Source organism: Pan troglodytes, chromosome 17 (assembly GCF_028858775.2).
Source record: "Pan troglodytes isolate AG18354 chromosome 17, NHGRI_mPanTro3-v2.0_pri, whole genome shotgun sequence".
NCBI lineage: Eukaryota > Metazoa > Chordata > Mammalia > Primates > Hominidae > Pan > Pan troglodytes.
The window spans coordinates 23972769-24261126 of NC_072415.2; the positions used below are offsets into that span (position 1 = coordinate 23972769).

Consider the following 288358-nt stretch of genomic DNA (forward strand, 5'->3'; position numbering starts at 1 on the left):
AAATTACCCAGCCTCAGGTATTCCTTTAAAGCAACACATATGGACTAAGACAGTGATGTTCTCAATTCACCCTGACATTGCATGCAGGCCGGCTGTTTCCTCTTAAGTTCCCGGAGTGGGAATGTGTTCCGGACAAAGGATGCTAGTGAGTGGCAGTCCCCTACATTTCAGAAGGAGCAGAACAATGAAAGAAGGAAGTTGTATTCAATTACAATTTCTTTAGGCCTTTCTAAAGTTTGTCAACCCCTTGAATAAGTCCACAGAAGTACCACAAGTGGGCCAGGAGTAACTTCATTTTGTGTCAAAGACAAAGACTTCTTGGACCTGGAGAATAGGGTCCAACAAATAGGCCTTCTACAATAAGGCATTCATTTCCCATTTGGTCTGTCCATGCAGCTGTCTCTAACAATATTCATGCTATTTAGGAGTGATACATGATTAGATGTTGAACATTCATCAACAGATATTTATCAATTGTAACCTTTCACCTGGACTGGATGTTGAGGTGAAAATGGAGAGAGTGCTTTATTAAAATTGCAAGGATCAAGAGGCATATGTGTTTTTAACCTTAAAACACTACAAAATGAAGGGCTAACTTGTACAGTGGGATGGAGTGAATGATATGGGCATCTGTTAAGATGCCATCTGTAACCAGGATCTGCAGAATGTGTGCTGGCAGCCTTTGTGGTAGAGCAGCCCAGTTCACAAAGTGCTGTCACTGTGGGGATGAGACTGTGGGGATGGGTGGGTGGTGAAGGCATGGCAGATCTAACCTCTTGACTGAAGCAGAGGGACCCTGCTGTGCAGCAATGGGAGAGGAAAAAGGACAAAGTAGGTTGGGCCTGATCATGGAGAGCCCAGGGGAATTACCCCATGCCCATTTCCAGTCGGCCCCTGCTCCAAGCGACCCACTTTTCTAATGTCTATCTCCATAGATTAGTTTCTCCTGCTGTTGAATTTCATGTAAGTGGAATCATGCATTGTTAAAGAAAAATTATTCATGACACTCATTAAAGATGATAAGGCAGATTTTAACATGGGGGACCTCCATAATGGGGTTTTGCAGTAGGGAAGAAAGGTTTGGCTCCACTCTGAACACAACAAGGACAACTGGGGGTTTCTAGCCGAGGAGCAGGGTGGGGCTCAGTGGATGGAAAATTACTAAGAGGAAACATCAAAGCTAGGGAGGTTTTTGTTAGAGGAGCTCAACAGCATCTTTGCTCAAGGCAGGCCAGGATGGGAAGATATGAAGCGTGGGGGGTGTGGAATTTGATCAGATAAGAATGGTGGGGGATTTTCGATAAACTGACCCAACAAGATTGTAACTCACCTAAATGAACCAAGGACAGTCTAAAGTTTACGCTTTGAGGGCTTAGAGGGCCTCACTGGAGTTAGGTCAAAGAAAACCTTTGTCAGTATGGACTCATGTTTGACTTTTTGCATGCAACATGTTTTTGAAATTCATATTGTTGCATGTGCTCTAAATTCATTTTATTTTATTGTTGAGTATACTCCATTATATGAATTAACCAAGTGTACTTAACCCTTTTCCAAGTTTTGTCTGTTATGAATAAAACTTCAGTGGACATTCTTGCACAAGTATTTGTGTGGATGTGTTTTAATTTCTCTTGGGTAATATCTTAGGAGTTGATTTCTAGGTTATAGGGTAGGTACATGGTTATGTTTATACTATATTGCCAGTTTTCCAAAGTAGTTCTGCTACTTTATACTCCCAACCGCAATGTATGAGAATGCCAGTTGTTGTATGTCCTTGCCAACACTTGGTATTATGTCTCTTTTTAATGTTGAGTATGGTTTTTTTTTTTTTTTTTTGGAGACCGAGTCTCACTCTGTCACCCAGGCTGGAGTGCAGTAGTGCAATCTCGGCTCACTGCAACCTCTGCCTCCTAGATTGAAGTGATTCTCCTGCCTCGGCTTCCCAAGTAGCTGGGACTACAGGCACCCACCACCACGCCTGGCTAATTTTTTGTGTTTTTAGTAGAGACGAGGTTTCACCATGTTAGCCAAGATGGTCTTGATCTCCTGACCTTGTGATGCACCTGCCTCAGCCTCCCAAAGTGCTGGGATTACAGGCATGAGCCACCGTGCCCAGCCAATGTTGAGTATTCTTGTGGTTGCATAGTGCTATCACCTGGTGGTTTAATTTGCATTTCTCTGATGACTGATGATGTTGAGTATCTTTTTATGCATGTTGTCTATTTCTATACTTTTGTGAAGTGTTCAAGTCTTTTGTCCATTAAAAAATTATCTTTTTAAAATCAGTAATTTGTTAGAGTTCTTTACATATTCTGTGAATTATACACACACACACAAACACACACATTCTTCACCTAATCTATAGCTTTCCTTTAACAGTTTATTGACTGAGCAAAAATATTAAATTGTATGGATCCAATTTATCAATGATTTCCTTCTATGGCTAAGGTTTTTGTGGTCCTATTGTAGTGACACAGAACTGTGTGGTAGAGAAGCCTGTTTCCAATGTCTAAGGAAATGGAGCTCAGGACTATAGCAAAGCTCACTGCTATGCAGTGATAGAAATGTTATGCAAATGCAGAGCAACTACCGAAAATGAGCTGTATGTGTTATATAACATAAAAGGTCATAAATAAGATGTCATTGCCTGTAAGACTATGCAAGTGATTGTTAGTTGGCAAAATTCAGATAAATTTTTCAAGGGTGTCCCCTCCCATGTATCCCTTTCCAACTTCTTTCTGGTCAGAGAAGGTGTAATTTACTGCTGGGAAGAAGAGAGAAATGTGTCTAATAGAGCCTCCAGCTTCCCTGGAGCTCCTGATTCTTTTCCATCTGCTGTGTGCTTTGCTGTCAAACAACATTTTGTAGATGTCTTTGGAACTGAGATCATGCCAGCAGGGTTCCAAGCTGATCTAGTGGAAGAGATTGCAACCCAGCTCAGGGCCAGAACCTTCCAGGATGGCCAGAAGGGGACAGCAGGCATTTCCTAGTCAAGAACATAGGAGTAGATAACCTCTAAATATGCCCTTGAAGCCATCAATTAACTAGGAATGACAGCTTTCTTAGCTATGGAACAGAAAAAATACCAGTAACAGGGCAGGAAATATTACCATAGGATGACAATTGCCATTACTCTTCCAAACCTAGCATTTGGATCCGCCAAGAAAGAGAAAGGATAGAGATAGTGCATGGAGTGCATGGGCTTAGTTATCATTCAGGGCCATTCTCTGCCAAAGTCAGGAGCTATATCCAGGGAAGTAAATTAACCCTATGGGATGAAGCTGTTTGTGTGGGGTTTGTGAACAAAAGTCGTTTGAAAAGGAATTTGGAGGAAAGAGGCTTATTCCAGTGAACAGTTTGCAAACCTGGGAGATACAGCCTTAAAGGAAGGTACATTCCAGAGTACAAAGGGAGGGCTCTGGTTTTATAGTGACAGTGCCTGCCCAGGTGCCCAATCATGTTCATTTATGCAAATAAAAGATTCAAACTTGCCTAGTTGTGATTGGTCAATACAGCTGAGCTCTGGTTGATTGGTTGATACAGCTGAGATCTTCTTGGCTGGTTCAGGTGAGCGCAGCATGTGGCAAAGTACAGCAGAAGTGCGGGTGGTCTGGGGACTCAGGGTGACCTCTAGTCAACTGCAGATGGCTGCGTGGCTCTATTCAAAATGTAGGCCCAGCTGGCCATCTGGGTGCCTCTTGAAGGAGTGGCTCTTTAGGGTTCACCTTTGTTTACAGGTGTCAGAAACGAAGAGACTCAAAAAGAGACTGCCTGCCCTTACTCACCTTGACTGAGCGCTGACGAAGACCACGGGGCCCTCTGCGCTGCAAGGGCGGAGGTGGCCCAGAAGCCCGCAGTGCCCACGTGCAGGACCCAGGGTAGGGGGTGAGGCCGGACGATGGCACCCGCCCCGCTGGTTCCCAGCCACACAGGGAGGCAAAGCAAAGGCAGCCCGCGGGCGGACGGAGCTGCAGGGGCCGAGCGTCGGCAAGCCCAGGACGGCGTGGCGCAGGGTTGCGGGCGCCCGACCTCCAGAGTGGCCCGCGGATGCAAGACAAAGCTTTAAAGCCTCGGGCAGCACAGCCACCCACTAGTCCCCAGGTATGAGGACGGTCTGAAGAACCTCTCTCTCCTCTGCCGGCTGAAGAGTTCCAAGACGAGTAAGGCAACAGCAAGGACGACACAACCACACACCACCACAACCACACGCCACCACCACCACACACTACCACAACCACACCACACACCTCCACAACCACACACCACCACCCCCACACTGCCACAACCACACACAACCACACACCACCACCACACAAAACCACACACAACCACACATAACCACAACCACACACCACAACCACACAACACCACAACACACAACCACAACCTCCCTCTGAGCAGCTCAGGCTGCTTTAACCAACCAATTTGGAATCCAATCAAAATCCTCTGCTGCCGTCTAGCGACGAATACCGGGAAAGCAGAATATATATAAGAAAGCTGTTTAAGAGGCAAAAAGTGATCGTCTAAAGGTTTGAAAGTGCAAGCCAGAAGAACCTGGTCATCCTGTGTTCATGACAGTGCCTTGAACTGGGTCACCCCGCACTTGCTAAGGGGCTGGTGTGGGATGTGACAAGAAGAAAGTCGTCAAGGGGACTCCAAGATTTCTGACTTGAGAAACTGAAAAAGCCACTGTTAACTGAGATTTTTTTTTAATGTGGGTGGAACGGATTTGGGCATAAAGATTTAAAAATCCAGTTTGAAACGTGCTAAATTGGAATGTTTAAAAGAGAATACTTGCTAAACTGAGCAATAATTATGCTGTCCCCAGGTTAGCAAGTGTCCCCTTTTAGGTCAAAGGATACAAAGTAGCAAGTATGTAGGAGGAACAAATCAAAAGATCTAATGAACAACATCGGGACTGTAGTTTCTATAGTGTGTTGTGTTAAGGATTTTTGCAAAATCAGTAGATCATAGCTGCTCTTGCCACAAGGCGGAAAAACGGAAAAATGGAAAAACGGGTAACTATGTGAGATGATGGATATATTAATCTGTTGTACTCTAGTAACCATTTCACTAGATAGATAATATCATGTTGAACACCTTAAATATACACCACTAGATTTATTTTTTAAAATAAAAGTGAAACATGGCTTGAAAACCAAAAAAATTAGCTGTACTATAATTTGATATGTTAAACATTGTCATGCAGTTATTTGATGTAACTACGCCCATAATTCCCAGGATAAAAATATTGGAGTCCTATTAAGATTACTTGGACATTAAGTAATTGGATTGGTCAAGAGGTGAAAGGGATATTACTGTCCCATAGAAAAAGTCAAATGCTGGTTCTCATATGTATATCACTTTGCATATTTGTATATTACGTGGATTGAACCTACGTCACATGGTGGAAGGACTGCATAAAAGGTTAACATAATCTTTTCTCTATCTCTGTGAAAATCTGACTGCAGGCTGTCTACCTCCTTTCCCCTGGGAACCTGGTGACATGAAATGTTTGCTTGAGAGCATTGCTTTTAGGAAAAGAATGGCCGATCTTAGGATGTATCTTTTCAAACTATGGTCTTTGTAACATTTCTGTCCTGAAACAGAAAAGACTTCTCCTCAACTGGTTGGGTAGCGCAATGTATTGACATAGAGTTCTGGTTCTAGCTCTGGTAGGCACAGAAAGACCACCGAGATTAACTCCCCAGACTCATCCCTCTGTAAACTGCTGAGGACAACAACTGTGCTTGGCCCTGCCTTACTCCCGGAAGTGCACTTTGAAATCTCTGCATGACATCACAGTGTGTTCAAAAGATGAACAAGTGACTGCTATTTGGTGTTGTGACCAAGGAAACTCTCCAGACTTCTAAATTCATATTCTTCTTCAAATAGAGGTGGCTAAGAATAGCATCCCGGGATTCTTTATCATTTATGAATCCTTTTGCTTACAACCGTTGGCAAAATGGCGTGGGGTGACGTTAACTTGTCAAATTAATGTAGAGGGATGCTAACTGTTTATGCGCAGCATATTTTGTGCTTATCATCTGCATCACTAAATCATACTTCATGAATGATTTCATTACTGAGTCAAGAGTTGTAGGGTTAGAAATACTGTAACTGATCATGTAATTGACAACAGAATAACTGTGGATTACTTGTTAGAACTCGATCAGGTTGGTAACCATTTGCAAAATAGCTGTTGTTGAAACCGAACTGTTACTGTTCGAAAACAAAAAGTTGCAGCATTGAAAGATTTATGGAAGTAGAAAATAGCTTCCACAACCCTGTTAGGCAATAGATTTTTAGATTGGAGAATTGGCGGACTATTACTGATGGGTATGGTAGTACCGATTTTGGTACTTATACATGCAGATTGTTATGTGATTGGATTGGTGCCCTGGGGTGGTGGAGTCTACACTGTAGCACAGGCTTGCACATGCACAGTGATAAAAATGTTACGAGATGGCAGAGCAAAGCTCAGAATGAATTATCATTAGGTACAAGTTCATAAACACATTGTAAGAGTACACATATGGTAAAATCTTTCAAAATCATACCCCCACCAATTCTCCTCACTGCTTACCCCCGTCTGTAGGTATTGAGAGAAAGTATGATTTATGGTGGCAGAGATAAATGAAATATCCAAGGGCCCTGCATTGCCCCAACTCCTGATTCTCTTCCATCTGTTTGTATGTGTTGTTGTCAAAGAAATAATATTTTGAAGAGAACTTTGGAATTGAGAAGATGTCTTGCAACGTTGTCTGAGGAATATCACTTACTTCAAAGACATAAAGATAACCTCCTCAGTCTTCTTCTGGAAGACTATACTTTTAGCTTTCACATTAAAGCCTGTGATCTAACTTGCATATTTTGTACTTTTGTGAAATAGAAGTCCAGGTTCATCATGGTTTTTTTTTTTCCCAAAGGGATGTCCCGGTGTATTAGTCAGAGTACTCCAGAGAGAACCAATCATATATATGGGAAGGGATTTATTCAGGGGAATTGGCTCCCAAAATCAACGAGAGGTGGAAAATTCCCACCATAGGGGAATCTGCAAGCTGAAGACCAGAGAAACCCATAGCTTGGCTCATTCTGGAAGCAGCCCCAAGTCTGAGATCTAAAGTGTGAGAGCCCCTCAGGAGTCTTGTGGTGCAAGTCACAGAGTCCAAACCTGAAGAACCTGGAGTCTGATAGGGCAGAAGGAAAAAAGGCATCTGTCTCTGGAAGGGAGAGAGAGAACAGAGAGGAGACAGCAGAGAATTCCCCTTTCTTCCACCTGTTTGTCCCAGCCAAACCTCCAGCCCATTGAATTGTGCCCACCCATATTGAGGGTGGGGCTTCTCTCAGTTCACTGACTCACAGGCGAGTCTCCTCTAGAAACAGCCTAACAGAAATACCCAGAGACAGTGCATCACCAGGCATCTAGGCATTCCTCAGTCCAGTCAACTTGACACCTAAAGTTAATCATCACACCCAGGAATCACAGCACTGTATTTTAAAGAGAATTTCCATTCACCACTGAATTGCATGGCAGTTTGTGAAAAATCAACTATGTATGTACGTGTCTATTTCTTAACTCTAGTCTGTTCCAGTGATCCTTCTGCTTATCCTTACACCAGTATCACACTGTACTGATAACTGTAGCTTTGTAATAAGTCTGGAAACAAGTAATATAAGTCCTTCAAATTTATTGTACTTTCTCAAGACTCTTTGATTATTCTAAGTCCTTTGAATTTCCATACGCATTTTAAAATCAGCTTCTCAATTTCTACAACAAAAAAAGACTCCTGGAATTCTGATTTGGATTTCGTTGTGTCTACAGGTCCATTTGGGGGAGAATGCATGCCTTAACAACATTGAATATTGCAATACAGGAACGTGGACTATCCTTCTATTTACTGAGTTCATATTTAATTTCCCTTGGCAATGTTTGTAGTTTTCAGTAATTAGGCCCTGCTTATCTTGCTCTAAATTTATTTTTCTATATTTTATATTTATTGATGCTATTGTAAGTGGTATTGCTTTTATAATTTTCTTTCCCAGCCGTCTTTATAGCTAATACATGGAACTCAATTGATTTTTGTGATTGACCTTGTGTCCTGTGAAGTTGCTAAATGTACTTATTACTTCTAGTAATTGTAACTATTGATTACTTATGACTTTCTTTACATAATCATATAGTCATATCATCTGCAAATGAAAGAGTTTCATACTTCTTCCTTTCAACACTTTTTCCCTTTTCTTTTTCTTGACTTACAGCCCTAGATAGGATCTCCTGTACAGTGTTAAATAAAAATAGGAAAAACAGACACTCTTACCTTGTTATCTCAGGGCACGTTTATTCAATCTTGGCACTACTGAATAATTCTTCTTTTTTTTTGACAGAGTCTTGCTCTTTCTTCCAGGCTAGAGTACAGTGGTGCCACCTTGGCACACTGCAACCTCCGCCTCCTGGGTTCAAGTGATTCTCCTGCCTCAGCCTCCCAAGTAGCTGGGATTACAGGCAAATGCCACTGCGCCTGGCTAATTTTTGTATTTTTACTATAGATGAGGTTTCACCATGTTGGCCAGGCTGGTCTCAAACTCCTGACCTCAGGTGATCTGCCCACCTCGCCCTCCCTAAGTGCTGGATTACAGGTGTGAGCCACCGCGCCAGGCCCAGGCTGGATAATTCTATGTTGCAGGGCTGTCCTGTGCACTGGAGCGGGATCAGCAGCATCCCTGGCTTCTCACCCATCAGAGGCTGGCAGCATCCTCTCACGCCCCGGTGCTGAAAAACTGATGTTACTCTTCAAAAACAAGAACATTTGGAAACAACATCTGTTTCCAGGTATTGCCAAATATTTCCTTAAGGCAAAATCATCCCTAGCATCACTGTGCCCTTGGAATAGTGAAGTAGAAGAATTCTCATACAATGTTTTTAGTTTTTTTCTCTTTATTTCTTATGGATAAAATGCAACATACATATTCTACTTAACAATGAAAGCTGATGGAACAGAAGAATCAATATTAGCTTTTGAGATGGGCAAAGACATAAAACATTGGCGTTTTCTAGTGTCATGATTTGTCAATCAAATTAGTTTTAGAAAATAGTTGGTAAATGTCTGACAGAAAAAAAATTTTTAATTAAGGTGTATGTAAGTGTGTAAAACTGTTAAAAATGCTTGAAAACAAACATTTTAATCCCATGACATATCATTTTTATTTGTGGAAAACAGTTAAAAACTGCCTGTCAGAGAAACTATTTAATCCTTTAACATAAAGTCTTTTAAGGCACATAAACATTTATGAAGAACAGTTGAAATATGCTCGCTAGGAAGAAGGGACATTTTAACTCACATGAGCTTTTAGTCAAGTGAAATACGTGGACAGCAGATGAAAATGCCTGAAAGAAAAGATGGACATTAATTCCTACTCCTGAACGCTTGCATCTGCACATGGTTAGAAACTCAAGACAATGAGCAGGACACAGAATTCTCTCAGAGTATACCACATAGATCACAGTTACACAGTATTTCTGGTTTTAAAGCTTTGCTGAAAATATTTTTCATCATTAAATGTATATTATTAAACATACACTGAAAGCTAACTGAAGTGATTTAAATAATAAGATTCAGGCACAGTTTGTAACAGCAATTGTTAAAGTCCATTCATTTTTTTTTTCCCAAGAAAGGCAAGTGAGGTAGTTTATACTGTATAGACGTTGTAAATAGTTGATAATCCAGTTTGTTTAGACATCATTGACTCCAAGAATCATATTTCCAAGTGAGCTGCTTAACAAAGGGATCTTCTTTTGCAGGATGGAGGAAAACAATGAATCAACTCTAGGATTTTTTTCTGAATAAGCATTCCTAAAATGTTAGTTCCCTCTGACACTTTCTCCTGGAGGACATTATTTTCCCAAGTGTATACCAAGAGCACTAGGAATGGGTGAGGGGGAGAAGCTCTTAAGGATAGCATGTAGAAGCCCAGTATCTGCCCTTCTTTTGTTTGCAAAGATATGAGTCGTTTTTATGAATTTATTAAATTTTTAAAAAACAACTCTTGATAAGGCAAAAATTCTTTCAATACTTAGATGACAGGCATCTTTGCATTTTAACTGTAGGGGTTTGTTTATTCTTAGGAATAAAATTGGTCAAAAGAACCTCCACACAAATATTAGTCTGTGTATCTACTAAAAATTCTTCTCTAATGAATTTGCCCTCTGATTAAGAATCAAAGTTATATCCAATGATACTAGTATTGACATGCCCTTCCATACATACATATATACGTATGGAAGTTGAAAGTTGTCACACATCCTTGAATAAACTAGAGTGATTATACTTACTGACTCAGCGAAGTCCCTGCCATTTAAAACCACATGAAAGTAGATAAGAAATTGTATTTTACTTGTTACCTATTAGGGATTTATTTGAAACTGGTGACAAGCTGAAGTAAATCTTAAAACCTTCAGAATTTACTCGTAGGTTCTAATGTGTTTTCAGTCAAAAGAAATAAAAATTCTCAAATTAAAAAATTAAATGAACAGATTTGTGAATTTTCTACATAAACACAACAGAATTGAACCATTCAAATGCAAGGAAATACACTGAGAAATATCACTCAGTTTTCATATATACGCAGAAATGTAAGGTAGCTATTTGAAGAATTTCTTCCATACGTGGTCATAAATTACTGCCGTTTTACATCTTGGGATGTGGCAATTACATAAAGTAAAATGTTTACCCTTGTCTGAATTGCAAAAATGATAAAAGCATTTTTTTCAGAGTCTAGAAAGTCATTATGTAAAGTCACGTGCCACCAATTACCCATACATTAAAAATGAATAAAATGTAGGAATAAACATAAACTTATATAGAAGGCACGTTTTCTTTTAATGGGTTTTCAGGCAAAAAAAAAAAAAATTCTCAGATGAACAAATCAAATGAATGGAACAAAATTCTAAATGCCAGAAAGTTATCTACATGTTTTAATATAAGCGATGTTTTGTATAGATATCAAGGTGTAATATAGTATATACAAGATTTCTTCTACAAATGGGCTTAAATATTATCACGTTTTGAGACTTGCGAAGTAGACAAAAAGATGTTTTCTGTATTTGTGAGCAACTTTGTCTACTGCTTGAATTGTTAAGAGAGAGTCATTTGGGTCTCATTAAAACCAATATAAATTCATCAAAATCTCAATCTGTAGATTCCAAAAAAGCCAATGTATATGTCTGGGATAAATGAGAACTCTGTCCCCATTTCCAGCTAATCCGAGAAGGACTATATCCATAGTCTCGAGGAAAGTCAGAGCTGTCCAATCCCTCAGCACCTTTTAGATTTGCTCCAAATTAGAAACGTGGGGACTATGTGTTCTGGGCAATCACAGGTCTGGAAAATGGCTCTGCAGGCTCTTGATAGTGAGACAGTGGTCATCTTACCAGACATGCATCTGATTTTAAGCCTCAGGCTAATCCACAATGCTCGGCCATGCCTATGATTAACAAACAAAAGCAAAATCTGCTTTTATAGTTTAGGAAACCTGGATAGAACAGTATTTTTCAGCATTCTTGGATAAAGCAGTTCTGCATTTTTAAATTGGGACTGCAGAAGTGACTGTCTATAGTTGTGAAATATAAAAAATGGTATGTTTGATCAGAAAAGGAAGCCCGTGCCTGGCACTTGGAAAGATACTGAGCATCATAACCATAATGAGAAAATGTAGGCTCTGTGAATGTTAACTACAAATCAGGTTAGGAAAGCATATGACACCCTTTGTCAAACTAAGCTTCACTAGGAGGACCTGTGCTCATAGAAGAATATGCTTTAAAAGTATCAATTTTCCACAGTCGATGATGGAGAAAAGTTCATTTGCACCAGAATGCTGATAGTCACAATACACAGCCTGACATATATAACAATACAGTTTTCTGTAAACAGAAGTTCTTCCTCTTCCAATTCAGGAGTCAGTCAGAGCATAAATATTGCATGTTTCACTTTAGAAACTGATTCATTTTAGAAAGCAGATCTGGATTATTTTGCAGGGTAGAAATGAAGGCTATTTCTGGCATTCTTGCTCAAAAAGTCAATATATGTACATTAAGTATAAAAAAGGGTCTCTTTCACCTCTTTTGTTTCGTAGCATCGGCTACATAAAGAACATTGCTTATCCCTAGGTCTAGGGCCAAGTTCATTTCTGCTAGGAAGTTGAAATACTAGAAGTGACTAGAGTTCCATATTCTAGATTGGTCTTTCTTCTGGAAGGACCACATCATCTTTCCTTTACTTTTATAAAAAAAAAGTCATGAGAAAGCTTCAGCTGAATTGGTGAACCAGCGCCTCTTCCATAGTTCATGCTTACAATGCCCACTGCTGAGGGCCAGAAATACTGAGAATGCTGTAGGAACAAATACGTCAAACACAGTGTTGTTTTTTCCCTACCAAAATGTAGGATCTTTTTGGCATATAATACATGATAGCAGCTATCTCGAGGATATTTTAAGAACTTGGTTGGGGTTTAATCACCCATTCTGCTTGAGGATTTATACGATATACATCCAATATATAAGCATCTGGATCCAAGCAATGCTCTCCTAAAAGAAAGAGAAAGATCAGAGAATTAGTGTACATTTGTGTGTGTGTGCGTGCGCACACATATGTGTCTGTGTGTGTTTGTGAGGTTCAAATAAGGTTAATATAGGTTTCTTGGCCAAAGTAAGTAGACATATGTTAAGGTTTCTTAACAAACTCTTCTTCCCTCTTCTCCCTCTCTCCTTTCTTTTTTTTTTTCTTTCTTTAAGACTGTGAAGTATGGGTATATCAAACAAATCTCATGTGAAATTTTGGAAGAAAGCAGACATACCATCACAGGCAAATTGTTCCCTTGCTTCATGGCATCAATTAGAAAATTATGGCAAGGGCTGGGCGCAGTGGCTCACACCTGTAATTCCAGCACTTTGGGAGGCTGAGGCAGGTGGATCACTTGAGGTTAGGAGTTTGAGACCAGCCTGGACAACATGGTGAAACCCCATGTCTACTAAAAATACAAAAATTAGCCAGGTGTGGTGGTAGGCGCCTGTAATTCCAGCTACTGGGGAGGCTGAGGCAGGAGAATCACTTGAACCTGGGAGGCTGAGGTTGCAGTGAGCCAAGATCGCACCATTGCACTCCAGCCTGGGTGACAGAGTGAGATCCCGTCTCAAAAAAAAAAAAAAAAAAAGAAAGAAAGAAAGAAAAGAAAAGAAAAGAAAAATATGGCAAGAACTTGTTTCAGGTATAAACTCATCATTTATATGCTAATACATGTCCTCCAGTGGTTTTATAGATAGGTACTTGACCAGAGCTAGAGAAGATTCAAGTCAAGTTCATTTTAGGAATGGTCATTTTGTTTCTTTACTATGGATGTAAAGCCCATGGGCAGGAAATCCCAAAATGGTAACAACTAAAAGATCATTTCCTGGGGCAAACGTATTCGAAAGTCTTTACGTGCAGTGTGCTTGAAATGTATGCTGAAGTCTCAAACAAAACTACCAAGAGCTGGCCGAGTGCGGTGGCTCACGCCTGTAATCCCAGCACTTTGGGAGGCCGAGGTGGGCGGATCACAAGGTCAGGAGATCGGGACCATCCTGGCTAACTCAGTGAAACCCCATCTCTAGCAAAATTAGCCGGGCGCGGTGGCGGGCGCCTGTAGTCCCATCTACTAGGGAGGCTGAGGCAGGAGAATGGCGTGAACCCAGGAGGCGGAGCTTGCAGTGAGCCGAGATCAGTGAGCCGAGATCGCGCCACCGCACTCCGCCTGGGCGACAGAGCGAGACTCCGTCTCAAAAAACAAAACAAAACAAAAAAAAAACAAAACTACCAAGAGCTGTGTGAGTGCTAGGTTGCTTGATTCATTCACTTACCAAATATTAATAATGCGCCAGGCACTATTCTAGGGGCTGGGTTTACAGCCATGTCTAAGAGCAGCACAAGGCAACTAACAAACAAACATGATATCAAGTAAGTCCACTGGTGATAAGAACATGAGAGAAAGACCAAGCATGGAAGGCATGTTCGGGAGGGTGCGAGGAAGGAGGGTCTCGCTGAGAAGCTGATTTATCCGCAAAGACCTGGCAGAGACCAGGGACTGAGAAGTGAGGCTGTCTGGAGGGAGGGCATCCTGGGGAAAAGTCAGAGCAAATGCAGAGGCCTCAGATCCAACCCTGTCAGGTGATTGGATTTACAGGTTTAGTGTTTAAAGGGACCCGTGGGATAGAAATCTCAGTGGCATCCACATACAGGTGTATTTAAAGCAGTGAGATGGATTGAGCTCGCCAAGGAAGGCAAGTGCAAATACAGGAGAGTTCCGAGGACTGAACCCTACCGTTCTCCAACCTTGAGAGGCTGAGAGGACAAGAAATAAGGGGCACAGGGTCTCCAGCAGCGCAGCTAGGAAAAGTGGGAAGACAGTCAGAAGCTTAGGGCATCCTTGAAGTCAGGTGAAGAAAGTGTTCTTCAAAGGAGGGAAAGATCAACTCAGGCAGTTCTAAAAACAGACGAGTTGTCTGGTGACCATGACAAGAGGGTGATTCTGGTGAAGTGCTGAGGGGCAGAGTGTGCCTGGAGTGGCTTCAAGAGATAACAAGGAGGAAGAAATTGGAGCGTAGACACTGATTCAAGAAGCTTTTGCTGTAAGGTGGAACAGAGAAATGGGAGTAGACTTAAAGGGGGGTGAAGAAATAATTTCATAAAGGTGAGGGAAATTGCCAATATTTAAAATGCAGATGGAAATGCTACAGTTGGGAGGGAAAGGCTGATGGTGTGGGAGAGTGGAGGGTGCTGGTGAGAGGAGGCACTGCCCTCAGTGGGAGCACGGAGCACCCATGGGGCTGTGAGGATATTCACAGACCAAGCGGGGAAGTTTTGCTGATTCCTCCCCTGCTCCCCCAGGGAAATAGAAAGAATGAATTTGGGAGGAGAGTTAAAATAGTAAAGTTAATCAAAATGGTGTCATGCTTCTGAAAGTTCTTACAGTATTCTCTTTGTTTTGCACTGAGTCTCCAGAGAGACTTTCCAACTTCAAATCACATTGAAAAGACCCAAGCCAGCCGGGCACAGTGGCTCACACCTGTAATCCCAGCACTTTGGGAGGCCGAGGCGGGTGGATCACTTGAGGTCAGGAGTTCGAGACCAGCCTGGACAACATGGTGAAACCCCGTCTCTACTAAAAATATAAAAATTGTCTGGGCGTGGTGGCGGGCATCTGCAATCCCAGCTACTAGGGAGGCTGAGGCAGGAGAATCACTTGAACCCGGGAGGCGGAGGTTGCAGTGAGCCAAGATCACGCCACTGCACTCCAACCTGGGCAACAGAGCAAGATTCTGTCTCAAAAAAAAAAAAAGAAAAGAAAAGAAAAGAAAAGACCCAAGCCTACTCCATATCAACATTAAAATATTCTCATTTAAATTTTGAAAACATTTTAGAAAAGTTGTGCAACTGTTCCCACATGAGATAAAAATATCAGAAACCTACTGATTTTTAGTTTTTATCTGAGAAATTCATAAAATATACCTTTATGATAATAGCAACATATTTCTTTTAGAGTAATCAGAGAATTTAGCAGTAGAAATTATTACAGTATGCTTACCTATATTTCCTCCAACTTCATATAACCTTTGGTTCTGAATCTTAATACATTCTGATGAACCATGACTGAAAAAAATGAGAAAGTAATATAATTTTAGTACTTTTTCCTGATCTGAGGTAAAAATGCATGTTAAATAACCAGGCAACAAATAATTCATTCTGCCTTGACGAAATGTGTCCCACAAAACTGTATCATGACTGAAGTTATGATAAAAATAATTGTTTTTCCGTCTGACACAGACAAGAAGCTGAGGCCCAGGGAGGATGGGACTGCTCCCACCAGGATGGGCAGCCACAGCGCTCCACTACATAGAGCCCATTCAGGCCACAGCTGCCTGCTCCATTTCAGGTTAGTTACTGTTACTGACACATCAAGGCTGGCCACGGAGCAGCTGCGTGTTTAATACTGCCTTGTCATTGGCCATATTACTCTCAATCCAAAAGAAGTCAGGTTTTATCTCTGCATTTGCCAAAAAATTGAATGGAATTATCAGCCAATGTCACATTTCTCAGTTTGCCTCATGCTTTGCAAGGTGTCTAAGGCTGACTTCACTGCAAGTCTCTGCCCCATAATAAAAGCAAGTCACGGCCGGACACGGTGGCTCATGCCTGTAATTCTAGCATTTTGGGAGGTTGAGGCGGGTGGATCATCTGAGGTCAGGAGTTTGAGACCAGCCTGGGTAACATGGCAAAATCCCACCTCCACTAAAAATACAAAAAATCAGTCGGGCGTGGTGGCGTGTGCCTGTAGTTCCAGCTACCCAGGAGGCCGAGGCAGGAGAATTGCTTGAACCTGGGAAGAGGAGGTTGCAGTGGGTGGAGATCGTGCCATTGCACTCCAGCCTGGGCGACAGAGTGAAACTCCATCTCGAAAATAAAATAAAATAAAATAAAATAAAATAAAATAAAATATAAAATAAAATAAAAGCAAGTCACAGGAAACTATCGCTCAATTTAATTTTTCCACCCTAGACTAGAATGCTGGGTTAGAAGAGTCTGAATGACCATCGCTGACCTCCATCCCCATCAAGGAGTGACTTTCAGCTTGGTTACTTCAAATGATTGTCCTGGCCTCTCCACTGTGAGGAAGATGCAAGTGTGCCCTCTTTTTGTTGTTGTTTTTTGTTTAATTGAACTTTCATTTGAGGTGCTGTAGATTCACACGTAGTTGTAAGAAGTAATACAGGTGCATCCTGTGCACCCTACACCGATTTCTCTCAATAGTAACATCTCACAAAACTCTAGTGCAGTATCATGACCAGAATGTTGACACCCATTCAGGGAAGATGCAGAACATTTCCAGCCCCACAAGGCACCCCCTGTTGCCTCTTTATAGCCACATTCACTCCTTCTCCCCATCCTACCCTATCTCCATCCCTTACCCCCAGCAGCACTACCCTATTCTACATTTCTGTAAGTTGGACAATTCACAAAGGTTAAACAAATGGAAACACACAGTATGAAACATTTTTGTATTGCCTTTTTTTCCCCACTTGGCATAAATCCCTAGAGATCTACCCAAGTTGCTGCATTTTTATTGCTGAGTAGTATTCTATGGTATAGATGAGCCAGTTTCTGTAGTCACTCACCTGTTGAAGGACACCTAGGCTTTTTTTTTTTTTTTCCAGTTTTTGACTGTACAAATAAAGCTGCTCTCAGCATTTGTGAACAGGTTTTTGTGTGAACATGGTCTTCATTTCTTTGGGATAAATGCCTAGGAGTGTCAGTGCTGGGTCATATGGCAGTTGGAGATTTAGTTTTTTAAGAAACTGCCAAATTATTTTATGGAGTGACTGCACTATTGACATTCCCGCCAGAAATGAATGAGTGATCCCGTTTCTCTGTATCTTTGCCTGTATTTGGTGTTGTCACTATTTTTTATTTTAGCCATTCTCACAGGTGTGTAGTAATATGCAATTGTGGTTTTAATTTCCATTTCCATAATGGCCAACGATGTTGAACATCTTTTCATGGGCATATTTGCCATTTGTTTATCTCTTTGGTGAAAAGTAATCTGTATCTCCTTAGTGTAAAGTGTCTGTTCATGTCTTTTGCCCACTTTCAAATTGGATTGTTTGTTTTTTTTAACTGTTGAACTTTGAGTGTTTTATTTATATATTCTAGATACTAGTCCACATAGTTGGATATGTGGTTTTGCAAATATTTCATCCCAGTCCTTAGTTTGTCTTTTCATCCTATTCACATGGTCTTTTAGAGTATAAGTTTTCCATTTTGGTGAGGTCAATTTATCAATTTTATTTCTTATGGGTCACATTTTTTATGTCAAGCTCTAAGAACTCTTTAGTTTTAGATCATAAATGTTTTCTCCTACATTATTTTCTAAGGGTTTTATAGTTTTACACTACACACTTAAGTCTGTGATCCATTTCGAGTTAATTTTTGAATAGGTGTGAGGTTTAGATCAAGGTTTATTTATTTATTTTTTGCCTATGGACGTCCATTGCTACAACACCATTTACTGAAAAGGCTTCCTCCATCAAATTGCTTTTGTACTTTTCTCAAAATCAGTTGCTGGAATAGTTAAATTCAGAGAGACAGAAAGGGGAAGAATGGTTGCCAGTGGCTAAAGGCAGGGAGAATGGGTATAGAGTCTCAGTGTGGGATGAGAAAAAGATTTTGGGTATGAATGACGGGGATGGTTGCACAACGATGTGAATGTACTTAGTGCCATTGAACTGTCCCTTTGAAATGGTTAAAACATACTTTTATGTTATGTATAGTTTACAATAAAAATCTTTTAAAAATCAGATGGGCCTATTTGTGTAGGTCAGTTTCTGGGTTCTGTATTCTATTCCATTGATCTAAGTGTCTATCCTTCCACCAATATCATACTATCTTGATTATTCTACCTTTTATATAATCGGCCTTAATATCTAGTAGAGTGATTCCTCCTACTTTATTTTTCTTTTTCAATATATTTTAGTTATTCTAGGGCCTGTGCTTTTCCATATATATTTTTAGAATAAGCTTGTGCATGTTTACAAAGTATCTTGCTGGAATTTTGACAGGAATTGCATTAAACTCATAGATCAATTTGGGGAGAATTGATATCTTTACTGTGTTATCTTCCAATCCATGAAAATGATATGTTTCTCCATTTCTTTAGGTCTTCTTTAATTTCTTTCACCAGCATTTTGTAATTTTCAGTGTACAGATCCTGTAAAGGTTTACTTAAGTTTATACTTAAGTATTTATTTTTAGAGTGACTGTAAAGGGTATTGTGTTTTTACTTTTGGTTTTAAATTTGGTTTCCACATGTTCCAATGTGATTGATTTTTGTGTGTTAATCTTGTATCCTGTGATCTTACTGAACTGACTTATTACTTCTAGGTCTTTTTAAATTTTTATTTTGTGAAATTTTATATGTAGATAATTAGGTCATCTGCAAATAGACTTTTATTTCTTCCTTTATAACCTGTATGCCTCCCATTTCTTTTCTTTCCCTTACTACGGTGACTTAATATTCCAGTAGTATGTTGAATGAGATTGATGAATGTGGGCATCCTTATTCGTGCTCTTAGAGGGAAAGCATTCAATCCTTCATTGTTAAGGATGATGTTAGCTGTAGGTTTTGTAGATAATCTTTATCAAGTTAAGTTCTCCTCTTTTCCTAGTTTTCTGAGAGTTTTTATCATGACTCGGTATTGGATTTTGTCAAAGGCTTTTTTCCGTATCAATTGAAATGACTGTATGGTTTCTCCTGTTGATATGGCTAATTACATTGATTTTTTTAACGTTAAATCAACCTTGCGTGCCTGAAAAAAAATCCCAGTTGGTTTATGGTGTATGATTCTTTTAATAAATGCTGGGTTAGATTCGCTATTTTGCTGATAATTTTTAAATTCTAAATTTATGAGAGATACTGGTCTGTAGGGCTTTTGTTTTTTTTTATGACTTTTTTTTGGCATCAGGGTATTAATACAAGCTTCATAAAATGAGTTAGGGAGTATTCCTCCTTCTTCTATTTTCTAGAAAAGACTGTTCTAGATTAGTGTTAATTCTTTAAATGTTTGCTAGAATTCTCCAGTGAAACCATCTGGGCTTGGAGAGGTTTTAAAAACTTTAATATTATAGATTCAATTTCTTTAATGGCTATAGCACTATTCAGCTAGTCAATTTCATTTTGGTTGTATTTTGGTAATTAGTGGCTTTTGAGGAATTGGTCCATTCTAAGTTTTTGAATTTATTAGCTATAAAGTTGTTACAGTAATCCTTTTTATCCCTTTAATGGAAGTACTATATTAGTGATATCCCATCCTGTTTTTGATATTCTTGATTTGTGTCATCCTTTTATCTTTGTTAGTCTTTCTAGGAGTTTATCAATTTTATTGTTTTTTAAAAGAACCAACTTTTTGTTTCACTGATCTTTCTCGTTTTCCTGTTTTTAATTTCACTTATTTCTGTTTATCTTTATTTATTTGTTCCTTCTGGTTGCTTTAGGTATATTTTGCTCTTATTTTTGTAGTTTTTAGAGGTAGGAACTTGGACAGTTGATTTGAGATCTTTCATTTCTACCATAAGCATTTACTGCTATAAATTCTTCTCTCAGCACAGCTTTAGCTGCATCCCACATAATTTTATTTTTTAAATTTTATTTATTTATTCATTTTTGAGACAGAGTCTCACTCTGTCACCCAGGCTGGAGTGCAGTGGTGTGGTTTTGGCTCACTGCAACCTCTGCCTCCCAGGTTCAAGCGATTCTCCTGCCTCAGCCACCTGAGTAGCTAAGATTACAGGTGCCTGCCACCACGCCCAGCTAATTTTTATATTTTTACTAGAGATGAGAGTTCGCCATGTTGGCCAGGCTGGTCTCGAACTTCTGACCTCAGGTATTCCGCCTGCCTCGGTCTCCCAAAGTGCTAGGATTATAGGCGTGAGCCACTGTGCCCAGCCATCACATAATTTTATATGTTACAGTTTTACTTTCATTCTAGGTATTTTTTTTATTTTGCTTAAGACTTCCTATTTGACCTGCAGATTATCGAGAAGTATCTGGTTTAGTTTTAAAGTGTTTAGAGGTTTTCATGTTCTCCTTCTGTTACTGATATCTAGTTTTTGATACCTTTATAGTCAGAGAAGATGTTTTGTACGATTTCAATTATTTTAAATTTGTTGAGGTTTGTTTTATGGCCCAGGATTTGGTCTATCCTTCTGGATTCTTTTTTTTTTTTTTTTTGAGATGGAGTCTTGCTGTCACCCAGACTGGAGTGCAGTGGCGTGATCTCGGCTCACTGCAACCTCCTCCTCCTGGGTTCAAGCAGTTCTCTGCCTCAGCCTCCGAGTAGCTGGGATTACAGGCGCCCACCACCACGCCCAGCTAATTTTTGTATTTTTAGTAGAGACGGTATTTCACCATGTTGGCCAGACTGATCTCGAACTCCTGACCTCGTGATCTACCCGCCTCGGCCTCCCAAAGTGCTGGAATTACAGGCATGAGTCATCGTGCCCAGCCTATCTTTCTGGATTCTATCTTGTTTTATTTACAGAATTTTTGAGTATATTGCTTTGTATGGCTATGTTTGTGGCTTCTCTGGATATTACAGTACATGTGTAACTTATTGCAGTTTACTGGTATTGATGTTTTACTAATAAATGATGTGTACTTTCATTAGTTCTCTTTATCCTCACACTTAAAACATTAATTGTATTTATTCCTTTAAAAATTTTTATATTTCTATCATGGTAAAATACATATAACAAAATGTATCACATTAGCAATTTTTAAGTGTATAGTTTAGTGGTATTAAATATATTCATAATGTTGTACAAGCATAACCAGCATCTGTTTTCAGAACTCTTTTTATCTGTAAAACTGAAACTGTATGCCTATTAAACAATAATTCCCCATTTTCCCCTTCCTCTTTGGCCCTAGCAACCACCATTCTATTCTGTCTCTATGATTCTGACCATAACTTAAGTGGCGTCACATAGTGTTTATCCTTTTGTGACTGGCTTATTTCATCAGCATAATGTTCTTGAGTCATCCATGTTGTAGCATATGTCAGAATTTCTTTCCTTTTTATGGCTGAATCATATTTCATTATATGTATATACCATATTTTGCTTATCCGTTCATCTGTTGATGAATACTTGGGATGCTTCCATGTTTTAACTATTGTGAATAATGCTGTGAACATGAGAGTAAAATGTCTCCATGAGCCCCTGCTTTCAATTTTTTGGCCGCGTACCCACAGGTGGAATTGTTGGATCATATGGTAACTCTATTTGTAATGTTTTGAGGAATTACCCTACTGTTTTCTACAGTGGCTGTAGCATTTTACATTCCCACTTCCCACCAGTGGTGCACAAGATTTCTTCTCATCTTCGCCAGCACTTGTTATTTTTATTTATTTATTTTTTTAAGATAGCCATTCAAATGAGTGTAATAGTTCTATTTATTATCAGTTCTTTGAATTCAAAATCACATAAGTTAAAAGAGGACCACTGATGTATGCATAGATTTCATTTTTAAAATAGAAAGATAATCCTGATATTCTAGCATAACTAAATTTTACCTATTTTACTCTGAAATTATTCTACCATTGAAAAGTGGTGGTTTTAAAAAAACTGGTAGGATCCTAGAAACAATTTTAAAATAAATATTTAATTTTAGAACTCTTTTAGATTTACAGAAAAACTATGACAATGGTATAGGCAGATCCCATATGCCCCACACCATTCCCCCATTATAAATATCTAATATTAATATAGTACATTTGTTACAATTAATGAACCAATATTGATACATTATTATTAACTAAAGTCCATACTTTATTCCGATTATCTTCATTTTAACCTAATGTTCATTTTCTGTTCAAGGATCCTATCCAGAATTTCACATTACATTTAGTAATTGCACGGTGCTGAACAGTGTCCCCCAAAATTCATGCCCACCCTGAAGTTCATAATTTGACCTTATTTGGAAACAGGGTATTTGCAGATGTAATTAAAGATTGTGAGATTAAATCATCCTGGATTTAGGGGGCACCTAAAATGAGTAAAGATGATGTGAAGATGGGAGAAGAGATTGAAATGATGTGTCTCAAGCCACGGAATGCCAAGATTGCTGGCAACCACCAAAAGTTATGCGGGAGGCATGGCAGAGTTTCTCCTGCTGAGCTTTTAGAAGGAATCAACCCTGCTGACATCTTTATTTCAGACTTCTGGAATCCTGAATTATGAGAGAATACATTTCCACCTTTTAAGCTACCCAATTTGTGGTAATCTGTTATGGCAGCACTGGGAAACTAATATAGTAGTCAGGTCTCCTTAGACTGCTCTGATAATTTATCATAGTTGCCTTAGTTTTGATGACCTGAACGGTTTCAAGGAGTACTGCTCAGACACTTCGTAGAATGTTCCTCAATTGGGATTTTTCTAATGTTTTTCTCATGTTTAGATTGGAATTATGTGTTCTTGGCAGGAAGACCACAGAGATAAAGGGCTGTTTTTTTTTTTTTTATCATATCAAGGGTGTACCTTGATACTATCAACATGACTCATCACTGTTAATATTAACCCGATCACCTAACTGAGGTCAGATTTCTTGGCTGTACAGTTGCTTTTTCCCTTTTTACACACTATTTTTTGGAAGGAAGTCACTCTGCATAGACCACTTAGGGAGTGGGGGTGCACCATCATTTTAAAATGTAATTGTCTTAAGTGTGTCCTCTACATACACTGAGCAATGTATCAGATGATGTAATTTTTGCCTCTCATCAAATGTGATTTAAAAAATGCATGAGAAGTAGGATAGTTTATAGCCCTGTTTGTACCCATTCTGATGTTCTCCTCTCCTTTTTGATGTTCTAAGCCTTGTTATAATTTCCTTTCTGTTTAAGAACTTCCTTCAGTTCTCCTTTATGGGTCAGTTTGTTAGCAACAAATCTCTTAGTTTTCCTTCATCTGAGAATGTTTATTTCCCCCTCATTTCCAGAAGGACATTTTTGCTGAATATAGAATTCACAGTTGACAGTTCTTTCCTTTAAGTACTTGACAAATGTTATGCCACTTCCTTCCAGCCTTCATGGCTTCCTAAGAGAAATCTGTTATTATTTGAATTGGTGTCCTCATTTCTCTCTGGATATTTCAAAGATTTTTGTCTTTAATTTTTACAAGTTTAATCATACTATTTTGGTTTAGATTTGGTTTATCCCATTTGGGTTCACTCAGTTTCTTGAAGATGTAGTTTGATGCCTTTTCCTAATTGGGGATGTATTTCATTATTATTTATTCAAATATTCTTTCAGTCTCACTCTGTATTTCCTTTCCTTTTGGGACTCTGATTGTATGATATTTAGCTCACTTGTTAGACTCCCGTAGGTCCCTGAGGCTGTGTTCATTTTTTTTTCCGGTTTATTTCCTCTCTGTTGTTCATAATCGATAAACTCTATTGACATGTCCTCAAGTTTGCTAATTCTATCCGCTGTTATCTTCACCCTACTACTGAGCCCATTCAGCAAGTTTTTTACTTCAGTTTTTGCATTTTTCAGTTCTGTAAATTTCCATTTGTTGTATTTTTAAAGAACATCTATTTCTTTGCTGATATTTTCTACTTTGTCATTTGTTTCAGGAGAATTCACAATTGCTTGTGGAAGTATTTTTTGTGATAGTTGCTATAAAATTCTTGTCAGAAAATTCTAAAATTTGATTTAGTTTAGTGTTGACTTCGTGGTTTGTTTTTTCTCATTCATGTTGTGATTTTGCTTTTATGAGTGATTTTGGGTTGTATTGTGAACATTTTGGATATGATATGATGAGACTCTGGGGCTTATTTAATTTTCATTTTTTGGCATGTAGTCTTCCTGTTGAGGTTTAGCATAAGGTCTGGGTGGGCAAGTATGTTCAGCTTCTTGCTGGCCCTTTGAAAGCAGGACACCAACTGGCTCTGCCTCATTGTCTCCAATTGGGAGTGTAAGATCAGCTCCCTCCTGGGCTCTGCTGCCACCAGGGTGGGGGAAAACAGAAGCTAACACTTCCTTGTTGCTGCAGGCTGAGGGTGAAGCTCAGCTCCTCACTGGGCCCCACTGACACCAGAAAAGAGGAGGGGAGGAAGCAGAGTGTCAATTGTTCCCACATCTTAACCCTTTCCACCAGGTGTCAGGTGGAGGCTCAGCTCCCCACTGGGGCTTACTGGTACTAGTAAGGGCACCAGGGAACCTCTGCTTTGGCCTGCCTTGTTCAGTTTTGCTCATATGGTTGGGGGAAGAGGCTCAGCTCCCTCAGGGCCTTACTGACACTTGTGCTAAATGGCCTGCCTTGCACTGCCTCACTGCTGCTGTGTTTCATTGCTGCTGGGTGAAGGTGAAAACTTAGCTCACTGCAGGACCCTGCAGACATGACCCTGGTTTGGAATCAGACCACCCACCTGGTTGTGTTAGGTGGCAGGTGGTGGATGGCAGATCCATTCCCTGCTTGGATCCACTGAAACCATGGGGCGGTGGCGTGTTTTATCTATTGGTGTTTGGCTGGAGTAGGGCAGATATTGCCAGAAAGGTTTTCTGTGGTTAGGCCATCTCTTTACCTAATCCTTTGGCTAGGCTTTCCTTAGAGCTCTTTTTCATCTGTGCCTGTTGTCAGTTGCAGGTTGGAAGTTTCCGCAGTGCTCTGTCTGGGATATGTGGGAGGTGATAAGGAAACTCCCAGAACTCACCACCGTGTCATTTCTCAAGGCCTCTTCTTTCCACCTTTCAGAGTCTTTCTCTGCTTTTTGTGTTACTATCCAGGGTTTTCTAGTTGTAAGGGAGAGTACCTGGAAGGAATGGGGCTTCTCCCTCCTTTTTTAACTTAAACACACGGGGGTCTGAGTAGGCAGTCAGAAATAAGCCTCTAGTGAAAGATGCAAAATTGGGGCCAGTTTACAACACTTAAACTGAAATAGGCCATAGTTCTAACAAGTAAAGAGAATGGATAGGGCAAGATTTTTTTGTAATTATTATTATTTTAAAAGTTTTTTCTTTCCATAGGTTTTTTGGGATCAGGTATTTGGTTACATGAGTAAATTATGTAGTGGTAATTTCTGAGATTTTGGTGTACCCATCTCCCAAGCAGTATACACTGAACCCAATTTATAGTCTTTTATCCCTCACCCTCTTCCCCCTTTTGCCCCTGACTCCCCAAAGTCCATGGTGTCATTCTTAGGCCTTTACATCCTCATAGCTTAGCTCCCACTTACGAGTGAAAACATATGATGTTTGGTTTTCCATTCCTGAGTTACTAAGATTTTTTGAACAAGTTGTTATAAAAGATTTGAGTCTCTCTGCAGTCATTGGTTCTAATATATTTTTATTAGAAACATTTTCTTTCTACGAAAGGTCTACTTGAGAGTACAAAGTCAGTTTTGTAGTATATGTAACTAGAAGTCTACTGGATACCCAAATCCCTTGAATGATATTTCAAGTCTCTATATGACTGCCTATGTGGAGATGTCCAGGCCAATAGTGAAGAGGAATACATGTTTGGGGCTCCTGTTGGCCTCTGTCGACTCTTCTCTTTCTTTTTTAACCCATTTTCCATTTAGGAAGGAAAGTGCAGCTCGCTGCCAGTGCAGTATTCTTGGAGCAAGTGGAAAACGGGTTAATGTGTGTGTATATGTGTATATATTATATATAAAATGTACAAGTCAGAAGTATACAACTTGATGAATTTTCACAAAGTGAACACATCATATAATCTAATACCAAAAGGAGAAAAAAAACGTTTGAGGCCATCAGCATGCCTTCCTGGTCACTATGCCTTCCTCCACCCCCTACCTTCCACTACACCCTTTAGTGGTAATTTCTGAGATTTTGGTGCACCCATCTCTCAAGTTTTTCTCCTGATGGTAGAAAAACTACCATCCTTACCTCACACCATAGATGACTTTTACTGGCTACTTTTTTTTTAAATTAAATTTTTATTGAGATAATTGTAGATTCACATGTGGTTTTAAGACATAATACAGAGAGATTCTTTGTATTCTGCCATTTTCCACAATGGTAACAATTCACAGAACTACAGCATAATGTCACAATCAGGATACTGATATTGATACAACCTACCTATCTTATTCAGATTTCCAAGTTTTACTTATACTCATTTGTGTGTGTGTGTGTATTAATTTCAGTAGAATTTTATAGAGGGTCAGTTATCCATCACCACAGTCAAGATCCCAGCACCACAAGTTCCAACACCATAAGGGTCCTTCATGTTGGCCTTTAGTGACCAAAACCATCTCCCTTCCAAATCATCCCTCCCAACCTCTGGCAACTAATCTAGTCTCCATCAATAAAATTTAATTTAAAAAATGTTATATAAGTGGAATCATGCAATATGTTAACTTTTACAATTGGCTTTTTTGCTCAACAAGGCTACTTCTTTTCAACATGATTGGAATGCTTCATTTTAAGGCCATCCATCAGTCTCACTAGAGACAGCAAATCATACATGCTCTACAATGGATAAATGAGTGCTTCTCATCCTTTATAAACAAGAAGACAAATGTTTATTCTTTAGTAAGCATGTCCAGACAAAAATTGTCATGATCTGTGCCCCTTTAAGGTGATCATGGCAGATTTGCAAAAATAATTTTTGTAAGTATCATTCTGATTCTAAGAATTATTAGTAGTATGTTTTAAGGAAAGTAACAGCTATGGTATCCACTTAACTACATAATGTCTATCTGATATAGGCATGTTAAAGTCAATGCAAGCCTAGGAAAATGTTATTCCTGAAGGACTATCAAGATATCTACAAAACTAACTTGCTATATTTTCATTCGAATAAAAGGTAAAACTCGGCTGGGCTCAGTGGCTCATGCCTGTAATCCCAGCACTTTGGGAGGCCAAGGTGGGCGGATCACCTGAGGTCAGGAGTTTCAGACCAGGCTGGCCAACATGGTGAAACCTCGTCTCTACTAAAAGTACAAAAATATTAGCCAGGCATGTGGTGCGTGCCTGTAATCCCAGCTACCCAGGAGGCTGAGGCAGGAGAATCACTTGAACCCAGGAGGCGGAGGGTGCAGTGAGCCAAGATTGCGCGATTGCACTCCAGCCTGGGCAAAAAGAGCGAAACTCCATCTCAAAAAGTAAATAAAATAAAATAAAATAAAATAAAAGGTAAAACTCACTGAATAAATGAAGCTACGAAGATAGACAATACCTATTAAGAATCCCATTTCTAGAAATTCCTTTGAAAAACAACTTTTGTTGTTAGCAATCATATATTTACTAACTTCATTCTCTTTTTATTCTCGTAATCCACTGGTAAACTCCCTAAAGCAACAGGTTCTATCATTTTACAAAAGGTCAAATTTGTAAATGCCTAGAAAGTTATTCATCTGATAAAGGTTTTCCTTCTTGTGCAGAGACCTTCATTCACATTGACTCACCTGTTTTCATATTGAAATTTTGCCAATATGTCTTTGGCTTTGGTTTGATTGTTGAGTTGAATGGCCATGGACACCTTGGAGAGAAGTGGAGCATGGACCCGTATGACTCCTTCCGGCACGTCAGACTGCCAAGGAGGAGAAATTCAGTACAGTCTGTCAAACTAGGATGAATATCAGCTCAATGATGCACTTAAGAGATATGAAAATCAGTGCTACTCTGAATTAGGAAAACACATCACGATGATCAACATTAACCAGAATGGAACATTACTTTCTTTCTCAGCTGGAGACTCACTCATGACTAAACTTAACCTGGGTTTTTACTTTCACTGCACATGGTCAGGTCTTGCTATAATGACTTAAAATCTTGAGGGGGAAAAACTGAGTTATGACAAAAATCAAATGTTTCTATTTATGCATTTCTTGAACAAACTCCTAACTGAACCTGCTTTAAGCATAATTCTGTACTTCAATATATTTTAAGAAGACCAACCTTTTGAAAATTTTAAGAGTCAATTAGAAAATATGGCTTCTCCAATACCCTCTTTCTTTAGTTAGCAGCCATGAATGGCTGGTCCAAATTCAATTCCACATGGGCACTTGAAATGGGACCTCTCAAAGTGTGCTGAAAACACTGCAGGGCAGTGTAGGTGGCTGTGGGAAAGATAGTGTCTCTTAATTGTTTTAAATCTGTACCTTCTCAAAGGATGGTGATGTACACGATTTATATAAATGGACTCCCTAGAGTCACATTCTATCAATGTTCTATTGATATCCTAGAATAAATATGTTATGGTTTGAACTGTGTCTCCCCAAAAGACAAAATGAAGCCCTAACCCCCCAATACCTCGAAACGTGACCTTATTTGGAAATAGGTCATTGCAGATGTAATTAGTTAAGATGAGGCCATTACATATGAGGTTTAAACTGCAGTAGGGTGTGCCCTTAATCCAAGTGACTTGCATCCTTATAAGAGGAGAAGAGACATGGAGACACAAGAAAGAATACCATGTGAAGATGGAGGCTGAGACCAGCTGAGGAATGCCGCGGATTACTGGCATCGCCAAAAGTGAGGAGAGGGGCAAGAAGCAGGTGCTTCTCTCACAGCATTCAGAAGGCGCCAAGCTTGCTGACACCCTGATTTTGGACTTTCAGCCTCAAGAACTGTGAAAGAATCACAAATGTCTATTGTTTTATGCCAGCTCATTTGTGGTACCTTGTTAGGGCAGCCCTAGGGAACTAACACAAAATATTTTAGAACAGAGTCAGTTCTTACAGTATTCTCCTAACATTACCAGCAAGGACCATGAGAGCAGGAGTTCAGGAAAAGATACCGAGGGATTTGGATCTGGGTGGGAGCCAAGTCCCAGGCTCATTGCAGCCAAGACTGTACTCTTAAAGTTCGCCTTTGATCATCTATGTCTTATTTCATCCAGCTCCCCAGAAGCTTCTCCCTATACAATACGTTGCACACTCTGACATTACTTACCGATGACTGCAATAATCTTATTCCTCCTATAACTTTCCACAGCATTGTAGCTGTGTATAGGAGGCCCAGGCACACATTCTGAATCATCAGCTAGTCAGGTCCCTCTACCATTCCTTTATGTGCCACATTGAAAATGTCAAGTTTGAAGGATAGTTCATGACCAACATTATACATAAATGTGGTGGATGTCGCCAGAGAAGACTATATAGGGAGTTAATGGAAGGGAAAAGAAATTATTTTTCTTACCATTCGTCTTGCCGAGGGTGATTTTTGCAGTACCTTTGAAGTCTTGGGGCTTGCAGTCTAAAAGAAACACAGTCTTTAGGAGTAATGTTGAGAAAACAAGCATATGTTGCTTTTGGAAGTGTAAACTGGTACAATCTTTATGGAGAACATTTTGGCAATATTTATAAAATTATAAAATGTATATGCACTTTAATCCAACAGCTCCACGTCTATGCATTTATCCTATAAATATACTTCATTTGTGAACAATGATGTATATAGATGTTTGTTCGCTGACACACAGATTGTAAACAGCAAAAGATCAGACACACACTGTTCACCAATATGAGATTGCTGAAATAACTTATTGGGTGTCTATGGAATAGCACGCAAAAGAAGCAGAGAAGCAAAGGTGCTGGCTTTGTGGACTGATATAAAATAATCTCCATGATTTGTTAAGTCAGTAAAGCAGGATGCAGGACAGTGTGTCCTGTATGCTACATTCATGTTAAAAGGGAAAGAACATACATTGATATTTGCTGGTAAGCAGACAGAGCATCTCAGAAGGTTTATACACCTGCATGTTCCTGTACACACACCCTGCCGTTGGTGATACTATTTGTCTCCAGGAGGGGAAGTCAGAGGTGGCTGATTTTTATTCTATGGTCTTTCCTGACTTATAAATTTATAACTTGTTAATGAACTGTCTATTCCAATCAAAATTAAAAATTAAAAACACAATATAGTGGCTGGGCATGGTGGCTCATGCCTGTAATCCCAGCACTTTGGGAGGCCAAGGTAGGGAGATCATGAGATCGGGAGATCTAGACCATCCTGGCTAACACGGTGAAACCCCGTCTTTACTAAAAATACAAAAAAATTAGCCGAGCGTGGTGGCACATATCTGTAGTCCCAACTACTCAGGAGGCTGAGGCAGAAGAATCACTTGAACCCAGGATGTGGAGGTTGCAGTGAGCCGAGATCGCGCCACTGCACTCCAGCCTGGGTGACAGAGCAAGACTCCATCTCAAAAAAAAAAACAAAGCAATATAGTACAATAGTACGAAAGAAAAACTATTTCTTTGTCTTTAAGTGTTTGCTTTTATGGTATTTATAACGTTTATAAATACCATATCTTGGTTCTATTTACAATAAAACATTAAAGTGACATTGATATAGCAATGTACAGTTTACACACACACACACTGTCAGTCCATCCTAATGACAGCTCTATGAAACAGATAGATCATTATCTGCCCTCCCTCCCAATTTATAAGATAAGAACATTGAGGCTCAAAAAAAGAATGTAGTTTGTCCAGGCTCTTATGGGTAGTAACTGACAAGGCCTGACCTGACCTCTGTTCCACACATTTAATTATACTGTTATGGTTTTCCAGAGTGAAAATGGCTGCCCCTCCATAAAAGCAATGGATGAACTGGCAAAAACTGTCAGTATTACTCTTAGAATTCTGGATACAAATCCAAAGGCTTCAACTAGGGGAGTGCTTAAGTAAGAGGAAGAGCTGTGTGTCATTTTTACTTATGCTTTTCCATCCCTGCTCTCCAGTTCAGTGATAGCCTTGAAAATAACAGCCTGCATTTCTGGCATGGGTACTGGCAGGGAGTAGAATGGACCTCACTCAAGAAGTCTAATGATTTGTTCTCATCTGCCTGGTGACTCCCTCAAAGACTGGCTCAAAAGGCTTGCCTTTACCTTGCCTAACTTGGAACTTGATGGGTGCTAAAGGGGTGTAATGTCAAAAACGTTTACAGGCAAGTGTTTTTGTCACAGCTGCCTGATGCAGTGGTTCAGAAGAAATTGAGGAAAACAAGAGATAACTAAAAAGCTTGGGAGGCAAGGCTGGAGACTGAGATGCTTTGGAAAATAAAGGCTGTAAAAAGCCTTAACATATTCTTGAGAATATAAAGGCCACATGATTGAGAAACAGCTGAAAACATAAACTTCTGGCTGATCCTCAGGTTCTGTGCAAGCAGGAAGCAAGGGCTCAGGCAGAGTTAGAAACTGCTTGGCTGAGTGCTAAAGGTGTGCCCCAGCACACACACTGCTCATCTGCAAAGACTGGGAGGTTTTTTAGTTCCAGACATTTAAGAGAATCTCTGTCTAATCATTAGTTATCATTAACCTAATGGAACACAGACTTCCATAGCCACACAAAACAAAGAATACAGACTTTACAAAATCAGTTCAGGAGAAAAGTCATGAAGCAAACAAACAACAGGTACAAGAGCAGAAGCAACAAACCCTGAGGAGGGAGAAGAATTTGATTTCCAAAGTTGCTACATTATAATACTCAAAATGTCCAGTCTTCAACAAATAGCTGTTAGGTAAAAAAAAGTCAAGGAAATATTGCTCCTACACAAGGAGAAAAAGCAATAGTTTCTAAAGAAACTAAGGAAGTCCAGACATTGGACTTACTAGAAAAAGTCTTCAGGCTGGGTGTGGTGGTTCACTCCTGTCATCCCAGCACTTTGGGAGGCAGAGGTGGGCGGATCACCCGAGGTCAGGAGTTCAAAACCAGCCTGGCCAACATGGTGAAACCCTGTCTCTACTAAAAATATTTAAAAAATTAGCCAGCCATGATGGCAGGCACCTGTAATCCCAGCTACTTGGGAGGCTGAGGCAGGAGAATCACTTGAACCTGGCAAGCGAAGCTTGCAGTGAGCCGAGATGGTTGCAGGACATCGTGAATATACTCAAACACACTGAATTGGTATAATTTCAAAGCTTAAAATAGTGAATTTTATATTATGTGATTTTTTCTCAATTAAAACAAATTTTTTAAAATTTCATTTCGAAATAAAAGTATTGGTTCTACTTGATATGAAGTCACTTTGCCTATCATGAGTCAGAGAATACAGTCTTTCATCATGATTATGATAAATCAACAACACTCCCTCCTGCCTCACTGCCTTGGCATTTACTGTCCTTTTCCCTGGACTTTCTCTCTTCCTCCTTTCACAGTGGTATCCATCCTTCAAGATACAACTCCAACCAGGCACAGTGGCTCACATCTGTAATCCCAGCACTTTGGGAGGCCGAAGTGGAAGGGTCGCTTGAGGCCACGAGTTCAAGACCAGCCTGGGCAATACAGCAAGACCCCCATCTCTACAAAATTTTATTTAAAAGTTAGCCAGGTATGGTGGTATGCATCTGTAGTCCTAGCTACTGGAGAGGCTCAGGCAGGAGGATCACTTGAGCCCAGGAGTTCGAGGTTGCAGTGAGCTATGATCATGCCACTGCACTCCAGCCTGGGTGACAGAGCAAGACTCCAACTCTATAAAAAGAAATGTAGCTCCAGGAAGGACACAGTGGCTCATGCCTGTAATCTCAGCACTTCAGGAGGCTGAGTCAGGCAGATCATCTGAGGTTAGGAGTTCAAGATCAGCCTGGCCAACATGGTGAAACCCTACTCTACTAAAAATACGCTGTCTCTACTAAAAATACAAAAATTAGGCAGGCATGGTGGCGCATGCCTGTAGTCCCAGCTACTTGGGAGGCTGAGGCAGGAGAATCACTTGAACTCAGGAGGCAGAGGAGTAAGACTCTGTCTCAAAAAAAAAAAAATGTAGCTCCAATGTTGCATCCTCAATGAAGCCATCCACAGTCTCCCACGTTAGAGCACATTCCTCGTCCTCTGCATGGCCCTGGCACAGCTGGCCTGGTGCTTCCCTACTGGGCCCCTGGGGCTCTCATATACATTTGTCTCCCACATTAGGTGTAAGTTCCTTTGAGGGCAAAGTAAATTTCAAGTATCTCCACATCCTCCTCAAGGTTGAATGCAATGTCTGGCACTTGTGATCATCCTCAAGTTAGATAAAAGCCATAAAAATAATTCTTCTAAAACTTGTTTCCATTATGTGCCTCCACACAAATAACTGTGTTAAAACAAAACTCTGAATTCCTTGGAATGCAATGAATTTACACAAAATAATTTAAGGATTAACTATTCCGTTACTAACCAATCAATGAAGAAATCTCTTTTCCCAAGTATTAGACATTTGGATACTGGATTGCCCTTAAATCAAGTTGACAGGGACTAAAATGTTGACTTTCAGCTTTTGCGAGAACCATTTTAGCCTTTCTGGTGGGATATCAAACAATCTTCCTGACTGAGATATTTCAAGAACTTTAACCAAAAAGCACATAACTCTCAACAAGATGCAAAGACCACGGTACTCTGTTATGGACCCACTTTCCACGATGTTTATAGTTACAACACTCCCTGATCCTCGAGAATATAAAACGCTTGGTTCTAAATGACAAGCTACTTTGTGCCCCCCTTTGAGGAGTACAAATCTAGGCAGTGGACAATCGCCATGCCTCATTTGCTGTCTTACCTCCCGCTCGAGGGTCTTCCTCCTGAGCAGCTTCCTGACACTTGGGAGCTGCTTCTTCAACAGCATCGTGGCTTCATTCATTCTTCTTACTTGAGTGATTAAGAAAGACGGAACCTGGAGAAGAAAAATAGCTTGGACTGGATGGAAAACACTTGAATTCAACCTCCCTAGCAGATTCTGTCTTCAGGCATGGCAACTCCTCCCAGTCACTCGGTATCCTGGAGCCAGGAATGGTGGCATTGTCCTTATAAAGTTTAGAAAAAATTACGTGGATCCCTGTTTCAAAGGGAAACTGTGTTGAAGAGCAGCCCTTCCAGAAGGTGTAAGGCTGTCACAGCCACCTGGGGTTATCTTCTCATATTTCTTCCCTATGACCAAGGGAGTTGCCCAATCATGGAGGCTTTATGTTTCCTGGGGACATGGACTTCTGAGGAGGACCTGTCATCACTATGTCACTCACCTTCCACAAAATCTTCTGGTACTTAAGCATTAGGCGGATGATGTGGGCCGCAGTGTTTGCTAACAGTAATTCTTCATAATCAGAGTGTTTGCTTCTACTGAAGAAAAGGTTTGGTGCCATCACTGTAGAAATGTTCCACAGACTCATTCGGTTTTTTGATTCATTGGCAATCACTTTATTGAAGAATGTCATGAGGGCCTAAGAAGAAACAGCATCGTGTCATACAATTGTACACTGTCAAAAGTGCCCCTGATTGCTATCATTCATTCTATTCCCATTCACTCTGCTGCCAGAGAACTGTCAGAAGTATAGAATGGTTAAACGTACCATGTTTCCCCTCTAACTGGTTAAAAGTACTGAGAAGAAATGTGAGCAGTATATTCAACTGTCTGCTTCATAAAAGTAGCCATTTTAATGGATTTTATTATATTGCAGTTTCTATAAATATGGTTTGCATTTTCTTTTCTTTTATCCTAAAAGAGTCTGACAAATGTTAAAATTAAATATAAACCGGGAAGAGAAAATGCTGCAGTTCAATAAACACGAAAGGTTGTTTTGCTGTGAAGGAAGAAAAGTAATTCTGAAAAATACCCTTAACTTAAAGCATTGCTGTTGAAAACTATTTACAATTTCCTAGGGAAAGGAAAATCCATTTAAACAACATAAGTATCTCATTCCTCAGCCCAAATGTAAACTCAACTAAACAATAAAAAAATTGAATTTTTGGGTGCTATTTTTCTATTGCTTTTCAACTTTGAAATTGACAGCTGGCCAAAAGCAAATGTTTGTCTGCAGGTCTTCTAAGCATTAAAAAAAATAAAGAATTGAGAAAGCTTAATACAAGTTTGCTGTGCTATCAAAGTATAAATACTAAATTCACCAAGACGACTGAAATCCCCAAAAGAAGTGCTCTTTGGTTTTCCAAGTTTGAATTCCACTGTACAGTATTTGCAATGAGAAAAACAGCACTAAATAGTAATAATAGTTAACATTCATTTGAGGGTTTGCTGTGAGCCAGGCGTTACTCTTAGTACTTTATATATATTCATTCATCATTATTCCAAACCCTGTGTGGTAGGTACTATTAGTATTTTACAGATGAAGAGACCGAGGTGGAGTGCGGCTGAGCAGCTTTGCTCAGCTTAAGTGGCAGAGCCAGGATCTGAACAAAGGGAACCAATTCTTCAGCTAGAGTTCTTGACCTCTAACCCACACCAGCTGCAATCCTAGCTCCAGTCACAATTTAGAATAAAAAATTAGAGAGACAGAGAGAGAGAGAGAGACAGTGCATGTGTGTAACATCCTCACCAGTCCCGTGATGTTCTGGGGGGACCTTTTGTTAGAAATGTATTGAATTATTTGATAATTGCTGCATCCTCAGTTGTATGAAAGGGTAGATGACATTTTGACTCAGATATTTGATACCAGATGAATTTTTTTTGATAAAAGAACACTGTGTAGACAAAGCCAAAAAACAAGCTAATAAATTTTCAGTTTTTGAAAAATTATTGAATTATATTAGAAAAGGACATTTTTATGTCATAGCTGATCTCTGTCCTTGCCTCAAGGATATATCTAATATGACTGACATATATTATAATTGACATAGATATTTTCGCTGTGTAGGAGGAAGGTCCTTACCACACTGAAATGTCTGATAAGAGGCAGCACTAAGAACCATCTTTGTTTTCAGCATTATGTTTACTGGCCTCAAAATTACCATCTCTTTTCAACTCATCCTTATCTCAATTTCATTTCAAAGATTCCAAATACCTGTTGTACTTAAAACAAATTTCCTATTGTATATAGAATGATTATCCAGAGAGCAAGAGAAACTTTGATTTTTACCAACATACAGCAAAGAATGAATGTGAAATAAAGAGAGAAAAATTGGGGATGAAACTATAGAATATGATTCTATCAAATGTTCTATTATATATCAGTGGAGAAACCACTTTTCTGCTTCATTTTCCTAATATGTAAAATGACCAAATTCTATCAGATGATCTCTAAAATTCTGAAATTCTAGAACTATTTAAACCGAATTATTTTCACAAATTTAAAAACGTGAACATGCTAGAAATTTAAACCAGTGATTTCAAATTCCTCCCTGAGGACGCTCATCAGAGTTTTCTTTCCACTTCAGTACACCAGACTAACATGAGTAGTTGAGGACCAGCAATTATAGAGTCTATTTTACAAGTTACATAATGGTCTTATTGACTTCTGACATTGTTCTATTTAAGCCTTCATTTTTCCCTCTTCTCCTACTCCTAACACCTTGCCCAATGCCTGACACAGGATAGACAGTCAACATCTCTGGGATGAATGGAGTGAATGAAACTTAAATGTTTAAGAACATACCGCCCGGGCGTGGTGGCTCACACTTGTAATCCCAGCACTTTGGGAGGCTGCGGCAGGAGGATCACTTGAGCCCTGGAGTTGGAGACCAGCCTAAGCAACATGGCGAAACCCTGCCTCTGCAAAAATGAGCTGGGTGTGGTGGCACATACCTGTAGTCCCAGCTACTTGGAAGGCTGAGATGGGAGAATCACCTGGCCCTGGGAAGTCAACGCTGCAGTAGGTTGTGATCGTGCCACTGCACTCCAGCCTGGGCGACAAAGCAAAACTATGCCTCTCAAAAAAAAAAAAACAAAAAACAAGATACCAAGATCTCCACTCTTTCTTGTCTTCCTCAGGAGAAGGGCAGTGGGAGCACAGAAAGGCCGTGAGTTTGCAGCATGCTCAGGTGGCTCAGTGAGCTGTCATCTCCACTTTCATTTTCCTATATGAGCCATGTCCTCTGAGCAATGAGAGCCCCAGGACAAGCTGTGAGGTGGACACGACGTACCTGAGCTGCATCTCTGTTGGCATCAGGCAGCGCCATGACCATGAGGTGTAAGGCTTGAAACTGTACTTTGACGTGAGGCCCTCCTAACAAGAAAACAGAAATAGTCATACATTTTAAATAACCCTGATGCATCCTGACAGCATTTCTTGCTAGCATCTGGTGGCACAGGAGGGCTCCTGACAGCTTTTGGTGGTAAAGACTCAGGTTTTGTGCCCAGCAATGTAAATTTGTTCACTTGGACAGAAGCCTCTGTCCATCAACTCCCTTTTCCCATCCCGTGATGCCATTATTGAGGCAGGTGGCCAACGAGATCCTCAGAATAATTCTGGATTTGGATAGCACTTCCCTTTCAAAGTACTTTCGCAGACCTTCCCTTCCTTTAATACTATAAATAGAAGTGAAGCTCACTCAATACAACAGAAAATAAACCTTGCTTCCATATAATGAGGCAGAAAAGTATAAGTATTAGGAACATAGATTTAGAACCAGGTTTCAATCCTGGACTACTATTTAGTCGCTGTGTGACCTGGGGCAGGTTATTTAATCCCTGTCGCATCTACTTTATTATCTGTAAAATAGGAATAGTCATTGTATCTACCTCACAGGCTGTTATGAGGATTAAATGAGTTAATATATGTAGAGTGTTTAAATCAGTACCTGTACATAGTTATCTTTCTACATATTTGCTCTTGCTTTTATGATCTATGACACTTATTCTAGATCTTCCATGGACACTTAGGGAAGGTGATGACTGTAGTTGGATCTTTGGAGACTGTTGAGTATTTTCTTCCTCAATAATGACACAAGATGGCGCCAGAGGGTTGGCATTTATACTCAGGGATTCCATCCACAGCTGGATAATCCACGACCAGCTGTGCTGAAAATTTAGAATACACCAGAGAATCTAGGCTTTCCTTTGTCCCTCTGTATTTTCTTCAAAATGGTGTCTTGGTGGGGAGTTCTTGGAGGAAAGCATTATGTTCTGGAATCTCTGGGGAGTTCTCAAGTTGAAGGAAAATCTATTTCTATTCAATGGCTGGAAGGCAGTCAGCTGCTGGTGAAGTTAACTGAGCTGTATAGCAGTGGAAACACTTGTGACAAGCTAGTAGGTTACTGGAGCTGTGTGTGCTAGAGTTCAGGAGTAGATGACAAGTGTATACAACCGAGCAATATGGGGAGAGAGGGAGGATCATATTGTTGAAGAAAAATCCATGTGTGGATTTGTGGATAACTTGTATCAAATTTATAATGACGCAGGTCCAGGATGTTACTGAAAACAGCAAATACACATTGCTGTGAGCTTGCCTGAATAATAGAAACTTTAAGAGCAAGTCTCAGTGCAAAGCATTTAGGGGCAGACAAGACATTATGTTAGTGCATAAACTGCAGGCTGAGGACTGTCTCTAATCTTCCAACGCAATTAAAAAAAAAAAAACAACTCTGGGGGAAAAAAAACAAGAGATGCAGATGTAGGCTTGGGACCACTGTGTTTCCATTAACTTCAGAGAAATTAAGAAGCTCTTTTAAGTTAAGTTTAATTTGGCAAAGAATCCATTTTCATTTTACTTAGGAAACCTGGCCCAACGCTGTTTTGTGATTAATAGTTTTGTAGTTAATTCATTTAATACATCCCAGTCACAAGTATTCTCTTTCCTGAGGTCATTATTTCCCCAGAAAGTTATTAAGCATGTAATGAAAGCATCTGAGGCTTGATTGATGATGAAACTAGTCCTTTAATTTTACGGTCAAGTTTGGGGCCAAGTTTGAAAAGAGAAAGTAACGACATTAGTGGAAAAGGCTCTGTGTTCTCTGAGCTCCATTTGAGGGTATTGAGAGGGACAGCTTAAACACACACACACACGTGCTTGTTCACAATCCTCCCCCTTCAGAGAATCTTGTTACAACTAGAGCTTACTTAGGTGGCAAAAAGGCCATTATTTCCTGCTGGTAGCAGTCCAGAACTCTGGGTTTCCTGCAGGGTTCGCTGGTATCAAATCAACCACCTGCAATATAGTATTTTTCACTTTCAAAGTCATACGAAGGAATGTGGACTCTTTGTGAACCCTTTCAGGATATTTCTCAGAACCTCTCCCTTCAGTGAAATGTACTGGCTGTAGTCAGATAGGCAGTAATGATGATACAGCATGCAGTAAATGCTACACAGAAGATAATTGGTCTCTGAAAATTACAACATCACACAGTGTTTCTGAAAATTACGAAGTCATACAGATTAGGTCTTTAGTGAAGTATTTGGGTAAAAGCACAAAAACTATAAAGTATGTTTTGTAACTGACAGTCAGGGAATCATTTGGCATGGTTTGAACATAAGGATTGAATATTTTGGAGGATGAAAATTAATATATTCATATACCCTTCTTAAACATGATTCTCTGAACAGATCTGGAATTAGAGGTTTGAATCCTCCTTGCATAATTCAAACTACCAAAAAACAAAAACAAATGAGTGATCCAGAGATGGAAGGTCCTAATTCTGGTATAAACTTCACCCAAATCTCTGGCTGACCCACAAACCATGCGTGTGTGGGGTAACGTGGCGAAGGATTGCACAACTGAACAGACAGTTGAGCTCCTGCCCAAAAGACCACTGGCAACTTGAGTCCAGTCAAGCAAACTGCCGGCTTAAAAGAGCAACAATAGTAAAAGAAACCAAACAACATTCTTTGGAGAAATACTTCAGAATCCATAGTCTCCAAAGACTATATTCATAATGTTCAGAATAAGCTTTAAACTTACTTGACATACAAAGTAACAAGGAAAGTGTAACCCATTCTCAAAGAAGACAGAGACCAACCCTGAGATAACCCAGGTGTTAGAACTGCCAACAAGGACTTTTTTTTTTTTTTTGAGACAGAGTCTTGCTCTGTCGCCCAGGCTGGAGTGCAGTGGCATGATCTCGGCTCACTATAAGCTCCACCGCCTGGGTTGGCACCATTCTCTTGCCTCAGCATCCAGAGTAGTTGGGTCTACAGGTGCCCGCCACCACGCCTGGCCAATTTTTTGTATTTTTAGTAGAGACGGGGTTTCACCTTGTTAGCCAGGATAGTCTCGATCTCCTGACCTCATGATCTGCCCACCTCAGCCTCCCAAAGTGCTGGGATTAAAGGCGTGAGCCCCCGTGCCTGGCCGCCAACAAGGATTTTGAAGCAGCTATTGTACCTGTGCTCAATGATGTGAAGGAAAATATGATTATAATGAATGAAAAGATAGGTCACCTCAACAGAAAAACAGAAAGTATTTTAAAAGCACCAACTGAAAATTCTAGAACTGAAAAAATACAATGTCTGAAACAAAAATGAATGAAGGAAATTAGTAGCTCTTCTCTCTTTTTCAGCAAGTTTTTCTCATTAAAAAAACTCAGTAAGCTTACAAAGAAAATAGATACTGGTCACGGACAGCATGTGAATTAAAGCTTAGAAAATGACTGCCTTGCCTACAATATTCTCTTCTTTCAAGACACAAAAGACTATTTTATGAATCTGGTTTAGTTAAAACATTCAAAGATTTAGAACCTACATAATTTTTAGGACAAATTTTGCCATACAACTTAGGATCTATTATTTTCTTTCATTGTAATTTTTATGAAATTGTAGTTCTGGCCAACCTGAGAAGGTTGTACAATGGCAGATACAGACATCACCTGTTAAGTTCACACAACATTTTAAAATTTAAATTAGTGGCTGGGCCAGGTGTGGTGGCTCATGCCTGTAATCCCAGCAATTTGGAGGGTGAGGCAGGGAGATCACTTGAGGCTAGGAGTTTGAGACCAGCCTGGCCAACATGGCGAAACCCTGTCTCTACTAAAAATACAAAAATCAGACAGGTGTGGTGGCGCACACCTGTAATCCCAGCTACTCAGGAGGCTGAGGGAGGAGAATCACTTGAATCCCAGGGGTGGAGGTTGCTGTGAGCCAAGATCGCATCACTGCACTCCAGCCTGGGCAACAGTGCGACACTCTGTCTCAAAAAAAAAAAAAAAAAATTAGTGGCTGACACTCTCAAATTGAGAGTTTTCGCATTAAAGCCTGGATTTGGCTCTCAGTCTGGCACAGCAACCATTACGGAGAACCAAGCAGTGGTCAATGTCTCTAGATGGGGTGTGTCCTCTCAGTTTGGACACAGACCTTTTTGGTCCATGTAGAATCAACATTTACTTAGCATGCTCATACATATTTAGATTTGCAATGCCTGAACTCCCCAGGTTAACAGTTAAAGCCCCCACTATGTACCCCCATTCTACTTTTCCAAACTTTTCTCCTGTTACATCCTCCACAATATTCAACCTTTATGCTCAAACCATGCCAAATGATTCCTTGTCAATTACAACACACACTTTATAATTTTTGTGCTTTTGCCCACATACTTCACTTAAAGGCCTAATCTATATGACTTTGTAACTTTCAGAAACGTGATGTGACTTTGTAATTTTCAGAGACATATTATCTTCTGTGAAGTATTTATTGCATGCTGCATCATCAGACCTAGGACCTCAGATTTAAGAAGCAGTGAGGTCGTATTTTTTGATGCATTATCACACACCAGGCTCTATTCTAAATGACTTCATTCAATATCCACGGCAACCCTGACAGGTAATTATTATCTGTAATTTACAGATGTAGTAACTGAGGCTCAGAAGGTTTGATTGCATGGCTAACAGATGGTTGCACAGGAATCCAAATCTCAAGAGCCTGGTCTTTCTGCAAACCCCTCTGCCTTTTAATGATTATAAAACCCTAAACCAGGCTTAAGTATATAAGTATGTAAGTAGGTGACTGTTTGCCATCAAACTTAATATTCCACCAAGCACTGTCAGGACACAGCAAATCTATACATGAGCACATTTGATTCAGCATCTCTCTTCTGCTCTCACTTTATTGACCTTATATCTTAGCATATTCACATATAACGTCTTCCACTTACTTTCCATTAGACTGATGAAGGCAGGTATATATTCCACAGGGAAGAGAGAGGTGGGTAGTTCTCTGAAAAACGCTTTCAACATTACTGCAGCTTCTCTATGGCACATTTTGTCCCATTTAAATTTATCAGCATTAAACTTGGCATCAAGTTCTTCACGGTATTGCTGTAAATCAAGGAAAACAGTCAGTATTCAATGCATTTTTACCACCTGACCCCATTTTCCCCTTCGAAAACTGTTCTTATATAAACTGTTTTTGTAAACAGACTGGTAAAGTAATGTCTACCAAGAGTAATTTTTTTCAACATGATTAAGGTAAATAGCTATGTGAGGATGAATTTTTAAAAACAATTTTCTAAAATATTTAAAAAATAATGTTGATCTTGAAATAATTTTCTAATTCTACACAAATATAGAAGTTCTCTACTCTGATCACAGTTTCATTTCTGTGGTTTTGGCAGAATACCACTATTCCCACATGATAAATACACTGTTAGATTCTGACAAAGTCTCCGTTCCCCCTCTTTTCATAATCCCTTCTGCCATCCTCTCTTCTGTTTCTAAATTAGATCAAGAAGGTTTGCCTCTCAGCCAGTTCACAAACAGAATGAGAAATATCCCAATAAAGTAACTCTGACCTCGCTGCAACATGCAAACCTATGACATCTTCCTGGAGCAGTGACAGCGAAGTTTTATTCCAAGACAGACACATGCCTTCCACATGTTTGCATGCTTGCCCAATCCTTTGTAAGGTTTGGAACACTGTGCAAATACTTTTAAAAAAACCTCTAAGCCTCCGTAAGTTCTACTTGGCTAACAAATTTTACATTATGAATTCATCTGATTATCAATGCCACTCAGGCTTCATGTTTCTTTTCAAAGGCAAACTCATTTTTTACTGCTCCTTTGAACTACAAGGTTTACCTATAATGCCAGCAGTTATAGTCAGTCTCCCAGCTGACACTAACTGCTCCAGAAAAGATACTTAGAAAGGGAACTCTAAAAGCTCTGTTTCTTTAAGACCTCTGCTTTATTCTCATGAGAAGCCTAATTCTTCTGGCCTTGAGCATGCACAGCCAGAGTCAGTGTGCACATCTGACCTTTTCCTAATAAGGATTAGCTCATTAACCAGCCAGACATAATCACTCTCTTGGCTCCCAGAGCCTGAAAACTGGAGGTCCCTGGCAGCACAAGTTTCTTGCAGAGATACACATGATTCTGATGCACCCTCTAACCTCTACTGATAAGATCAAAAGGAGATTTTCATCTTGCCCTGGAGAAGCTTTCAATCTTATAGGAATACTTTGGCTAATCAAGAAACCCTCTGGTGATAAATACACTTTACAAAACCTTAAGCATAAATATAAAGTTCTTCCTAAAATGAAAGAGATAGAGTGGGCTCTGAAAAGAGGATGCATGAGATCCATTCTTTGCCTTTCGGTGTCCTGTAATCTAGTGGGTGGGACTATTTCATGAGCTGATACGACTAATTTAGAGTGCACATGCTATAAGAAAAGTCATGTATTGGTGCTATGCAGCCAGGAAAGAGAGGAGTCAAACTCTGCTAGGGGCAAGTCTTGAGGATTACAGGGAATAGGAAATAGAAGGGGATCCTGCTCAAGCAGTGACACAAATGCCAGCAGATCCAGTGTGTCTGGGGAACTCCAGTTCATTCAGCCTTGCTGGCGCATCTAGGGCAAGCAACAAGGCTGGAGAGCAGCGAGCGCCAGTGCTAAGGGGACTAGCCTTCACGCTGTAGGCAATGAGGCAGCCTGGAACATCTCTAAGCACGGGAATGGCAAGGGTAGATTTGTCTTTTCTGACAGCCAGATGGAAAAATGATTTGGGGGAGCGTGGAGCTTGGCATAGGTCGGGTGGGTGGAAGCAAGTGACAGGCAAAGAACCCAGTTATCAAGCCACAGCACCACTTCCAGGGAGGGATAACTAAGGACTAATCTGGATAAACAGTTGTAGGATAGAAAGGAGAGGAGGCATTGAAGAAATGCCCAGGAGGGAAAATTCTCAAGAATCAGTGATGGATTGAATATGAGACTCAAAGGGAGAAATAATCATCCGAGATGATTTTCCAAGACGATTTCCATCTGATTTGTAATGGGCAGATGGCAGTGTTGTTAACAGGAAAAACACAGGAGGAGGAGTAAGCATTTCCCATCAGTCGCCTGGTACCACTGCAGTAAAGCAAAGGGGACATTGTTTTCCAAGTGCACAGGAAGCACCAGCGAGAGGAGAAGAATTCAAATTCATTTTCCACATACCTCTGCAAAGGAATCTATCTGAATCACAAATGTGGCCGTCCTAACCTGTGAGTAGTTCCCAGTCACCTAAGGGGCAACAGGGCACCAGGGTCAAGGGCAGGTGCTACAACCAGATCCTTTAGGCTTTTATCCGAACTCAGCAACTGACTAGGTTATGGTCTGTGCTTCAAGCTTCTCAATGTACAATGGAATATTAAAACGACATTCCCAAGATCAAAACAAATAATATCATGTAGAGCTCACAGGGCAGGGCCTGCCATGCTGACAGCTCTCAATAAACACCGCACTGGCTGCTCGCCCCTCCCCCACTCTCAGGTCTATTCTAACCTGCAGTATCATTACTATGGGAATCCCACGCGTATGCGGCGTGACTGTTTAGGGAATAATACCGCGTCATATTGTCTGGATGGCTAGTATAAAGCAACACTGAGAGAAATAATGTCTTTTTTTGGTTCTGAACAGAGCTGACATTTCTGTGGTGGCCCCAATGTGAAACCACGTCAACCGGGTATGAGTTTACCTTGCCAAAGATGGGGAGCACTTAGAGGTTCAGAAGCCCTGTTTTTCTGACCCCTGACTAGGCAAGGATGAGAAGTCTTGTCATTAAATCTCCCTTCAGCAAAAATGCAATGTGCCTCTATTTTGGAGGTAGTTTTATACAAATGCAAATGACCAGCCTAAATAAGCCAGGTGAGGTAATTATAAAACATTTAGAACAGCCTTGGAATGATTCAAACTAGTCAAAAAAGAAAATCTCGCATGTCAAACAGTCTGCCTCTTTCCATAAAATATATTCCCCGGTGTTTGGCTCAAATTTCTGTCATTTTTGAAAAGAAAATCATTGCAAACACCAACCAAAGCATTAAATTGGTTCCAAATGAGCTGAGGCCTCAAGTCTGGGACTTGGCTCCACAGCTGCGTGTTCCCTGTTTGGCTAAAACCAGCAGCTTCCTCCCAGGGCTGCTCCCCTGTCAGCCTCCCCAAGCATTTAAAGCACAAAGCCAGGCCAGACCGTTCATAGTAATGATACACTAGCGGACCACAGGGCTGGTATCATCGATTTGGTTCAATCCGAGGATAATTATAATGGAGTTTTTAGTAGTTTAGTGGATGAATTACAAAAAAGGAGGTAGTTTAAATAAAAAGTTTTAATAAAGGAGAGGAATAAAGAACCCTTTAATGCATCACGTTTCAATGTCTTTCTAACTGCAGTGTTTCCCGGTTTCTGTTCACTTGCCCAGATTTCTTTCATATTGGCCTTCCTAGGGCTCAAACCATGAAAACATCTAGATTACATTTTCCACTAATAAGTGATGGAATAAATTAGGCTGAAACTACATAAAACTGGGTAGGGGAGAAAAAAGACTGACCTATATGTGGTTCAGGAATGCATGTGCCTATAATAACTTTCTGAAGGAACGATTAGCCTTTGAGAAGCATTTTTCAGTGGAAGATTAGCCAAAGAAAGGTAACTGCTGCTATGACGTTAAACTTTGTGCACATAAGAAATGCCCTGTAATTTTTTTTTATTATACTTTAAGTTTTAGGGTACATGTGCACAATGTGCAGGTTAGTTACATATGTATACATGTGCCATGCTGGTGCGCTGCACCCACTAACTCATCATCTAGCATTAGGTATATCTCCCAATGCTATCCCTCCCCCCTCCCCCCACCCCACAACAGTCCCCAGAGTGTGATGTTCCCCTTCCTGTGTCCATGTGTTCTCATTGTTCAATTTCCATCTATGAGTAAGAACAGGCGGTGTTTGGTTTTTTGTCCTTGCGATAGTTTGCTGAGAATGATGATTTCCAATTTCATCCATGTCCCTACAAAGGACATGAACTCATCATTTTTTATGGCTGCATAGTATTCCATGGTGTATATGTGCCACATTTTCTTAATCCAGTCTATCACTGTTGGACAATGCTCTGTAATGTTTTCTCCTTTCGGTGATTTAGAAACAGGACATTTAAATCATATGCATTATGCATGTTATACACCCATGCATGCATGTGTACACATGCACATACATACGCACACACACACACACGCACATACACACACACACACAGAGGAACCAGTAAGAATATGTGCAAATACAGTTTCCCAATTATGGACAGAGGTTTCAAGAGATGGAATCTGTTTCTGTTTAGGAAATTTCTTTCTTTCATTTTGGTTCTCTGACTCTGCAGATATAACCAAAGATTTAACCAAAATAAGTAATGGTTTTCATCCTTACTTGTAGGATACATTTTTTTAGAAGAGTGTGTAAGAACCAAACACACGAGAAATGGAGACAGAAAGCAGATGCAACTTAGAAAGCATAAACCTTAAGGAGCCGTTGGGCATTTCCCTGCCTTCCACAAGAACTTGTGCCAGCATTCAGCCAACTCCACTCTCAGGGAAGCCGTAACCCCTCAACATGCCCGGAGCCCTGATGCCCTGGTGCCCTGCTCCGACCTCGCTTCACGGAAGACCTTGCCCTCACGTGCAAAAGCCCAGGTAGCCGACTCTCCCAGCTGTGGGCCCCTTCTGGATGTGGCTCAGCCATATTTTCTGCAGGAAGCCCCAGCCCACGACGGGGTGAGGCATGGGTACCAGGGCCTTGCCCATTCTGCCCAGCACACGGCTCCTCCATGGTTAGGAATTGTCTGACCTGCACCGTGGTTGGAGCCTCACCCCAGCCAATCCTGGTTCCTGCCCCTTTCATCCTGCAGAAGCAGTACCGCCGTGACTCTCCTCCGCTCCTCACCCATCTCAGCATCTGCTTTCTGGAGGATCCAATAGACACAGCCTATCTATTCTCAGTTTCCACTTAGAAAAACCTCTTGTCACACTTCTATATAAAAACTCTGATACTGATACAAATAGAATTTCCCAAAGCATGTACCAAAATGAATTAATGAAGAGATGCTGTTTTGCCTCTACAAATGTCTTTTTGATAAATATTACCGCATTGGTATTCCCCTGCCCCTGAGACTGTTTGCTCAGGGATCCAGCTTTTAAAACTGCTCAGGTTTTCACATCTGCAAGACAGGGAGTGATCCAACCACAGGAATGAGCTCTCCATGGTGTATGCCTACCCGTAGACACAGTGGGATGTTTTGCTGGATTTTTATGAGAAAAGCTTTTCTTTTCTAATAGTTCTTTGCTTTATTGTACTGTAGAGTTTGCCACCTCATGGAAGTAAGAAAGCAAAAGAATAAGATTCACACTGAACAGCTGGTTTTAGATGTGGATGTTAACATTACTGTAAGTGGAACTGGGTTTTGGAACTGCTGAGTGAGTATTCTAGTGGTTATAGCCATTGCTACAAATTCCTGTAAGAGCTTTCACTAAAGGGAGAGCCAAAGAATGTTTAAACCAACGAATGATGGAAATAAAGGCTCATATAACATTGGCTTAGTGAATTCCATGGCTGAGAGGAGCACAACAAACTAAGGTGTTTAACCTCCAAAACAGCGGTGAGACGTTTCAACTTTTACAAACTAAAGGCAAGCAACAGTTTTTGATGGTGAATTGATGTGCTATTTCATTTTTTCCAAACTAAAGGCAAGCAGCAGTTTTTGATGGTGAATTGATGTGCTATTTCATTGTTGTTTTTGGTTTTTTAATGTTTCCGTTTTGATTTTTAAAATTCTGGATCATGAAAAAACTCTGGAACAAACATTTTACCACAGGTACCAAGGAATACTAGGAAGGACCAAGCGATAATATCTAATAAACAACAACAAATATCTGGATCCCCGATGCTTGTGTGAACTGGGTCTAGCTAGCTTAGAACTCTACCTAGGAAGAGACAAAATGTTCGGTACCTTGACTTTAGCAGTACATCCTGAAAGTCGAAAAATTCCTTCAGATTCCAGACCTGATTCCTCAACTTTCTCAAAAAACTAGAAAGCAATGATATATTACCAGAATAAGTACCTCTATATGATCATAAACATATAAAACAGTAACAATGATGACATGAATCAATAAGTTACCAAGCATATATATATTTGCCTGGCACTTGAATGCTGTGTTAAATGTTCATAACCATCCTATGACGTCAACGTTATCCTCCGACATGCAAATGAGAAAGTAGAGATTTATAGCAGTTATACAACTTTCCCAAGATCAACCTCGTAATAGCACTGACTCAAGTTCATGCTCTTAACCACTCTAAAATTATACATGCCTCTTAACCATTTTTAAGATCTGATTACTATAACTCTTTCTGCAGACTGATCAGTAACAAGAGATTCTAAATCTACTGTCATTGGTTGCAATCACTCTGACTAAGAAACTATAGGAATTCTAGATGTCTGATCAAGGAGTTTAGACGGGGTAAAGATTAATAGCTTTCGTGAGTTCTCAGGATGGTGATAGGTGTTAAAAAAAGTAATAAACACTACCATTTATTGTGCATTGATTATGTGTAAGTTCCTATTCTCAGTCCTTTACCTGCATTAACTCATCTAATCCTCACAATAACCCTATTCTACTGCCAAGGAGACTAAGGAGAACAGTTCGATTCACTGTAATAAAGCACCTCACAGTGCTTCTCTGGAAAGGATAATAACATGGCCAAGTTCACCCAGTAAGAAGGGGATCCAGCATCTCTGCTATTTTCCTTTCAAGAAATGATGGTGGATGGTACCTGGAACTAAGGTAATTCTTCTAGGTATGGAGGCAAACAGATATTTAGGAAGAAGAAACACGTCTGTAAGAAAAGCCTCTCTTGTAGGAGTGGGAGAGTACTATCTTGAGGTGTCATAGCGAGGAACACTTAACATCCAGTAGTAATAACAGCTAACATGTTGCCAATATGATATAAATCCATATTTAGTTTAACTAGCATTTATTGAGTACTTTCTATTTGCTAAGTTCTATGCTAGATTTTTGTACCTACACAGTACTATAAACTCATGTGCTGAATCGTCTTTGATTTTAATATTTTAAACTCTGCCCTTTACATACAGGACAAAGACAATGCTGGTTTCAACTCAATGAAGGAAAGAAAATCTCAGCGTCACCATGGACTCTGGATTTTGCTACTGCTCCTTTTCCCACTCCACCTCTTGCTGACTGTGTGTCTTGGCTAAGTTTTCTCACTCTTGTATCCCTCAGTTGCCTCATCAGTAAAAGGGCGGTGGTAACACCAGCCTCTTTGGGCTGCTCCATGCTGACTAGACATGGTATTACATAAACAGCACTGGCACAGCCCTGCCTAGGGAAGTCACCCACAGAGGGCCCGTGTGTACAAAGGTGTTGCTTGTATCCTCTGGCCATCTCGGTGCCATCTTCCTGGCTCCTATCTCCAGCCAATCAGTCACCTGACTTGAGAAGTATCTCAATTTGAGGCACTGGTAGCAAAATATAGGAAGCTAAACAAGTGATGTATGATTATCAGTGTCAGGTAAGTATATGTTTCCTTAGACAATATTTTTAAATATCATTTAAAAACTCAATTTAAAATTCCACAAAATTTGTGTTAAGGACTAGGAATTTTAATTGTGCCACTGGATGTCACTGTTGAATAAATGCACACTTAGGTAAAAACCAGTATAAATTGCTGGCTATAAAACAACATGACTTAAAAGCAAATCAGGTATTCAGCAACAATAGTCACAGAGATATTAGCATTTTATAGTTCAGATAATATCATTTTCGAAACCTCCTTCCACCAAAATTATTCTTTTTGTCTAAATGTATCCTATCTGCCCAGACACACCGGAAAATGACTGGAACGTGCTGGTTTTTAGATTTTATTAAACTTGGTTTGGAAAATTGATAAAATGATTACACATATACACATTTTTAAAACCCAGCCTATGCTATATCTCAGCAAATATTTGTATGATTTATATATGCATTGGTAATAATTAATGGTCATCTTTATCTAGACAGAATAATCAAATGCACACACAAACACATTCATATGCGCAAATAACATTTGAAAAAATATTGGAAAAAAATGTAACTGTTCGTGCCCTGGGTCAGACCATCTGTGTCCGTCACCTGATGTGTTATAGGCAAACAAAATGTAACAGGCTCCAAAAGAATGCAGCAAGGCCAACTGGTCCAGGCGCCATGGGCCGTTATGCGGTGCATGGAATAAAGCTGAAAATCACCAGGGGCCTGAGTCCTAATAGGGCGATAGTGTCTTTAAATATAAAAGAAAATTCATTTGTGGGTTTACAAAGTGCCAAATCATAAGCATGAGGCTCTGTGAATTCCCCTTTCATTTGCCTGCTACTCACTTTTTGTAATACCAGGGGAACTTTCACTCCAGCGTCTTTCTTTCGGTCACTGTCCAGGAGGACTGTAAGTGGAACTCCAAAAATCCCATTGTCTTCATTGTGAGATAGTAAAGGGGGAAAGAAAAAAGAATTAGAAAAGCATTATCTTATTCCACTGTGTCAAAGTGTTAAAGCCGGAAGCAATCAGTCTTCTTAGTTACCTCGTCCTTTTACTTTCTCTGTTTTGTTCCTTTTCAGTTGAATTCCAAAGGCATCAAAAAAGGCAGTCAATTCAATCAGAGAGAGATGGCGGATTTTCTTCATGTCTTCAGCAGACAGATCTCCTGCTTCAGTTAAGCCAAATCTGGTTTTCTGAACATTAAATTTCTAAAACACACAGTGAAGGTATTTATTTTTTATGGCAAAGGAAAATTATTATGCGTTCACTCAAATGCCACCTGGACACTCTAAATCTATGCAGTAGAACGTGTTCTTTGGAAAACATCTCTAAGGAGCATGCTGCATCCTAGAAATATGAATATGTGGTTTAGAACAATGTGCAGATCACTGCTATGCTAATTAGAAGCAAAACAGCAGTCTAAAGTATATGATAACATTGCCATTGCAACTGCGGAAACTGCCTTCTTTATAAGGAACACCCAATATTGTCAAACAACATACATGTCAGGCACCACATGGAATGCACACACCATGGCCCTTAATTGGAATAAATGTGACACACACATAACAGGAAACACACCTAGGTATATCCCAGGAGAGCTCTAAACATATGTTTTTTTTTTCCTTCTTGGGCAGTCAATCTTTAAATCAAGGTTTATCTATCCCATACTGCACACTTTAAGAGACTTTTAGTAATCTCCCAGTTTAAACTGATTATATATGCTTGCTGAGACAACAGTTATTCTACCATAAAAATTAAATTTAAATGATTCCAAATTCTTAAAAAAGCAAATACAGAGAAAGTGCAAACAATCCTACTATGATTTTGAAGACGATACTGACATATTCTCTATTTTCACACAAGAAACAAAAGACACTAAAACAACAACAGCAGCAAATCCTTCAACAATCCAGAAATATTGTGAAGAATTTCAGCAGCAAGACCTTTTAGAAGCAAAAGATTATTCTTATATAATATCCACAGGTTCACTTTGCCCTCAGAAAGAGTGGTATTGAAAAAAAATGCTGAAGTAAAACAAAAAAACCCCCACAGATTAAATTATAAACACTTAAATTTAAATTATAAAGCTTTAAGTTCACATTTTCCATAGGAGTTTCCTAAACTGGAGCTTCCTTGGGGTAGTCAAAGTATCTGCCCATTCATTCATTCTTTTATTCATTCAATAATTGCTCCTTGGAACCTCAAGTATTTAAAAATGAAACAAAATATAGGATGTGGATTGGGGCATGCCTTGTGCTATTAAATGCTTAGCTAGTTTACCTTCTTTCTGAGGCTAAGTCCTCATATAACAGTAACACATAACAACAATATAAACAAAAACTGCAATCGCTTATTGACCAACTACTATGTGCTAAATCCTATGCAAAGTTCTTCGTGGGAAGAGCCAAACCTCAGAAGGATCTGGCTTCAATGAGGAGATGCAGGGGCCAGCATCCTCTCTTGCATGCCTCTCTTTAAGATAAGGAGGGGCTCCCCCTGAAACCAGAGTCCTGCAGGCTTCTCTCTTTTCCCTCGACCACCACATGTTGCCCTCTAACCTGCAGACTGCTTAGGGACCAGGAAGGGTTTTGAAGTTGGACACACTTAGTTTCAAATCCTATTTCTGCTTCCCACTAGCTGCGGACTTTGGACATGTTGCTTAGCCTCTCTGGGCCTCAGTTTCCTCAGCTGTAAAATGGACGTAATCACTAGGGTCCACCTTACATTATTAATAGAATATCTAGTATAGTGTCAGGCCCGTAGAAGGCACTCCGTGAGTCCTAGAGTTCTTCCTTTCCTCTTCCTGTCCTCTGTCATGGGATGGTTGTTTGGGAACGGTCCAAGTCACCTGGTACAAAAAGTCTGTTTCTGGATGACTCAGTTTTTTAGCTCTGAAACTGCCTGGGCCCTGCTCATGAAGCATCCAACCGTAATCAGCACAGAGTATTCAGGACTCCACAAGATAAACTTTTCACACATGCATTGGTTGAATGGCAAACAGACCAATGTTACATAGTTCTCTATTAGGCCTCCTGGATATAACATTCTGGATATAAATAATGAGACTTTGGGGGTAACAAAGTATATAGCTGTCTTTGCCCATCATGTACTAATAGAAGTTCTTGAATTGGTTTTGATGTGTTTTTATTGTCTGTTCCATGAGCTCTCACTTCCTCTCATGACTGTGACTTTTTGCAGTCCCCTCTTCTGATATGTGGCTTATAGAGGCACAAGTGTGTAAAGGTAGGGTCTGCATTGATGTATGAGAAAAGTAAGAATATAAAGTGCAAGAAAGCTCACAAGCCAGGCAGGTAGAATCCTATTTCATTTGTAAAACAGTATTCAAGCCTACAGCCTCACAACTTTTCCTCCACACAGGTACAGCCAGGCAGGCTGTGCACTGCACAACAAGTGGTGCCCAAATAACACCCCCAATGGTAGTGTGAGCAGTGTGACGCCTGGCTGCTGAAACCCCCGTGCACACACACAGATATTTAAAAAAAGAAATCTTGGCCGTGCACGGCGGCTCACACCTGTAATCCCAGCACTTTGAGAGGCCGAGGCAGGTAGATCATGAGGTCAGGAGATCGAGACCATCCTGGCTAACATGGTGAAACCCCATCTCTACCAAAAATACAAAAAATTAGCCGGGCAAGTTGACGGGCGCCTGTAGTCCCAGCTACTTGGGAGGCTGAGGCAGGAGAATGGCGTGAACCCGGGAGGCAGAGCTTGCAGTGAGCCAAGATCGTGCCACTGCACTCCAGCCTGGGCAATAGAGCGAGACTCCGTCTCAAAAAAAAAAAAAGAAAAAGAAATCTTAGTTTTGTCCTGTGAAGTCACAGGAAGTTCCTGGAATAATCATGAAAGGTTTTGCTTACAGTTAAAACATAGTCTTCTTTCTTAATCTCTGATTTCTTAAGTTTATTTCTTTTTAGAGCCTCCGTAACCATTTCTGAATAAGACACTTCAAATGACAGCTCTTCAGCCTCTGGTGGAATGTTCTTTTCCAGAAAATCATCATCTAAAGACAAAACAAAGAATACAGACTATTTAATATGCCATTTAATCAATCAATACTATTTGCTATAAAACAAATTCAAAATATTTACAAGTGAATCCACAAGCACGTTACAGTGTTTATATGCAAGGAAAAGCAGCAGACCCACCCCGAGGAGTTCAGTTAAACAATAGTGTCGCATCACAGACCTCCATATGGACACATTTTTATCATCATTGCCCAAACAAACTATTTACTTTGATTTTTAAAATTTTAGATTTGTATGTCTCATGAAAGTTGCTGAGGATTATTAAAAGAAAGTCCAAAATAGGGTATTTCTATATATTCTTATGATATTAAAATTAAGCTCATCTAGACCCAATGTCATTGTTACGGGTAAGCAGAAGCTTAAAGCAGAGGAAGAAAGGCTGGAAACTGCTAGAATTCCTCTCTGCTTTGACTCCTGTTGTTTCTTCCCTCACCTGTGGAATATCTGCCTCCTAAGGTTTGTTCAAATTCCATTTGTATTTCATGGCTAAATTTGTTCAGGTGAATTAATCGGAATTTCTGTTATTTAATATTGGTTACCTGATCTTGTATGACATACATTGAGAAAAAGCTGAATGGGTTATATGTAGTACCCCTTAAAAATGTTTTTCTCAAGCTAATTTGAAAATTAAGACAAAAGAGTCACTGAGCAAAAACAAGTGAATCCATAAATCATTTGAGTGATCCTAACCTGATTTCTGATTCAGATTTCAGCTTGTCATCTGGTTTCATTGCCTGGCAAAACTGTTCATATGCAAAGTGAATAATTATTTTATTATAAAAAGAACTCATTCTCTTTTGCCCTCTGCTGTAGGCACTGACTAGGGGACTACCAAGTATAACAAAAGGAATAAAAGGCAGAATTAAAGAAAACTTAGTTAATTTTACATTAAAATTAGGTGGAGAAATTTGTAAGTCAACAGATATAAAAATTCTGAATAGTGATGCTAATTAAAAACACAATAATAAATGAGTGCAGCGAGAACTTAGAAAATAGCAAAGGGACGCCAGGCACAGTGGCTCATGCCTATAATCCCAGCACTTTGGGAGGCCGAGGTGGGCAGATCACCTGAGGTCAGGAGTTTGAGACCAGCCTGGCCAACATAGAGAAACGCCGTCTCTACTAAAAATACAAAAATTAGCTGGGTGTGGTGGCAGGCACCTGTAATTCCAGCTACTCAAGAGGCTGAGTCAGGAGAATCACTTGAACTCAAGAGGCAGAGGCTGCAGTGAGCTGAGATCGTGCTACTGCACTCCAGCCTGAGTGACAAGAGCGAAACTCCATCTCAAAAAAAAAAAAAAAAAGAATGGCAAAAGGAGAGCTATGATGTTCCCTTGTTATACAGGGGCTTGCATTCAAAACAGAGGAAGATAAACAAATAGAACTCTAACTACCTATGGATCTATAAGGAGCCTCTTTGGAGAGCAGCAATTAAACAGGCCAATGCTCCAAACCACAGGACAATTCCACGTAGAAGGCTAGTTTTTAGTGGCATGATTTCAACTAAGTCACAGTATGGCAACAAATAGAATGATGTAGAATACTAATGTCTGGCAAGTCCCTTCTTTTTTATTTTTATTTTTTCTTATCAGCTTTATTGAGAAACACTTCACATGCCATTCAATTCACCCATTTAAAGTATACCTGCCAGTGGTTTTTAGCTTATTCACAGAGTGGTACAACCATCACCATGATCAATTTTAGAACATTTTCATCACCTCAACACCTTTATTTTTGAAGCCAATGCTGAAAAAAGCACAGGATCCATTATTTACAAAAAGAAGGCATGTATTTTGGGAAAAACTGAGAAATCACAAAAATATGGCCAAAAGGGGCCTATTTCCTACAAGGAGGATCTGAGATTCCATACCTAGCCCATCTAGGGAGCCCACCTCTCAAGCGGAAGAGGCGCAGATAAAAGCCTCCCCAGCAGCCTTGTCAGGGGCAAGCTGCTCTGGTGCTGCGTGTGCCTGAGCAGTGAGTAGGGATCCTCAGAAGTGGCCTACTCCTGGCAGACCACATCACTTGGGAAACAGCCTTTAAAGCAAAGACACTAGCCATGTGAGGAGTTTCTAAATGATGAGGTGGTCGTGAAGGAGGAAAAGATTCTGCTTCCAATCTGGCTCTATTAATTTTGTCTTGTGTGACAGAATGGGGTGTTTGGAGTTGGGTGGGAGGAGTGAGCGATGGAAGTGACAGAATCACAACAGGGAGAAAAGCACCCTTATACTTCGCTTTTAGAAATTCACTGCTAACTGTATTGAGTGCCAGAACAAAAGCGAGAAGACACAGCTGAAGTTCAACAGGAGGCATGCCGCTCACCACTTATCGCATTCTGAACTGGCTGTCCAGGCTCCGGTGATCCATTGGAATGAACTGGTACAACTGGAATGGTCTCAAGTATAGCCTGCCAAGCAAAGGAAGATGAACACAAAACATTTTACCATAAATACAGTCCACCTCACATTTCAGCCTGACTTATGTTCTGCAGTATACAAGAGTTATTTTCACACAAAAAAAGCCATTCTTGATTTCATAAAGGACCTGCATCTGATTTCCTGTTTCTGCATTCACTTTGGATGTGTGCAGCTTACACATGTTTCACAAAAGGGAACAATGTAAGGTCCATATAACTGTGTTTTCCTAGCTCTTAAATATTTGCTGCTTATACCTTTGCTAAGATGTAGAGATTATGATTCCTGACATCACATAATTTGATATTGCTGCTTATACTTTTGCTAAGATGTAGAAATTATGATGCCTGATGTCACATAATTCGATAATTATAATATCATTTGTTAATTAATCTTCATGCATTTTTGTCTTACTTATATTAATTATATTGTTAATATAACATTAACATATTAATTCCCTCACAGCAAAATACAGAGTGATAGTAACTAACAAAATATTAGGTATCTTTTCTAATTCAATTTCCCCTCTTAATTAATTTGGTAATTTTTAAATTGAAATCCTGCCAGAGCACTGAACTCCCCTTCAGTATTATCAGAAGTTGAGTATCTATCCTGGTAAAGGCCTGTGAAGCAAGCTCCTGCCTAGGTCTGGATGGGTATCAGTAAAAATTTACACACAAATCCTATCAAAACAATTTACATGCAGATCTTATAAATTTTAATATGGGAGTTCTCTGTGAATATGTGTGATAGTGAAATCTGCTACTCCATCAAGAATCTTTTATATGCTATTCACACATAAAATGTTTTCCCCCAGAGCCTGATTTCTTTTTTTATTCTCGTATTTCTTTAGCAATAACTGAACACCTGCTTCATGAAAGGTCTTTTATCATGTACTACAAGTTGCGCAAAGGGGTCTTGAATTCTGAGCCTCATGATCTCTTTTTATTCCTATTTTATTTCAAAACAGTTGATACAATTATAATTGTGTAAATGGTGTATGAATAGATGTCCAATTATTAAAACATAGATGCCCAATTACTGTAATTGGTGGAAGAATGACAAACCGAAAAAAGGTCTAGGGTCATGTAGGTTCATTGTCTGGCCAATGTTTGGTGGCTCTACAAGTAACAATACGGAATAAAGATTACCCAGACACTCAAATCCTTAAAGAGATGTGGACAACTTTTCCCTTTCCTTAAGTTTTCCAACAAAGAAATGCTTTGTCAGACTTTGAAATAACTTACCTATGGGAGAGAAGACTCTTTTGAAAATTGATAAGACTTTTTTATTTATTTAGGGCTTGAAACTGATGGTTTGGGATACTTAAACCTACTGAGTGTCATTATCTTAATTTTCTCTGACAGTTTTACTGGCCCCTAGCCAGTTAATTGTACTGAATGAGTGCCTGCTCTTTGTAATGTAAATAATTATGGGACTTTCTTGGGGGAAGCAGAAATTTGAGTCATAATCCCTGCTCTTGAGCTACTTACAATGAGAAGAACAGAATAACACTTACAAAGCATTACGAAAATGAAGCCACTGTTAAGAACTAATTTCTGTAATACCAACTGCAAGTGTTATTGGAGAGCGATTGAGAGGGAAGAGGTGCTGCCCAGAAGGTTTCCACTGATGAGGTGGTTGGACTTGAGCTGGAACTTAAGGAATAATGAAAAGGACTTCCAAAGGCAAGAGGAGACATGCAGAAGCATTCAGGCCAGATGGAGATGGAAGCAGAAATTTCAGGCATGGAAATATCTGAAGCATTTCAGCACCAGGGATCACGAAGAGACTGGGGTACCAGGAGTCAAATCACGGTATTAGAAAAACATAAGAAATAAATTAATCAGGAGAGTCAGTGCAAATTATGGAAGGTTTTGAAAGCCACGTCAAAGAGTTGAGACTTAGAATCCTAAAGGTTAGAAACAAAACAGAGCAAGACAAACAAATGCACATCTTTGTGTTACAGCAGAAGAATGATTTATGGTGGAGATGAAGGAACAGTGGCAGCCAATAAATGGTACCTGAGTTGGGATGTAGGTTGAGCAGGAAGGCTAGATGCTTAACATATATCATTTTAAAACATCCGTTCCTCATTAAGGATTATATTACGACTAGCATCGTTTTTGATTTGTACTAGTGATTTTAATGTATTTTAAATATAAAGACCACCCCCATTTAAAGCAACCTTCCCCAGCTTGTTCATAACTGAGCCCACCGTTTCCCTAATGTGATCAACCACATGTGTTTCTCACCAGGGCTTTCACTGCTAAGGGAAGTGACAGAATCACAACGGGTGTTTTCCCTCTGCTGAAAGTTGCTCTGCTGCCCTAGTTACACCAAGCTAGGATTGGAAAGTAGAGTATGAGGGGTTATTATGTTAAATTTTAAATTGTAGGAGCCTGGTACTATCTGCTACAGTTTTCTCCTAGACTTTGACTAAAGTTATCTGGTATGTCCTCCATATTCAATAAAGACCATACAAAACATTTTCAATGCTCTATTCACTACTTAAAATTTCACTGACTCAAAACATGTTTATGATCTCTCTGACTGGCTGTTTGGTTTTTGCCCATGGTTTGAGTTTCTGTGCTATATGACTCCATGTACTAAAGCCACCTGTGCTTGATTAAACCAAGACAGTAAGGCTCCTCATCTTCTTGTTCTGCAACCAAGATCAGAATGGACAAATCCACAACTTGCAAAAAACACTGTGCCAGAGTCCCCAGAGACCAACTTAAGGAAGCCACATTCACTGACAAATATGCAATGCATTTTACAGCAGAAGATATAACACTTGCAAAATCTATTCAACATGAATTTAAAGGTATTCTGATGATGTCTTGAATTAAAACATTGTTCACATCTGAAATTATAACCTAAATACCTAAATATTAAGACAATGAGAACATTAAATACCAAATATCCATGAGAATAGCCAAAGTTTTATTCAGAGATTCTTAACTTTAATGCAAATGACTAAAATTAAGTAAAATATCTTCATACTCTAAGAGATGAGAAAAAATTATCCAAGTAGAGCCAAGAAAGAATGTAAAAAAATAAGATTTGAATAAATTATTGCAATAGGAAAAAATAGGCACAATTAAATAAAGTTAGTTATCTCTTTAAAAATATTGCTGCTGGAAAGATTAGGCATGCATAGGAATGGGGGGATATGGGAAATCGCTGTACTTTTCCACTCAATTTTGCTGTGAACCTGAAACTGCTCTAAAAAATAAAGTTCTGCCTGGGCAATATAGCAAGACCTCATCTCTACTTAAAAAAAAAAATTTAGCTGGGCATGGTGGTGCACACCTACAATCCCAGTTACTGGGGAAGCAGAAATAGGCCAACAGCTTGAACCCAGCCATTCAAGGCTGCAGTGAGCCATGATCATGCCATTGCACTCCAGCCTCGGTGACAAAGCAAGACTTTCTCTCAAAAATAAATAAATAAATAATAATAAAGTTTATTAATTTAAAATATATTGCTGATACGGGCAACTATTTAGAGTCTGATTAAGATATAACGCACACATTTTAGAAACAAAAATGAGTAATATTTACCATCACAGATAATTTAAAATTATAATGTAAATAAACATTTGTGTATGTGTATGCATGTATATGTGTACACACACAATAAATTTATAACAACATACCTTGTAATTTGAAATAAACTGTATATCTTGATAAAGCAAATACACATTACCAAAATTCATATAAGTTGGGATAGAAAATAATCTAACCCTTAAATTACATCCATTAAAAAATTAAACAGGCCCAGTGTGGTGGCTCATGCCTGTAATCCCAGCACTTTGGGAGGCCGAGGCAGGTGGATCACGAGGTCAGGAGTTTGAGACTAGCCTGGCTAATATGGTGAAACCCAGTCTCTACTAAAAATACAAAAATTAGCCAGGCATGGTGGTGTGCGCTTGTAGTCCCAGCTACTGGGGAGGCAGAGGCAGGAGAATGGCTTGAATCCGGGAGGCAGAGGTTTCAGTGAGCCAAGATCGCACCACTGCACTCCAGCCTGGGTGACAGAGCAAGACTCCGTCTCAAAAATAAAATAAAAATAAAAATAAACAAGCCAGGCGTGGTGGCTCACGCCACCTGAGGTCAGGAGTTCAAGACCAGTCTGACCAACATGGTGAAACCCTGTCTCTACTAAAAATACAAAAAAATTAGCTGGGTGTGGTGGCGGGCACCTGTAATCCCAGCTACTCAGGAGGCTGAGGAAGGACAATCGCTTGAACCCAGGAAGTGGAGGTTGCAGTGAGCCGAGATCGCGCCATTGCACTCCAGCCTGGGAGACAATAGCAAAACTCCGTCAAAAAAAAAAAAAAATTAAACAAAGCTTTATGCCTACAATGATACCAGGCTTTGGAGGTTTCATAAACAAATTATTAAATATATCAAAAATATATACAAATTATAAATATGTGTAGATTTATATATTATATGTTTATATCATAGTTCGATAAATGGCTCCAAGGTACAGAAAAGAACCCAGAGTTTTCAACATATTTGTACAAAGGTTAGCATAACCCTGGTAAACAAATTTTAATAAATTGTATGTGTAGACTAATCCTGTTTACTAGAATACAGGTTAAAATACTAAAATAGTAGTGAATCAAATTCTAGTTTAATAAAAGAATAACATAACACAATAAATTGGGTTCATCCAATTTTATTTTATTTCTTGGATGAACCCAATTGATTGTGTTATAGTTCAATATAAGAAAAACCTATCAATGTAACTTCCTAAAGTAATTGATTAAAGAAGGAAAACATTACATTCATCTTAACAGATGCTAGAAAATCATTTGATATAATTTAAACTCCATTCCTGATTAAAACAATTATAAAGCTCAGAATCTTAGAATAAATACTCTCCTTAATGATGAAACATTAGAAGAATTCATAAGAAAAATCAAGAACTTATCAAAGGATCCTCATAATTATTAATCAATGTTATAAGTGATTGTGGTCAGTCCTCTAAGGGAAAACAATGAGATAAATAATTATTTTACATACTGAGTCAATAAAATTTTCAGTATATGCAGATGATTTCTGAGAAAAATCATAAAATTAAATGAAAAATTTTTAGCAGCAGAAAAGCTTCAGGAAGGAAGCTAAAGGAGACACTTATAAGAAACAAAAAAACCTACTTTCCGTATATATCTGCAAAACAAGCTAGAAAATATCATTAAAAATCTTACGGTTTAAATACCAATGCAAACTAGTATGTGTGAAAATGCGTGTAAGACTTAAAGGAATAAATTATAAAACCTCACTGAAGGATAGAAGACGTACATAAATGGACAGACACAATTATTATTCCTCAATGGGAAGACTCAATGTTTTGAGATGTGGATTCTCTCTCCAATATTAATCTTTAAATTCAATGAAATTCTTAATAAAGTCATAACAAGATTTTTTATGAGGTAGTCATAGCCTTTTTCTATGTTCATCTGGAAGAAAAAATTTCTAAGAAGGGCCAAAGGAAATTTTAATGCAGACTTTGATGAAGGGGAACTTACCCTAACAGATTTCAAAAACAAACCATAGAGACAGACATCTGCAAACCTGGTGGATTTACTTCTCATAAAGTTGGCATTTCAAACATGAAGAAATGATTAAAGACTGGGGGAAAGATACGGGTTAGGTCATGGCTATCTTATGGAAAAGATAATTTAGGTTACCTTCTTTTACCATTTTACAACATAAATTCCAGTAGGGCAAGTTGTTGGGGCCCCCTGAAGTCTTGGGGATGACAGTAAGTTGGCCCCGGGAATTTAGCCTGGCAGGAGAGGTTTATTTTTACAGGTGTCACAGACAGGACCCCTGAAGCCCTGGCCCCTGCTTCATTTGATTACCGGATATCCCTCCTTCTAGAAGAGACTGGGAAACCAAACTGGGGTCCCTGTGGTTCCTTATAACCAAGAAGCACAGGGCCCAAAATGTAGTTACCAAAGCAATAACTTGGCATCAGTGAGCCACTCTAGCAAATAATCATTTTAACTTTTCTAAAAGATACTCTGAGTAACAAACAATCCAAGGTAAGTCAAGTTGAAGGCCAGTGCCAGTGAGATATTTTTTAGACCCAATACTGCTGAAACTTTTATTTATGTCATTACTGGCATTCAACCTGCCTTCAGAAAAAAACAAAATGAAAATAAAAATAAAATCTGGGTGATTAACTTACCCTGGACAGCTCTATAACTGCCACACAAGACCCTTTTCTTTCTCTTATACCCTCAAACTTGCAAAAAGCCTATTTGTAGACAATATGTGCTCAGTAAGAATTTGCTGAATGAATGACTGAATGAACCAATGATGCGAAGAAGTTCACAGCTAAGAATAAAGAAATAGAAAAATATGACCAGCAGTCTTACCAGAAATAAAATTGTGGCCATGGAGCTGCCATGGAAACACCTAGAAAGGAAGGCATGCCTACCATCCTCTCCTTTGGCAACTCAATCATACAATCATCCTCCTCCAAGTTCTGGTGGTGTGTGCATGGAACCACACGCAGTCCTGTGCTGCTGCTTGTACAAAATGCTGGGGGTGTTAAGGCCAGCTACAGAGGCCGACAAGGGGTCCGACCATGTCAGGAGCTTCCACGTTAACTAGAAAGTTGGAGAACCACCGCAGCCTGTAAGCGAGACTTGTATTTTAAATCAATGACCTGAGGCTCTGGGAGGGATGAATTTGAAGGGAATAAAGCTAAAGTCTGGAGATCACTTAGGAGGCTACTTCAGCAGTACAGAAGGTAACAATGAGTTTCTGTACTGAGAGACTGTAAGACAGGAGGGGAGCAGAAAGATTTTACAACCATTCACATGATGAAATTCACAGGTCTCAGAGATGTGCATGAAGAGGGGAGGAGGGAGGCAGAGTTGAGGCTGCCACGCAGGGGTGACTGTTGGGCACATGGGTGCCACAAGCTGCGATGGAAGATAAAGGATCCTGGGCAAGTCCTCAGAGCACGAGTCCCCAGTCACAAGGGAATAGCACAACTGTGTAAGATCTACTGCAGGTCACTCCTTATTCGAACAGTTACCAGACTTTGTGAATGACTGACTTTGTTTTCATTAATAAGTGGGATGAATTTGAGATGACGTCTAAAACAGAGACACTCTCACTCATTTGCATCCCAATGCCTGGTCTTGAATGGGAAAGTAAGAGCTGATTTACAGTCAGTGGGTCAGATATTGTGGGTAACCCTCAGCCTATTTATGCCATAACCTACAGAGTTATTAGTAAGTTAATCAATGATAAAAGTCACTCATATTATTTTATTCCTCTTACATGATCACTGTGCAACAAAACAATACCATAAACAAAAATCTAAAAACACAACAGCAAAGTTAATTTATGTGGGGCTAACAGCATTATCTCCCTAAACAACAGGGATTTCCTAGGAATGTGTCATGCATGTAAATGTCATCAGCTCCTTGTTTCTCAAAATGGACAGGGGTTGAGAAAAAACTGCCCCAGCAGAACCTTTGAATGTGCCACCTCCATCTGAGTGGCTATTGTGCTAACTGCTGCCTTCCATCAACCTGCCACTGGAAAACCATTGCCTCATCTGATGGGGTCTCTCACTGTCTTCTGTGGAGGGTCTATCATATCCTCCCTGCAGAGCTCCTGCTCAGAGACAATGAGTGGGGATTCGCAGTGGGGGTGACGGGAGGGGGAATGACAAAAATTTTTGACAAAACAAAAGTACAAGTTCTGTTACTTAAGACCAAGGGAATGAATTCATCTGAAGGTAAAGAGTTTGCATGAGTGAGTCCTGAGAACTAAGGCATAGTGGAGAGCCTTCAATATCAAGATGAAGGTTTTGAATTTATCCTGTGGGTAAAAGGAACTTCTGGGTTAAGATGGTAGTTAAGCCACGTCATCAAACCTCTGGGACTTTTCTGAGTGAGCTCAGCTGAGAAGACCAAAGTTAACAAATTCCTCCAAATTGATACACATAAAAAACATCCTTTGATTTCTGGCTGCAGTGACATGAATCCATGGAGTCCTCATTTATTTTGAGCCTCTTTCTTCCTAATTTTTACAAAGTTAGTAGTTCTACCAGCAGCTGTGGTTTCCTTGCAATCTTAGCTCAAGTATTTTTTAATGTTTTAAAGAATTGCTTCTTCTTACCTTCCTACATTAGTTGCTTTGACTTGCAACTGTACCTTGACATGTAACTGTGCTGACATGGATGACTTACCACAGAGTCACTCCTGGGAACCGCAAAACTCCCTTCTTTATCCTGGGATGCGTCAGACAGGGTAGTACTGTTGAGAGAAGCATCATCTGGCTAAATGGAGAAATAAAAGTACCATTCTTATTCAGGCAAATACTTTCTAATGTGTTTGTGTATTCTGCTCTGTGTTCATACTGAGATATGTGTGGCAATATATGCAATTATGACTGCCTGTGCATGGACAACTGCATCCAACTGGTAGTGCAGCAGTATTATGTGCCACGTAGGTGCCCAGCCCTCTAAGGACACTGGCCTCTGTGGCAGACACTGATGTGCCTGCCACAAACTCCATTTGCCTTAACAGTATCTTGGTTTTGTTCCAGGGAATTGGGGTAAATCAAAAAACCTGATTTCCAGGCTCATTTGCAGTTAAGAGGGGTCACGTGGCCGACAAGGTGTAAGTGAAACTTTACCAAGTGTATTTATTAAGGAAAAAATATAGGTTCATTTGATACGTGCTCATGACAGGACCACAGACGACAGCCTGGAGCTGCCAGGCATGTTGTACAAATGAGGACAATGGGCACCAAGAAGAAGTCAGGGACAGAAGAGCAAGCCTGGCTGTGTCCATGCGGCCGGCCTATCAGACATGGGCCACCCATCTGAAGGGTCTCCATGTGAAGCAAAACAACTCCAACTTTTTGATTACATGTATCCAAACACAAACTTAACTGGACTAATCTCATAATTTTTTTTTAGCAGATTCTATGACTGTTTTTTGTAGTGAATAGAATTTAGTAGCAATAGTACCAAATTTTGTTTTTTGTTGTTGTTGTTGTTGTTGTTGTTGTTTTAATGAAGCTGGAACTAAGAGATTTTTATTGCAGTGTAGTATGGTGCCACTGAAATTAAGATGTGAATATTATTTGCTTTAGCAAGGAAACTTATTGCAAAATTTAATGCATTTGATTGAATATATTTTGCTTGACTATATTTTCTCAATTTTCTGGAGATACTATACATTATTTTACAAAATGAACAAAGATCTTTTTTTTTTTTAAAGAAACAAATAAGAAACAAGAACTAGTACAAGAAATTTAAGTCAGCTGGGCATGGTGGCTCACGCCTGTAATCCCAGCACTTTGGGAGGCTGAGGCAGGAGGATCACCTGAGGTCAGGAGTTCCAGACCAGCCTGGCCAACATGGGGAAACCCCATCTCTACTGAAAATACAAAAATTAGCCGGGTGTGGTGGTGCATGCCTGTTGGGAAGCTGAGGCAGGAGAATTGCTTGAACCTGGGAGGCAGAGGTTGCAGTGAGCCAAGATTGTGCCATTGCGCTCCAAACTGGGCGACAAGAGCAAAACTCTGTCTCAAAAAAAAAAGAAAGAAATTTAAGTCAAGATGGTGAACTGACAATCTACCTCCCCTGCCACCCAAATAACTACAAATGGCAGAAAAATATATATTTCTTAGAAGAAAAGGTTTTGAATAGCACTGGAAACCAGTGAAGAATTCCATAGCAGGCCAAATGAGAAATTTGTAGGTGTAAAGCAAATGGGATTGGTTTGACAAGATAAAAATCTCTTCCTAAATGTAACATAAAATAAAATGTCTAGGAAGGGAAGAGAAAAACAAATAATGTAGAATGAACAAAGAGTAAGAAAGGGCCGCAGACAAATAATTAAGACATGTTTAGAAAAATAGGAGCCAGGCAGACCTCTCTTGCCGTAAATATGTAGACAGCAACTAAATATAACCCAAGGAAAAAACACCAAAAAAAATGCGATCTAAATTAAATGAAATTGTTGCCTTGGGGATGAATGAATTCCTAGTTTGAGTACAGAAGTCTAAGAGAGAAGGAACTCCAGATGCCACAACAAAAGACATGGAGGGGAGAACAAGAAATGAAATCAGCTTTTATCTCCCTCATTAGTTTGGTTTTGCATTTGAGGAGCCTGCATACGAACCAACCTATCCCCTTTACACACATTATTAAGCACCCCCTACTCACACAAACACACAATCAACAATTTTGGCCTTTCTGGAAAATAGATCTACTCAACTGCAAAGGAAACATACAATAATTTCCTATACAATCGGAAAATCAATAAAGTCCAGCTCTATGCCTCTGCAGAAAACTTTAGAGGCCCAGTGAGCTATAATTCCCCCTATCTGCAATGTACCGACAGCTTCTGCCTTGCAGAACACCTTTCACACACTGTGTCCTTAGGTGAAGGCGTAGGGTGAATCCTATCATCCTCCTGCTGTAAAAGATTCTGATAGACGGGGCTGGGGGAGGGGCTGGGGAGGAGGACAAGATGAAACACCTCAGATTGACAGTCATGGTCAGAAGCTCTCCCTCCACTGGAGGCACAACCTAAAACCTGAAAACACTCGCTGCCACCCAGCGGGAGGCGTGCAGTTCCCTGACCACATGGTACTCACTTCACTGTGCGCATCACAGATTGCCACACATTCCAAAAGCTAACGCGTTCTCCACACGCGATGTTTACATTTCCAAAATCACTGGAAAAAACTAAACGTCTATATCTATGTTGATACTGAAAAAAATATTTATACAGGAGTCTGTCATTTTTTCTGTGTGAACCCATGAAGACCCAGCTTTCGTTGACAACATCCTCCACACAGGATATGCAACAGAAAATGATTTTTTGTTGTTGTTTCTGCCTGTAGATCTTTTTTAATGATAGAATTTAGTTATTTTAGATTTACCTATTAAATTATTCCTTACTAAGTTTAACAGCTATGGGTGATGGGGAGATGTGGCTGTGTTTGCTGACAATCTGAATTATGTAGCATCTTTACCTAAGGGAAATGAGAATTTATATACTTTATTCTACATTTGTACTCATAAATGTTCTGGGCAGCATTATTTGTAATAACTCCAAACTGTAAACAATCCAAATGTCCATCATCAGGTGAACATCAATAGTGGTATATTTATACAATGGAATATTATTTAGTAATGGTCTAAATTTTTAAAACATACAACAAATGGATGAATCTCAAAATTATTATAAATTAAAGAAGCCAGACATAAAAGAACATACTATAATTAGACTTATATGAAATGGGAAACCAAGCTAAGGTGTTAGAAATCACAGCTGGGCTTGCTTCTCCAGGATGGGGGGCCTGCTGACTGACAGGGCCCAGGAAAAATTTCTGGGTGATGGAGATGTTCTATATTTTGATTAACTGTAATTACATGGGTGATAACGTTTGTTAAAATGAACTGAAGCTGGGTGTGGTGATGCACACCTGTAGTCCCAGCTACTTGAGAGGCTGAGGAGGGAGGATCATTGGAGCCCAGGAGTTTGAGGCTGCAGTGAGCTATGATTGTGCCAGTGCTCTCCAGGCTGGACAACAGAGTGAGACTCTGTCTCTAAAACACAAAAAAACAAAAACACAACCCAAATTATTGAATTATACATCTAAAATGTAGGCACTTACAGTTTGTAAGTTATACTTCAATTTAAGAAAACATAAAAATTATTTGATTCCCTAAAAAAATGTAATTCTTACCTTCTGAGAAACTGAAAAGGGCCATTGCTGCTTTGAATTGAGATTATATTGCTATAATAATGGGTATATTAGAGATTAAAAAACTGCTTTGGGAAATAATTTGTTTGCCAAAAATTATAAAAAGAGTGAGACAAGCTAAATAAAAATACAATAATGACCAAGAAAAAATGTTCAAATCTGGAGCATAAAGTTGAAGAAAACTAGAAAACAGAGCAAACAGACTAATATGAGCTAATTTCACAGAATCCTTAGGGTGTCACTTTTCTAGCTGGAAGCCTCTTTGACAGGTGGTGCCTTTGTCTGAGTTTTGCTCGGGCCCACTGGGTTCATTCCGCCCACTGGGTTCATTCCGCCCACTTGGCCCAGCAGGCTGCACTCGGCTTGTGCTACTGGCCCAGATCCCATGCCTGCCAAGGGCAAGCTAGGTGCGGAGTGGCAAGGGGTGTGTGAGCAAGCGCAGGGTCCAGCCACAGCACAGAGCCAGGCACATCAGCTGCAGTGGGGCAGGCAGCTCCAAGTGCCAGTACAGGCACTGGCTCTGTACAAGGCTACGGCTGGACCAGGTGTACCACAGGTGGCTTCCACTGTGGGCACCAGGGAATGCGGTGGTGCCTAGAAGCCTGGAGATCCCCGGAACTGCAGAGCTCCAAAGAGGGTGTCACAGCCCTGGCTCAGAGAGCCCCTAGGTCTGGGCTCCCCAAAGGGACACAGCTCTTCTCTCCTTCTAGTTGCCCACAATGTGGCAAGTGGGAAGCGTGTTTCAGCCCTGTTTATGTTACAGCTCTTTCAGTCCCACCATTTGGCGGGTCCAAAGTTCTAGTCCCAGGTCCAGGAAAAATGAGGTACACGGACAATGGGAGGGTGAGCAAGACAGAGAGGAGCTTCACTGAGTGACAGAACAGCTCTTAGGAGACCCCTGGTGGGTAGCTCCTTTCGGCAAACAGGTCATCCTGAAGAGACCTGAAATGGGTAGCCCTTTCCCACAACTGGTAGTCCCTGACGTCTGTGTGACTGGCTGAATCCAGGGGTTTTTATGGGCTCAGAAGGGAGGAAGTGCATGCTGATTGGTCCATGAGCGGCCATGGGCGGGCCTGGAAAAAGCACCATCCAATTGGCTGAATGGTCATCAATGGAGTCCTCACTCTGGTCAGCAGACTTCACCCAGAACTAGCAGCCCATCCTCCAGGCTTCAGGCTGTTCCTGGCTTGAAGGTGAGGTTTCACCAGGTACCTGCCCCTTTCTGCCCAGCAACCTGTCTGCCTCCCACCTTCAACATGCCATCCGCAGTGCCCAGGCTGTTCCTGCTGAGGGGCACCTGCAGGCCTGTGCCGAGCTGCCCTCAGCACCCACCTCGGCCTCCCTCCCATGCTGGTTGGTGCCCAAAGTTCTGAGGGGGGCCAAGGGGGCAGGGGACTGGAATGTAAGCACCACCCTGAGCATGTGCACACCCTGGGGGGTTGCAACAGCGCCTGGGCTGGGCCACAACTTTGCTCCACATTGGAGTGGGAGCCAGGAGCGGGGAGAGGCCAGGGAGCATGAGCAGGCACTTCCAAGCCTATGGGAGGAGGGGTTTCCCAGGCCACCAAGAGTACAGAGATGCCCGGGTCCAGAGCTGCAGGTGGGCAGCTGCAGGTGGGCGGCTGCAGCTGTGCCTGGGAGCACAGGACTCCCACCCTGCCAACTCAGCAGGGGGCAGGGCTCCCACCTGTTCCTGGCTCCTGCTGGCCCCATGGAAGGCACAACCCTGGCTGCACCTCCCTTGCTGTAGCTGGCGTCTTCACAGAGGCAGCTCCAGAGGGGCCTGCCTTCAATAAAATTTAGGAGCTATTCAATTGAAGCAAAGCATCCAATATGTGCTCTTGAAAGGTGGGAATGGGGAGAAAAAGAATTTAAGACATAATAGAAGAAAATATCCAGCAACTGAAGAAAGAAAAGTATTCTTAGACAGAAAAGACCCACTACGTGCTGACCAGGATGAAAAAGATAAAAAGAAGATCTTTGTGAAAGTTAAGAATTCCAGCAATAATTTCAAAATAAATTCAAAACTTATAAAATTTAAAAAGTTGCAGAGAGAACAAACACAAAAACCTAGAGAAGTTTATTTATAAAGGAATGAGGTCCAGGCAACTAAAATAAGAATAGAAAAAACATACGGTCACGCTAAGGGTGTAACAGTTTGTCAAAAAAGAGAGAGAGAGAGAAATTCTACTATATAAGTTTTCCAGGAGATAGAAGGTTTCCTGTTAAAAATGGACAGTCAGTTGTCATATGTTCCTAATATAACCCCCCCGAGACCAATCTGGTTCAACTTTCATGTAACTAAGTGGTGAGCTGTTTTTTAGTTGCCATTGTGAACCCAAAATAACTGAGAAAGGTCTCAGTCAATTTAGAAAGTTTATTTTGCCAAGGTTAGGGATATGCCCATGACACCATCTCAGGGTGTCCTGACAACATGTGCCCACGGTGGTCAGAGTACAGCCTACTTTTATACATTTTAGGGAGACATAATACATCAGTCAGTACATGTAAGATTTACATTGGTTCGATCTGGAAAGGTGGAACAACTTGAAGTAGGGCTTCCAGGTCATGGGTAGATTTAAAAATTTTCTGAATGGGCTGGGCACAGTGGCTCATGCCTGTAATCCCAGGACTTTGGGAGGCCGAGGAGGGCGGATCACCTAAGGTCAGGAGTTTGAGCCCAGCCTGACCAACATGGTGAAACCCTGTCTCTACTAAAAATACAAAAAAATTAGCCGGGTATGGTGGTGCATGCCTATAATCCCAGCTACTTGGGAGGCTGAGGCAGGAGAATCACTTGAACTCAGGAGGCGGAGGTTGCAGTTAGCCGAGATCACGTCATTGCACTCCAGCTTGGACAACAAGAGTGAAACTCTGTCTCCAAAAAAAAAAAAATTGATTGGCAATTGGTTGAGTTATTATTAGTAGAAAGGAATGTCTGAGTTATGATAGGGGTTGTGGAGACCTAGGTTTTATCATGCAGATGAAGCCTCCAAGTAGCAGGCTTTAGAGAGAATAGACCATAAATGTTTATCAGACTTAAGGTCTGTGTTGATGTTAATGCTAGAGGGTATAATGAGGCATGTCCAACCCCCTCTTCCATCGTGGCCTGAATGAGATTTTCAGATAGCTCTGGAATACCCTTGGCGAAGAGAAGGGGTCCATTCAGATAGTTGAAGGCCTTAGAATTTTATTTTTGGTTTACACCATGGACCCCCAGGTTGAAGGTCACACAACCTGAGCATGCCAGATGAACCAGGCATGCAACCATGGGTGGAACCTAAGTGCTCAGAATGAGGAACAGGGACTGAAGTAAGAGGCAGACACCATATGGCAGGATCTAGGATCTAATCAGATTGAGCCCTGGCATCACCCCATGGCAGGATCCAGTCAGAGCAGGCCTCCTGGCATCACCTTATTGCAAGATCCAATCAGATCACACCTCATTACCCTCTGACTATAAAACTTGCTCCAAGCCCCAGCTCAGTGAGACAGATTTGAGCATTTCCTCCTGTCTCCTTGCCATTTGAGTTGAAATAAACCTTTCTTGCTGCAAAACTTGGTGCTTCAGTGTTCTTTCCATTTTGCATGGGCAAACTGACCCAGTTTGGTTTAGTGACACTAACGGGTATGAAGAAGGTATCAGAGCCTCCTAACCATCCTGTAAGAATAAGGATTAGGTCCACGTGCTAAGGCGGCAACACGAAAGGAAAAAGTTGTTAGTCCATGCTAAGGCTATTACTACATTGTTTTGCAGTTGTACAAGCCTTGGTTAACTCCCCATTAATTTCTTAGTTTTGTGATAAAAAAAAAAAAACCCTACTTGCTTAAAATTAAGTTCCTTAGATTTTCTTTTATATGAAGCAAACAGATATAACTGATAATTTTTAACAAATGGTATGATTGTATTTTGCAGTAAATTATGAATCAATAGCAAGTATAGCTATTTGGTTATCATTTAAGACACTGGAAATAAACTAGAAGGATTATTTTACATTTTCAATAAACCAACACCTTGACAGATTATTTCATTTATGTTGACTGCACATAAGGAAGAAGTCTTCTTTTATCTATATAGGAATTGATTTGTAAGGTAGGTTTCTGATTACTGTAGATTGGACTGTAAACATTTTGTAAGTGCTTGGGTTTAGTGGTGTGTGTGATTAGAGTCAAAGGTCATTCATATGTAACACACAAATAGACTGTTTATTGTAAGTAGCTTAGTGAAAAATAAATATGTTGTCTATTAATGAGATTATAAGACATTCAATGGACTTTTAAAAACAGGATTATTGAGATATACCATATATGCAATTAACTGTACATAAAGTATAAGTAACATACAATTTGATGAGTTTTAACAACTATATAGACCTATGAAACCATCACCACAGTCAAGATAATGAAAAAACAAGCACCCCCCAAAATGGACTCATGCCTCCTTTGAATCTCTCGTTCTCTCCCCTCCTCACCCTCCCTCCTGTCCCCAGGAGCCAATCAATGATTATCTTTCCCCCACTATAGATTAGTTTACATTTTCTATCATTTTGTGTGAATCAAATATTTTTGGGTCTGGCTTCTTTCACACAGTATAATTATTCTGAGATCCATCTGTGTTGTGCATATCAACAGTTTGTTGCTTTTTATTGCTGAGTAATATTCCATTTTGTGGATATACCACAATTTTTTTTATCCATTTACCTGCAAATGGCCATCTGGATATTTTCAGTTTGGGGGCTATTACAAATAAAGCTGCTATAAACATTGTAGATAAGTGTCTGTGTGTATATATATTACTTATGAGTAGAACGGTTGGGTCTTATAGTAGGTATATCCTTAATATTTTAAGATGCTGCCAAGTGGATAAAACATTTTACATTCTTAACAACAATATATGAAAGTTCTAATTGCTCTGAATCTTTGGCACTGCTTGGTATTGTCAGTCTTTTTAAGTTTAGCCATTCTATAGGGTATCTAGAAATATCTTATTGTGGCTTTCTTTGCATTTCCATAATCATTAATAATGCTGAGCACATTTTCACGAGCTTAACTACTCAACTTGAGCTCATTTACTGCTGAATATTTTCCTTAAAAATTACCTAAGGTAGATAAGTATGTTGAAATCTGTGGTTGTCCAGCCATCTTAATTATGTTGCACTTTTTTCAAGTTTTGCTCAGCCATCTTGAAGAAATGGCTTATTTCATGCCTACCACCATCCCCCCCCCAAATATAACTTACCATGGAACCACTTGTCTTGATAACTCTTGGAAGCTCTCTTTCTTCCTTGGTGCCATCCAGCTGATTAGTGTGGTTGCCACAGGTATCACGAGGCTAACAGAAGAAATGAAAGCCACGTTTATCTAGGCATATCTTTCCAAATATGACTGCGTATTCACACATGCATTACACTAGAGTTTTTATATATATGTACAGCTGCCTGGAGATATATACAATTAATGACTACCTGGGCACTGATAACAGCACTTACCAATTCATTCATAATTATACTGATCCTCATAAATGCCATGTACTGTAACAGAATTCGTCTCAGAAGCAAACTCTGCTAGCTTCCTGCCAAAACCCACTTTCTTTTCTTTCCTAACTTATGAATATCATGATTTTGCTCCAAGATGGTATGTTCTAACTAAAAAGACTGAGTGTGATCATGTGATGGTTCCATCCAGTAAGATATGAATGTAATTCTACTTGGTGGAGTGTCTGGGAAAGCTAATGTTTTCTTGTGAAAGTGGATGAAGTCAGCGTCTTTCAGAAGCATGGACATGGTGCATGTGATGTCCAGACATCCTGTAGGTATTAACAATTGGCCCATACACTAAGGGTGGCAGAATGGAAAGAAGAAAAAATTGATAGATCACTGCCAGGGCAGCCATAGCAGCCTTGGTCTTTCTCCTTAAGCCTCTTGTTTTGTAAGAAAAGTAAACCTCTAATTGTCTAAGTCTGATCTAACTGACAAAACCATGCTATTTTAAAGCCAGACTTTGTGATTGTATTTTGCAATGGTTTGTAAACCAGTATCAAGAGAAAACCAACATCATGAAAAAGAAGTACAGTGATAAACATTCTACAAAAAGCAGATAATTGAGGAAAGAGAAGAACATTTATAATTATTTAATAATTTTAGAGAGATTTGAGAGGCGGTTGTAACAAGAAGTCAGGAACTAAGTATAACAATAAAGGGGAAATCAGTGAAAAAAGAGGCATTCTTGTGAATTAACAGTATGATTGTTGAATTATAAATGCAACAGGGGCCAAGTTATAATTACGCATAATAAACATTAAAATTAAGTCTCTACAAGAATAATGCAGGCAAAATCTACTAGCATACAAATAGAAAAAATATATGGAAAATAAGTGACAATTTAAGATATGTGAGTTTAATCCAAGCAGTGAAAGGAAGAATAGAAAAAGTGGAGAGAAAGAAATAATTACAGAAATACTTGGAAGAGAATGTTCAGAATTCAAAGGAAAGCAAGAGTTATCAGAAACAAAAAGCTGAGTGCTGATGATGATGGAAAAAAAAGATTTCATATCCTAATGATATTCAGTTCTCCAACAATAAAAATACACCTACAAGGTTTCCAGAAATATAAAAATGAAAGCAGGATATAAATAAAGGAATAAGTTTTAGGGAGGCATCAGACTTCTCAACAATAACACAGTATGAAAAAGCAGATGGGCCAATAGCTATACATTACTGTAGGAAACCGATTTAGGGCCTAGCATCTTGATACTCACCAATTTAGGATTTAAGTTTTTTGGATTATAAAAATTTAGTATCCAGAGACATTTCTTGCCAGATTTGCTCAAAGAGTAAAAGGCACAATCTGCTAAGAAGATGTAACATTCTGTAATATATGTGATTATGTAAGTTGGTATTTTTACTGTTCTACGTAGTCATTTCATTATACTCTCCTTCATCATCCTTCTGCAGGACAGGACAGTGCCGGCCACCTCATTCCATAAACTGCCCAGCAGCTCACGGGTATGGCTAGAATAACTTCAATGTTCTCTTCTATCTCAGTGAGAAGTTTCTTCATGTGTTTGGCACCACGCTTACCCCGGTTAACTTTTTTTTTTTTTTTTTTTTTTTGAGACAAGGTCTTGTCACCCAGTCTGGAGTTTAACAGTGAGATCATAGCTCACTGCAACCTTGAACACCTGGGCTCAAGGGATCCTCCCGCGTCAGCTTCCCAAATAGCTGGGACTACAGGAACATGCCATTGCATCTGGCTAATTTTTTAATTTTTTTTTTTTTTTTTTTCTAGAGACAGGTTCTCGCTTTTTCGCCCAGGCTGGTTTCAAACTCCTGGGCTCAAGAGATCCTCCTGCCTTGGCCTCCAAAAGTGCTAGGATTACAGGTGTAAGCTGCCACACCTGGCCCTGATTAGCCTTTAAAAGGTGGTATGACCTTCAATGATTTGAAATGAAAGGCATAGTGAAAGCCAAGTGAGAGAATATTTTGCCCACGGGGAGACTGGGAAAGAGAAGGGACAGAGGAGACTTGCTGTAATTATGCTTCTGTTTGCATGTCCTGAGGATGCCTGAGATCCTTCTGGTACTTTGATTATTCACTCTTTCACATGGAGCTCAAGACAGAACTGCTTTACTTACCCCAAAGTGACAGCCAATGGGTTGGCATAGCTTAGCTGGTTTGGGGTGGGTGGCAGCCAAGGGGAGACAAACGCAGGATGGGTTAATGTTCCCCTTTGGCCGATGTAAAATCATTTCATAAACATTCCATTCAAAGGCCAACTGTTACCTTACCTGATAACTGAATTACCATGTTTCACCTTCTAACCATCACCATTGCTTTTGTTTGCATTTTAAATTCACTTTTAAGCTAATATATAAAAATCCTGTATGCAGGGGCCACGTCTCCTTATTTTACTGCTGTTGTCTAGAGTGCTAGGCACTTGGTGAGTGTTCACTAAATACCTACAATTGTTTCTGGTGATTACCCTATAAACCTGACCCTGATCATCACTTTTTAAGGGAAGAAGAGAAGATAAAGGCAAAATGAAGGAAGTTTTACTCCCCATATACCTAGAAATATATTATATCGAGAGCTCTGCAGAAAAGAGTACCATAGCAGGGCTGACATACTCTCCCCAGGAAGGCCTGTTTTGCAAGGCAGGCCCCTGGGCTGGCAACTGAGAATCTGAGTTTCAGGAGGTTCCCACTATTTCCTCAATGTTATGACTGGCTCATGGATCCTAAACTCTTTGTGCAAACAATATGACTTATACTGAACACCTGCGTTCCTTCTGGGAGTCTGGAATTTTGTTGCATACTAGGTAGAGGGTGCCTACATGATCAACCCCCAATAAAAACCTGGGGCTCCTTGGCTTAAATGAACTTAACTGGTAGAAACAGTTTGTTGCTGGAGGAATTAATCTTGTCCTATGTTACTTCCCAGAGAGAGGACTCTTGGAAGCTTGCGTAGATTCCCTGGACTTCGCTCCATGCACCTTTCCCTTTGCAGATTTTGCTCTGTATCCCTTTGCAGTAACAATTCCAGCCATGGGTAGGACTATTTGCTGCATCCTGTGAGTCCTTCTAAACCACTGAACCTGGGCATGGTCTCGGGAATCCCTCACCCATGGGCAAACCAGATTATGTATTTTTGATATTTAAGCTAATATATTTTACAATACCATATATAAGTGTTTGAAGATTACCACTTGTCTAACCTACACACACACACACACACACACCCACTCTCTCTCTCTCTCATCCTTTCGTGATTATCTACATTGTTATCTTCTGCTTCGTATGGTTAGATTCGAAAAAGGTAAGAAACATATTTTTCAGACCTTATTGGCCTCTGCTTGCCTGATGCAACATCTGCAGTCCAATTTAAAAATGTACTCACAGAGGAGGCAACATACCAGTCTAAAATAGAAGTCCCTCTCTAATATACTGAGAGAGAAGAAGTTCTGTGAAAACTCACCATATATTTTTCCTCTAGTTTGGAAGAAGGCAAAAGATGGAACATAAGGATAAAAAGGTACAAGAGAAAATAAATAAAATAAGCCCAGAATAATGAGAGTCCCTTGTTAGGGGTGGGGGTGTGCGTATGGTGTGAGATTGAAATTAGGGCTCCATAAGATAAGCTGCCTGGAAATCTGGTGAAATCAGGTGGCCTAATAGCAGGTTCTCCCTGCCGTACTCCTGCAGAGAAGGTCCCCCAGCCAAACAACCCTCCTTATCCAGAGGACAGTTCTTGTGTATCTCTGAGTAGTATTTCAGTTCCCTGCCAGCCTATGGAATTACTCAAAAGCCAATCACCTCCTCCTGTGGGAGCCAGGGAACAGCCTTCCCTCTTGATGCTACAAAGCCTGCAGACCCCACTTGCTCACCCTGTTCCCAAGAGCAGCCTACATGTGGCCCTGTGTGGCATGCGGTGTCCTCCTCTCCCAAGCTGTGAGGAAACGTGACTAATAAACTGCTGTCAATTTCATGTGACCAGTGTTGGGTGCTGTGTGTTCAGCCACTCTCATAATCCAGGGGTGGAGAGCTTTCCCTCACCAACGGGGTAAAGAGAAGACAACCAAAATAGAAGGCAGAGCCAGGTGGGACACAAGGCTCACAGAAACCCATTTTTTGGAAAGGCTTCAGTGTCTGCTCTGACTTGCCCTCCTCTGGCTGAGGGGTGAGACACTGGCTGCAGCAAGGGGAATGGGGACAGCAGAGAGGGGCAAACACCTCGGGCCAAGTGTCCTGGTGGGAAGGAAGGTATGACTGGAAGGTGTTAGCACACTTCGGAAAAATATAATAAAATTAGAAAAAGGATTGAATTAGAAAAAAAAATAGAGACAAAATCTGCAAAACAGGATTGCTCACAGCACCCGCTGACTACACTCCACGTCCAGACCTCGGTCTACCTTCAGGCAACAGAAGAGCGGCCAGAACACAAACTGGCCACATCCAAACCACTCAGCAGACTCTTAGGAGAGACCAAGAACCTGCTTCCAGATAGAGTGCCCCACATGAAATCTATGTAACATAAAAAGAAACTGTACAGAAACAAAACACCATCATCATCATCATCGCCATCTTCATCACATCAAGGGTGGGAAAAGGAATTATTCTTGGAACAGCAAAGAATCCTTCTTCCCTTAACAGGAAGGAAAAAAACTAAAGTTAAAGAGAAGGAAACATACTGGAGTATAACAGAGGAAAGTTTCTCACTGTAAATGGTCTGCCACCATGAATCCAGGTGGAGGCAGGTGTCAGCAAACCCCCGTCCTTCTATCGCTCCTATTCACGATGCACCATTTCAAAAGGTGGACCCAAGCTTCATGACACATGGTATAGATCATGCATGGGATTCATCTCATAGAAATAAAGCCTTCTACTGAGACAGATTCATTGGCAGTCATGAACTCAGATTAGCATTCTTTGAAACTCTGTACTAAAATGGACAAGATGGGCTCTGATGTAATGTGTTCACTTCCTGTGCTAGATAGTGTACTTTTTCCCACTTATCACTACACATTTAAGATGACATAGTGCTGCTTCCCATGATATTTACATTTAGAGTGGTACATATATACCATGGAATACTATGCAGCCATAAAAAGGAATGAGGTCATGTCCTTTGCAGGGACATGGATGGAGCTGGAAGCCATTATCCTCAGCAAACTAACACAGGAACAGAAAACCAAACACTGCATGTTCTCACTTATAAGTGGGAGCTGAATGATGAGAACACATTATGGACATATGGTGGGAAACAGCACACAGTGGGGCCTGTCCAGGATCGGGGGAGGGAGAGCATCAGTAAGAACAGCTAATGGATGCAGAGCTTAATACCAATGTGATGGGTTGATCTGTGCAGCAAGTCACCATGGCACATGTTTACCTATGTAACAAACCTGCACATCCTGCACATGTACCCCAGAACTTAAAATAAAAGCTGAAGAAAAAAATGCAATTCTAATTCCAACAAAGAAAGATATTTACCTTTATAAAATAACTGATCTGGGCATGGTGGCTCATGTCTGTAATCCCAGCACTTTAGGAAGGAAGAGGCTAGGAGTCTGAGACCAGCCTGGGCAACATAATGAGATCTCATCTCTATAAAAAATTTAAAAATTAGCTGGGCATGGCAATGTGCAGTTGTAGTCCCAGCTACTAGGGTGGCTGAGGTGGGAGGACTGATTGAGCCCAGGAGTTCCAGGTTACAGCGAGCTATGACTGTGCAACTGCACTGCAGCCTGGGTGACAGCAAGACCCAGTCTCAAAATGAAAAGAAAATAACTGAAATGTCAAAATATTTCTTATGGTGGGAATTAAATTAATACTAAAGGATACATGGAGGGTAGCTCAAGATTTTCCATTATGAGCTCATCCAAGAGAACAAAATTGATCTGACATCTTCCCCCACACTTTGACTTCTGGCTGCAGCTATTGCCGTGGGTGTTGTTATTTTTGTTATTAAAGGTAGGGCATATAGTTATTTGTGAATTTAACTATTTATTTATTCCTGAGTTTAAGAGTCTCCTTTTTTCTTCATTGTTTCCATATAAGTGGGCATTTTTTTCATTAGTTTTTCTAACTGTCTTGAAATAATTATTTTTTCTAACCTCCTTACACTCAGTTTCCCTTGCCTTAACTTACCAGTTGACCGTTTCTACAGGGAATTGATAATACCTCCTCTTTATCCAGAGTCACATCCAAAAGAGGAGTTGGGATACAAAAAATCATCTGGCTATTGAAAAAAATGAAAGTGCATTTTATTTATGTTTCCGAAATTTAATTGTGCAATAAATCACTTGTTATGTATAATATGTGTACATTCATACAGATTTGTGGAGATAACCATAGCTATGATTACCTATGCACTCGTCATTGCATTTAGCAATTTATCAACCCATACTGAGCACCTACTAAATGCCAGGCACATTAATAGACACTATTCTCTGTGGAAGACACTATCAACTGTGCACCCCAAATCCAGTCTGTTGTCTTCCTTAAGTGTCCTGATTGTTTTTATGAAAGCCAAAAAGAAAGACAAAAAGAAACTGGATTCATGGTAGGGAATAACACCACCTACATCGTCTTCTTCAGAGAGAAAAACAAACTCATATTTGTATAACACATTATTTCTTGTGTTTTCTGTTAGGTGCAGCCAAATGTATATATATGTTATATAATCATTTTTACAGCATACTATATATTTATATAGTCAATTGTACATCAATTCCACTTTTAGCTAGTTGCTTATCAATTATGAAGCTGGAGATAAATTAAATCGACTATTTTGCCCAGTTAAATGTGTTACTGAAAGGAACATTTAATTCAGATCTTATGAATGTTGGAAAATGTATTTGGGTACTGGAATTCTGCTCACGCTGAACAGGACTGTAAACCATGCGTGATGTATCCAGAGACTGATTTAACATTTTTGATTTAATATACAACTAAAACAAGGGTTAAATGTCTATTCCTTTATTATAAAAACTCCATTGAAAAACTAAATGTATTAGATATTTAGTGAAATCATAACATTTCTTTGAACCCATAGAAATTGTCATTCTTCACCTTGCCTGTCCATATTTTCTAAGTTTCCAATAACAATTATGTATTACTTTCATTGTAAGAAAAAACACATTTATTTTCTGAAAGGAATAAGTACTACTGAAAAATCAGCACAAGAAAATTCAATCAAGATAGCAAAATGCACAGGCTACCTTCTCCTGTCCCTGCAAATTACTCCAAGTGTCAAAAGATATGTCTTTTTAAACGTGCAGTTCTAAAGACCACTGAACATTTCCATTAACAGAATAGAAATTGTTGGAAGTTCCTGGCAGATAAAAATCAGGCAGGAATGGTTTGATAGGGGTAGAGGAAAACCTCAGCCTGTAAAAAGGCACAAGAGAAAAATGCGTAGAAAGTAAAGGCTGATCCAGAAAAAGCCCATTTCCAGAACCAAAATAAAAGGATCAGGGAGGCACCCCACTCAGAAGAACCAAAGTAACTGGAAAATATTTTTCAGAACAAAGAGGCCAGGCAGACCCTTCCCTCCCAGACACTGAAGAGCAGGCAGTAGTTAACTCTCGGTGATGAGTGACACCTGCCTCGGTGGCAGTGGCGGCTGTCCCAGTGAGGGTGTTGTAGGCAGAAGGCTGAATTGCATTTCACTTGGAGCCTTCTAAAAGGAAATATAGCAATTTATCAACCCATGCTGAGCGCCTACTAAATGCCAGGCACATTAATAGACACTATTCTTTGTGGAATAGTGTATAAAAAGAGAAGTTCAGTTTGCTTGAAAAGGAAATAAATTACAGTTCTTCAGGACTCCCATGACTTTGGCATTGATACCATACGTACATGTCTTTTAAAAAATATTTTACTTTTTTTAATTTTTATATTATCAACATGGAATTTTTAAACTTAAAAATATGACTCATACAAACATAAAATGGGCACATGTCAAATGTTATTTTTTAATTTCTAATTTTTGTGGGTACATGGTAGGTATATATATTTACGGGGTATATGGGATATTTTGATTCAGAGGTGTCATAATCCCGTATGTATGTGTCTTAAGTGAAGGATGACAGTAAACACACTTCACCATTCAAAAAGGCCCAGACTCCTATTCACAGGAGAGTTCTGGGAGAAAAGAGGACCATACAACTCCCATTACCATACTAATCAATCTGTCAATCTAGTCATTTCTTAATTAACATAAATCAACACCCAAGGATCAAAGTCAACAGAGCAACAACAACGGAAGAGAAAAACAACGATGCAAAAATAAACACATGACTCTGAAGGGAGCAGAAAATTCAAGGAAAAGAAGAGAACTTGAAATTTAAGGTTTAATTTAGTTATTACCTTCAGAGTGCTGAGAGGCTACTGCAGTCAAGAAACAACAACAGATGCTAGCTATAATGAAAGGGAAGTCAGGGCAAGGGGAGGGGCTTCAGTAAATTAGCAATATGACCATTAAATTTTTTTTCTTTTTGAGACAGGATCTATCATTCTGTCTTCCAGGCTGGAGTTAAGTGGCCCAATCATGGCTCACTGCAGCCTTGACCTGCCAGGCTCAAGTGATTCTTCCACCTCAGCCTCCTGAGTAGCTGAAACAACAGGCATGGGACAGCAGGTACGTGCCACCACAACTGGCTAATTAAAAAAATTTTTTTTTGTAGAGACATGGTCTCGCTATGCTGCCCAGGCTGGTCTCAAACTCCTGAGTTCAAGCCATCCTCTTGCCTTGACCTCCCAAAGTGCTGGGATTACAGGTGTCAGCCATCATGCCTGGCCAAATTTTTAAAGAATGAAGGCATAAATGTTAAAACAGCCATGGCCAAAATAAGCTTGGAAAATATAAGAACATTTAAGAGACACAGAGGTTCAATCCAAACAGTGCAACAATCATCTAACAGGAGTTTCAGAAGGAGATAACTGAGAAAATAAAGTGAACAAACAAATACTTGTTTTAAATGCTAGAAGAAAATATGTAGAACCTGAAAAATGAACTAGTTCTCAGATTGCAAGGGCTCGCTTAGTACTGACCAGGATGAATTTTTTAAAAAGATAAAGTTGGTGAAATTTCAAGTTTCCAGCAATAAAAATAAAATTCAAAAGCTTCCCCATCTGTTATGTAAAGGAACAGGATTGATGCAGACATTGTACTTCCCCACAGCAATGGTACATAAGAAAAGATAATGGACCCACATCTTACAAACTCTGAAGTCAAGTGATTTTGAGCATGGGATTCTTTGTGCAAAAAAAAATTAAGAGAAGAACCAGCATAATCTACATATCTATTTTCTAAATTACTGAATTTATAGATAAGTATAAGATAAATACTTATATCTTTATAAGTATTTTATACAATATAAAGATATAAGTATCTTATAATTATCTATCTTACTTATATCCTTACTAGATAAGTATATTGGGTCAAATTTATACATCTAAGATTAATGCAAAATCTCCTTATGAAACTGATTATAAGACTTCACTAAGAAAGTGAAATGGAAAATCTTAGGTAATTATTCAATTAATGTAGGTAAATGATGCCAAAGAAAGAATAAGAAGGGATAGGGAGGGAGACGAAGGGATAGGGAGGGAGACGAAGGGATAGGGAGGGAGACGAAGGGATACGGAGGGAGACACACAATTGGTGGGGGGGGGGTTGGGGGGGGGAGAGAGAGAGAGAGAGAGAAGAGAAGGACCCCAGAGACACAAGACAGGAGGAGGAACTGAGGAACTGGTGTTTATGTTGTCAAATTCAAATAGAAAACTGAAAAAGTTCAGGTACATTCTCTAGAAGCTTCCAAATTTCTTGCAAAAACAGATGCTGAATTTTTTAGGAAACAACATCTGTGAAGATGTTTCTTAGGCCTTATATATTGTAAATATTTTTTCAAAAGTGAGATTTATGTAGCTTTTTACATCTCTGACAAGGAACAATCTGAATTTTCTAAGCAACTTATACAATGCCAAACTTAAACACTGATTTCATTTCACTGACTGTGCTATTTTCCAAGACAGCACAAGCCCTTTGACTCCCTAGAATACATGGTCTTTCTTTCTCCTGTGCCCACCCACTTCCTTAGTCCCCATTCTCAATTCTCTCTAGAACTGAGACTTCAGCAGCAGGACTGGGAGGAAAGAGAGGCAGGCAGACGGAAGGAAGAACCCTGGGCCATTCCTCACTCCTCACCACAAATGCACCCTGTTAGGCCCTTTTTGGTCTTTCCAGGAGTTAGACACCAGTTTATTCCATTTGCCTGTCTCAGTGAAGCGAAAGAAATTTTATTTTGAGGAACTGAGCACTTTATCTTTCCCTTCGTGGTCTAAATGAAAGAAGAAGAAGATGCACAAAAAATACCCTTTACCTTGCTGTTTTTACATTACTAGAAGTCCAAAGTCTTAGGAAATCTGAAGAGAATAGTTATGCATTCTCTAGTAATGCACTGAGTAAATGGAGGATTTGGGAAAAGCCTAGAAACGCAGTTTCCTAGAGAAAAGCAAAATTCAAAGTCTGAAGCATTTGGAAATAGAAGTGAGAAAGGCAGCATGGATGCAAAGATTTTAGGACCCTCTCAAGATGATCCTGGACACAACTGAAAAATAACCCAGGGAATTTTTTGTTTTCAGAAGAATTCCCAGGCTCAGGCCCTCCTTTTATTTACAGTAATAGCAAATCACCCACTTGCAGTTTTTCTAGTCTCCCACCAGCTGGAGTCTACTAGGTACTGTGTATCTTTGGGATCCACTTTGGGGGATACAAGAAAGGAAGAAAGAAGCCACCAGAACAGAAGGGTATCCCAGTGCTCCAGCTAGAACCCAGCAGAACATCTGAGCTTGCCATACCTGAATGCTTAAAAGTGGAAAGAAGGAGAGCTGCTCTTCATTTATTTTAAAAGAAAATCCATTTGAAAGATGAATTTCGAATGAACATGAATGATCATGACAAGTCAAATGCACATCATAAGTCAAATGAACATGAATGACCATCATAAGTCAAAGGTATTAATTAGACCTTCAGCCTAGGAAACAAAGTTTTCCTTTTTCTAATATACCACCCTGAAACAAATTTGTCAATAAATCTCGAAGATTTAGTACAAATAGTACAATTCATATTTGCTTTCCTCTTTCCTTTCTTCAAACACCAAATAAAATGCAAGTGAAGGGGGAGGCTGACTTAGAAACTTGCACTAACTCTTAATCTAAAAAAATTATGGCCGGGCGCGGTGGCTCACACCTGTAATCCGAGCACTTTGGGAGGCCGAGGCAGGCGGATCACGAGGTCATGAGATCGAGACCATCCTGGCTAACAGGTGAAACCCTGTCTCTACTACAAATAGAAAAACAAAATTAGTCGGGCGTGGTGGCGGGCGCCTATTGTCCCAGTTACTCGGGAGGCTGAGGCGGGAGAATGGCGTGAACCCGGGAGGCGGAGCTTGCAGTGAGCCAAGATTGCGCCACTGCACTCCAGCCTGGGCGACAGAGCAAGACGCCGTCTCAAAAAAAAAAAAAAAAAAAATTATGTTGGTTAATGTGAATCTAACTAAAACAAAGCATTTGAGTACTGCTTCTCAAGTAGAAAGTCCCTGAAGACTTTCAAAAACATTGTTAAGAAGTATAATAGCCTTTTCAAAACCCACAAGACACGTTACTTGTCCTTCATTTATTTGGTTGTTGTTGTGGAGTCTATCCCAATTTCCCATAAAATCATCCCTTGGTACTGCTGCAGTATCATAGCATAAAGGACTCTAAGTGCCACTAGACATAAGGACCACAGTTGCTGATCATAAACCATGATGCTGCTGGGTGATGTCTGAATAAGAACATCTGATACAGATGGTCAGATGAAAAATACCAAAATGTCAGGCCCAAGGAATTTAAACCAGCAAGGCAACCTTTTACTACAGTAGGCATCTTGGTCAGGACACCTGTAGCTAATGTCCTTGCCTCACATTGTGGAAGTCGCCTTTACTCAGTTACAGCTGTAGACAATCCCACCATCCAGAAAGACACAGGTTTACACTGGGTTGAAAGTCCAAATAGCTCAGAACTCAAAATGCACTTACCGTAAGTTATATCATTATATATGGCAGAAGATTCTAGAACTATGTTATTCAATACATAAGCTACAAGCTACATGTGACTGTTCATATTTAAATCTATTAAGATTAAGAAAAATTAAAAATTCAACTTCTCACACTAGCCACATTTAAAGTGTTGGTAGTCATATGTATCTGGAGCTACCATACTGGACAGAAGTAGACTATTTCCATCACTATAGAAAGTTCTAAAGGACAGTGCTATTCTAGGACACTGTTAGCACAAATGCAAAGGTTAACTGGGCCTATATGAGCCACCTTGGCAACTACCCAATGTGATTACTTTATCTAAAAGAAGATATGACTTACAGACCTTAAGTAATTCAAATTGGAGACTGTCTTCAACCATGATTTCTACTCAATACCCCTGAAGTTTTAATGTATGCCATTATTGATACTATAATTAATCAGACAAGAAACCTAAATCAGAGTGATTAACTAGCTTGCCCAGGTAACTTATCTCTAATTGCAGCTGACCATCAAATTTCCTTTTTTCTATATACTAGTTATCCCAAATGTTTCAAGAATCCCATCTGCATAGAACCTAACCTAGGATCTTGCACAGATAATGCATCTGTCGCATCTGTGATGCAATTATTGTAATGTAACATTGCAATTGTGCAATGAATAAATGAACAAGTAAGCTATAAGACAGAGCTAGCAGTAAAACCAATGTAGACATAGGAAAACATGAGTAATAGCCTTAGATGTAAAATTGTGGACACGAAATTGCTAAGGGTAAGCTAGAACTTCAACCAGCCGTTTATCATAAAACACGGGATGTTTCCCTTATGGTTTTCCGAATCATTCTCTTGCCCACTTAATTAATGCTGGTATCTTCCATTTTTTGACCATTTTAATTTATCTGAACATAAAGGCTACCCTACCCAATCTCTCATCCCCACCCCCCATTCAACCAAACCACCTGGTCTTGCTTACTTCCCTAGGACTCCTTTGCCCGACCACAGAGTTTCCATTCAGTGCTTAAATTTAAGTAAAGGGTCCCCGGATCCTACCCACAAAGACTTGTTCCACTGCCAAAGAAGTCACTCTCTGATTTCAACATAGGGAATAAGTTTAGTATTAAGGGAGATTGCAGTACAGGAGATAAGAAATGATCACTTAAGTTCAAACTTTAAAAATATGCACTGTGCTGTCTGCTTTAGTTTTCTCAAAAAGTTAGAATGGAACCACCCAACCAGACATTTCTGATATTTTTTCCACCCCAGCCCCACCCTACCCCATCCCCAGTCAAACTAGGCACCTTTTGAGCCATGTTTGAGCCATTACTTACAGGAGATTCACTGACTCCAAAAATGTCTCTGACATCCCTGATAGATTGCTTATTCTTTTTCCTCATGGTTTGGGTATAGGTATTGTATCTCTTTTCCACGGCAGCTGCTTGGGTTCGAGTCAATGTAGAGAGCAAGGCTTTGCCATCTTCCTCTTCATCACCTGAGATCAGAGTTGATAAACCCACATCTTGCAGCCATTCTGCTTCAAGTTCTCCTTCTGTGAAAGGACATTACCAAGAGAGGGTTAGAATATTTTCTGTATGATTGGATGCCATGTGAATATCAGACAAGAAGTATTGGTAAATAATATTTGTATTTTTTTCTACAGTAATTATGGGAAAGAACTACAAGAATGAATGAAAGTCTGCACTGTATTTTTAAAATAAGTCAAATTTTAAAGTATTTTCTAATAGAGTAAGGTAATTGGCAGACTTGGTAAGGTAAATTTTCCTGCTAGAGAGTTAAACATGAGCCATATCTGGCCTACTAATTTCAAAAAGTGACAAAACATGAATATTTAAAGTAAAACTATAATAGAAAAAAACCATTACTTAATGGAATACAAATTGGTTTTTCAATCACTCACATGGAGGTTCAAATGCCAGGGCCACCATTCACCAGCTGCCTGATTCCTAAGTCTTACGATATCTCGAGGCCTCAGTGTCCTCTCAGCAAAATAAGTATAGTGAACCTGTAGAGTTTTATGTTGTCTTGGCATCCCTTTTGAATATGGGCTTAACTTTCTCATACCAGAAGCAGGGCTTAGTCACTCTTGATGTGGTTTCCAGGTGTCCAACTCCTCCCAATTGCTCCATATAGCAGATCCAGGTATCTGCCTTATACAATCACCTCTTGGTGATGACTTCCTATCAGACAGCTGGATACAACCTGCCTGACTCATCCCACCAACCCACACCCACTACATGAACTGCACAGATAAGGTGCAGTGACCACCTCTCAGTCACAGAGCGACTCCCTGCTTGCTCTAAACCCGCCAATTAGGACTCCTGGTGGGAAACCTGCTTGGGTAATGCTTGGATCCTAATTGAGGCTCTGGTCCCCAGGTCCCTCACTCACTCTCACTCTTTCCTGTTCCCTGCCTGCTTGTTGATTGCAAGTGTCCCGGATGGCTGCCCCTTCCTATTGGCCCTGAGAGACGAGCTGCCATCTTCTCCCTGGGATCTGTTCTTTCTCTTATTTCATGTGTTTTGCTGAGTTGCCTCCTCTGTGTCTCACCTGGCCAACACACCTGAACCTAGCTTATTTCCAGTCAGGGCTCTCTTCTTATAGCATCTGCCAGTACAAACGAGTTTCCTGTAAGAGGGACACCCAGTCATGGGTTGAACATGAAGGTTTTAGGCCACCCACCAGGATAAAGAGGTATCCTGTGAAAGGCAAACATCAGTGACCAAATCCCCTGTAGCTCCATCAGAGCAGGGTTAGTTTATAGCTGCTCACCCGAGAGAGACCTCAAGACCAAATTAGAGAAAAATACAACAGTGAGAGTAATAATAACAAAAGGATTAGGTGCCTATGAGGATTTTTTTAAAAATCAATGTATTTATGACAGGTAGCAAAGAATCTGGAACAAAGTCGGTATTCAATTGATGTTCATTCTCCCACCTTTCTCCTTATTCTGAATGTTAATCTCTTTTTTTCAGAAGAAAATTCGAAAACCTAAAATTCCTCAATATATAGAAATATAAGGAAATCAGAATAACAGTGTCCTGTAACAGAAAATCTACTACACATATGTTTCTGGGAACTATGCTAAGGAGGCATTACCCAAGTGAGGGTTGTTTAAAGAGCAGATTAGACTAATTTGTAAACAGCATGCCAAAGCATTAGTCTAGTACTGGATTCTGCTTACATTATTGCATCACTGGTGTATAAACAAAGCCTTTGATGTGTATTACAGGCCCAGTTTCTTAGCTAGGCAAATATTTAATTTGCTATCTTAATTGTTCATTTGCTTTGTAAGCTGTCCCTTTAACAAAAAAATGAAAAGTGAATTGATGATTGGCAGCCGTAATCTAAGTAGTAAGCCCTTTAAGTTAAGAGTTATGACATGGAGCTCTTCCTTAAGCTATGGATAAGCTTTTAATTTCTGAAGACAAAATTTACAATTTAGTATTTAATATGTTAATATTAAAATTTTAAAAAGTTGTTTTTCCCCTCCACCTATGTAAGGAGTAATGAAAGAGTGGGAGGAAAGAGTACTTGGTAGGACTGGAGTTGACATAAATCAGAGGTGAGGAGGGTCTAAGTCCTTAAACTGCAGCCTAAGTAGGATGTATGTTTTCCATAGGTAAGAAATGTTCAGGGCAGATACCAGTATTACTCCTGTTGGCTGCTCACTCTAGTTGTCAAATGCGTAACTTCAACACAGAGAACTCCTTTGAATTTCAGTTCCATATATCTGACTGCCTATTCAATATCCACTTGGCTCTGTCATTCATATGTCATATTCACTGTGTTCAAACCTGAACTCGTATTTCTCACTCCCAATTCTAGGCCTCTTTCAGGATTCCGTATTTCAACACACGAAACCCACCATCCAATGTAATTAGGCAAGAGAATAACCAGGAGGCATTCTTGACATCTCCCTCTCTTTCACACATCAACTCCAACACATCCCCAAGGCCTTTTCATATTGCCTCGTTATTACTACTCAAAAGGTCCACCTTCCTTTATCTCTTCTGCCGTGACCCTGGTCAGAGCTACATCCTCTCTCTTGTGGATTGCTGTGATAGACTCGCGACAGTTCCTCCTGTGCCATTCTTGATCCCCTTCTAATCTATTATTCATATTATAACTAAATGAGCCCTTTCAAATGAAAACAAAAATAATTCTACAGTGTGAAACGGCTTACATTTCTGGACATGCTTATACCATACTCTCCTCCTCTCCTGTTCTCTGGCAATACTGGCCTACTTTGGATTCCTCAAAAACTCAACATTCTATTTTGTCACAAGGTCTTTGGACATGTCAGTCCTTCTACTTGACCTCATAATTACTGGCCGCCCATCTTTCAGATCTCAGTTTCTACATCTTTTTCTCAGGAAAGCCTCTTTTTCCCTGAACTCATCAAGATAAGGTCATGTCCTATTGCTATCAATCCTAACACTGCTGTTTCTTCTTCCTCCAAGTAATTTTCTCCTCCAAATATATTTATATTATTTCATTAATTACTTTCTCTTCTACTAGATTATCAACTCCTTGAGAGAAAAAAAATTCTGCTTTTTTTTTAATCACTCTAACACCAACACCTTCCAGAGTGCTCTATTAGAGAGGCTGTATTCCTTATCGTGCTCTAAAGGGAGTTCATTTTAGTTCCCACAGTTAACTTGACTGGACTCATAACCTCCACTGCTTGCCCTGCTCTATGCAACATCTGTAATCTTGGTTAGTTAAAAACAGCTTTCAGCAGTTGTTTTTAAATGGGATGCTTAGAGTCTCCATATATATTCCCTAACTGACTCCCAGATAAAATGTGGGGCAATCTGAACATCAAAATAAATGACAGTAAAAGATAAACCCACTAAATAAACCAGGAGTCCATTCTGATATAAAGAAATAACTTGGTGTAGAGTGGGATGTTTATACAGTTTGAAGGTACCTCCCAAGATAACAGTAATTACAAAAAATGAAATGACTAAGTTCACACTGGAGAAACCTTGCATGTATATATCACCTTAAGTAAGTGATTGAAGTGGACATCATCAGTGACAGAACAAATTAAAATTATGAGCCACCTGACAGGATGCCATAAGAAGAACACAACATCACAACTTGCCAAAGATGTATAACCTGAGTCTAAGTCATCGGGAAACATCAGACAAACCCAACTTGTCTGATGTAGAGGAGCATCTATAAAATTACCTGCAATTTTCAAGTGTCAAGGTCATAAAATTCAAAGAAAGGCTAAGAAACTGTTCCAGACTGTAAAGGGGAGAGAGAGAGAGAGAAAGAGAGAGAGAGAAGAAAGAGAAACACGTTTTTCAATTAAATATAACAAGTGATTCTAAACTGGAGGGTTTCTTTTTTTGTCATAAAAGGTAATCTAGAAACGATAGCAGTCTGAGGACTGGATGATAGTAATATAATAAAAATAATGTATTAATTTTAATAGTATGTTGTGATTATACAGCGAATGGCTTTCTCTCTATATAAGTGTGTATGTATATATACATATAATACCTAAAGTACTTGGGAGTGATAGAGCATCAGGATGGCAAGTTACTCTCAAATGGTCCCTGAAACTGTCTTTAAAACTGTACTTGTGACTTCCCTATATGTTTGGAATTATTTCAAAATTAAAAGAATATAAGTACATATGACAACTTAAAGCAAAAATGACAACGTTGCATTGATGTATGTACAACATATGCAGATGTTATACATAAAACAATAGTACAAACCACTGGGCATGAAGAAGAATGAAATTCTACTGCTGCAAGATTCTTATATTTGATATAGTGAATGAAGCATAGTATTTATCTAAGTAGACTATGATAAGTTATGGATGAATATTAAAATGCCTGAACAGCAACACCACCAATTAAAGCAATATAGCTGAAATGTAAGCATAGAAACTATGAAGAAATTGTGAAGAAAAACACAGACAGATACGTAGAGAGTAAATGGATGAAATAAGATATATCTTGCAAACAATAACCCTATAACCCTAAGAAAGCCAGAATGACTATATATTATTAGACGAAGCAGACTTCAAGACGGGGAATATTACTAAGAGTATTGAGGAAGCTCATTTATAATGATAAAATGAGTCAATTCAACAAGGAGTAACAATCATAAATGTATATGCACCCAATAACATAGTTTCAAATTATAAGCAACAAACAGAACAAAAGGAAAAAATAGACAAATACACAATAAAAGTTAGAGATTTTAACAACTTCTCTCAGTACTTGTTAAATCAATCAAAGATTAGTAAGAACATAATAAATGTGATTAAAGTTACCACCACCTTAATCTAATGAGCATTTACAGAACACCACACTAACCAACAAGTAAAACACATTCTTTTTAAGTGCACATGGAACCTTGACCAAGACAGACAATATTCTGAGCCATAAAATAAGTCTAAATTTCAAAACTGAAACATATAAACTATGTTACATAACACAATTTACTTAGAAATCAATAACAACATGTCTAGAAAAAAACCCCAAAATTTGTAAATTAAAAAATACACAAAGAAATTGAGAAAACATTTAAAACTGAATAATAAGGAAGATATATCAAAATTTGTGGGATGGAGTGATAGCAATGCTTATAAAGAAGTGTACATATTCAAAAAGATGAAAGATTTAAAATTAATGGTCTAGGTTTCCATCTTAAGAACCCAGGAAAAAAGCACATTAAACACAAAAACATAAACAAAAGGAGATGTAGATTTTACTAATTTGTTTTCAAAGAACCAACATACTAGAAAAGCACATTATATAATTCAACACCCATTCACATTACTGCCAGAAAAACTAGTAATAGAAAGACATCTGGTAAAGAGCATTTACGGAAAGTTTACAATTACCATCATGTTTAATGGTGAGTACTGAACCCGTTCCCTGTAAAACTGGGAACATGACAAGGATATGTAAGTGCTGTCACCACTTCTATTTAACTTGTACTAGAGGCCCTAGCCAGTACAATAAGGCAAGATAAAAAATAAAAGCACAAAATATCAGAAAGGATAACTGTCTCTATTCATAGATGACCTGTTTGCTTATGTAGATAATCCTAAGAAATCTAGTAGACAACCACTAGAAAATCATTTTAGGAAGGTAATAGTATATAACATCAAGATACAAAAATGAACTGTATTTCTATATGCCAGCAACAAACAACTGAAAAGACAGAGGCAAACCCAATTAAAAGATCTCATTAAGAATATGAATGGACAAGTCACAAGCAGTGAGAAAATATCTGCAATACATATATCTGACAAAGGACTTGTATCAAGAATATACAGTAATAAAAAGTTTTAATAAAAAGTCAGTAATAAAAAGTTTTAAAAAATAGTCAAGAGTTTTCACAAAGCAAGATGCATGAAAAGACAATAAGCACAAGAAAAAAGTTCAACATCGTTAGTCATCAGCAAAATGTAACTACAACCATAATGAGATACCCCACATATCCACTAGAATCACTCATATGATGGAGACTGAAAGCATCAAGTGTTGCAATGATGTGGAAATGGAACTGTCTGTCATACACTGCTGGAAGGAGTGTAAAATAGTACAACTACTTGGAAAAATGCTGGCAGTTTCACAGTTTCTTATGTAGTTAAACATTCTATGAAAAATACATACATCCAAGAGAAATAAAAACATACCTATACAAAAAGACTTTCACAAGATTGCTCATAACAGCATTATTCATTGTAAGCAAAATTGTAAACAAGGCTCAAATTAAAAGTAGATGGATAAACAAATTGTGGCATATTCATAAAATGGAATATTACTGTTATGGGTTGAGTTATGTTCCCCAAAACATATGTTGAAGTCTTAAATCCTGGTTATCTATGAATATAACCTTATTCGGAAACAAAGCTTTTGCAGACACAATTAAGATGTAAATTGAGATGAGGCTGGAATACTATGCAGTCATAAAAGGATGAGTTCATGTCCTTTGCAGGGACATGGATGAAGTTGGAAACCATTTTTCTCAGCAAACTAACACAAGAACAGAAAACCAAACGTCACATGTTCTCACTCATAAGTGGGAGTTGAACAATGAGAATACATGGACACAGGGAGGGGAACATCACACACCAGGGCCTGTCAGGGGCTGGGGGGCTAAAGGAGGGATAGTCTTAGGAGAAATGTAGGTGAAGGGTCGATGGGTGCAGCAAAACACCATGGCACGTGTATATCTATGTAACAAAATTGCACGTTCTGCACGTGTACCCCAGAACTTAAAGTATAATAATAATAAAAAAAAAGAATAGCATTCACATTATAACATTGTAAAGAAAAAAAAAGAAAGAGTGAATAAAATCCAGAATTTGGTAGCACAGTAGGGTGACTATAGTTAACAATAATCTATGGCATATCTTATAATAACTAATAGAGTGGAATTGGAATGTTCCTAACACAAATAAATGATAAATGAAGTGCAAAAAATTGAGATGAAGTCATACTGGAGTAGGGTGGGCCCTTAATCTAACATAACTGATATCTTTATAAGAAGAAGAGAAGAAACACAGACAAAAATAGGGAGAATGCTATGGTCTATGGAGACAGAAAATGGCACAATGTGGTGTCAACAGCCAAGGAACACCAAGGATTGCCAGCAACACCAGAAGGTAAGAGATAGACATGAAACGCATTCTCCCCTAGAAGTTTCCAGGAGAGCATGGCCCAGCTTGACACCTTAATGCTGGGCTGCTAGTCCTGCTGTTTTAAGCCACTAGTTTTGTGGTACTTTGTTACAGCAGCCCTAGTAAACTGAAACAAACTACTTAATAGTAAAAAGAAATAAACGATTGATATCCTACTAGAATCTCAAAAATATGCTCAGTGAAAGAAGCCGAACCCCAAAATAATTAATGATGCAAAAACATGGGAGCCATGGTTGTCTCTGGCCAGGGTTGGCAAGTCATTGGGAGGCATGAGACTGGGAAAAAGCATGAGGAAATTTTCTGGGTTGACTGAAATGTTATCTATCTTGATCAGCGTGAGATTATAAGAGTGCATGCATTTGTCAAAGCTCATTGAATCGTATGTTTAAGATCTGTGCAAATGCTTTAAGGAAAAAAATCTGCAAATAAATAACAAACTGTAATTAGTAGGTCTGCTTTTGTAGCAGTTAGGTTAGCAAACCTGAAAATATTTCCTGTGTATTCTAGGTTTGAGCAAATGAGTAAATATAAAGTACAGAGTGGGAGCCAGGTTTATCATTATTGGAGAAGAGAGTTACAAACACAGTAAAAGGGAAGACAGCAACAAGCCCTGTGGAGCTCAATTGAAATTGGAGGTTATCATTGTGAACTTGTGGTGTTTAATATGAATAGCTAGCTAGCTGGATAGATAGTAAGAAAAAGGGGGTAAGGGATGATAGGGATTTTCCTTTCTGTGTCTTCCTGTCTTTCTGGATCTGAAAAGGCAAAATCTAAGCAAGCAAGTAATAGGAGTAAGAATACATTTCACTGAAGGAGGATGGTTCCCTTGAATGGATTCTCGTTACGTGTGTGGTGGGGCGTTTTATTTCAAATAATATCAGATGTATGCTAATTGTGGTACATCTTAATGATTTCTTAGTCGTGAGAAAGAGACTCAGAAATGGGAATAAAGAATGAAAATACTTTCTAAAGTTTCAGTTTATCCTGCCCACTGTCTAGAAGTTAATCACTGGCTAATGGAAACACTCTTAGGTGTATACTTACTAAACTACCTTTAGTCTTTTTTGGATGTCTTACATATTTGCTTGTTGACAGACAGGGCCTGGAAGAGATGACTGACCTATGTATGCTTTTAATCCACTATGAGTAGTTTTGCTCTTTTTGAGAACTAAGGACAATTATACTGTTTATTGGTGCTTATTCCCCACTCTTCCATCTTCTGTTTAGTTTCACAAGCAATGAGTAAAGGACTCCCTATTCAATAAATGGTGCTGGGATAACTGGCTAGCCATATGCAGAAGAATGAAACTAGACCCTTACCTTTCATCATATACAAAAATTAACTCAAGATGGCTTAAAGATTTAAATGTAAGACCTCAAACTATAAAAATGCTAAAAGAAAATATAGGAAATATCCTTCCTGACATCAGTCTTGGCATAATTTTTGGCCAAGTCCCCAAAAGCAATTTCTATAAAAACAAAAATTGACAAGTGGGACCTGATTAAACTAAAGAGCTTCTACACAGCAAAAGAAACCATTAACAGAGTAAACAGACAACCAAGAGTATGGGAGAAAATATTCACAAACTATGCATCTGACAGAGGTCTAATATCCAGAATCTATAAGGAGTTTAAACAAATCAACAAGCGAAAAGCAAATAACTCCATTAAAAAATGAGCAAAGGATATGAACATATACTTTTCAAAAGAAGACATACAGACAACAAATATATGAAAAAATGCTCACCATCACTAATTATCATAGAAATGCAAATCAAAACCAAATTGAGATATCATCTCACACCAGTCAGAATGGCTACTATCAAAAAAGTTAAAAAAAAACCAAACAAACCGAAAAAAAAAAAAAAAACCACTGGCAATGCTGCAGAGAAAAGAGAATGCTTAAGTACTGTTGTTGGTGGGAGTGTAAATTAGTTCAGCCACTGTGGAAAGCAGCTTGGAGATTTCTCAAAGAACTTAAAATAGAGCTACCATTTGACCCAGCAATCCCATTACTGGGTATAAACCCAAAGCAAAATAGATTATTATACTAAAAAGACACATGCACTTGTATGTTCATCGCCAAGCTATTCACAGTTGCAAAGATATGGAATCAACCTAGCTACCCATCATTGGAGGACTGGATAAAGAAAATGTGGTACATATACAAGATGGGATACTATGCAGCCATAAAAAAAGAGTGAAATCATGTCCTTTGCAGCAATGAGAATGGAGCTGGTGGCCATAATCCTAAACAAATTAACACAGGAAGGGAAAACCAAATACTGCATGTTCTCACTTGTAAGCAGGTGCTAAACACTAAGTACCCACGAACATAAACATGGGAACAATAGACACTGTGGACTACTAGAGGGGGGAGGTAGGGAAAGAGGAATGGGTCAAAAACTTCCTACTGGGTACTATGCTCACTACCTGAGGGCAATATACCCATGTAAGAAACCTGCACATGTACCCCTTGTATATCTAAAATAAAAGTTGGAAAAAACAACAACATGGCTTTTATTTGGTGGAATACAAGACAATCTAATATAGTAATACGAGTAAACGCTTTAAGGTCAAATTTTTCTTCTTCACAATTATACTGCTAAAATTTTTCTCTCTCTAGTTAATAGTAATTAATAGTCAAGTATTAATTAATAATAACAAATGAGTAGACAAATGTAAAAGCTGTCAGAATTAGAATACTCAATCTGCTTGATGGTAATGAATCAAACCAATAGACAGGCACAGCATCCCTAAGTAGCAGTATGTAAGGCATCAATTTGTATTTTTGTTGAGGTCCAGCCCTCCTCGGGTCACGTCACCTGGGATAAAAGCCACCCTGAGCCAGTACAGTAGATATAAATCAATCAGTGGGAGTAGATCATCAATATGGCAGATTCTACTGATTCATTGGTTAAACTACTGGTGGGATGATTTCTGCCTATGAACAGAGTAACAGAGGGCAGAGAAAGAAAGCCAGTCAGCACATAGGAAGACAAATCCAGCAACTTACCATCCACAGGTGTGACCTCAGCTGGCGGTGGCTCTTCTTGCCCTCCCATGCTGCTGTCTTTAATACTTTCTATTTCCCGCCAGAAATCCTCCATGGAGGCGCTGTCTACGGAGGCTTCTGAGTTGGAACGGCTGAAGGCAGGAGGATGGAGGGATTCATTGGAGAGCATCCTGTTAATTCTTCGGCAGCGAGGAATGGATTTTCTGAGGAAAGAATAATATCTATGAATAAAAACGGGTTATGTTTTTATGTTATAAAGTCACAAAATTAAATTTAAGTTTAATTAAGTTTAATTAATTAAGTTTAAATCAAATGGAGAAGTGGAGTTACCATGGTTGAGATGGGTTTGAGGGAATAATCTCCACTCAGTGGTGGCTCTTTTAAAAAAATTCTCTATACCTTATTTATTTTTTAATTTTTTAAAATTATTTTTTGAGTAAGAGTCTTGCTCTGTTGCCCAGGCTGGAGTACGGTGGCATGATCTCGGCTCACTGCAAACTCCACCTCCAAGGTTCAAGCGATTCTCCTGCTTTTGCCTCCCGAGTAGCTGGGATTACAGGTGCCTGCCACCATGCCCAGCTAATTTTTATATTTTTAGTAGAGATGGGGTTTCACCACGTTGGTCAGGCTGGTCTTGAACTGCTGACCTTGTGATCCACCTGCCTCAGCCTCCCAAAGTGCTGGGATTACAGGCGTGAGCCACCACACTTGGCTAAAAAAATTCTCTGTACTTTATAATGACTCTGTGGCCATATAGGAATTAACATGAAAATGTTTTTAATAATTTTCACACACTCATAAAATACAAAGTTACTTATACTAGTCAAAATATGCACAGTAAAAGTTTGTTTCTGTAACCTATCTATGGTGATGGCAGAGAAGGACATAAGAGTTACTGCTCACACCCATTAGGGTGGTTATTATTAAACAAACAAACAAACAAAAAACAGATAATCACAAGCATTGGTGAACAGGTAGAGAAACTGCAACCCTTGTGCACTGTTGGCAGGAAGGTAAAATGGGGCAGCTTTCTATGGAAAACAGTATGGCAGTTCCTCAAAAAATTAAAAATAGAGCCACCAAACATGCACCTGTAATCCCAGCTATTCGGGAGGCTGAGATGGGAGAATCACTTGACCTGGAAGGCAGAAGTTTCAGTGAGCTGAGATCATGCCACTTGCACTCCAGCCTGGGCAACAGAGCAAGACTGTTTCCAAAAAAAAATAAATAAATAAAAAAGAAGGAAAATAATTTGCCTTCCTTACAAGTCAGTTTTGCTTAAAAATATAATTTTGATTGTAGGTAATACTAGAAAATATGTTACAGGCTTAAGAGGTTTAAATATGTCCCTAAATAAAATGTTCTTAAAGCAAAAAAAAAAAAAAAAAATTAAGAGCCACCATAAGACCCAGCAATTCCAATTCTGGGTATATACTCAAAAGAATTGAGAGCAGGGACTCAAAGTAATATTTGTCCCTCCATGCTAATAGCATCCACGTAATAGGTTTTGGCTATTGGCCATTCACAATAGCCAAAAGTTAGAAGCAACCCAAGTGCTATCAGCAGATTAATGGACAAGCAAAATGTGGTATAAAGGAAGGAAATTCAGACACAAGAAACAACATGGATGAAACCTGAGGACATTGTGCTAAGTGAAAAAGCCACTCACAAAAAGACAAATACTAGATTATTCCATTTACTTGTGGTGCTGAGTAGTCAAATTCATAGACAGAAAGTAGAATGGCTACTTCCAGAGGATAGGAGTGGGATGGGGCGGGGAGGAATGAGGAGTTTGTGTTGGTATGGGTTTGCAACTCCTTTCAAAGAAGCTTCTCCAAGCTTGCCTTCTTCTCTTTGGGTTCAGGTGGAATTGGACAAAAAGACCAAGACTAACTCTTAAGCAATGTATGGTCTGAGCTGTTTCACTCAAACAAGAGCCCCCAGGTGGAAAGAGGTAACTAGACCAATGGCACAGTAATGTCCACTGTGGGTTTTATGACGACTTAGGACAATTACATGTTGACATGCAGAGCAGCAGCGGATTGTTATCAAATTTAGCCATGGCTAATGTAAAGCACACTGTATTCATGAGAGTACATAGAGGCAAAATAATGTTTCCATAATAACACCAAAAAATTTCCATTTGCTCATATGCTGTACACATCTAGGAATCCTCCTGGATTTCTAAATCGCATCTAAATTTAGTAGAGATTTCTGGAATTTTATCATTGATCTTTTCATAGTATCTGACTCTAGTTCTATTTTTGAACATTAACTGACACCAAGATAGCCAATTTATTTTTTAAACCAAAACATTTCAGGAAAATATGAAATATCTACTTTTATTTTTTATGTGTTGTGTGATAAGAATTTTAGCTAGTTTTGTTTGATAACTGGGTGATAATTCTCACTGAATTCTTTATAGTTCAACAAGTCAGACACATTCTAGCAGTTGAAATACCTATGAAATTGACAAGATAGTAAGACAGTTATTATTAATTTTATTATTTGTAGGCTTTGAAGACTTTTTCCTTTTGCAATAAGACTAATACTGAAAAACACCCACAAACTCATAGAGTACTAGTATATAAACAACTACTTCTTTTAAAACTGAAATAAGTTACCACTGCTCACACAGCCTCCTGCCCTCCATGTACCAGGCTCAGAAAGAGTATATGGATATCTAAGACTTTTCTTAGTTCTAGGTTTTTTCGGCTAATTCCTTCAAAAAATAAATATGCTTGACTTATTAAAAAAAGACAGTCTTAATAGTAAACATGGACCATATTTTAAAAATTGTAATGCAGTATAAGTGTTTACGTCTAATATACAATTGTATAAAGCAAAAATGGAAGGTCTTTTCCTCCCATCTGTACCATACCAATATTGTTCTATAAACTGCTTTGTTTTCCTGACTCAAAAACATGCAGACACTTTTTTTCAAGCCAATACGGTAATACCACCTCAATGGCTGCACCTGGATATCATCACAGATCTTAGAAATTAGACAAACAAGCAGATATATCCAAACACTGAAAATATTTGAAGAAGTATGAAATTTGTGAAATAATAGGTAAATCACAGAAGACAAGGAGAAGATACATTTAGGGCTAATAATGATATTTCAATTATGGTACATAGTTTCTTATTCATGCAAAGGGTCTACTAACGGAATCTCAGGGAAGAGACCCTCATAAAACTCTGCTGGGGACAGGGAGAACAGATGTGAAATATTATTGGTCATGAGCAGCTAAGTAACACACTGGTTCCTTCTGAAACAGTCCACCCAAAGAATCCTTTAATCACAATGATCAGCTTTTTTTTGGCAAAGAAGTCAGACAGCATTTTTGGGGATAAGAGCACTTGGAAGAGCTCTCACATTTTTGGTTAGAGATACAAATGTTTTTCCTTCACCCCAGGGTGGAGAAGGAACCATGAATTTCCACTCTTGAAACATTACGTAATTTTGACCCTCAGGCCCATCCAACAGTTTGATGAGCCTTAATGGGCAGCTTCATACCTCACCATATTAGGAGAAAATGGAGTTTAGGCTTCATCAGCTGTTTTTGCCTTTTTATTTCCAAACAATACCAGGAAAATATTACATGACAAATTGAATGCAATTGTGTTACACAGAAACTTTTGTTGGAAAAACACCACAAGGTTTAAAATTAAATTTCAAGTGTACGATAATTATCATAAATTCAAAGTGGCATTAAGAAAAGATTTTATTATTCTATTTTTTCTTCCATTGTCTTTTTAGCCATAACTTATACTATATTTTAGTAGATACCAGAGATCTTTATTACTATTCACATGGAATTAGTATAACTTCACAACAGTGTAAATATCTTACAGAATATAATTCTCCCTCTACCCTTTATATTACTGTTGTCATCTATGTTGCTTCCTCAGATGTTTACATCCCCCAATAGTTATTATTGTTGTTGCTTTGAAATAGTAAGTTTTTTGAAAAACTAAATACATGGTCTTTTAAATTTATCTTTTCTAGAGTTTTTCATTCCTCCTTACATATCTGTGTTTCCACAACAGATCCTTTCTCTTCATTTTTGAGAACTTCCTTGAGCATTTCTCTCGCATTCCTTAGCATTTCTTGTACTGTGGATCTGCTGACAACAAATTCCCTCAGCTTTATTTCTGAATATGTTTTTAATTTATTTCCATTTTTGACAAATATTTTTTACTGGGCATAGAACTCTAGGCTGGCAGTTTTTGTTTAACTCCTTTTAAAGAAGTCATTCCATTGTCTTGTTGAGTCTATTGATTCTGATGAGAGTCAGTTACAATTCTTTGATGTTCTTTTAAATATAGTATCTGTTCTATCTGCTCATAATAGATTTTATCTTTATCTTTTGCTTTTAGCAATTTGAGTGTAGTTCTCAATTCTGATTGAGGTTTACTGAGCTTCAATCTGTGGGCTAATGTCTTTCATCAATTTTGGAATATATCCACATCCATTTTCTCTTCCAATATTTCTTCTGTCACTTTTCCTCTCTCCTCTCCTGGAACTCCAATAACATGACTGTCAGGCTGTTTGATGTTGCCCCAAATGTCCTTCATAATCTGCTTTGCTTCCCTCCCCCAACTCTCTCTGTGCTTCAGTTAAAACATTTCTATTTCACTGTCTTCATTTTTCCTCACTTCTACTGTGTTCAGTCAGCTAAGTCTTCCAATGAATACTTCACTTCCAATATGGTATTTTTTTCATATCAAGAATATCCAATTAGTTATTTTTAGAGATTCAATTTCTCTGTTGACATTATCCATATTTTTATCCATTTTTGCCCATCTATCCTCTAATTTCTATAACATATTATAATTGTTATTTGAAAGATCTTATCTCTTAACATCAGTATCTATGCTGTTAATATGTCTGATTAAATATTGATTTAAAAACGACCAGTTGCTTATAGGTCACGTTTTCCTTTTTCTTCACATATTTCATAACTTTTTATTAGATGGCAGATGTTGTTTTTAAAAGAACTCTAGAAAACTGGAGTAAATAAAGGTTTCCCCAGAAAGGGCAAGGCTTTTCCTCTATTTGGTAGATAGAGTGAGAGGCAGAGCATGTCAATCCAATCAGGAGTTGAGCTGGGTCTGGGCTGGGTTGCAATTTACATTAGTTTTCATTTATCTCTGGTTTCAAATGCTTCAAGGGGGAAATCTGTCCTGTGTGTACTATAGGTCCCTCCTGCTAAAAGCGTTTTGAGATAAACACCATGGGACTACAGAGATCTCTCTCTGCTTTACAGCCTGGTCCCCTGTGTTGCTGGAATCCTGTATTGCCAGGGCTCCCAGCAAAAATCCCAAGAGGCAGAGTTGTTGAGTGGGGAGAACTAGCTCTGCATCTGGAGCTTCTACAAATTCCAACCTCTTGTGCTAGTGCAGGCAGCCATGAACAGCTCCACCGGTGTCTCCTCACCCCAGTAGAGTCCCTCCACCTAGACAGGTATGACCTTTGGCCCAGAACTGCAGAAACTCAGGGAGCAGACAGGCCCAGGGAGGTAATGACCACTCGGCTCTGCTCATGTCACAAGAGTTCTTCTTCCCTGGAACTTGGCTCCTTTAGACTTCTTTGTATCCACAGCTCTCCAACATAGTTTTTAAAATATAGATTTTTATATTTATTCCTTTTTTTTTTCTAGCTGCTACAGTGGGAACGGTAGTCTGTCACAAACTAGTCTACATCCTAACTGGTAGCAGAACTCCCACAAAACATTGTAAACATAACAGATATTTTTAAAAGTTGCATTTGTTTATGCACAGCTTGCTCTGTGTAACCACGAGTTTAGTTGTTAAGTATATTCTAAAAAAATATTTTTAAAAGACATACTTCTTACTATGAAATACTCTATGGGCCTTTATTATCTGTTATTTTATGGAGAGGTTTATACATAACGAGTTACTGTCATACACATTACATCATTTGATCCTTATATGCACCCCATGAAGTAGCCAAAGCCAGTATTGTACGTCTCATTGCACAGCAATGGAGAGAGTTACTGGGAGTAAAGTGGGGACACATAGCTTCCCCTTGCAGTTATAAGTAAATGTGAATTCTGTTCTGTGACTTCAAGGCTCAGCACCTTCTGTCCTCAAAACTTCTTTGCTAGTCTTACTTTACATCACTCTCCCACGGCATTAGCACTGGGCATGCTAATCTTTCCTCAGTTTCTCTAAAAAGCCAAGTTCTTTCTTCCCTTAGGAAATTTACTCTTTCTGCTCTTTCTTCCTGCAACCTTCTTTCTCCCCAAGCAATTTCTGCAGCAAGATGCCTCTCATCATTCAGCTCGCAATGTAAATGCCACCTCTTGGGGGATCCCTTTCCAGGCCCCTCTAATGTAGCATTCCTCCAGTTATTCGCTGTCTCAGCTCTCAGGGTTCCCTGCTTCTCATTCATCAATAATAAACACTTCATGCACTCATTTGCTTACTTTGTTTTGGGGGGGTCTATTTTCCCCACTAGAATATAGAGGAACCACGTTTGTCTTATTAACACAGTGTGTGGCAAAGGAAAACAATGCAGAAATACTTGCTGAATGAATGACTAGCGTCAGTGGAGCCAGGACAGGAATTCAACCTTTCCCCATCTGGTCCAAATGCTCTCCCTCCTATAATTGTTCTTAATTTCAAAAGCCCCCTCAGGTATTTGTGTAACTGCTTATAGCTGTAAATATTTTTATAGCAGAGAAGTGATATAGTGTGGTGATTTAGACAAAAACTCTGAAGCCAGCTAGCACAGGTTTGAATGCGGGCTACAGCTCTATAATCTTGAACAAACTACTGAACCTCTGTGACTCCACTTCCTAAACAGTAAAATGGGGATATTAATCACATGCACTTCGAGGGGCTGTTACGAGGAGTGAGTTAATACATGTAAAATGCCTGGCACATAGTCAACCCATGTGTTAGTGATTGCTACAATTTAATTACTTTGATAGCATGTCCAGAGCTAGATTTAGGGTGTGGCTATCATGGGTGCTAAAATATAACAAGTACATAAAAATGTCCCTAGAGATATCATGAGATAAATAAAACTGTATTTATCAGAATTGCTCTCTGACCCAAGTCTATTCCCAACCCTGTTGTCCCAACTCCCTTGGCCCAGAAGTGGCTATCTGACACAATTCTGGCCAAAGTCACATAAGTAAAAGTCTTCTCCAGGGTTGCAGTGAAATCCTTTGTTTTCCTGATATAGGTGCCATCCCTTTCTCTTTCCCGTTCTCCCTCCTTGGAATGTGGACAAGATGACTGGTGCTGCAGCAGCCACCTTGCCCATTATGAGAGAAAAGCCAAGAAATTGTAGCAATTGGCTTTGATATTACTGAGTTTTGGAAATAACACCAGATGCTGCCTATCTCTGGACTTCCAGAAATGTGAGAAAAATAAATGCCTATTTTTTAAACCTACTCTCATCTTTGTTGTGTTTGTTATTTGCAGCCAAAATCATTCCTAACTGATAATAGGAAGGAATGTTCTAATAAGTCATTTGGGGCAGAGTGAGATGAGACACCCTCTGTATCCCACTAAGGGGAATATTCAAGTAACAATTTATAGTCAACACAACCTGCCTCGTAAGGAAGGTGGGTGGCATCTAACAATTCTCTCTTCTTGTTTTGTTTAGTATTTTTTTTTTGTTTTTGGAATGGAGTCTCGCTCTGTAGCTCAGGCTGGAGTGCAGTGGCACGATCTCAGCTCACTGAAACCTCTGTCTCTGGGTCCCAGTTCAAGCAATTCTCCTGCCCCAGCCTCCTGAGTAGCTGGGATTATAGGCATGCACCACCATGCCCAGCTAATCTTTGTATTTTTAGTAGAGACGGGGTTTCACCATGTTGGCCAGGCTGGTCTTGAACTCCTGACTTTTTTTTTTTTTAAGACAGGGTCTCTGCCACCCAGGCTGGAGTGCAGTGGTGCAATCATAGCTACTTGCAGCCTCAATCTCCCAGACTCAAGAGATCCTCCTGCCTCAGCCTCCCAAGTAGCTGGGACTACAGGTGTTCACCACCACACCTGGCTAATTTTTTTTTGTTTTTAGTACAGATGAGGTCTTGTTTTGTTACCCAGACTAATCTTGAACTCCTGAGCTCAAGCGACTCTCCTGCCTTGGCCTCCCAAAGTGCTGGGATTACAGGTGTGAGCCACCACACCTGGCCTTCACACAATGATTCTCAATTGTAAGGGCTACCAAATTATTAGCCTAACCCCATGTCTTGGTCTGGCTTTGATCAGTACATTACGGAGTTAAACTTCCTGCTGAAAACATCCCCACCTACATGTACAGGGAATATCTTCACGTTGCTCTCAAACTGAACAGATTCCATGAGTTTTGGGAAGAATATACCAAAACCAAAGATTTTGCCTTCCCTCTACTAGAAAAGAGGAAGACTGAGTTCTCCATTATTTGTCACTGCCGTTGAATGATGCTGGTGGCAGCACAGTGGACATCTAGAGAAATTCCCGTGGATACTGATTGCAGTGAGCCTGTAGCAGGACTCTTTCAAAAGAAACCACTGACTCTCTGGAATAGACCCTGGCACAGTCCAGTTCCACAGCTGTCTGCCCTTTTAGCTTCCTCAGAAGGCCGTTCAGATAGAGCAAGAGGACAAATCCCTTGTTTCTTACGCTCTGGCTTCTCAGTAATCTTTGGATTCTAACATGTTTATAAACAACTCAACTTGGATGTCCTGCAAAAAGCACTTGAAAGGCAATAATGATAAAAAGAAGCCATAGTTTCAGACTAACAGGACCAAGAACACAGAAGGGGTTTCTGCCTTCATTCTCAGGCTCCCAACTCTCTTTTTCTATCTTTCTGCCATCTCATCAGTTTTCTCTGTTACTTGCCTGGCTGGCCTCATCCCTCTTAGGGGAAAAGAAGAAAGCGAACAAAGCTTTCATGAACAGGTAAATAGATCTGCCTGAACCTCTCTGTTGGCAGCAAAGAATACAGAAAAATGTGTTTGTAGATTGGGAAGGCTTAAAACAGCAAACAAATCTTTACTTATGCAGCAGGGAATATGGAGGGTTGGATTCTTTCTTTAAAAAAAAAATGACACATCAGTAATTAAGTTGGTAGGCATTTATGGATAACCTCTGAGTACAGCACTATGCAAGTAATGGGAACGGTGGCAATGGAAGAATGAACAACTTCAAACCAAAAATTCATGTGACGTACTTTATTGTGACATTAGCTTTATTGCAGAGGTCTAAAACCAAACCCACAATATATTGAGGTATGCCTGTACATAAATTATATATGTGTGTGTGTATGTGTGTGCTTTATATATGACAAACTGAAATATAATCTGTTTCTTAAATTTCCCCATCTTTGTCTGAGGGAGGGAGAGATGGGGAGTGACTGCGAATAGGTGATAATATCTATGTTCTAATTTTAATCAGTGGCGATATCCCAACTTTGTGAATACACTAAAAACCACTGAACTGTACACTTTAAAGGAGTAGATTTTATGTTATATGAATTGTATCTCAATTTAAAAATGTATGAGAATTACCCCTGCTTTTATTTTTTTTAATTTTGATAATTAAAAGTGCTTTGAGATTTCAAATATTCTTAAGGAAAGGCAAAAATTTTCCCAAAGGGGCATGGGTTGAGAAAGATTTAAAGACACTTCTATGAAAGGTTACTGGTTGCTTTTAGCAAAGGCTAACAGTCAGAGGTAGGAAATGATCTTGCTCCCTGTTCGGCTAATAATCATCCACGTAACAACAGGCTAAAATGTCTGCTTTGCAGGCAAAGTAAATCACTAAATGTGAACGTTTTGTGTTCTGTCTGTGTTAAAACTAATATGCAATTTATAAGCTTGACATATATATTGATTTTGGTAACGCTCAGTCAATCCCACAAGTGACTCTTAACACATTATCCTCAAAGATAAATTGAGGTTATGAGTAGAGAACTAGTTTGGTGCCACCTAATCATTGCTCAGGGGCTCATATTTTTTATCCAATTAGGGGCTACTCAGGAAGGAATCTATAAAAGAGAATATGAGCAAAAAGAAGCTTTTTCTGGCTCTTTACTAACATTCTACCCACTGTCCATTCAGCGACATGTCACTCTAAGAATCTTGGTAAACTCTAGGTTTTGTGCTTCTGAATTTATACTTCACCAAGTAATCTGGATAAACATCTTTTTAAAAATTGTCTTTTTATATCAAAAGTTAGTACATATTCTCTCTATTGCTTAATGCCAAATTGCAGTATATATTTTGATTATGTAGTTTTGAGGGGCCTGCTACAGCTGGCACTACTATGTATGGCTTTCAAAGCAATTAAAATTGAGCCCCCCATTCCAGCATCATCTAAGAATTTACCTTGACTTTCTAGCTCCCTCCTGCCTCTCCAATGCTGTGATGTATTTGCTGGAATGCAGCCGTTTAGCCCCTGTTTCTTCTAAATCTCTGGTCTCCATTCATTGCCATTATTACCTAGTCATTAACCTTTAGACAGGAAATGTGTAAATTCTGCTTGATTGTATCCTGGTATTGCTTTTCAGTTTCTTTTGTCTGTTTTCTCGCTTCAGCTCCAAAAATTCAATAATAGCAGAACAGAATCACAAGGTCAAGGGTATTATCCAGCAATCTCTCTACCTACTTGGTGTCCCATGTGGGCATTCTCAGGTGGATGGGCTTTACAGAGCTTGCTCCGGCTTCACAGGCTTTCCCTGAGTGGGACTGGCTTTCCTCCTCATGGGCCCTCACTTCAGCTCAGCTTCAAACTATTCCATACAAAGTCCACAGTGAAACACAAGTACAAACTTATTAAATTCTATGAGGGGTGAGTTGGCCATTTGAATGAAGGCGTATCAACCTTCCTTATTCTTCTTCTTTCACAATATGGTTTTTCCACACTTAGAGTCACTCCATGACAGTTTTAACTCTGTAGGGTACCCTGGAGAATAACCATTCTGTGCTCCATCAGTTGTCATTGGCTGACTTTGAGAAGGCTGCTTCCTAAGTTCCACATAAACAGCTTTGAATTGGAAAGCCATAACTAGGGTTTCCAATGAAACAGAGGATCCCAGGATTGGAGATCCTCTGTTTGAGAGGGAGATCCTCTGATTGAGAGGGAATTTCAGAAATGCCTGAATAAATCACCACATTTTATAGACATGAAAAATGAATCTCAGAGGGGCAGCAAGTTGTCCAAAATGACACAGCTAATTATTGAGAAATGGAACTACAAATTTGGTCTCCTGGTGTCTAATTCCATGCTCTTTCCCCCATCACCCGTCTCCTGCCTATTTATACTTTATATTCTTCACTAACTTAAAAAATATAAGGCTTCACACTTTTATATTAGAGATTATCCTTTTTGTCCCCTTAATGTATTTCTGAAAAGCATATGACAAAATAAGTTATCAAATTGAGTATATTTTTACTATAAAATATGTTGAGAAATATATCCCCAGCCAAAAGTTTTATTAAAGATCAAAGAGAGCTATATGCATAATTATCATAAAATATATGGATGTTTAAAAATGTATGTAAAGCTCTCTAAAAATTTGAAAGTGAACCAATAAAATTGGCAGGTGTAGCAGACCAAATACACTGGCTATGTAAGTTATATAGAGAGAGATAACTACACATTAAAAAGCAACTGCTGTATATTTGATCTAAAAGGAGTGTATCAGCACTATTCACTATTAAACATGAATGACATTTTAAGTTTACCCATAGGTTAACCTATTAGAATGCATGGAGTTTCTTGAAATAGTGTCAATAATTCATGTCTTCTATTTTAAAATCATTCAAGGAAGAAGAAGCTAAGACTTCCATTTTACTCAGCTTTCCCTGTGGTAGGTAGAGACATTTCCAAAGTATCATAGCCAAGTTAAAATATGATAAATTCTAAATCCACATTCTTATTATTCACATCATTGACAATAATCATCGTCCACCCAACTGAAAGCATTTGACATTAGTTCTCTACCTCACCCTCTCCAGTTTACTGAAAACACTGTTCATCATCAGATGAATTCCTTGAGAAAACTGCAAAGCCAGCAGTCAGAGCACTTCATGCTGTTTAAAAATGCCATGAAAACAACAGTCATAATTAGGACCCTCAAAATCCCTCTCACTGCATGACAAAGAAAGGCACAGATCAGTAATCTGAATGCCAATGGTCAACATGAACGTTAGAAAGACAAGAGCTGTAAGTTCTGTCAAAGGAGATTCAAATAAATAATTTGATACTGGCTGACACTTCACACTGTGGGGTTCTTGTCATCAGTATCTCTGAAGCTCTTCCACAGTCGAGGTGAATGGCTTTAAGGAGCTCAGTATCTAATCCCTGACAGCAGACAAAAAACTATATGTCTCTGATCAATAGCTGATGCCATGGGGATGGAGAGTAATTTATTTTCTGTCATCTTAGTCAGGTGAAGCTCTTTCTAAGAGGAATAACCCAAATCAGGAAGGTTTCCCTCCTAAGCCTTCCTGTCCACTCATTTTCCAATAATGTTACTGCCTTACTCTACCACTGGCCAGCATTCATCATGATAGCCATTCCTTGAATAGACTCTTTTGTGAGCAAATCTGTTGAGCTTTCATCCAATTTTTAAAAACACAGAGAAATAAGATCTTGCATTTCACTTGTTTACTTCTAATTATTTAAAACAAGAAGTTGCCTAGTAATATTTTGATTTTGATGGCTAGCCAAGTGATATTGGAAAAGGGTTTTAATTTTGCTTCCATTTTCCATTCTAAAGCTCCCTCTTTAAAACAAAAATTACCCATATTCTGCTTACCAGAATATCTATATTTCAGTAGAGTTGTAAAACAAAATTCTACCAAGGCTCCCACTAGTCCAAACAGCTCCTCTGTATGAATTAAATAAAGACTAGCCTCTGTGGGAAAATATGGTTTGGCTATTGGAGCAAGGCTGCATTCTTAATCAGAAAACAACCTGCAAAAGTATTCATTGACCCTGAATTCTGCTCAGTGACTCACAGTTTCGCATTTATTTCCATTATAGAATTCTTCTCGAAAAATGTCTGTCTCCAGCCAAACTTTTGGAATCACATAGTTGAGAAAAAAAGTTTTATTAATTGAATGGTAAATGTGGATTGATATTAATTCATTGACGAAAATTAATAATTAATGGGAAAGATTGTGAATATTACATATGGCTATTTGAGTAACCTTTTGAGAAATATGCTTTTACAAAAGATTTTCTGGTTTTATTATCCCAGGATGAATTAAAAAAAAAGAAAAAACAGCACTATGTATTTCTCTAAAGGAGGCACAAAACTAAATACATTGTAGTAGAAAAAAAAAATAGATGTGTAGTGTTAAAAACTCTAGAAGGAAGGTAAGCGAAAGTTTCTAGAGCCCTCCCACAGCCCTCTGCACTTCTGAACACAGTGAACACGACTAGTTAAGGTCTACTGTACTTAGAAATATGTTTGAATGTACTTAATAGACATATAATAGGTAACCTGTACATAGCAAACCCTCAAAAACGTTTACTGAAAGAAGTGAAGAGACTTTGAAAAGGAAGAGTGGCTAGGTCTATTTACCACTTTGGTAGGTGAATGCATGACAATCAGCAAATTCAATGCTGGTTCAATGAAGATTCTTGTCCTTCTTCAGCCTTTTCTTCTGTCCAGTCTACCAAATTAGTTATTAATAATGTTCATATCAATGATTTTAGATGTTTTATTCATTTAGTCAATGAACATTATATTAACACATCAGTAAGTCTGTAGAAAGTTGGCAAGGGTGACCCCAGTTGCAGCAGCAAGATTAAGAATCCAGGAATATCCTTCGAATGGCCACATACTGTAGATACTTTTACAATCAATTGGACTAGAACTCTGTAATATTTGACTCAGCTGATAGGCCTTCCTTCTTGAAACTGGTGCAGTGGCTAGGAGTATTCATTTTGCTAAAAATTTCTTACAGAACTTTATAAAACACAGATGTTTGGGCCCTAATCACACAGAAATTTCAATTCAGAAGATTTGGGGAGAGGCCCAAATATATGTATTTTTATTAGCACCCCACCCCCATGACCACTATGTAATGCTAGTGCCACTTATTTGTTAGACAGACTTTGAGAAACACAGATCTGTCTCCTAGCAGAATGAACACTCTCTCCTGATTCTCTAAAACTCTCTGAATAGGCTCCTCTGTCTACTTTCTGAATGCTCTTTATCTACCAATCTTTTATCTACTGGCACCTCACAGAGTTCCACCTCTAGCACACAGCTCTTCATACTCTATATAACACCCTCTCCCCAAAGCTTTTCCTACCTTAGAGTTTAGCTTTAACCTATATGATGATACATTTCCAGTCCTTAACCCCATCCTTAACTACTCCCTCAGACTCACATCTCACAACCCACTGGGCTGGGCCCATGCCTATAATCCCAATACAGGGATTGGGATTATTGGAAGGTCAAGGGGGGCTGATTGCTTGAATCCCAGAGTTTGAGACCAGCCTGGGCAACATGGTGAAACCCTGTGTCTACAAAAGGAAAAAAAAAAAGCCCACTGAACATCTCTATCTGGATGTTGCAATGAAACTGCTCAAGACAATGGGATGTAGTTACTCAACCATACATCCTACAGACTGATGACTGGGTGCCTTTGTTCATGCTTTCCCTGGGCTTGGAATCTTTCCTTCCACTGCTATCTGACTTAATGTAAGATTCATTTTAGGTGCCCTCTCCTGAAGGCAAGAACTTCTCAAACCCATCCTTCATTCCTTTATACATGGGCTGATGCAATTCTGAGCATACTTCTATCAATACACTTACTGGTATCTCATAAAAAATATAAAAATAATTTGTAGGTAGATGCTTTGGAATTCATACAGAGATAAAGGCAGAAACTTATATCGAACTTTCTCAACAATCAGCTGAAATTTTGGCTTGATAGGAAAAAGGAAAAAACTAAATTTCTCCAAAGTCTCCATTAATTCAGAGGTGAAGGTGAATTAGGAAACACATGCAAAGAGAAGACTAAAAATTTATTTCTGAAGAAATTTACTGACTATAATATAGTGACAATGATTAGTTTAACAACTGTTTAATGAGTACCTAAAAACACTAGGTACAAGATTCAAGATGCCAGACACCATTCTAGGTAATGCAAATCTAGCAATGAACAAAAAGGCCTAGCCCTTTGATATGGTTCGGCTCTGTGTCCCCACTCAAATCTCATGTTGAATTGTAATCCCCAATGTTGGAGGTGAGGCCTGGTGAGAGGTGATTGGATCATGGGGGTGGTTTCTAATGGTTTAGCACCCCTGATAGTTTAGTCTCCCTAGTGATGTTTCATGATAGAGTCCTAATAAGATCTGGTTGTTGTAAAAGTATGTAGCACCTCCCCCTTTGCTTGCTTGTTTTCTCTTTCTCTCCTGCTGGCCATGTAAATATGTGCCTGCTTCCCCTTCCCCTTCTGCCATGATTGTAAGTTTCATGAGGCCTCCCCAGAAGCAGAAGCCTGTACAACCCACAGAACCAAGGGCTGGTTAAACTTCTTTCCTTTATAAATTACCCAGTCTCAGGTATGTCTTTATAGCAATGTGAGAATGAACTAATACACCCTCATTATGGTTTCATTCTAGTAAGGGCAAATGGAGCCAAAACAAATACTTTATATGGTCACTTGTGCAGGTACGTAGGTTAAAAATATATAAAGTGAATTTCCATTTCCAACTATGACAGCAATGGGGATCAAAATTACTCTCCCACTATAAACAACTAGAAACTGGACAAATAGAGGAAGCAACCATTTTAAGATTTGACAAGAGGCAAAACAGGACTATGATGCCAGGGAGAAAGAAAACAAATTAAGTTAGCCTTCTAATCAATGTAGCTTTCTACTTAGAGGAATTTCCAAAATAGAGCACATGGAAGGAGTTCCTGCACAGAGCCCAGTAGTCTCACTGAGGTGAAGAAGCAGAGATCAAAGCTCAGGAAGGCGAGTTGGCTAGAATCTTCTGGTCAGAGCACCAGAAAAAATAAAATCAATGAAGAGATATTGCTTTAGGAATTGGCATGGGGGTCCCCTTGACTCTGGCTGAATGCCCATCAGGGCTGCATGAGTTGAACCTTCTCAAGATCAGGCAAAAATTAACTTCTACACAAAGAACCACGGAGCTATAATCCAAAAGTTCCCACTGCTCATACAGAGCTAGGAAAATGTATGTACACTGGTGTGTATACTAAAAATATATATACCAAGTGGACTTATGCTTTAAACCATGACAGAGTAAGACTTCACACTTGCCAGAGTAAAGAGACATGGTCAAATACACAAGATATACAATGGAAACCTTAGAAGTCTCATGCCTTACTAAGAAGGCTAAATTTGCTCTAGCTAGAGGCTGCTCTAGAATGTAACCCCCGAAAAAATATCCACAAGAAACTGAACTAGCTGCCAACATACAGCTGTACACTCTTTAAGGAAATACAACAAAATCTAGGACTTGACCACTTGAAATTGACAACTTCCAAAATCCAATGAAAATTACTTAATAAATGAAAAAGAAAGAAAAAGGAACAAATAATGAGAAGAAAAATCTCAATAGAAAGACACAGAGATGATGGAGTTAGCAGAAAAAATGTTAAAACAGCTATAATAAAAATACTCAAAACCTTTAAAGCTTTAAAATACAACATGAATAAGAAAAAAGAAGACATGAATGATGAAATTTCTATACATAAAAAATACAATATGTGAAATAATACCTCCAATGAGTAGAATTAACAATACATTAGATACTGGTGAATAAGCAGAAACACACAGAGAAAAAAGAGTGAAAAAATAAATAAACAGAGCCCCTGTGACCAATAGGAGGATATCAGATGGCCTCATAAATGTGTCAGCTTCCAGCCAAGATGGAGTAACAGGAACCAGACTCACTTCCCACTTAAAATGAAAAACACACACACATACATACACAAAATATATGAAACGATTCTCAAGATATTGAATGTCAGGAAGCTGAAAACAGTGATCTTGGAGGAACAGGGAATAAACAAGTTGAGCCCTACAATAGCCCCAGTTTATTGCTTAGGGAGAGCTTCCAGGCCATGGGGCAGAAGCAGGGAACCCAGCTGAGCCTGAGGGTCTGAGTTTAGGAAATGGAGCTGGGAATCAAGGAAGCCCTGGAGCTCACAGAACAGGATACTGGTGAAGAGAGATCTCCAAAGACAGAGAGCTCTGGAGCTCCTCAGAGGAGCCCCGTCAAGCCTTCAGCTGAATAGAATCAGCAAATTCATATATGGAAACTACCCTCAGTCAGGGAAAATCACTGGAAGAATCAGATAACAGGATCCCTGTAATCACCGAGGGTCCGGAATAGTTTGTGTTCTCAGCAGCTTAAGTGGAAAAGTTCATAATTTATAAGACCATGGATAGAGTATTCAGAAGAGTTTTGCCTTTAGAGTGGGGAAAAGCTTTTTCTTAGACTAAATGCTCTGGTCTTACCTGACAAATCTTAAAAGTAAGATATGAAAGGATCAAATAGTTTTCAAGTGCCAGAACAAAGCTCAAAAATATTTATAGAACTATAAAAGTATCCAGCCCCTAATAAAAAAAAATCCACACTGCAAATTCCAATAAAAAATGATGAGGCTTGCAAATAAGCAAGAGAATATGACCCATAATGAGGAGAAAATGCAATCACTACAAATGAACCTTGTAATGACAGGTGACAGAATTAGTAGACAAGGACATGAAAACAGTTATTACAACTTTATTCTGCATGTTTAAGAAGCCAGAGAAAATACTGACATCTTAAGAAAACACAAAGAAAATTTTCTAAACACCCTAACAGAATGATGAAAACACAAAAACCACAGATTCAAGGAGTTCAATAAACTCAAAGGATAAGAAATATGAAGAAAACAACATCATGGTGCACCGTAATCAACTTATTTGAATTAGCAATAAAGAAAAAATCGTAAAATCAATTAGAGGAAAACAAACAAAAAAGCCTGTATGTACAGAGGAATAAAGAAAAGGACGCCAGCAGATGTTTTTGTCAGAAACAATACAATCTGAAAGATAGCATAACAACATCTTTTAAGTACTTGAAGAAAAACTATCAACCCAATGAAAATATCCTTTGAAAATAAAAGAGAAATAAGGTTTTTTTCAGACATAAAAATGATGAAAGATTCAGCAGCAGCAGATCTTCCCTATAAGAAATGTTGCAGGAAATCCTTCAAGCAGAAGGAAAATGATACCAAATGGAAATATGAATCTATAATGAGAATGAAGAGCATAAGGAACAGTAAGTTCAAGGTTAAATATAAAATTATTTTCCGATTACTTAAATGTCCTTAAAATTGATTGTTTAAAACAAAAATAATAAAAATGCATGACAATAGCAGAAAGGCCTGCAAGGGAGAAGGAGATACAGAAGTGGATTGTTATAAAATGTTTGTCATATATATATATAACAAATAAAAATATAGTCATATTTGACTATATGACTATTCTCTTTGCATATATATATATTTCAATCTTTTTTTCTGTTTTATTTTGGAAAGTTTCTACTGCTTTTGCCTACAAATTCACTAATCTTTTTCTTGTGCTATGTCTACTATGCCATTAATCTACTCAGTTTATTTTTAACCTCAGACAATTTACTTCAAGGTAAACTGATAAAGATCATAATACATAGCTTAAAGGAATCACTAAAATAACACAACAAAGAGATGTTGAGCAAATAATTGTCAATTAAACCAAAAGAAGCCAAAAAAAGAAGAAAAAGAAGAATGAAAAAAGGAAAAATAGTCGGGCACGGTGGCTCACACCTGTAATCCCAGCACTTTGGGAGGCTGAGGCAGGCGGACTGCCTGAGCTCAGGAGTTTGACACCAGCCTGGGCAACATGGTGAAACTCCGCCTCAACTAAAATACAAAAAAACAAAACAATTAGCCAGTCCTGGTGGCGTGTGCCTGTAGTCCCAGCTACTTGGGAGGCTGAGGCAGGAGAACTGCTTGAACCCGGGAGGCGGAAGTTGCAGTGAGTCCAGATCTTGCCACTGCACTCCAGCCTGGCGACAGAGTGAGACTCTGTCTCCAAAAAATTTTAAAAAAAGGAAAAATATAAAGCAAATAAAAATAATATTTAAATGCAACCACATCAATAATTACATTAAAGTATAAATGGTCTAAACCTCTCAATTAAAAAGAAAAGGTAGCCAGGCATGGTGGCTCATGCCAGTAATCCCAGCACTTAGGAGGCTGAGGTGGGTGGATCACCTGAGGTCAGGAGTTCGAGACCAGCCTGGCCAACATGGTGAAACCCCGTCTCTACTAAAAATACAAAAATTAGCCGGGCGTGGTGGCAGGCACCTGTAATCTCAGCTACTCAGGAGGCTGAGGAAGGAGAATGGTTTGAACCCGGGAGGCAGAGGTTGCAGTGAGCTGAGATCGTGCCATTGCACTCCAGCCTGGGCAACAAGAGTGAAATTCCGTTTCAAAAAAAAAAAAAAAAAGGCAAAGGTTAATCAGACCAGATTAAAAAGCAACACGGAACAGTATGCTGGACATAAATAGCTTAAAATTAAAGGATAAAAAAACCATGCCATGCTAAAACAAATCAAATGAAAGTTGTAGTGGCTATATTAATAGAGGAAAAATTTTATTATAGAGCAAAAAGATTTCTGGAGATTAAGCAAATCATTTTATAATAATCAGTAAGATCAATGAAGACAAAATAACAATCTTCAAACTTTACATACTAACAAGAGCTTCAAAACAAATACAGCAAAAACTCACAGAACAGCCAGGAAAAATGACAAAAACCAAAATTACAGTAAAAGATTTCAAAACCCCCCTTTCAGCTGGGCATGGTGGCATGTGCCTGATGTACCTGTAGTTCTGGCTATTCAGGAGACTGAGGCAGGAAGACAGTGTTAGCCCAGAGGTTCAAGGCCAGCCTGGGCAACATAGCAAGGCCATGTCTCTAAAAATATAAATAAATAAGTAACTTTTTCTAAAAAACCCTCTTTCAATAATCTATAGAACAGGTAGATACTAAATAAGTAAGTATATAAAAGACAACTTATTTGACATTTATAAAACATTTCACCCATTAATAGCAGAATACACATTTTCAAGTACACATAGAACATTTACCAATATAGATACTATTTAGTCTACACAAAAAGTGTCAATAAATTTAAAAGGATCCAAATCATTGAAATATGTTCTTTGACTACAATCAAATTAAATTACAAATCTATAATGGAAAGATATCTGGAAAATCCTGGAATATTTTGAAACAAAATAACATACTTCTAATTACCCAATGGATCAAAAGAGAAATAAAAATGAAACCAGAAAGTGTAAAAGTATTAAAAATGTACCATAACAAAATTTGTGGGACATTGCTAAAGCAGTGGTTGGAGGGAAATTTGTAACATTAAACACCTATAATGTCCAAGCAATGACTTCAGCTTTGATCTTAAAAGAGAAAAATAGCAAACTAAGTCCAAAATAAGCAGAAAAAATTGGAAATAACAAGTACCAGAACCAAAAAACAATGAAGCAGAAAACAGAAAAAAAAGGAATAAATCAATGAAACCAAATGCTTGTTTTTAGAAAAGATCAATACAATTAATAAACCTTTATCCAGATGGATCAGGAAAAAGAGAAGACATAAATTAGTAATACCAGCAATGAGAGAGGTGATATCACTACAAATTTTACTGATATTAAATGAAAAATACTGGAATATTACAAATAACTTTATGCCAACAAGCTCACCAACTTAGTGTAAAAGATAAATTCCTTGTAAAACACAATCTACCAAAGCTCACTTGAGAAGAAATAGATAACCTGAATAGCCCTTTATCTATTAAATAAATTGAACTTGTAATTTAAAACTTTTCTACCAAGAGGCTGGTTGTGGTGGCTCACGCCTGTAATCCCAGCACTTTGGGAGGCCGAGGCAGGTGGATCACAAGGTCAGGAAATCAAGATCATCCTGACTAATATGGTGAAACCCCATCTCTACTAAAAATACAAAAAAATTAGCTGGGCGTGGTGGGAGGCGCCTGTAGTCCCAGCTACTCCGGAGGCTGAGGCAGGAGAAAGGCGTGAACCCAGGAGGCGGGGCTTGCGGTGAGCCAAGATCGCGCCACTGCACTGGGCGACAAAGTGAGACTCTGTCTCAAAAAAATAAATAAATAAAAATAAAAATAAGAAATAAAAATAAAAACTTTTCTATCAAGAAAACTCCAGGTCCAGATGGCTTCATCAGAGAATTCCTACAAACATTTAAGAAAAAGATAATTTATTATTTTTCTTCTTAAAACAAAGTTCTCCAAAAGCTCTTTCAGAAAATTGAAGGGGAGGGAACACTCACTAACTCATTCTATGAGGCCAGCATTACCCAAATACCAAAACAAGACAGACATAACATGAAAAGGAAGCCATCAGCTAATGTCCCCTATATACACAGACACAAGTATTATTAACAAAATTTTAGCAAATCAATCTACTCTATATAAAAAATATAATGCATCATAACCAAATGGAGTTCATCCTGGGACTACAAGGATGATTTAACGTTTGAAAAATAATCAATGGAATTCATCATATTAACAGATGAAAAAATAAAAACCACATGATCATTGCAATATATGGGAAAAAAGTACTTGACAAAATCCAGCATCCTTTCCTGTAAAAAAATTCTTAGCAAATTAGGAATAGAAGGATACTACCTCAACCTGTAAGGGAATCTAGGAAAAACAGTAATATCATATTTAATATGAAAGACTAAATGTTTTCTTCCTAAAGTCACAGATAAGACCTGGATGATTGCTCTCACCACTTCTATTCAACATTGTACTAAAAGTTCTAACCAATGCAATCAGGCAAGAAAAAGATAGAAAAGGTATCCAGATTGGAAAGAAATAAATAAACTAGTTATATGTAGATATCATAAAAAATTTATATTTAGAAAATCTTATAGAATACATTAAAAGAAACTAAAATTAATACATGAATTTTGCAAAGTTATGATACATGAGTAATACAGAAAACAATAATTGTATTTCTATATATTAACAGTGAGCAACCAGAAAACTTTAAAAACAATGCCATTTACAATTGCATAAAATATTCTAACAAAAGATATGCAAGATCTGTACACTGAACACTGCAAACATTGCTGAGAAATTAAAGAACACCTAAATTAATGAAGAGATATAACTTGTTCAAAGATTGGAAGATTTAGTATTTTAAGATGTTATGTAAATTAGTACAGTCACTATGAAAAAGTGTATAGAAGTTCCTCAAAACACAAACACAAAAAAAATAGGCTGGGCATGGTGGCTAAAGCCTGTAATTCTAGCATTTTGGGAGGCCAAGGTGGGCAAGATCACTTGAGGTCAGGAGTTCAAAACCAGCCTAGCCAATGTGGTGAAACCTCGTCTCTATTAAAAATACAAAAATTAGCCAGATGTGGTGGCAGGCACCTGTAATCCCAGCTACTCAGAAGGCTGAAGCAGGAAAATTAATTGAATCCAGGAGGCAGAGGTTGCAGTGAGCTGAGATTTCGCCACTGCACTCCAGCCTGGGCAACAGAGTGAGACTCCATCTCAAAAAAAAAAAAAAAAAAAAAAAAAAAGAACTACCATATGATCCAGCAATTCCACTACTGCACTACTGCACATATATAAAAGGAAATCAACATATCAAAGAGATATTTGCACTCTCATGTTTATTGTAATACGTTCATGTTTATTGTAGCACAATAGCCAAAATATGGAAATCAAGCTAAATGCTCATCAATGGATGGATAAATGGATAAAGAAAATGTGGTATACCTACACAATGGAATATTACTCAGCCATTAAAAAGAAAGAAAGCTGGTCATTTGCAGCAACATGGATGGAACTGGACATCATTATGTTAAATGAAATAAGCCAAGTACAGAAAGACAAATATCTCATGTTTTCACTCATTTGTGGGAATTAAACCATGAATCTCGTTAAGATAAAGGGTAGACTGGTAGTTAGTTACCAGAGGCTGAAAAGGGTGGAGGATGAAGAGAGGTTAATTAATGGGTACAAATTTACAGTTAGATAGAGGAAATAAGATCTAGTGTTTGATAGATCAGTAAGGTGACCGGTGGCCTATTTATAATAATTTATCATACATCTCAAAATAGCTAAGAAGGGAATAATTTGAATGTTTCTGGAATAAAGACAAATATTTAAGGTTATGGATATCTCAATTAGACTGACTTGATCTTTACAAATTATATCAATGCATTAAATTATCTTAGGTACTCCCAAAATATGTACATTACATAGCAAATTTTAAAAGTCACATTAAAAAAAAGATGTCAATTCTCCCCAAGATGATCAATATATTCAATGATTCAAATGAAATCCCTACCAAAATCCTAGCAGGCTTTCTTCATATAAATTGATTAGCTTTCTAAAGCTCATATGAAAATGCAAAGAACCTGAAATAGCCAAAACTACTGTGAAAAAGAAGAAAGTCAGCACACTTATATTATGTGTCTCAAGACTTGTTATAAAATTATAGTAAGAAAGCAATGTGGTACTGCCATCAAATAGACTCAGATTAGAACAGAATAGAGCCCAAAAATACACTAACACATATGTTGTTAATTAATTTTCAACAAAGGTGCAAAGGCAGCTAACTGGGGAAAAGATCATCTTTTCAATAAATAGTACTGGAACAACTAGAAATTCACATGCAAAAAAAGTTTAAAGGCCTTCCATCCATACTTCATACCACACACCATATACAAAAATGAACTCAAAATGGATCATAGACCTAAACGTAAAATCTAAAACCTTTTAAAACTTCTAGAGGAAAACACAAAAGAAAATAAAAATCTTTGTGACCTTGGCTTAGGTATATTTGAAAGATAGGACACAACAAGCACGATCCATGACTTACAATTCCTCTGCTCTTCAAAAGACATTGACAAAAGAATGAAAAGATAAGCCACATACTTCAAGAAAATAATGGCAAATCATATATCTGATAAAGTACTTGTATCCAGAATACATAAAGAACTTTCAAAATTCAGTAATAATCAAACCACTGTATTTTTAAAATTATACTTTAAGTTCTGGGATGCATGTGCAGAACATGCAGGTTTGTTACATAGGTGTACACGTGCCATGGTGGTTTGCTGCACCAATCAACCCCTCATCTACATTAGATATTTCTCCTAATGCTATCCCTCCCCTAGTCCCCCATCCCCTGACAGGTCCCAGTGTGTGATATTCCCCTCCCTCTGTCCATGTGTTCTTATTGTTCGACTCCCACTTGTGAGTGAGAACATGCAGTGTTTGGTTTTCTGTTCTTGTGTTAGTTTGCTGAGAATGATGGTTTCCAGCTTCATCCATGTCCCTGCAAAGGACATGAACTCATCCTTTTTTATGGCTGCATAGTATTCCATGGTGTATATGTGCCACATTTTCTTTATCTAGTCTATCACTGATGTGCATTTGGGTTGGTTCCAAGTCTTTGCTTTTGTGAACAGTGCTGCAATAAATATATGTGTGCATGTGTCTTTATAGTAGAATGATTTATAATCCTTTGGGAATATACCCAGTAATGGGATTGCTGGGTCAAATGGTATTTCTGGTTCTAGATCCTTGAGGAATTGCCACACTGTCTTCCACAATAGTTGAACTAATTTACACTCCCACCAACAGTGTAAAAGTGTTCCTATTTCTCCACATCCTCTCCAGCATCGGTTGTTTCCTGACTTTTTAATGATTGCCATTCTAACTGGCATAAGGTTGTATCTCATTGTGGTTTTGGTTTGCATTTCTCTAATGACCAGTGATGATGAGCTTTTTTTCATGTTTGTTGGCCACATAAATGTCTTCTTTTGGGAAGTGTCTGTTCATATCCTTCAGCCATTTTTTGATGGGGTTGTTCTTTTTCTTGTAAGTTTCCTTAGGTTCTTTGTAGATTCTGGGTATCATCCCTTTGTCAGATGGATAGATTGCAAAAATTTTCTCCCATTCTGTAGGGTGCCTGTTCACTCTGATGATAGTTTCTTTTGCTGTGCATTAGCTCTTTAGGTTAATTAGATCCCAATTGTCAATTTTGGCTTTTGTTGCCATTGCTTTTAGTGTTTTAGTCATGAAGTCTTTGCCCATGCCTATGTCCTGAATGACATTGCCTAGGTTTTCTTCCAGGGTTTTTATGGTTTTAGGTCTTACGTTTAAGTCTTTAATCCATCTTGAGTTAAGATGCGGTCCAGTTTCAGTTTTCCGCATATGGCTGGCTAGTTTTCCCAACACCATTTATTAAACAGGGAATCCTTTCCTCATTGCTTGTTTTTGTCAGGTTTGTCAAAGATCAGATGGTTGTAGATATGCGGCGTTATTTCTGAGACCTCTGTTCTGTTACTGTGGTCTATATATCTGTTTTAGTACCGGAACCATGCTGTTTTGGTTACTGTAGCCTTATAGTTTGAAGTCAGGTAGCGTGATGCCTCCAGCTTTGTTCTTTTTGCTTAGGATTGTCTTGGCTATATGGGCTCTTTTTTGGTTTCATATGAAATTTAAAGTAGTTTTTCCTAATTCTGTGAAGAAAGTCAATGGTAGCTTGATGAAGATAGCATTGAATCTACAAATTACTTTGGGCAGTATGGCCATTTTCACAATACTGATTCTTCCTATCTAAGAGCATGGAATGTTTTTCCATTTTTTTGTGTCTGCTCTTATTTCCTCGAGCAGAAACCATTGTATTTTTTAATGCGCTAAAGATTTAAAAAGACAAGTCACCAAAGAAGTAAACACATCGTTGAGGGGAAAATGAGGCATTGTTATAAACCCAGAACTGAAGTCAGTAATACTTCCTCTAGGATATCGTCCCTGATCCCACCAGATGAAAAGGTTCTGCCAACACATACCACTTATCATCTTGTAGTTCACTGGCTGGAAGACATGATTCATCTCAATTATTAAATTTTAAACGACTTGGAATCAGAAATGACATTAGATTAATTCTGACATCCCTCAGTCTGTCACAGGGTCTAGCATGATGCATGCTTCACATGAGTAAATATTAAATGCATAAACACAGAAGAATTGTAAGTATATATGGAAATGCTTTTATTTTTTATTTAAATCACTTTGGTGGTACGAGTGGTTTTTGGTTACATGGTTGAATTCTATAATGGTGAATTCTGAGATTTTAATGCACTAGTCAACTGAGCAGTGTGCACTGTACCCAATATGTAGTCTTTTATTCCTCACCCTCCCTCTGAGTCCCCAAAGTCCATTATATCACTGTGTGTGTCTCTGCATCCTTGTTGCTTAGCTCCCAGTGAGAACGTACAGTATTTGGTTTTCCATTCCTGAGTTACTTCACCTAGAATAATGAGCTTTTTAAAGTGAATGCTGTATATTGAAGAAACGTATTTCAGAAAGTCATTGTATAGGTTTAATAATTTACAGGCTGGGCATGGTGGCTCACACCTGTAATTCCAGCACTTTGGGAGGCCGAGGTGGGCAGATCACCTGAGGTCAGGAGTTCAAGACCAGCGTGGCCAACATGGGAAAACCCCGTCTCTACTAAAAATACAAAAATTAGCCAGGCATGGTGGCAGGTGCTTGTAATCCCAGCTACTTGGGAGGTTGAGGCAGGAGAATTGCTTGAACCTGGGAGGCGGAAGTTGCAGTGAGCAGAGATTGCGCCATTGCACTGCAGACCAGGTGACAAGAGAGAAACTCCGTCTCAAAACACACACACAACCCCAATAATTTATAATTAGTTTCCTTCTCTGATTATATGTAGATGGAGGTGCTTTTTTGCATATGAATCTCCAATTGTTCCACACTATTTAATGAAAAGAGTCTTTTCCTTTTTATTTCCTATTTTTATCATTAGTGTTCTAAAAAACTGAATTTTATTAAATCTTTTCAAATTTATGCTTTTCCTTTAAACTTAATGTTTTAAAAAATGTGTTTAAAAAATTGTGTTTCGGCCAGGCACAGTGGCTCATGCCTGTAATCCCAGCACTTTGGGAAGCCGAGGCAGGCGGATCACAAGGTGAGGAGATCGAGACCAGCCTGACCAATATGGTGAAACCCTGTCTCTACTAAAAATACAAAAATTAGCCAGGTGTGGTGGCGCGTGACTGTAACCACAGCTATTCAGGAGGCTGAAGCAGGAGAATCACTTGAACCCGGGAGGCGGAGTTTGCAGTGAGGTGAGATCGCGTTGTCGCACTCCAGCCTGGGTGACAGAGTGAGACTGCGACTTAAAAAAAAAAAAAAATAGCGTTTCTAAAAACATCATCTAAAGTTAATCACTGTTCTCTAGTTCCCCTTCTCATAGGCCTCCAAATTGTAGAAAGCTGTTCCAAGCAGTGCCAGTTCTAAAAAGATAACAAAGCTCTGCTATTACAGAAGACAAAAGGAAACAGAAGACTGGGAAGAGGGAGGTGGGGGAGAAATATCATATACAGTTTCATGAAGATCCAGACTCCTTAAGTTTTAAGTACTGTCCAAGAGACAACTGCCAGGACAATTCTAGCCTCAGACAATGTTCAGTTTTAAGTACTGTCCAAGAGACAACTGCCAGGACAATTCTAGCCTCAGACAATGTTCTGAAGCGAAGACAGATGCTCAGACTACGCGGCCTCCAGAAGGCGGAAATCCTTGAGTTGGCAACCATCTTGTCTTTTCCAGTCTCCAAGTGACAGAGAAAATACTCCAAAAGCAACAAAGTGATCCAGTTTTTTTCCATTTCTGAAGTCTTGCTTCAGGTGGGGAGTTACTGATTAAAAACAACAACAACAACAAAAACAAAAACCGCACCTCTTCACAAATCAGGGCAGATTTTATAAGTGGATACACCTGACTCCAGAAAGTTAACGTTATATAACACCTGGATGACAAGAACAGGAAGGAAACAAATAGAGCCCCAAAGTCTATTTACTTTCAATAAATATTTATTGGTCATATACATATAAATTTCTCCCTCTGGTGGGTTGTGAAGCTTGTCTAGACTAACCTAATTTCAATTGCCATCCCCAGTTTACAGACCCCTCCACCTACCAGACACCTGGCTAATGTTTGCTTCTAATTTTCCATTTGTTATTTCTTAATTTAAGAATCATTTAAAATTTTTCAATTATTTTTGAATAAAATATAAAACCACAGAAGTGTGTGTGTGTGTGTACACACAAAAAGGAGAAAGAAAAACAAGTAGTTCATTTTCGACTAATAGGGAAACTTGCTCCTTTAAATCACCAAAGGTTTTATGGGAATTTGCCAAATAGGTTCACTTGCCAATCTCATTATTTCTAAGACCCATAGGATGTTGTAATAATGTATTTTTGGAAAATAACAACAAAGCTGAACTTACAATTCAGATAGGAAAGAAAAGAGGGCAAGACTAACTTCAGAATGACTGCAGTTTATTGGTTACCCAATCTCGTAGCCTGCATGACAATGTATCATTTCTGAAGAAAATGACCTACACATCAAATACAAAATATTGTATTCAATAAAACGGCTATTGTTACAGAATGAAGATGATGTTGGCATCTTTGAAGGCAGGGGCCAGGAAGCTTTTAGAAATGGGTAAGTTGATGTGTGGGAAGGAGAGGGAGTATAGCAGGGGTGCTCGGGGAAGGCAGGTGAGGGAAGCTGAAAATTTGTAAAGTAGAAATGCATGTTGAGAAGCTCAAGTGGTCTCAGTATGCTCTGAAAAAAATGTATGCATGTATAGATGTGTATATATTTTTATAAATACATGAATGCGTGTGTGCATGCACTCTGCTACCATTTATTGACAACTTCTTTTCAGCGAGTGCTCACCGGTACAGAAATCAGGCTGGTTGTCTACCGCTAAGGCCTGTTTCTCTTGGTATGTTCCTGGGCCTTCTTAAGAGTTATTAAATATTTGGAATAATACCCATGTATGTTGCTATACATTTTGTTAGGCACATTCATTCATCCATTGGCCAGACTTTGCTCAAAGGCAGGAGAAGCCTGTAGGCTTTAGATATGATGGTCTGGCTTTTGTCATATGCTGTAGTTTGATTTAGGTTCCAATGTTACATATGAAATGCAAGGATCTACATGTTACCTGGCTGTATGTTTTAAAACTTCCCTTGGGATGTCCCAGGCCATATCCTGGTTAACACAGGGACTTAGGGAAGCCCAGCCTCTAAATATCTGGTGACTCTTTCTGCAAATGGGAACTTGACCATTCACATAGGGGCTACACCCAGCTTGCCCAGTGAGAATGTCAAGTGTGACCTAGAGCAGGGATCAGTGAACTACAACCCACAGACAAATCTGGAGTGCTGTGGGCTTTCTGCTGCGGGCTAACATATAGGCTGTGTTTCTGGAAACACAGCTATAGTGACATAGAGCTCCTCTCACTTGCTTATGCATAGTCCATGGCTACATGCCAGCTGCCAGTGTAGAGTTAGTAGTTACAACAGAGATCATATGGCCTGCAAAACAGAAAATAGTTACATTTGGTCTTTTACAGAAAAAGTTTGCCAATCCCTGGTCTAGAGCAAAAGAATGTGTGTGAGGCCCAGGCTGCAGCTGTGTGCCTTCTTGGGACACACAGAGAAATCCTCTCCCTTCCCCAGCCTAGGGGAACACACTGTTCCCCGAGGAAGGGTGACTATTAGAATATCCTCCCATCTCGTCACCATCAACACAGGCTGTGCCCTCCTGGAGCACTCTTCTTTCTCGCAGGGACCCCTCCAGTTCTCTTCCTTGCTGGATTTCAGAAAGAATAGGAGAATCAATGAAAACACGTTGCTTTTCATACTCTGAATCTTTGTGTAAAGATCCACTCCCTCAGAGAGAAAGTGCTCTAAGATCCACTCCTGGATTTAGAAAATTAGTCTTAATAAAATGAATACCCAGGAAAATATTCTAATGATAATCTGTGAAAATAAAACTTCAGTGCTTCAGTTGATTTCTCCAGAAACTCCGTTTAAATCTGTTTAACTTTTCTTCATGCATCTAAGAAAAATTGCAATTAAAAAATTAGGCCAGGCATGGTGGCTCATACCTGTAATCTCAGCACTTTGGGAGGCCCAGGCGGGTGGAGCACTTGAGCCCAGGAGTTCGAGACCAGCCTGGGCAACACAGTGAAACCCTGTCTCTATAAAAAATTTAAAAATTAGCCAGGAGTGGTGGCATGCACCTGTCATCCCAGCTATTTTGGAGGTTGAGGTAAGAGGATTGCTTGAGCCCAGGAGGTCGAGGCTGCAGTGAGCTATGATCTGTGTCACTGCACTGCAGCCTGGACAACAGAGCAAGACCCTGTACCAAACATAAAAAAAAAATTAAATTGATCATATGATTTTAGAATTCAGAGTCTCAAGATCTATTGAACAAACAAAAGGCAAGATCAGAAATAAATGGTTTAGACCCTAAAAGCAAATCTAAAAGAATTTATAAGAAAAACTGAAAACCACTGGGAATTTTTAAAATCACAAGTCAAGGGAGGCAAGGCAGTGTCCTGTGAGGGATAGAGCAGTAATGCACATTGTTACCTGCCAGGGGAGGCCCAAGTTCCTCCTGGTGAGGATGGGCAGTTCCAAGGTTCCTCTGCAATTCACAGGACTGTCTCCCCATTTTCCTGCTACATGCTCAAGATCCATGAGCCCATTTTTAGAACGGACAATTTCTCTAGTGTTTTTGAAGTCAGGCAGAAACATAAATCAAAGCCACTACAATTTACTTGTTGTATTATGACGGAAAAAAAGAATATGAACTAGAACAAAATGTGGTAGTCTGTTATGAAACTTAATTTGTGGGGAGGATCAAAAGAGGTTGGGAAAGAAGAATTTATCATGTTTAGTGAGGTATGTGGTAGAAAACAGAACAAATGTGGCAGCTATTTTAAGCAAAATCAATTTTCTGTGCATCTATTTTGCAACACCTTAAGCCTAGAACTGCACGCCATACACTTTTTCTTAATGAGAAATATTGTTTATTTTTAACTGGAAAAAGTTTAATGGTGTTTGTTATCTAATATTTTTATTTTTTTCTGACTGAAAATGAATAAAGCACTCATTTTATTAACATATAGAATTTACAAAGTATAACCTGTCTCTCCTCTTCATACCCATTGCATGAATGATCTAACAGAGCCTCTAGCAAGTAATCTCAGACACTTCCATATTGATAAATGAGTCTGAGTAGAATATTTTCTATTTACATTGTAAATCATCTAGTATCCTTTTTGACTACCCTTAGCCTTCACGGGTCCCTCTGAATGAATGACAAATCTAAATCAAGTCCTCAGCATATTAGAAGCCAATACACATCTATTACTGATGAACACAGAGAGTAACCAACAATCTTTTAAACGTCACTGCCAAGAAACACTTTATAATTCGCATTATGACTTTACATATGTATGAAGGTGGAGGGAAAAGGGTGAATAGGGAAAGACATTCAAATAGTTTCCTGAAAATCAATTGTAATTCTTTAGTTTTCTTCCACTTAGAGCATAACCTTAGAGCCGTAAATTTAACTCTCTTCTTCCACCCTATCTCTGTCCACCTCAAAGCTGTCCATTCCCTTTGGCTGTAGGAAGACAAAATGCAGAAGAACATAAACATGAAACAAAATAGAGGTACAGGTAAGAACAGCGTCCATGGCCTGAATCCTTAAAACAACAGGTCAGAGAATTATTAGAGGAGTAATGTTCCTCATCTGTCCTTATTTTGAGCATAAAAAGACCTTACCTATTGTTACATACCAAGGCCTTCTGTAGTCAATTACCGCCCATTGCAATGATGGACCTTACAATTGTACAGCATTTTAGGGTTCCATATTTATTGTGTCTCGTAAGTGTGTTAATTATGAAGAAATAGCAGCTGTAGATGTCAAATCACTTGCCCCAGTCATGACTTAAAGAAAAATAGTCTTTTGGGCAGAAATGTGGAAAACTTTTGGACCCAATATAATCAGTATAAAAGCCACAACAAATCATGCAGAATAATAAGTTGTTTCTTCCAAGGTTTTCATTATGTTTTGCTTAATGTTTGAAATACACTTTGAATGAGGCAAATGTGAGCATCATACTGGAAGTAGCTTTAGGGAACAGATTTCATTTGTAAGTAGGCTGGAAACCGGCTAGATGAGAGCCATTGCTAAGAGGAACAGCAACATTCATATGTCTAATGAGTTAACCTAAGAACCTATAGTTCTGAGGAAAAAAGGGATTGGAGCAATTTATGTAGTCACAGTGGAACAACTGTATCAGCCGGCGGGAGGGAGAACTACAGAGTTCCACAGAGGTCACGATTACCGCGCCATTATGTTATTTTCCCCGATTTCTTGCTTAGCCAGAACTCTAAGAATGAAGGAGGGGCACTTGATGCTATGAACACTTGCTTCCCCCTTGCACTGTATCACTCCATAGGGAGTGTTCTGGAATGCTGTGGGAGCGCTTTCTGATTGTTGCAAGGACTAGCATTTAATTGGCAGGGCCAGGAATGCCAAGAGTCCTAAAATGCATGGACAGTACTGCACAAGAAAGAACTGTCCTGTGTCATGCAGGACTTTCAAATCCCTGCTGGACACTCACCACAGGACAAAAACCTGTTTATAACTATCAGAGGTTAATGCAGTTTTAAATATAGATATACAATGTATTTTTTTGCTCAGCTTTATTAAACATTTATTGAAAAAATTTATTGAGCATAACTGATGAACAATAAACTGCACATGTATTAAATGTACGACCTGATGAGTTTTGACGTTTGTATTCACACATGAAACCATCATGACAGTCGAGGACACATACACCTCCATCAGTTACAAAAGTCTTCTCACACCCATTTGTAATTCTATCCCTTCCTCTACGTCCATCTCCAGGTAACCATGATTTGCTTTCTGAATCTACAAATTAATTTGCACTTTAAACCAGGCACAGTGGTTCACATCTGTAATCCCAGCACTTTGGGAGGCCGAGGCAGGTGGATCACCTGAAGTCAGGAGTTCGAGACCAGCCTGGCCAACATGGTGAAACCTCGTCTCTACTAAAAATACAAAAATTAGCCGGGCATGGTGGTGGGTGCCTGTAATCTCAGCTACTCAGGAGGCTGAGGCAGGAAAATCCAGCCTGGGTGACAGAGTGAGACTCCATCTCAAAAAACAAACAAACAAAAAAAACACAAATTAAAAAAAAAAGAAAAAACTGGCACTTTATGGAATTCTAAATAAATGGAATCATATAATAAGGACTCATAAAATATGTTTTTATACATGGAACTTTACAGCAATACAACCATGGTGTAATTTGAGGGAAAACTATACTTTGTTTTGTTCAAATACTCACCATTCTGGAAATTCAAGTCATCTGAGGCACCACAAGCAATACAGCTCATGTAGACCCCTCTCCATTTGTAGCATGCATGGTAATTCTGCACATCAGACCAACCAAGTGACTCCTTCAATGTGTTCAGTCAGTTTTAGTCATGTCCCAATGTTTACATATTTAAATACTTATTATATAAAATATACTTTCCTTTTACTTCTTCCTTTATGTGATGGTTAATTCTGAGTGTCAGCTTAATTGGATTGAAGGATACAAATATTGATCCTGGGTGTGTCTGTGAGGGTGTTGTCAAAAGAGATTCATACTTGAGTCAGTGGGCTGGGGAAGGCAGATCCACCCTTAATCTGGTGGGCACAATCCAATCAGCTGCCAGTGAATATAAAGCAGGCAGAGGAACATGGAAAGGAGAGACTGGCCTAGCCTCCCAGCCTGCGTCTTTCTCCTGTGCCGGATTTTTCCTGCCCTTGAACATCGGACTCCAAGTTCTTCAGTGTTGAGACTCGGCCTGGCTCTCTGCTCCTCAAGCTTGCAGGCAGCCTATTGTGGGACCTTGTAATAGTGTAAGTTAATACTTTATAAACTCCCCTTTATATATATATATATATCCTATTAGTTCTGTCCCTCTAGAGAACCCTGACTAATACACTTTATATTATAGTTGGGGCATTATATTAATTTCTAAAATTTTGTGCACAAGCAGATTATATTATCTATAAATTTCATTATGGGATATCAAAAGGGGACAATGTGTCTGATAGTGCTGAGTAATGGATCTACAGACCATTCAGTCTTTCATTCCTTCTTTTCTGGAAAATCTCACACTCCAGGCTTCCGTGACAACACTGTCTCCTGGTTTCCCTGATCATTCTTTCTTAGTCTATTTCCCTGGCTCCTCTTGTACCCAACCCTGAGAAGCGGCAGTGTTTCCTCTGTTTCATCCTCTACCCCTCTGTTCTTATCAACTTCTCTCTCCCACGAATTTCTATGACATTTACTAACAATTATTTGCCAAACTGCTCTCAAATCTAGGTAGGTAGACTCCCCACCCCTCTTGTTGATTCCACAGCACATTCTCACTTGTCCACTCTGTTCAACTTGGATTTTCTCCCAGTGCAGTATATCAAAGGCAGCAAGTCCCAAACAGAACTCCTTATCTTTTCTGCAAAATCTGCTCTCCCTGTATCTTCTGTTTTTCTTGGTTGGTGATGATACCATTTACTGAGTCTGGCAAATTAGAAAACTGGAACATTTTGGACTAATTCATCATTTTTTATTCTCCTAGGGCAAGTGTTCGCCAAATCCAACAAAACTATCTTATATCCTGAATATGTCTAAACTCTAAAGCACAAGTTTTGTACTTTTACTAAATATCAATATAGCAACATTAAAGTCTTAATGTTAAGTATGATTTAAATCATTAAGTGTACTTAAGGTATCTAGCCTATGAAAATAATTTTAGACAACTTTATGCCCAAAAATGTTACGTAAAAAGTTATTTATGAAAATTTGGGAACAACCATTAAAGAAACAATTTGAGGCAGGGCACGGTGGCCCATGCCTGCAATCCCAGCACTTTGGGAGGCTGAGGCAGGCGGATCACCTGAGGTCAGGAGTTTGAGACCAGCCTGCCCAACATGGTGAAACCCCGTCTCTCTTTGTGTTTTGTAAAAATACAGAAAATTAGCCAGGGGTGGTGGTGCACACCTGTAGTCCCAGCTTCTCGGGAGGCTGAGGCATGAGAATCACTTTAACCTGGGAGGAAAAGCTTGCAGTGAGCCGAGATCATGCCACTGTGCTTTAGCCTGGGCGACAGAGTGAGACTCCGTCTCAAAAAAAAAAAACAAAAAAACAAACAAAAAAAAGAAACAATTTGATATTTTAATTTTGCATCTATACAAAAGTAGTTTTGAAGCCATCAAAAGTATACTAATAGAGTGTCTTTATTATAAAAAGAAATGCTTTTCATAGTGTTAAATTAAAAATTGGGATGTAAAATTTTCCTACATATGTAAAACATTCAGGGAAAAACGACCAGAATGAATTGTTAGTGGTGGTGATCTCTGGTGAAAGAAATATAGATTAGCTGTATCTTCCTTTATTTTGAGATGGAGTCTTGATCTGTCGCCCAGGCTGGAGTGCAGTGGTGCCATCTCAGCTCACTGCAACTTCCGCCTCCCGTGTTCAAGCAATTCTTCTGCCTCAGCCTCCCGAATAGTTGGGATTACAGGTGTGCGCCACCATGCCTGGCTAATTATTTTATTTTTTTTAGTAAAGACCAGGTTTCACTGTGTTGGCCAGGCTGATCTCTAACTCCTGACTTCAAGTGATTTGCCCACCTCGGCCTCCCAAAGTGCTGGGATTACAGACGTGAGCCACTGCACCCGGCCTGTCTTTTCAAAGTGTACATCTGTCATGGAGGTAGCCTTCAGCTAGCTCCCTACCATGCAAAGGCTGAGGTGCCAACTCTATGCATGTCATAAAAAGGTCTCACATCCTCTCTCCCAAGTCTTGTTTCTTCAGCCTGATCCCCTGCAAATTCATCACCAGCACACAGACCTTGCTACCTTCACTGGTACAAGTCATGAACTGCGGCATTTTTACAAGGTTGATTTCTTTGACAAAAATGTCCTTTTCTTCTGTGTTATCAGGCCAAGTAATACATTTATCCTTTAAGACTCAATTCAAATGTCATTACTCCTTTGAAGCCTTTGCTGGTAGAGTTGGGAGCCACTCACACTGTCTTCCCAAACACTGTTGTGGATACTCTGTTTCACACTTATCTCTTGATATAAGACAGAGGTGGCCACAGGAATTCTTCTTCCTGGGCAAGTACTGTATCTTGGTCATCTTTGTAACACTTGTCTCTGATACAGTCTGGCACACCATCCTGGCATTGCTATAAAGAAATGCCTGGCCGGGCATGGTGGCTCATACCTGTAATCCCAGCACTTTGTGAGGCCGAGGCAGGTGGATCATGAGGTCAGGAGATCAAGAGCATCCTGGCCAACATGGTAAAACCCCGTCTCTACTAAAAAAAATACAAAAAAATTAGCTGGGTGTGGTGGCGGGTGCCTGTAGTCCAAGCTACTCAGAAGGCTGAGGCAGGAGAATGGCGTGAACCCAGGAGGTGGAGCTTGCAGTGAGCCGAGATCACTCTACTGCACTCCAGCCTGGGCAACAGAGCAAGACTTCATCTCAAAACAAAAACAAAAAACAAACAAACAACAAAAAAACAAAAAGAAAACAAAGAAATGCCTGAGGCTGGGTAATTTATTTCATAAAGAAAAGATGCTTAATTGCTTACAGTTGCACAGGCTGTACAGGAAGCATGATGCTGGCATCTGCTCGGCTTCTGGGGAGGCCTCAGGAAACTTACAATCATGGCAAAAGGCAAAGGGGGAGCTAGCACGTCACCTGGCCGGAGCAGGAGGAAGGGGCTGAGGGAGGTGCTACACACTTTTGAACAACCAGATCTCCCGAGAACTCACTCACTATACAGTAACAAGGGTGGGTGGTGCTAAACTGCCCATGAGAACTCCACCTCCACAATCCAATCACTTCCCACCAGGCCCCACCACCAGCACTGCAGATTACAATTCAACATGAGATTTGGGCAGGGACACAGATCCAGACCTTATCAACTACAGACATGCAGATGCCTCAAGGCCAGGAGAAACTGAAGCCAACCTGTATTTTCTGACTAGACAAAAGGCAGAATGAGCCAGAATACATGGAACAAAGCAGAACTACTCAAATTAGTTAAAGAGGAAATTACAGTTGGAGTAATCCTACTGTCAATCCAACTGTGATGGATAGGAATTAGATTATTTAAAAAGTTGGAATTAAACTTTTACATTAAGAAATCTCTTGTGCCTGTATATTTAAATACAGTTGTCTTTGAGAGTTGTGTCTAACACTTTTAATAGAGAATGATAACATTGGTTAAAACTGTGTTTTTGAAAAGTGAAACAAAAAACACCCATGGGGACACCTATGGAAAGCCAACCCACCAGATTAAAATTCAGAGTGCCATTGCTTTGCCTGCACATCACAGCTTTGTAAAGTGTTAATGTCTGTGCCACAGGCATTATGCTATATTGTCTTAGATAAAAACGATCAGAATTTCTGGGGGTAGGGCCTAGATAGAACTAATTTTTTTAAGTTTCTTCCATTGTTGAAAACCACCAATCTACATGAAAGAAGTTTTCCCCAGTTACAGACTACATCCCTGGAAAAAAATAAGTATCTTAATAACCATTCTCATTGATGATCTCTACCTAAAACATGAAAGCAAATGATATATTATTAGTATAAAGGAAAAGTAAATAATAACAATGTAGCTTAAAGAACTTTCTTCACTCAAGAGATGCTGATTCTTATTTTAGTTTTTTTTTTTTTTCTTATCCTCAAAATACATTTACAAGGGCAACTTCAATCCTTTTTTTTTTTTAAATGGAGTTTTGCTCTTGTTGCCCAGGTTGGAGTGCAGTGGCACGATCTCAGCTCACTGCAACCTCCGCCTCCCAGGTTCAAGCAATTCTCCTGCCTCAGCCTTCCCAGTAGCTGGGATTACACGTGTCCACCACCACGCCCAGCTAATTTTTGTGTTTTTAGTAGAGACGGGGTTTCACCATGTTGGCCAGGCTGGTCTCAAACTCCTGACCTCAGGTGATCCGTCGGCATCAGCCTCCCAAAAGTGCTGGGATCACAGGCATGAACCACCGTGCGCAGCCCCAACTTCAATTGTGAATGAATGATCACATGAGAACATTTCAATATTTTTAGGCCAAAGGGAAAAGCCTAGAAAATAAAAAACTTTGCTGGTAAGAAGCTGAGCTCTGAAAAGAAAATTTGCTATTTTAGGGATTTTTTTTCCCCCACAGCAAATAGCTTTTATAATTATTAATATTTATATATCAATAGCCATAGCAAATAGTTTTAAAAGCTTTGAATGGCAGTTCTTGCTGTGAGGATAATTTGTTTTGATCTTTTCATCAAATTTTAAATGGTACAATCTTATATCATTCTTTCAGGGATTCACCTATCAATAGCAAGGACATTGGAATAATAGTTTCAAAGAATGAAGTGGTCAGCGCACCCCAAAAAGGCATGCTGGGGGGTGTGTGGTTGGAAGGTTACAGTGGCACAATGATGGAGCCCGAATGGTGGGAGAAGAGAGTGGTGAGAGAAACTGGGCCCCAACTCTTCCTTCCTGAGGACTGCTCTTCTCCATTGGGTTCTCACATTTTTATCCTCATTGACACCAACTTATCTTGACCTGGGTATACACCTATCCCTTTGGGACTGGCATAGTTAGGAAAATTCTCTTAATTTTTTCTTTAAGTATATATGACAGGATAATTTGTCAAAAAATTCTTTACTAAAAACTAAAGAAAAGGAAAAATAAAATAGAAAAAATAAAAAAAGGTGTAATATATAAGCTTATGACCCAATAGGACTAATGTCTAGTTGCAGTTTAGCTTGTACAAATGAATAACTCTGGAAATCACTACGCTGGTCACTCCATGTCAAAATACTGTTTTGTTCAACTGACGTTTCTTCTCCCATTTAAAGACATAAACCTCCCTCCCAATTGTTCCTCCCAATAGAACTTCTCCTAATTTCAAACAGACATCTCCTCAGGGAGTGTTTTCCAAAAAATGTTTAATGTTAACCCATATGAAGAAACACAATTTAGATCTCTACCCAGTACACACATACCTCATACATGTAACAAAAATTTCATGAAACAGTCTCATTATGTGTGATATACTCTGACCTATTTCCTTTTCTATTTCATTTTTTCAAATGCAGATATTGACCAACTCAACTAATTTCATGCACTATCACCGTATGGTATTAGCCACTGGAAAACTAAGTAAAGCCTGAAAATGTCCATCTCAGTCTAGTGCTCATATCTACATGGAAACTCATTTATACATCACAGGCACGGTAATCCCTTTCTCAGTTTCTCAACTGCACCCACTTCCTTGGAATTCTCAAACCTGCTGGTTGGCTTAGTCGTTTATCATACAATAAGGGTTACAACATACCAGGGGCCCAGGACCACAGTCAACGCATCAATTCCTGCAAGTATGCACAGATGCCAATCCAAGTCCCAGGTGCTTACAAACTAAGGAAGCAAAGAGGAGGAAGCAACTGTGCTGATCTAAGGGACCACTGGGCCAAAGAAGGACTTGTTGGAGGTAGAAAGATGCATTGGAGGTGGAAAGAAGGAACCCAGAGTGATGGAGCTATCTTTACCACTGAGTTATAGTGCCAGGAAGGAGGGAGGAAAGAGTTAAATTTTGAGTGACACACCTGGTCCTCTTGAATGAATGAATGAACAGTTAAATCAATATTCAAAGCCCTAAGCCACTGTTTCTTTTTTAAAAGTTATAATGATATGAAAAAGTGTTCTACTACTCTTGCTTAGGTAATCTGGAATCTGTGTTATTTCATTTATGTGAACTATGCAGGGACTCAAATGGGGAGTATTCCTTACAGATGATAAAAGAAGAGAACCTAATTAGGAAGTTATTGGAGAATCCTTCTGAAAGAGGGATTTAGGTGTTTTAACAAGCACTGAAATTAATTCCAAAGACAGCTTATGAGGGAATCTTTTGGTGTTTTCTCCACGAATTTCCTTTTGGAAAAAAAAAATCAGCTCCTCAATTTCCTCAGACCCTGGTTGTCCACAGGCATTTGCTGCTCAGGAGCTGCCTCAGTACAAACAGCTCTGACTCCATGGACTGCTAGCTGTTCTTGGGAGAGATACTGCTATTTGTCAAATGTAACATTCGAACAAAGCTTGAGGACAGGAGATTATAATCAGATATCTTTACTCAATATTTTCACGTGACTAAAATTAGAAAACACAACACATTTCAAAGTATTTTACAGAGGGACTTCAAGTTCATCAAGCAAAGTAACTTTGGATAACTTTGGCCTTTGTTTCCACATCATTTTGTTCCCATCTCTGTTATGTACCTCCTACTGCGCTGAAATTGACTATGATCATGTCTTCATCCCTTCACTAAATTGAATAGAGGGCAGTAACATGTTTCCTTATTCTTTGTATCCCTAACATCTGCCCCCTTGCCTGGAGTTTAGAATGGATTCAGTAACACTTTGTGGAATAAATAAGGAAAGAGGTAAGAGGAGTGTGAGCTTTGCTCTGTAGTGGAGGGTAGGAAAGTGGTTGGAGACAGGGCAGGAGAAGCAAGAAAAGTTGTGGGCTTTCCCCAGAAATGAAAGCGATTACATTCAGAACGGGTAAACCCAACCAGGCTCCTGGCTACTTGCTCCCTAAAGCAGTGCTTCTTAATCTCTAGGTGGATATAAATCACTTGGGAGTCTGGTTAAAATGCAGACTCTGATTTAAGAAGTCTGGGGCAGAATCTAACATTCTGCATTTCTAACAAAGCTCCCAGGGGTTGCAAATACCGCTGGGCTACAGTTTAGACACACCTCCAGGAGCAAGCCAGCCCAGAGACCTATGCTGAAGGGATCTCCAACTGCATGGATTTGACTGGGCTCCCGGGATCTCCAACTGCATGGATTTCACTGGGCTCCCGGGAGAAAGTAGATAGTAAACTCAAAGAAGTAACTGAGGAGGTTTTAATAAGAGTCTGCCTGGCTATTTGCAAAATGTGAGCAGCATGAGGGGAAGAAAAAATTAAGGAACTTAACAGCAACCAGGAGGATGAGGCATCACCAGCCCTAGACGGGAAGCCCAAAGGGAGGGAGTGGTTACCAGAACCAAAGAACTTTAAAGCTGGAACAGGAGCAGTAGGCCAGGGTCATGAAAAGAGCTGTGGTCTTGGGTACAGAATAGAGGAACACAGTTTTCCTAGGGATGGGAAAGGGGAATAAACATCCTAGTCTCACTTTCTTCCCAGTCCCTGATTGCCTCTTGTGCCTCCCATTGGCCAAACCCAACTGGGAACTAGAGGGCAAGGGGGGCTTGTGGATAAGCTCCCCACAGAGCGTCTCAAAGTGTAGGAGAGTAAGAGTGAACTTCTGATTAATTCAGCAATGTGTTATGTCCTGTGGTTAAAAGTAAATACCCAGGCCGGTCATGGTGGCTCACGCCTGTAATCCCAGCACTTTGGGAGGCTGAGGCAGGCAGATCACCTGAGGTCAGGAGTTCAAGACCAGCCTGACCAACATGGAGAAACCCCGTCTCTACTAAAAATACAAAATTAGCCAGGCCTGGTGGCACATGCCTGTAATCCCAGCTACTTGGGAGGCTGAGGCAGGAAAATCGCTTGAACCTGGGAGGCAGAGGTTGCAGTGAGCTGAGATCGCGCCATTGCACTCCAGCCTTGGTAACAAGAGCGAAACTCCATCTCAAAAAAAAAAAAAGTAAATACCCTTAAAACACAAAGAGTCTGGACTTCTCGAGGGGGGCGACATGGAAAAAAAACTGCAGTGAGTCACTGTTTATTTCTATAGGTAATCTTCAGGAAGAAAAGAACCCCAAGTGGGTAAGCAGGGGGAGCATTAAAGATAAAAGAAAAACAAGATGAATGCCTGAGGCAAAGTGCTGGGAAGCCATCAAAAGCCCAGCTCAGAAAGTGAAGAACACAGTGGCCTCAACAGGTTCTCTTGGAGAAACAGGACTAGCAGGTTGGAGCTGGCTGTGGCAGTTAAGGGAAGACCAGCTTTCACTTTGGTCTCAGGAGCACATGGCCCAAAACCCTCCTGCTCCTTTTTAGAATTCAGATACAATGTTACTGATGGATTTCCAAGATTTGGGAAAGAAAGTAGACCCAAAGAAAATAAGAAAGAGTAAGCACCAAGACCAAATAGCCAGCTCCTAAAAAGATCCAATCAGAAGTTTGTTAGAGAAATACATATGGGCACACATTATATACAATTATATAATTGTATATAAAATATGATATATAATTAATCTCTTGGCTGGGTGTGGTGGCTCACGCCTGTAATCCCAGCACTTTGGGAGGCCGAGGTGGGTGGATCACCTGAGGTCAGGAGTTTGAGACCAGCCTGGTCAACATGGTGAAACCCCGTCTTTACTAAAAAAAAAAAAAAAAAAATACAAAAATTAGCTGGGCGTGATGGCAGGTGCCTGTAATCCTAGCTACTCGGGAAGCTGAGGCATGAGAATCACTTGAATGCAGGAGGCAGAGGTTGCAGTGAGCCGAGATCGTGCCACTGCACTCCAGCCTGGGTGACAGAGTGAGACTCTATCTCAAAATAATAATAATTAATGTCTTGACATTATATATAACAGATAGTGACATATATGTATATTTCAAGGGATTCCTCATTAATACTCTAATCGAGGCTGTTAGGAATAACATTAAAAGATGGAAAGAGTAACCTCATATTTGGATTTTCAATGTGCTAAAAAACAGTGAACACTCTTCTACCCATTCACCCTAGAAAACAAGGTTATCTCACCCCCTCAACCCCCCACTCCCTAAACCAAGGACATGCTCTGCTCCTCATCAGTTGCAGTGGCTAAGCACAGCAGACCTTCCCAAGGCTGGGGAGGCAGCTAAAAAAAAAAACAGTTGGAATCTCCAGGAAGTGAGAAATTGGCTTGGGCCTTGACTGATGAATCAGATCTGGGTGCTGTCTGCCAGGATAATATGATAGCTTGTTGACTGATGTGCCCCTCTCTCCACTGCCCTGTCCCCATCCCTAAACCCATATTCCAAGACATATGGGCTGGCCAGTTTACCACTTGCCCCAGGGAGAATTGTCAGGAAGAAAAATAAAAACAGCAAACAGATTCCAGAATCTTGGCTCTAGTTCAAAAGAGAGACAAAAATAGTTTTGAAAAGAGATATCAACTGGCAAAACAAGTTTTTTTTACCACCCCATCCAAACTAGGGAGAAGGAAAGAATTTGCAGAGGAAAAAATCATTATGAGCAATTAGAGGCCATGTGTTTGGTGTCCCACCCCCAGAACAATGCCACAGTGTGTCACGTGGGAGCTGGGGCCCTCACAGGCTTCTCCACGAAGTTTGGGAGGATCGAGGAAGACACTTGCTTCCTGCTTCCCTTCTTTTGTGATTAAGGAAGCAGCCTCAGAGACACATCCCATGTCACCAGGGCAAGAAGAATGGGCAGAGACAGCAGCTCCCGCTCCCGCTGGGGAGTGATGGGGTCAGGAGTTCCCTGCACAGCCTGAGGGGTGCCCACTTTAGCTGAGAGAGAAAAAGAAGCAGACAGAGACTGATTGATTCTCAGAGCCTGACAGACGTGCCTGGCTGGAGATAAGGATCCCCGTGGCAGCGGCTGCAGAGTGAACAGTTCCTTCCAGAAACTGGAACAGGCCGAAGGCTCAACTCATATCAGTGACCCAGGTGGGAGCCACCCCATAGATCCACTCTTGCATCCCAGCAGCACTGTGTCCAATCCCCTGGGGTCAAAGCTCAGACAGCAGAGGAAGGCTGAGTCACCAACACAGGTCCCCCTGACTGTCCCGACTGCCTCTCCAGATGCAATGGCTTCCAGCAGCAATAGAAGGAAAGGAGGGGAATCAAAGGGAAATATTCTGAATATTCCTGAATTTTAACCAGAAGCAACTTAGAAAGTGCTAAATTGGATCAAGTCGACTGGCTGTGGCTGTGACTAGATGGAGTTTTTCTGCTGTCTGTCAGAAGTGGGGGCTCAGAGTTAGAATATAAATTTTATTACCAGAAATAAAGAAAATTACATTCTGTGACTGTGAAATTCATGGGCATTACAAGACTGATTGAATTTTTTTTTTTTTTTTTTTTTTGGAGACGGAGTTTTGCTCTTGTTGCCTAGGCTGGAGTGCAAATGGCGTGATCTCGGCTCACTGCAACCTCCACCTCCCGGGTTCAAGCGATTCTCCTGCCTCAGCCTCGTGAGTAGCTGGCATTACAGATGCCTGCCACGACCATGCCTGGCTAATTTTTGTATTTTTAGTAGAGACGGGGTTTTGCTATCTTGGCAGGCTGGTCTCGAACTCCTGACCTCAGGTGATCCACCCACCTTGGCCTACCAAAGTGCTGGGATTACAGGCATGAGCCACCACACCTGGCCTAAGAGACTTATTTTTTTTCTCAGCCTCCATTGCTTAAATGTTATACAGGCATCCCTCAGCATCTGAGGGGGATTGGTTTCATACCCCTCCCCACAACTAATACCAAATTCCACCGATGCTCAAGTCCATTACATAAAATGGCGTAGTGTTTGCATATAACTTAAGCACATCCTCCCAACACTTTAAGTCATCTCTAGATCACGTATAATACCCAGCACAATGTAAACCCTATGTAAAGAGTTACACTGTATTGGTTTTTTAATTTGTATTTTTAATTGTCGTAGTTAGTTTTTATTGTTTTTTTTCCCCAAATATTTTTGATTCAAGGTTGGTTCAATCTGCCCATGCAGAACCTGTAGATACCAAGGGCTGACTTTATGTGAATGCTTGGTTAAGATCCAATTCTATCCAGAAGCAGCAGCTCAGTGGTCTCGCTTCTGCATATGACCAGCTGATTCTGGGCAGCCATCTGGCCTTGTCACTGAGCTTCCCTGAACTCCAGTTGAAAGCTGGGGTGGGCTTGTAGGTCCAGCTCATGTCCAACAAGCAACAGCCCTGCCTGGAAGCACCTGGACCTCTTCTGCTCTCCTCTCCTTTCCAACGTCTTGCTGCAAGCCTCATATTTCCCATGAAGTTCCCTTAACTGTTCTAGTTCATAGGGATCATTCTTATGTAAGCTAGGGACTCTCAGGTTCAAAGTTAGGACATTTCGAGTTATCTTTGATTTACTTTTATAGCAGGATGGTTGAATTTCTTTCAGAAGCCTGTTAGAAAGATGCACGTAGGTCAGAGTAATTTTGAAGCAATAAAGAATTGTCAGAGGCCTGCATGAGTCTTGACAAATGGATTTGTACCATTACCTAACACAGCTTCTCTGATAATGAGGAAGATGTTTAAAATGCTATACAAAAATAGGCAGATGTTTCTGCTGTCCATAAGGACAGGCAAGCACTTGAATGTGACCTCCAACCTAGAACTGGGGCAGATAGTGGTCATACAATGGCTGTTAAGGAGATCGGGGTATACCTGTACCTTGGAAACCATATATTGAAACTTTGTAGAATTCTGATGAAAACAAAATGGAAAGCCTCTAATATAAACACAGTGTTCATGCTCAGCTTGTGAAAACCAAGTAGATGCAATGATAAAGGCTCCTGCAATTTTGTTCTGCCCAAGGAAATGTGATAAATGTATGCAGTTCCTGATAATGTCTATTTCGCACAGCCTATTATTCCTCTCTCTACCAGGTAAATTCCACAACCCTAATCAGCAGATGGAGGAGGATTTCACTGCTTACTTTGCAGAGCTTCAATATCTATCTTAATACTGCAATTTGGGGTAATTTTCCAGATAACACGATGCAGGATTATTTTCATATGCAGTACACAGTGCACCCTTCAATAATATCTGGACCCAAACAAAGTTGGATATGTATAATGGCCTATGAAAAGGCCTAGGCTCTGCATGAGTCTATGTAATTGACATTAAAGGAAACACTTCTACTACAATGCTGACTCAGGCAAGCATTCTTGTGACCTGGTCTGGAGAACAAAGAAAATGAACATACCAGAATATCTGCAGATCACTTCAGATGTTCTGACCTCTGCTTAAGCCACAGAGTTAGCCAGCGCTCTGCTTACAGATGTGAAGTGGTGATTCTGTAAGACGAAGGGAGGAATACCCTGAAAAAGTATAGTCTTCCAAATCCAATAGAATGAACTGCTGTGATAGACCGATATTCCCTAATATCAGATCTTCTACTATTCACAGTACCACTGAGGTATTCAGGAAAGTCAGATAAAAACATTTCCAGACAGTCACTCATAAAGGTCTTTAAAAGAGAATAAAAGAGCAAAATCAACTCTAATCAAGATGCACTAATGCTCGTTAGTCACATGTAGCACTCCCTAGTGCCCAATATTAAGTAAAACACCTGTTGAAAATCCTCAGCAATTCCATGAGAAATCCTATAGGTATTATTTACAGATAAGGAAATGAAGGATTAAAGAGGGTTTGCCACTGGTCTGAAGACACATTGCTGATTAAGAGGAAGAGCTAGGATTCCAACTCAGGCTGTCAGACCTCAGAGCCAGGACTCTCTACCCTGTGCCTTGGGTATTTTCCCATAAGCTACTTGCAGTATTGTTTCTGATGCAGTGACCATTGCTAAAAAGCTGCTTATGAATGGACAACATGACCAATTTCTTCTCTTCGTTACTGAAAGAGGGCACCACAAGAGAAGGAAGAACCTCATACATTTTTAGGATATAGGAGGCTGCCAGTAAAGTTTCCAGGACATTTTACATGAAACTTGCAGCTCATTAAGAAGTTGTCAGTCATTTCATGTGGATCCATCTCTGCACTAATTTCAAAACTAGAAATGCAACATGCCAACTTCATGGAAAAAATCCTACAGAAAGGTCGATACAGCTAATCAAATGATTATGAATGAGTTATACACATCTCCAGACTACACCAATCCTTAGTCGATTTCTAAAGGGCAAAACTTTCCCAAGTTTGGAGTTAATCTTCTGAGAATATTGGAAAAAACCAAGAGCTAATGGCTTTGCTAGTGCCTAAAGGAACCACCCTAAAGAATGGCTGGTAATCATACTGATGAAGGCTTGGGAAATACCTATGTCCAATCAGAGTCCCCAGTGTAGCCACCAGATCGGAAAAATGCTAAGGAGGGTCAGACCTTCAAAACCAATGGTGTTCTTGGGTGTTTTCCTTCATACTCTGTCAATATCTTTCTACTTGAAGCAGCCCCAGCCTCTCCCCACAACCTTGTCCATTCTTTTCACTTACAGGCTGAGGGTTCACAACTGTTTTATTCATTCATTCATTCATTCATTCATTGAGACAGGGTCTTGCTCTGTTGCCCAGGCTGGAATGCAGTGGTGCAATCATAGATCACTGCAGCCTTGACCTCCTGGCATCAAGTGATTCTCCCACCGCAGCTTTCCAAGCAACTGGAACTACAGGCGAATGCCACCAAGACCTGCTAATTTTTAAAAACTTTTCGTAGACATGTGGTCTCACTATGTTGCCCAGGCTGATCCTGAACTCCTGAGCTCAAGTGATCTTCCCATCTCGGCCCTCCAAAGTGCTGGGATTGCAGGTGTGAGCCACCACGCCCAGCCTCGCAAATCTTTGGGCTAATTGCTCTTGAGCTCTGACTCTTCAGGATGTCAAGTTGTGTTCTGCATGTTCTCCTTCACTTGAAACCCATCTTGTCCAAAGCTCACCCCCCTCCTAACTTTAATCCTTTCCCCCAGTCTCAGTAATGGCATCATTACATACTTGTCATTTTTTACTACTCCCTCTATATTAGATAGATTCACAAATCCAGGTGAGTCTCCCTTAAACATATCTCTCAAATACATCTTTTTCTATTTTGTTGTACACCCAGTGTTCAAGTTTATAATATATCTAGGTTATTGCACCACCTAACTGGTTTCCCAACTCCTCCCATTTTAATATTCTTTACATACCCTTGCAAGAGTCATGTTGACAAAACAAAAATTTTATATGTCATTCTCTTATTAACAATCATTTGATAAAAATTCCCCAATTGTTGGGAGGATGTTCCAAACTTGTTAGGTTGTATAAAAATGTCTTCACAACCTGCCTCAGCTTACCTTTTCAAACTCACTGCTATCCCCCCTCCAATCGTATATGCTAACATTCATCCATAATGATCTAATCATTGATCCTTTAAGTTGGGCTGCTGAATAGGAGTCAAGGGGGACAAGATATTATAGCGGTTAAGAAAGAGGGCTTTGCAGTTGAACCAATGTGGATTGAATCTCCGATCTACCACTGACTGAAAGAATAACCTATGTACCACTCTGACACCCCATTTCTCCTTGTCTCAAAAAGGTCACCATCATAACTAAGATGTGTTATCTATTATAATCCTCCTCCTCATCAGGTGTACTTACCTCCACTACTTCATATACAGCAAATTGTCAAAGAAACACTTTGGGCCAGGCATGGTGGCTCACGCCTATAATCCCAGCACTTTGGGAGGCCAAGGCAGAGGCAGGCAGATCACTTGAGCTCGAGACCAGCAGTCTTACTGCCAGCAGCACTGCACCTTCAGGGAGAGTTGAATGGCTGTGATACTCAAGCCGGTGGCCAGCTGCTGCAGCAAGCCTTTACTGTATTAATACTGTACATCTTGACTGAACTGTTTTCATTCTCTACTTTTGGAAAATATCCACATTCAGTCTGTGTTTACGTCAGCAGCACTGATTCAAAACACCACCGCTGGGGTTTGAAACAGGCATTAAAACACATTCCTGCACTCGGCTCATCTGGAGGCAGGAGGAGGCCTTCCAGTAAATCCTGACTTCACTTTACTTTGTCATTCCACTTATCATAGAAAGGCATTGATTTCCTTTTAGCTCATCTCAGGGGCTATTTTAGCTCATCTCAGGGGCTATATTGTTATTTTTTTCCTAAAATTTCAGCCAGAAACTTGTCTTTAGAACCTTGTATTACTGTGTCCATTGTCTTCAGGGTTCCTTTATCTGTAAAAGTTTCTACTTGCTTGGGTAGGCTAAGTGTTGTTCATTTTCCCAATGTTTTTTCCCCACTTTGGCTTTAAGATCATAAAAATGAAGTCCTTTGTTTGTATTTTCAAATCTAAACATGAGCCCTACCTTGTTAAACTTGTCTTTAATTAGTGCAGCTGATCTTCAACTAATCCCTTGGCTCAGAGTTTAACAAGGGCCTCATAAAATTTGTCTGTAAAAGACAGGCAACACGTACAAAGTGAGCATGGGAGGGGAGCAGTAATTATACATGGGAGCTATCAAAAAGAAACCATAGAATGTGAAACAATTTCTAAATATAATGCAAATTCATTATTACTTGGGAGATTTAAAGTTAAGGAAAGTCTCCCTATTTAGTAATCATCATCAAAGCATGTGTAAAATTTTATTACTTTCACAAATGAACACATCCAGCGAATGTCACATCCGAAGCATCACGTGGCCTATCATTGCCCTCGGTTTTGCTTACACCACCTGAAATCGGAGGTAAAACTAAAAACAAACAAAAAACTCTCACCCCTTCCTCCACACACTATGAAAACAAGCAATATTTCATCGAAGGCTTCCTTAACACACTCTAAACCAATCTAAAAAGCAAGTTCAATAGAGTCAAAGAAGACTTGACTTTTTGATTACAAAATGCTCTAGTAAAAACACTTAAGAACAATAAGGAAACGATAAACACACTTTGTAAATACACAGATGACACTGCTCAAGGAAAAGGAATCTATAATGCTCTGATGCAGATGATTGCAATCTAATTTTAAAAAGGAAATTCAAATAAACAGCAAGACCACCTCTCTTAACGCTCCTCCTCTCCAACCAAACCCATCACAAAGGACAAGAACAAGAACAAAAATGAAATAGAAGACAAACAAAGAGTCATTGACAAGGTAGCTGTATGTATGACAATGCTTTACAAATTAAACATGAAAAGAGGTTAATCGATATTATGGAAGCCTTTCTGGGAAGAGCACACATTTGTATTTCCCGAAGAAGAGCCTCTGCGTGCTATTGATCAGACTAATTAGGTCCTTGGCTTTGAGACTACACTAACACAGGTGCTAATTAATTTCTAAGAAGGTGCTTAAGGGAGGGGTAGACAGAGGCCACGGAAAGATCAGAAGAAATGGACAGATGCAGGTCACACAAATCCCCCAGCAAACCTCTTTCCTGTAGAACTCCTTCCCCACCCACCCATAGGTGTAGGACCAGGGCAACACACAGCCACTTCTGGTGGGTGCCCTCTGTCCCAGCGCTGACAGCAGGAGGAAAGCCTTGGTAAGCCTGCCCACAGACGTGCATTAATTCCATTAAAGAATAGAATAGCTTGCTTGGCTAATGAACTCTATCTACCTCAGTAGATTTTTCTAAAATTAGGTAATTAACTGGAAAGATTGGGTTAGTTTAAAGGCTCCAGCACACAAACAGAAATAGGAATCAAAAGACTTCTAAGCAATTCATTTTTAACCATCTATTAAGAACACATTTTAACTAGTCCTCTCAAATTATCAATAGGACTTAACTTGTATATTTGAGGTTTAAAAATCCATATCCATACCATGACAAAAATCTGCTGTGAGAGGTTAAAAAATGGCAATTTACTATCAATATGATGCATCTATAAACTAATAATAAAACTATAAGCCCCTAAAAATAGATTTAAAAAAAGCTATCACAGCTATCTGCGCCTTCCTTTCTCTTTTACATAAAAGAAAGAACCAGTCTGCAGAAAGAAGTCTGTGGCCGAAGTTATTAAGAAGTGCTTAGAACCTTACCTTTTAGCAGGTTAAAAATTTCAGGGGTGATATTCTTGAGGAAGACCCACAAAACCCCTCTGCAAGTGTGTCTCTCCATGGCCCAAAGGCAGGGAAGCCATACCCAGCCCACATTCAGCACCCCACACACATTAAAGTTGCTTCAACCAGGACAGGACAGTGCTGGCCGCCTCCAGCCGCGCAGGGCCAGAAACAAAGGGCAATGGAGTTTCTTCTCTAAGTGAAGAACTAATTCCACTGCACAGAAGCTATTTAAGGAGGTGGTGCCTGTGGGACCAATGCTGCCTGGGGCCTTCCTGTTTGTGTCTCAGCTCAAACTTCCATCCATTTCCTAAGGAAGACTGCAAAGTGTAATCAGCCTCAAGAAGGCTGAGATTAATAGAAACCCAAGCAGTGTGTGAGGACAATTTTTACAGTTTTTCCTTCCTTCTTTTCTCCACTTAACAAATGTGGAGCTTTATTCAAAAGTCAAAAGCAAAAACCATAACTGTTGTGATTGCAAAAAGTTTTCCTATTCCCGAAAGATTTTTTTAACCTGAAATGTAGAAAGGAAAGAATTCATGGATGATTAATTCAGTAAATATCAAGCAGCAATGCAGAGAAAAACCACGCAACTTATGGTCAGAAGGCAAGGGTCTGATTAAAAAAACTTTGCCATTTACTAGCTTTGAGCCCTTCTGAAATTCACAGATTCTCTTTGGGCCTCAGATTTTCCATCTGAATAAATGGCATTGATAATATGCACTTTACAAAGCTATTATGAGAACTGCATAAGATGACTGTAAAAGACCCTATACTTGGCCCTCTATAAAAGATCATGCTATCATTATACCGCATTATCTGATTTCCCAGCTGCTGTCACACAATATCAGACATTAGTAAAAGGAGCTAATTTATTTCTTCTCTTCTCTCCAAAATTACATTATGTATGTATCTGTTGCTTGTGTACTGTCTGACTTCCTCATTGGCACCTAGGTCACAGGTGGAATAGAAACTTCATTTGCTATGCTGATTTAACATTTCCAGTGCCAAGAACTGTTCCTGGCATACATTAACATACAATAAATATTTGCTAAATGAATAAATGGATAAATGCATAATTTCAGACAAAGTACAGCATTCTACACACGGTAAAACTCAAACAAATACATATTTAATTAGTGAATGAATACAGATACTTCTTGACTTATGATGGAGTTATTTCCAGATAAAACCTTCACAATCCCAGCACTTCGGGAGGCTGAGGCGGGTGGATCACCTGAGGTCAGGAGTTCGAGACCAGCCTGGCCAACATGGTGAAAACCCATCTCTACTAATAATACAAAAATTAGCTGAGTGTGGTGATGCATGCCTATAATCCCAGCTACTCGGGAGGCTGAGGCAGGAGAATTGCTTGGACCCGGGAGGCGGAGGCAGATGTTGCAGTGAGCCGAGATCGTGCCATTGCACTCCAGCCTGGGCAACAAGAGCGAAACTCCGTCTCAAAAAAAAAAATAAATAAATAAATAAAAATAAAACCCATCACAAATTGAAAATACTGTCAAATAAGTCAAAAATGCATTGAATAAACCCAACCTACAGAGCATCACAGCTCACCCTAGCCTACCATAAACGTGCCATTATCTTACATTATCATATAGTTCGTTAAATCCTCTAACACAAAGCTTATTTTATAATAAAGTGTTGAATATCTCATATAATGTATTGAATACTGTACTGAAAGTGAAAAACAGAATGGTTGAATGGGTACTCAAAGTATGGTCTCTACAGAACACATATCACTTTTGCACTATTGTAAAGTAAAAAGATCCTAAGTCGAACCATTCTAAGTCAGGAACTGTCTGTACCGTTTTTCTATAGAGAAACATCCCAGGGAAAATGCAATGTAGTAAACTTTAAGACAAGTTGGAGCTCCTGGAAACAAATGTAATAAATATGACCTTACATTCTGTTAGAGCACCCAGTTGAAACATACTATTAAGATGGTTAATGTACAAATGAACTTCATGGAGTGTGACTATTAGGTACAATATTTAGTATGAATTAATTCACTGAAACAATTTAGCTTAGTTTAGAGTATACCTAAAGTCCTTTTTTGGGCTTGTTTCCCTTAAAAATGAAAACTCCCCATTGTCCTTTAAGTCCTACCTTGGTGGCAGTGGGATTCATTAATGGTTTTGTGGGGTTTTATGGATTTGAGAGGATTTTGTATTGATACATAATATTTTACATATTTATGGGGTATATGTGATATTTTGTTACATGCATAGAATGTGTAATGATCAGCTCAGGGTATCTGAGGTATCTACTACTTTGAATTTTATCATTTGTATGTTTCCTCTCTTCCAGCTAGTCACCCTAACATGCTGTTGAACAACAGTCCTAACCTTTTATCTAACTACATAAAGAGCATTATCCAGACAAGGAAAATGACATGTGTTCTCTTGTGGTTTTTAGATCCAACTACTAATGTTTAACATAAAAACGTACTAGGCAACAGGATAGTCTCAAGGATCAGAAACAACATATGGTATTTAGTGTTGGGCCTTCACATTATTGCTTGAATCCAGTTCAGGTCACTAAGGACCACAAATCAATTCCTTGATGAATGTTCATTAATTATGTGTAACGAAGGAAGTGACTTTAGTGGTTATTTGTCCATTTTATAAAATTACCAAGAGATGAAAGATCCTGAATCTCAAAAGATCATGTGGAACATAATTCCCTCTCACTTCTAAGGAACGCTCTTGCTTTGCTTGTGAAATACGAACCTCTCCCCATCTCTCTTCTTTTCCTCTCTACCCTCTCTTGGCTCCCACATTTTAGAGAGGACAAGAACTATCTTACTACAGATCTTTTTGTGAGCATTAATAATTGAAAATAAATATTTAGGCCAGGCACAGTGGCTTATAACTGTAATACCAGCACTTTAGGAGGCTGAGGCAGGGGGATTTAATTGAACTCAAGAGTTTGAGACCAGTCTGGACAACATAGTGAGATACCCCACTCATCTCTACAAAAAAATCTAAAAATTAGCCAGGTGTGGTGGTGCACACCCATAGTCCCAGCTATCCAGGAGGCTGGGGCAGGAGGATTGCTTGAGCCCAGGAGAACAAGGCTGCAGTGAGCCATGATCACACCACTGCACTCCAGCCTGGGTGACAGAGCAAAACCCTGTCTCAAAAATAAAAATAAAAATAAAACAAAACAAAAAAAGATTTAAAGTTGCTCACTCTGAATGAAGACATTTTAGTTCCAAAATATGGAGAAGAGTTTCATAATTATTGAACCTGAAAGTTACAGATTTGGGCTGATGAAAAAGAATCTCTAAGAACAGAGTATGGTCAAATAAAAACAAAATTGACTGACTTTCACAAGTCTTCATTCTCTTTATGTTTTTCTGAATTCAAGGTTTCAAACACTGGGGCAATATGGCTTCCCACCCCCCACCTCCCACACCTCTTCCCTCTCCCCTTCGCTCAGCTGCCCAAGGGCTGGAGGCATTTTTTAATTGAATAATTAAAGATTCTAAAGAAGTCTGATATCGATTTTTTAACAGCTTCCAGCAGCCAGGCTTTCTCACCTTACAAGTAGCCTCTGGCTTGACAAATATCAGTCTATGTGGAGCAAGAGAGCTCAACTATGGAAGGTTATCAGATGTGGCTTAAATGCTGCCTGTGACAAGCACGTTTGATCCCAGGGGAAGGTGGGGATGAATTGTGGAAACTGCCATCCAAGAGTCAAGTCTTTTTTCTTCATCTAATGTAACAACACTTTGGAAGCACCCAAAAGCTCTGACATCCTACCCTGGGGATGCCAATGCACCGGTCAGCTTTTTCCTGTAGAATTGCTTTATTGCCCAGATTATTGACAGATTTAATCAAGACAGCACTGCGTATTTGGTTCACAAATGAAAGGATAACTTCAAGTTACTGATTACACGGTCTTGTGCTATTTCTATCCTTATTTGAGCCCATATATCATATTTTAATAAATATTTATCTGATGCTACAGAAAACACAAAAATCAGTCTTGTAAGAGAAGATCATTTATGTCCATGACTAAAAGGAACAAATATCATAGAACACATTATCCCAAAGCCTGCAATTACTGCTTATGTACACTTTGCAACAAAACAAAAATGAATTTTTCCTTGCTGCCATCTGTTGTTTTATAGAAGGATAACTAATTTCCTACCAGCTGATTCCAGTAACTATGATTTGTTAGGAATAAAATAAATAAGACGAAGTTACCTTGAAAGGAAAATATTCTCGATAAGGAAATATTTTGATGGCAAGTTAATTCTAAGAGTTTAGGGGTATTTGTTTTCCAAAATAAATAATAAAGGAGACATTTCCTCCCCCTTTTCTCTTTCCAAATTGCTGTGGGCAAGGGCCCTGATAAATGCCGTGAAGACACAAAATGTGTAAGTACAGGGTTCCTATTCTCAATCAATTCATAAACTACGAAGATAGACACAGAAATAGCTGTAGTACAAAGGTAGTGTGCAGTATAAGACAGAAAGATAACCTAATAGCAGGAATGTAGAGCACGAAATGAAAAGGACGTGGGTGCAAATCCTGGCTTTGGCACAACATAGGTGCATGATCTTGAGCAAATTTCTTAATCTTTCCAAGTCTCGCTTTCCTCGTGAATAAAATAGAGATCATACCAGTACCTACCTCATTGGGTCATAGTGAAAATTAAATGAGTTTATGAATGCAAATCCCTTAACAGAGTTCCTCGCTTTTGGAAGTCCTAAATGAATAGCATTGACGCAAAAGAAAAAGATTAAAGAATTATTTAAATTGCCATGGACATGCAAAGGAGAAAGAAAATTCACATCCATAAATGAAACGATAGACATGGAGCCCCAGTTAGGAAATTACTTTCTTGGAATAGTTTAGATGTACAGGTTGTCCCTGACTTATATTCCTTATGTGTGAAAGATGATTGGGAAACAGGACCTGGGAGGAGCAGGAGCCACAGCAACCCCTCAATCTCCCAGTTGTCAGACCCCCTTCCTATCTGGGATGCCAACTATGGTCCTGTGTCTAATATCAGCTTGTGTCAGTCCAGGGCACAATCAATGGCCCCGGAGTCTCTTCTCACCCTACCAAAAAGTTGCTTCTCTCTCAAATCTAAAGAGGGTCTGAAAGGCTACCTTAATGTCTAGAAGGAAACACCCAGAATATTTATAAAAGCTGAAATTGTTTCTGGCCATAAAGGATGAACTGATATTAGATTAGCCTTGCCACCATAAACAACTAGATAACTGCATAAACTACATAAAAAACTGTTTATAGACATTGGATAAGAGGAAGCACAACAGAAGATGTGATGCCTGAGAGAAAGGGAATGCTGAGTGAGTCCTACAGGCATCCCAGCTTTCCACCCGGATGAACCGCACAGACCAGCAGTACAGCAAGGGGAAGCCAAGAACACTGGGGTCTCACTGAGTTAAGGGGACATGGAACAGAGTTCAGGGAGGCTAAGGCAGATGGAATTTGGAAGAAAAAGTATCTGACAGGAAGAAGTTATAGAGACAAAGAGCTCAATTAATCCATATGGGGGTCTCCTTGCGTTTGTTGCTAAATATTAAGTCACTCATGTGCAGCGTCAACTTCATAGAGCAGCCCCTGACCCCCTAGAAAAAGATCTTCCATAAGTTAAGCAATTCCCAGAGCTCCTAAAGGGCTGGGAGGCATTTGACTTTGGACCAATCAGAATAGAAAGTCTTTGTTGAGAACCTGGGGTTTTACTCAAAACCCCAGAAGTCTCTCACTTTAGTGAAACTAAATCAGCCTAAGTAAAGTCTACTCTAGACCTCCCTTAACAAAACTTTAAAAGAAAGGCAATAAAACCTTGCACTGAACAACAACAACAAAATAACAGTCCAGCATTAACTAAAAAACTACATACATGCAAAGAAGCAAGAAAATGAGGCTCAAAAACAGACTCAGAAATGACAGAGTCAAGGGTGGTGGAATTAGCACATAAGGACATAAAAAGAGAAATCATAAATATGCTCAACTATTTAAGGACTTAAAAAGAAAAATAAGAGGAGAGAAATGGGAGATAAGAAAATAAAACTTTCTGGAAATGAACAAAATATCTGAAATGAAAAATATACTAGATAGAATTATTAGCACATTAATCAACTGCAGAACAAGAGACCAATAAATTTGGAGACAAAATATGGAAAATACTCAAACTGAAACACACAGGGAACAAAAGTTTGGAAACATTGAATACAGTCTGAGTGACCTGTGGGATGACATGGAGTAGTCCAACATATGTGGTACTGGAGTGCTAGGATGGGGATTGGGAGGGGGAACTGATTTAAAGAAATAGTGGCTGAAAATTTTCCAAGTTTGTTGAAAACTATAGATCACAGATTCAAGAAACTCAGTGAACTCGAAGAAAGATAACACAAAACCACAGACAGGCAAATAATGATGTAATTGCTGAAAGACAGAGATAAAGAGAAAATATTGACAGCAGCAGAGTAGAAAAAAACAGACATATTACATACAGAAGAACAAAGATAAGAATAACTGCAAACTTCTTGTCAGGAACCACACAAGCTAAAAGTAGTAGAGCAACATCTTTAAAGTGTTAAAAGAAAGAAATGATCAACCTAAAATTCAATATCCAGTGAAGTTATCCTTCATAAAGGAAGACTAGATAAATACTTTTTTAGACAAACAAAAGCACAGAGCCAGCTAATCTGCACTAGAAAAAAAAAATTAAAGTTTTTCAAGCAGAAAGAAAATAATACCAGATGGAAACTTGGACCTCTACAAAAGAATAAAAATGTGGGGAATTGCAAATATATGGCTACATATAAAAGAAACTATTTTCTTATTTTGATTTCTTTAAAATAAAATTGACTGTATGAAACAAAAATAATAATGTATTTTAAGGTTTATGACATGTAATAAATAAAATATATGATAGCAGCAAAAAGGAGAGGAAGAAAAAAATGAAAGCAAAGATCATAAGATTCTTATGATAGGAAATGATAGCATTACTCAAAGGTGGAATGTGATAAGATAAAGTGTCATGTTGTAAACTCTGCAGCCATCACAAAAAATAATGAACAAAGAGCTAAAAGAGTAGAGATAAAATAAAATACTAAAAAAAAACCAGTAAAACTCAGGTAATATAAACGAGGGCCGGAAATGAGTGAGAAAAAGGGAAGAGAACAGATGGGATAAATAGTAAACATATAGCAAGATAGTAGACCAAACCCAAGCATATATGCTGTCTTTACACTTCAGAAAGACACAGGCACAGGAAAAGTAAAGGACGGACCAAGATATGACATGCAAGCGTTAATCATAAGAAAGCTGGGGCGGCCACATCATTCAGACAGGTAGATTTGTGCGGCGGCTTGGGTCCTGCATGAAGCAGTTGTCAATACTGAATCAGAAGCTCAGGAGATTTACTGCGGGGAAACAGCCATGAAAGATTAAGGTAAACAGGAGCCACACTGGGTATAGAAAAGCCTTCAAACATGACTGAAGATCTGAAACCTATGATCAGAGAAGGGGAAAAAGACTTGAGTAGGAAGAGTCTGGGACTTTTGGGTCCCCAAAAGTCTCAGCCAGGCCTACAGAGATCTCTCAGCAGAAACTGTCCATCAGAGGAGCTGGCATTGGTGCTGTATCAGCCCAGTTTAGTACCACACTGTGCTCAGTCATGGGCCAGTGGCATCCTGGGGAGAGCAGAGCCACTACAGGAAGACTGGCAGGTCCTGAAGTGTGGCAACTGAGGCTGTGGGCTAAGTATTCCACTCTTTGGAAAGGAGGTCTCAGCAGCACAACTCTATGGCTGTTACAGCTTCAGAAAAAGAACTAGGACTAAAGACCAAGAGGGATATTTACTTATGATAAATTATTGAATTCATCAAGAAAACCTAATAATTCTAAATGAGTATGCCCTGAAACACAGTGCTTCAAAATATTTGAAGTAAAAACCCTTCAGAACTGAAAGGAGCAACACATGCACAATTATAGTTGGAGATTTCAACACTCTTCCCTCAGTAAGGGATAGGACAAGTAGACAGAACATCAGGAAAAATAAAGAAAACAAACAATAGCCTCAGCCAAATTCACTTAATGGATCTTTATAGACTACTTTCATCCCAAAGAGTGGACTACACATTCTTTTTAGGTTCCCAGGGAACATTCCCAAGACAAATCATATGACAAGCCATAAAACAAGTCTCAAGAAATTTTAAAGGACTTAATTCATGCAAAGTATGTTCTTTGACCACAATGGAATTAAATTAGAAATTGATTTTTTTAATACCCAGAAAATCCCCAAAGATTGGAAATTAAGCAACACACTTTTAAATATCCTGAAAAGTCAAAGAAGAAATCCCAAGAGAAATTAGAAAATATTTTGAACTCAATAGTAAGAAAACGACAACAAACCAATATATATGGGATGCAGCTAAAGCAATCCTCAGAGGGAATTTTATAGCAATAAATGGTTATATTAAAATGGAAGAGAGATACAAAATCAATTATCTAAGCTTCCACCTTACGGAAGCTATTAAAAGAAGAGCATTAAATTAAGTCAAAAGTAAATAGAAGCAAAGAAATAATTAAGACGAGCAAAAATCAATGAAACTGTAAGCAGGCAAACAATAGAAAAAAAATTTTTTAAAGCAGAGTTTGGAAAAGATAAGTAAAATTAATAAATTTATAGCTCAGCTTGAGCCAAAAAATAGGCAGTGTTGAAAAGGAAAAAAAGAGCCTTGTACCTAAAAATCCTACAGATCACAAACAGAAAATAAGGGAATATTTTGAAGAATTCCATGCCAAGAAATTCAACAGCTTATATGAAATGGACAAATGCCTTGAAAGATAATTTATTAGAACTGACAGAAGAAGAAATGAGATCGACCCATATTTATTAAAGAAATTGAATTCATAATTTAAAACCTTCCCACAAAGAAAACTCCAAGCCCAGATGGCTTCACTAATATGCTATTAAACATTAAGGAAGAAACCAAACTTGCACAGAAAAGAGGTAAAAGGAACTCTTCTCAATTCATTGTAAGAAGCCAGGATTATAATGATACCAAAACCATCTGTACAAAGACATTACCAGAACAAAAACCTATGGACCAACATCGTTTACAAACATAGACACAGAAATCCTCAGCAAAACATTAGCAAATCAAATCTAGTATTAGCTTGTAACATCTTGTGTCTGACTGCTAAAGCCTGTAGCAATAATTATTGTTGAGTCTTTTTTTTTTTCCAGTGTAAGTCCTCTGTTGGAGATAAATACCTCAATTGTATTGGTCATTTGGTTTAAACTCAATAGTACAGGCCTTTTTGGTTAAGCACGTTGTAAAGTAATGAAATAAAATGGCCAGACAGCAACTGCCCGTAATTTCTAACATTAGCGTTTTTTAGCACCAAGGTCAGAGTATAACATGCAGAAAGTCCAGCCATTGTTTTCAGGCTTGAATTGATCAATCATAGGGATAAGATGCAGAATAACCTTACAAGAGTTTTGATTGATTTGAATTCTAAAGCAGGCTTAAAAATGGAATCTCTCTTGGCTCGTTCACTGGCCTAACACATAGGTCAGATCCAATCAGTCAGAGAACTGACTACTGCCTCAGGGAGGCTGGCAGGCTTTCAGCTCCTGAAGAGGGGTTATTACAACAATGTCAGGGCCAACTTAGTCTCTGGCTGATGACTTCCCTGATTCTAGGGAGCAGCCATCTTCCTCTGAACTCTAACAACACTTTAAGCCTCTCTTGAGACATAGGGTGGTCCCTGCTCTTCCTCAGGGGATATGCTCCAAGACCCCTAGGCGATGCCTGAAACCTCGATAATGCCAAACCCTACATACACTACGGTTTTTCAATCTGATCATCAAGACAGTTACTAAAATGACTAATGGCAGGTAGTGTCACAGTGTTGATATGCTAATATTTCCTTTGATCTCTTTGGACGTGGGCTTATACACTAATATTCATGCACCCTGGATTGTAGGAAGTGCCTGTGAAATTCTAGAAAAGGTACCAATTCATGTTCTTTTTTCTAATACCAAGCAATTCAGTAATTGAGCTACTGCCCTTCATTTCACTGAAATTACTACCTCATTCTTTCATGTCTACGAGGACTCCTTCCATGGACAACTTCAAGTGTGTGGAATTAGATTTTATCATCCATATTTCAAATTTCTAAAGAAAGCTATTTTTTTCTTTAGTTTGATAGAAGAAAACAGCCAACTAGATTGTACAAATAAAGATTGGATATAGCATATTCTTGATCATTATTTCTCTGCTTTAATACTTTCTTTTTCTAAACCTAAATAAAGAGAACTGCAAAAACTGTGGAGAGAGAAGAGGGAGAAGCTCAGAGCGCTGTGCTCACTTAAGCCCTCTCCGCTGCACTTCGGCTCCTGTATCCTCCCTACCTAAAGAGCATTGCTGTTCTCCTTCCCCATCTATGGGCCAGGCAAGACTACTGGCAGCTCACTTGTCTCAGCACTGGAGCTGGGAGCACCCAGCACATATTTGTGGGACACACACTGTGCTGGACACTGGCTGATAGGTCAGTGAAAAAAATTCCAGACGTAGGCTTTGTGCTCCCGGAGTTTTGAGACTAGCAGAGAAGAAAATTAAACAAGTGTCTGCAGTAAAGTAGGATGACTGCTATGACACAGTAATAAGGCTAGTCTGGAAGTCAAACTCTAAAATGTGTGCAGGAATATTCTTCCTTGAAAAATAAGAACTGAGGAAAAAGATTGCGTCATCTGTACATGTCTAGCAACTCCTCTTTTCCCCAGTTTTCTAATTGGTAAATTTAGGATGATAAAATCATCTCTTGTGGCCAGGAGTGGTGGCTCATACTTGTAATCCAAGCACTTTGGGAAGCTGAGGTGGGAGGATCACTTGAGGTCAGGAGTTCGAGACCAGCCTGGCCAACGTGGTGAAACCCCATCTTTACTAAAAATACAAAAATTAGGCAGGCACGGTGGTGCATGCCTGTAGTCCCAGCTGCTCAGGAGGCCGAGGCAGGAGAATCGCTTGAGGCAGAAGTTGCAGTGAGCCGAGATCACGCCACTGCACTCCAGCCTGGGAGACAGTGCAAGACTCCATCTCAAAACAAACAAACAAACAAACAACCATCCCTCTCATAAAGTTATTGTGGAAATTAAATGGGATGATACAAGGCATGGTGAATGGTCAGTATAGTTTTGGTGTTGTTATGCCAATCAGAGGGCACTTGGCCTGACCCAGAGAGTACCCCAGAAAACATTATTTCTACGCTCAGTCCTGAAGCAGGGAAGTGAATTCATTGTGCGTATATTACTCTGCTTGAGCTGCCATAACAAAACGTCACAGACTGGATGGCTTAAGATTTTTTTTTCTCACAGTGCTGGAAATTAAAAGTCTAAGATCAAGGTACTGACAGCGTTGGTTTCTCCTGAGGCCCCTCTCCTTGGCTCATAGATGGCTGTCTTCTCCCTGCATTCTCACTTGGTCTTCCCTCTGTCCTAATCTTCTCTTCATGTAAGGACACCAGTATGGGATACTAGATTAGGCCCTATTTTCACTTAATTAACTCTTTAAAAGCCCTATCTCTAAATATAGTCACATTCTGAGGTAGTAGGGATTAGACTTCAACATATAAATTCTGGGGGCACACAGTTCATTTCATAAAAATGGGGGAGGCACAGCAGACTATTTCTAACGGAAAGAATATCGTGCATGAATTGAAAGAGGATGCGTAGCATGTTGAAGGGGAAACTGAATGAAATTACATCCTTTTGCAGTATAGACTGAAAAAGAGAAACAGCAAAATTTGAAGCTAGAGAGGGAAGTGGTGGCAAATCAGGCCATGTAAAGCCTTATAAAGTGGTATAAAATATTAAGCAGTTCAGGTTACCCTAAGGGAAATGAAAACCATTATAGAATTTCAAGCAGGGTGTGTGTGTGTGGCATGGTTGAATTTGTATTTTAGAAAAATCACTGTCTGCATTATAAGAAACCTTTGGAGCGGGATGCGCACCTGGGAGGCATCTGAAGTAAGACAAGCGGCTGACAGCTTGAGTCATGCCATGGTGATGAAAGAAACTGACACACACTGGAAAGCTAATCAATGGGGTGATTGGTAGAGGGAAGGAGAAAAGGAGAATGATTCCTATGCTACCAGCAAATGGGTAAATAATGGTGAGCAGAGATGACAAAGTAAAAAATTGGACTTGAGAAACCTGTGGAACTGCCTGTAGACCACTGGTTATTGACAGCAACTACCCTTGCTATCTACCCTTCTTAAACCTTTCCTATATAACCAAGAGTGTGCCAACAACTCTATATTGTCATACATCTTCTTACAAATAAGGAAGCTCAGGCTTAATGAGATAACATAACTTGGCCAAAGGTTCACAGCTACAAAATGGCAAAGCTAAAAGAGGAATTGAGTCTTCCAAATTGCAGAGCCCAAGTTGAAAACCACTATTCAGGAAGGAGGCTGGGCTGAAGGTACATATTTGGAGGTCATTCGATCATTAACAATGCTTGGCTTGTTGGCTTTACTTCCCAATTCCCTCACTGACCACTGGCTCTTCCTGATTCTGATCCTTGGTCCTCATCCACACCTGTTAACAGATTATAATATGGCTGGGCGGCTGATGGTCCAAGCCTAGGGCCTAGGAGCCCAGATTCATGCTGAGGGTTAAGCAGTGGCAATGCCTGCCTCCATCAATACTGTTTCCTTCACTTAACACCGTGGGCTAGACTCCAAGATCTGTGAGATACGTGTGCACATAAACAGCCTTTCCAACTTGTATTTGGGTGAATATCCAAGACCCAAGCTGAGGAACCAAAATTCCATGTTTACAAATACACATGCCTTTAAAAACATTTTAATGTAATATACATGAAGAAAACAGAACAAACCATAAGTGGATTGCCTAATGAGTTTCCACAGACAGAATACACCTATGAAATGTCACTGAAATCAAGAAAAGAAGAGTAACTCAGGAGCTCGCCCCATGTTCCTTGCACTCACTACCTGCCCCTGCCCTCACCCCCACCCCCATCTCTAAGATGCTACTAACCTTACTTCTGATACCCCCGATTAGTGTTGCTTATTTTGCACAATATATAAAGGGAATCATATAATATATATATGCTGTTTTGTGTATGTTTGCGTGCATTTTAAAGACTGAATTTAACTTGGAAAAATAAAAAAGGTTGTTGTATACAGAGACCTAAGTATAATACCACGATCTCATCTTCCCATATGCTAAGGACCCCTGATATGGATATATACAACTTCTACATTTGTATTCTGAATTACACCCAGGTAAAATCAGTAACATGAAATGAATCCAGGAAAGTACAAGGCCCATTTTGGTGTTTCCTCCTCTTGAAGAGATTGAGTCACTGACCCAGACTAACTGTAACAAATCCCTTCCAATGAATTAAAGATCAGAATGTAAAGTAATAGTAATGGTGATGGAGGTTTTAAAGGGAAAGCTCTATTGCAATAGCTAAATTGAGATAAGCTTTGGATAATAATAAATTTGACACCAATGCTAATTATTGCTTTATCAAAGCAATCCATTTTCTTAGTGAGAAATCTTTTACCTTGCTAAGGAACTGAAAGCTTCTGTAGAAAGTGTTTTGAATGTGTTGTAAAAACAACAGAACCATCAGTAAAAATAAACTTTTCTGCTAGTTTAAAAATTCTTTTAAAATAATTTCACAGAAGTCATGCATTTAAATTTCATTATTTTACTGTATGTCCATTATACTATACTGTATAATTTTACAATGTACTTGCTGAATTCTGAGTTTGTTTCTTACCTGGACCTAAGAATTTCTTGGTGTGATGGGGATTGTAGTCTGGTTTTTAGGATAAGAGGATCTTGACTTTGAGAGTACTCCTACAAATTATACTTCTTTTGCTTTTTCTTCACAGCATCAGAAACTTACAATTTTTTTACTTGGAAAATGAAAATAATCATATTTGCCAATTTACTGTCACCAAACTTTTAAAGTGGCCCAATGTTTCTAAAGCGGAAAAAACCTATCTGTTCGCTGCACTTCTCCAAAACATGTAGTTTGTGCGTGTGTGTGTGTTTGAACTTACATAGGCAGGCATAGTTAGGATATAATTCCATGACAGAGAAGATTCACTTCATTATTTTAGCACATTGAATTCTTTGTTTGAACTCCTGCTGCAAATGTTTTGATCACAAGTTTCTCCTAAAATTCCTGATTACAGTTTGATGTCCCTCTCCAAGAAAATAGCCAACAATTAGCATAGCCTTCTTGTTGAATCAAACAAGGTTCTGATACCGATCTAAATGAAGTGCCTTCTGAAAAAGGAACCAACCACCTGTGACCACAGTTTTTAAACACAGTGGGAAGCGGAGACTTGGGGGTGAAATTTAAAGTCAGGTTATTCTTTAGCAGGGGAACTTTGCAGCTGGGCATAAGAGCCTAGTTTCTCTGTTATTCTTTCATAGTTTTTCAAGATAAGGTAGGAATCTGAAAGTGTTCCAATTTTAGCTACTATTTACCTTTTGTTTTTGCTATTGTAATTTCCAAATAGATGTGCTGTAGATTTCAATTTCTTCACTCATTTAATACTGATGTTCCATAAGCATATCCAGCGTATTTTAAATTCTTAAACCTATTAGGTGCAGGGCTTAAGCTCTAAATATACATTTTAAAACGAACCAACCATATTTTATGCAGCATAACTCTGAATAAAATTAGTAGCACTTAAAAACAAATTAGAGAACCACCAAAATGAAGGTAAGTCCCTGTAACTTTACATGCTACAGAAAAGATACGAAATAATAAAAACTACATCTAAACACAGGCGTTTATTGATCATAGAATGTTCTAAGTGAAAAGCAGAATTTCCTTATTCATTTCTAGGCTTGCCTTTTTTGATTAAACTTTACTTTTTGAAAAGCCCAGTTTTTTTTCCAAATTTTCCTACCAACTCTTTAATAAAACATTCTGAAATTTGAGTAACTGTGTCTAAAAGGATTTGAGATTAAGAACTAAATCCCCAGCTGCCAGTATATCTGAATTTGCCTCCTTTCCAACTATATGTAAGGTATGATCGGTGAAATAATGCCTATAAGAAAACACAGTAAGCATCTAAAAGGAAAAGCCCACTCCATACATACTATTAAATTTAAATTGATTTTAAACAAGGATTTTATTCAAACTTAATTTTACTGCGTCATATGTGATTAAGTATGATTTTTAAAGCTCATTAATAAAAATCTGTCTAATAGAGCAACAAGTTCCATATTATTTCAGAACAAATCTAAAGCAGTACTATGCCATTCCTGACTCTTACAATAAATAAATCACTATTTCCTGATTTGCCTTTGATCTTCTCTAATTGAAGACCACAATTCTCATTTATCTGAGATAATAAGTGAATAGATAGAGAAAAAAATCACAAATACCATAAAACCTTATTTTCAGGTCTGTCTACCTACAAATGTTTAACTAGACCAAGCAGCTAGGAGGAAAACTGGACAATTTGTATTTCTCACCCTTTCCCTTCTGGTTTTCTGGTGCAATGTTAAAAGACAAGCAAGTGGCTGGGCAAAGTGGCTCACGCCTGTAATCCCAGCACTTTGGGAAGCCGAGGTGGGCGGATCACCCGAGGTCAGGAGTTCGAGACCAGCCTGGCTAACATGGAGACACCCCATCTCTGCTAAAATTACAAAAATTAGCCAGGCTTAGTGGTGCGTGCTTGCAATCCCAGCTACTCGGGAGGCTGCGGCTGGAGAATCATTTGAACTCGGGAGGCAGAAGTTTCAGTGAGCCGAGATCATGCCACCGCACTCGCCTGAGCGACTTTGTTTAAAAAAAAAAAAGACAAGCAAGCACCAGATTCCAGAGCAGAATCTCTGCCCTAAACCGAAGCAAAAAAGGACAGTCTTAGTTATGCCTTACTGCTTTTAACAAGTTCCCCAGCCCCTCACCCATTGCTCATCTGATGGTTTTATTATAGTATGTTTGCCACAGGAATTTCTCACTTGGATTATCCTAAATAATATTGCTAGCAAACCTTCAACTCCATGCAGTGACACAGGTCAAAAGAATTCCTCAGGCATCAGTTTGTTTCCCAAACCCTTCGCCAATAAACTTGGGAAATAGCTATTTAATACAGCACAAAAAAGGACTTAGTGGTACTTGGAAAATGGCTCTCAGAGCCAAAAATTTATAGCTCGGCTTAGGAATGCTGAGGCCAAGTCTCAGGGAAATCATGCTGTCTTTTGACTGGGCAGATAATCTAAGGGCAGAGCTCATTTATCTTCTGGGGCAGTGCTGTGTGAGCTTGATCCATACTCCTGCTTGTGTGCCTTGAACAACTAACTCTGTGTTCAATGCTTTATTCTACTGGATGCTGGAAAGACCCTTGACTCCACCAGATTTTTAAAGAATTTACCAACGTTGCTGAAAACACTGGATATTTGGTCTGTTTCTGTGTCTTTGATGTCACGGGTCCCATTAACTTTGCAATGATGGAGAGGAGGACATAGGGAGAAAGAGATAACAAAATTTTGGAAACATATATACACTTGTCACTGCTTAATTCTTAATTCAATAGGATAGGTAAGCTAGAATATTGACCACGACTTCAAATGCTCCTTTTACCAAATCTGTATGGATTTTATTTCTCTAAGAAAGTAACATCATAATGACTGTAAAATCCTGGCTTTGTATTAATCATCGGTATGTTCCTAGAATTCCTACTTCAGATACGTTCCTTTCAATATGTAAAGCTGGTCAAGCTTCTGTTCTCATTTATCTCTGCCTCTGACCCATCTTTCTAGAGACATTTTGGTTCTTTTGCTTTATTTCATTTGTTTCCCTTCTTTCTCTAAACACTGCCCTGCCCCCTATTTTCCTACATATCTCTGCGAATGTCTAATAGGGTTTTCTCCTGTTTTCCAAACTTCACCATGTGAAATAATGGCTTATTACACTAACCAGTTTCCATGTTTCCAAAAAATACTGCTGTTTGCCATTTGTGATAACTATTAAGCAGGTCATATTCTTTGCAAAGGGTTAGAAAGAGTATTTTCTTGATTTTTTAAGTAATGCTCTTTACTGTCAAGACCCAAGTGTGATGGTTAATATTAAGTGTCAACTTGATAGGATTGAAGGATGCAAAGTATTTTTCCTGGTGCGTCTGTGAGGGTGTTGCCAAAAGAGATTAAGATTTGAGTCAGTGCACTGAAAGAGGCAGACCCACCCTCAACGTGGGTGGGCACCATCCAATCAACTGCCAGCGCAGCTAGAATAATGCAGGCAGAAGAAGGTGGGAGCGGTGGACTTGCAGAGTCTTGTGGTCTTCATCTTTCTCCCATGCTGGATGCTTCCTGCCCTTGAACGTTAGATTCCAAGTTCTTTGGCTTTTGGACTCTTGGACTCACACCACTGGCTCTCAGACTTTGGCCACAGACTGAAGGCTGCACTGTCGGCTTCCCTACTTTTGAGATTTTGGGCTCGGACTGAGCCACTACTGCCTTCCTTGCTCCTCATGGTACTTTACCTTGTGATTGTGTGAGTCAATTCTCCTTAATAAACTCCCTTTCATATATACATATATCCTATTAGTTCTGTCCTTCTAGAAAACCCTGACTATACACCAAATAACAAACATTTTTTCAATGTAAATGAATCCTTCAGTTTTGATTAAATCATCATGATCAATAATTTGTATATTAAGAAATCAACCTCCACATTTATTAGGTTTGGAAGATCCCCCTTCTATGTGGTATCTTATTCTTCTAACATAAGCTGAAGTAGAAAGGATATTTTCTGATACGTTATTTCTGTGAGAGTTACTTTCCTTATTCAATTTGGATTTTTACACCTGAAAGGGATGGAGATGGAGTAGGAAGAGAGGGAAGGGAAAGAGGACAGGAAATGATCATTCAAAGGACTGTGCAAAAAAAAGAACAGTGCGCCCTGAGAATATAATAAAAGAATAGTTGGCTCTTCCATAGATCTATATTGCAGTCATCATTCTAAGGTCTTTACTTAATGTTTTTAATTCTCACAATAAATCTGTGAGATTAATACTATTACTATCCCCAGGGAGGAAACAGCCACTGTGGCTAAATAACCTGCCCAAGTTCCCACAGTCAGTAGAAGAGCCAGGATCCCAATCCAACAGTCTGGCTCCAAGGACTCCTACCCTTCCCCATAGATTTGTTTCTTTCAAAGCTAACAGAGTTGATTATTTCAATACTGATGAGACTGAAAGTGAAATAACAGTGACTTATAACCAAAATGCCCTGATTCTTTTGTGATTCTATATATGAACCAAAATATTTGAGACCTATATATTGATTTAATTGATATTTTGGTGTTTATTGATATAAAAGAAATTGCTCAAATGCTGGTCAGCAATGATACTTATTAGAAAACATAGAATACTACATTTTATGGTATTTGGACTCAGGCATAAGATGACCACATGTTCTGGTTTGCTCAGAAAACCCCAGGTTATACCTGCTGTCCAGGCATAATTGTTAAGTTCACTCTCAAAATTGTCTCATTTTGAATAATAAAATATACAGTTGTCTTACTTAGGCACACCCAGTGCAACTGGCACAAGTCAATTTAATAATTTAAATAATTACTGGTTTTCATATGGTTTTAATAAGTCTGATGCTTTCATTTCCTCATCCTAAAATCAATTGTTCTTACCATCATGAGCTTGACAATGCTTTTCCCCGTTTCTCCTTTTTCTGCCTCTTCCTGCCTTTAAACACTTCATTTCCCTCTAGTCCTTTTGCCAAATCACTGGCTCTCCTGCTTCAGTGCCTTCTAGTCTATTATAACCACCCTAATGGCATTTATATCCTTAAGGATTCCATTGTCACTTTTTGGAAAGGAGCCACTACTCAACTTCACTCTCTCACGTTATGTTTCCCATATTGCCTTTGACTCATCACTTGCCTTAGGAGATCTAGGCTTTTTACATATCACATTAAAATTCTTCCAAAAATTTACTTTCTTTTTTTGCTTTAAGACAGAGTCTCACTCTGTCACCCAGGCTGGAATGCAGTGGCGCAATCTCGGCTCACTGCAGCCTCTGCCTCCTGGGTTCAAGTGATTCTTGTGCCTCAGCTTCCCAAGTAGCTGGGATTACAGACAAGTAGCTGGGATTACAGTAGCTAGGTGTATCACCACACCTAGCTAATTTTTTTGTATTTTTGGTAGAGACGAGGTTTCACCATGTTGGCCAAGCTGGTCTCAAACTCCTGACCTCAGGTGATCCACCTACCTTGGCTTCCCAAAGTGCTGGGATTATAAGCATGACCCACTACTCCCTGCCAATTTACTTTCTTTTAGTCCTCTTACACAAACCCCCTGACCTCCTTACCCTTGGATCAAATTCATTTATTCACTCAGACATATAGTCTACTTGGGAAACTTAGCTGGCAAATTCAGGTTCCCAGGTCCAGGGCTTCATTTCACAATATTACTTATGAAGATCCTTGGGAAATTGACCTGCAGAATGAATGGAGAAAATTCCTGTCCTATCTCTGCAAAAGAACAGTTTACATATGCCCTGAAGCATTAAGTTTCATTACTTTACCCTTATCTCAGTCCACCAAATTATGGATGCTGGAGGGCACAGTTGGTCACTAGTTCTGGAAAGCTACTTCATGCCATCGGTGAATTAGTATCAGGGAGACAACTGCCAACTCTATCCTACTCAGTGATTTGAGAATTTTGACAATGCTCTCCCTTTCTTAGCCAGCATGGATTCTTAAAATCTTAGTATTTAAATTTATCCTGCTTATGATACCCAGTATAGAGCTGTATTCCCTTCTTCTAGTACGATTTAACAACATTAAATGGCTCTACTTATCCAAATACAGTTTAATCTCATGATGATAATGACATATCATTAATGGGTTTGCCATAATAGTTGTTGGATTTGTGGTACCGTTTGGAAGAAACTGCAATAAGGACTGAAGACCACATTTAATAGAAAGAAGTAAATATCACTAAAGATTTAAGGAAAGTAATTACAGCTGCAGAGTCACATGGCCAAAAATAAATTATATATTCCACTCTACGATAATGTTTTAAACAGTATTCTTCCTACCTGCTACCTTGTTATTTCATGCAAATGGTCGTATTTGAGATAAGTAGACTTCAAGAACAGATGAAATAATTGCAGAAATCAATTGTATAATATATTTTAGAGCTATTGATGCAATACTGAAGAAGAAATGTGCTAGTGCAGACCAGAATTTGAGCAAATCCTAGTCACAAAAAGTGAGCATGGCTCTGTGTGTCAGCTTTACAATTAGATTCCTTTAAGAATTTCAGCAACCTCTTCTGTCCCTTATGGGCAGAGGCCATATTTACTAAGACAAAAATTGGTATGCGAGGGGTAAAGTGTTTGAGGATGAAACGCTACTAGAGAATCGGAACATACAGTAGCTATGCCTCTGGAAGACCATCAGAACTCAAACTTTAAAAACAGTGGCAAACATAAAATGCCTCAACCAATTCAATCTAATTTCACCAAATATTATCTTTTCATTTAATTTGGAAAATACCCACTTTATTAAGAATAATCTTTAAACATCAAATTCAAATTTCACACTATGTGAGGTTATATATATCATGTTCTTCAAAGTGTGGTCTGCATTTATAGAATAAACTGAAACCTTCTTGTATGCTACAGAGTAAATCATAAGATTGCATTAACTCTGTGAATCACACACACACACATAGCAGACAAAGAAGAAAAAATACAGTCGATCTCAATTTGATCTCAAGAAAACACAGTATCTGTTCTTATTGTCATTTTGCATTCGATAAAATAGGAATATCCAAAAAAAATTTAAAGACTAATTTGAAGAAATTTCTTTTTAGACAAGAGCAGTGGCTCTCATCTAAAACTAATTTTCCTACTTTAAGCTTTTGCAATTACAATATTGTCCTGAAAATAAGCAGACATTATTTAATAGTCTCTTTCAACAACTCTTCCCTTAAAAAAATACAAAATAAATCCATTGGTACCATTTCAAACTGGGTCCCTAAATATTACAAATCCCTTTATTCTCTCCCTCCTCGCAAATTACATCTAGTCTAGACCCAGAATCACTCAACTAAGCAACATTTCTGTAAGATACAAAACCCTCTGATTTATTAGGAAAAGCTTGAGGGTCTATTAATACTTCATTAAAACCCCTACGTAGTATTTATAGCAACAACAGAAAAAAAAAAGTATTGCCAATTAGTGGGTAAAAAATGAAAGCAAATAAAATGCTTATGAACATATAAAGCAAAAACATAAACCCATGACTTGGTGCAACGATACTAGCTTAATTTCTCAGAAGCCCAACTTCTGCATTCCTGAACTGTGACCAGGGGTGGTCAGAGAGTGCTGAGCGGAACAAAAGGCCTCACTGTCACTGGTCCATACTCTTAAGCTGAGAGGAGGAAAAGCCTGCTGTGTCACACAGCACTCCCAGGCAAGAACTGACTTTGAGCCTGAGAAGCTTCCAGAGCCCAATTCACAGCATTCCTTAGACATGGTCTTTCTCATGCAGAGGCTGAGGTGGATTTAGCACTTCGTGGTGTTGCTGAGACTGGAATCTTTGTTATTCTCCATGAGGTTTGCACTGAAGACACAAATGACCTCAAATTTAGACACAAAAAGATTGTGAGAGACCAAGTTAGAGAAAGAGAACCAAGAAAAAGCTTGTAAGAAATTTTAAAGTGAAGCGCTAGACGTTTATTGACTTGTGAGGACAGTGATGCAATCAGAACAGGCAGGAAGGTCTGTTTTGCTTCATTGTTTTGATTTGGGTCTGAGTTTCCAATAATTTATAATAATGCTCACATTCTGTTGAAACAGCTCCAGAAATTGTGTTTATAGAACTCAATAGTGGAAAGAATTCCATTGGCCCTATTCGTGTCTTTTATCTGAGAGTAGCAATGAGGATTAATAAAAAACACAGCTCAGTAGAAACCTTATTAGTCTACCAAGGGTGAATGGGCATTGGCCAATTTGTAAAGGGAGCTAAAATTAAATTCTTAATATAATCTAATGTCAATTAAGTGCATATAATAATGACCACCTTGAAAATTATTTAATAGTTAAAATATAATCAAATTACTCTGTTCTACAAGTGTAGCTTCCTTTACTTTCTAATTAAACATTATTTTATGAATTTGAATTTCCCAGATGCCTGGAATTTTTTTTTTTTTAAGTTTTGTAAGGAAGACTTCAAAAACGGAAGGTACTTTGCTATTTCTTATAATAGAAAAATTGGCTTCTTGTCTTAGCAATCACCAATTATGTTTATAACCCTAGGAAATTTCAAGGACAGAAAATCAAGTTAAATCAGAAAAGAAAATTATACAGCAAATGTTATGGCTTACACAATTACAAAGAGACAGCACTATTTTATTTTGTGATCTATGACACTGCTAGCAGGGAGCAACTGCTGTTGCCGGGGCTGGCAGTTCACTCTAGGGGTGGACACCCCCGTAGAGAACCAGTTTGTATGTGCCCACCAGTGGGACAATATTTTCTTCTTGTTGACGCAATTGGCACAGAGAATTTTGCCTTTCTATACTCCAGCTCCAATAATATCAATTTCCATGTATATTCTTCATGGCCATCATTTTCCAGTCTTTAAAATTATGTTTTCTGATCCCTTCTAAATCATCCTAAGTCACTGAGCCCTAAATTAAGATGCTGCACTTTAACAAGAGACAAATTATTAATACCTCCAAGAAGAGCGATGGCCTCACAATGAGGTCATGGAAACTCCAGTTTCACAGTTGAAAAACAAAAGCATTTCCTTTCTCTTTCACCTCTTGGGATTTTTTTTTTCTTTACAAGAGATAAAAATCTGACAAAGGGAAAATATTAGGAGCTGGCTATGTGGAACCTGACGTAGATTAACATTTCTCTGTGTTTCTTTGGTGTATCATTTTCTATGTTTCATTGAAAAATTTAAAAAATTGTCTTCTCTGAAAAATTTTAAGCAGTCAGTTATTTTGTTTTTCAATTAAAGAAAATCATACATTGCCTCCCTCTCTCTATTCCATAAATATTTCTAGGGTACATTGCTAGGTACTGAGATCAGAAAGATAAACCCTGACTTCTGCTTTCAGGGAGGCTGCAGTCCAGTGCAGGGGTAGGGGTCAGCTACAGAGGAGTAACATCATAATTACCTTTGGAAATAATAAATTTATGGCTCTAACTGGCCCAGGTTTTACTGGTAGCATAAAGGAAATAATCTAGACCCAGATTGGAAGAAAACACGAAAAGGTACTAAGGAAGGCTTTCTAGATAATGTTAAGTGCTATGTTTTAAATATGTCCCTTAAATTTTATGTGATGAAAAGTTAATCCCCAAATTCATGTGTTGGTGATATTTGGAGGTAGAGCCTTAGAAGGGTAATTAGGATTAGGTAAGGTAATCAGGGTGGGCCTCCACGATGGGACTGTGGCTTTATAAGAAGAAGAGAGACCTGAGCTGGCACACTCTTTCCCTCTCACCATGTGATGTCCTCCACCATCTTGTGACACAGCACAAAGGCCCTGGTCATACACAGCACCAAGCACTTGGACTTCCCAGCCTCCAGAATCATGAGCTAAACAAACTTATTTTCTTTATACAGTATCCAGTCTTTGACATTCTTTTATAGAAACAGGAAACAGATTAACACAGTAACATATGACCCAATCTCCAAGGACTATAGTACTTACCAGGTGAAGATTGGGGAAGAGGCTCTTCAGGCAAAGGAAGTAGGATGTATAGAAAGGGAACAGAGTGTGATGGCTAAGAGGCATGAGCTGTATTGTGGAATGTATATTTTACCACAATTTTTAAAAAGCAACAGCAGCAGCATTGGGTTTTAGGCTGACATTACCATACTTCACTTGGGCCGATTAGTTACCCTGTATCTCAGTTTCTAAATGTGTAAAATTAGAAGCAAAAAAACACCTACCTCATAGGAGTAAACCCTAGGGGCTTTAATACATGTAAAGCATTTGGAATAGTGCTTGCTTTATAGGAAGCACTCAGTAGATGTTAGCAATTAATACCACGCACACAGACCCAGAGACACGTGAGAGCAGGCACCCAGTAAGGCATGGGAGTTTAAGTTGCCTTCTCCAAAAGGAAAAGTCCAATAGACAGAAGGAAGGAACCAGAAAAGAAAACTGAGTTGGAGATCATCACAAATGCCATTTTGAAGATACCCCTTTTTCCTTCTTGGAATCCTCACTGAACTTTAAATGTACACTGAGGGTATATTTTTGAAGCTACCTACACTTTACTATTTGAGAATAACCTGTCAGTGAAAATTAATTATGTTCTAATTTTTAATTTTAAAATAGAACACTCATTTTCATTAAAATACTCCTTTTCAAAGGGCAGACTGATTATATTACTACTCTAAATATGTCATCTATACCAAGGCCTGAGAAAGAGTACAATCCTGAATCTATGGATGCTAAGCATTCCCCAAAAATCTGTTTTTGCATACATATAAGCTATCTCTCGCTCTGTGGATAGAGTGATGCTATACTCTAATGCCACATATTATATGGAAGGAATGGTAAGAATACAATGTGAAAAAGCATGATGAGATCTTCCCATTTAAAAAAATGGTATAGAAATGTTAGAACATTGGAGACTTGAGTTGATTAACATCTCACCTTCTTCATTTGAAAAATAAGGTTAGATGTTTTCTATGGGTCCTTGGGGCTCAAATGTCCTATAAACTGATTGCTGGACAGGTTATATGCAATCAAAGCAGACTATAAAACCCTGGGTAAAGGAAAATATCTCTCCAGTCCAGCATTTTGTCAAACAATACTACCAAGGAATATTTGTAGGAGAGAGAGTAATATCTGGCTTTTACATTTCTAACTTTCCTATAAGATATGCTATTAATTTGCTACCTATAATTTTAGCTAGCCTTTCTTGAATTTCTGTTTTTAGTATACTATGGCCTACTGAATGGATAACATACAAACAGATCAGATCACTTGTTTGCACTGATTGACTTTTAGCTCAAACATTTTTGTCTAATGTTATGATTTTGACTTTTAGCTCAAACATTTTTGTCTAATGTTGTTATGATTATATTGGTCAGAGATGTGCTAGAAGCTTTATCTCCAACCTTAGAATGAGGATAAGCAAATATGCATAAACATATTGCATGCATAAACATTTACATAAACAAATATGTTTTGCCTCCATCTTGACACACAAGACTAGTGACTGACGGTCTCCTGTGCAGATCACACAGCCACAGGGGAATGCAAGGAAGGCACTAGAAACACAGACCAAACTCCCATTTAGGAAATGGGCCACAAACTGTGGATGTGAGGGTTTAAAAAAGGATTAATTTCCCTTGTTTTCCTATTAGTCAACAATTTGTATAATTTCCAGTAAACATGTGGGAAATACTGAAAGACTTTGGTTTCCTCTCTGTCTTCCTTGAGAAATGACTAGAAGACAGTACCTTCTTGGGCCCTGACCTTGTTAAATGTTGATTGCCAACATTTTTCACTTCTGAAAACAGAAACATCCTATTCATATGGTATTTTCTGGTATGCCCAGAGTCCTCCCAGCCTCTCCTCCACCAGCTTTCTCACATCAGCCAGAAACATCCAAGCCACAGAAGTTGCCCATCATGGCAATGCTGCCCAGAAGTGTCCTGATTCAAGGAGACAACACAGATGGCAGCCTCCAACACAGCAGTCACTCGAGCCAGGCCCTATTTTAGCCATGTGCTATTTTTATATTGAACTTGCCCTATACTTGTTCAAAGCTAATCTCTACGTACCAGAGAAACACTCTTAATACTGTGAGAGCTCTCTCCAGGTATACAATATAGTCATGGTATCTATAAATGTAAAGATACCCTGAATGTAAAAGTTTCCCGGAATAGGTATTGATGCAGTAACTGGTTCGCTGAACTGAATATTTGCGGATTTAGGTTGAATCTTGTTTGGGAATGTGGAGATTTCTATTCTAGGGGTGGTGTCATTCCAGGAAGGCAGAAAATCTCTAACTGGATCTCCTTCACCACTTTCACAGCAAACGGTGCATTCCACAGCACCTGTGGCCATGAGCTTAAATGCAGATGACCAGGTTTGAGATGGCCTCCACAATATGCTCTGTTATTAGTAATATTTTTGCATTCACATAATTACTAAAATGCCTAAGGCAAGCCAGTGTTTCATTAGTGTCGAGTTAAAGCCTTCCCCCTCTGCTTGCCCCATGTGCCTTTGGTGCACAACACTGGATACCCAGCTGGATCATCCAACCACAAGCCAAGGTAAACACAGAAAGTGTGAGTCACTGGGGGTAAGAGCTATGTATGTCTCTACTAAATGTGAAGTCCGAATACTGGCACTCTGGCTGAACCACTATGATTCCAGCATATGTTTATGATTAGTAGCTATTAAATCAGCTACTTCCAATGTGTAAAGTAGTTTCTACCAGTTATTTGGGTATTTTTTCTGTGGGGAAGCATGAACTCTTCAAGAGCACTAAAAGAATTTTTTGCTTGAGTCTGATTCTTTCAAAATCAATGCTTTAATATTTAATTCAATATTTTAATTACTTCAATAGACTATATGGCATCTATAGAGTTGAAGACACCCTCCCAAAGTGAGGCACTTTTATTAACTTATTTTAACTGCTTTGGCTGAAACAACTGACATCTCTTTGACAACTGGTCTGTTGAGCCAATCCCATCCCACAAATTAAACCCTGCCAAACATATCTACAAAAACTATCACTACTTCCCTTGCCAATCTCTAAATACATCCAACCTGAATTATTGACTGAATTATTGACTCCCTCTCCCTACCGTCTACCTTCATCTACAGACCAATATACACACATCACACCATATCCACATGTCCAACTCAAGTATCATGTCCTCCATGAAGCAAACCCTGTTTCCTCTTTAGAGGATACAGTACTAAACAAGAAATGGTTCCCAGTTCTCCTGGGCTCCAATATAAGCTCCTCAAGCACAGGAACTCTGTCTTGATTAGCTTTGCTCTTTCATGGTGGCTTCAAGAGAAGATATTTGATGAATGTTTGCTAAAAAAAAAAAAAAAAGAAAATAAATGGATGAATGAACTGAATATCAGAGAATCTAGAGGTCTCTATTTTCTCAGTTAAAATTATTTATTATTCATTCATCATACATATATAATTTTAAAACAGACTTGGACAAAGTGTTCAATATACAGTGCTGTTTTTTGTTTCATTAATCAATCTACTTGCCAAATGTATAACTCTCATCCTTTCTTGGCTGACCCCTGGTTAAGTTTTCAGAACACTACCACATGAATTCCTATATCCGTTTCTCTCTCTTTCTCTTTCTCGTTTATTCCTTTAAAACACATGAGCTAAGACAGTTTCTCCAAATGTCAACATGACACTATATTTGAAGTAATGTGACTCATATCCATCAGAATCTGTTAAAGACTGAATTGTCTGGACTCTTCACTGATTCCTTGTGACCTTGAAAAGTTACTACTCTGAGATTCAGTGTTCTCACTTAAAAAATGAGAGATTGTAACAGGTGCAACCCCAGGTTCCTTTCAGCTTTCTGTATTCTGGAAAACTAATTCTCTGTATTTTGCTAGGATAGGCTTGCTACACAAGCCTCATGAGTAGGCGCAGCAGAAAGCTGTCTAAAACAGGAGTCAGATACTATTATGGCCCACAGGCCAAATCCAGGCTACTACCTGTTTCTCTAAATAAAGTTTTATCAGAACACAATCAACTCTATTGGTTCATGTAATGTTTATGGTTGCTTTCTCGATAACAACAGTAGAGTTCCCACAGAGAAAATATAACCAGCAAAGCCTAAAATATTGACCCTTCGCAGAAGAACTGTGGCAACACTTGGTCTAAATTATGTGCACTGAGGTGTGTGGCTTCCTGCCTAAAGAACATTCCGTTCTCTGAATGAGACCTGGAGTCTCACTATTAGAGGTTTAAAGAAATGTATAGGCCGGGCGCGGTGGCTCACGCCTGTAATCCCAGCACTTTGGGAGGCCGAGGCGGGCGGATCACGAGGTCAGGAGATCGAGACCATCCTGGCTAACACGGTGAAACCCCGTCTCTACTAAAAATACAAAAAATTAGCCGGGCGTGGTAGCGGGCGCCTGTAGTCCCAGCTACTCGGGAGGCTGAGGCAGGAGAATGGCGTGAACCCGGGAGGCGGAGCTTGCAGTGAGCCGAGATCGCGCCACTGCACTCCAGCCTGGGCGACAGAGCGAGACTCCGTCTCAAAAAAAAAAAAAAAAGAAAAAAAAAGAAATGTATATATGCTTTGGGAAGGTAAAACACTTTAAATGCTGAGAAGACTGTTCCTTGGTAGAACAAAATGATCCCTTCGTGGATCACTACAGGGAAAATAGAAGGGCTCCAGGAAGCCAAAGTAAATTGATCAGGCGCAAAAATAAACTTGCTTACATCCCAATCTTGGCTGGGTCTACAATGGAGAAATGAGTCTCCAGATGCAGTGTCCTGGGAATAGAATCTTGAGTTCAGTTTTCTCACAGTGTGATGAGTTTTACTCTAAACCTGCTTCCTTGCCCAGCCCCTCTTAACCCAACAGCCAAGAGCTGCCAGACAGCTGGATGACAATTGGGTACAATAATAGGATAAAACCACTAAATGGTCTGTACACATTATTAGCACTTTCAGGCTTCTGTGAAATGATGTGTGTGAACCTCAGAAACCATTATGATGAGCGAAGGAGCCAGACACAAATCATACATGCTGTGATGGCTTCCACGAACAGGCAATGCTAATCTGTGGTGACAAGTCAGAAACGGGTTGCCTGGAAGGAGTAATTGAAGGAACAAAGTGCATGAAGAAAATGTCTGGGGCGAGGGAGATGTTATATATCTTGTTTTGGATGGTAGTTACATGGGTCAAAAATCATGGAACTGAATATTTAACAGTGCACTTTACTGTAGAGGAAGTATACCTCGATTTTTAAACTGACATCACTAAATAAAGCATTTATTTTTATTTGTTTGTGGGTATGGCTTCAGAAATCCTGGAGGTCTTTAGATTCATGACCATTATATAATTTTCCCTCCATGGTAATGGATAAGAAGATGAAGTGAAGATAGAAAGGTGAAGAAGAGAGAAAAAAAGGTGAAGAAATGTTCCTTGGTGGAAGGAAATTCCTGTCAAGCCTCTAAGCCCATTTTCTTCCCAGGCACATTCTTGCAATACGTCATCAGATATCAGTTTTAGGGCCTAGCATGTCAGAGGACACTCAAAAGCAGAAAATGAGGAAAAAAAGTGAAATAGATTTTTCCTCTTAAAACTTATGTGTGTGTGTTTTATTGAATTATTAAAAACACAAGGAAAATATTCAACAATATGCTCCCATGTTTCTTGGAACTCTCCACTTTAATTTAAATTCTATTAAATTTTTCTAATTTTGTGCCAAAAAGAGTATAAAGTATTTTAATTAAATGAAATATAAACATAGTTAAATTAAATATAATTAAATTAAGTATAAATGAAATTATTAAATCTAGCACATAAAATATTAATAAAATTTATCTTTCAAAAAAGAAGTTTTTCGTGAATACTCTCTTTAACTTTGAAAAATATAAATAAAATAAAGTGCCATAGCATTCTTAAACACTACCTAACATTCCTATTAATTAAGTTGCCAATTCACAATCATCTGAAAAACAAAAATCAGTTCAGCTTATTGGACAGGCTACATTTTTCAAAGAAAATCTTAAACACAAGCATCTTACTAATATATTATCTGGACTTAGGTAGCTTAGTTGAAATAAACCAAGCTCCACTTTGAGTAATTGAATGAACTAAAATTAGGTAACAATTTCATGCTACTGTACAGACAGCAAAAGTACCTGAGAGATCAATTAAATAAGTACAGTTCAATGAGAGGGGAGAAAGGTGTTATCATAAAATTAGCACAGGTCTAAAACTGTGTTTTAGTTAAAAATCTAGGATTATCTCATTACCCTCACTTCCAACTTAATAATAGGGAAAAATAGAATTTAAGCGTGAGAAAAGACCCTTGAGGTCAACTAATGGAGCCCCTCATAATCCAAATGAAGAAATTGGGTATGTCACTGAGTACAGTCTGACCCTAATCATTTTACTCAAAGTGCACATTAAATGGTCTCTACTCTCCCTCCCTCATCTCATATTTCAGGGTATCAGCAATACCAGCATCTGTGGTTACATGCTGCAACGCCTCTTCCTTACGCTGGTTCTTTGGCCAAAAACACTCTTCCAACTCTTAAAATCCCCCCTAACTCATGCTCACTATTTAGACTTAATTGAGCTATCGACTCCTCCAAGAAGTTTTCGTTAACCCTTCTCTCACCAACCCGAGCCCTAAATGTTAGTTACATCTTCTCTGCTTTCCCAGAGTATCTTATGCATTTTTTTTTCAATCATTCATTCATTGAACCATTCACATACTGAGTGTCAATTCTGGGCCAGTAGGCTAAAATGCTAAGGATACAGAGATAAGAGACAGTTTCTCTCCTCAAGGAGTGGAACTCTGGATGCAGCTGAAATTAATCATGAATACATTTCTCACTTAAGGACCAGCTATTAACCATTTTTGTAGCCCCAGCATCCAATATCACATATGGCATAGAGAGGTTCAATAAACATTTGTTCAATTTCACTTTTTATTTCAAGAGTCAGAGCTTAAATTCTTCTTGTTTTAATGAGTGAAATGACTCAAGTAAAATTTAATCTTTTAAAACACTGGGGAATATATTTACTTTCTATTAATTATCTATCCATGCTGCACTCAGTTTTATGTATGAAGCTATGATTATTTACAATTGTTGCCAGTTTGATTTTTTATTATTCTTATTTCTATGCATGTTATCAATAGTATATACTATCCTATGAATAAAGGTTAATTTAGTGTATTTTCTCTCTCAGGGAAGACTTTGTAAAGGAAGGGATGCTCAGATTTTGGAAGACTTCCCTGGTAGTTTCCAACAAAGGAGAAATCACATTTCCACATTTCAGCCTCCACAGTTAACCATTTGTTAAGACTCTTCTAAGTGCCAGGCCGTCTGATGAGGGAGAGGGGAAGGTAGTTAAGGATCTAGTAATGAAGAAAATAGACAATATTCTTGTTCTAGAAATGCTTCCATATTATTTTGAGGCTAAGAATAAAGCTTTATCCTATAAGCAAAAACGTATTATCAAAGGATTTTAAGTAAGAAAAGAAATGGGTTTTTAAGTTCTGCGTTTTAGAAATGCTAGATTTCCTTCTCGACTTTGATCAGAATTTTAGTTCTTTTGGATACATTTTTTAATGCTCCCCTCGTCGGTCTTTTGGATACATTTTTTAATGCTCCCCTCGTCGGTCTCCCTCTTCTCTCTCTTCCTTCTCACTAGCTAAGCTTTTAGAAGGAATCATATCTACTTTCTGCCTGTATTTTCTTATCTCATCATCACTCTTCAACCTGCAGCAAAGTGGCTTCCACCTCTACAACTCTATTAAACCCACAATAGCAAAGACCATCACTGATATCCACACTACTTAATCTGGTGGATGATTCTCTTTACCATATTGTTCATTTAGCTACTTTTGATGTGGCTGTCTGATCATTCTGAGCCTGCTGCCTTTGCTTCTGGAATGCTCTCATCCTGTTGGTCTCCGTCACAGGCTCCCAAGCCCTGTCCTTCCCTAGCTGGCATTACTCAAGTTTCCATCCTTGTTCCACTGCTGTCTCTATAGAGACTTTACTGTCTCCTGCCAGATCTCATCCAAGCCCAGTTTTAACCATCCCCAAAATGCTGAAGTCTCCCATGAATAAATAGCTTAGAACTTTCAGCCTTGATCTCCCTCCTAGGCTTCCAACTTGTATAGCCACCTGTCTGCTGAGCATATACACTTAATTATCCCACAAGAACCTAAAGGCTGAAATTACACATGTCAAACTCATTGTCTCCCCATCCACAATCTGCTCATCCACCACAATTCCCAAATTCGATACCTAACACTCCCAGACAGAAAACCAAGTCATGGCCGGGCACGATGGCTCACGGCTGTAATCCCTGCATGCTGGAAAGCCGAGGTGGGTGGATCACCTAAGGTCAGCAGTTCGAGGCCAGCCTGGCCAACATGATGAAACCCCGTCTCTACTAAAAATACAAAAAAAGTTAGCCTGGCATGGTGGTGGGTGCCTGCAATCCCAGTTATTCAGGAGGCTGAGGTAGGAGAATTGCTTGAACCCAGGAAGTTGAGGTTGCAGTGAGCCAAGATCACACCACTGAACTCCAGCCTGGGCAACAAAAGCAAAAAACTCTGTCAAAAAAAAAAAAAAGAAAAAGAAAAAAGAAAAAAAGAAAACCAAGTCATGTGTTCCTAGTTCTCAGCATGCATTTAATCACCAAATTATACCAACTTATTTGCTTGTTTTCCCCATGGAATCCTTCGGTCCCTTCCATCCATATTCCCACAATTCCAGCTGAGGACTTCATCAGCTTTACTTAAGCTACTTCATTACCCTTCTAAAACATTTCTCCAGCTCTTTGTGGTCTACTTTAAAACCATCTTTTATACTCTAGAGGAATAAAGCGATTGGGGGATCCTGGAAAAGAATAAAAGCAAAGAGCTACAAGATTACAGTTTTGATTTTATGGATTTTGATTCAATAGCTTTCAAACCAGAGTAAAATACTAATGAGCCAAACTGGATGTGGGCAGGGTTGGGGGTAGGGGAGTAAAAGAGACAAAAGCAAGCATAACCTAGAGTAAGATTTGGCTAAATGACGAATTCCTGTTTAAGATAAACTTCAAAAGTCCGCTAAATGGCAAAGCACTTCCTTGAACTCTAAAGAGAATTGGTGCTATTTTTTTTCTTAACTCCCACAATGAGAACTTTTTTTATCATCTGGATAAGAGGAGTATCATGTTTGTTTAGGATTGGTATAATCGAAATCAGCTTCACTTGGGCTTCTTATAAGCAATGACTCATGTTATTTTAGCTGGTGTGGGATCATTGCCTCATGAAGGATGACACAGCTTTAGACATGCAGAGCCTGGCCTGCTTTTTCCAATTCCATGCCTCCAGCAGCTGGAAGAGGTGGGAGTCCTCTAGCCTGCAGCTTTCTGCAACTCAGCACAATTCAGATTTTATGAAAACAGTTGCCAAGTCGACCTTGTAATCACAGAGCCTTATAAATGAGGAGGGAGAGGAGTTAAGTTGTGGTATGTTAAAAATCACAGGGCCAGGCATCCTCTGTTTTTCAAAACACAATCTGTGGAAACTTACAGTCAGCTCTTTCCCTCATTAATTGCTTACTCTGTTGAGGTCAGTAATTTTTTTTTAAGATGCTAATGAAAAGTCACAGCAAATATGTTTTCAAGACTCCAACTTACACTCACTAAGATAATGTGCAAGGGTGGTTGTAATAGTGTTTGAAAGGAAGCTAAGGAAATGCCATTCTCATAATCGACACCACCTTTTCTCTAGCTCCGTACCCAGTCAGGGAGCCAGTTCTCCCCTCTTCCATGTTTTCCTTGCTGTTGGCCTTCCTGCTTCCCCGAACCCAGTAGCCCACATTGTGGGCCTGAGTGAACGCTGTGGTAATGGGAAGCAGGTGATCAAACCAGGCTCGACAGGTTGGTAATTCCCTGTAAGGCTCTAGGCAAGACACTTTTCCATACTTTGCTTTCCAGTTGTAGCACAGACATTGTTCCTGGCTGTCCTTACTCATGACTGGTCTTCATGAAATTTTGTTCTCATTAGCAACATACTCTGAGCTGCTTAGCTGGTTAAAAATAATGAGAAGACACTCCTAAAACATGGCAGTTAGCAGAAAAGTCCAGACTACCATTTATCATATAATGAAAATGATTGTCCTCTCTCTATAGTTCTGGTGTCCTAAGAACTAAAGTTTATTAAAATGAATAGCTTGAAAAATTAACAGAAGGGCCCAGAGCCTGAGGGCCATTATGATTCTGACCTCTGCAGAGGATTCAGGTCCAGACTAAGATGGGCCTAGGATTCGTTTTCTAAATGGAAATGTCTGAGGCTCATCTGAGGTTGGCATCATCCATGGCTCCAAGGTCACTGAGGGACAAGGGCTGTACTCAGGCTTACAGGAGACTAGGGATGGCTCAGGAGTCTGAGTTTCCACAGCCTAAATTTTTGAGCACGATTTAGAACAGAACTGATCTCTACAATGTCATAGTCTAGGACCTGACTTGGTCCCCTGGTTGCCTACAACTCAAAACAAGGTAAAAACTTGACTGAAAATTGGGAGAGAATAGAGGAAGAATTCATTAATTCTCATGAAGTGTGGTTTCTCAATGTTCATTATGAATTCTTACGGTAAGGCCGGACACGGTGGCTCATGCCTGTAATCCCAGCACTTTGGGAGGCCGAGGCAGGTAGATCACCTGAGGTCAGGAGTTCCAGACCAGCCTGATCAACATGGAGAAACCCCGTCTCCACTAAAGATACAAAATTAGCCGAGCGTGGTGGCACATGCCTATAATCCCAGTTACTTGGGAGGCTGAGGCAGGAGAATTGCTTGAACCTGGGAGGTGGAAGTTGCGGTGAGCCAACATTGCACCATTGCACACAAGCCTGGACAACGAGAGTGAAACTCCGTCTCAAAAAAAAAAAAAAAAAAAAAAAGAATTCTTATGGTATAAATCATACTGCAAGGAATGAAACAAAAAAAATGTTTTTAACTATAGAAATATATTTTAGTTGTTAAAAAAGCAATTAATAAAACTAAAGTGAAAAATTATAAGATCTAGTTACTAAGAACATAAACCTAAAGATTAAAGGATTAAAACCTGCCCTCCTTCTGAAAGAAAGAAAGAGAGAGAGAGAGAGAAAGCTTAGTCAATTTGAATGTCTGCTCTAGAACATTTTGTCTAGTTTTAAATACTGTTAAATATAGTCTTAAATAAGTATTTCAGACCATGTGAAGGGTAAGAATATATGTTTATATATATATTCTTAATAGATATATGAAATATATTTCAGACTATGTGAAGGGTAAGAATATGAATGAAAAAAAATCCTATTATTGAACTTCCTTCAAGTGATAACAAGAGTTCTCAAATATATTATTATATTTAAATCAATTTCATATATCCATTCATACCCACTTCTATGCTTATTCCATTAAAACAGAATAGAAATGTTTGCAAAATGTAAGACTAAATCAACACTGAATATTTATAACCTCTACTATGCAGAAGTTGCTCTTGCTGGTTGCTAATACTATACCGGTATTGTCCCTGCTCTCAATAATCAAATTGAGGCAGAGAAACAATAAATCCATAATATATTAATAATGTTACAAGATTTAAATAACAGGTTAAAAGCACCAGTTCTAGAGGAGACCGGGTTGGAATCTTGGCTCTCCTTGCTGTGTGATCTTGGGTTACTTCTCTGTGCTTCAGTTTCTTCCTGTGTCACAAAACAGTTTTAAAGAATAACTGGGGTAATGTATGTCAAGCTTTTAGTATAGTGCTTGCCTCATTTGTAAGCTCTGATTAAAGCTAGGACTTATTTTTAAAGAATCAACATCGCAGGACCACAGGGCATGATTAGGGCATGACTGATTACCAAATGAGCATTATGGTGGTAGATGGCAGCTTCTTACAGTAGGTCAGAACCCTTCTGGCTACAGTTGTCGAGGAAACCTTCAGAGAAATTTAGTCCTCACTTCTTTGACTGTGTTTATTTATTCTCTCTCTCTCTCTTCTGCTTTTTATCTCTTGCCACTTAAATATAGATTTACTCCCAACCACTGACATGTAACTTTGGCTACTACATAAATTTTTGTGTTGTAGTGAGGTGTGAGAGGAAAAGTGGAGAGAAAAGAAATAAATCCAATATCATAGTATGGGTTATAATGTCATTTTAGGATGTTGAGAATTTTTTCTAGCCACTGTCAGATTTCTCTACTGATCTTCAAAAACCTAAAATAATTGATGGGCCTTTGTATAAAGGTAAATACACTAATAAGTGGTTTCTTTTTAAGGCAAATGCATTGATCAGTGTTTTCTAAATTGATTTTCATAAATGAATACTCAATAGGAAATTTCAAAGGGATTCTTTTCCCTGTACATTATAAATGTATATAAGTAAATTTTATGTAAGTAAATGTATAAAGTATAAGTAAATGTATATAAGTAAATTATAAGTAAAGTATAAATGTATATAAGTAATATATAAATGTATATAAGTAAATTTGTGGCTAACCACAAAGTTTAACAAAGATACAAAGATTTATCTTTGGTACATAAAAGATAATCAGTACCCAAACTTATAATTGCTAAAATAGCACAAATAAATCTCAAGTGTTTGACAGTTCAAGAAACACTACCTACTACTTTTGTCCTTGGTTTCCAGTTTCTCCTTCCTGTCCTTTGTATTGTGTGTTTGTATGCAGTCATCATCTATTCAACTAAGGGATCAGAAAAGGAATGCATAGATTTAATTAGCTTTTCAGAATAACATGACACAGGCAGCTGGTTTTCTAAGGGATACTTAGTATATGTTCTCCCACCCTTGGAATTACATGGCACTAACTGCCTGTCAAATGGACAGTTTATCTATATTATTCATTCATTGAAGAGTGACATAACACATTTGATACTCAAAGAATGTGTCATAAACCCCAGATATTTAAGAAGACGCATATATAGAAAAACAATCTACTTTCTTTACTTCCCACTTTAGAGACTAATGCAACTTGAAGTTTTTGTACACTTTAGTATTTTGTTTTGATGCACAGCCTACAGTAATCACAAAGAAATAATGTATGAAACTTCATATGATAAAGAATGATACATTATGAAAAACTCACTAACTCAATAATCAGAGCACAGCAAGAGACAAAAAGCAAACAAGCTAAAAAGGACTCTCAAAGAAACCAAAATAAATGCTATCAAATTCTTCAACAAAAGAGTATACACTTTAGTCCTTTAAACAGCATTGCCTTTACATAGTTGTAACAAGCTGATTATCTAATCAAAAGTAAATTACAAAGCATGTTAAAAGTAACAATATTAGAAATAAAAGTACTGCTAAAGACTTTCAGAGCTGCCTGAAGAAATAAGTAATAATTTCAATTTTTAGGAAATAAAACAATATACCAATATAGACTATTTATTAGTAAAGCAAGCAAACTTACACATCTCAATAGGTACCTTTACTTTAGTAAACACATGCAGTTATGCTGTCTTAATGATAACAGTCATTAAGAAGAGGTTAATTTCTAACACTATTTAAGGGTATGCCTGACTTTTTATTTTCATCCAAAGAGGCTTAAAAACAAAGCAAAGTGTATTGCTTAAACAGATAGAATTTATTTCCAAAGTTTTCTTCTGAAAAACATTCCATTTACCTCTTCTGCTTTGCTATATAACATTTTACTTTTATTCTTGGCTAGAACTGATATCTAGAGACCATATGGTTGAGAAATAAGAACATGGCAATTACCTCAGAAACAAAATTGTTTAGTTTGAGGATGGAATGAGAAAAAATTCTGATTACATGTAAATTAGAATGTTTACTTTGGTTAAAATACATTTGCAGATGTTCAGATAACATCTCCGGAACACTGGTAAGAGGAAAATGTTTTCCATCAGGTACAAAGATAATTCTCAAAGAATAAAAGATAGTTTCAGTAATACTCTCTAGGCAAAGTGGGATTTAAGAACAACTACACTCTCTTAACACAGCATTTAATTTAGCAACTTTCTGTTTTTTTTTTTTTTTTTTTTTGAAATGGAGTTTCACTCTTGTTGCCCAGGCTGGAGTGCAATGGCGTGATCTTGGCTCACCGCAACCTCCGCCTCCTGGGTTCAAGTGATTCTCCTGCCTCAGCCTCCCAAGTAGCTGGGATTACAGGCGCCCACCACCACGCTCGACTAATTTTGTATTTTTTTTTTTAAGTAGAAATGGGGTTTCACCATGTTAGTCAGGCTGGTCTCGAACCCCCGACCTCAGGTGATCCGCTCACCTCGGCCTCCCAAAGTGCTGGGATTACAGGTGTGAGCCACTGCACCCAGCCGATTTTTTTTCTTTGAGCCTATTAATAAACATTTGCTTCCAAAAAATCACAGAAATTTAAAAATTAGAAAATCTATCTTTAGAGCTTTCATAAAGTCAGACCAGGTAAAATTAAACCATTTTTTATACTTTGTGTGAAAACTGAAAAAAAAAAAGAGTAGATTAAATGACTGTTGATGACTATTTACATTTGGCTGACCTTTTAAAAGCTAATGAGGTAAAAACAAAATCAGCAAGACTACTAGGCGTCTATTTCATAGTAGTATGTAAAATGAGTCAAATGTAGAAGAAATGAGAGAAATAGAAAGTCACCTTTAGAAGACCACATTAGTGAATTGTACTGACAAGATCCACAGATAAATGCTAAAAGGAAAGTTTAAGGAGAAAAAGGATATTTCCATAGTCTCAAAGTATCTCTCCAAAGGTAGCTATTAATTAAAAAGAGGAAAATCATAACTTTATAGTACAGAAATCTGGCAGACACCACCTTATCCCGAAGATCAAACCTAACACCAACATTAGTAAGATGTCAACGTCGCATACCCGCTGTATGATGCCCTCAGAGGGACCCAATATTACTTCCACAGATTTCTCATCGAAAATGCATAAGCTTGGTCAGGCTGAAGGCTCACATCTGTAATCCCAGCAATTTGGGAGGCCAAGGTGGGCAGATCACTTGAGCCCAGAAGTTTGAGACCAGCCTGGGCAACACGGCAAAACTCCATCTCCACAAAAAATACAAAAATTAGTCAGGCATGGTGGCATGTGCCTGTAGCCTCAGCGACTCAGGAGGCTGAGATGGGAAGATTGCTTAGGTCCAGGAGGTCGAGGCTACAGTGAGCCATAATTAGACCACTACACTCCAGCCTGGGTGACAGTGCAAGACCTTGGCTCAAAAAAAAAAAAAAACAGCATAACCTTAATTTAATCATGAGAAAACATCAGACCAACCCAATTTGAAGGACTTCCTATAAATCACCAACCAGCTCTCAAAAAGTGTCATGAAAGACAAGGACAGTCTGTCAGATTGCAGGAGACTCGGGAGATACAACAAAATTCAGTGTGGAGTCCCACATTCAATTCTACAACAGGAAAATTCCAATTTTATTGGAAAACTGGTGAAATCAGAACATAGGTCGTAGTTTAGTTTACAGTATTGTACCAGTTTTACTTTGTTTAGTTTTCACAAATGGTATTCTGGTTTTGCAAGATGTTAACATTTGGGGAATCTGGGTAAAGGTTACGCAGAAGCAGAAACTTTCTGGACTACTTTTGCAAGTTTCTTAAGCCCAAAATTACATCAAAATAGAAAGTTAAAAGTTACGACTTTTTAGTCACCATCTTCATCTACATAAGGCGATTCTACAATACTCTAAATTCCCTAAACTTTTGTGCATACATTAGAGATTAATGATCAGGGAGAAGTGAGCAGCTTAAAAATGGATAGAGCAACTGGCCAAATATTTAGCCATATGATACCATCAAAGGAAATGTACCAGATGTTTTCCAACAGCTCTGCATATGGAGGAATCTACGCTCAGCAGGGATCCCACTGTAAAAAGAAACCAGAGACACCAACTCTGGTTTCAACCATAACATAAAGAATGACCTACAAATACCTATTGTCTACTAAGAATCTTATTTCCATTACTATTTTTGAATCCTCTCAAGAAAGTATACCTAGTATCCCCCAGAATATGGTGTCCCTGTGCATGTGTACATAAGCTCATACGGGCCTACATAAATGCTTAGTAAGAGTTAGCACCTGGAAATAAATGTCTTCTTAATTAATTAATTTCAGTCTAGGAAAGTACCAATAAATCTATCACTAAAAGTTGCTAAATTTAGTTTTTCCTCAATATAAAATATTTACTTTCTAATCATCCATTCCATTTTAATCAAATTATCTTATTATTAAGAATAGTTAAGAAACAATAGCCCCCTCACAGAAGTTTAAACATTGCTGTAGAATTAGAATTCCTAGGATAACCTTGGTTAGCTTCTATATTTGTTTTCGAGGAAGAGTTGGCTGTTTCCCTCCTCTATTTTTGTCCTCTCTCGGGAAGTTTATGGTATAACTAGATAAATATCAGAAATAATCATGGCCATTTTCTACTATACCTTCACTAAAAAAATATTGTACTTCATTATTTGTATATACTCAGGAAACCCTTGAAAAACAAAATCTAGCTTTATCCTCGGCTACGTTTCATTTTATCAGTGAAATTATTTTGTATGTTTGTCAATAGTCTCACTCTGGATTCTGAATAGAAGCTTAGCCTCTCTAAAAATCATGATTCTAATTTCAACCATTTAACAGAACTGATAATTTATAGTTATTTTATTCTCTTTCTTCCTTTACAATAGGATGTGGATATAAAATTTTGTGAAATAAAGAATTAGTTCTCTTCCTCCCAACAAATACTTATGACTTGTGAGTCTCTTGGCTGCATGAATCAATTTTGCAGTGGTTTGAATCCCCCATGATCTAGAAATGCACTGTAGACACCAACTAGGACTCCCTGCCACTGTTAAGCATATAAAGGTGCTAAACACAGAAGGTAATTGGTGTTCCTCATTAGGAATAAGTCTAAACTGTCCAGAAACACAAGCTGAGAATGTTTTTTGTTGTTGTTGTAATATCAAATCAGTTGACCAAAATGGAAAATAAGTGAGAATGAAATATGTTTGCTAAAACTTCCTCTGAGAGAATTATGCTCTTGCTTTAAACTACTTAAAAGTTTGTGTGCCTATTAGGGACAGAAAGATGTTGTATCTTGATGGTTTTCTTGCCTTTTAGCTCCAAAGAAACAAATTAAAATTCATGTTACAAGTATGCCATGCTACTGAAAAGTAATAGCCAAAATAGACTTTGTGGAGTCCTTGAAATTAATTCCTAAGAAAACTTTGAAAGATAAAAGTAGTATGAGAAAATAGAATTAATTATGAGAATTAACAAGCAAGTCTATCCATCCTCACACTCTATTAGAATCAAGGAATATGGTGATAGAAATTATATATAAAAAAAGAAATAACTCTTAAAGAAACGGGGGGTGTGGGAAGGAATCCCAAAAGCTCAAAAGGAAATATGTATAACAGTATTTTAAATGCCACAGCAGACTGCCCCATGCAAATTTAAAGAGCAAAAACAGAACAGGACAAGATGGACAAAGGATAATCTATATATTAAAAATAAACATATTAATTTATACATTCTGAATACTGATTTTAAAAAAAGAACTTAAATCTGAGGATTCCTTACTGTCAATATATCGCAACCTAGAATCTTTTAGGTACACACAACTCCCTCTAAAGGCCAGTGCATTTATGTGACTTCAGGTGGTTTCACCTATTATGCTCCATACATAGTTTTAACTATTTTATAAAATGAGGTAAGAGTGAGTGATCCCTTTGATTCTTCGGTTGCAAGATTGGAGCTATAAAACTCAGATATTTGAGTTTTAAATGGCCCCCTTTTTTTTTCTTGACAAACAAGGCTTTCTTGACCTTATTTTGTTTGTCCACTTCTGATAGTGATGCAAGTACCAAAAATGTTTGACTCTCCTCTTTACAGCAACAACACCTGATTAAAAGTGATAACAGTAGGGATACAGCTAATATATCTGGTGCTTCCTTTGCGTTAGTCAATATCCTAAGCAGCGGAAGTAAATTGCCCAAGGCCACATTGTAGTAATTGGTGTAGAGTCAGGGTCTGCCAATCTGACCTCAAGCCTGAGGAACTGACAAGTACATTTCACTGGCTACTTACTTTACGAAAACAAAATAAAATAAGTAAAATAAAATAAAATGAGCAGCCCTAAAAGAAACTGCCTCAGTGTTGAAGGGAAACAGGAGAGTGTGGCAAACAAGCACAGCAGCCCCCATGATGGAGCAGCTCAGCTTCAGCTAGGGATGGCAGGCAGCAGGGCAGGCCTGAGCTGCTGGGTCCTTCAATTTTTTTTTTAAATGGTTAGCTAAAAATCCAGATTTACATCTGAAGCCTCTTGATGTAGAAATATTGTCACTTATTTCCTCTTTTTTTCTCAAAGTCTTGCTGGTTTGAAAGGTAAAGGGCCACATTCTTGGGGCAGGGACTATGTCCCGTTTATCTTTGTAACCCAAATGCCTAACACGTTGCTGGCCATGGAGGTGCAAACAGGTTGAGGTTGGCAGTTAAAAATCCCACCATTTTATCTTGGCTATTTTGTAATCTTGGCAGGAATTCATTAATTTATTCAACAAATATTTATTGGGCTACTACAATGTACCAGATACTGCTCTAGGGATATAATAGTGGAAAAAATGACCAAATAGAAAGATACTATATTCTATTTTACTGGGAAAAGGCTAGAAAAAAAAAACCTTAAAAACATATAAACTCAGGTGTAGTGGGGGGTCTGGAAAATAAAAAAGAATGGTTTGCTTTGAATTGAACCTATGCCACCAAGAGCTAAAAAATAACGCAGATACAAAAGTCCACGCTTTCTAGTGCCGTTCTGGTCATTGCTCCACAAATAGGTTACAAATGTGTAAGCAATTTAAAGGAAAGGGTATTCTTGAAAGAGAGAGTGCTTTCTTCAGAAGTAGAACAATATGATCTTGCTTCTTGGCTTGAAAGGAAGTATTGATCATTAGTGAGTGAGTCAAAGGTTAATAACTTGGGCCTGATTATTTCTGTTATCAGACTTATGATTAATGGTGTCCTCTGGCTCTTTGTAAATACAGGAACCTCTTTTTGATTGCTTTTTTACTGGGAACCAAGGAATTAAGCTATTCTCTTGTGATTGGGTTGCAGGGGGCCAGGGGGTCCTGCAGCAGAGGAACAATGGTACCAAGGCTCCCATAGACAGAGTGCAGGGCAGTCATCAAAAATGCAAACTTGGAACAACGTGAATCTAATTGGCAACCTTAAGGTGAAATACTAGCTCTGACATGTAACGCTTGCTCTCATGTATTATCATTCCACAAGACCACATGCTGAGTTAATAGAACTTCTGCTTCTAGTTTGCTTTGGAAACGGATGTAGTTTCAAATTGCCCAAATGGCACAATCTGGCTGGCGTTCTGAGACAGCTGCTGGGAATTATAGACAGGACAGCTACACTAGAACCGTTTAAGAAATGGACAAACTTGGCCCATGCTTTTCATCAAAACACACACACACACACACACACGCACACACATATATATATATTTATAGTTAGTCATAATCTGAGTACTTACAGCCAATAATTATGTTTAGAAAAGAAAATACCCTAAAGACAAATGCCAGTTTATATCTTCGAGCAGCCTTTAAAAGTATATGCACAACTCCTAAAGCTGGAAAAAAAATGTTATTTTCCCACTGTCTTTATATAAAAATGAGATTTCACTCAACCTGCTGTTTTTGAAAGAAACAACATTTTCTTTGTTAGCCAAGCCCAACATAGATCTCTTGCCAATGTACTTTGTTCTTCTCATGGATACTAGCCAAAAAGATATTCCTTGAAATAAAGTCACAATCTGTTAATTAGGAAATCAATTAAAATCACAATCAATTAAATTAGGAAACAGAAGTAATTATCGCACAACTAAAGTTAAAAGTATGAGATAAAAGAAATGATTAAAAATAAACATGATGAAAACACACCACTCAAACTGCCCCCTTGTAAAGAAAAGCACTCGTCGGTGGATCAGATAGTCACATTTACACAAATAAAACTTCCCCCAAATATGTATTAAATATCTAACCATCTCACTCATCATAATACTTTTGTCTACCCACTTAAACGTTTTTGTTTCAGTTAATGAAAGTCTCACTGGCCTTGATCTTGCATCAAATGGATGATCACTGATAGAGTAATTTAACATAGATCCTTGATTAAATCTGAAATGTACAGGATGAGATGCTTATAGACTTCTTTTGACCAAAAGGAAATATAATTGCATTGACAGCATAGAGTTGACATTAGCAGTAATCAAATAACGACACCAATGCCTTTATACAATTGAAAGGCTTTAACATGTAGAAATAAAATTGTCTTTAAAAGTCTATTGAGGTGTACTTTTTAGAGAATTTCTCAACCTAAATTTTAAACCAGGCATGCAGTTACTGAACAAGCTCTCAAAAGGAGTATTCTGAGGATTTAGGGTTATTCATTTACTGTTTTCTTTTCATGTGCTGCTTGTGTTTCATTTGGAATATTTTTTAATTTCCCGATGTTTTATAGGCAACTTTGGCCGAAATGAGATATACATGACTTATCCTCAAATCGTATCAAGAATGCAATCCTGCTGCTAATCTCTGCTAGCCAACGACTTCAGCCCAGGCTGGTGGAGCCTTCGAGCGTTTCCCACCTCCAGTCAAAGACAGTGCAAAGAACCCCAGGCTCACTCATCTAGTCCACCAAAACTTGAAACAACATCCAGTGACGGCGGTCGTGCGCTCAGGCAGAAGGCGCAGCTGCACGGCGAACCCCCCAAGCCCAGCGCGACTGCGCCGCCCTGGTGGGAGCGGCTCCGGGTACCTGCTGAGCGGGTGGCTGGCTGCGGCGCGGGGCGCGCAGCGCGACTCGGCGTTGGGGGGCTGGGCGCGGGCGTACGAGTGGTAGGCGGTCAGCACCACGCCGCCCGAGTCCTCCACCTCCATCGTCAGCCGCGCATGTCTCGGCGCCGGCCCCAGAACAAAGACCGGGACCAGCATGGACCGGCGCGCCGGGAGGCTGTCAGCAGCTGGGCGGCGCGGCCCGAGGTGCGACCAGGCGCTCTCTCCCGCGGCTGTCAGGGGCCCCCGGGCAGGCCCGCCCCGCCCCGGGCGCGCGAATTCGCAGACGCTGGGAACCACGCCCACGGGCTGGAGTGGGGGCGGGCATAGTGCGTGTGTGTGTGTGTGTGTGTGTGTGCGCGCGCGTTCCTGTGTGTGCCTGTTTGTGTGCCTGTGTGTGTGCGTGCGTCTGTGCCTGTGTCTGTGTGTGTACCTGTGTGTGCCTGTTTGTGTGCCTGTGTACGTGTGCACGCCTGTGTGCGCGCCTGTGTGTTTGTGCCTGTGTGTGCGCGCCCTTGTGTCCATGTGTGTGCCTGTGTGCGCGCGCCTGTGTGTGCCTGTGTGTGTGCCTGTGTGTGTGCGCCTGTGTGTGCGTGCGCGCGCATGTGTCGGGAGTGCGCGGGGAGGTGTGATCCCCGCTTCTAGGAAACTGGAAACCGGCCGGGATCCTTTGGGGCTCCTGCTAGCGGCTCTAGTAAAGTTTGTTTTTCTTTGTTTCTTTTTTTTTTCCTTTTCTCACTCCCCCTCCCAGCCCTCTTCCAACTGGAGGCTTATCCTGTGGCTGGGAACATTTCCTGCCTGGCTGCGAGGAGTGAGACTAAGAAACCATACCTCAGGCTGAGGAGAGAGGCCAGGTTTGATATGTGTGCTCTGGGGAAGAAAAGGAGAAAATGTGACACTCTCTCATTTAAAGCATCCACATCAAAAATTGAAGAACTGGATTACATTGCTGTTTACTTAGTCAAGTTACAATAAACTTGATTTCCTTTTGGGTCAGGTAATCCCCTTTTACAGCAAGGGAACGCTTCCCTCCCACACCCTCAGTGCGCCACTACCAGACTCTTACCTCACTCTCACATCCCTTTCCTCCTCCCAATCATGATCACATTAACAGATACCGTTTGCAGCTTGTCTGAAAATTAGACTTTATTATTATAAGCCAAATGGATGTTATTTCCAGAAGTTACTGTTGGTGGGGGACGATGTAGGGACTGGTTCGAGGTAGATTAAAAGGGGCATCATTAGAAATCTTGAGTCTGAAGTATGTCCTTATCCACATAGGACTAATAGCACAAATGGAAAAACAACATTCTTATAGCTGATTAAAAAGTAACCAGAAGTATGCCTAGGAAGAGGCCCACGTGAATGTTTTACTCACACGGACAATGTGCTTTATCTGCTGTCTCTTCCGTGCATCTCTAGGAGCTAGATGAAGTGGAAAGACAAGTTAATCTATCCCTTACTGGAGGGCAACTTGATCATGCTACTTAACATCTCGGAATCTCTGTTGCTGCATCTGTGAAATGGGGAAAATAACGTTCATCTCGTGGGATTAAAGCAACAAGTACATATTAGGTTTTCAAGAAATGGGGGTACTCTTTGCTCTTTACATTCAACAAGAAGGGACACATTTATTTTCATTGCACTTTCAGAGGTTGGGAAAACAAGTTTTTCATCCAAAATGCTTTTTTAAAATGTTTTATTAATTAAAGGGGTGAGATAATAATGACTAAATTTGCTAACATACTTAGTGTTAGATGGTGTACATTAGCTGTTTAAACAATTCTATGAGGCAGGTAGTATTATTATCCCAATTTTATGGACAAAGAAACTTACTAAGCATGAGTGTATGGAAAAGACATACAAAGAATGCTTTATTCTCCAAAATTTTCAGATAAAAAGAGGCATCTGTTTATTTACTGTGCTTTATGCCAATGCATAAAACTAAGACAATACCTTCTTAAAATGTGAAGTTAAAAAACCACGGTAGGTATTGATATATATATCCACAATTCTTCATCTAAAACCTTGGGAACAGATACATTTCAGAAATTATATTCACCTTTTATTTTTAAATGATAATTTGATACATGCACCATTTAATATAAAAACCCTCAGCCCAGTAAATTTGGGACAGTACTGTACATTTAAGTGTATTATTTCTGCAACAAAAAAAATGAATATTGACTTTGCGTAGGATAAAGTCTATAGATAGCCTCACGTTTGTTCAGGTTAGGTTTATCACCCAATAAGTTTTGGCACCAAACCTCATAAAAGCTTGTAATTTTTATCTTACAGAATTTTAGAATTACCATAAGGAATTATAGTAGTGGAACTTTTTCTGGGCATGGAACATTCTTCTTTTATTTTTCTAAACTACAGACTCACAATATGAAATACCTGCAGGGTCTTTTCTTGTAACCATTTTGACCATAACACGGCCTCTAGATGCCCCGCGTTGCCGTAACGCCCCATCCTGCCAGCTACGGAGCCCTCCTGCTCTTGTGAATTCACATTGTAGACACCCTGGTTTCACTTTGGACTCCTCCCTCCAATCGATGATCAAATCTGTCATTTCTTCCTCAAAATGTCTGCCAACCATTCTTTGAATTCCTACTGCTAATGTCTTTGCCTTCTCGTCACCATCTCCTGAGTAGGTGGCTGCAATCCTTCCTTCACAAAGATTACTTTCCATCAGCTTCCTCTTAAGCCCCGCCCCCTTTCAAAATGCTGTTGGGGTGATTTTCCTAAAATGCAGAACATCCTCTTCTCAAAAGCCCTCGATTGTAACTCACTTGCTGCAAATTGAAGTCCAAACTCCTTAGTATGGCCTCTCCTTAATCTATTTTGATCACCTAGTACTTCATCACCCCAAAGGCCCTGTGGCCCACTTACACCAGCCTGTCCTGTGATCTTATTTTGTCTTTGCCCCTACCTATTATTTCTTGTCTGGAAATCCTGAAAAACTCTATATATACCACTATAAAGCCTCTCAGGTGTTCCTAATTCAAAGCAACCTTCCTTCTGCCCTTCTGTGGAAATTGCTCTTACTTTCATTGTAATAAATAATTTCATTCGACCATGTAATTAAAGCACAGTCAGCCAAACACTGTGCTGTGTGCATTCTCCACGGCTGCGCCCACATCAGATGTTGCTAACAGATCTTAGCATTTTTTTCCACTGAGCCCAGATATGGCCATGAAAGCTACCTCAAAATAGAACCCCAAACCAGCAAGATAGCTTTGAGATGAAAACTACTTGCTAACTCAAGATTGTATTACTATTTTCCAAAAAATTAGTGTCTTTTACTAAATTGTAAGCTACTGGAAGGGCTAGGGTCATTTTTCTCTTTATAGCCCAGAGCCTGTAGAGTTTTGCAGAGCAGGCATTCAATAAGGAATATTTGTTGAAAGAATGAACATATGAATCAATGAGTGAATCAATGAACGAGATAATACTCTTTAGTGCAGTAGTTTCAACCTTGCAGAGTAGGCAAGTGTAAGGGTCAAAGGGAAACTTCTTTGCCCTCGGAAGTTTCACCGAAAAATTAACTCACAGAAGTCAGATAAATTGGAGAAAAGGCATAAAAATGTATTTAATGTGTAAACACAGGATCCTTCAGAATGAAGACCCAAAAGTATATGGGAAATTGTCAATTCTTATGCTTAGTTTCAACACAGTATGGAGAGCCATGCAGAAATATGATTGGACAAAAAGAATATTATCTAATGCTAAGAGACTAAGTGGAGAAACCCAGCAAAGCCTGTCTGTCTTGATCCTTCTTGGCCTCTCTGAGCATGCATTTCTTCCTTCAGGGTATGCGGCAGGACTCTCTCTAGAATGGGGGTCTTATAATCTGCAGTCAAACAAGTAGGTCAGATAACTTCTTTATGGCCAATTTTTACACAGAACAATGGAGGAAAAAGTGGGGTAATGTTTTCAGGTTTTATGGCCGTATTTGGGGAAAAAAAGGTTCTGGTTTCTATGACCCACCTTGAAAAAGAGAGATTCTAGTTTCTATGGCTAGAAGATGAGACTGGGAGACTAGGAGCAAAAAGGTCAGGAAAACAAAAAAACAAAAAAACAAAAAACAAAACTTTTGCCTTTGAGACTACCCCAAGACCCTCATTTTGTTTTCTGAGCCCCAATACCAAATTGTTTTCTGAGCCCCAATACCAAAGCATTATTATAAATGACTCATAAGTCTCTATGGCACTAAAACTGCAAACCAAAAAAAAGTTGACGTGTGGCTGGGCGCAGTGGCTCACGCCTGTAATCCCAGCACTTTGGGAGGCCAAGGTGGGCAGATCACGAGGTCAAGAGATCGAGACCATCCTGGCCAACATGGTGAAACCCCATCTGTACTAAAAATACAAAAATTAGCTGGGCCTGGTGATGCGCACCTGTAGTCCCAGCTACTTGGGAGGCTGGGGCAGGAGAATCGCTTGAACCCGGGAGGCAGAGGCTGCAGTGAGCTGAGATGGTGTCACTGCACTCCAGCCTGGCAACAGGGCAAGACTCTGTCAAAAAAAAAAAAAAGCTGACATGTATGTAATAATATTTTTCAAATATATCTATATGCTGTTGACTTAATAAAATACAACTCTTTTAAGCATTCTCGAGTTTTTGGCTTTTAGAAAGATGGTAGAATGCATATATTGGACGTTATAGAATATGCTGTGCAGGCTATTTCCATTGGGCCTCCAGATCCACTTGCCAACCTCACTACCCTGCTTGATACCCTGGGTGGCTCACCGTGTGGTCTGCATCTATGAACTCCCTTGCCTCTGGCTTCAGGGAGGGTTCACTAAAGAGAGGCACCAGCAGAAGATCTAGAGGGAGGGGGAAGTAAGGTTAGGTACTGACTTCCCAGGCTTCTTTGCTATTTTGCTGCACGTTAGATCCTTCTACCTATCACTCCTGACTGCAACCCTCTGCTATGCTGCTTTCTCCAAATTCAGGTAACTCCTACCTCTACCTGGCCCTCCTGATCCTGGGGTGGTGACAGCTCCTGGTGCATGTAGTACTCACTCCTTCTGCTGTTCTGCAGCATCCCTTATTAAGGATTCCTTCGCTCCACCCATGCCTTTATAAATAGTCCCTTTAATAAACTCTCTTTATTCACCTGGGCTGAGTGCCCCATCTCTTTCTGCCAAGACCCTGACTGATATGTATCCCGCTGCCCCAGGATGTGGGGCAGTGTCCCTCACACTATGAGGGTCAAATACAAATTATAAATAGCCTCATGTCAGTTCAGATGTTTTGTCACTGAAAAAGTTCAGGCCTGAACAGGTCTTGCGGTCAAATGAGTTATGAAAAAGGATTCAAATTTGAGAGTTTCTGAATTTCAAAATTCAGACTTGATAGAGTCTGTTAACATTTTTGGCATTCCAAACAATGCTGGAATCCAGTGTGCTAGAGGATGACAGCACAGGGCCGTGACAGCTGGCCAGGCAGTGGAGTAAATGGTGGCCCTGGAGAAGCTAAGCTTGAAACTTGCCCAACACTGGAGAGTGGACATGTAGACAGCATTTTCAGTTTATCTGGAGTAAGGGCAAAGATAGAGGGAAACTTACAGTTTCCTGTGCTGTCCTACTCTGGATGTCATACAGTGTCCAGCGCTGAACTGGGAATCGAGAGACTTGGATGTCAGTACCCACTCTGCCACCAACATGACACCCCAAGAAAGTCACTGAACTGTATGTAGACCTGTTTTTTTCACATGCAAAAGAAATAAAACAGCCTACATGTATTGAACATTTACCATGTCCCTGGTTCTGTTTAAGACATCAGAACATCAACTCATGAGAGGCTCGCAGCAGCCTTTGAGGTGAGATAAGTATCACTGCTGGCAGCTCCATGTTACAGTTGAAGAAACTGGCTGTAGTAACTTCCCAAGGCTACCCACGTCCTACGCAGGCTAGGAGGTGGCAAAGCTAGGATTCAAACCCAGGAAATCTGGCTCCTGAATTTAGGTCCTTAATTATTATATTTCTCTTTTATGAAAGGTTTGATGAGATTCAAAATATATTCCTCTTGTAAAATGTAAAGAAACAAGTAGGATTTGATTTATGTTTCTTTATGGTAGCTTTACATAAACCTATTTAGTACACTAGAGGGTAAATAATCACTAGCATGTAATGATGATGATGAAAATAATAAGGAAGGGAGTCACATGTATTCTTAAGGCACAATACTAAGGTAGTTCAAAATTACTAAGGCAGAATTATTGTTTCTTAATATATGTGTGTGTGTGTATAATTATTGTCATCAACTACTCTTACAATGTGTTGAAGGATAATTCAGTTTTTCATTCTGCCTTGTAAATTTGTCAGTGGATACATATAAATAAGGCATTAGAGAATAGTGAAATATGTAATCACAAGTGCACAAAGATTGCACTTTCTAAATAAACGGGAAGCAGAGTGGTAGACAAAAGAGAGTAAGACAGAGTTGAGTTTGAGCTTGATTATGATTTACTATTTACTGGCTGTGTCACCTTAATTTCTCTCTTTTTCCATTTCCTAATTTGAAAAACAGAGACCAGTAATATCTCCTCAAAGAGTTGATGGGAAGTTAAAATGAGATCACATCTTTAAGACACCTATCCCAGTACTAAGCATATGCTAGATGTTCAGTAGATGTTGGTTCCCTTCTCTTTCACTCTCCCTTGTCAGCTGTCCTCTGTCTCAGCCCTTCCAGAAGTACGATTTGAGTTCAACCCTCAAGAGTAAAGAATCTGGACCCAGGGATTCCAAAGGTTTTTCACAACCTTTGCTGAGAGATAAGTCACACTCAATTTATGTGATGAAACCTACCTGGGGAGGCCTCACAAACACTGGCCCCCAAGTGCCACCAGCTGCATGGACTACGAAATATGGAGATATTCCATTTAAACCCATCAGGAAAGGCAAGAAAACAAAACATTTATGCAAAACTTTAACATGGACAAAGGAAAAGTGCTTCTTGTGGCCTTGGCTGCTTATCTGGCAAAATTGCTGCTAGGATAATCATTTCATACCAGAACAGGAAAACAGCTGCAGCCTCATGAGTCCTTGCAGATGCTGACTGACATTCTCTTAGCAAGAAGGGTTGAGGGAACATAGTCACTGGCCCTATCTTGCAGGAAATGAAGGCACAATTCTTACCTACCAAAGAGAACATGCGAATTCTGCTTTCAGAACTCCACCTGGCGGGGTGGGGTGGCGCACGTTTATAATCCCAGCACTTTGCGAGGCAAGAGACAGGAGGATCGCTTGAGCCCAAGAGTTTAAGACCAGCCTGGGCAACATATGGAGACCCCATCTCTACAAAAAATTTAAAAATTAGCTGGTGTGGTGGTGTGTACCCTTAGTCCCAGCCACACAGAAGGCTGAAGTGGGGAGATTGCTTGAGCCTGGGAGGTTGAGGCTGCAATGAGCCATGATCGCACCACTGCTCTCTAACCAGGGAGATAGAGCAAGACCCTGTCTCAAAGAAGAGACCAACAAACAAAACAAACAAAAAACCCTCCATCTTACATACATTATCAGTGCCCTCAAGTCCTCTGGAAAGACTGGTTTAAATTAGAGGGAATGAATACAAAGTTGCATTTATTTTATATAAAGAGAAAATAATGAGACAAATATTTTAAAAGGTAGTGTGTAAATCTTTCATCATCAAGTCAGTTGGTAAATCTTGATCTGCTACTCTGAAATATTTTTCAAAATGTATTGGCACTACTTGAGTTAAATTTATTTTCTGGGTGCTCTCATGATGACACAGAATTTCTAGACTACTCTGATTTTCCTATTGCTTTCTTAGTATCTAGTTTTAAAGAGAAATCAGGGCTTATTTTTCTTCATTAACTGTTTTGGGATCTTTGATCAATTTGGTAATTGGCTTAAGTAGATTATGTCACCACGAGAGCCAGCCAGCCAGGTCAAGACTTGTGTTATTTATGTGGTAGACATAACTGAATTACTTAAGTGACTTCTACAGATAAATTGAATCATTATTGATTGGAAATGAATCACTACTAATAGACCCAGGCAGGGTAGAGGAAAGGAACAGACCAGCCACAGCATAAAGTTTTAGTCAAAAAGTACTTACAATATGGAATATTTCCTGCAATACCATGTTTTTACAATTACATAAAGGCTTTATTCATTCATTCATTCACTCTTCCATGTATCCATCCATCTATCCATCCACCCACGCATCTACCCCAAGAATTTACAATTATCACTCATACCTACAATGCCAAGCACCAAGAATATGAAGATGAATAGGAACATGAAAGCACAGACTAACTGGGTCTCTGCAAGCGGGGAAGAGATTGGTGTAGGAGGTCATCAAATAACACACTTCCCCAGGAGGTTATGTTAGAGATGCTCTTAAAAGATGAATGACACTTGGCTAGCTCACAAGTAGGTGTGTGTGGCTGAGGCTATGTAAGGAAGGGCATTCCAGAGGCAGGTAACAGATGGAAACAAGGCACAGAGAAAAAAAGACAGTGAAGTATGTACAGGGAAACCCTTTTAGTTTAGCTTTGCTGGAGAGTAAAGTGTAAGGGAGAAAACCCTGGAGACAAAGCTGGAGACAGGCAGAGGCCAGGCCCTGGTGCATCTGAATGCCTTGTGAGGAGTTTAAACTTTATCCAAGAGTTCAGATGGGGAATCCACTGATGGTGTCAAACAAGGTAGCACCAGAATCAGCTTATGCTTTTAGGCATCCTCCTGGGCTCTGCACCACCTGGTCTTCACTCAGCTCTTCTGACCTACATCTCCTAGGCTTCCCAACCTTTTTGGGAGAAGAGTGTACACTAGAGTCTGAGGCAGAAGAAAACCAACTATAAATGGCCACATGCTAAGTCCCAAATTGAATCCTAAGACAAAGTCCAAGATGAGATAAATGGAATTTAAATAGCTATTGAAAAGACATTTAGCTTAAAGAATTACACAGGTGTCTTGGAGGGGAAGCTGGGGAAAGGACCCTGACAATCCCCTCTCTGTCACTAGCTCATGATTACAGATCAGCTGCCTGCTTTGTTCTGGTTCACCTGGGGAGGGACAGACCACCTGACCTGGCAAGTGATGGGGTGAGCACAGTAGGAGACAGTGAAGGAAGTAGAAGACAGTGAGAGGCTTTGGGACATGCAGTATGCAGGTCTGCCAACAAAGAGGGAAGGTTTATTATGATCATTCTTGGATTGGAAACCAAAGAAACAATTCTGATTAACCAAAACAGAGAACAATGTTTTACAAAGATCTGAGAAACAGCACAGGATTGAAGATCAAAACTGAAAGACAACTCTTGGAGCAGGAATGAGAACACAATCTTGCCAGGGTGCTTCTTACAAAATTAACAAATTTTAACTTTTTCTTCTATCCTTGCTTCCCTCTTCTCAGGAAACAGGGTACCAGAATTGCATCAGATTGGCTGTGGTTAAGCCTCCACTTGGCAGTCACTGAGTCTTAAGAGATGTGGTCTTCAGGGACTGCCTTCCCTGCTGTTAATGATAAGACAGGCCCCAAGATCACATACCATGAGGGAGAAAGTCCCTAAGTTGATACCTTGGAGATTTCAGGTAGCAGGAATAGAAGCCAACACATTAACAGTATTTACTAGAGCAGGATTTGGTGAAGCCTCGGGGAGGCAGGGCTCACCTGGAAGCACTGAAAAAGGCATAATCAGGACACAGATGGTAAAGATTTCCAAGATCTGGAAAGGGAAGAGGTGCTTGCAGAGGGTGAGATGAAGTGATGCACAGGGAAAGAATGCACCTGCCCATTTTGCAGTTGTGCCTCCACATGGCCCTGAATAAGGAGGGGGTAACTGCCTGACAAAGTTGATAAATCAAACAAACCTGGGATTTTTGTGATAAGAATAGGAAGCTTCAAATCCACATCGGCTAACTCAGGCCTCAAATGTGGCTGACTGCATCATTCAATAAGACGTACATGACCTGAACTGAGTCACCTGGATCTGAAGATGTTGAAAGTATAATTTGAAAGTAAGCTTATACAAGGGGTGGTTAAAATGGTGAAAGGCAGGGTTTGGAGCAAGACAGATATAGGAGTTGTGCTATGTTTGACTGTGAGCAGTTACTTAATCTCTCTGGGACCTGATTTTTCTCATCTGTAAAATGAGATGGTAATACCTATCACACAAAGTTGTTGGCCACGATTTGAAAAGGATAAGTTGTAAAACTGCTGTGTACATAATGCTAAACAAACATAAGTTCTTTTTATTATGCTATGCATACATGAAATTGTTATTTTACCTTCTACTTTGTTAGCAATACCTACTAGAGGAGATTCCAGGGGAATTCAAGAAATTCTAGTCACCATTAGTCAGCCAGTAAATATTTTTTAGTACACTCCAAAGACTATAAATATTTCTACAGAAAAGGTCATGACTGTGTTAACATAAGTCATATTTTGAAACTGGGCAGAATTAGGTAGATAATCAGAAAATGGATGTTTGTCAGTTGAAACATTATTCAGGGATGTACCTAGTTATTACTGATTATCGTTTGGCTCAAAAAAGTATTGGAAAGCCTGAATGTCTCAGTGTCACCAGGTCAGGACATTGGCATGGTCCTGAAGAGGACGTCTCCTCTCACAGCACCGGCATTCCAGATGAGGCATTTATGGGTGGGGTCTGAGCAGGCTACAGGCACACTCAGTATAGCTTCTGCTACATAGTAGGCTTAAATAACAACTTCATGAATGAAGGAGCCCTCTCCCACTTAATCCTCTGTTTCTACCTCTGTAAAATGTAACTACAGTACTGTAGTTACTACAAAATGAAACTATAGGACTGACACTAGAAAATGGAAGTACAGGACTGATACCTTACTGTGGCTTTCTCAAAATGTATGAGAACTCAAAAATCATAGGACAGCATGCCAATGGGCCTCAAAACTTGATAATGTGATGATGTGTAAATTGTCCCCATGGAGTTGTGCAATGTAGCCAGTTGGAATGGTTTTGAAGACAGGAGTGCAAGGTGAAATTAGACAGTTGCTGTAGTAATAAAACTTCTGTTGCAGGGAGAGGACAATTCTGATCACTGCTCTGGCACCTGCTAGCCAAGAGATCATAGACTACTTTTGTCTGTTTGTAATCCCTTCCTTTGGGGAATCCATACTAAAGCAATTTAACCTCTGAGTGAGTCGGAATAATATGATATTGGGAAATACAAAAAGGAAGCATGTGAATAAACTTGGTAACGTTATTTCACTGCATTTGTATCCCCAGAGTCCATAATAGTGTCTGCCATATGTGCTCTCAAGAAATGTATAATGTATAAACTCATGTTTAACGTGTAAATCAATCAATCAATCAATGAGTGGAGAGCTGCATATAGTATCCTCCCCACCCCCTAGTACTGTAGTTTTATAGTTAGGGAAGTAATTACGGTAGTTTTTCCATTCAATGACTGCAGCCAAATGACTCTCCTCAGGAATGCCCCAGCACTGAGCACATTCCTCTTTGCCAGGGGACCTGGAGGTGAAAACCAGAAAAGGAGAGGGAAGTAGCTAGTTTGTCCTGTGTCTGTAGAAGATAATAGATTCAAAAGAATGGGGCAGGTGCAGAAATAAAAAAAATTATGAAAGAAGTAGACTCTAAATGTCTGAAGTTGCCTAGGTAAATTGTTACCAAATTAGCTTTTGATTTATATTTCATTTGGATCAGATTTGGGATCTGTAGATAACAGGTATTCATATAATTTAGGAAATGTACCATTTTATACCATTGGCCATTGAAATAAATTCAGAACAAAAGATTCTAAATTATTTGAAGCACTGTGGTAAAGGGTGTAATAATTCTTTCTCAAGTATCTCATCATCTTAGGCCTCTTTTCAGTCACTTCTAGAGAATTTTTTAAAAACAGCCAAGCCTCAAGTGATCGTTTAATCCTACATATGATGGTGAAAGAGAGAGACACAATCAAGTCATCAGGTCCAAACTATGATTCATTATTTCTTTGTATAAAGGAACAAAAGTGTTACTTGTTTTTAGGGAACAAACTATCATAATTCTTAGTATCCAACTTTCATTCCAAATCCTCAAAGCTGTTTGTAAACATAAACTCATTTATTCCCACCTACCAAGCACCACTCAGAAGGAATTCTGATGGCATGAAGTTGTGAAATAATTACAAATATTGCAATCATAACTATTTACTGAGGATCCACTATGATAAGTATTGTATCATTTACTCCTTACATTGGAGGCTCAGAGATGTTAAGTTACTTGTCCAGGTTCACAGTATTAGTCTAGAGGATTAAGAGGCATCCTGGAGTAGTTAAGTCCCTAGACTCTGGTGCCAGACTACCTGGATTGAATCCCACCTATATCTCTTTTTAGGTCTGTGACCTTGGGCAAGCTAACATCTCTGGGCTTCTGTTTCCCCTATGCAAAGTGGAGAGGATGGTAAGAGGATGGCAAAAATGGGACCTACCTCATAGGGCTGTTGTGAGGACTAGATGAGTCAGGTGCTTAGAACAATACAGTGGCACCTAAAAGTGTCACGTAAGTGCTAGCTATTGGTATTATTCTTGTGGTTGCAAGTAATGAGAATGCAACTCACACTAGCTTAAGCAGCAAAAGAAGAGGTGGCGGCGGTATTTGCTTCAGACATGCTTTACAACAGAGGCTCCAATAATGGTCTTAGGAGCCTCCCCAATATCTCAGCCTTATTTCCCCTTGGCTTCCAGATATATCAGACAGGCTGTGTGGTCACAAGGTGGCCACCTGCAGCCCCAGGGATCCATTGTATTTACAAAGAAAGAAAAAGTTCTTGTTATGAAGATATGGCACAGGTCCCAGGGAAGTGGCCTAGCTTTGGTCTCATACCCATTCCTGAACCCAGGCCATAGGCCAGGCCAGGTCTGGGTCATGTGATAAGCTCTGAGACAGAAGGGCTGGGTTTGCCCAATCCAAACCACATGGCCTGAGGGCAGTACCTGTATAAAGGCTCTCAGAGTGATGCCCCAAAAGGAGGGATCAGGTAAAGACCAAACATATACGTAGTCTCATGGCTAGCAGGTGACAGAGCAGAAATAGGAATTGTCCTCTCCCTCCAACAGAAGTTGTATTACTACAACAACTGGCCAATTTAGCCTTACACTCCTGACTTCAAAGTCATTCTAACCAGGCTGCACTGCACAAATCCATGGGCATAATTTACACAGTATCACATTCTCTGGTTTTGAGCCGCATTGGCACTGCTCTCCTGTAACTTTTGAGTCCTCACACTTTTTGAGAAAGCCATAGTGAGGTATCAGTCCTGTAGTTTCATTTTCTAGTAACTACAGGACTGTAGTTACATTTCACATTTACAGATGTAGAAATTGGTAGAGTTGTCACAGGTGGAATGGAGAAATGGCTAAACCTTTGATATTCAGATTTTGACTTCTGAGATAAGCTCTTGAAGAACATTCCAGAAACATTAGTCAAGAAAATTGGGCTTTCAATAACCAGAGCTCAGCACTTGAGATTTTCTAAATTCTAAAAACTTCCCATTAAGCCAGGCACTATGGTAGGCATTTGTAGTCCCAGATACTCAGGAGGCTGAGGTGGGAGGATCTTTTGAGCCCAGTAGTTCAAGGCCAACCTGGGCAACAAAGCCAGACCCCATCTCAAAAAAAAAAAGCAAAAACAAAACAAAACAAAAAACCCCCCAAAAACCTTCCCATTAACATCTAGAAGCAAAGTTCAGAAGACTGAATGTGGAGGCTTTTTATCCACCATGAGAAAGACTTCAGACAGTGATGTCGAGATCGCACCACTGCACTCCAGCTTAGGTGACAGAGCAAGACTCTGTCTCAAAAAAACAAACAAACAAACAAAAAACCAGACAGTGATGTAAAGAGAAGGACATTGTTGCTGCCACACAGAGGAAGTCTTGGAGAGATGGCAAAGAGAGGAGTAAAGGATACTTTGGGGGTCTGTCTTAGAGGAAGAGGAGCTGTCAAATCTGCCCTTTCCTGGGTTTTAGGGTAATATGAGCAATAGGTTTGAGGGCCTGAGGCTGGAGAAGCTTATGTGCCATCCCCACCTGAAACTCTGGGATGAGGCAGCCCTGCAGAGACCCTAAGATGGCCTGTACCTCCTGGAATCCTTCATAAATGCACAGACGGGATCCAGAATTTCCCAGGGCCCCCAGCAAGAACTGAATGACAAACTCTCTGAGGAATCACTATTGTCCAAGATGAAATGACTTTGTGGCCGAGGGTCTCAGGATTTCATTGCCCAGGCCAGGAGTCAAAGAGTAGTTCTAGGCAGGCCAAGGGAGATCCCTAGTGGGGACTCTAATGAGCAGTGGGAAATGCTGGAGTTCCTGAGGGGCACTGCTTATGCTAATAGAGGGAACAAGTAGCTCCACCAGCAGTGGGGGCAGTGTGGACAGAGCCCCCCAACCCCACCAAAGCTAAAGCAGATGAGCAAAGGCTGGAGGACGGCATCATCCTTCGCAATGTCACATAATGTACCCTGTGCCCAGGTACAACCTCAGGAGATCGAGCAGAAGACAAGAAGCCACCACAGGGGAGAACAACTATGATAGAAACTTGGAACTTTGATGAGCTTAAATGCAAACTGAATGAGTTCCTGAAAAAGCCTGCTTTAAATCGGAGGAGACTGAGCATCTTTGAGTGATAGTCATAGAGCTAAGTTGAGTTCAAGGATAGATGAATACAGCTATACTTTTTATACATCTGATTTGTGACTATATTAGAAAGGTAAAACCTATTAGATGAAGATGAATAAGATACATAAAATAAGATAAATTTAAAAATATGATAAAATCTAGCAGTGTGTTATAAGGTGAGGCCATGGAAGCCAGAAGTTTCTATCTTAACAAATTTTGCATATAATTGGTATTGACATGTTAATGAATAAATACATTTCATGCTTATAAATTGGGCCTATGGGGCTAAAATGAGAGTAGATGAAGGCTAGGGCCAGAGGTGCTAACGTCCTACTTCAGAAATGTGATGCCAATGGAGAAAAACAGAGTAGAGTGGGATGAAAGCCCGGAAAAGGGCAATCTAATTAAGTGGAGAATGAGGCTTTATGAAAAGAAATATCAAGATGATAAATCAATCAAGAAATGCAAATTTTAACGGGGTACAGATTGAACTCTATCAGTTAAAATATATATTAAAAGAGTCATCAGCCATTATTCAATCCCACTCAAAAAAAATTAAGAAGTGAGCTGGAGGACTCAGAGGTTTGATTCATTGTGCCAATTTTTTCTTTGACCGAATAAAACCCACGTGATTTCAGAAGTGGCACAATCCCAGGTATTTGTTTGTATTGTATGTGCTACAGGGGTGGCCAGGGTTTGTGTTTACTGGTGTTTCCCAAGAAATGTCCCAGCAATAGGGCATCTGTTTTCAGAACAGACACCAGTCGAGATAAGGTTTTCCTCCAAAACATTTTAAAACAAGATACTGAGAGAACCCAGATGAAGTGGTGGAAGAGTACCCATTCCCCAGTGAAACCACAGTATAGGGAAACTGTCCACATGGAGCATTCATAGAAAAGACTCAAAGAGCTACAAACTGACACAGTCTCCCCTTGGACGGACAAGGCTCAGGACTCAGAGTAGGCTTTGGGCAAATGTTTAAGAAACGGATTAATTTTGTACCAGAGACTTTGACCCAAGAAGCAGACATCTCAGGACAGAGCAGATTTTGAGTTATGGCAGCAATGTGTGGCATGCAGCAGAAAAAGTGGCTGGAGCCAGCAATGAATCACAATGGATAAAGCATTGTCATCAGTTCCTCAGTGAGGAAGAAACAGATACCTGCATAAAACATTCTCTGCCTCCTTTATAGTTAATTTTCCATGTACTAAATCATATGGAGATCTTATTATAGAGTGTGGATTTAGTCATCCTCAATAAATGCTTTTGATGCTTCCATAAACATCCAAGTTAAATATCCCTCTTTGCATGTATTCTGACTGGTTATTAAAATCAGGTGTCTGGTAAAGAAGCACTTGCAGGATTCTTCTCTTTTTGATGAGTACACTAAATGGGCTATATTTATTTATGCCTCTAACGCTCCCATTCCCTATCATCTTTCCAAGTGTGCAATCTCACAGTGGTTCTGAATCTCCTGTGTACCTAGGCTGGGGATGTGGCTTCCTCCATGTACTGCTCCTGTACAAGTCATCATAGAAGTTCCCCATAGTTGTGCCAGTACTGTGCTGAAGGTGAGTTGTACAGGCTCTGAAGGGCTGTTTGTTTTGTTTTCACTCTTAGAGAGGACATTTATCTCTTTATTGAAGAAATATGTACTTTCTGGACTCTGCCTATTGGCCCTTGTTGCTTTTCATAATTTAAAGAGAGCTTGGCTTCAAGACTGCTACAGAAAAGAGAAAGCAGTAATAATCAATTTATTTTTTTACAATTGAGTGTTTTTAAGGATGAATATGCACATATCACATTATCTGTGCTAATCAAGAAAATCAGTGTGTTGATCCAAAACTTACTAGCTGTGGCTTTGAAATTATTTTCACACATTTGAAAAAAGATTGAAGTTTGTGATGTTTACAAGAAAATAATACCTTTTTTTCTTTTTACTTTTTAAGAGAACAATATAGCTCAGTGGTTAAGGGCACAGATGGAAGAACCAGAGTACCTGCATTTAAAACCCCAAACTGCAACCTACTAGCTCTATTAGTTGTTTAGATAACCTCTCTGTACTTCAGTTTCTTGACCTGTGAAATGAGCATAATAATTGAATCTATTGCATTGAGTTGTTGTGATAATTAGGCTGGTTGATATATCTGAAGCATTTAAAACAGTGCTTGGCACACAGTGAGTGCTGTATAAGGTTTGACATTTTAATCACTACCATATTACCACCACTGCCACCATCACTACAATTGCTGCTGCTGCACCTGCACAATGTAGTGAATTCAACTGACCTAGAGTTAGTAAAAGTAAACAGTGAAAAAAATCCTGACCTTAGATTCACTCTGGTGCAGAAAAAATTAACTTACCAGAGATCATACAACTTCCATGTTAAAATTGAAAGCAGACGTTACATCTCCTGTAAATATATTCTATTGTTAAGTTGAATGGCTTCTTTCTGAGCTATTGTACTTGAATACATATCTTAGTTAATTAAGCAGTCATCAATTTCCAGATGCTATATGGGTCTTTTATGAAAAAGAATGCTTTTCTTGGCTGAGCACAGGGGCCTGTAATCCCAGCGCTGTGGGAGTCCAAGGCAGGAGGATTGCTTGAGGCCAGTTCAAGACTAGCCTGGGCAACATAGACCCTGTCTGTAAAAAAAAAAGTCAGCCAAGCCTGGTGGTGCATGCCTGTAGTTGCAGCTACTTGGGAGGGCAAGGCAAGAGGATGTCTTGAGCCCAGGAGTTTGAGGCTCCAGTGAGCTATGATTGTGCCAGTGGACTCCAGCCTGGGTGATACAGTCCCTGTCTCTTAAAAAAAATAAAAAGAAGAAGAAAGAATATTTTTCTCCTGCTACAGGTGTATTGTCCAACATGGCAGCCACTAGGCACATGTGTCTATTGAGCATTTGACGCATAACTAGTGCATACTGAGATATGCCGTAAGTATAAAAGCACATGCCAGATTTGAAAGATTTCATTTGAAAATAACATAAAAATGCACCATTAAAATTTTTCCATTGGTTACAAGTTTAAATTATAACATTTTCGATATATTGAGTTGAATAAAATATTTAAATTAATTTCACCAGCTTCTTTTTATTTATTTTAATTTTCTAGAAAACTTAAAATTATATATGTGGCTTGCATTATACTTCTTTTGGACAGAGCTACTTTATACAAGACAAATCTTCACGTCCAACTTTGAAAGCTGAAAACATTGCTCCATTTAGTGAGTCTAGAAGTGTTCTTTGCCTCAGTTGGGGGCACTATCATCCACCTAGTCATCCAAGCCAGAAATCTGAAAGATGCTGCTGACTTTTTCCTCTTCCTGTATTCCCCACTCAATAATAGTTGATTCATTTTCAAATCTGTCTATCTCCATCTCTTCTACCAGTGCAGGCCTCACCGTTCAAACGTAGATATTACAAAAGCCTTCACACCAGTCTTCTTGGTTAACAGTCTTGGCTCCCCAAAATCCTACCCCTACATTTCTGCTGGAGTAATATATCTAAAACACAAGTCAGATCACACCACTCCACCGAGAAAAGCCCTTCCATTGGTCCCTATTACCAAGTTCACTAGTGTAACATACCAGTCTCCCTGCTCCCCAGCTTGGACAGTGATTACTCATCAGCTTCATCTCATCTCCTTTTACATTCTGTCTTTTGAAGTGATATACAGAAATTCTTAAGTATGCATATTTTATTAGGTGCTGGGTTGCAATGGGGGTTGGGGAATGGAAGAGAATGAAGAGGAAGACCTGAACAGTGGTATAAAATTATCACTTATTATATGTACTAACTCATTAGTAATTTGGGGAGTATTCTTTTTTTTGAGATGGAATCTCACTCTTGTCACCCTGGCTGGAGTGCAGTGGCACAATCTCAGCTCACTGCAACCTTTGCCTCCCAGGTTCAAGTGATTCTCCTGCCTCAGCCTCCCAAGTAGCGGGGATTACAGATGCCCACCAGCACACCCGGCTAATTTTTGTAGCTTTAGTAGAGATGGAGTTTCACCACATTGGCCAGGCTGGTCTTGAATTCCAAACCTCAAGTGATCTGCCCACCTTGGCCTCCCAAAGTTCTGGGATTACAGGCATGAGCCACTGCACCCGGCTTTAATTTTTTTGAATGAGATATAAAACACAGATTCAACATCTTACTGGATGTCCTGGCCAGTGCATTAAAACAAAGGTGGAGACAATCTATATATGCTTGTATCAGGTACATTTTACTATAGCTCCTCTAATATCTTCAGAACCATAGCCTCCTAGACCTATAGAAGAGGAAAATTATACCTAAGTTATCAAGTTGCTATGACTAGTAAATGAAATCATATATAAAAAGTATAACATAGTGCCTGGGATATAATATATATTTAATTCACAATTACTATTGAAAAATAAACTGAGGCACATTAAAATATTAAAGAGTGAGCAAATAGCAATGCTTGAAGCAGACAACTCCAGACCACAAGCAGTTCAGGACTCCTCAGGGAAGCCTTTTTTTTTTTTGATAGGGTGAACTCAGAAGCAAAGGCAAATAAAATATTTGATTGGTTAAAGTAAAGCAGTAGTCTTCTTTGGATCATTCCACTGGAAATTTCCTGTTAGAGGTTGGTTGGTGGATTCTGACTAATAGTTAAGCTTAAGTTTCCTTTTACAGTGTATACAGTGTTGGGTTTCGCTCTGCTTAGGCAAGTCCCTATGGCACTGGAGCCGCCTCAGTGAAATGGCCTCCCAATTAATTATTTTAACATCACTTTCTAGCTTTTGGCTCACACCTCACCTTCACCAACCCCACCTCCATCATCAGGGATCTTTAGGTGGCAGCCTAGAAGGTGAACATTTAAAAAATAATGGCAAGAGATCACTTGCAAAGCCTTTATGGGGATCACAGACCACCGATTACTATAGAGCTTAAATAGATGTTATTGTATGGAAAAACCTTATTTGTTGAGAATAATGCAGACAGAAAAGAGCCAAGGAGGCAAAGTAAGTAATAATTAGGAAAAAAAGGAAAAACACTTTATGTCTGCTTTCCTGACAAATTAAACAAATAATAAGAAACCATGTGATGGCCATTGTTTATCTCTATATTTCAAAAATTATATATCACAACATATGGGGACATATTGGAGGATTTCACTTACCATTGACATGAAAATTTCATCTTGTTGAAAGGTAATTTTTTTTCTGGCTAACATTCTCAGTAACTATCCTGCTCAAAAACTAACTTCATTGTCTCTAGTGAATTCTAGAAATTAAAGTGTAATTATATATTGACTGACTTAAACATTTATGTAAAAACCAGTAATTATGAAAACATCACTGGCTCCTTGATGAAAATTGCCATTTTCACTTGAATAATTCCTAAATTGTTTTCCTTCAGGAGTGGAGAGTTAAAATTTTTAATCTTTAAGATTAAAATAAATTTTTAACAATCATCATCCTTGTGACTTAATAAGATTTGTACTCAGACTGATGGATTATTTGAAACAGATCATCAATAATTATTTGTACTATTACCCAAATTAAGATTCATTTACACAACTGAATTTCTCCATTCTGTGACAGTCAAAAACAAACATTTTCATATACTGTTTAATAAGCTGTCAGTATTTATGGAATCTGCAAGTCTGAAGAATATTTAGAACCCATCAGGCCAGGCGCAGTGGCTCAGGCCTGTATCCCAGCACTTTGGGAGGCTGAGGCGGGTGGATACCTGAGGTCAGGAGTTCGAGACCAGCCTGACCAACATGGTGAAACCCCATCTCTACTAAATAAAAAAAAAATTTAGCCAGCCATGGTGGCACATGCCTGTAATCCCAGCTACTTGGGAGGCTAAGGCAGGAGAATCGCTTGAACCTGGGAGGCAGAGATTGCGGTGAGTTGAGATTGCGCCATTGCACTACAGCCTGGGCAACAGGAGCAAAACTCCATCTCAAAAAAAAAAAAAAAAAAGAAGGAGAACCCATCTAATCCACCTTCAGACTCAATTTGGCCATTTCATTCAATTCATCAAGAGATTTTTCCCTTTTGTTCTCAGATCTAATACATCAGACTTTCATATAATGCTTGCATAGCCCTTATGCTTCCTGTAAGTTTAACCAACAACATGACACTACTGACTAAATTACCTAAGAGGATGATTTCCAAAGTCAGAATTCCCCATTTTGGGAGAGTTATGGCACAGGGTGGGACTTACTCATAACTGCATAAAGATTACCCAAATTTCTGGAAGATTTAGCATTTACTATTCCCACTTGGGCAAGGCAAAAATGAGATCATTCTTCTCTGATTCCCAGAACTCTTGTTTTTCAATAAAAAGGTCAAGAGGATTCTGATCCAAAATTTATTTCTATAAAATTATAGAAATCATGTCATTTCTATAAAATTATATAAGTGGTAACAGCCATACTAGAAGTCTTAGCTCTTTGAGGGTTCTAAAATAGAGACAATGATGTTACTTTGACTTTTGTCTTTACTTTGTAGACGTTGCTGTACTTCTAACACCTTATATCCCCACTTGCTCTCTCACCCCAATTCTTTAATTAAAGTATTGGTAAACCAAGACACATGGGCCAAATTCAGACTGCCACCTGTTTTTGTAAATAAAGTTTTATTGGAACTCAGCCACACTCATTTGTTTACATATTATCTATGGCTGCTTTCATGGTACAATAGCAAAGCTGCATAATTGTGAAATTGTATGATCTGCAAGCTTAAAATATTACAATCTGAACATTTAAGAAAAAGTTTCCTGACCCTTGTTGTAGGAGTTATCTCTGAGTCCTCCTATCCCTTCCTCCCTGAAACACACCTGGGGTGGATGATCCAGACAAAGGAATTCTTCCACTTTTTCAAGAAGATGGAAAGTACTTTCATGCCGTGCAAATGCTGCCCTTTGCTAGAAATACCCTCCTTCTTCACCTTCACTTTGTTCCTACTCATCCTTTAAAATCCAGCTACAGTGTTATTTCACTTGAGAGTCTTTGACTATCTCATGAATAACACTCTTTTGTATCATCTTACTACATAAATGCATTTATCAGATTTTATCCCGCCACCACACACACACAATTTTAAACAGAAAGATACCTATAGTATAAAAGTCAAAATATGGGAAAAATATTTTCTGCAAGCCTAAATCAAAAGAATTCTGGAGTGGCTACCAGACAAAGTAGACTTCAGAACAGGGAATATTTCCCAAGAATAAAGGATATTTACAATAATATAAAGATTAGTTGGGTGCAGTGGCATATGTCCATAGTCTCAGCTACTTGGGAGGTTGAGGTGGGAGGATCGCTTGGGCCCAGGGGTTTGAGACCAGCTGGAGCAACATAGCAAGGCCCCGTCTCCCTCTCTCTCTCTCTCTCACGCACACTCACATATGTGTGTGTGTATACACACACACACACACATATACACACACATATATACACACACATTGATTATATATATAAACTGATTATATATAATTATATATAATATCTATTAACGGATTATATACTACATATAATTATATATAAGATATATAATCAGTTTTTAGATATATATGTAATTATATATATATAAAATCAGTTGATCAAGAGGACTTTATCCTAAATGTATATGCACCTAATAACCAAGCTTCAAAATACATAGAACTGAAAGGATAAATATATAAGTCCACAATTAGAGTTGGAGATTTAAACACTTGTCTTTCAGTAATTTACTGAACAAGACCAAAATTAGTAAGGAGATAAAACACTTGAAAAACACAGTTAACCAATCTGACCTAACTGACTTCGGAGAATACTGCTTTCAAAAACAGCAGGACACACGTTTTTGGTAAGTGTACATGGATCAGGCACCAAGATAGAACGTATTCTGAGCTATAAAACAAGCAAGCAGTGTATTTAAATGGATTGAAATCATACCAAACATGTTCTCTAACTACAACTGAATTAAATTACAAATCAATAACAAAAAACAATTTGGCAAACCATCACATATTTGTAAATTGAACAAAACACTTCTAAGAAGTGTTTCTTCTAAGAAGAAACCTCAATGGAAAGTTAAAAATATTTAACCAAATGAAACGGAAAATACGACTTACCAATTTGTGGTATACAGATGTACTTATAAGGAACTTTAGAACATTAAATGCTTATAATTGATAAAAAGAAAAGTCTCAAATCAATGATCTAAACTTTCACCTTACAAAACTAGAAAAAGAAGAGAAAATTCAATACAAAATAAGCAGAAGAATGAAAAATAACAATGAGCAGAAATAAATTAAAACTAGAAAAACAAGATTGGGCCATGCAATGTTAGCTCATTCCTGTAATCTCAACACTTCGGGAGGACAAGATGGGAGGCTCACTTGAGGTCATTACAGGAACAGCCTGGGCAACATAGTGTGATTCTGCCTCTACAAAAACAAACAAACAAACAAAGAGTGACAAATAAATGAAATCAAACGTTGGTTCTTTTGTGAAAATCAATAAAATTGACTATTTTCCAGATGATAAGAATAAAAGAGAGAAGACGTAAATATGAATGTAATGAATGAAAGAGTAAATAGGACATCATTACAGATCATACAAACATTTAAGTCATAATAAAAGAATATCAGGAATAGGCTAGGCGCAGTGGTTCACGCCTGTAATCCCACCACTTTGGGAGGCTGAGGTGGGCAGATTGCCTGAGGTCAGGAGTTCGAGACCAGCCTGGCCAACATGGTGAAATCTTGTCTCTACTAAAAATACAAATATTACCTGGGCATGGTGGTGGGCACCACCAGCTACTTAGGGGGCTGAGGAAGGAGAATTGCTTGAACCCAGAAGACGAAAACTGCAGTGAGCTGAGATCGTGTCATTGCACTCCAGCCTGGTTACAAGAGAGAAACTCCATCTCAAAAAAAAAAAAAAATGAATATCAGGAATAATTTCATGTAACAGGTTTTAACAGATTTGATAGCTTAGATGAAATGGAAAAATTCCTTGTCAGACAAAAACTAGCTCACTAAGGAAGCAATCGATAACCTAATTAGCCCTATATTTATTAACCACATTATATTGACAGGTAAAATCCTTCCAACATAGAAACCCCTAGGTCCAGATAGTTTCATAAGTGAATTCTACTGAACATTTTTTTTTCCATTTTAAAGTTTATAGAAAATATCAAGTAGCCAGAAATTCTTGGGTTAAAAATATCTGTTTCTTATTCCCAATCTTTCCAAAATTCTCAAATCTAAAAAGACCCTCAGAGCAAAGATCAAATCTACTATGGGATTATATGGTCTTCTGTTTAGACCTCAGAAATATTTTATTTTTTATTTTTTTATATATATTTATATTTTTATTATACTTTAAGTTCTAGGGTACATGTGCACAACGTGCAGGTTTGTTACATATGTATACATGTGCCATGTTGGTGTGCTGCACTCATTAACTCATCATTTACATTAGGTATATCTCCTAATGCTATCCCTCCCCCTCCCCCGACCCCACGACAGGCCCCGGTGTGTGACGTTCACCTTCCTGTTTCCAAGTGTTCTCATTGTTCAATTCCCACCTATGAGTGAGAACATGTGGTGTTTGGTATTTTTTCCTTGGAATAGTTTGCTGAGAATGATGGTTTCCAGCTTCATCCATGTCCCTACAAAGGACATGAACTCATCATTTTTTATGGCTGCATAGTATTCCATGGTGTATATGTGCCACATTTTCTTAATCCAGTCTATGATTGTTGGACATTTGGGTTGGTTCCAAGTCTTTGCTATTGTGAATAGTGCCGCAATAAACATACGTGTGCATGTGTCTTTATAGCAGCATGTTTTACAATCCTTTGGGTATATACCCAGTAATGGGATGGCTGGGTCAAATGGTATTTCTAGTTCGAGATCCCTGAGGAATTGCCACACTGACTTCCACAATAGTTGACCGAGTTTACAGTCCCACCAACAGTGTAAAAGTGTTCCTATTTCTCCACATCCTCTCCAGCACCTGTTGTTTCCTGACTTTTTAATGATCACCATTCTAACTGATGTGAGATGGTATCTCATTGTGGTTTTGATTTGCATTTCTCTGATGGCCAGTGATGATGAGCATTTTTTCATGTGTCTGTTGGCTGCATAAATGTCTTCTTTTGAGAAGTGTCTGTTCATATCCTTTGCCCACTTGTTGATGGGGTTGTTTGTTTTTTCTTGTAAGTTTGTTTGAGTTCTTTGTGATTCTGGATATTAGCCCTTTGTCAGATGAGTAGATCGCAAAAATTTTCTCCCATTCTGTAGGTTGCCTTTTCACTCTGATGGTAGTTTCTTTTGCTGTGCAGAAGCTCTTTGGTTTAATTAGATCCCATTTGTCAATTCTGGCTTTTGTTGCCATTGCTTTTGGTGTTTTAGACATGAAGTCCTTGCCCATGCCTATGTCCTGAATGGTATTGCCTAGGTTTTTAAGGGTTTTTATGGTTTTAGGTCTAACATTTAAGTCTTTAATCCATCTTGAATCAATTTTTGTATAAGGTGTAAGGAAGGGATCCAGTTTCAGCTTTCTACATATGGCTAGCCAGTTTTCCTAGCACCATTTGTTAAATAGGGAATCCTTTCCCCATTTCTTGTTTTTGCCAGGTTTGTCAAAGATCAGATAGTTGTAGATGTGTGGTATTATTTCTGAGGGCTCTGTTCTGTTCCATTGGTCTGTATCTCTATTTGGTAACAGTGCCATGCTGTTTTGATTACTGTAGCCTTGTAGTATAGTTTGAAGTCAGGTAGTGTGATGCCTCCAGCTTTGTTCTTTTGGCTTAGGATTGTCTTGGCAATGAGGGCCCATTTTTGGTTCCATATGAACTTTAAAGTAGTTTTTTCCAATTCTGTGAAGAAAGTCATTGGTAGCTTGATGGGGATGGCATTGAATCTATAAATTACCTTGAGCAGTATGGCCATTTTCACGATATTGATTCTTCCTATCCATGAGCATGGAATGTTCTTCCATTTGTTTGTATCCTCTTTTATTTTGTTGAGCAGTGGTTTGTAGTTCTCCTTGAAGAGGTCCTTCACATCCCTTGTAAGTTGGATTCCTAGGTATTTTATTCTCTTTGAAGCAACTGTGAATGGGAGTTCACTCATGATTTGGCTTTCTGTCTGTCTGTAATTGGTGTATAAGAATGCTTGTGATTTTTGCACATTGATTTTGTATCCTGAGACTTTCTGAAGTTGCTTATCAGCTTAAGGAGATTTTGGGCTGAGACGATGGGGCTTTCTAGATATACAATCATGTCATCTGCAAACAGGGACAATTTGACTTCCTCTTTTCCTAATTGAATACCCTTTATTTCTTTCTCTTGCTTGATTGCCCTGGCCAGAACTTCCAACACTATGTTGAATAGGAGTGGTGAGAGAGGGCATCCCTGTCTTGTGCCAGTTTTCAAATGGAATGCTTCCAGTTTTTGCCCATTCAGTATGATATTGGCTGTGGGTTTGTCATGAATAACTCTTATTATTTTGAGATACCTCCGATTAATACCGAATTTATTAAGAGTTTTTAGCATGAAGGGTTGTTGAATTTTGTCGAAGGCCTTTTCTGCATCTATTGAGATAATTATGTGGTTTTTGTCTTTGATTCTGTTTATATGCTGGATTACGTTTATTGATTTGCATATGTTGAACCAGCCTTGCATCCCAGGGATGAAGCCCACTTGATCATTGTAGGTAAGCTTTTTGAAGTGCTGCTGGATTCGGTTTGCCAGTATTTTATTGAGGATTTTTGCATCGATGTTCATCAGGGCTATTGGTCTAAAATTCTCTTTTTTTGTTGTGTCTCTGCCAGGCTTTGGTATCGGGATGATGCTGGCCTCATAAAATGAGTTATGGAGGAGTCCCTCTTTTTCTATTGATTGGAATAGTTTCAGAAGGAATGGTACCAGCTCCTCTTTGTACTTCTGGTAGAATTCGGCTGTGAATCTGTCTGGTCCTGGACTTTTTTTGGTTGGTAAGCTATTAATTATTGCCTCAATTTCAGGGCCGGTTATTGGTCTATTCAGAGATTCAACTTCTTCCTAGTTTAGTCTTGGGAGGGTGTATGTGTCAAGGAATTTATCCATTTCTTCTACATTTTCTAGTTTATTTGCGTAGAGGTGTTTATAGTATTCTCTGATGGTAGTTTGTATTTCTGTGGGATCAGTGGTGTTATCCCCTTTATCATTTTTTATTGCATCTATTTGATTCTTCTCTCTTTTATTCTTTTATTAGTCTTGCTAGTGGTCTACCAATTTTGTTGATCTTTTCAAAAAACCAGCACCTGGATTCATTGATTTTTTGAAGGGTTTCTTTGTCTATCTCCTTCAGTTCTGCTCTGATCTTAGTTATTTCTTGCCTTCTACTAGCTTTTGAATGTGTTTGCTCTTGCTTCTCTAGTTCTTTTAATTGTGATGTTAGGGTGTCAATTTTAGATCTTTCCTGCTTTCTATTATGGGCATTTAGTGCTATAAATTTCCCTCTACATACTGCTTTAAATGTGTCCCAGAGATTCTGGTATATTGTGTCTTTGTTCTCGTTGGTTTCAAAGAACATCTTTATTTCTGCCTTCATTTCATTATGTACCCAGTAGTCATTCAGGAGCAGGTTGTTCAGTTTCCATGTAGTTGAGCGGTTTTGAGTGAGTTTCTTAATCCTGAGTTCTAGTTTGATTGCACTTGTTCTGAGAGACAGTTTGTTATAATTTCTGTTCTTTTACATTTGCTGAGGAGTGCTTTACTTCCAACTATGTGGTCAATTTTGGAATAAGTGCAGTGTGGTGCTGAGAAGAATGTATACTCTGCTGATTTGGGGTGGAGAGTTCTGTAGATGTCTATTAGGTCCACTTGGTGCAGAGCTGAGTTCAGTTCCTGGATATCCTTGTTAACTTTCTGTCTCGTTGATCTGTCTAATGTTGACAGTGGGGTGTGAAAGTCTCCATTATTGTTGTGTGGCAGTCTAAGTCTCTTTCCAGGTCTCTAAGGACTTGCTTTATGAATCTGGGTGCTCCTGTATTGGGTGCATATATATTTAGGATAGTTAGCTCTCCTTGTTGAATTGATCCCTTTACCATTATGTAATGACCTTCTTTGTCTCTTTTGATCTTTGTTGGTTTCAAGTCTGTTTTATCAGAGACTAGGATTGCAACCCCTGCCTTTTTTTGTTTTCCATTTGCTTGGTAGATCTTCCTCCATCCCTTTATTTTGAGCCTATGTGTGTCTCTGCACGTGAGATGGGTTTCCTGAATACAGCACACTGATGGGTCTTGACTCTTTATCCAATTTGCCAGTCTATGTCTTTTAATTGGAGCATTTAGTCCATTTACATTTAAGGTTAATATTGTTATGTGTGAATTTGATCCTGTCATTATGATGTTAGCTGGTTATTTTGCTTGTTAGTTGATACAGTTTCTTCATAGCATCGATGGTCTTTACAATTTGGCATGTTTTTGCAGTGGCTGGTACCAGTTGTTCCTTTCCATGTTTAGTGCTTCCTTCACGAGCTCTTTTAGGGCAGGCCTGGTGGTGAAAAAATCTCTCAGCATTTGCTTGTCTGTAAAGGATTTTATTTCTCCTTCACTTATGAAGCTTAGTTTGGCTGGATATGAAATTCTGGGTTGAAAATTCTTTTCTTTAAGAATGTTGAATACTGGACCCCACTCTCTTCTGGCTTGTAGAGTTTCTGCTGAGAGATCAGCTGTTAGTCTGATGGGCTTCCCTTTGTGGGTAACCCAACCTTTCTCTCTTGCTGCCCTTAATGTTTTTTCCTCATTTCAACTTTGGTGAATCTGACAATTATGTGTCTTGGAGTTGCTCTTCTCGAGGAATATCTTTGTGGTGTTGTATTTCCTGAATTTGAATGTTGGCCTGCCTTGCTAGGTTGGGGAAGTTCTCCTGGATAATATCCTGCAGAGTGTTTTCCAACTTGGTTCCATTCTCCCCGTCACTTTCAGGTATACCAGTCAGACATAGATTTGGTCTTTTTACATAGTCCTATATTTCTTGGAGGCTTTGATCATTTCTTTTTATTCTTTTTTTTTTCTAAACTTCTTTTCTCTCTTCATTTCATTCATTTGATCTTCAATCACTGATACCCTTTCTTCCAGTTGATTGAATCGGCTACTGAAGCTTGTGCATTCATCACGTAGTTCTCGTGCCTTGGTTTTCAGCTCCATCAGGTCATTTAAGGACTTCTCCACATTGGTCATTCTAGTTAGCCATTCGTCTAATCTTTTTCAAGGTTTTTAACTTCTTTGCGATGGGTTTGAACTTCCTCCTTTAGCTTGGAGAAGTTTGATCATCTGAAGCCTTCTTCTCTCAACTTGTCAAAGTCATTCTCTGTCCAGCTTTGTTCCATTGCTGGTGAGGAGCTGCATTCCTTTGGAGGAGGAGAGGAGCTCTGATTTTTAGAATTTTCAGTTTTTCTGCTCTGTTTTTTCCCCATCTTTGTGGTTTTAACTACCTTTGGTCTTTGATGATGGTGACGTACAGATGGGGTTTTGGTGTGGATGTCCTTTCTGTTTGTTAGTTTTCCCTCTAACGGTCAGGACCCTCAGCTGCAGGTCTGTTGGAGTTTGCTGGAGGTCCACCCCAGATTCTGTTTGCCTCGGTATCAGCAGCAGAGGCTGCAGAACAGCGAATATTGCTGAACAGCAAATGTTGCTGTCTGATCATTCCTCTGGAAGTTTCGTCTCAGAGGGGTACCCAACCATGTGAGGTGTCGGTCTGCCCCTATTGGGGGGGGTCCCTCCCAGTTAGGCTACTCAGGGATCAGAGACCAACTTGAGGAGGCAGTCTGTCTGTTCTCAGATCTCAAACTCCGTGCTGGGAGAACCAGTACTCTCTTCAAAGCAGTCAGACAGGGACATTTAAGTCTGCAGAGGTTTCTGCTGTCTTTTGTTTGGCTATGCCCTGCCCACAGAGGTGGAGTCTATAGAGGCAGGCAGGCCTCCTTGAGCTGTGGTGGGCTCCACTCAGTTCGAGCTTCTGGCCACTTTGTTTACCTACTCAAGCCTCAGCAATGGGGGCGCCCCTCCCCCAGCCTTGCTGCTGCCTTGCAGTTCAATCTCAGACTGCTGTGCTACCAATGAGCGAGGCTCCGTGGGTGTGGGACCCTCCGAGCCAGGCATGGGATATAATCTCCTGGTGTGCCGTTTGCTAAGACCACTGGAAAAGCACAGTATTAGGGTGGGAGTGACCTGATTTTCCAGGTGCCATCTGTCACAGCTTTGCTTGGCTAGGAATTCCCTGACCCCTTACACTTCCCAGGTGAGGTGATGCCTTGCCCTGCTTCGGCTCATGCTCGGTGTGCTGCACCCATTGTTCTGCACCCACTGTCCAACAAGCCCCAGTGAGATGAACTCAGTACCTCAGTTGGAAATGCAGAAATCACCCGTCTTCTGTGTCGCTCATGCTGGGAGCCATAGACTGGAGCTGTTCCTATTTGGCCATCTTGGAAACGCCCGGGAATTCTACCGAACATTAAAAAATATTGCCAACTCAAAACAAACATCCAGAAAAAAGAAGATATAAAACTTTTCAATATTTTTTGTGATATCTGCTTTACCAGAAAGGAAAACCAGGAAAAAACATATACGAAAAGGAAATTATATGATGATTTCCCTATGAACACAGCCACAAACATCTTTAACAAAATTTTATCAAATTAAATCCAGCAATACATAAAAGGAATAATACATCACTACCACATGAATTTCATCCCAGGGATTTAAGGTTACTTTAGCATTAAAAGATTAGTTTAACTCATTATATTAAAATGTTAAAAAGGAAAGCCATATGAGCATCTCAGTAGGTTCATGTAAAGTATTTGACAAAATTTGACAGTCCAGTTTGACAATTTAACAATTGGATTCATATTAAATTCCACATCCAATTTTTTTTTCTTTTCTTCTCTTTTTTTTTTTGTTTTTTAGACATGGTCTCACTCTGTCATCCAGGCTGGAGTGCAGTGGCACAGTCTCAGCTCACTGTAGCCTCTGCCTCCTGAGTTCAAGTGATTCTCGTGCCTCAGCCTTCTGAGTAGCTGGGACTATAGGCGTGTACCACCACACCCAGCTAAATTTTGTATTTTTAGTAGAGACAGGGTTTCACCATGTTGCCCAGGCTGGTCTCGAACTCCTGACCTCAAGTGATCCACCCACCTCGGCCTCCCAAAGTGCTGGAATTACAGGCATGAGCCATCACACCTGGCCTACATTCAATATTCAATCCCATTCATGACAAAGACTCTCAGTAAATTAGGAATAGAGGGAAAACCCCTCTACCTCATTAAAGAGCAATTATGAAACACCTACAGGCATCACCGTAATAATTAATAGTGAAAGACTGATTGCTTTACTCCTAAGATCAGGAATAAGACAGGGACTCCTGCTCTCACCACTTCTATTCAACATTGTACTGGAGGTCCTAGCCAGTGGCATAAGAGAGAAAAAAAGAGATAAAAAGCAGAGACTGAAAAGAAAGATATCGAAGTATCTTTATTCACAGACAATATGATTGTCAAGACTTGGTGTTTGCTAAATCAGTAGGGTGACTATAGCTATCATTAATCTGTTGTACATTTCAAAATAGCTAGAAAAGAATAATTCAAATGTTCCTAGCAGGAAGAAAAGATAAATATTTAAAGTGATAGATACCACAATTACCCTGATTTGATTATATGAATATGTCAAATTATCATATGTACCCCTAATATATGTACATCTATTATGTATCAATAATAAAAATGAAAATTCTAATGAATCTAGAGAAAAAAAGCTACTAGAATTAATAAGTGAATATAGCAAGGTTGTAAAATATAAGATTAATATATTAAAATCTATTGTATTTATATATACTAGTAACAACATTTGGAATATAAAATTTAAAAAGCATCTTTTACAATAGTATCAAAAATATGAAATATTACAGAATTCAACAAAATATGTACAAGTCATGTAAACTGAAAATTATAAAATATTCCCAAAAGAAATTAAAGAATACCTATACAAATGGAGAAACGTACTATGTTCACGGATTCAAAGAATCACGTAAAATGTCAATTCTTCCAGAATTGCTTTATAGAATTAACACAATTCTGATCAAAATTCAGAATCAAAATTTAAAAAAGCTTTTTTTTGTAGAAATAGACAGATGATTTTACAATTTATAGAGAAATGCTAAGGACCTAGACTAGCCAAAATTTTTTGATAAAGAAAGAGGTTGATGCACTTACACTACCTGATTGTGCTAAGTGAAAGAAGCCAGACATAAAATACTACATACTCTATGAATATATTTATATAAAATCCCATAAAGGCAAACTATAAGAAACCACAACAGTAGTCGCCATGGACCAGGGTCAGAAGAAGAATAGCTGCAAAAAGACATAAGGTAACTTTTTAGGGTGAAGAAAATGTTCTATCATGGGCATAATGGTGTTTGCATATGGTGTAACATGTAGTGATGTCACATTTTTCAAATCTCATCAAGTCATACCCATAAAACTGGTCAGTTGTATTGTTTGTAAATTTTATATCACTAAAGCTGATTTTTTAGTGGAAGAAAAATCACTTTAAAATTTAGTTACATATATGAGAGAAAATAGATGGAAGGTACAGAAATAGAAGGTTGAGATATCTGAATATACCTTATTTGGTGTATGTACATATTTTTACATAATTATAAAAAATTAAAAAATAGTCCCTAGGAATTTGATGTACAATAAAACAACCTAACTCTGTATTCACTTGAAGGCATAACTCTCCTTGGGGAACTATTCTATGTGACTCCATAACACAGTGATTTTATTATACATTCCTAGTGGGGCATAGTAATAAAACAAAAATATATCATTTTAGTCTTTTTTTTTTTTTGAGATAGAGTCTTACTCCATTGCACCCAGGCTGGAGTGTAGTGGCATGATCTCGGCTCACTGCAACCTTTGCCTCCCCAGTTCAAGTGATTCTCCTGCCTCAGCCTCCCTAGTAGCTGAGACTACAGGCATGTGCCATCATGCTTGGCTAATTTTTGCATTTTTAGTAGAGACAGGGTTTCGCCATATTGGCCAGGCTGGTCTCGAACTCCTAACCTCAGGTAATCCGCCTGCCGTGGCCTCCTAAAATGCTGGGATTACAGGCATGAGCCACCACACCCAGCCCATTTTAGTAATCATATTGTTGATGGCCATGTTATTACACAAGCAGCTCAAAATAACTACTAAATTTTATCAAAAGGTAAACTCAGGAGCAAATCTGAATAATCCCCCACTTGTCAAAGATGAAACAATATTATATCAATAAAGATAGTAACTGTAATGCACTGTAACACATCAAATTTCTTTAAACCAGTGAATTATTTAAAAAAAATTCTTTATTATGAAGAGTAGTAAATGAAGGAAAATAGTTTAATATTTATGCTGCCTATATCATAAAAATTGTACCTCAGGATAATAAAATAATTGATGAGGGAATCTTTTCTTATAGAAGTATTCCAACTAATAATTGAAGAGGGAATTAACAGAATTAAATTTTTACTTCTTTACAACTTCTAATGAAACAATGAATCTAAGACAATAATCATCAGTGGCTACTAACATCCCAAAAGAGAGAAACTAGACATTATGTATTTCCTATTAAAGATAAATCATACTACCTGTATTAGTCTGTTCTCATGCTGCTATAAAGAACTGCCTGAGACTGGGTAATTTATAAAGGAAGAGGTTTAATTGACTCACAGTTCCACATGGCTGAGGAGACTTCAGGAAACTGACAATCATGGTGGAAGGGGAAGCAAACACATGCTTCTTCACATGGCAGCAGGAGAGAGAAGTGCTGAGCAAAGAGGGAAAAGCCCTTTATAAAACCATCAAATCTCATGAGAACTCACTCACTGTCATGAGAACACCAGCATGGAGTAACCACCCCCATGATTCAATTACCTCCCACCAGGTCCCTCCCATGACACATGGGAATTATGGGAACTATAATTCAAGATGAGATTTGGGTGGGGACATAGCTAAACCATATCAACACCTTTGAAGTATTCCTGTAAAAAAAAAAATCCTAACCTAAATCAGCTCAATCTAGATTTTACTCCCAATGAAATGGACAGAAGAACATGATAAATGATACAATGGGGATGTGATCGGTGGTACCCAGACAAAGGAAAATGCTTCAGAACAAAGACCTGCTGGTTTTTTTGTTTTGTTTTGTTTTGAGATGGCATCTCACTCTGTCACACAGGCTGGAGTGCAGTGGCATGATCTCAGCTCACTGCAACCTCTGCCTCCTGGGTTCAAGCGATTCTCCTGCCTCAGCCTCCCTAGCAGCTGGGACTACAGGCACACACCACCACACCCAGCTAATTCTTGTATTTTTCGTAGAGATGAGGTTTCACCATATTGGCCATGCTGGTCCAGAACTCCTGACCTCAAGTGATCCACCCACCTAGGCCTCCCACACTGCCTGGTGCAGCATTTTTTTGAGAAAAGAGAGAGAGAAACTACAATCATCTAACTTTTATTACAGTATATCATCATAATTGTTCTATTTTATTAGTTATTATTTTTAATCTCTTACTGTACATTTTTAAATTAAACTTTATCATAGTTTTAAATTATCATAGTTTTAAATTAATTTAAAACTTTATCATAGTTTTAAATTAATTTAAAACTTTATCATAGTTTTAAATTAATTTAAAACTTTATCAAAGTTTTAAATTAAACTTTATGTTATGTATAAGAAAAAACATAGTATATATAGGGTTTGGTACTATCCTAAGTTTTAAGCATCCAGTGCGGGGTCATGGAACATCCCCCTGAGGATAAGGGGAGACTACTATATAAGGAATGACTGTTAAGTTGAAGGAGTATAATGATGGTATTGGGATAACACTTAAAAAGAGTAGTGTCTATCTTAGCAATACATATAGAAATATTCATAGATCAAATGATATAGTATGTGCGATTTGCACTAAAATAATATGGAGGTGGAGGGGATATAGGTAAATAGTAGAGAAAACAAAAATAGCTATGAGTTGATCATTGTTGAAAGGTAAATGAAGTTCTTCATTGTACTATTTCCTCTATTTAGTATATCTTTGAGATTTTAATTTTATTTATTTATTTTGAGACTGAGTCGCACTCTGTCGCCCAGGCTGCAGTGCAGTGGGGTGATCTCGGCTCACTGCAACCTCTGCCTCCTTGGTTCAAGCAATTTTCCTGCCTCAGCCTCCCAGGTAGCTGGGATTACAGGCACCCACCACCAGGCCCAGCTAATTTTTGTAATTTTAGTAGAGACGGGGTTTCATCATGTTGGCCAGGCTGATCTTGAACTCCTGACCTCAAGCAATCCACCTGCCTTGGCCTCCCAAAGTGCTGGGATTACAGGCTTGAGCCACTACGCCTGGCCTTTGAGATTTTAAATAATAAAAAAAGCTAAAAGATACTTGCTGTTATAAAACTATACAATGTTGATTAAACGTAAAGAAGTATAACTAGGAATGATTTTCAAATTCTTTTTGGAAGCCATCTTATACTTGGGATTTATCGAATGAGTCTTTTCAGTGGTGCCACTACATAGCAAATCATTCTCTCAGATTCAGATATTTTTAGAGTACATTTTAAATTACAGAATCAGAATTGTTTGTGAAACTAAGATGGCACACACAAAATGTAATTATATTTTTAATTTGGAAATAGAAACATCAAGAACTCAGAAAGGTACCAAACAGCTTTTTATAAAGCCAGTTACTAATCTTGGTAGTCCCAAAATAATACTTATTTTCTTACAATGCTGTAGAGAAGAAAGCACTTATCAGGTTGCAGTATAAGTGAGGCAAAACATCAAAGCTGAGATCAACTGTGTATTACTGTGTTCTTAGGAGGTTCACCATTGTAAGAACAAAGAATACGTTCTACAGTGAGTATACTAAGTTGAGCTTTGCTAAGGAAAGTAACCTGAAATGAATTTACATAGGCAGCTGAAACCCTACCTATGGAATCAGTGCTATTTGACTGATGTGGGTAGCGGGTGCAATCTTCAGCCTTTGTGGTTCTCATGGCTTCAGGTGCTTCATATTTCCAAACACTCAGCTCCTCTGCTCCATTAAATTCAGGAGAATAGGGGGATTTTGCTAAAATACACCAGATTAGAACCAGCAATTTAACATCAAAACAAGCATTCATAGTTTGCTTCCCAAACCTGTTGATTGATTTCCTTATAACTGAACATGTAGTGCTGTATTGTATTGTCTGGTATTTTTCAGAAATAGTTGTTTTTCTTGTACCCACTCCCCTACCAGAAATGCCCACACACCAACAACAGCACATGACTTCAGGGGAGGTTCAATGTGGTGCCTTCATTCACACTGAGTCACAAAAGCAGAAATGAAATGCTCTCACTCTACTGTCCTTCATTAAGTTTTCCCAGTTTTACTCAGAAACGTCTCAGGCAACAAGGGCCTGGCACGGGGAATGTTAAGGGCTTTTCAGACTAACAGGTTTAGTTATTTTCATAATCTCCAATCAATCAGGCCTCCAAACAAGATTTAGAGATTTCTGTAATAAGGATCCAAATGATAATTTAGTCATTTAATACTTATCCAAAGAAATACACAACTGAAATTCCATCAAAAGTATTTTTGTTGCTAATTATGGGAAGACTTTTACTTAATACTTATTTTGTACCTACTATGAGCTAGGCATTTTCCCCAGTACTTTATAAACATTAATTAACTTAATCTCATAAAACTGTAAGGTAGCTACCATTGCAATAATTTCACTAAAGAAGAAATTGAGGCATAAAAAGATTAAATAATTTGTCCAAAGTCACATAGATAGTAAGTGGCAAAGCGGGATTTGAACTCAGGTTTGGGATTAACCAAAGTTCATATACTTAACTACTATACTCTGCTGCCTCTCTATTAAACTCCTCTGACACTTCCACTATGCTACAGATCACGACACAGGCTCCGTTTCTCTCTAGAGTCAAATGCTGTATTTTAAAAATATCTATCAACCTAAGAATACGTCAATACAACATGCAAACTGGTTCCTGGAAGACTAAAGGAGTACTACTCCAAGACAGACTTTTAGAAGTACATAGGGGAAACACAGGCCACACTTCCAGTACACGCCCATAGAAAACACATGTGAAAGCCAGTTAGTATGCCATAGTGGAAATTTTGTAAAGTGTAATATGAGCATACTCTGCACATTTGAAGACAGATTATGTTAGAGACAAGTTATATTGCTATATAATTCACACTTATGTTAGCTTGCTTTACAATTAGTTTGAGAAAATGGTTCAGTGACAGGGACAGTATCTTGTACTTCTTTGTAGCTCACCAACACTCTTCCTACTATCAATTAACTTTCCTACCCCTAAAGACTAGCGATGCCTGAAAATAAAAATATACTAAAGTTTATTTAAATTTCAGGGATTAGACATAGGACTATTCTTGTGCTAGATGGAAGTATCCAATGGAAAAAAAAGTCTTCAAGAGTCCTGTTCATTTAGACATTATAAGAACAATAGAAGAAGTGAGTAAAATTTCTCAGGTCATTAAGACAGATAGAGGGTGTTCTCAAGCAAAGTAGAAGTTCTCTTTACCTTGGGAAATAAAGGGAAATTTAAATGGTCTTATGGAGAGACTCTTGGAGCAAAGGTGGAAACTTTAAGTGGTAAAAAAATCCATTGAAGGTTACAGAAAACCAATGATTTGACTTTTTAAGAAAGAGAAATATAGAATCAATTCACCTGCTCTTAAGATAAAACCTATTAAAAATGTATTTCAGTTCAATATTCAAGCTAGACAAGGGGAAAAGATGATAGAAACTAGGAGAAAGAAAAGACCATCACCTCAGGCCTACTCCAACGATAATTTCTACAATGACAGCAACCACATATTGTATATTTTCTTGAACCCTTCTAGTTTCAAATAGTCTCTATTATTGTTCAGACATGTTCATTTGCATTTATCCATGTTCTAACTGCTAGTTTGGAAAATTGCTGTCAACTGACCTACTTCTACCCTGGCCTCAAATTCACTCCTGCCGTAGTCCTGGTTCCTCCTGCCTGACCATTAGCTAGATGAAAGCAATCGTTTGCTTCCCCCTTTTATCATTCCCCTCTTCTTCTTCCCTACACCCAACCAGCCTCCAGCCCTAATCTTTTTCGGCATTGTAACCTTACAAGCTTCCTTCTCTCTAAGGTAGCCAAGATTCCCAATCTGGCCTTGAATTGCGCTCGAGGCTATAAATCCAATCCCTTTCTTACCTCAACTGGATACAATTAGTGTGCTTGGCTCTGTGCCATGGACTCCCTAGTATTCCCAGGTTGCTGCTTTTTTGCCCACAAGCTCTCCTTTTACAAACCTCAATCAAAAATTATTTCTTGGGAACTTACCTCTGCTCATCCAACTAATTTTAGTTCCTCTTTCTCTGAAACATTCTCTTTCAGTACAGTGAAGATGAGGAAACACTGATATGAAAATCAGTTCAATTTCTCTATCATTCGCTGAGCATATGTTCCATGCAAGCACTACAGTGTACTTGCTGGTGGGGGATGGAATAGACATACCACAAATAAACAAGAAATTTGTTGTTCTCAAAATGCTTAGAATTGAATGGGTGGGGGACAGGGTGAAAAATTATCTAATATATAAGGGTAATTTTAAAGCAAGATTAATCTGGCTCCAATGGCAAAATGGATTGCAGGGGGAAAGAATGAGGTAGGAAAATATTCTTGTCTATGTTGTGAGCACAAAAGAGGAAGCAAGTGCTTCTGACCAGAAGACTGGGAAAGATTTGTTGTGGAAATGGATTTTGGACCAGACCTGGTGGGACAAAGTAGGATTTCAGTAGTGGACAATGAAAGAAAGTACCAAAGAATGCTCTTGGCATCCTTGCCTATGTTGTTGTGCCATAAAATCTATCTGGCCACTCTTGCCTATTTTCCAGTGAGGAAGTACACTAATTTTCTAGGACATGTGGTACTTTCCATAACAAAGTACTACAAACTGAGTGGCTTACATGATAGAAATTTATTGTCTCATCTGGAGAAGAGAATCCCAAGATCAAGGTGTTAGCAGGGTTGGGAGCTTTTGCAGGCTGTGAGGGAGAGTCTGTTCATGCCTCTTACCTAACTTCTGGTAGTTTGCTGACAATCTTTGCTATACCTTCCTTGGTTTGTAGAAGCATGGTCCTAATCTCTGCCTTGATCTTCACATGCCATTCTCCCTGTGTGCAGGTCATTCTCCAATTTTTTCTCTTTCATAAACACACCAGTCCTAGTGGATTAGGTCTGTCCTAATGACCTAACTGTCACTTGATGTCCTCTGTAAGGACCATATCTCCAAATAAGAACACATTCTGAGGTATTGAGCCTTATGACTTCAACATATACATTTGGTGGTAGTGATGGACAGGGAGGACATAATTCAACCCATAGCAGAAATATACTAAAAACATATAATAATATATAAACATTACTAGTTAACATTAAAATATAACACACTGATATGTCAATCAATTAAATCACATGACCAATATAATTATATTAGTACTAAATACATAATAATTATAAATAAAATATGTAATATAGACATAATGATAACAATAAACTTTACTGACAATTTACTATGGTCTAAGTTATTTTTTTCACCTTATTTACTTCTCACAACATTCTATAAGAAAATTAGGACCAGAACTTGCACGTTCATTATACAGTTGCAGATGGCAAAGTTGTACCAAGATTGTTCTATCTCTATACGCTGTACTCTAATAACTACACCAAGTATGGTATTAATGTACATGTGCATTTACAAATGGATAGCTGTAAAGTAATGAAATGGATTATTCTGTGTAGCTTTATGAAAATCTTTGTATATTTACTGTATATTATGTAGATAAATTAGAAAGTTTACTTGTAGCACAAAGGCATTTTTACATTTACAACTTTTTGTTAGGTAAAATATTGGTTATATTCAAATTCTTCACCTCAAATCCCACAGCACCTTACAGAAACACCTCAAGTTTCATGTTTTTTAGATTCTCTATTTCTGAATCAAAAGAAGGGCACATTTTATGTCTAGGGATTCCGAGTCCACAAACGACTTGTTTTCTTCCCATGAGAGGTAAATGAACAATGGGAACAGATAATGCATTTTGGTACAAACAGAATCCAAATAAAAACATTAGAGAGGCTGGCTCCTGAACAAGTGATAAGATTTAATGCCATCTACTCTTACTGTAAGTACTCTTAATAGGATACCAAGTTTAAAAGGGAGGAAAGCAAATCAGGGTATTTTCATCTTTCCATCAAGGTAACAGGAGTTGTATTAAGACGGAATCATAATGACAATAATAGTGTTGATATTCATAGTGCTTTGGAATTTTCAAAATGCTCCCACATATTTTATTTCACTTGACTATAACAATCCTGTTCGGTGGGCAAAATAAGTGTAAACGACCCCCGTTTTTCAATAAGGACACTGAGGTCCACAGATGTTAAGTGGTCTCCCAATGTCATCCAACTAATAAATAACAGGAAACACAAATAATGTAGTCTGCACCTTCAGAACAGCTGTTTCTTAGCCTTTGGGAATGCTAGCCTTTGAAAACAGCATGTAGCATGGCAGTGTCAAAACTGAACTGACTTAGGAACTTTTAACCTGAAAATCTGTTGCAAAAATATTTCATTGGGAATTTTGTTGGGAACTGTTTGTTTGTCTTTTTAATACTTCATTTTTAAGAGCAGTTTTAGGTTCATAGCAAAATTGAGAGGAAGATACAGAAGCATCCTATGTATTTCCTGCCCTTGCACCTGCATAGCCTTCCTAGTTACCAGCATCCCCCACCACAGGAGTACATTTGCTACAACTGATGAATTTACATTGACACATCATTATCCCCCAGAGGCCACAGTTTACATTTAGGGTTCATTCTTCCTATTGTACATTCAATGGGTCTGGACAAATGTTTAATAACATGTATCCACCATTACAGTATCATACAGAGTAGTTTCGCTGCCCTAAAAATCCTCTGGGCCCTGCTTATTCATCCTTATCCTCCCTATCCCCTGGCAAACACTGATTTTTTTTTTTTTTTACTGACTTCTTAGTTTTGCCTTTCTGAGAATGTCCTATAGTTGGAATTCTATAGTATGTAGCCTTTTCAGATTGACTTCTTTCTTATAGTAACATGGATTTAAGTTTCCTACATATCTTTTCATGGCTTGAGAGTTCTTTTTATCAGTAAATAATATTCCATCATCTGGATGTACCACAGTATATCCATTTCATTACTTAAGGACATCTCAGTTGCTTCCAAGTTTTGGCAAATATTAATAAAGCTGCTATAAACATCCGTGTGTGGGGTTTTGCATAGACATAAATTTTCAACTACTCTGGATAAATACCAAGGAGCCTGGGTGCTGCATCACATAGTTACAGTATGTTTACTTTTGTAAGAAACTGCCAAACTGTCTTCCACAGTGGCTATATCATTTTGCATTGCCATCAACAATGAATGAGAGTTCCTCTTGCTCCACATCCTCATCAGCATTTGGTGCTGTGAATTTTTCCCATTCTAATAGGTACATAGGGGCATCTTGTTGTTTTAATTTGCATTTCCCTGATAACATATGTGGAACATCTTTTCATATGTTTATTTGCCATCTGTATATCTTTTTTGACTAGGTGTCTGTTAACGTCTTTGGCCCATTTTTCAATCTGGTCATTTCCTCATTACTGAGTTTTAAAAGTTCTTCATATATTTTGGATTTCGATAACAGTCCTTTACCAGTTATGTCTTTTGCAAATATTTTTTTCTTGTCTGTGGCTTGTCTTTATTCTGACAGTGTCTTTCACGGAGGAGAAATTATTCTATTCTCTTCCATTCCATTCCATTCCAAGACAGAGTCTCGCTCTGTCGCCTAGGCTGCAGTGCAGTGATGCAATCTTGGCTCACTACAACCTCTGCCTTCCGGGTTAAAGCGATTCTCCTGCCTTGGCCTCCTGAGTAGCTGGGACTACAGGTGCGCACCATCACACCTGGCTAATTTTTGTATTTTTTAGTAGAGGTGGGGTTTTACCATATTGACCAGGCTGGTCTTGAACTCCTGACCTCAAATTATCCGCCCACCATGGCCTCCCAAAGTGCTGGGATTACAGGCGTGAGCCACTGCACCAGGCCCAGAATTCTTAATTTTTAAAAAAGTACAGCTGATTAATTCCTTCTTTCAGGAATTGAGACTTTGGTGTTGGAAGTAAAAAGTCATTGCAGAACATGAGGTCTTCTAGATTTTCTCTTATGTTATCTTCTAGGAGTTTTATGGTTTTGTGTTTTACATTTAGGTCTGTGATCAATTTTCAGTTAAGTTTTGTGATGGGTGTAAGGTCTACATTCATCTTTGTGCATGTGGATGTCCAGTTGTTCTGGCATCATTCTAAATTGTTTTTCAGGACAAAATGTTTAATAGCTGTTCAAGCTGGTCCTGATAGAACTTTATATTATTTCATGAATGGCTGCCAAGTATCATATGTAAACAATGAACTACAGAAGAAATAAAATAGCAAAGGACCTAACCAGTTCTGAGATGCAGACTTATGCATATAATTGCCATATTGACATCTCCATTTGAACACCAAAGGTGCCTTTCACAGTTAATGGGAGAAAAAAATTGATTTCTATCACTTCAAATTTGGTCATCTTCCAGGTTCTCCATTTCAATAAATGAAGTACTTATCCTTCATTTTTCCCTTCCCCTTATTATACATCCATATAAAGATATTAGCAAGTTTCTATCTCCAAAATACATCCTATAATCATTCCCTTCTCTCCACCTTTATTGCTACCACCCTAATCCAACTAATCAAGCCCAGAGAAGTTCCCACATTTCCTAACTAGAATCCCTGTTGCCACTTTTTCCCTCTTAAATCCAGTTCCATATGGAAAACAGAACGTTCCTTTCAAAATGCAATTCAGATCACTTAACTACCCTGCTTAAAACCCTTCAACAGCTTTTCCTTTTAGATGAAATAAAATTCAAACTCCTTAATATGGTCTACAAGCCTTTCATAACTTGGTCCAAGCTCACCTCTTTGACATCATCTCTGTTCATACTTTTCTACCTGTGGTAGGCAGAATAATGCCTCTTTCCCCCCTCCCCCACCAAAATATCCACATCCTAATCCCTGGAAACTGTGAATATGTTATCTTACATGGCTAAGAAGAATTGAGGTTGCAGATGAAATCAAGGTTACTAATCACTGACCTTAAAATGGGGGGATTATCCTGGACTATCTGGGCAGTCCAATGTAATTAGAAGGGTTCTGAAAATTGAATAGGGAGGCAGAAGAGTCAGAGTCAGAGAAGACATGATGATAGAAGCAAGGCCATCAAAGCGATGTGGTGTGAGCATCAACCCACGCTGCTTGCTTTGAAGATGGAGATGGAGGGCCATGAGCCAATGATTGGGGGCAGCCTCTGGAAGCCAGAAAGGGCAAGGAAACAGATTCTCCCCTAAAGTCTCCAGAAACGAATACCTTGGTTTTAGTCCAGTGAGACCATTTCAGACTTCCGACCCAGAAATGAAAGACAGTAAATCTGTGTTGTTTTAAGCCAAAATTTTGTGGTAATTTATTACAGCAGCAATTGAAAACTAATACTAAGACAAGTCCCACTGGTCTATTTCATGAATCAGTATCTGCCTTGGAGTTTTTATCTTTGTTGTCACCACTACCCTGGAATGCTCTGTTCCCATATATTAACATGGCTGACCTGGCTCCTTCCTGTCACTCTGATCTCAGCTTCAGAGCATGGTCTTCTCTGACCACCCAATTAAAAATAGCCTACTACTGGCTTTCTATCACATTGTTTTATTTTCTTCATAGCACTTTAACTATATGAAATTATCTTGGACATTTATGGATATCATTGCTTGTCACCTAATTCCCTACTCTAGAATATAATTTCCATAAGAATAGGATCCTTGGCCTTGTTTACCACTCACTGTATGTATCCTCAGTGCCTGGCACAATGTGCATGTTCAATACATAAATATTGGCCACTGAATGAATGAAAACCCCTGTGGGTGGTTTCACAGACAGTGATGGGGAGAGAGGTGTAAGAAGAGGCTGGAGAAGTAGACTGGGGCCAGTATCTTTGAACTATGGTAAGAACTTTGACCTTTATCCTAAGAACATTGATAGGCCAGGGAAAAACTATAGAAAGGAGAGTGATGTATTTGTATTTCTGATTTAAAAAAATTTGTTGGAGACAGATTGGAGGGGGAACATGGTGTATGTGGATATAAGGAGAATAGTTAGGAAGGATGCTGGTGGTAGTCCAGTCACAAGATGATAGTAAAGTTGGACTGAGGTAATGAAAAAAGCTAAAGTAGTAGAGATACAATTTGAAATTAAAATCAACAGAACTAGATTGCAGACTAGAGTATAAGAGGTCAAGATGAGTTGGTCTCAAGAATGACTTCCAGAATTATAGTCTGAGCGACTTAGAAGACTATGATGCAAATTTCTAACTTGGGAAAAATGAAGAAGAAACACATTTGAGTATATACACTAAGGAGAAAGATAGTTCAGTTTTGGCTTTGTTAAATTTGAGTTGTCTCCAGGATATAAAAGTAGAGACATCATGTAGGCAGTTAAAATTTCAGCCCAGAACTCAATTTAGAAGCAATGGTGGTAGATAATGTGTTTTGAGGATAAAAACACTGAAAGCCATGGGATTGGATGAAATCATCTAGGGAGACAGCATACAGAAGAGGGCTCAGGACACTGCAAGTTCTCCTGCACTGAGAAGTCATCAATCTTCCCCATTGCAACCCAGAAAGCAGACCATCACCCAGCAGGAAAGATGGCTATTTGTAATACTTTGAGACCTTGCATAGCCCATTCAAACTACCATGGATGGAATTTCCTCCTTCCTACTCTCCTCTGGACATTTAGGCAGAGGTGAAGCCAGTAAAGAAGACTGAAAAAGAACAATCAAGGAGGTTGAGGGAAATCAGGAGAATTTCACTTCATTGAATTTATAATGCCCCCAAAAATGAATAGATAAAGAAACAGTGACTTTTGTGGGATAAATTACTCCTTCCTTATCAGAACATTATGAAGCCAAAGACTGAATATTAGCCTCTCATCCTAAATTCTTACACCAGGAGAAGACTTAGGGAGCATTTATATCATGGAAACATAATTCTTGATGAAACTGCTTCAAGTTTTCCTACAAAAATATTATCAAAAGAATGATTCATCAAAAAACCTTCACCTCCAGTGTGTGCTACAAGGCAGGAGCCAAATTCAAGCACCTTGACTTGGTTTGTTGTGGTGGTTGGCTCACTCCTCTGAACTTCCTAATCCAGAGGTTCTCAAAGTGGGGACCCTGTCAGGCAGTCTGCCAAGCCAAAACTATTTACATAATAATGGCAAGGTGTCATTATCTTTTTCACTCTCATTCACCCTGGGGTGGATGGTGAAGTTTTCTAGAGTCTATATGGCTGATCACAACAGACTGAATGTTGAGATAAGAGAATATATTAAAGAAATTTGCAAAAATGTAATATAATGTTACTCTTCTGTTCTGGAAAACAAAGTTATTTTTCATAAGAATGTTCACATGTAAGGGGTTCATTACTGTTTTAAATAAGGCCGGGCGCAGTAGCTCACACCTGTTTGGGAGGCTGAGGCTGGTGGATCACCTGAGTTCAGGAGTACAAGACTAGCCTGAGCAACATGGTGAAACCCCATCTGTACTAAAAATACAAAAAATTAGCCAGGCGTGGTGGTGGATGCCTGTAATCCCAGCTACTCGGGAGGCTGAGGCAGGAGAATTGCTTGAACCTGGGAGGCAGAGGTTGCAGCGAGCCGAGATCGCGTCATTGCACTCCGGCCTGGGCAACAAGAGCAAAACTCCATCTCAAATAAATAAATAAATAAATAAAAATAAACAAATAAATAAATTGATAGTTTCAGATTTCTCCCTTTTAATTTGTAATACAGTAAATACTGATATATAAAACCCATATGAACAGAAGTTCTTTGGGGTCCTCAGTCATTTTTAAGGATATAAAGAAGTCAGGAAACCAAAGTCTGCAGTGGACTGTCCTAAATGGTCACCACAAGTGTTTTGAAAACTGGGACAATGAACAGCAGATTCGATTCTCCTTTCCTAATATCTAGATATTCCACCGTATGGATAGGAAGCTCCCTTTGTACTAAAACGTTGGGATTTTCTCCCCAATCTCCAAACGGAGACAGCTGTACCTCTGCACTGACGCTGATCTTGCTTGAAAACCTCAGTTGACTCATGCCTGGTCTGCATCTCAGATCCTCAGCCTCACTTATATCCAAGGTCCAGCCTCCGCCCAGCCTACATCTCTGGACACGATTCCCAGTCGTTTTTATGAGAGGGACCTGGAACTCTGTTAACTCTCTTGGAAGGAATGGTACAAATGGGGGAGAAAACGCAGTGGATGTCTGGTGGCAGGGGTAAGGAGGCCCTGAGCTTCAAATCCAGTGCCCAGGAGTGACCGCCAGCCTGGGGCTTACCTCCGCTGGCCCAGGGCTCATCAGGACACTCCCACAGCCGGATCCAGGTCCATCACCGGTTGATCATACTCATTCGGGTATCAGGGCTCAGGAGTCACCCAAGCAGGGCTGTTTTTGTCAATGGCCATCTGTGCAACTACAAGAACGACTTGTTCATACTGCAGTTGGCCCCGTGGCCGTCCTCAAGGTCGGCTTTCTTGAAATCTTGAAGGAATATTCGGGCTCACTGGGTTTGGCAGTTTCGTGGTTCTCTCAGACTGTTCCCTCTTCTCATCTGACAGGACAGGAAAATACGTGGAAAGGTACACTGAAAGCCACACAGTCTGTGTCAACGTGGTGAGGTAGGGACTGACCGCCAGGCACAAGGCTTTGAGTTCTAGCCAAGCCGATTCGGTGGTCAATGGCGGCCTCTGCCTCTGCGCACCAGAGGCAGCACGGCCCCACCTTCCACTGCCTGCCCAGGGCGACTGCAAGTGCGGCTGCGCAGAAGCCAGGGGCGGGGCATCCTCAGGCAGGGGCGGGGCACCCTCTCCTGGGAGTGGATTCCAGAAGTCAGGTTCTGTTTAGTGCTGATAAGATTGGATTGATAACAACCGGGAGTATATTTTTGTTTCATTTCTGCTTTTAGGGGGAGAAAATGTGTTTTAAGATTAGAAGCAAATACTCTAAGGAGCAGAGCATGTTTATACAAGCGTGTATAAACAATAGTTTGAAAGAGAATTGAGCCCGACTTCCCACCTATGGGGCCGGGATTGGGATGAGGGAGACGCATGAGCCGCTGCTGAGTTGGACAAGAACCACGTACGGAGGAGCGGAATGTCAACACTGTACTGAGTTCAGCTGCTGCCAGCCAAGCCCTGGGAATAGCTTGGGGGCAGCCGGTGCCCACTGGTTGTCAGCATCTCAGACATAGCAGTCTGTGGCCCCGCAGGAAAGATTCCTGTCTGCACTTAGGGACTTTTCTCAGCGTGGATGAGACAGCACTCTTTTCACGGCTCCCGGACACTCCAGTCACAGTGGTGATGTGAAACAGAATGCCCCTACACACTGCACGTGGGAGGGAATTAAAGGGCCCAGCTCAAGATTTATACATCATTTCTATCCCAAGCCCAAGCTAGAACACTTGGCAAATCTCCCTCCATTACAGGGAAAGGGGCCTGAGCCCAGCGGATCCATCCCACGAGGATCTGATGACAGGCCAAAGAAAGAGCTGTAAATTCAAAGGAGCTAATCAGGGTAGAGTTGACCAGTAGGTTCTGGGAACTTGAGTTGAAAAGGCAATGGAAACCTTTAATAACTCTCAGAGCAAAAAGTGCTGTGTCACAAATTCCAGACAACTCTGATATCAGCCTTTCTACCTCCACCCTTGACATTTTCTAATATTATCTATACATCTCTGTACCATCTAATTTAAAAAGAAGCCTTTCTTACAACTTGGCTTTCAATTGTTCAGTCTAGATTGCCTGTTAAGATTTTTTTATATAACTTTTGATGGCAAAGAAGGGTACTTTCAGCAAACCATACTAAGTTCAGAACGATTAGGAAATAACAAATTATAGTTCTGATCCTTCTATTGTTAAGTCTGATGATTTTGTGTAAACAGGGCTATTTGACAGATGTGTATACAAGTGCCTCTTGAAGTATGATGGAGTTACATCCAGATAAACTCATCATAAATGGAAAATATCATAAGTTGAAAAGAGCAGACATTGCTGCATCCTAAGTAGTGGAGTGTGCTGAATGTGTATTGCGTTTGCACCATTGTAAAGTTGAAAAATTGTAAGTCAACTCATCGTTAAGTCGGGGATGGTCTGTATATTTAAATATGTGCAATTACTCCCCAGAGTGACATTTACATTTGTTGAAATTCACCTTTTCATGTACCCATGGCCACTTGTAGTGCTAATCAGTGCTAAGTATCTCACATTAAACAAAATAATAACCATATCAAACAATAACCTTCACATCAAAAAAGCAAATCCTAGTTAGAAATTCCAGGGTCAGCTATTCAAAAGCATATGCTTGTGTTTAATATCAAGGCACAGTACAATGCACCTAGCTTTAATGCACAGGAAATGTGAAGGGAATAGCAGGAGAATCTCTAAAGTGCATTCCAGAATCTCATAAAAAGCACTTGGCAACTTTTCAGTAAGTTTGGAGACTCTCAAAAGTTTACCAATTCTCCATGCCCACCAAGAATTGAGTGATGTCAGACTATGTGTTATGTTCAGTCCTGTTCAACTTTTTCTGTGCAGTTGTATATGAGAATGCAGTAAGGAATTTAGAAAGCTATGTCACAATACATATTTTGACATCTGGGGGACTCTTTTACCTCATTATATTACAAACATTTCAGACACCATTGACAATGACACAGAAATTGTCGAATGTAGACAGATGACTGTGTTCTTAAAGCACAGAAGCTGAAAGAGCAGGCAATTTATCATACACTGCAGAGTCAGCACAGCATCTGGGACTGATGGTGAGCTCTGAAAAGCTTGAGATCAAATACCAGTTTACACAAGAGAAATACTGTACCAAGTCCATGCGGTTTCTTAAAACATGAGAACTGTTGTTGGGTTCTGCCTCTTAGGTTAAACATCATCAAGTAATGATTGATGCAGAAGAAGAAAACTGAATTGAGACGGAGTGAGAAAGGTGAGAAAGGTGCACCAGAACAGGAAGCAGTATTCTTATTTAGAGATTGACATGGCTCCAAGGTAGAGACTTAAGGCAAGTGGCATGATGGTTAAGTATCAGGACTTGGGAGTCAAACTGCCTGGGTTTGGATCCTGGTCTTCTCACTTCCCAACTTACAATTGGGCAAATTAATTTCAACCTATTTAGTAGGATTATAATGATCGTATCATGAGGATTAAATACAGAGATGCATATAATGCATTTAGCATAGTGCCTGGCACTCAGTACATGCGCTAAAAGGCAGTTAGCATGGAGAGGCAGGACAATGCCACCAGGAGTGAAGTTCTAGACTTAGCCCATCTACAAGCATTAAACTATGCTCATCTCAGCCCCTTGATGGGCCAGACTGCTGTTATAATGGAAGTAGAAGTGACATGATCACAAACAGATGAACATTAGAAACTAACGGTGGATTCACGAAAACACAGACTTTAACATAAGACAAAGTGACAGATTGTCATAGATTATTTGGACTCCATGAGGAAAAAAATGTTGGTGGTACATGATTTTCTCAGTCTTACCCACAAACCTGTGACAAATTGTGAAGAACCTAGGATGATGTCAGGAAATCTGAACTCTCCACAGCTCTGTGCCATCTTTTAGCTCATTTGAATTTAGGAATGTCATTTAACCCTTCCACTTCTTCAGCCAATAAATGAAAATAATAGAATTTTGACCACTTGTTTAATACATTTTGCTAAGAATATAGAAATAATGATATTGAAGTATTTTGGGAAAAATGAGTTTAGGAGATACAGAATCAAAACAATAATTCGAAGGTTTATTAAGAGGTCAATAAATATTCTTTGAATTGAACTTATTGTGGGTATAAATTTACAGATATGCATAAATACAAATATGAGAAGAAGGTAGAGACCTATTTATGCAACCAGAGCTACAGATTGAGAAGCAGATGGCCGGGTTCCAATGCTGACACTGACTAGCTTGGTGACTTTATTTTACTTTACTTTTAATTTTTTTTGTTGAGACAGAGTTGCTCTCTGTCACCCAGGCTGGAGCGCAGTGGTGCAATCTCGGCTCACTGCAACCACTGCCTCCCAGATTCAAGTGATTCTCCTGCCTCACCCACCTGAGTAGCTGGGATTACAGGCATGTGCCACCACACCTGGCTAATTTTTGTATTTTTAGTAGAGACGGAATTTCACCTTGTTGGCCAGGCTGGTCTTGAACTCCTAACATCAAGTGATCAGCCTGCCTCAGCCTCCCAAAATGCTGGGATTACAGGCATCAGCCACTGCACATGGCCTAAAGCCCGGTGACTTTAAACAAGTTAATTAACCCTTCTTCTCTTTAGTTTTGTCAGCTGAGGAACACAGGTGATAAATTCCTCACTCATGGTATTATTTTGAAAATCAAATATAAATGATTGAACAGTTTATGATGTCCTCTAAAAAATACAAATGTCAGTAATTTATATTAATAGGATATTAATGTGAATAATTGTTTTTTTTTGTTGTTTCTTATTTGACACTCATTTTCCTCACCCTGGAGATATTTTAAGTTTTACCCTCTACCAACTTTTATATCTTCCAATATGATTCCTTTCTCACAACCAGCCTGACGAACTCATTTCTTTCACATCAAATGCAACTTTGCTTTCTTCTAAGAACAGCTGGTTTCTTAACAAAATGAGGAGCATGACAGTAACTATAATAGGCTAGTGCTGTACCAGAGTGACATAAAAAGCCTTTTAACAAATTCAACATGATCGATGATGGAGTCTCTTAATTTAGCTGTGCAGAGAGAGATTGCAACGACTTGGTTGTCTGTCACTGTCTTCAGAGAAAAGCCACTATTCACAAGAGCTATCATGTCCATTATTATAATTTATTATGTAGCCTACTAAGGTTTACTGTCTCTGTTTTTACAGGGAAAGAAGCTAGCCTAAAACAGAAAGCTATATATATATATGCTATATATATGCAACTGCTTATTAAAATAGAATTATCTAAACACACATACATTCATGTCATTTATTGGATGTAGTACTCCATAGAGATTAATTGCTGTTTTATTTCAAGGGTTTTTAAAAATACTTACGTTATTTTCACCCTTTGTTAGTGAAAATACTTTCCTGTAGCTTTCAACCTTACTGCAGAGAAAAAGTTTAAAGTTTATCTCAAAATCTTTCCAAATAATTTCCTAGAATTGTTTAGATTTTTAAAAAATCTCAAATAAGGAAACACCACTATTTCTTTCTCAGTTTTTGTTTATATGTGGTTTGAACTGTTTTCTCAAATGAGAAGCACATTGAGATACAGGGGATGAAATGAATTTGAGATGAATATCAAGCTGCTTCTAGGGAGAAGCTAGGCTCTTGTTTCCCTCTGCAACGCTCTCTCCCAGCTTGAACCAATCATTTTCTCTGCATATTTTAGTAAACTGGCATGAATGATGCAAAGCACAGTATGGATTGTAGTCTGAAAGAGATTTCTTTTCATGACTAGTTTATCACCCTCACCTAGAGGGTGAGATGGTTAACTCCCTCTGTGGGTGCTCAGGGGTCCTTCTCTCTAGGCTCACCCAGTGACTGGAACAGCCTAGCCACACTCATCCTACTTTCTGCTGCTTTGTTTTGGGGCTACATCTATAAAATGACCTCTTTTCAGGGATGCTTTATCTGCTGTGCCATCATATCCCTCTAAGGAGAGTGGAGTACATCCTTCAGTGAAAGGGCAGAAGCAGTATTTCCCCAGGAATCTCCCCATGTTAGAAATAACTATTGCATATATTTCTCTTCCATGCTACCAAGAAAGATGTTCCCAGTCTTCCTGCTCCTAGGAAAAGGAAGATGGCTTAGACCACCTACATATATCAGACACTGGTTTCCTTCACAGAACACAAGCAGGCTTGTTCCTGGCCTGTACTGTCTGGCATGAGAAAAAGATGACTTATTTCCCCCAAACCTGGTGCTGCTAGCCCAATACTTTGCAGGTCTTTTTGTCCACATCATGCTTGATACTTTTCAATGTAACTTACATATTTTTTCTAATTATGAAAGTAATCCATATCCTATCTGTTGTCATCTATCCCAGGGAAAGAATCTGATGTGTGGTTGAATATTTACAACTTTATTCATTGCATCATTATTTATATCAAGAAACTGGATATAATATTCGTGTCTCGCCATAGGGTAGTAACATTTAGCCTTTGTTAAAAATGATGTTTTGAAAGTTACAGATGAGCAAAAAAGCTCCCCATACAATGTTAAGTGAAAAAACAAATACAAAATGAAAATACATGACTTAACACCCAGTGTGAACTCAGGTCTAACACCTGTATGTTCATATCTGGCTACATGGAAAAAATGGAAATGAAATATAACAAAATGTTAGCAGTTGCTTTCTCTAGGTGATAGGGATGCTAGGATAATCTTTGTCTTCTCCATAAACTTATTTCTGTTTTCCAATTTATCTACAATGGTCTTATATTGCTTTTATAGTCAAGAAAAAAAGCTTTAAAACATTTGGATGTTTGTCCTCTACATTGAACCTCATGTTTAAATTTGATCCTAATGTTTGAGGGGGTGCCCAGTGGGCAGCGGTTAGGTCATGGGAGCAGATCCCTCATGAATAGATTAATGCCCTTTGCGGGAGTAAGTGAGTTCTGACTCTGTTAGTTCCCACAATAGCTAATTGTTAAAAAGAACCTGCTATCTCTCCTCTCTTTCTCTTGCTTCCTCTCCACCATGTGATCTCTGCACACTCAGCTCTCCTTGGCCTTCTGCCATTAGTGGAAGCAGCCTGAGGCCCTCACCAGATGCCCAGTCTTGAACCTGCCAGCCAGCAGAATAGTAAGCCAAATAAATCTGTTTTCTTTAAAATTACCCAGCCTCAGGTATTCCATTACTGCAATACAAAATGGACTAGGACAAAGTGTAATAAAAAATAAAGTAAAATTATCCATAATCTCACCCTCCAGAGCTAGCGGCCATTAAAAAAAAAACACCTAATGTATTTTCTTCTGATCTCTTTTCCATAGATACAGCACTATACTATACACTTATTTGGGTTATTTTAACTGAAATGGAAAGAATTGAATCAGCCTACCATTACTGAGCATATGCCACAGGATGAGTGTTAGATGAGAGGTATGAATTTATAGGCTTTCTATAGTGCAAGATCCTCACCATGCTCAATGTCATTCTAGAGTTTTAAGACAGTTGTGTCATTATTGTTATTGTTTTAATATAGCTACTAAACAGAAACCAACTAATTTATTTGCTGTTCAAATAAGAAACAACAATCTGTTCAAATGTTGGACTTACTGATTAATGGTACTACGCTTACTTCACAGTAGATTTAAATAAAAGTGATTTTCCAAAGATTAGTTTGATTTAAAGCAAATTTCAACTTGGATGCTGACACACAGTTATGAGTTCCACGTGAGCCACAACTCCACCACCTGCAGCAAGGTCTCCTGGATGTGCCCTGGAAGAGTCAGGGATGTGGTCTTGGGCAGCACTTCCTGCCAGGAGGCTCTGGGCTCTGGACAGCCATGGAATGCTCAGGTGAACCCTCAACCTTCACTGCATACTCAATACTTAAACAGAGTTACAGGGATAAGCCTGCAACTTCTTGAGGCCTAAAAACTCTATAGGAAAAAAATTGAACTCTGTTTAGGATTCAGGATCAGACACCCACAGATGTGTCTTCTGGACTAGTGCGGTTGATAATAGAAGACTTCAGGGAGAGGCAAGAGGCATCCTGAAAAGCCTCTGATAAGGCAGAAGGCTGGCAGGAAAAATAAGACTCAGGGACAAGGCATCGGTATTGCAGGAGGCCATTGGGTCCAGGTTAAATGTGTGTGTGTGTGTGTGTGTGTGTGTGTGAAAACTCATGGACTCAGGGCTTCTCCCTTCTTCTCAGGAGATGCTGATGGCTGTGTAGAAGAAGAATTTGATATAAAATAAAGAACCAGACTACTAGGAGCACCAGCCTTATCCTGTAGGAGGAAGAGTGAGAAAGAGAAAGGAGTGAGTGTCAGGACTAACCAGAGAGAGAAACAAAACCACTGACCACCCAGGGAGGGGAGCAGGGAGTTCATGGGCCAGGGACGGCGGATATGAGAAGTCAAGAGCAGAGTGGCACTGCATGGGCACCCCAGGAAGACCAGCCAGTGACCCCCACACACCAGGAGGCTTGGGGCAGGGGCAAGGAAGCCACCTGTGGGCAGCAGAGGTTGGCATCAGCAGAGCCACACCAGACACAGGGGCCAAAGGGTGACAAGACAAGGGCACCAAAAAGGGTGGGAGCAGGGAGGGACATCAGATCAGCTGGTGACAATTCGGATCACCCCTCTCCCACTCCCTCCATACACTCACATGCACACCACACCCACATCCACACACCACATATATCACATACTTATACATTCGCATATCACACACCACACATACCCTCACACATCATGCACTCTCACATACACACTCACACCCCCACATACACTACACACATTTGCAAACTCCTGAAAAGACATGGGATAGGGAAGTACTGAGATTCTGTAATTTGGTGGGAAGGCAGCTCCTATTCCAGCAAGACGACCCTGCTTAGGATATAGACATGAACACAATTGATGAGTCTAGGAAATGATAGGAGGATGAAACTAGACTATGCTTACAGGAGAGGTTCATGACATTTCTATTTGAAAAAGTTACTGTAAATGTGTCTATATTTATGTTCACTCACCGAGGACATGTTTAACATCCACATCCGTCCCTGCATCTATACACACACATGCATATGGTAGCAGATACTGTGATTTCCCCCTCCACCCCGATTCCTGCCCACCTTCAAGACAGGACTGAGCGCTCGCTCCCCAGCTGCTGAGAGTGTTGGTGGCTAACAGCTCTTAGCTGAGTCCCTCTGTGGACATTACCCTTGGGCTAAAGAGAGCCATTCACCCAAGTTTATGTCCCTGCTATGGTCTGAATGTTTGTGTCCCCAAAATTCACATCTTGAAATATTAACTCCCAGGATGATGGTATTAGGATGTGGGGCCTTTGAGGGGTGATTAGGCCATGAGGGTGGAGCCCTCATGAATGGAATTAGTGCCGTTATAAAAGGCCTGAGGGAGCTCATTTTCCTCTTCCACTAAGTGAGGGCAATAGCTAGAAGGTGGCCTCTATGAGGAACGGGTCTTCACCAGATGCCAAATCTGCAGGTGGCTTGATCTTGGACTTCCCAACCTCCAGAACTGTGAGAAATCAATTTCTCTGGTTTATAAGCCACCCAATTTATATTTTTATTATAGCAGTCTGAATAAACTAAAACAGCCCCCTTTCTAGGCAGCTTAAATATGATAAATTTTTAGTGGAAGGAGATAAAGCCTGGCACTCCTGCCTGTCTTGACTCTTGGAAGGGCCATTCCAGCTAGAGAGCTCTGCGTGGGATCCATGGAGGCCTTTGTTTTTGCTGTATCTTGGTTCAATTTCTCGCTCTGCTCATTCCCCCTTCTTTCAGTCCCCACCGCTCTCCATCCCCAGGGGCTCTCACCAATATATTTCATTCACACAAATCGTTGTCTCACAGTATGATTCCTGAAGAGCCTGGTCTGCAACAGTTGCTGCCAGAAGTGGTTTAAGGAAACAGACACCAAATGGGATTGGGAGCTGGAGCACCTGCTGACCAGCGGCCATGAGGTCCCCATGCTAGGGTAGTAGCCCTGGTAGTAGTAGCAGTGTTAACTGTTAAAACTTTCAGCGGTGGTGAGCTTGGATGGGGTTTTGGTGGAAGGTAATGAAGTATTAGGTACAAGATATTAGGGATTTGAGAGGTTGGGAAGTCTTACTACCTGAGGACTATGGAATTGGATGGCTGTTGTTGAGGGCTGTCACAGCTAAGTTTTCAGAAAGACGGTGAAAAGTATTAGCTTCCTATTGCTGGTATAATGCATTGCTACGAAATTGGTGGCTTAAAACAACCCAAATTTATTACCTTAAAATTCTCAAGGTTAGAAGGTCAAAATGTGTTTCAGTGGGCTAAAATCAATGTATAGACAGGGATGCATTCTTTCTGGAGGCATTAGGGTACACTCCATTTCTTTGCCTTTTCCAATTTCCAGAGGCCACAGGCATCCCTTGGTTCCTGGCTCCCAGGCAGCAATCATATGTTTCCAACCTCTGCTCCCACCATCCAGGCTCCTTCTGTGACCCCGACCCTCCTCCCCGCTTCCATAAGGACCCTTGGTATTACACTGGGCCTGCTCGGATAATTCACACTAATCTCCCATCTCAGAATCTTCAACATCTCAACAACTGTAAAATCTCTTTTCTACAGGTTTCAGGGATTTGAATGTGGACATCTTCAGGGGTTATTATTTTGCCTACCACAGTGATTAATCATTAATTAAGGCTAAGTGTGAAAGCCACTGGGCCTCCTTTGTAGCATATAAAGAGACTCTCATCATCTGCAGCCAGCAGACAAGAAAAAACTGAGTAGGCCCACGACCTAATTAGAATACTATCCGAGCTACAGAGGAAGTTGACCTCTCAGTCAGACCTGCTACACCCAGGCCAGGCCACAGTTGGAAAGGAGTGTGACATGTTACAGGGATATCTGAGTTGATGCATTTGATAATCTTGAACTCCCAGATTCTCTGAGCCCTCTGAACCAGTACAAGTGGCCACTTTTCTCTGCTATAGGCCTGTGCTATACCCTTTATCTGAAGATGATGAGAGATCTCTGCCCTGCAAGATAGCACATGCTGCCCACAGTGTCTAACCCCATCTTCCTCCCTGGCCACCAGTGACCTAACTAGAGTTAATCACAGTATACTCACTAGGGATGTGTTGTATTCTTTAAGAGAGAAAAAGCATTATACCCAAAAAGAGCTACAGGATGTAGCTATCACAGACCATGTGGAGCCAAGGGAATATGAATGGCTCTGTGTCCTGAGGGTGATTAATGAAGTGGGCTGGAACATAAAAGTCAGATAAGGAAGATTTTATCCGGAGATGGTGCTAAACTCTGCTTCATGCTTCTAGGGCAGCACTTCAAAGCTTGGAGAAAGCAGTGCTCCACATTGAGTGAATTAGATATGCCAAAATACTCATGGCAGAATGTGGAAGAAGAGATCAAACAGTTTGGAGAGGAGGACCTTCTGGAGTGAATGTGCTACGTAAGGGCTGAAAACCTACCTGATAGCTTTGCTCCAGGAGAAAACCTGGAGGACACCCCATACACCAGAGTGATAAGGAATGCACCCCAGAGAGGCTCGGAGGTGACTATCTTCTACAGGCCAGCGCAATGATGGAAGATGGTGTCACAGAACTGTGCTCCCTGACAGAAGCTTGAAATAAAAGAGGCTAGGTGGCAGTGCTTCAATGCAGAAGAAAGTGGGTGCCATTATAAGTGGCAAGATCATGATTTGTAGGCTATGCAAGTGGCTAACTGAACATGGTACACCTCAAGTATGATAGGTGGTAAAACAAGGGTTGTCTCAATCTATACAACCAAAAAAGAATCAAGGATGTATGACCAAAAGACTGAAGGCAGTCATCCAAATAAAAAGTTATAATCCCTTGCCCAGTTTCCAGAGCTGAGCCAGTTTCAAACCCATAGTCCATTGTCTGAATAAGAGCTTAGGTCCCCAGGAGAAAGGATCTTTCAATAGTAAATAGAGCAATGAGTCTCCTGGTTCTTCCTCAAAGAGACATATGGCTACTTACTCAAGTAACCGTACATGGCAAAAGGGAAAGCCAAAAGTTTCAAGCATTGTTGGACACAGGGTCTGCATTGACACTGAGATAGGAAAACTCATCCCAGTCCTCCTGTTCGAGTGGAGTATGAGAAATTTGGAGTCTTGGCCAAGATCCAGCTCATAGTAGATTAGGTAAACAGACCTGACCGTGGTAATTTCCCCAGTCCAAAATTGTTTAATTGGAATGAACACAGTTGACAGATGGCAAGAGCCTCACCCTGGTTCCTGAGCTTGTGGGGTGTTCAAGGCTATTGTAGTGTTCAAGGCTAAGTGGAAACCTCTGAAACAGTCCCCAGTCCTCATCCATGCCATCACATATACACACTGTCACCAAACAGTATCACATTTTTTAGAAAAAGCAGAGTTAGTGGCATACTTAAAGGCCTAAAGGATACAGAGGTGGTAAACCCCTTCTCCATTTAATTCACCACTTTGAACAGTTTAAATGAATCCTGTCAACAATAGACAAAAGCAACTTTGTAAATAACCTGAACACTTCAGTTTAACCAGTGGTAACTTTGCCCTCCTACCTATTGGTTAATTTTTATAGGTCAAATATCACTGTCATATATTCTCCACATAAATTATTAACTTTATGAATTTAAGACTATGGAGAAACCAAGTCACCTGGTCTCATGAAAATAAAATTTGACATGATATCTCCATATCAACTAGAAAAATAGATTTATCAGTCCACTTTACTATAATCTACTCTATTTTCACACTTTTTAAAACAAGCTTTTCATTTCTTCAAAGTGGCTATTTCCAATTTTACTTGAGGACACAAGACTAATTTATATTCTAGGAGAAGCTGTCTAACCAGATGCTATCATAATTATGGAAATGGAAACAATGGGAGTAATTAACTCTTCAAGAAAATGTATGGACACAGAGAGTGCAGGGATACAAGAGCCACAGAGAAGAGAAAATAGCCCATCAGATTGCAATTTTTTAAAATCGTACTTTAAATTTTATCTTTTGAGGAAAAACCCCTCAAAAATCTTAAAAATCTTTAATGATTCGGTATCAATGTCCTTACGGCCTATGTAAGTCACAGAACAGTGATTATGAGCTATCACTTTGGAGTCACAGACCTAGATTTATCTCAGCTCTACCATTTAGTAGCAAGATACTTAAATTTTATGGTCCTCAGATTTCTTTTATTTTCTTTTTTTAGAGACAGAGTCTCACCCCATCGCCCAGGCTGGAGTGCAATGGCACCATCTCGGCTCACTGCAACCTCCGCCTCCTGGGTTCAAGTGATTCTTCTGCCTCAGCCTCCCAAGTAACTGGGATTACAGGCGCATGCTATCATGCCCAGATAATTTTTTTTTTTTTTTTTTTTTTGTATCTTTAGTAGAGACAGGGTTTCACCATGTTGGCCAGGCTGGTCTCGAACTCCTGACTTTGTCATCCACCCACCTCTCTCTCCCAAAGTGCTGGGATTACAGCCATGAGATAATGTTTGTAAATACTTAGCACAATGTCTGTACATAAGAAGTGTCCAAAGAAAGTTAGCTGTGGTTGATGAAATTATTCTGATGATGACAATGATTCTCTAGAATGAGGTTAAGAGTTTCTAGTCAGCCAGGTGCAGTGGCTCACACCTGTAATCCCAGCACTTTAAGAGGCCGAGGCGGGCGGATCATCTGAGGACAGGAGTTCGAGACCAGCCTGGCCAACATGGTGAAACCCTGTATGTACTAAAAATACAAAAATTAGCTGGGCGTGGTGGTGCGTGCCTATCATCCCAGCTATTCAGAGGGCTGAGGCAGGAGAATCACTTGGACCTGGGAGGCAGAGTTGCAGTGAGCTGAGAAAGCGACACTGCACTCCAGTCTGGGCCACAAGATCAGAAAAAAAAAAAGGAGTTTCTAGTCCAAGTGTTTTTCAACTAAATAAAAGGAATCAAGCTTTTGATTTTAATTACTAAAAACGATATCATTCCTTTTTCATTTGCAGGAAAATTGCAGAAAGTAAACTTCTAATGCAAGATTTAAAGCAGTTATATGAGAGGAATAGGAATTCCTTGCTGAAACAACATTGTGTAGTAGAAACATTAGCAACTATTTCTCTTATAAATGATTCTATTTGGCCACCTCATAAACTGTAATGCTCTGACAAAAATTGTCGTGGAAATCTTTTCAGTATTTCCACATGGGCTCTGTAGCTTTCAACTTTATATGAAAGATTATTGAAGCCAATAGGAATTGGGATTTGAGAAAGTGTTCTTTGGATCCTAAAGGAAGATAATATTTCTATTCATGGGGAATGAAAATCTATCTTGAGTGGGCAAAATCTAACTGCCTGATGGTTGAGGGCTGAATTTGAGAACTAAACACATTTAAAAAAAATTATTGTGACCTACAATTTTTTTTTTTTAATAGATGGAGTCTCGCCCTGTCACCCAGGCTGGAGTACAGTGGTGCAATCTCAGCTTACTGCAACCTCTGCCCCCTGGGTTCAAGCGATTCTCCTGCCTCAGCCTCCTGAGTAGCTGGGATTATAGGCACCAGCCACCATGCCCAGGTAATTTTTTTTTTGGTATTTTTTAGTAGAGACAGTTTCACCATGTTGGCCAGGCTGGTCTTGAACTCCTGACCTCAGGTAATCCACCGCCTTGGCCTCCTAAAGTGCTGGGATTACAGGCGTGAGCCACCGTGCCCCTGCCTGTGACATATAATTTAAATACACAACAATACAAAAACAACTAGCCACCACCCAGGCCAAGAGATAAAATTATTACCTGGGAAACATCAGATCAGGAAAGAGAAGATTGCCCTAGAACCTGTTCATATCCTGTCTCAATCATAACACCACACCTTTTCCTCCTGGAGAAAACTATTAATCTGATGTTCATTCTTTCAGCAGAAGATATGATGGTTTGCTCTTAACCCTATTTGGCCATTTCTGGAAATGGAAGGTCTGGATTAATTTTGGAGATCCCTCTTAAATCTTATCATTAGCAGCGGTCAATATGAATACACTCCTGTATGGCTCTCTAACAAAATAAGAGAGAGCTAAGTTGAACTGAAGGCCAAGGACCTCCTTTGGACATTAGACAAAACTCAGTTGACTTGAAGAGAAAAAAACTTGAAAAAAATTATATAATATTCATAAATCTCCCCCCACCCCAGATAAAGTCTAGTAGCTTAGGGAATTATTCATGGCTTGCTCTTTCCTTGAAACTGTCTGATATTAATAAAATCTCCTTCCCTCCCTCTCCTCTCCTGTGCCTCTTCAAATCTCACTCACTCACTCACTCACTCACACTCAGCAATTCTTCAGGGAGCTCTAGCTACTTACTGAATTTTACTTCTGAATTTCAAATTCCATTATAAACAAAGACCCCTTTTCCTATTGATTTTTGTCCCAGTTTTCTGGAAGCTCTAAATGATTCTTGGCTTTGCTACATCAATTTCAGTGTAATCTCTTTTTTTTTCCCCCTCCTTGGACCTTTTTAAAACAAATCTGTATAATTGTGTCTACTGACTCCTTTAGCATAAAGACTTCATTCTAGTCTTTAAAGCCACCCAATGATTTTAGAAATGTTTTCTTTAGATTTTTGTTGGCTCTTTATTTTTAAAGCAAGTAAAAACAAACAATTCAAATATTTAATTTATTTTTATTAACAAGAAGACCCAGAAAAGAAAAAATCCTTCCTTCCTGAGAGGAAAAGGTCTAAGTGACAATAACATTATTGCTTCAAACATAATTTCTTAAAATATAAGACTAGCCTTTCTTAAGAGACAAGTATACTCAAAGCAGTCCTATTCAGCTGCACTGTGTTAGATGAAATGTATCTCTCCTTCTCTCCAAGATCAATCTAATACCATGCACAAAAGGAAAACCAAGTCCATGTAGACAAAAAGGGAATTTTTCAGAGGGAATTTTGAAACATTAGAGGTTCTGTTTCTTGTTGTAAATATATGAAACATTACATGTTCTGTTTCTTGTTATATATATTATATATATATTATAGAGAGAGTCTGGAATATATACATTATGTTGGTGCAAAAGCAACTGCGGTCTTTACCATTAAAAGTAATTGGAAAAATCACGATTACTTTTACACCAACCTAATATTTACAACAAGAAACAGAACATCTAATGTTTCAAAATTTCCTCTGGAAATGGCCACACAGATCCTTGCAGTGGTTGCTTATGATCATAGACAATGGTCAATGTGTCAATTCTACTTTCCATGAGAAAAGAAAAATCATTGTTTGGGTATGTCCAAGGTTCTAGCCCATAAAAGAGATGTCCTGATAGCTTCCCAGAAGATAAGAAGTCAGATTTGAAAGGCACAAGAATGTTCACCACAGTATTTTTTAAAAATCAATAAATCCTGGAAGCAATTTAAAAAATCCATTCATAGGCCAGGCATGGTGGCTCATACCTGTAATCCCAGCTACTAAGGAGGCTGAGCCAGGAGGATCACTTGAGGCCAGAAGTTCAACACTAGCCTGGGTAACATTGTGAGTCTCTAGTCTATAGAAAAAATCAAAATCAAAGAATAAAAATCCATTAATACAAAATTGATTAAATAAACTGTAGCCTAGCCATATATTCCAATACTGTGTAACTCTTTGATAGATGATGTATATCTATATTCATAGGCAGAGAAAGATTTATATAACATGGTGATTTAAAAGCAGATTATGAAATAATTTAGATAATTCTATTTGTTTGAATTGTGTGCTTCTATATACATATGTGTATGCATAGAGAGATACTTAGAAAGATGTTCCCTCACAAGTTCAGGATGCCTAGCTCTGGGTGGTAGGATTAAGAGTCATGTTTACTTTCTTCATACTGTTTTGAATTTCTTTGTGTGTGTGTGTGTGTGAGATGGAGTCTTCCTCTGTTACCCAGGCTGCAGTGCAGTGGCGTGATCTTGGTTCACCGTAACCTCTGCCTCCCCGGGTTCAAGTGATTCCCCTGCCTCAGCCTCTGGATTAGCTGGGATTACCGGTACCCACCACCACACCTGGCTATATTTTTTTGTATTTTAAGTAGAGACGGGGTTTTACCATGTTGGCCAGGCTGCTCTCAAACTCCTGACCTCAAGTGATCTGCCCACCTTGGCCACCCAAACTGCTGGGATTACAGGCGTGAGCTACCACGCCCAGCCTGTTTTGAGTTTCTTTAAGGTTAAAATTAACTGATTGTTTCGTGACATAGATTTCACAAATATTGCAATCCGCAAAGGAGTACCTATATGGATTTGATTTTCTCCACAAGCACATATTATACATAAAAATCAGGAAAAAATAGTGAAGTTGCTTTATTTTAGAAAAGAAATATCTAGCTAATTGATACAGTTCTTTATTTTGTTTCAATATTACCAAATTGGCTGTAAAGTAAGATACAGGGATTTAGTGGAAGAATTGCCTTCAGTGTGGACAATGGACAATGTCCTAGATAAGCTTATGTACTTCAATTTGTCCAGAAATATTTTACAGCAAATTTTGACTTGGGTATTTCTAAAAAGTATTTTAAAATTTGCATTAAATATAAAAGACAAAATGACAATGAAACAGTTAATTATTACTTGATATTTCTAGAACTATATTATTGATAGATTGTAGCCTTAGCAGAAACTTAGTATTAAAAATGTAAAAAGCACTTTGACTTTTTGTCCTCTTGATTGTTCTATGAAACTATTTTGAAAGACAGCCAAGCATGTGTTCAACACACGTTTTATACTAGAAATGTTTTGCCATAATCATAAACTGATTGAATAACCATGATAATTTCAGTGTTCTTTTGTCCATATGCTTCAACGTTTTGTTCATTTGCTTGAAATACGTACTTTGTTTTTAGCTAAAATCAGGTTCATATGTGTTGAAAATAAAGAGCTGTAGATTTCCATGGCCATATTGTTGTAACATGAGATCTGTAAAAGATTATAGAAATAAGTTAATAACCACTTGGCATCAAGTGAAAAGAAAGCTATATATGGAATACGTTTTTATAGTAAGAACATTTGATTTTGGTCAAATCCATGTCAAAGAAGAACAAGAATTAATTTTAACTTTGGTATGCTCAGAATATGGACAACCAGATTATCTTAATTGGAAACATATTTTCACATTCAGAATTGCTTACTCTCAGGCACGGAGTTTCCATTTCAAACCTTGCAGCCTCATACGGCAAACCCCTCATTTATCTGAAAACCTCAAGTATCCAGATTACCACTGGGAATCAGGAACAAAGTAAAAACAGGCTCCTGAGCACCAAAATAGAAGTCACAAATCCTCCCTGCACATCAGCCCTTCTCTTAGAAGTCTGTAATAGATTAAGAGCCACAAATTCAGAAAAGAGTCTTAAAAGTCAAACTGAAAATAATACAAAGTAGTGACTCTTGACATCATGACATTCAGGGGAATAGCAAAGCCACGCAACAGGCATCATAATCTGGGGCCATTTCATTTAGGATCAACACTCTCTTTAAGGGTGGTAGTGATGACTACAAAGTACAATCATGGATACTGATGATTTGCCCCCCAAATACATATCTTCCAACTGTGTTTCTTGGTTTGTGCCTCCTGTGGTTCTCAGTGCTCCAGTGGATTTTGGCTGTGACTTGCTGCTTATGAAGTACACGGAGAGCAGTTCTAAAGGGAAGAATCATCCAATTATCTACCCTCATCAGTTATCCTCCTGTTATCCTCACTGCTGGTATCTCTATGAATTAATAGGATAGAAATATCAAGAACACAGTTTCAGTGCACAGTAACTTACAAGTGAAAATAAGGCTAAAACAAGTGTATATGTGGCCTAGAGCATTTTCATATTTATATTGTAAGACATTTCTAGGTTTTCTTATGGAAAAAATTCAGACAACTAGGATATAACCAGTTTATAAATATAGCTCACTAAATTATACTGTGATTTTGTGCATGTATTATTAGGTTCCACTAAGAGAAAGGGGATTTGGGTGAGTTTGTTTTCTTTTTTTTCCCCTGAGTTGGAGTCTTGCTCTGTCACCCAGGCTGGAGCGCAGTGGCATGATCTTGGCTCACTGAAACCTCCGCCTCCTGGGTTCAAGCAATTCTACTGCCTCAGCTTCCCAAGTAGCTGAGATTACAGGTGCCCGCTACCGCGCCCGCCTAATTTTTGTATTTTTAGTAGAGACGGGGTTTCACCATGTTGGTCAGGCTAACTCCTGACCTCGTGATCTGCCCACCTAGGCTTCCCAAAGTGCTGGGATTACAGGCGTGAACCACCACACCCGGCCTGGATAAGTCTGTTTTCTAATCAGCAAAGGCAAGTTGAGAAAATGAAGCAGGGATCCTGTCTGGACTTTGCAAACAAGACTTTCTTGTTTAGAAATCACATAAAGTAGAGGTGAAAGCTATTATTACCATCATTACACTCAAAAGGGCTCACAGACAGCAGGGGCATCTCCCTGAACATGAAGTTGTGCCCTCCTGACCTCCCTGTGTTGGCCACAAATGACAAAGCAAGAGCACATGGGAACTGGTCAACTAAAACTTACAAAAAAACAAAAACAAATGAGGCAGTAGTCACAACAGATACTCTTTCCTTGAGGAATTTTTTTTTTTAAGTACATGTCTTTTTTACAGAAAAAAGTGAAATTTAACTTAAAAGTGCATTTTGTGGGGTTGAAATTTTATAATGGAAATGTTTAGTGATTGCCTTCTTAGCAATTGCCTTCTGCTGTTGCAGGGGAGGAGGATAGCAACATCTTTCTTTTTATAAACTGGGAATTCCTAGCAAGTGCTAACAAAAGCAATCTCTCATTTTGCTCTTGTGTGGGTTGCATAACCCTGGATTAAGTGATCAAGTACTACAGCCTATCTTGGTAAGAGGTGAAACGTGGGTTTCACATGCCTTGGTTTTTATATTGAGGATCAGGTTGGAGCTTACAACAGCCTTGATCAAAATCATATTATTAATTTTTTGGATGAAAATACTACATTCTGAATATTAAGACATGTTTACAGAAAGTAATAAAATAATGAGTGCGAAGAGCAGCCTCTAGCATGTAGAGCAGGCAAGAGTGCTGAGTGAGTAAGCCTTACAAGCATTAGAGGGCGCTAGAGAAAACCTAGACACGGCTATATTTTTCTTTTCTTCTTTTGAGACAGAATCTGACTCTATTGCCCAGGCTGGAGCACAATGGTGCGATCTTGGCTCACTGCAACCTCCACCTCCTGGGTTCAAGCGATTCTTCTGCCTCAGCCTCCCAAGTAGCTGGGACTACAGGTGTGCGCCACCACGCCCAGCTAATTTTTGTATTTTTAGTGAAGATGGGGTTTCACCATGTTGGTCAGGCTGGTCTTGAACTCTAACATCCACCTTGGTCTCCCAAAGTGCTGGGATTACAGGCACGAGCTACCGTGCCTGGTCAGGGCTATTTTTTCTGAATATACTTTTCTCCTTGCTTCCCATTACTTAAGCTGCCTTTTCTCCCCAGTGGGGCAACACTGAGGCTGTCAGACACGCTGAGATGACCAAGAGTTTCACAGTAGGCACTTATTCCTGATATGAATTCTGTCCCTGAAAGCAAGCCGGAGTCAGTGTGCAGAGAAAACAGAAACAGAAGAAGAAAAAAGGACAAGAAGTAACAGGAAAAGAATGCGTTAAGTTATATTCTGAAAAGTATATTCTGAAATGTAACCGTTCAGACTAACAGTGTTGAATATCAATTCACAGTGATCAAAAGTCCTTTTAAAATTCTTGATGCTTGAAATGCTAATTCCAGATTCCATTAGCATATATTTGTAAATATTATTTATACCAGATTTGTCAAGTACACTATTTCCTGCTTCAATAGTCAGAAAAACATTAATGAGGACTTGCAGTACTTCTCTGAATTAATTTTTTTTCTAATTTGTATTTCTCAGAAACAATTAGTTTCCCTGAGCACACATCCCAACTCTCGGAACTCTCAACTAGCTCACTCCTCTTCCTCATCCTCCAGGTCTTCCTGCTTAGATGCCACTTCTTCTAGGAAGATTCCCTGAATCCTCAAGTCTGGACACAGATTCTAAGGGCACACTTCCTTAGCAACCTGCTCTTCGCCTGTCTGAGCCCTAGCACGCTGTGTTGTAATGTGCTGTCCACTGGTCTCGATTGATCCTCAAACTCTAAGCTCCCTGAGGACAGGAAAGTGATAGTTATGAGCCTGGGCTTTGGAATAATAAAAAACACATCGTAGTACATCCTATAAGCCAAGTGTAATTCTGATTATTTTACATATAATAACACACCTAATCTTAACATCCATGTAGGAAATTGGGGCAGAAGCAGGTTATCTTTCCCAAGGTCACATAGCCAGTAAGTGGCAGATCCAGAATTTCAACCCTGGCCATTGTTTGCAGAGACCATGCCCTTTCTTGTAATAAGGTGTTGCCAATCAGAGCGGCTTGGTTTCTAGAAAATGTTAGCTACTTAATGAGTCAGTTGACCAGGAGTAATTACTTATTCTAAGTGAATCTCATTTTTCTCATCTAAAAAGTGGGAATAAATAACAGTATTTACATCAAGGAGTTGAGAAGCTTCCATGAGATAGTGCACCTTATAGAAAGTAGATAGTGTACTCAGAATCGTACTTGCCATATAATAAATACTCAATAATTATTTGTCTGCTGACATTTTGGGTTTATCCTATTCTTGTTCTTCTTATTCTCTTCCCTTTCCTCCTCCTTTTCTTTTTCTTTCTCTTCTCCTCACTCTTCAGCATTGTGTCTGTAGCTCTAAGCAGAGGGTTGACATATAGTGGACATTAACAAACATCTCATGAATGAAGGGGTAAAAGAGTGGAAGAGTGAATGAATGAATAAAATAGCAGGCAGACTTTCTCTAAAATCAATTTGCATCTATCTTCCTTAGCTCTTCATCATGTATCTTCCTCTACAGCAGACTGAGGGAGACATCTGCAGCCCTAGATTGCTGGCCTGTTGGGCAGTGACACCATTTCTCCTTCACGACAGCTTGAATTTATACAAAATCTTTACTCTTTTGAAGTCCATAGTTCCAAAATAGCGTCAACATTTTTAAGCTGCCAGATTTTATTGGGCTAAACATGATTAGCAGACATTCCTCGCTGAACACACCCAAAGGTTAAACACAAGCCAGAAACCAACACCAGATGCAGGTCAGGAATTCCTGAATCAAATTCTTCAGTGAAGGAAAAATGATAAAATCTCAGGTCTTCTCATTCTTGACAAGTACTCCTACATTTTCTTGGCTAGTGTTTGTTCTTAGGGGCAATTTTTACGTAAGAGGAATTTCCTATAAAGTGGGAATTTCACTGCTTTATATTTTTTACTATTTTTTACTACTCCAAAGGAATTTCACAAAACATGTCATTTCCTTCCACAATTGATGGGTAAGATTCCTACATCATTCGCACCTGTGCCTGTGTTTCCCTGTGCATCTGGTACAGAGATGGGCATAAGGAGCACCTGCCTTGAAGAGACAGCATGGGGGAATTGGGTCATCTCAGCTGTTTTCAACTGGGGTTTTGCCAGTTCCTCTTTGTCTTTTAGTTCCCTTTGTTGCCCCTGTTTTTCATATGGTTATGCTGCTGTTGTTTCTTGTTATGGTTGTTGGTGGTGGTTTGGTTTTGGGGAATATGTAGTTCCTGGCATTCTTTTTTGGCTTCTGATTCCTAAATAACAAGCCAAAAGGAATTCAAGTTTGTGTAGGGATCACAGGTCTCTTAGGAAAGTCCCTCCCCAGATGGCTTTTCTTGTCCAGGGGGAGCATTCAGAGCCACTGGCAGAGACCGCTCTCGGCAATAAGCATGTTGTTGCTCCTATCAACAATGTTAATGAGCCAGAAATGAATTCTGTGTTTCCAGTAGCTTCTTTGGCATTTTAAATGGGTCTATTCCTTTCAGAAGAGTTCATGCGTTTTAATTCCTATTTTGCATATTACTAAAGAAATTTAAGATTTGCCTTCAGTTTTAGTTTAACTTTAATTTTTTGGATCCATCCACTGCCTTGAAAATATGAAGGCAATAGAACTTCTGGAAAAAAAGAAAGAAAAAAGTCATTGCGAGTCAACTTTAAACATATCAGGTTCATGGAAATTCTTTTTTTTTTTTTAAACCAGTGGAGGATTTTAGAGTAAATACCTCTGCTGTTTTAACAAAAAATCTGTTATCTTTTTTACAAAAATATCTGTATCATTATCTAATAAAAACTCAAGCAATTTTCAAACTCTTCACCAATATGCAGAGTTTAAATCGCTTTTTATTATAGAAAATAAAACTTGATTAGATTAATTAAATTAATTGTTTAATTAAACCACAGTTGATGGCTTCAACTTGATTTATTGATGTAAATAAATGGGCCATGGGCCAGACCTATGCTAAATTTCAAAATATACCTTAAAAATTAAGTTTAGATAAAAATAATAAAGTTGTGGAAATTGCAAAAAATAAAAACCGTGTCCAAAGACATTCTCTGGAACATGGTTAGTCACAAAGTGCAACGCTTTACTGTACTATGGTTGAGTGCAGACAAATCTCTTAGAAAAGTAAAGTTTCCTGAAATTGGAACTATATTATGGAGAAGAAATTTATAGAATGAAACCTCTCCAGGGTATGTAAGAAATGTACAAAACTTCTGTTTACGTTAAATAGTGTCTAAAAGAAGTGCTAGCAAGTTAATAAAAACACAAAAACTTTAAGCAAACTAATTGAAATATTACTGCATCTGTTCCTGAATAAGTGTTGTGTGTCTTTGGCTGGAAACCTGATCCCTGGACAGTATGTAGGGATAACAGATGTGGCTCTTGAGCTAGAAGAGACATGCTGGAAAGGGCACAAAGGTGAGACCTCCAGCGAAGTCTTGATATTTATAGCATGGGCTTCTATAAGCCACCCGACTCCTCCTTGACACACACACACTTTTTTTTTTCCTTCTATGACTTGCAAACATTTGGAGTCTCTTAATCTCAAATTCCTATTAATTCCTATCTGTTGTTATCCTTCTCTTAATTCACATTCTTTCTGTTAAAGGTCTATGTATTTATTTGAATATTTTTCTATAGCCTTTTAATTTGGGACTTGTTTTATGCAGTAACTTAACTTTTTCTCTCTTCTCAACTTCCATCCTGTTGGTCGCAGAATCTCAGTGTTGCAAGGGGTCATTAAAGAGATCTACTTGAAACTCCTGCTCAGTGAGGGCTTCTTGGCTTATTATATCCCTAAAGAAGAGTGTTAGGATTTGGCTTCGTTGCTTAGAGAAGTGAAAACTCCCTCAACTGCAGGCCCACCCAAATCTCTGTTGGAAAATCCTGTGTGTCCACTTCTCCTGTTTTCGTTTTCCTTTTAGTCTTTTTGTGGTCTACTACGTGGTTTCCTAAGGTAATATTTTTCATTATGTTATTGGCCATGTCCCTTTCTTTCTCCAACGTTTTCCCATTTCGTTCTCTACCACCCCTTTTAAAACATTTTAGAGGCCAGGCGTGGTGGCTCAAGCCTGTAATCCCAGCACTTTGGGATGCCAAGGCGGGTGGATCACCTGAGGTCAGGAGTTCTAGACCAGCCTGGGAACATGGCGAAACCCTGCCTCTACTAAAAATACAAAAATTAGCCAGGCTTGGTGGTGTACGCCTGTAATCCCAGCTACTCGGGAGGCTGAGGCAGGAGAATCGCTTGAACCTGGGAGGCGGAGGTTGCAGTGAGCCGAGATCCGAGATTGCGCCACTGCACTCCAGCCTGGGGAATGGAGACAGAGCAAGACTTGGTCAAAAAAAAAAAAAAAAAAAAAAAAGAACCTAGAAGTCAGCGGAAGATGGGAGGAGTCTGAGAAACAGCCCCGCCAGACCCAACCCAACCTACCCCCTAGACCCCACTGCACATTAATGCACATTAACCTTCACCTTGAGTGATAAATAAGCACCTGTAGTCTACTGAGAAGATGAGATTTAGGGGATGTTTGTCACAATGGTTATCCTACCCCTGATTAATACAGAAGGTTACTGGAAGTCCACTAGGAAGTGGATGAAGGGACGTGTTCCTGAAGATAGTGAGGATTGCTAAGAAGCACATCTATGGGACCAAAGACATAGGAATCCAAATAGGAGCATTTAGTCCTTAATAGGCTAGGAAGCCTGCTGCTTCCAGGTTCCAGCTCCCCGCTGAAGGGCAGATGAGAAGCTGCGGATGTATATGGGAGATCTTCTACACAAAATTGCTCCATGCAGCTGTGCTTTTCCTGCCCAAGTGGAGAAGAACACATAAAGGGAAAGCCCATCTGCTTGGGGACCGTTAACGTGCCTCTGGGTTCCTAGGTAACACATACCTAAAGAGGGAAGCAGAGAGACTATAACGGTGAGACCTAATTCAGCTTTAGAATGGGGTCTGAAATCCATGGCCCCCTACTGAAATACACAATTCCAAGTCAGAACTTTTTGTTTTAGTAGTTTAGTACTGCTGAAATGATAGGAGTGTTACAATTCTGGCTTACATTAGCCTTAAATTAGTGATAAGTTGTTCTAACCACAAATGTTGTCTTTTCTGTAAAGACTTAAAATTGTTGTTACTTTCTTGAGTGATGCTTAGTGTGGAGGCAACTCTAGAGAGGGTTTCTAAGGATTTGGCAATTTGTTGAGATCATTAGGAATAAGGGAAGAAATGGCATAATAGCCAGTGCATTACTTTGGACTTTTTGTTGTACTCATTATGGGGTTGTCTGTAATGTAGTAATTTAATACACAATGTTTTAATGTTAATGATGTTATTTCCTGGGTATTTGCCCAAAATGAGCAAGTTGGTTCTTACATGGTTTCGGTTTCACAAATGAGACTCAAAATGGTAGCAAAGTGAGCTCTGTGGCCCTGGTGAATTTTGGTCCTAAGAAAGGCAGAATGCACCACAGGGTGACAATTCCAGCATCTAATTCCATCCCAGTGGCACAATGACAAGAAGTAGTATAGACCTGAATTTATACAAAGAAAGTTTTTTTTTTTTTTGCTTTTTTTTGCTTTTTTTTTGTGGGGGGGGGGGGTCAGGGTCTTGCTCTGTCACCCAGGCTAGAGTGCAGTGGTGCCATCATAGCTCTCTGCAGCTTCTAAGTCCTGGGTTCAAGCCATCCTCCTGCCTCAGTCTCCTGTATAGCTAGGATTACTGGCTCATTTTTAAATTTTTTGTAGAGATCGGGGTCTCACTATGTTGACCAGGCTGGTCTTAACTCCTAGCCTTAAGCAGTCCTCCCATTGCAGCTTCCCAAAGTGTTAGGATTACAGGCATGAGCCACTGCACTTGGCCCAAATAAAGTCCTTTGAGTAATTTATTTTAAAATATATGCTCTGCCTCTTTGAATAAAATGAGGAAGAACAAAACAAAGACATGCATTAAAAGGTTAATAAAAGAGAAATAAATAATCAAGGAAAGAGAGTTTCCATAAGATAAGTACAATGACTTCATAATGGCTGCTATGGTCGAGTCAGATTTGGCTCTGAGCATCTGGCACTGAAAACAAAGAAGATTTGGTAAATTATAAAATGAAGTTCTACTCAATGGAGCATTCACTGGCCTCCTATTCTAAAAGAAAGTTTGAATCTGGAACTTGCTTTGGGCATCATTGGATAACACAATAATCTTCTTACATACAATTTTATTAAAAACAAAAATTTAAAAACCCACACCAGACTTTGTCAAGGAATATACATAATTGCAATTCAATGAAAGTAACCTGGGGAGGGGAAATTCTAGTGATTCCACCACCTAAAACTTTTCCCAAGACAAGCCCACTAAAATACGCATTAAACCATACCCACTGTTTTCTTTTATGATATCTGAAGCAGAGTTTGACTTAAATAACTGTTTATTTAGAATATGATAGCAAATACAATTTTAAATAATCCATGGAAGTTCATTGATACAATTGGAAGTGTTATTGAAGCCCAGGCTATGTTTAATTGCTTAGGCACTGTCTGTGGAGAAATACACAGAGATTCATTGGAAATGACGTATCAGTACTCTATTTCTTTCATTTTTCTTAACTTTTATTTTAAGTTCAGGGGTACATGTACAGGTTTGTTATATTGGTAAACCTGTGTCATGGGGGTTCGTTGTATAGATTATTTCATCACTCAGGTATTAAGCCTAGTACCCATTCATTATTTTTCCTGATCCCCTCCCTCCTCCCACTCTCTACCCTCCAATAGACTCCAGTGTCTGTTGTTTCCCAGAACATGAAGTATTTGGTTTTCTGTTCATGCATTAGTTTACTAAGGATAATGGTCTCCAGCTCCACCCCTGTTCCTGCAAAGGACATGATCTCATTATTTTTTATGGCTGCATAGTATTCCATGGTGTATATGTGCCACATTTTCTTTATCCAGTCTACCAGTGATGGGCATTTAGGTTGATTCCATGTCTTTGCTACTGTGAACAGAGCTGCACTGAACACATGTATGCATGTATCTTTATGGTAGAATGATTTATATTCCCTTGGGTATATATCCAGTAATAAGATTGCCAGGTCAAATGGTAGTTCTGTTTTTAGCTCTTTGAGGAATCACCGTACTGCTTTCCACAATGGTTGAACTAATTTACACTCCCACCAACAGTCTGTAAGTGTTCCCTTTTCTCCATAACCTCACCACCATCTATTATTTTTTGACTTTTTAATAATAGCTTTTCTGACTTTTATGAGGGGGTAACTCACTGTGGTGTTGATTTGCGTTTCTCTAATGATCAGTGATGCTGAGCTTTTTTTCATGTGCTTGTTGGCTGCATGTATGTCTTCTTTTGAAAAGTGTCTGTTCATGTCCTTAGCCCACTTTTTAATGTTCTTTTTTTCTTGTAAATTCGTTTAAATTCTTTATAGATGCTGGATATTAGGCCTTTGTTAGATGCATAGTTTGCAAATGTTTTCTCCAATTCTGTAGGTTGTCTGTTTACTCTGTTGATAGTTTCTTTTGGTGTGCAGAAGCTCTTTAGTTTAACCAGATCCCATTTGCTTTTGTTGAGATTGCTTTTGGTGTTTTTGTCATGAAACCTTTGCTGGTTCCTATGTCCAGAATGGGTCTTGCCTAGATTGTCTTCCAGGGTTTTTATAGTTTTAGGTTTACATTTAGGTCTTTAATTCATCTTGAGTTGATCTTTGTATAAAAATAACTTTGTGTAAGAAATGGGTCGGGTTTCAATCTTCTGCATATGGCTATCCAGTTATCCCAGCACCGTTTATTGAATAGAGAGTCCTTTCCCCATTGCTTGTTTTTGTCAGCTTTGTTGAAGATCTTACTTGTGGTCTTACTTCTGGGATCTGTATTCTATTCCCTTGGTTTATGTATCTGTTTTTGTACCAGTACTATGATGTTTTAGTTACTGTAGCCCCAGCTTCATTCTTTTTGCTTAGGATTGCCTTGGCTGTTTCAGCTCTTTTTTGGTACCATATAAATTTTAAGATCATTTTTTCTAGTTCTGTGAAGAATATCATTGATAGTTTGATGGAAACAGCATTGAGTCTATAAATTGCTTTGGGCAGTCTGGCCATTTTAACCATATTGATTCTTCCTATCGATGAGTATGGAATGTTTTTCCATTTGTTTGTGTCATCTCTGATATTTTTCAGCAGTGTTTTTTAGTCTTCATTGTAGAGATCTTTTACCTCCCTCGTTAGTTGTACTCCTAGGTATTTTATTCTTTCTGTAGCAATTGTGAATGAGACTGAATTCCTGATTTGGCTCTCAAGGAGGAGTGAAGAGTGTAAATGTAGGGTTGTGGTGAGTCTGCCTGCCTGGCCGAGGATCCATGCAGGTGGGGTTGTCCAGTAGGCAGTTAAATGTGCATACCCGGTGCTCTGGAGATACAGATGTGGAAGTCACCAGCCTGTATGCACATCACCTTCTACAAAATGCTGTTCAAGTATAGGTTCTATCTTAATGGCATGTGATCTGTTCATATACTAGTGAAGCTCTAATCCAGGCAGGTCATTAAGTTTACATTCCTCTCCAGAACTATGATTCTGGGATGCTATGTTTCAGTGTTTTTTTTTTTTTTTTTTTTTTTTTTTGAGATAGAGTTTCCCTCTGTCACCCAGGCTGGAGTACAGTGGTGTGATCTTGGCTCACCGCAACCTCCGCCTCCTGGGTGCAAGCGATTCTCCTGCCTCAACCTCTTGAGTAGCTGGGATTACAGGCACCCGCCACCACACCCGGCCAATTTTTGTATTTTTGGTAGAGCTGGGATTTCACCATATTGGCCAGGCTGGTCTTGAGCTCCTGACCTCAGGTTATCCGCCCACCTTGGCCTCCCAGAGTGCTAGGATTACAGGCGTGAGCCACTACACCTAGCCCAGTTTTCCTTTTTTTCTTTCACTCCTTAGGAAAAGAATTGGTTAAAACATTTCCTTTATGTTCTTGAATTTCTCATCTGCTTTCAAAGAACTAAGCATATTGTTATGGAAGAAACGTCCCCTTTTAAAAATAAACCTGTAAACACACATAAAGGCCTATAAAAATCAAATAAAACAAACACATAGTCTGTCTTGTTGCCACCATATGGTTTTGGTATTTCACCCAAAATAGGCTGTAATAAATTCAGATTGAGAACTCTAATTCTACCTTCCTATTATTAATCCTTGCTGTCATAGAAATTCATGGTTTGGGAAAAGACTCTGGTTTATAGAGGGCTGAGATGCTTATTAATGTGAATGACCAGATCTGCAGAACCTCCATATTGGGAGGGAAAGATGGAAGAAGCAATCTACATCCTAGGCAAGCTCAGCTAAGGAGAGCAGACAGAAATACAAGCCGAAATCATGTAGTGGGAGGGAATTGATGCCAATATGCCCTGCTAGACCCCTGTGGTCTTCTGATTACAAAGGGGTAGCCTGCATTCTACACAATGGAGAGTACTGCAGAAATCTTACTAACAACTGCTAAAAAGCAATGCATAGAAAATATTCAATATTAATTTGTATGTCAAAATGTTCCCAATTTTTGTTCTAAAAATAGATAACCTCCAGGTCAACGAAGTGGGTCATTTAAAGCATTTCTCTTTGCAAATTTCACTTCCTCCCACTACCTTCTTTTTCTTTTTTCATCTAGACTTTTGCTCTGTGAGATCTGCTTGCACTGTTGTAAGCAAGCCCACTGCAGAGAAGGACCTTGGCATTTGTCTCATCTGGAAGAGTGTGGCCAGGGCACCATGAGCCAGGTGACCTCTGGGCATGAGCTCAGGCACATAGTCTCCCTTGCAGTCTAGCTCCACCTGGACCCGGGTGCCAGTGAGACCTTGCACCCTCACTCCTAACTTGCCCCAATGTTGGCTGAGTTTCAGGGCAGCCAGCCAGGCTTTGCTTCCTTTCTCAACTATAACTCTGCTCCTGAATTCCTACCCCTGAATTTTGTTACAGCTCCTTCCTTCCCTCCTTCCCCGACAGTTGTTCTCCCACCTGTGGGAAACCCCAAGGACAGCCTCCCACAAGCAGTCAGTTCAGGAACTGCTGCTGAATGAATCTCTGGCTTGGGAGATGAGTTTGGCCTATCCAGAGAAGACTCACTCTAGAAAGCCACTTTCTCAATCAACAGCACCATCTAATAAAAGTCTAGAAGTTTGCGGCAGCATCTCAAACCTAATGATGTAAGGCTTAAAGGATACCTGGATTCCAATAGCCAGATTTGCTATTTTGCAAGATAAATCAGGAACCTGATTAGAGACATGTAATTAGAGGCACATTTAAATCTAAACAGCCCTATTTAAGCGCCATTCTGCAAGGGATGCTATTTTCTGAAAAGCCACTCTGGGTGTCAGATTCCACATCAATTGCTCTTTAAAGAATGAAGATAGACGAATAAAGACGGGAAAATGTGAGTTGTCACAAAATCACCTTACCAGATAACATTCAACTGGACATCTCACTCTTGCAGACTGCCACAATGCTGATCATTAAATGAGTCTCAGCTTTCGGCAACGTGGCCTCTTTTGAATGACATGCTTTTCAAGAAGGTTCTCAATTCTGCCTATGCCTAATTCTGCCTAGGTCCTCCTGAGAGTTTTCCCACATGAGCCATCTGTCCACTGTCTATATTCCTTTGGTCATCTGGCCTACCTTTGTGTACTGAATACGTCTTCCTTCTTTCTCATGAGCTCCAGCCATGAGTTTCTACGAACAGCCTGGTTCTGACTACTCTACTGCTCAGTGTCTTTGTATAGGAAGTGTCCTACTTATTTTTTTCCTGCCCTGCTCTGTCCACCAAAGCCACTCCAGGCAAATGCTTTCTTCTTGACCTCCACTCAGGCCTGCCCTGGACCTCAGCTCAGAGTAGCTTGAATGTAATTGGCAGTGATCTTATTTCAGATGACCATCATTCAGAGTATGCTATGGAGGTGTTTTTCTAGGAATTCTATTCAAAGGACTAAACAGCTAATTGAAAGATGAAAACTACTAAAATAACCTTACAGAATAAAGTATATACAGTTCAGTATACACTTACTTCTGCCCCAAAACTGTAAATGTGTTATTATGTGAGTCAGGTATTGTGTGTCTTGCTGAAATGCTCAGTTAGGTTTAGCAAAGAAAATTGGGCCTCCGTCATATCCATACTTTCCTGTGTGTTCATGACTTTGTCCCCCATCCAGTTCCTACTCCCTCATGATAAGCACATGCTTTATGCCTTTATACTGACTCTGGGGGAATCCTCAACCTCTCTCATACTGCAATTTTTCAGTGTTGAGACTTGAAGTACAGTCACTTCATCAGCCATTCATATAGTTTAGTTATTCAAGACTCTACAAGCTATTACACAAATCCCTGCAAATCTCAAACTTAATTGCATTTATTTCCACCAAATTGCTCTCAGCAAAAACATTAGCAGGAGCTATGTATTACTCAAGGATAAATTCTCCACTTTCAGGTTGGATTCTCCTCAGTCCTAACACTTTCTGAATTCCACTACTGGAAATAGTCACTGGGCCTGGCAACCTGAGGGTTTGCTACTTACTCATCTCATATCCAGGTTTTTCATGCTTCCCTGTAATTCTGTTTACCTGATTATGTGAACCAGGAAATTGGCTCCTTGGTGCATGTTGAGATTTGTCTGTGGCCCCAGCAGCAGATCCCCTTGTTCCCACACTCCTACAGCCCTGGATGCTGCTGCCATTGCCTCATCTTCTCTGCCTCTTTTATTTCTAATCTGTGACTTGCTTTTTTCTTTTTCTTTTTCCTTTTCATTTCTTTTTTTTTTCTTTTTGGTAGAGATGGGGTTTTGCTGTGTTGCTCAGGCTGGTCTTGAACTTGTGGACTCAAGTGACCTGCCTCCCTGGGCTTTCCAAATTACAGGCATGAGCCACTGAGCCTCACCTTCCCTCTTTTATTTCTAAAAGCATAGCAACTTCTTCCAAAATGCTAAGGAACAAAATAACAAAATGTGAATTGCTAAAATGTTGCATGTTCTTGCATGTAAAATACTGGAGCAGGGATCTTTTAGACACTACCTAATGTGTTCTTTCGGTGGTGTGCTTTATTTCAGTTAAACTGTCTCCCCAATTAGCATGCCAAACACATGCATATGTTACAATTTGATTTGGGTGCTATCATTTTAACACAAACTAGCATAGTTTTTTAAAAACTGAATGATTATTGGTTACATACATGGGTGTGATTTTATATTTTGCCACCAGCTAAAGATGTGTGTAATAGTGAGAAAATGCAGCTTAGTAATAAAGATTTTTGTTTTACAAGACAACGCCCAGAAACATTGCCATGCCACTGCCAGAAACCAGGAGCAGTGTGGCAAAAATCTTGACAATAGGAAAGTCTCAACATTCTCTGGGTTCTCCCAAAATCAAAAGCTAAACAAAGCAAAGCTCTGTGCCAGTGTCCTATGTGGAAGTGCAATCTCAGGGAAGAAGAGCGAAGGGGAAAGGAGAGTGAGGAAGGGAAGGAGGGAAAACAAATTCCAGGCTGTATGTTACTCTGTCTCATGGGAACCAGCCAACTTGCTGTTTGAAGCCACCGTGTCCACTGGGGAGAAGAAGAGCACCCATTTTGTGACCAGGCTTTTCTCCAACTCCAGCCTGTCCCATGAAGGCTTAACGTTCCTACACTTTGGGTTATGGAATTCAGCATGTCTGGGAACTGCTGGAGATGAGCTCCTCCAGGGGTCCAAGCAGGGCGGACCTGCTGCGGGTCTCACTGCAGCAGGTGCATCAGAGATCATGCCTCAGCCTGGCTCTCATGTCCCACAAATTGCTGGAAGATTACTGCTGTCAGAAAATGAGGCAATGACAGGGATGGTTCCAGTGCTTTAGGACTGTGGGAACAACACAAGCTGCTACAGGGGCCATGCTAGCCCTAGTGGAATCCTGGGAAGGCGGATGGGTCGGAGCAGATGTGAGAAGAGTCATGAGCATGGCCCGATGCATGAGCAGAGCAGTGCGTTCTCATCATTGATCCCTTGCTTGTCGCTATGTAACCTCGAGAAGGTCAGGTCATCTCTTTGTGCCCCAGTGGTTGGAGCTGCAAATCCTCAGACAGGGAGAGGGAAGGAGCCAAACACTGTCCCTGTGTGAAGGAACAGGGCTGGAAGTTCTCCTAGACTCACAATACTGGAAGGTGATATGTGATAATCTGGTCCAATGCCTTCATTTTCTACATGAGAAGCAGTGTAGAGGAGGGCCTAGTTATTTCAGCTATTTTTCAAGTATCTTACACCCATTGAACATTTAGATTTGACAAAGAACTCTCACAGTTATGATCTCATTTGATTCTTTTCACAGCCGTTAAAGTAAACTCAGTAGATATTATCTGTATCTGACAGTACCAGAAATGGAATCTGTGTCTGGACTGCAAAATAAGGATCTTTCTATTACACTTTCTGTCCTATTTTTCTTGCAGTCCTTTTCAGCTGGACGTGGAAAGGCTTTCTAAGGCATTCTAATCAACCTGCACTTTGTTGTCTAAGGAGCCCAATGGTTTCCTTTCTGTTAACTCATCCAGTACTCAGTGGATAATAAATTCTAAGTGTTTTAAGTATTTTGGACAATGTGTTTAATCTGTGTTTCCTGGCAGGGAGTCAGGGTGGATTGGCCCAGGTGGTGTTAGTCCCATGAGCTACATTGTGACAGAGGGAATAGCAATTTGTTATTGGCACACATACAAATAGTAAATATCGATTGGGTCCAAAACAGGATGCCAAGAATCAGAGTTGGAGAATCATATTTGGAGATGAAATATAGCATCCAAGCCAGCAATGTAAGAGGTAGGTTTTAATGGTTAGAGGGCAGAGCCAAGGGTTCAGGTAACAAGAGCCCAAGGAATAGGGAGGTTGAAATAAAAGAGGAGAGAGATCTGAGTAAATGAACAAGAAGAGATGGTGGCAGGTTTTTGACGTGTGCTGAGAATATACAGCATGGCTGGGCTGAGTCCATTTGAAGAGCCAGACACAGAACAAAAATAATGCATTTTCTGCTGTCTAGTGGAAAATTCTCAATTTGATAATTCTTTATTAAGTGCTTACTTTGGCTAAACATTTAAGGTTCGACTCTTAAAGTGCTTACATTGCATGAAGAAATATAAATTGTATACATATTCCTAAATCACAGGATAGTATAAGTTAAGTACCACATGAATAGTATAAACAACATACTCTAGTTATTCAGAGGAATAAGAGGTCTTTGAAGAGAAGAACATCATGCTTTGTGAATATTTATCTGGAGGCAGAATACAAAATAGATTGCAGATGAAGTGACTGAGACAGAGAAATCAGTTAGGAGATTATGGTAATAGTCCAGGCATGAGAAGAGTTTAGTATGTGTCTTAGCAGTAAATATGTTTTGGATTTATCCATTGAAGTTCATCTTGTTTGATTTATTTCCTTAAGGAAAAGGGCAAATATGAAGTACATTTAGCTCATTAAGTCCACACGTAACTGAATATCTTTTTTTTTTTCTTGAAACGAAGTCTTGCTCTGTTGCCCAGGCTGGAGTGCAATGGTGCGATCTCGGCTCACTGCAACCTCTGCCTCCCAGGTTCAAGCAATTCTCCTCCCTCAGCCTCCCAAGTAGCTGGGATTACAGGTGCCTGCCGCCATGCCCAGCTCATTTTTGTATTTTTAGTAGAGACAGGGTTTCACCATCTTGGTCAGGCTGGTCTGAATATCTTTTGAGTCAACCTCTCTTCATATACTGGATGTTGCTTTGTTCAGAAGGGCTGGAAATTAGCAGGCAGGTGCCAAATAAAAGAGCAATTGTTTTTGGAGGAGATGGTATGGTAACATATTTGTGCCTACATAAATTTTGAAATCAGACACATCTGAATTCAAACTCCAAATGTGTTTACCAGTTTGTAATCTTGGGTAAATTACTTAAAAGTTATCTGAACCTGTTTTCTCATCTGTAATATGGGAATAATAATATCAACCTAGTTGTCTTAAAGTAAAATTTAAATGAAAGTGCATTATAGCTATCTCTCTAGACAGCCAAAACTCTAGAAATATAAACTCTTGCTACTGTACAATTATTTAACAGGTCACATTTCTGAGTCATCTTACAGGCTAATGATGACTCTGGAAGATGAGCTGTAACTGTGGAGCTCATGGAACCACATTGGGCAAGACTGCATCCTTTTCCTATTATGCATAACTGAAGTTGTTGTGAAAACAAATATTGCATCCATCTATTTCATGCTGTGAAGTTACTTTAAAATCATGGTAAGTTCCTCATTTTTATACTTGAAACTAAGACTATCAACTCAATAACATATATATCAACACAAAATAATGTTTAAATTCACGTTACCTTTCTTAACAGCTCTAACACTTAAAAATAGTTTTGAAAGGTTTAAATGAAAATACCAGGTACAAAAGTGTATGTTTGCCTTAGCATCTTTTTGAAGGGATTTCTTCTGTGTGTGTCTGTGTGTGAACATGTGAATGCACATAGTTTTGCTGATTAGATCTAAGACATGTCTGAGAATAATTAGGCCTCCAAGAATGTGGAAGAGGATTACCTGTTTCTCCTTAGTTTCATGTGACTAAACCCAATGAAGAAGATAATATCCCTGAAAACACTTTGATGCAGAATTTAGGCTATGAAGGAGGAGGGGGACACGCAAAGCCGAGAGAGACAGAGGTTTGTTAACAGAAGTGGTTGGTATCCGTCGGGTGTTCTGGTCTTTTACTCTGTGATGGCTAAGTAAAATAGACATCTAATGGAATTCAACTGTCACCTTCGGCATTTGCAAGCCCTTCGTTAGGGAATCTTTATCCATTCTTCTTCTTCTTTCCTGACCCTCATAACTGGCTGTAAATATCAGCACCCGTATACACACAAAGACAAAAATTCTTAGATTAATATCAATCTGAGATTACAAAGCCATTTATTTTTATAAAACAGCATTGGGATTGACATGGTTTGGCTGTGTCCTCACCCAAATCTCATTTTAAATAGCAGTTCCCATAATCCCCATGTGTCGTGGGAAGGACCAGGTGGAGATAATTGAATTGTGGGGGTGGTTTCCCCCATGCTATTCTCATGATAGTGAATGAGTGCTCATGAGATCTGATGGTTTTATAGGGGGCTTTCCCCTACTTCACTCAGCACTTCCCCTTGCTGCTGCCATGTGCAGAAGGACGTGTTTGCTTCCGCTTCTGCCATGATTGTAAGTTTTCTGAGGCCTCCCCAGCCATGCTGAACTGTGAGTCAATTAAACCTCTTTCCTTTATAAATTACCCAGTCTCGGGTATGTTTTTATTAGCAGTGTGAGAATGGACTAATACAGAGATTCATCCAGAAAACAAAAATGAATTATCTACAAGAACCTACGGTTTTAAACAAATGTCAAAACCCCCTCTTCTATGAGAAGAATGAGGAAAAACTTTAACATATAAAAATATAACTTTTTGGGCCAAATCAAGAAAACTTCAAAAACATGGTAAACATGTTGGTTTGCAGCACATCTCCAGGAAGCATACTTCAGACCCATTGGCTCCAGTTTGAGGGGATAGTACAGAAAAGAACAACAACAAAAGAAACTCCCTGAAAAAACTGGCTTATTAAACAACTCACTGAATACTAAGGATAAGGCTTAGTGATCTATGACTCTACCAGGCACAGACCACCTAGCTTGCATCAGCAAATGCCTTTGATTAGCCTGGCCAGCAGAAATAACCCACTGGGCCTTGAGTAGACGTGGCAGACAGAAATCTAAACATCACCCAAAGCAGTGAAGTCCCAGGCATTAATCTTCAACAAATATTTATTGAAATCTGGCAGTCCAGACATGCTTATTCCAGGAGAAGCTGACAAGTAAAAGAGGGAGAAAGAGAGACAGGCATGCGACCAAGCACAGTTTATTTTCACAAGCTGCATGCTAGCGAACAAAGACCTAGGAGAGCACATCAAAAAAGGCAATATGTTCTGGCTGGGGGCTTGGAGCAGTCTGGAAGAACTCACAGAAGTGATGACATTCAAAGAAGGCCTGAGGAAGTAAAGAAATTCACCAGGCAGAGAAAGAAGGGAAGGACATTTTACATCAGAGTGGGAACAGCACGAGCATATCATGGCAGCGAATAGCATATGGCACTTTTATGATAGAACGTAAGATGCAGAGGTGGGAAGGTGGCAGAGGACATTCAAAAGTGACGTTGCAGTCATATTCTGAGGGATCTGACAGATGAGCTGTTAAGAAATATGGACTCTGTTCTATCAGTATTATGAAATCATTGAATCATTCATTCATTGAAATGGTATTTTCAGAGGACTTACTATGTGCTAAGTACTGTGTCAGCCTCTGAAGATTAAAATAAAAAGGAAGGCCCTCCAGGGACTCACAGTCTTGTAGGGAGAAAGGCAGGCAAACAGTCACAGTACGGTAAGTTACATGTGAAGACAAAGGGGGTTGTACTGGGGAATTGGGGAGATGAGATTTAGTCTGCCTGAAAAATTCGGGAAGAATCACATAGACTACTATGTACATAGGTTTATGTGAGTGCTGGGAACTGTTGTACTGCACATGTGCGTATATTCATTTAATTGAACAACCACGCATGAGGTAGGTTCTCTCGTATTCTCATCCTGGTCTTATGTAGGTTGAGACAGAAAAGAGAGTTTCAGTGAGTTGTGTGTTCACATGGCTTGTGGGCAGTAGAAGTAGGATTTTAAGCTGGCAGCCTGGTTTCAAGCCTGGACATTTAAAGACTGCACCCTATTGTCTCTTCAGGAAAAAATTAATTTGATATGAGATTTAGGGTGAGAAAGTTGTCGGCCTTTTGCCTTCGTTCTTTTCTCCTGTCCTTTCCTCTACCTGTCTCCTTCTTTCTCTCTTCTCTTTTTCTTGCTTTCTAAATCCCAAACTACATTCCTCCAAATCCCAGGATTCTCAGAGGTAGGGGCGTGTGTGTGTGTGTGTGTGTGTGTGTGTGTGTGTGTGTGTGTATTTAAGTAGACGAGCGAGGCAGTTGGTCGGGGAGGTTCAGATTCCAGGGAAGTCTCTTCAGCTCTTTGATCCTCACTTCCCAGTTTATGAAGTCAGGGTGGAAAGAGGATCAGAGGAGATGGCCTCTGAGGATCCCTAAGACATTTTGTGCTTGGAACACAAGCTCAACAATGAAATAAAGCTGCTTCCAAAGTAATAATGAGGGAATGCTAATACCTTTCAAGGAAGGAAAGTGTATTATCATCTGCTGAATGTGAAAGAGACTTGGAAACAATAGCCAGTAATCTGCAGGGCCTCCTAGAGAAAAATTCTACAGTTTAAAATGAGGGCACCCCTCAAACATGGTGAAATACATGAAATTGAAATGGCACCACACACCTCTCTCAGCACCTATCCTACAGCCTACTCTTTCTTCCAGCTAGCAATCAGCTAATTCCCGTGGATGTGCTAAGTGATGACAGCAGGGAGATTTACTGGTGATGAGGAACTCTTAAACATCAAAAAAACCTCTAAGATCAGAGGGAATAACAGGTTAATAGAGTGAATCCAGGCATGGTGATGGGCATGAGACAGATACTTGAGAGAGAGGAGTTTGCGTAGCACCATTAAATTTATATCCCATGGAGGGCTCCTAATATGTCTACATGTACTGCAAGCCCTCCACAGCCACTGTGAATCCTCTGCGTGATGAGGTGGGGCATAACAAAACAAATTCTTTAATTAACCTATTAATATAGTTTGAATATTTTTCCCCACCCGAATCTCATGTTGAATTGTAATCCCCAGTGTCGGAGGTGGGGCCTGGAGGGAGGTGTTTGGATCATGGGGACAGATCCCTCAGGAACAGCTTGGGCCATCGCCTTGGTGATAAATGAGCTCTCTTTCTGAGCTCTCAGGAGATCTGGCCATTTAAAAGTGTGTGGCCCTTTCCCTCCCCCAACTCTTTCTCTCTCTCTTGCTCCTGCTTTTGCCATGTGAAGTGCCTGCTCCCCCTGTCCCTTTCACCATGAGTAAAAGTTTCTGGAGTTCCCCCAGAAGCAGATGCTGCTATGCTTCCTGTACAGCCTACAGAACTGTGAGCCAATTAGATTTCTTTTCTAGTAAATTACCCAGTCTCAGGTGTTTCTTTATAGCAGTGCAAGAATGACCTAAGGCACCTATACATTCACATGCTCAGAAAAACTTCAGGATTTCCTGGGAAGACAAACTTGTATTTCAAAAATAAACTTTGGAGCTTGAAAATAAAAGCAGTTTGCTACTTTCCTGCATTTGGAGGTGAGCCTGCATCAGCCCGTGGCCATGAAAACAGGCTCCTGGGAGTTGGTTGGTTTCACAGGATACTGATGGTGGAGAATGACTCCCAGGCCACCAGCACAGGTGCAGGAAGCACAGGCAGTTCATGTTGGAGGCGGGTGTTCATGGCAAAACCTACCAGGGGATTACAAAGTAATACAACCTCATTTATAAAGAAAAGACAAATACAGTGATCTTCAGGCATTTGCTTCAGTGCAGTAAAATAGAAATTCAGTAGCCTTGTTGGCCATAAGGTGAACACAGAAAAGTCACTTCATCTCTACTAATGTTTTGTTGCCCTAGACATGATGGTTTGCTGGGGAGGAATTTTGTACTAAAAAGCCCCCTTCTTGTTTCTTTTTCAAATCTGGGAAAGGAAAAATTACACATAAGGAGATTGGGTTTCAAAAATTCACAGGTTTAAGTATCAGTTAGCTTTTGCTGAATAACAAACAGCCCCAGAAATTTGTGGCTTAACAAAACAACCATTTACTTAGCTCATGATTCTGTAGGTCAGTAATTTCAGCTCATCCAGGTGACCCTTTGGGTCTTGACTGGGCTCCCTCATGTGTCTAAGGTCAGCTGCCAGATGGGCAGCTCAGCCACTGGGGGCTTCTGGCTGTCAGCAGGGCCAACAGAAAAACTGCAGGATAGCCTGGGCATGCATATAAGGAGGGGGAGAATTGTGCCTATTTTTGCAACTAACACTGATACTATTGTGTGCCTCTATAATAAGACACAAAAATATTGAGGGTGGAAAAGAAGACAGAAATCTTGACATTACAGCTATTTCTTTATTACTGTTCTTACTGACAGAATCAGTTTCACAAGAAGCTTATTTTCTTTTCACCAGCCTAAATCACCTTAGCATATAAGATGATATAAAATAATATATATTATTATCTATTATGTGTTTATAAGAAGAAATATATTAAATATATAGTTGGATTTATATATTATAGAAATATATAATGTATTTGTATATTATAGAAATATATATTTATATATTTACTATATTTCTGCTTTAATATGTATTTAAAATCTTTCTTCTCAATTATAAATATAATTATTATATATTATATATTATTATATATTATAATTCTTATAATATATTAAGAAATAAATTTCTTAATTTATAAATAAATATATTAGATGAAATAAATGTATATATTATGTTAATGTAAATATATATCTATATATTATTTAAATCTATTATATATAGTGTGTAATATTACATTAAAATATACTTTTAGCTTGTTTTATTTTCTTCCTATGACTTCACCTTACCATTGTCTTTCTAGTCACTTCCATCTAAAGTCAAGATTGGGCTATCATTGGAGAGAAAAGAGGGATCAAATTAAAGATTAACATGTATAATTCCTGCTAGCAATGGAATTGTTCATTTAATGCTTAGAAAACATAAACAATTTGCTCAAAGTTGTTTAAATGGGGAAAGAGTACTAAACCCCAACATCTTGATTGTTAGTTTAATGCTCTATTCTTTATACCATGCTGATTGCCTGAGCTGATTTTTATGAAATCAACCTAATGATGTAGTTATTTTATTTTTCGGGGGGCCAGAGTGTTCATGAACGCAGTCTCAGGTCTGAAGGAGAGCTCTGTGCTAGAATAAAACAAAATCACGCAGTAGATCAGAATCTACTCACGAATGCTCCACGTGGCTAATGCTGCTTGCTGGTTTCCGCTGCTCTGGTCAGCTTGGGACCCTCCCCCTGTACTGTTGGCGAGAATTCTTGGGGGGTTTCGGGGACATTGTAGCTGGCAGTAGTGTTCATGCCTCTACTTTACTGGCAGTAACAATTAGAATTGGTCCAGGCTGTACAAAAGAGAAAACCACAATTACCAATTGCATGAGCATCATTTTCTCATGAAACTGTTCTCGCATCACAGAAGATGAGTTAGGCAGACAGGGCCGGGAAGGGAGCCTGGTAGGTTCACTAGCAACCCAAATTTTGTCTATCTGCAACTTTAGCTTGTCATTTCTATCCTCAAGGGCATCATAAGGCTTCTAAAGCTCCAGCCATTCTACCTGCCATCCAAGCAGTGAGAAGAGGTGAGAGAGAGGAAGACAAATAGGAGAAGAGCTTTCTATACAGCATTCCTGGATGTCTCGTCCAACATTTGTTGGATGTTACTGGATGTCCCATCATACTTGTGGGCCAGGACTTAGTTAAATGGCTACACCTTGCTACAAGGAAGTCTGGAAAATACAGTCTTTCAGCTGGATACTTCCCCCTGGCCTGAATAAAAGCTGGGTTCTCTTACAAAGCACAAAAAGGGGATTGAATATTGGTTAGGCACCTGTCAATCTTTCATATCAGCCCAAGTGAGATAGCCAGGGTTTGGTGAAATAAAATGCTGTTTCTCCTCAAAACACTTCTCTCTTCCTGATTGGGGAGGGGCCCTGTTCTCTGCAGAGAAATTCTTTCTCATGACAGGGCCAACATGTCTGCCAAAAGACAGCAATAGGACTTCCCAATCATTCTATATATTTAAGGGAGACTTTTTAAAAACTAAAATACGGTTGAACTCATGTGATTTTTTTTTGCCATGAAGTTTCTTGTTAAGCACTGAACATTTAAAAGTAAATTTTGACTAATGTGAAATAAAAGAATGTTACTTGAAGCAACAAAAAATGCTAAGTATCATTAGTCATTAGGAAATGCAAACTTTAATGAGATATCATTATATACCTACTGAACTGGCTACAATGAAAAATACTGACTCTGGTATTTTAAAAGATTGTTTATTAATAGTTGTCCAGGGGAGCAATTGGAACCCTTGTCATTGCTGGTGGAGAGATGAAATTGTACAGCCATTTTGGAAACCTGACTGGTGGTTTTAAAAGATTAAACTCACTCTTACCATATAACTCCAAAATTCTGCTTCTAGGCATTCACTCCAAAGAACTGAAAACAAATGTCCACACAAAGTCTTGAACACCAGTGTCCATAGCAGCCTCAAACTAGAAGAACAGGTGTGTCAGCAGGTGAATGTGCATCAACAGGTGAACAGATAAACAAATTGTATGATAGCCACACAAAGGAATATTACTCAGCACTAAAGAGGGTTGAACTTCTGCCATATGCAGTGACAGTGGTGAATCTCAAAAATGTTAAAATATACTAAGCAAAAGAAGCTAGACACAAGAGTACACACTGTATTCTTCCACTTACAGAGCATTCTGGAAAAGGAAGAATTATTGCAAGAGAGAGCAGATCATTTGTTACAGTAGGCCAAGGGTTGAGGAGACTGATGACAGTGTAATAAGAATGTTCAAATCTTAATTGTGGTGGTAATTATATGAGTATATTATTCGTCAAAATTCATTGAATTGGGTGTAATTTATTGTTTGTAAGTTATACATCAATCAAGCTGATTTTCAAAAGTGGCATCAGGATACTCCATAAAAGAAGTTACCCACTTGCCCCCAAATAGCCTGTCATTAGCAAGCCCCTTGGTGTCCACTCCAGAACCACATGACCCCTATTAGCTCAGGGATCCTGGACTGCAGAGAAGAACTCCACTTTCCCCAGGAGCTCGGAGCAGTGCAGGTAGTGCCCCAAGGTGCTAAGTGTGTGTCATGGACCGAATTGTGTCCCTTATATTGTGTCCGCATATATTGAAGCCCTAAACCGCAGTACCCCAGAATGTGACTATATTTGGTGATAGGGCATCTTAACAGGTGATTAAGCTAAAATGACACTATTAGATTGTGTCCTAATCTGAGCTGACTTATGCCCCTATAGAAAAAAATATTAAGACACAAGAGACACCAGCGAAATGCACAAAGCAGGAAGATGACTTAAGGTCACAGGGAGAAGGCAGCCATCTACAAGCCACAGAGAGGTCTCAAAAGAAATCTACCCTGCTCACCCTTTGATCTTGGACTTCTAGCCTCCAAAACTGTGAGATAACAAACTGATGTTGTTTAAGCTACCCAGACTGTGGTATTTTACTATGGCAACCCTTGGAAACTACTACAGTGTATATTTGAGAGTGGTTAATGAGACAAATCCTTCAGCTGATGTAATGGGAAATTAGCCAGGGGCTGCCTGAAAATTAATTTCTGAGTAGACACCACCCAAAGGACTGTGTGCATGATCATAGCTGTTTCTTTAAACTCTATCTAGCAAGAGTCATTAATGACAAGATTGTCAAATGTTGGGCATAGAAGTGACTACTGGACGCAGGGTATGCAAATGGGCTAAACTCTGGGGCCAGGATGACTCCTGAAGTTTAATGACAGCATCATATGAACTGCTTACTCCCAGGTCCTAGACATCGTGTCCAAGTGGGGGTTGTACCAGTTTTAGAAAAACTCTAAAGAAATGAGCTATCTGCTTTATACCACTGCGTCTGTCTTTGCATATATTCTTAGGAGATTAGTAAAATCTCTATGACTATTGAAGTGCAGGTGAGCTTGTGGTATAGGTTAAAAGCAACAATTATAGTAACATGGAGATGGGAATGGAAATGATCTTAACTGTGTGGTGTTGACTCATTAAATCAGCTTTTCCCCAGGCCCCACACTTGACTAGGTCCTAGAAGGTCAAATGCATTTGGGAAATGCTACATATTCTAATGTCTTCTTGCAGATTCACAGAGGATATTTGCACATTAAAAAATTAAAGAGCGCTGTATTTTAAAACTCAAAGACAGTATTTCCCAGACCCTCATGATCAGAACCCCCTTTTTCTCCCCTACCTTTTGTTTCTCACATAGGACATTTTACAATTCCGTAAAATGTACCTTAGGAAATACTACATTAAATGAAAAGTTGATTAAATCGCTACAGATGTACTTTCCAAAGGTCACTGCTATATTGGTGTCCCATGCATGAAGTGATAACATGCTGATAGGTTTTATGTATGCATTTTACCTTAATTCAGTAATTTTATTTCTGTGAAGGTAAGATATGGATGCACATTCAAATACAAAAATTAGTTTCTACATGTAAGGTTAATTTTACAGAGTATAAATTTCTAATTTGCATTCATAATTTGTCCATTTGCAGATGCAAAATTTGGTACCAAAATGATCATGTAGGAAAGCAGTCCGATGCTGGCAAAATAAACTACTCTGGGTATAATTAGCCACCTGGCATTCAATAAGTGCAGTTGACTAACTGGCTGGCTTACAAGTGGAGGCTGGAACTATTTCACTCTGTTTCCTCCCTGATACCATTTGCGGAGAAAATTTTTTAGGCTTAATTTTAAGGGCAAAAATAGGAATACGAGGAAAACATATGAAATCTCCCAAAAGTAGTTGCTTGGTCATCCAGGCTAGAGTGCAGTGGTGGTAACACGGCTTATTGCAGCCTTGACCTCCTGGGCTCAGGTGATTCTCCTGCCTTAGCCCCCCAAGTAGCTGGGACTACAGGCAAGTGCACCATGCCTGGCTCATTTTTGTATTTTATTGTAGGGACGGGGTTTTGCCATGTTGCTCAGGCTGGTCTCAAAATCCTGAGCTCAAGCAATCCTCCTTCCTTGGCCTTCCAAAGTGCTGGGATTACAGGCGTCAATCACCTTGCCCTAAAATAATTTGATGACTGGCAGAAACTTGTTTTGGCCTAAGCCATTTAAAAAACTTTCAAAAGTACAAACAATGTATTTGCTATAGCATATTTATTCCATAATTTTGGTTTTCCTTGTCAGAAGAATATATAGTTTCTCCATATTTATCTGAAAGGGATAGATATTTAACCTTGTTGAGGGGCACTTAAAGGTAGTTCCATGATTTATTTTTGTGTTTATGTCTTTAATTTTAAGATCAGTTCATTACGATCATTGATTGATTCTTGCCAGTGGCTTTGGAAAGCACATGCCTATTAAGTCAATAAAGGAACAATGCTAGGATGATCTGAATATAAATATTTAATTAGTTCAAGTATAATCTTGGTGCGGCTTGCTTTCTTAGATCTGGATATGTCTGTGTTTACATAACCATGTAAAAGTGGCCAAAATATGCTTTTCGAAGTTATAGGCAGCTGGTTATGTTCCCTAGTGGCACTCAGAATTCCCAGCTGTTCTGGTACTAAGCCAAGTGTAACCCTGAATTTGATTAGAAACATTAATATTAGAAAAACTGACTATGTGATTATGTCCAACACTAGGCATTACCACAGACCTCGGACAACTCCAATGAGAAAGAAAAAGTCAATTGAATGAGAAAAGAGTAAAAAGAATCAGAGTTAGGAAGCTCTTAATAGTCCACAGTTTTACCGAGTAGACATTAAGGCTTATACCCCTTATCCATTATGTGCAGAAAAAACATTACTTCTATCCAGTGTATGTGAGGATGTATAAAAATTTACTTAGATTTTGCATGAAGTCATAACAGACATAAAACACATACCAAAAATTTAGACATTTCTTCCATATCATTTAGAATAGCTGAGAAGTCCGTATCATTTTCAATGCTACCAATGGATGACTGGAAGAAAGGAAAGAATTGGCAGTTTGGACTTCACGCTAGGGGTAAGAGGATTTTCAAAGGGGTTCATTAATTTTAAAAAATGCTTACAATATTGCCTCCACTGAAATGTGTTTATAATTACTCAATCACTATTTTGTGGTTGCAGTGATTTTGAAATATGTAATATGCTTTACATTGGTGCCCTACTGCATGTAGACTCTACTCCAGCTGCTCACTGGAATGGCCAAGCAGGGCTGAGAGTCATGGCTCATACCTGTAATTCCAACACTTTGGGAGGCGGAGTCAGCCAGATCACTTCAACTCAGAAGTTCAAGGCCAGCCTGGGTAACGTGGCAAAAGCCCAACTCTACCAAAAATTACAAAAAATTAGCCTGGTGTGCTAATGCGTGCCTGTGGTGCCAGCTACCTGGGAGGCTGAGGCAGGAGAATTGCCTAATCCTGGGAGGCAGAGGTTGCAGTGAGCGAAGGTGGTGCCACTGCACTCTAGCCTGGGTGACAAAATGAGACCTAGTGTCAAAAAAAAAAGGGGAAAAAGAAAAAGAATGTCTCAGGGGCCTTTGAAAGAACACCCAGGTACTCCACTACCTCTGCCAGAATAACTAAACCCTCACAGAGGGTAAGCACCAGGCAGGCCTCTGCATTTTCCAAAGATCTGTCTACCCTGCCCTGTGATTCTGTGACCAGAGGGAATATAGGACTGCTGGACTATAATTCTCAACATTAAAGAATTATTCCATGCAGCCTCATGAATGCTAACCAATAATATTTATGTCTATTTGAGACACTCTTCACTAGAACAAGCTAATACACATTTTAAAAAATAAATGATGTGCTTAATATTTATATCTATTTGAGACACTCTTCATTAGAACAAGCTAATACACATTTTAAAAAATAAATGATGTGCTTGAGTGGATCACAAGGGAAAATCCTAAAATACCCCCAGTAATTGCCCTCATCAGTTTGCCCTAGATTAATTTTCAAAAAATTGAAATGCATATGTTAATGTGATATAAGTCTATGTAAATTATATAACCACATAATTAGCATCTTGAGGTTCTTTGCTAAGTTTCTCTTAAGCTATAGCTGTGAAGCTAAAAATTCTAAAACTGGCTGCAGAGGGAGGATGGTTTCCAATTAGGGTGTTTTCTCTTAACTAAATCATTAAGACCTCAGTTGATTTTAACAGCCTGTGGGTAAGAAAAGAGAAAAATGGTAATGTCCTCATTAGGGAATAATATGTTCATGCAGGAAAAGAATTAAGAATTCACAAAGACGAAAGAAAGAGAAATGGAAATGGTTTCTAAAGTATGATAGCTCTTTAGTGGAATTCTGTTCCATGCCATCACTTAAAGAGATGAAGAAGTTTTGGCTTCTTCATATATTTGATATTAATCCAAAGTGGTTCATTCTAATTCAGAATGTATCAACTCATTTAGATCTATAGAGATTCAAGGAAAAAACATGTATTGGAAGTAAAATATATTCTCTACAATATATTCTTTTTTTGTACTAAATAACTGTCCAAATGTATTCATAGAGTGAGTTTACTTAGCTTTGACTTTGAGTCACTTAAAAGGGTACACAGTTATTCCAAATATTGCTTATTAAGCTTTAGGCTTTTCTCTAGTTTTTGGCTTCCTTTTTGGATCATATTTGCTCCAGCTACTTTGGGAGATTACGAAGCCTCACACAACCAACTGCAGATTTAACTATTTTAGAATATTATTTATCAGCTGAAAATAATTTTAGGCCAAAAATTCTTGAAACCAGAAATCTCTTTGAATGTGCCAGATTAATTTCAAGGATGATCTATTCATTGACAGTGTTCTATAAAGGATTGTGGGTTAATTAAATAACTCATCGGATAGAAATCCTGGAATTCAGAGGACACAGTTAATCCAACTTCAAAGAATATAAAAAAATAACATAAACAAGAGGAAATGGAAAATAAATGAACATAAAATGATGCCATAGTTTCCTCCTATAAACTGGTCATGGTTCTTTTCAAATGTCACTTGGTGTCTTTTTCATATTTAGGATGAAAAGATAAGACAAAAGCAGAAAACCCACTCAAGTAGTTAAGTTTCAATGATATTTAAAAGCAGAAGACTACAACAGAACGCTGACGTGGCAGAGTTTAGAAAAGACATGTGCCTCGAGACACATGTGCAGTTAACAAAAGTTGCCCTTTGTTGTTTTGGTTTTTTGATTCTGTTTCATCCCGAAGGCTCAGGAAAGAAGACAAGAATATTTATGAAAGCAAACAGATCCTACCCAATGATCTCTCAACAACCTTTATTACATTAAGATATCCTTGATGAAAGAGCCAAGTTGACAACTCCGAGACATTTAGGAAAAAATGTGATCAGATTTGAGACTTACCGCAAGAGGCTTCCCATGCAAGATGTAGAGTGAGCCCCAGGTCTCTCTGAAAATTACCAAAAAGATATTTTGAAAAGTATACAACCGTACATGTGCCGTTAGTAGCCCAGAAACATTAAGGAATACCTAGAAGGTAGAAGTGGATGGATAAATTTAATGCAAAAAGAAGAGGAAACTGTAGCTAAAGTTTCTGTAGTTAAAGAAATAACACTACCAAGAAGAAGCAAATCTTTGAGGAAAACTGAGAACAAGTAATAGAAAGACCAAGGTGAAAAATCCTCATTACTAATTTCAGAGAAAATAGAATTTGTTCAATAAACAGAATAGAACCTTAAAAATGGTCACAGTGTCTCAGAGAGACTCCGATCTAGAGGATATCACAGTAAAACATGTGAGAACAGGTTATTTGCTTATTTATTTATTCACCAATTTGACAAATGTGTATTAGTGTCTATCACGTGCCAGGCACCATTCTAGATGTCAGGGATAAGGGAGTAACCAAAACAGAAAAAAATTTCTGCCTTCTTTAAATTAAACAAGGGCATGATATCCACCAATTAATCAATAAGATGTGGTATATCATCAGTACATAAAATATTATGGAGAAAAATAAAGCAGAGAATGGAGTAAGAGAGTGAACAGTAGGGTTGGAATCTTAAATAGAAGGGCCACAAAAGACGTTGCTGAGATCTGAATGAACTGGGGAAGCAAGTCACACACATATCTGGAGGAAGAGTATTCCAAGTCTAAGGGAGAAGTGCAAATGCCCTGGGGTGAGTGTGGTTGAAATAGAGTGAGGGAGAAGGTGATGTGTCGAAGACATGATAAAAGAAATAGTGGGGGTCCCTATCAAACAAGACTTAGTAGGCCATGGCAAAGACTTCAAATTTTATTCTGAATGAGATGGGAAGCCATTGGAGTATTTTAGGCAGAGGAATGCAGTGACGTTACTTACATTAAAAAAAAAATCACTCTGAACTTCTTCTAGGTGGAGAACAGATGCTGGGGACAGGGAGGGCAAGGGATGTGAGGAGTTAGGTTATTTTCATAGTCAGTTGAAGGCCGGGCGTGGTGGCTCGCGCCTGTAATCTCAGCACTTTGGGAGGCCGAGGCGGGTGGATCACAAGGTCAGGAGTTCAAGATCATCCTGGCCAACAGGGCGAAAGCCCATCGCTACTAAAAATAAAAAATTAGCCGGGCGTGGTGGCACGCACCTGTAATCCCAGGTACTCAGGAGGCTGAGGCAGGAGAATCACTTGAACTCAGGAGGTGGAGGCTGCAGTGAGCCAAGATTGCGCCCCTGCACTGCAGCCT

General features: G+C 39.3%; 1 protein-coding gene and 1 long non-coding RNA gene across 11 annotated transcripts; both read right to left on the reverse strand.

Annotated features, from left to right (window-relative positions):
- Positions 1-8917: 8917 nt before the first annotated feature.
- Positions 8918-193176, reverse strand: ARHGAP28 (Rho GTPase activating protein 28). Of its 9 annotated transcripts, XR_001711230.4 has the most exons (19): positions 192889-193169; positions 97521-97723; positions 87138-87355; positions 73470-73562; positions 64692-64781; positions 56371-56455; positions 53881-54023; positions 51042-51207; positions 50842-50933; positions 48412-48489; positions 42321-42483; positions 37384-37466; positions 34533-34730; positions 34073-34186; positions 29735-29791; positions 28000-28124; positions 15613-15677; positions 12429-12580; positions 8918-9385 (listed from the first exon to the last, which is right to left on the reverse strand). XR_001711230.4 is itself a non-coding variant. In XM_009433672.5 (18 exons), exons 1-18 carry the CDS (start codon positions 193062-193064, stop codon positions 12486-12488), a joined length of 2244 nt encoding a protein of 747 aa, XP_009431947.1. In that variant the 5' UTR covers positions 193065-193169; the 3' UTR covers positions 12414-12485. The 9 variants fall into 9 exon arrangements, 7 of the variants coding, with proteins under 7 accessions (XP_009431947.1, XP_009431951.1, XP_009431950.1 ...); XR_010152026.1 differs by lacking the exons at positions 97521-97723; positions 192889-193169 and adding an exon at positions 90011-90269; XM_009433672.5 differs by lacking the exon at positions 8918-9385 and having other exon boundaries at positions 12414-12580.
- Positions 193177-215242: 22066 nt separating this feature from the next.
- Positions 215243-239582, reverse strand: LOC134808652 (uncharacterized). 2 transcript variants are annotated; one of them, XR_010152028.1, is made up of 6 exons: positions 239112-239580; positions 228534-228674; positions 226276-226372; positions 222910-223012; positions 216305-216440; positions 215243-215958 (listed from the first exon to the last, which is right to left on the reverse strand). It is a non-coding gene; the product is annotated as an uncharacterized LOC134808652 (long non-coding RNA). The 2 variants fall into 2 exon arrangements; XR_010152027.1 differs by lacking the exons at positions 226276-226372; positions 228534-228674 and having other exon boundaries at positions 215417-215958; positions 239112-239582.
- Between the last annotated feature and the right edge of the window lie 48776 nt (positions 239583-288358).

Excerpts from the sequence above, each read along its gene's own strand:
- ARHGAP28 (XM_009433672.5), bottom strand. The coding sequence starts at position 193,064 with ATGCTGGTCCCGGTCTTTGTTCTGGGGCCGGCGCCGAGACATGCGCGG. Across the intron at positions 37,467-42,320 it reads CTTCATCAGTCTAATGGAAA|GAGGGCCTCACGTCAAAGTA; the intron begins GTAAGTGGAAGA and ends TTTTCTTGTTAG. Across the intron at positions 12,581-15,612 it reads TGAAGTTGGAGGAAATATAG|GAGAGCATTGCTTGGATCCA; the intron begins GTAAGCATACTG and ends TCTTTCTTTTAG.